This window comes from Thamnophis elegans, chromosome 1 (genome assembly GCF_009769535.1).
Source record: "Thamnophis elegans isolate rThaEle1 chromosome 1, rThaEle1.pri, whole genome shotgun sequence".
Lineage (NCBI taxonomy): Eukaryota > Metazoa > Chordata > Lepidosauria > Squamata > Colubridae > Thamnophis > Thamnophis elegans.
This window is the reverse complement of record NC_045541.1, coordinates 131,041,018-131,329,375: the sequence shown is the minus strand read 5'-3', so window position 1 is coordinate 131,329,375 and position 288,358 is coordinate 131,041,018. Positions and strand designations below refer to the sequence as shown.

Sequence of the window (288,358 nt, the reverse complement as noted above, 5' to 3'; positions counted from 1 at the left end):
GTGTGAGTAAACAAATAAGACACACATGGATAATATTAAAGATTCTGTGCAGGATGTGACAGCAGAGTGAAAGTGTATTTAAACAGTAAATTTAGACTCTGCTTTTCCTTATTTCCCTTCAAACTCTCAGCCTATTTGGTTATTATTTTCTTAAAGAAAGGAATTAAGGATTATAATTACAACAATACAAATTACAGTAATACAACCCAGAAAAAAAATAGAACAAAAAAGACTAGAAGATGCAGAAAAGAAAGAAAAAAGAGAAAATATAGAGGGGGGGGGGATAAGAATATGATAAAGAAAAAGACAAGTGCATAAAATGACATTCCCACATTCATCACAAGTATAAACAGTTTTAGTAATTTATTATCTTCTCTTAAAATAAGCAAATTATCTCGTCTTCCCATATCCTCTCTATTTATAGACAAATCTATAATCATCTTAATTTCACTCCTAATATCAGCAAAAATCCATTAAAAGTTAACAGAGATAACAACATTTTAATCCTGATCAAATAAACCAATTTAATATGCCTTCCATTTATTTATCAGTGTCAGAGAACTTGGTTTCTTTTATTTTTATTCCTTCTCACAAAATTCTTAAAAACTTAACACGCCTCTTTTGTAAAACCCATATAGGAAAATTATCCAGGTCACGCTCTTGGTTTGTTGTTTGTGCATCCCTTTTAATTATTAAGACATCAGCCAGTTGCATTTGTACCAGTGGTGGAATTCAAAAATTGTTGGAATCTACTATGTGGGTGTGGCCTCCTTTGTGGGAGTGGCTTGCCACCCATGTGACCGGATATGAAAATATGAATTAGTAAGAATATGATGTAAACTTGTTTTTTAAAAGGCATCTTTGGTTTGCCTTAAAACAACTTCAACACACGCAATGTTCTGATTGCACCACAAATGCAGTAGTCATCCTTACCTTTCACAGAGGCACTGAGTTTTATAAATATGAGCATGATAGTGTAGAATAAGCATATCCAAGGACCCTTTCTCTTATCCCCAGTCATGAAATTCTGGGTTTTTTGCTTTTTTCCTTTAAGAAAGAAGCATTTTTTTTCATTATTAGGCCCCATTGTCTTTAAAGAAGCCAACAGCTGCCATGAGTCAAATGAAAAACAGAGTGGAAAAACGGGGCCTAATAAGGGGAATGAAAATAACGAGACAAAAGTAGAGAAAGGGCTTTTCTAAATATTACTACCAACTGAGAAGAGATAGTATGTCAGGTGCAATCATTTTCCTAGGGAGGACTTCCATCCTTAAATAGAAGTGGGCAAAAAGATACCACCCAGCAGGGGTGGGTTTCAGGCGGTTCGCGGCTGTCCCCGCGAACCGGTTGGTCGGCGAATCCGGAAGTAAGTAACTTCCGGGAATGCCGAAGGATCCACCCGCCCGCCCATGTTTCTTACCCGGTTTTAACGAGTTCTGCGCTTCCACGCATGCGCAGAACGCATACAGCGCCTGCGCGATCCTCCAGGAGCAGCTGGAGCATCGCACAGGCGCTAGTATGCATGCGTGCACTGCGCGCGTGCACGAGGAAGCCGCCGGCCCCGTTCCAACCGAACTGGTTGGAACGGGGCGAGAAACCCACCCCTGCCACCCAGGAACATGTACAAACTGAAAAAGAAGTAACATAGGGAATAAAGAAAGAGAGAAATGTAGTTGCTTCTTGGAGAAGATGGGTAAACTTGGTAAGTCCCCTTTGTGGGTGGCCAATCCTAGCCACTTGTGCCCGGCGCTGCAGCTGAAGTGAACCCCCAAAGCCACCGGAATAATTACTGCCACCCCCTCCTACCATCAGTCGCCCAGTGCTCAACAAAGAAGGCAGAAGCACAAAGAAGAATCTATCTTAATCTGTGGCACATGGTCGTCCAAGGATAAACCCACATCCCACACACAGACCATCGCTGGTGAGTTCAGCAGTAATTCAGTACTGCTTATCTTGTATTTGGTTCTCATTGTATGTATCCCTATTTTCCCCAGTTTCACCATATCCTGTTCTTTCAATAAAGCATCCAGATCTATGCACACGGTCTGTTTTATTGGAGAATAGGTGCATTTAGCTGCATGTCAAGCTGCACACAGACTAACATGTAGTGAGAACAGAACACATATATAATAACATCTACAGCACTACTTAAAAACAAAGGAGCAATATATAATTACATTATTGTTATATAAACATTACATATAGGTAGTCCTCTCTTACCCAGGTGATCACAAAATGAAACACCACATGACCGTGACCAATTTATAACATCAGTTCATCAGTTGGCTTTCTTATTCACTTTCCTTGTTGAAGCTAGCTGTGAAGGTCATAAACTGAGATCAGGTGATCACCAGAAGTTGTGATAAATATAAATGCACATTGGTTGCCAAGCGTGTAAATCATGATCACATGACCGTGGGGATGCTGCAATCTTTGTGAACTAGTCATAAGTCTCCTTTTTTTCAGCACTGTCATAACTTCAGACGGTTGCTGAATGACTGATTGGTAAATGAGGACTGCTTTAATCTGAAAAATAAAGTTAACAAAAGATTTATATAAAATTACAATTTGAAATACAATTGTATAAAATGCGATACAATTTTATTGTATTGTACAATTCTATACAATAAGGAAAGAAGAAGAAGAAGAAAAGTGAAAAAAGTAACCGCACTATACTAATTCTCCTAGTGAAAAGAGCACAAAAAAGAAGAAAAACCCGTAGGAAATGAGAGGATGAGAAAAGAACCAAAAGTAATTAAACAGACAAAAAAGTAAATTTATTTAATTCTCTCTCTCTGTCTCTGTCTCTCTCTCTCCCCCTCCCTCCCTCCCAGAAATCATCATGTGAATTTGTCACATGTTTTGCAGTTCATCTGCAGTTCAGATATTTCAAAACTAATAAAACAAACACATCTCTATTGCCCTGGAATAAAATAAAGATACTTTTTTTTGTTCAGTAACATAGGTTATTACAAGGATAATTTGGAAACTGTGGGATGAGTCTTGAATTGTATCTCTTCCCATAGCTTAATATTGGCAATTCTCAGGAACTTTGTTTTTTTACCCATCAGTCTCTTCGGTGTTCCTTGATCTAGGCAGCACAATCCCACGATTTCTCATTTGAATTAGATTTACAGAGGTCATATTACTTCCTACACACGTCCATGGAAAACTTCTTGTACAGCTTCTGGTTATCAGGGACATGGTGCTGATTGGTAGGATTTGCTCTAATTTATTTATTTTTTTTAACCTCACAAATAGAATGACCCTTTGCACAATCCTAGATCTGGACTCCACATCCTAAATTTATCTTTAGAAAAAAGAGAGTATTGTGATGAGGTAATAAGTAGCAATACATTGTGCTTAGTCTTTATTTCAGATTACTCATCTTTATGAAATTACAAAAGCAGTAAGAAAAGCTTAACAATCTACTTTTCCTATTCATTTTGATGAATTTTCTCAAAGTATTATTAAAGTCAAGTATGGTAAGTATGTTGTTTTAAATAAGGATGAAGTCAGTTTGTTCAAGACACTCAATCACATAGTTATAATTTGGCTCTTCATTATGCTTAAGTAACAATTTTTAACTATGTTAATTTATTTGGTTAACTGTATTTCGAGCTGCTTACCATTCTTCTCCTCCACACTTTTTGGTTGCATTTTATTGTTAATTTTATTGTTAATAAAATGCTGGGAAAATTTTATCTGTGCAAATAACAGCTGAGGGAGCCATGTCAAGTCAAATAACTGTGGTAACATGGAAGCTAGAGAGAATATTATTAAGCATCAGAGAAAGGTTGGATTTATTTTGTATACACTAGTATCTGAAAAACACAAAATAAATGAAATGAGAAGTCATAATAAAATTCCTAAATTGGTGAAGCCAAAGTAACTCCTTTCCTTACAGTTGTGAGATGATAGAAGCTATAACTTGGTGGGAGAAATCAGATTTTTCTCATCTGTGTAACTCTTTGATGGGCATCCTAATTTACAATAAATCTATTTGGAATTGTATAGGTTAGCCACCTCTAGGGGGGAAAAACCACTTTTGAATAAGGAGCTTTTGCACATAAATTGAACAGAGATGGTTGAGATGACAGTTCAAACTCCTAAACTTCTTCCTTCCTTTCAAAACTTGTATCATTGCCTTTACTAATGGATACTTAGAATTAGGCAACCCTTTTAAATACACAAAAGGAGCTATTTTCTAGTCACAGCTAAAAAGCTGCTTCCCACAGTCCAAGCCTGTGTCCCAAGAGCCTTTCTATAACTGGTTATAGTGGCAATGTCTGTAAAGGTCAGTTTTATAAGTGGTTTCATTTTTTCCCAGGCTGGATTGTCTGCTGTACTGGCATGGCTCACTCAGAAAGAAAGAAAAAAGATCAGAGTGGCACTACCAGGTTATCCAATAATATGTATTTGGCAAAATGTTATTGCTTTTGTGAATACTTCTGCCCTAACCCTATCTCTGACAGTTCAAAAGGAGATGCTTTGTAGGACATCAGACACATTCTGAAGTTCCTTTTCAAAGAATTTGCACAACTTTAGTAATTGTCCTGCATTCTTCAGAGAACTTATCTGGAAATAAAGTTGCCATCCTTTCAGTATATAAAATTTCAATTCAGTTGTTGAAAGAAATGTCCTTCTGGGTTTGGCTCCAAGTGGGGAAAAAGACACTGGAGACATGGAGGCTGCTTGGATAGATGGTTTAATGGTGGACAGGGCCACATGGCTTGAGTCCTGGACAGAAAAGGTGATCCCATGCTTCAATGTTGGTGAAGAAGAAGAGAAGGGAGGCTGAGATGCTGAGTCCCTGGTTTTATGCCCTCTCTCACCTTTGATATTGATCTTGTATTCTGATTGGTTGTCAGACTCCCATGGGGCCATGCAGGGGCAACTCTCTAGGCTGTGTTTTGAATTCAGGTTTGGTTGAGTTCTCAGATGCCATGTGGGGAGTTGGGTAAAGGGCCAATATTATCATACAGTCCCCCTGGAGCTGAAGGGGAGAACTCTTTATTATGTAAAGTGGACTAGCTTGGCATTCTTAATGGCTCATTGACAAAGTGGGGATGGGCAGGAAGCTACAGGGAGCTATTCTGTCTTTTAAACATATTTCTTCCTTTTCACATCCAGAGAAATATTCTGCCTTTTCAATATTTCCTAGGATATTTCATTTTTCTGGGAGAGAGCTGGGTGATAACCTCCTACACAGTTAAACTGTTAAAGTTATATATATATACATCAAAAAAATAAATACCAGGCCTAGAGGACTATAGCTGCAAAGCACTTCACTGTTTTGCTGGGTTAGCACAGTGGCCATAATGTTGATAGGGACCCTGATAAAGTTCACTGGTCATGAAATGGAGGCCCTAAATTGTTTGTCTCAACTTATCAAAGGGCTATTTATTGTCATTTCAGTGGAAAACTGAATAATCAAGCCAGCTAATATCTGCCTAGAATATCCTTCCTATAAAGAAGATCCCAGGAACCATTTAGTCACAATTGCAACAGTACTTTATTTTGCAATATTCTTTTTTTTTGTACTAATCATTGACCATAATAAAGTTGTTTGTTGTTGTCATTACTCTTTTTTATTTCCTGTCAACTTTGTGTATCTGTGCCACCCTTTCTTCACCATATTCAGCTGTTTTTCCTTCTTTTTAAGAGCCGAGGTGGTGCAGTGGTTAGGGTGCAGCACTGCAGGCCACTTCAGCTGACTGTTATCTGCAGTTCGGCTGTTCAAATCTCACCGGCTCAGGGTTGACTCAGCCTTCCATCCTTCCGAGGTGGGTAAAATGAGGACCCGGATTGTTGTTGGGGGCAATATGCTGACTCTGTAAACCGCTTAGAGAGGGCTGAAAGCCCCATGAAGCGGTATATAAGTCTAACTGCTATTTTTAATATTGTGGTGTTAATTTTCAACAAGCTGTTGTAGTGAACTGTGTTTGGGAAAAGACTTGTTAGAGCTGGCAGACTCACTTCACATCTTGGGCAAGCAATCTGGTGCCCTAATATTTTAGAACACAGTTTCCATAGTGCCTTCATATTGGTCATGCTGGTTGGAGCTGATTGAAGTCAATCCAAAGCGTTTGACGTTCATCAAAAATTAAAAATGGTTCCGTTTGGATTTTTTTTTTTTTTTAAGATCCAGAAATATTCCAATTCGCATTTCGTTCCTAAGGGAATTTCTAGTAGTTTGCAGAAGCATTGGATTTTGTTCAGTCTCAGCCTTGGTGCACCCTGGGGGCCTCAAAATAAACATCCAGGCAGACTTGAGACTGGCTGCCTCCTCTCTTATAACATCCTTGAAATAGTCTCTGGTTGGGTTGCTTGGCTATACTTGCACCCCCTGAATTTTTCCTTCCTTCCCTCTTTGCCATGCTCTCTGCTGCTTTCTCTATGCCAGCCTTGCCTTCGATCCTCAGCCTTTCCCACTGTGCTTCCAGCTGTACTAGAATGAGCCAGTTGTGCTAGTTCTTGAACCAAGAGGCCATGATCATTCGTGCTTTAGTCACCTCTCATATAGATTAGTGCCATGCACTGTCCTTGAAACACATTTGAGAGACCTTCAACTGGTGCAAAATGCTATCATACATCCAGTTATGTTTGTCTCACAATTAACACGTTATACCTTGGTGAGCTGTGTTGGTTGTCACTTTGCTTAGGGGTTCAGTTCAAAGTGCTGGTAATGGCCTATAAAGATCTACGCAGCATGGGACCTGGTTACTTGAGGGACTGTCTCTCCCCAATTACATCTCATCAGATCTGACAGCAGGGTCATGTTGCGGCCCCCATCATCTAGGAAGTGTCATGATGTCAGTCCCAGGAAGGGAGCCTTTTATGCCATGGGGACCCATCCCCCTATTTTCACTGCAGTGAAACAGAGGTCTCTATCTTTTGAGTGAATTAATGTTTTGGATGATACCTTGTCAGCCTAATTTCAACAGTTTTCTGCTGCATCTGCTGCAGGATGCATGTTCAGGTATAAAGGTAAAGATGAAAGGTTCCCCTCACACATATGTGCTAGTCATTCCTGACTCTAGGGGGCATTGCTAATCTCTGTTTCAAAGCTGAAGAGCCAGCACTGTCTGAAGACGTCTCCATGGTCATATGGCCAGCATGACTAAATGCCGAAGGTGCACAGAATGCTGTTACCTTCCCACCAAAGGTGGTCCCTATTTTTCTACTTGCATTTTTACATGCTTTCGAACTGCTAGGTTGGCAGAAGTTGGGACAAGCAATGGGAACTCACTCCGTTATGTGGCACTAGGGATTCAAACCGGCAAGCTGCCAACCTTTCTGATTGACAAGCTCAGTGTCTTAGCCACTGCGTCCCTTTGATGTTCAGGTATAGGCCTGCAATATAAACTATATTTTAATGGAGGCACAAATGCAAGCATGGTAGATGTCGCCGTCTGTCCTCCCCATGGTTACATACCATGCTCTGCTAGCTGGCCTCGGTCATTTACTCTTTGCTTTCATCTAGGCTGGGAACTCTGCCACCTATTAAGCAAAATCGTCATGGGAACAACAATGTCTGGGGCTGCCAGCCTCTCTTCATGTGGTCCGTAATAATGGTAAGACCTTTTTCGGCTGCAGTTCGGAGAATAGGTAGATTAGAGACGGCGGGGGTGGGTTGGGTTTGAGACTCATTTTAATAACTCTCCTTGTGACACTACACTGCACCAATTTGCTCTGGGAACTTGAACCCTGGAAAGCAAAGTCTTGAGGTAAACCCAGGAGGTAAAATATTGATGTAAATCTTGAGTTTATATGTCTGAGAGTGAGAGAATTAGATCAAACTGAAGCCAGACCTGTCTGCTATTCTGTCTCTATTCTGTCTCTATTATTTCTGTATCTGTAAATATCAGTGACTGAAGCTTTTCAAAGCTTGCAGAAATTAGCTGGCAGTGATGTTTAATCTGCATACCAAGCCATTGTGGCCAGCACAACTAGGAAACCAGTGCAATAAAGGCAAGCTTTTACTGATTAAGCCTGCAGCAAAAAAAACTGTCAGTGTGTTTACCTTCCCCAGATTGCTGGATGCAAAACTCTAAGAGAAGATTCATCTCCTGGAATATGATTAGCAGGTAAAGGTTTTAATAAAAAGGGGAAGGTGGTACAATATTGAGTGAATTGATCTGCTTGACTGAGAATCCCCTTTACTAGTAGTCCTTGACTTACAACAGTTTGCTTAGTGATAATTGAAAGTTACAACAGCACTGAAAAAAGTGACTTATAACCGTTGCTCACAGTTATGACTGTTGCAGCATCCCCATGGTCATGATTTACATTTGGATGCTTGACAACTGACTCATTTTTTTTTTAAACAAACAAGCATAAACAAACATAAAACATAAAAACCATCCTCCAGTTACATACAGTGTGTCGATTGGTTACAAAACTTTTATACTTCCTCACCATAGTCTTCACTTACAATTTATATAGAATCTCATATTATCAATCTAATATATAAATATACAATTATTGTCATTATTAAACATTTATTTGACTATAACTATTATTACTTCCTTTTATGCGAAATATTCTAAATTTAGAATAAATGTATATTATGGCATTTCATTACATCATTCTAAACCATCCAGTAATATTGCATCTTTATATTGTATTCTATATAAAATTGTTTATCTTTGGTTACAAAACTTTTGTGCATCCTCTCCATAATTCTCACTTACAATTTATATATAATTTCATATTATCAATCTAGTATGTATGTATGTGTGTATGTATCAGGGGTGGGTTTCAACCGGTTCGCGGCGGTGCCCGCGAACCGGTTGGTCGGCGAACCCGGAAATAAGTAACTTCCGGGAACGGCGAAGGGCCCACCCGCCCGCCCGCGCTCCTTACCCGGTTTTGATGAGTTCTGCGCTTCCACGCATGCGCAGGATGCATACAGCGCCTGCGCGATCCTCCAGAAGCAGCTGTGCTCCATTGCCTCCCAGGCAGGGAGTTAACCATTTGAGCTACAGAGAATGACTCCTTATCAGCCAGCCAGGGTGGGAGGTATATACTTAAAGTCACAACTTCCTGGAAGTGACCTTCCTCCCATACTTGGGCATACCAGGGGTTGTGACTTTAAGTATATACCTCCCACCCTGGCTGGCTGATAAGGAGTCGTTCTCTGTAGCTCAAATGGTTAACTCCCTGCCTGGGAGGCAATGGAGCACAGGTTCGATTCCCAAACTTGGGTATGGCTAGCTGATGAGAGCTAAATAGCTTGAAATAGATCTATACTAGTCTCCCTTTATTTATTTATCAGCATAAATATAACAAAATGTAACAAAAAGGCAACAGTAAAAAATATTGGGTTTCTGTCTGGATGGTCTCTTGTGACGAGCCTAATGACAGAGAGTGGAAGTGTGACCTTCCTCCCATACTTGGGCATACCAGGGGTTGTGACTTTAAGTATACACACACATACACACACACACACACACACACACACACATATATACATACATACATACACACACACACACACATTATTATCATTATTAATCATTTATTTGACTATAACTATTATTACTTCATTTTATGCGCAATATTCTAAGTTTAACTAAATTTAAATTAATTTTTATTATAGCATTTCATTACGTTATCCTGTATCCATCCAATAGTAGTGCAATCTTATATCTCTTGCCATTTGTAGTATTTGTGTTCTAATTGCTTTCTTGGTAGATCTTATGTGGACTCTTGGCAACTTGTTTTTCACAGCATATCTTGTAAAGACTCGAAACCTCTCGTCTGTTCCTTCCATCAACTTCCCTTTCGTTATCACCGATGCTTCTGCTAGAATTTCTTTCACTACTTCCGCCAATTTCTTTCCCTTTTCTTCTTCTATATTCTGGAATCTGAGGTAAAATTCTGATCTGCTGTTCTCCCATTCCAATATTCCACTCTTGTCTTTTTCAACCATGCTCAATCTGATGTCAATATCGCCAATTTTCTGGTCTCTTTGTTCATCTTTTTTTTTTCAATTTTTTGAAATCTGTCCTCGTATTTCATCATCATTTGGTAAATATTCTCAATTTTTTCATCCATTTTTCCTGTTCTTTGTTCAATATTCTCCATTCTCTTTTCAATGCTCTCTGTTCCTACTTGTATTTTTTGAATTTCTTGCATAATCATCTGCAATGTCACTTCTTTTTCTTTTTCGTGCTGCAACATCATCTATATTGATTTTTTCCTCCAGATAGTAAGCACTGCCACTATATAGAATCCAAGGCTTTTTTATTAAATTCCAAACAAATTCACTGCAATCTTCTCTCTTTCAAATCAAAGCTTTCTTTTCACTCCAATCCAGCTACTGATAGTACCCCAGAGGACCACCTGTATAAACAATTTATGCTCATCCCACTATCATTTTCAATAAACAAGCTCAGAGACCTTGAAATGTAGATCAAATGCTTAAAGAAAGAAAAGAAAAACAATGTTTCCAAGCCTCCAAGTCTCTAAGTGGCAGTGTTACTTCTTTTTCTCTACTTTTACTTCCCTCTTTATATTCCAAACTTGAAGAAAAAAGAAAAATTCTTAAAAAGAAAATGCAATAGAACATTGAAAAAATAAAAAGAAAGAAAGTCTTAATCAACAAGTATTAAAAAAAGAAAATTAGAAGAAAGGGGGGAAAAAACCAGTCTAGTTTAAAAAATAAGAAGCATTTGTAAAAATTCCATCAATAAAAATATTTTTTTAAAAAATAACACAGCTAAGTTTGACTCAGGTTTACTCGCCGCTTAACCTGTCTTCAATTTTAACTTTACTTTTGATCTTTTGGGGTATTCTCTAATAATAAAATTTATCTCACCAATTCGACACACTTTCTCTCCCGCTTTCCTTCCGTTCTGGAGCTATCCCAACTTTCAACAGCTTCAATGGCTGCTTCTCTGTGGCCGGAAAAAAGGGCTTCTCCTGGATCTACCAAGGACTTTGCGATGTCCCTGGGATCAACTGGATGTGCCCTTCTGTATCACTCTATATCTACGGGACGTTTTAGGTCCAAAACGACCGTCCAGCGGCAGAGATGTCGACGGCGATCTTGGAGTCCAAGTTCGCAAGTCATATCGTTGCGACGTCAGACATCCCTCTCTACTGACTCATATTTATGATGGTTGCAGTGTCCTGGGGTCATGTGATCACCTTTTGCAACCTTTTGACAAGCAAAGTTACTGGGGAAACTAGTTTCACTTAATAATCGTGTTACTAACTTAATAACTGCAGTGATTCACTTAACAAAGGTGACAAGAAAAGTAATAGAAATGGAACCAAACTCAGTTAACAAATTTCTCACTTAGCAACATAAATTGTGGGGTCACTTGTCGTTGTAAGTTGAGGACTCCCTGTATTATGCAATCTGTCCTTTGAAAGAAGAGGCAAAATTGATGACACTACCCTAGAACTTCCATGGCGCTTCAAGATATCCTTCTGAGACTATAAATAAGCATAGAAATAAAAAAAAAATACTAGTTTTTTCCCGAGGCTAAATTAGATATTATCCTGAAATCCTCTTTGTTGCTAGGAAGGAGATGTTCACATGATCAGATGGAACTATGACTGCTGGGCACATTCATATACTGTACATGTAATGCGGATGCCAGTTTACCCCTGGCAGTTATTCCTTCATCATGATTGTGAAGGGGTTGTAAGTATGTCCATTCTTCTCTATACCTGGGATATTCAAATATACATGTGAGTGATGTTGCAGGAGAGATTTTGTACCTGTGGCCAGCCAGAAGCTTAGGCACTTTTTGTATTGTGTTTTAGAACATTTTAAAATTCTCTAAAGATTTCATTTGAACTTCAACACTGGAGCAGGAAGGTGCTTATTACTAGGCTATATTAATTTCAGTAAACATTAAGCTTGCTAACATCTAATTATTACATGCAGTGTTGAAAATGACTTATTACAGGTAATCTTTGACTTATGACCAGTTAAAGTTTAAAGTTACAATGGACTTTTAAAAAGCTACATAACAACTTGTTTTTGAAGTTAAGACAGTTACACCTCCCCCCCTATAGTCATATGATCACATTTTGGACCCTTAGAAACGGGCTTATCTTTATGGCACATGTTAATTAGAGAGGATGCTTTGAGAGAATTGTCTGAACTTTCTGCAAGTTCATAAGCAAGTCCTTCTTATTCCTTTTTTCTCTTCCCTTCTAAACACTTTCCTCCAGATGTATAGAAGGGGGACTGGGAAATAAATGGAAGTCACTCTTTTGGGAAAGACAGATTGTTGCTATGCCCTTCAGTTATGATGTCTTTTGTCTCAGTAGTAAATTAAGTATTGCCTAAACTCTCACTCCTAATTACGTTTGCGGAATTATAGAAACACAATCTAGTTTTTTTTACTTTTTAAACATATTAACAGAGTTGGAAGGGACCTTGTAGGTCTTCTAATCCAACCCCCAGCCCAAGCAGGAGACCTTACACCATTTCTGAGAGATGGCAGTCCAGTCTCTTCTTGAAAGCTTCCAGTGATGAAGCTCCCACAACTTCTGAAAGCAAGCTGTTCCATTGATTGATTGTTCTCACTGTCAGAAAAATTCTCCTTATTTCCAAGTTGAATCTCTTCTTGTTCAGTTTCCATCCATTATTCTTTGTCTGGCCTGCGGGTGCTTTGGAAAATAGCTTCACCCCCTCCCTCTCTGTGGCAGCCCCTCAAATATTGGAACACTGCTATCATGTCTCCCCGGTCCTTCTGCACTGTTCATCGTATCTTTTAGTCTCCAGTCCCTTAATAATCTTTGCTACTCTTCTCTGTACTCTTTCTAAAGTCTCAATATCATTTTTATAGTGTGGTGACCAAAACTGGATTCAGTATTCTAGGTGTGGTCTTACTAAGGCTTTATAGAATGGTAGACTTTGTTTTTGTATAAACAAGAACACATATAATGTAGAATTGCCTATGCTAATTATTTCTCAGGTTCAATTACCTTTAAAAATGGTCTATTTGACAAGAACTGTTACATTAAAGATAGATTTAATTGTTTGAAAGCTTTCCTGATCATGATGCCTTCCAGTTACTAGGGAGCGTAACTTTAATTTGTACTATGATCCAACATACACACAGTGCTCCATGGAAATTATTCTGAGTTACAAGTTTAAAGAATAGAGCGGATATTAAAACTAATAAAATGTATCTTTTATTATTGAAAACATGGGGCAAAGCCTCCTAAAAGAGACTGAAAGCAGTGTAACTTGGATGCAGTTCCTGTCACTGAGCTGTATAAAGTAAACCAAAAGCAACATTATTCGTGTTCTTATCATTTATAATAATACACCATCCTTCTTCTTAAAATTGCCCAAATCATACTTTATTTTCTTTTGGACTTTGATATGCCCAAAGCTGACATTTCTCTTGGGCCAGCCCATTTACCTTAGAGCCCTAAGCTACAAAAATTAACAACATAGTTCCGGCCATGTGCAGCTGGAGGTGAATAAGAGCCTGTACGCTTCCTGCTGTTGATGACAAAAATGTGGCAATGGGAATAACAACACGTGCCACTTCTTTTGCATCTTGGAGCGAAGGGAAGGGGACGCGACAAGCGGGTATGCAACAGCAACCTATATTAAAAACAGAGTGACTACGATTCAACTTGGCGTGGTTCGCGCCAAACATTTATACCCCCGGGTTTGAACGAGGAGCCAATGGGGCGTCGATTAGCTCGACCAATCGGGGCGAGGATTGAACCGGCTCCGCCCGGGAACCAATCAGAAGGGGAGTCCTTTTCCCCGCGCTTGTATTTCCCGCGCTAGTATTCAACACCCCTCCCCCCCTAGTCAAAGAGTTCCCTTAGGAAGGGCAAACATAGTCTTGTAAGTAGGTGGGACGGCGACGTTCTCGTCCCGACCTTCGTAGCTCCCCGGCGGTTGTCGTCGGGGGGGGGTGTCCGCCGGCGGAGGTGTGTCTATGGCGGGGCGGTGAATCTGCGACGCGGCCTCGTGAGATGGCGCTGGCCCCCGGCCCCGTGCCCAATGCCCATTTGTCCGGGGTGGCGTCTCCGTGGCAACAGGAGTGTCTGACAGCGGCCCCGCGCAGTCTAGTTGGGGTGTAGGTTCAGAGTCTCGATAAGGGCTTCGAGGAAGGGAGTAGCCGGGTGAGGCGCATCTGTCCGAAAAGTTCGTATCGGCTGGTCCCCCGTTCCCCGGGTGGAGGCGGTCCGTTGAGGGGAAGGTCATCGAGGGTGGCTCGTGCTGAGAGTGGGTGTCTGAGAGGCTCGGGCCGTCTGTTTCCGTGGGGAGGCGTCGCCTTAATTGGAAGGAACAGGGGCCGGTCAGAGCTGTGATGGTTGCGGGAACCCACCGTGGATCCCCAGAAAAGGAGCGGGCCCATACAGGATCCCCTAACTTAAACGCGTGGGAAGGGAGGGCCCCCAAGTTGCTCGGCAGATCCCCTGCGTAAAGTGGATGGAGCCTGTCTAGGGAGGTTCGCAATCTCCTACCCATCAAGAGCTCCGCGGGACTTTTATTAGTCGTTGGGCAGGGTATGGAGTGCTGGCTCAAGAGGTAAGCTGCCACTCTTTCTTGCCAGTCGCCCTGGTCCATGCGGCCCAAGGCTTCTTTGGCTGAGCGAACTGCGCGCTCCGCCCGGCCGTTACTAGCTGGATGATAAGGGGCGGTGGCTGCGTGTCTGATTCCTTGTTCGGCCAGGAATTCCTGGAACGTGATGGAGGTAAACTGGGGCCCATTATCTGAGACTATCACATCCGGTAACCCATGGGTGGCGAACATCTTACGAAGGGCCCTCACTGTACTCTCTGCTGTGGTGGAGGTCATGATCACCAGCTCCACCCACTTGGAGTAAGCATCGACTACTATCATGAAGTTTCGGCCGTGGAAGGGGCCGGCGAAGTCAATGTGTAAACGGGACCATGGGCCCCTAGGGATTTCCCACTCCCGGGGGGCGGCTGTGGGGGGATTCGGCCTAGAGTTTTGGCAGATCCTGCAGCGGCCTACGTAGTCTGCAATTTCCAAATCTAGCAAGGGCCACCACACATAGCTACGGGCTAAGGCTTTCATTCGCGCTATGCCTGGGTGGTTTTTGTGTAGTGCGGGCAGGATTCGTGCCCGCAGGGCTGTGGGGATCACTACCCTGTCCCCCCAGACAAGACAACCCCCGTGTAGGGCGAGTTCTGCTTGTCGTGCTTTAAATGGTCGGAATCCTTCCGCTACCTTTTCCGTGGGCCAACCCCTCAAGACCCATGAAGCTACTTGGGATAGGACGGGGTTGGCCTTTGTGCAAGCTGCGACGTCCGCGGCAGAGACGGGGAGGTCGGATTCGGCGATGGACAAAATAGAGAGAGCGGGCACGTGGGCTGTGTCCGTCTCTGGCACGGGGCAACGGCTCAGGGCGTCTGCGTGCCCTAGCTGCTTACCCGGACGGTATAACAGCGTATACGAATACGCCGTTAGGAACTCCGTCCAGCGTGTCATGCGGGGAGACAAAATGGGGGGGGGGGGTTGGCTTGTCGCCTGCCAATAGCCCCAGGAGCGGCTTGTGATCCGTGACGAGGGTGAAATTCCTACCATAGAGGTAGTCATGGAATCGCTTAATGCCGGACACTGCAGCCAGGGCTTCTTTATCGATTTGGCTGTAGTTCCGTTCCGTGGAGGAGAGTGTCCGGGAATAGAAGGCTATGGGGGCCTCTGAGCCGTTCGGGAAGGCATGGCTCAGGACCGCCCCTATGCCATAGGGAGAGGCGTCGCAAGTCAGAACTAGGGGCATCCTATCGCTATATTGAATTAGGACTGCCGACGAGGTCAAAATGTCTTTTATAGCCGCGAACGCGTGCGCTTCACGGCTACCCCATTGCCAGGCCGCTGACCGGTCAAGCAGTCGGTGTAGCGGCTCAGCTAGCGACGCCTTGTGGGGAATAAACGGGGCGTAGAAATTTAAAAGCCCCAGGAACGCCTGCAATTCCGCCCTCGAGGTGGGTACAGGTGCGTTTTTGATGGCGGCAACTTTGGAAGGAGTGGGGTGGATGCCTTGGGCATCAATGAGGAAACCCAAGAATTCTACTTTGGGAACAGCAATTTCGCATTTGCTGCGCTTTAGTTTCAGTCCTGCCTCCCTAAAACGTGTGAGAACCTCCCGCAGTATTTTCAGGAGTTCCGAGTGGCTGGGGGCTGCGACCAGGACGTCGTCGAAGTAGGGGACGACGCCTGGGAGCCCGTGGAGCAACCGCTCCATGAGGCTCTGAAACATCCCCGGGGCAACCGAAACGCCGAATTGGAGGCGGCGGCAACGGAAGGCCCCGCGATGGGTGACGATGGTCTGGGCTGTAGCCGCATCGTCGTCTACAGGAAGCTGCTGGTAGGCCTGTGCCATATCTAGCTTGGCGAAAATGCGGCCTTGCCCTAAGGAGTGGAGTAGGTGTTGCACTACGGGGACCGGATATGGATTTGCCTGCAGGGCCAAATTGATGGTCGACTTATAGTCGGCACATATTCTCACCGATCCGTCGGGTTTGACCGGGAGGACTATGGGGGTTTCCCAACGGGCGTGATCTACGGGCTCGATTACCCCTTGCTCTATAAGCTTATCAAGTTCAGCGTCTACCTTTGCTCTCAATGCGAAGGGGACCCTGCGTGCCTTCAGCCTAATGGGAGCGACCTGGGGATCGAGGCAGAGGGAAATGGGGGTGCCCTTATAACAGCCCAATTTCCCATCGAACACATCTGCGAACTCGTCTAGAACGCTATCTACGGTGAGGGGAACTACCCTGTGCACCCCCTCTATGGTGAGGCCCAAGGCGGGAAACCAATCCAACCCAAGGAGAGCGGGCAGATCGTTCCTGACGATTAGAACTGGGAGTTTCCCCTTAAAGTCTCCGTATTCCACTCGGATGTGGAATATTCCTGCCGTGGGAATCCCCTTTCCCTGGTAGTCTAGGAGGGAGACCCCGACGGGGCGCAATTTGCTCTGGGGAACCCCGGGACAAAGGCGGGAAAACAGGGCCCAAGATAGGAGAGAACGGGAAGACCCGGAGTCTACCTCCATTCGACAAAGCTGACCTTCGAGACGGACGGCGGTGCTGATTTTGCGATCGCCGGGGGGAACGCGGGAAGCCTGGTGGACCACGCAGTCGGCGCTGGAGGGCTGGTAGGTTGAGTGGCAGTCCTCAGCTCGCCTCGCAGGACGTGGCTGTTGGCGGCGTTGCGGTGCCTGGCGCTGGTCGCTGGGCTGCATGAACGATGGGGCTGGCACGAGAGCCCGGCAAACCCTGGCGAGGTGTCCTTCTCCTCGGCAGCGGCGGCAGACGGCAGAACGGAACGGGCAGGATGTGCGGCTGTGGCGGCCGCCGCATCCGCGGCAAGGTGCGTTTGAGGCTGGCTGAGCTGGCGTCGGTGGTTGCTGGTGTGGCCTCCGCTTCGGCTGCGTCCTCATTTGTCCGACGGTTTCCTCCTCCTCGTCTTCAGCAGGAGAGAGGTCGTCGACGAGGTTCGTCTGGGTGGAAGGTCCCGCGGCGGTTTGCGGGGGGGTTTTCAGCTGGAGGCGTTCGATGTCGGCCGTGGATTGTTCGGAGAGCTCCGCTGCTCGCGCGGTCTCCACGGCTTGCACCAAGGTGATTTTGTGGTTCCGGAGCATGCGGCTGCGCAAATGCGCGTCGCGGACCCCGCATACAAACTGCTCTACGAGGTTCTCCTCCAGGTCTGCAAAATCGCACTGGGCGGCCACGGTGCGCAAAGCCTCTAGAAACTGGCTGATGGATTCGTTGGGCTTCTGCACTCGGCGGCGGAAGGTGAAACGGCGTGCGATCAGAGAGGGTGAGGGAGCGTAGTGGTTCCTCAGCCTGGACATCAGCTCGTCCCACCCGAGTTTGTAGGCTGGCCTCGGGGCGGCCAGGGCTCTCGCAGAGGCGAACATGGAAGGCTCACAGCAAGACAAGAAGAAACTGCATTTCTCCTCGTTGGTCTGTGCCTGGTTCCTCGATGCGATTAAGTAGCACTCGAAACGCTCCATGAAGCCGTCCCATGATTCTCCGGCGGATCCGAATGGCGCGAAAGGAGGAAGCGCTGATGCCATCGTGGTGTGGAGCCAGAGAGGGGGGAGGAAGAGGGCGGAGAAAATTTTGCGTTCGCTGCCGGAGTTCTCAGCCTGAGGTAACGTTCGTGCTGATTCAGACGCGGTGGCAGCTGGCTTGTTCTACTCCGTGGTCGCGGAAATCGGTATCCCACCTTCGTCGCCAGTTTTGCATCTTGGAGCGAAGGGAAGGGGACGCGACAAGCGGGTATGCAACAGCAACCTATATTAAAAACAGAGTGACTACGATTCAACTTGGCGTGGTTCGCGCCAAACATTTATACCCCCGGGTTTGAACGAGGAGCCAATGGGGCGTCGATTAGCTCGACCAATCGGGGCGAGGATTGAACCGGCTCCGCCCGGGAACCAATCAGAAGGGGAGTCCTTTTCCCCGCGCTTGTATTTCCCGCGCTAGTATTCAACAACTTCCCCCAATTGTCAGCTTCCTGGACAAACAGAGACCTTTTACACCTGGCATGGAATATATTTATATATAACAAAAATTCTTAGCATATTTCTTACGGCTTATGTGGTCTGAAGTTAATTTTAATTGGTACTACAGTTGATATAGTTTTGAATTAAATATATACATATGTCAGAAAATTAGAGAGTAATGCCCCTTTCTCCTTGTTCCCAAATAATAGAGATGATTTGCTCATTGGGTGCAACCTCATTCTACTTTACCTTTTTTAGGCTATCTCCTCACTGCCACCCCTTTCACTCATCCACATCCTGAAAATCTTCAATCCCTCCCAATATCACAGCATTAAGAAAGAAAAGAAAATGACTCCCTGGTCTTCCTCAGCAGTACTAAAATCCTTCACCCACCATACTATGGGAAATGGAAATAAATAGAAATAAATATGGGAAATTTATTCCAGATATTCTAATGCCTCCTTCTACAAATCAAAATCTGTCTTCCTACTTCACATTGTGAGCATTGTCTAGATGAGCATTGTCTAGATCAGGGGTGTCCAAACCTGTGGCTGGGGAATTATGGGAGTTGAAGTCCACAAGTCTTAAAGTTCCCAAGTTTGGACACCCCTGATTTAGATAGATGCAAAAAAGAGTCAAACACCCAAGTATCCATTTTTCACCTAAAGTAATAAGATCAGTATCTGATAATTGGGCATGACATGCAAATGGAAAATTCTGTGAATCTGTCCACAAATTCCACAGATGTATAAGATTTTTTTAAAAAATTTTTTTTACTGAAGATTGGAAATCAATTAGACCAATGCAGAGACATAATGAGATCACAGAACTCCAGAATCCTTGGGTAGAGACCCCAAGCAGGTTGTTCAACTTGTTTTCAAAAATCTGTAGTTCTTCTGACCAGTAATTAGATGGTGGGCTGAAAGAAAATTGAGAGAATAACTTTAGGAAGAGTGCTGTTTTTCAATTTGCTTGAAACGACCATTTATCATACCCAAAAGTTCTATGGACTCCACATTAATAGTCCATTAATCTAGAACTGTGATATCTATTTTTTTAAAATGTTAGTGATGTTTTCCAATTCTGAGATTTTATTCATTTAGTTACTTATTTACTGGATTTATAAGGCATTTGGAACATGCCCTTCAAGGAGACCATGTGGGATAAACCAGATAGGAATCATAACCAGATGAACTAATTGTACTTTATAGTAAAGGTACATTGACAGATTCTTGCAAGACTGAAAGCACAGGTAGTCCTCAACTTACAACAGTTCATTTAATGACTGTTCAAAATTATAACGTCACTGAAAAAAGTGACTTATGACCGTTGTTCACATTTACAACCATTCCAGCATCCCCGTGGTCATGTGATCAAAGTTCAGATGTTTGGCCACTGACTCGTCCTTATGACAGTTGCAATGTTGTGGGATCATGTGTCTTCTGCAACCTTCTGACAAGCAAAGTCAATGGGGAATCCAGGTTCATTTTCTCCTACCCTCCTACAGGTCAAAATAGTTTGATATGCAGCAGAGAACTATAACTGATTGGGTGGTCCATTGTTTTAAACCAGCCTGCAGCTGCTACTTATTTAAATATATGAGTGTCCTTGCCTTAACACGCAGGAATCCTACTCATGGAAAAAGCAGCTGAGGAGAAGGTGTGGTGAAGAGGACAATTTGGATGAGTTAAACTGTGGGCAACACACCTCATTCCTGTCTCACACAAAGAAATATTCTTTTTGAATCGTGATACCACAACATTGTGAAATGAATGTCAATGTCTTTATCTGTATACATTAAATATTGCTGACAGGCGAAAAGCAGTCCAACCCAATTTAGAATATTATTACATGGAGTAGCTGGATAGCACAGTGATTAGAACGCCAAGTGGAGATCAAATCCCAGCTGGTACCTACCTTATCAGTAAGGGTCCTTGGGCAAAGTCCCCCCAAAACTTCACTTATCTATCTTGGATATAAATTGATGGAATGCTACTACAACACCAGACCTAATGAGAGGGGATATACTGTGTGAAACATTGGAGGGAACTATGGATGTACAAAAGACCAGCATCTACACTAAGAAACAGTTAAGTTACCCAGTGGTTCAACATAGTGAAGAAGATGATCTAACAACTGAGATAGACTATACATTACATTCTGGACTCAAGAACACTTGGAAGAACAAACAGATGTGCAGCCAATACCTGAAGCAGGAAACTCCATGTCCCCTCCTTCCATTACAGTGCATAGCAGCTGATACAATATAGCAATAGCAATAGCAGTAGACTTATATACCGCTTCATAGGGCTTTCAGCCCTCTCTAAGCGGTTTACAGAGAGTCAGCATATTGCCCCCAACAATCTGGGTCCTCATTTTACCCACCTCGGAAGGATGGAAGGCTGAGTCAACCCTGAGCCGGTGAGATTTGAACCGCTGAACTGCTGATCTAGCAGTAGCCTGCAGTGCTGCATTTAACCACTGCGCCACCTTGGCTCTACAAAGCATAAGATCATGGGTAAACTAACTACAGTCAACTCTCAAGACTGATAACCAAGGTTCAGTCAAATAGTGTGCCAGAAGATGCAAACAGAACCATCATGACAATCCCTAGTTGGCTACATGATCAAGAAGAAGAACAGCACATCGCCCCTGGAAAATGAGGCTGGAGGCTAAGATCAAGGCAACTCAGTCAGCTGGTGGAACTATAAAAGGGTGTGGAGATTAGGGATAAGTCTTGGTTACTGAAAAAAAATACAAAGCCCTGTTTCTATCTGAAGCCCTAAATACTGATAAGCAAAAGCTCACAGCCTGGTTGCGGGCTAAGAAGATTCATTAGAGAAGCAAAGTAGGTAAATGCTCTGTTCTCCAAAGAGACCCATCCAACGTGCTCCCAACTGCAGTGCAAAAACACAGTGATGGCATAGCCACTAATATCAGAAACTGAACACATGGGTTAAAAACAAAGACACATAACACCAGGGTAAAGTCGCTAGAGTACCTGAGGGGAGACAATGACGATCTCCTATAACAGTGATGGTGAACCTTTTTTCCCTCGAGTGCTGAAAGCGCACAAGCGATAGCGTACAAGCGTGTACTGACACCTGTAATACAATGCAAACTCACAGGCCCCATGCCAGCACATGCACGTGCGACCTCCCGTGCCACACCCCCCCCCCCCGTGCATGCATGCACGACCACCATTTTGGTGCTAGCAGGCCTCCCTGAAACCTCCTGGGACCAAAAATGCGGTGGGTGTAGCACATCCTCCCTGCCCTACTGCGAATGCAGAGAACCAAAAATCAGCTGGCTGGCAGGAGTTGTGCGTGCATGCGCAGTGTAGCTAACCTGGACGATGGCTTGCATGCCCACAGAGATGGCTGCACATGCCACCTGTGGCATGCGTGCTATAGGTTTGCCATCACAGTCCTAGAACATGAACAAACCACCATCACATAGTCAATAGCCTAGAGTCGGTGAAGAACATGAAGAGCTGGACAGCATCTTACACCCCCTGTAAGCAGTTTACAGAGTCAGCAGATTGTCCCCAATAATCTGGCTCCTCATTTTACCCACCTCAGAAGGATGGAAGGCTGAGTCAACCTTGAGCAGGTGAGATTTGAATTGCTGAACTGCTGGCAGCTGGCAGTCAACAAAGTAGCCTGCAGTACTGCATTTTAACCACTGGGCCACCTCGGCTCTTACATTGTAAGGAGCTTCTGGGTCTTCACATTGACAGCCTCCATATCATCCTTTATCCAACTCACTATATTTGCAAGATATCTGATGACTGACAGGGTATACATTCTCTTGATAGCATGCTCTTATTTTTCTCATTTAGCTAGTTCTTCAGAACCTGTCTTATCCATTGGTGGTACTTGGGTGTTGCTGTCTTCCTTGTCGTGGTTTCCATGTGTCTGGTGCATACTTGGAGCTGGTCCGTATATCTGTTATGAGATACACCGATAATTCCATCGCATCAATCTTAACTATTTTCCCTGTCTTTACCACTATCCGGCCAATCTAAGCAGCCTGGATTGACTACAGAAAAGCTTAGGACTCCACACCACAAACATGATTCTGATGATACCTGGTACTATAAAACAGGACACTGCTGCCTCAAGAATTCAATGGGAATTCAACACTAGAAACAACTCAAGTCAACTTGCACAAGTGGTCATTGAAGTGCAGCGTATACCAAAGTGACACACATTACTGGCAGTTAATTCTGCCTCAGCCAGATAATCACAATGACTGGATATGGATACAAGTTCAAGGGTGGAACTCTATCAGCTACCTCCTCTACATGGATGACATTATATGCTAAGAATTAATGAGATATCAACTCACTAATCTACCAGGCATGGATCTACGGTGAAGACATAAGGATGTCATTTAGATCAGAGAAATGTGGCCAGAGAGTGATAATCCAGGCAGACAGGCAGGTACTGGCCAACCAATCAGACATTGTGGAAGTAGACAAGAATTAGAAAAACAACAGTGGTGATAAGGTGAAGTGGTGCCAGAAACATCAGGAAATACGAGTATGAGAAGCTGGAGAAGTACCAGGGCCTGAAGGAGGAACTACAAAGGATGTGGAAAGTAAAGACCAAAACGGTCCCAATGGTGGTAGGCGTTCTCGGGAATGTGACTCCTAAGCTGGGAAAGTGGCTCCACAGATCCCAGGAACAACATCACTCCACAAAAGTGCAGTGTCAGGAAAAAACTATGTAGAACTCCAAACTTACAGGCTTCTGCAAGAGGACCTGAGATTGAGGAAAGATACAGACCAGCCATTGCGATGTAAAAAGGATGTTTTCCCCTGTATGAATCTGTATACACATACACTAAATATAGCTGATAAGCCAAATGCAATTGCCCAGTCAACTCAAAATCAGAGCATTATCATGTGATCATGTTTTATGCCTCCAAATGAGACATTATGTTCCCTTCATTGGCAACCTCTTATTACATATATGATGGGCAGCCATAAAAGGACTTTATAAAGGTAAAGGTTCCCCTCGCACATATGTGCTAGTCGTCCCAGACTCTAGGGGGTGGTGCTCATCTCCATTTCAAAGCTGAAGAGCCAGCGCTGTCTGAAGATATCTCCGTGGTCATGTGGCTGGCATGACTAAACACTAAAGGCCCATGGAACGCTGTTACCTTCCCACCAAAGTGGTCCCTATTTTTCTACTTGCATTTTTACATGCTTTCGAACTGCTAGGTTGACAGAAGCTGGGACAAATAACGGGAGCTCACTCCATTATGCGGCACAAAAGGCCTTTATATAAATCGATAAATATATTCTTACTGACCACCATCTAGGGAAGATCCAATCAGATAATTTGATAGTCTACCAATTTTTTTTAAGGCTACCGGTTGTAATTTCAGAGGGTTTACTTTTACAATCTTGCAAGATCTTTCATCTTTCCTAATCTTCCTAAGAAATTGACCCAGAAAACTGCAAAGACCTGTCCAGGAATCAAAAATTGACTTGGGAACCCTCCCCCACAAATCTTTCTGATAATAACCCCTTTATCCTGTGCCGAGAAGCCATGTTGTCTGAGCATGTATCATCTGACTGCACAATTAAGAATTTTAATCTGCTTTTACAGTAGCAAGCAGTGGGATAGCATCTGGAGGAGAACAGGGAAATGGTCTTGTGCACCTGCTGGCAGAAAAAAAAATGCCCTAAAGCAAAATTCTCCTCTCAGGACAAACGTCAGCTTTCCTGTCTCCTGAAAGTGGCATTGTTCTCTCCTTTGACTTCAACACAGTCAACACTTATTTTGAGGGTTTTTTCCCCCCTATGTCCAGGTTTTCCCATGTTTCTGGAAGATGTTAATGAAATGGAAATTATGTAGATAAGATCAGTCAACTGTTCTCACCATCAAAGACTGGCCAGATGCAAAGCAAAGCAGAAAAGGACTCCCTCTTTCTATCCCTAAAAAAAATAAATCATTGGTTGAAGAAGACATTCCATGGATTAGTAGACTTCCTATACCATGAATAAAAGAATCAACCCTTATTGTTTGCTTTTTAGTTTTTTAAACATGATTCATATTTCTGTCCAAACTGGTCTTTCCCTTAGATGTGACAATAACTATTTTAGGAATTTTGGACAATGTAGATATTCATTCTTCATTCATTCATTCATCATTCATTCATTCATTTAAATACAAGTTGTTGCACATTTATTAAAGCTTTGCTCACTTAAACACTGGCTATGATTAATTCTTCGAGTTATTCCACTTCATCCTGTAAAGTTTTCTCATTCAATCTTTTTCTCTTTTTTTCAGTTTTTCAGGACAAAACTGTAGTGAAAACTTCACGAGTGGTATGGAAGATTCCTGAGGAGGCTTTGTGGCGCAGTGGTTAAATGCAGCACTGCAGGCTACTGCTAGATCAGCAGGTCAGCGGTTCAAATCTCACCGGCTCAGGGTTGACTCAGCCTTCCATCCTTCCGAGGTGGGTAAAATGAGGACCCAGATTGTTGGGGGCAATATGCTGACTCTCTGTAAACCGCTTAGAGAGGCCTGAAAGGCCTATGAAGCGGTATATTAGTCTACTGCTATTGCTATTGCTATTTGATGTTGATGAAAATACTGTGCCTTTATTTGTAGAATAACCTTTCTAGTTCTCTGCAGGCTTCTTAGTTTTTCTCTCTTCTGTAAATTAAGCTTAGCCTGGTAAAACATGGCAATACAAAATCTTAAAAGTAAGATAAACATTTGCTGCATATTTAACAAGATGTCTAAAAGGTCTGAGAATAACAACTCCTTTTCTGGTGTGAAGCAAAAGAACAGAGGAAAAGTATTCAAGGGAAAGCATTCCATAATTTTTTTTTGGGGGGGGGGGAGGAGAGGTACCATTGCTATGGCTACTTCTCTTGGTACAACCACAACACACTTTTTGTTGAAGAAGTGAAATGTATCTCTTACTCTGAGAGAAGATAGCAGCCTTTGCTTCCTGTCTCTCTTCTTCATGCTTGCCGTTCTTCCACACATCCTGAAACCAAACCCAGCCTTAAATTAATCCAGCACAGGAATTCAGAGCTGACTTTCTGCCATGTAAAACTAGGTGTGTTTGTTATGAAAATGTGGGCTGGGATCCCAAGGGCCACCGTAGAGACTCTGAATGCCAGCTTTGTTTTTGGAAGCACCGTTATGTAAATCACCACTAAGTTTGCAGGTCTTAGTAACTTTTATTACTAAGTTGCTTTCGGATATTTTCACAGAAGATGTTTGATGCTAAGGAAGCAAAGTCACTAAGGGCTGTTAGGGGATTTTTAGGCGGGTTCTGTCTAACTATGACATGTAAACATGTAAACTATTGGGGTCTTTTATGTGAAATAAGTAATCCCTTGGGCTACCCGTTTTGTGATTACTTTTTCAGAGATGCGTGTATGATGTTGCACCCAGTGTTGGGAGCCTTCTTTAAAATTTTGCTAATCTTATCTGGGCACAGTTGTCCTCACCAGCTTGCAATACCTCTTCTACTTCAACTTCACCCGTCTTTTATATTTTTCCTATGGTTGCTGTTCTGTGGGAAGTTATCATCCAACCCTCTCCCAGAAAAATGAAATATCCTAGGAAATATTGAAAAGGCAGAATATTTCTCTGGATGTGAAAAGAAATAAACATGCTTTAAAAGACAGAAGAGTTGCCTGTAGCTTCCTGCCCATCCCCACTGTGTCAATAGGCCATTGAGAAGGCCAGGCTAGCCCACTTTACATAATAAAGACTTCTCCACTGCAGGTACAGGGGGAAGGGATATTGGAACGTTGCTCAACTCTCCACATGGCATCTGATAACTCATCACAGCCTAGAGAGTACCCCTGCACAGCCCCATGGGAGTCTGAACCAATCAGAATACATTTCTTACACAGGAACAGGAAACAGAGAGGTGGGACTAAACAGGGTATAAAAAACCTAGCAAGCCCCTCCTTCAGCCTTTCTCTTCTTCTTCACGAACATTGAAGCATGTGATCACCTTTTCTGTTCAGGGCTCAAGCCAACAATAAACCATCTTTCCAAGCAGCCTCCATGTGTCTCCAGTGTCTTCTTCCCCACTTGGAGCTGAACCCAGAAGGACATTTCTTTCAACAGTTCCTTTGTTTTTTTCCTCAGCTTTCCAGTTCTAAAGGTATTATCTTTAATTGAGCTTGTCCTCTTGCTGGCTACATCCACATTGCTTTTTTGGTAGCAATAAGCAATTTGACTTTTTTTTTTTAAATTTCCCAGTCTAGACTACAGCCATGGAATTTCCTGATGGTTTTCCATCCAAATACCAATCAGATCCAATATCCTCAGCCTTTGATAATGAGCCAAGGTTTAGGAAGCACTACCAATTGCTATTATGGTAAGCATGTGCACAGACACACATGGAGGCACACAAATCCTGTTGGTTTGGGTTTTTTTTTTGAAGGGGGGACATTCATGTCAATGTTGACATCTGACAATTGCCTGGACACACAAGTTGGAAGAAGTAAATTGCAGAATCAGAACTGTCTGTAATTTGGTGAATAACCTCCCCCCCTTAAGAACTAATGCATGTAGTTAAATGTACAGGAGGGTTCAAAATATGGCATGTACCATTTCAGAACAGTTAAACAAATGTTTTGAAAAGAATGAGGAAAGCAACAGAAGGAGAAGACCACACACAAACTCACATGTACACGAACACCGTGACATTCCATGTTAGAGCTACAGACTTGTAAAATCCAAACCACAGCTGAGCTATATGGTGTCATAAATACCAAAGATAATTAAAATATTGCACTGATAATGTTACCTAATTGGGCAATGAAACATCTGCAAGCAAACAACTAAGCTTAGAGAACACCAATGCCTTCTTAATTAATTTTTTCCCCTTGAGGATGGATAATTCTCACCTCTATTATTTATATAGGCCGGGGCATAATAAAATCCTAATCCTGATCTGGCTTGTGGACCACAAACAATAAAAATGTACAAAGTAAAATATATATTTTATGGCATATATCCAAGATCAGCAAAGTTAATGTTTCTGTTGGTTTCTGTGGAATTGACCTCCTAATCTTAATGGTGCTTTAAACAAGAAAGATAAATGCCAAAGAGTGAAAAAAGAAGAAACAGAGATTAGATGGGTAGTTGTTTAAAAAGTGAAGCTCCTTTTATGGTCCTGTTTAGTCAGTCCTCAGATAATATGCCAGATTCTTCAGTACAATCTGGTTTCAAGGTATTATCTTAAACTTTGGGACTACCAAAGTACTTTGCATAATCGTGATTCCACCACATGTGATAAAGCAGGTTTTCCAAATCTGGGCACTTCTCAGTGTGTTGATTTCAATTAAATTTCAGAATTCTCAGTAATGGATGTGAGTTGAAGTCACAAATTGAGAGAGTACTCAGGTTGGTGTAGTGAACTATGTGCTTAGTTTTCCCCATCCTGGTCCCTTGCCAATGGTTCCTAGATTCTAAGTCAATAAAATCACTTTAGATATCTTGTGATCCTTGACCATTCATACTGAATTCTTCGTTAGCTCTCCTGCAGCCAAACTACTGTAGAAATGATTGTAATATCAATATAGCTGATCAGGATTTCTGTTACAGTGAAATGGACAGCATATACATTTAATAAATAAATAAGTAAATAAAATAAAATATGCAATTTATTGCAATATGCATCAACCAAATAGAAAGTCACATCTCTTCCAATATTGGAAGGGCTTTAGTATTTAAACAAGAAGCAAACCTCATACTTACTGATAATGCAGTGGGGGGTTTCCATATTTTTTTTTACTAATGGTTTGCTCGTGTGTGCAATGCTTCTGCGCATGCCAGAAGCATCCAGGCAGGTGGGCGGAGCCTTCTGCCGCCACCACTACCAGTTTGCCCAATCCGGGCTGAACTGGGAGCAACCCACCTCTGTCATACTGATGATATTATTTAGCTGGGTAGTGAAAGCAAACTAAACTCTAAAAGCACCAAAAATTCTGCAGTTCAACCCTGAGTTACAGATATTCTATTCCAATTAGCATCTTGTTTATTGGACATATATCAGTCAGACTGCAGACCATATGGATGGGCAGGAGGAGTTCAATTCTTCCTCTTCCATTAACAAAAAACCCACTTTTCCAAAATTGTTATTTGCATTTTAATATGTGACTTATGCTTAATATTTGAGTTTCCCATTCCTGATAAACAAAACTACTGGTAGTTATTTTCTACTTTATAAGTATATTTAAATAAGTCATCCCCAAACAAATGCTTTCTAGAAGACTTGGACACATTGCCATAAAACTGACCCAGTATAGCTAGTATACTGGGAATTATGGGAGTTTTGGTTTGGTAATATGAAGAACTTCCACCTGAATGAAAACAGGCCTGAACTTTAAGGAAAAGGTAATGTAGAATGTTACGCAGAGAAGTGGCAGACTGCTACCTGAAAAAAATATGTTTTTACATAGCTGTATATTCCTGACCAAGGCAGAACAAATTAGGATTAAAGCATTCCTAATAGATAATTGTCCAGCTTCTACATGAAACATCTGGTAGAGGCAAAACCAAACTTTCACCTTTATGGAACTGTTAAAATTCAAAGCAGTGGTGGGCAGCAGCATTTTCTTTGTTTATTTTATTCAGTTATTTGATTTACACCCTTCCTACTCTGGCAAGTTTGCAAGACAGCTGGCAAACATTAAATCCAAATCTTACATTTAATTAGAAATAACAATTGGTTTATTTTGACTCAGATCACTGGTCCATTATTCAGCACTTTGTACCCAAGTTTCAAAATGTTCTGGTAAAAAAGATTTCCCTGAACATTATGCACTATTTCCTCTAAGTGAAAACTAGAATTTCTTTTTTCCTTATTGTATTTAAATATTATTTTTACAGCAAACGCCTCAAACACAGCTTATAAAAAGAAATAAAATCCAAATGATAATATAATAAGTCAACTCACAATAAACATTTACAAGGCTGTAAGAAGCAATAGTGCAAAAAATAATGACATGCCAAAGAAACCTAATTGCTTCAATCAAAAAATCTGGCAAAACAGTCACTCAAATATTATTCTGTAGGGTGAAAAACGAAGAAAAGTTTGATGCTTTCAATCAGCGCCATTTGGGTAAAAGAAATCAAGTGAAGATGTGGATATTCCATTGAATGCTGCATCAATGTGTGTGCCATGTTGATGCTTGTTAAAAGGAACAGGAAACTGTTTAAATACAGTCATGCCTGTTATTTATTTATTTTTAATTCCCATGGATGTCCATACTTACTTGGTTTGGCAAATACAAGAAGCCACTTTACATGCATGCAATGAACTTGATTTTTGGGCCAGTCAAGATTCTGCTCCATTCAGGATAAATTACACTTATAAACAGGCAGCAAATCCCTCAGTCACTTGTACCCATGATGTTACCTAGCTGGGTAATGAAATCTCTGCAAAAAAACAACAAAACTAACATGCTCCGAGACCATAAAACTCAACAGTTCAACCATGAGTATAGATATTCTGATATTATACATATGAATTACTATTTATATCTGTCTGTCTATCATCTACCACCAAGACACTGTATAAGCAACATATTTACTCTGGTTCACAGCAATTGAGTAAAACCATATGACCTATTCAAACATCCAGGGTAAATTTCATTAAAATTAAAAAAGTTAAAAAATATACAACTAAATATAGAACTATAGAAAGTAAAATACAAAATATGGAATACAACAATTACATGTATTTAAAATGTGGACAATTAACTACACAACCAACATTTATATGGTGTGCATGTTATGTCACTTCTGTGTTGGAAGTGAAGAATGTTTGAACTCTCTTTAGATGGACTGTTTAAAGAACAGTGCCTGGGACTGTCAAATCACGCGTAGATAAGGTAGGCCTTTACAGGTAGACATGACAAAACTAATGTGTACAACTCTGATCCTCCTTTGCAAATACTTAAGTGCAAACTGTTGAAGTAAGTTTTAGGCTGTTTGCCCATATGCCAAATTGGTTGCAGTTTTCTAATGAAAGCTTTCTAGACAAATCTAAAGAGAGGTGGGATTAATCTCATGCTGCATACAGAAGTGCCATCCTTGTTTTCCACTTTCAAAGGCATCCTGTTACAGATTTCGAAGACCAGCTCACCTCCACACATTAAAATCTTCTAAGAAAGCGCATTTCCAAGCATCATGATTGGTAAGTAATGTATCTTTAAACGAGAGGGTCTTTTCCTAAGCAAGACTAGCTTACTTGATGTTCTTGTTGTTTTCAGACCATTTTAATTCATCCATTTATTTAAATGAAGTTCATTGCTTTAGTTCTGCTTGATGCTTTCATTGTCCTGTTAAGTCTCAGTATTAATTAAAGGATGATACTTTGTACTCTACAGTATTGTTCTAACCTATTGCATCCTTCTCCTCATCTGTTTAGCAGAGAGACAGAGAGAATATAAAACAGAATAAAAATAGCTACTTGGGATTAGATTTTAGCAATCTTGAAATATAAGGAAATGGTCCTTATTTATTTTGCCCCCTTTTAATTTTCTTCCAACAGGGACAAAGAGAGATGGTTGAAAAGCATTTTTATTCCATTCTGAAAAAAGGGGCTTTGATTAATGAGATAACTGGCACTTCCACTGGGGGTGTGTCTCTGGGTGTGAACAGACGCTACTATTTCTCCACCTCGGGGATCAAAGGGCTTCTGCTCTAAGAACCTCTCATGGCGAAGGGAGGTAGGGGAGGTGAAAATCAATAAATGGCAAGCAGGAATTCCCTGGTAACTCTTCTGGCTACGATTCACCCTGAGAAGAAAAACCCTCTTGGCGCCCTGCGGCGGAGCGTGTCTCGGAGCAGGCAGGCGTTAGTACTCAATAACCCTGGACCTTCCCGGCGGAGTAACTCGGGCTTTCCCGCAACAGACAGAGGGTCCTCTTGCAACACGCCGGCTAAGTCAGCCAAGCGATCCCGGCGGGCCACCGGAAACGCCCTCCAGAAATCCCCGGGGCTGCGGCGGCAGGGAGCGAGGGCGGAGTGCCAGGAGCGAGCGTGGGAGGAGCAGGAAGGCGAGCAGCCTTCACATGGCCCTGCCTGGGGCGACAGGAGCGACCCACGCTCTCGCTGCCCCAGTCGCTGCAGCCTCGGGCGGAGCGAGGTGAGCGGCGGGCTCTTGGAAGCGGCTCCTCGCTCGGCGCGCGGGATTCGTACTTGGTTCAGAGAAGCGACAGGCTCTTCGCGGAAGCGACGCGGGGGGATCCGGAAAGCTCGACGCCTCGTCTTCGTCCCAGAGGATTCCCAAAGCCGGCAGTGATATAGACCATTGATTGATCGCGGAGGTCGGTCGCTGAAGGAGCTGGCGGGCGTGATGCAACTTCTCCGAGGTTTCCTGGTAGCTCTTGCCCTGCATGTGGTGGGCGCGCAGGTGAGGTGAACTTCGGAACGGACTAATTAATCGTCCCGGTCTTTGGCGGGCTAGATCTGTCCGGATTTGGGGTGCGTGTGCGTGCGTCCTATTTCGCGTCCCAGCGTGCCTGTTGGGCATGTGATGCCCAAATCTATCCCGTGTCATTCTCCTTGGTCTGGTGGTAGGGGCTTGCGATTGTGTCCCCTGCTCTTCTCGGAGAGGATGGAGCGAATATAATCCCTGGCGATCGGCACTGTCCTTTTTTAAAATTATTATTACTAAAATGAGAAAAACCAAACGGGAACGGACCTCGGAGGCGTTTTGCTCAGGTCTCACAATTGTAGGAGCTACACGGTCAAGTGTTTCACTAATGAAGAGCGGAACGTCAAGGCACAATTAAACTCCCCATTATCATGGGCGTATCTTTAAATCATCTGACCTGAAAGCCCAGTTGTGCAGGAGGTGGTTAGAAGTATTTAGTTAGTAGAAGAAGGGTAAGATCCGCACGTGCCCAGAAGCTGCAAGGTAGAACTTCAGCACTGAAGAGCAGAAATGGGGACTTGGATAAAACTTTTGATGTGGTAAAGCAGGATGTAGACTCTACAAGGCTTGGAGAAAGGGGTGCAGGGAATTCCCAGCACAACTTTCAATTTAGAAAACATTAATACAGTGATTTTGATTATAAATATGGGGACAAGTTGCTGGAGAACCAAATTTCAAGTTTAAATTCAGTAGTGTTTTCTTAACATTCTTTAATTGCCCCTATCATTCTGACCTACAACATGTTACTCTTTATTTTCCAATCTCCTCTACAGTTTTTAATGAGTGAAATGCAGGTTTCCATACCATAATCCCATACAATAATCGAAGGACCATATTATTGTGTGCAGAACATGGTTTTCTCCTTTTATTTAGGTTTTTCCAGCTTTTGCAAAAGAGAAATTCAATTATCTCTATTCTGCAGTTGATGCTTTGCTATCTCCCCAAGTATCTCTTTTTAACTCATCTGTAAAGTTGTTATGTCCACACACAGACAATCGGAGCCAGGGTAGTCCTGTGCAGTGAGGTCACTGAGGTCAAGAACAGTCTGGCTAAAAGCACCCTAGGGTAAAGACTTCTCTGGAATAGTATGCTTCACAAATGATTTGGAAGAAGTGCTCTAAAAAATAAAAGAGGGTTATGTGAGTGGAGAGACAGCTAGAAGACATGATTAAAAACAATAAAACTTTTTTCAAGTTGAACTAGACTCCTGATACCTACATGGACACATCCATGCTGTTTTCATAGCAACAACCATACAGAAGTGATTTGCCATTGCTGCCTTTATTTCATTGTTACTTCCCAGGACAGTTGCAGCCCTGACATTTCTAGCTGATCTCCTACCAGATAGTAACCTGGTTTGATCCTTTTTAGTGGGTTCTACATCAGGCATAATACAATACGAAAAGGGAAGGAAAGAAGGAGAAAAGCAAATTAAGAAAATTGGTTTGCTTAAAGACTAGCTAAATGCAGTTGAGAAAGAAGAGGTGACTGGTTTTTCTGCAGAACTGATGGAATGACTCATTTGCACTATTTAAATGATTAAATGTTGTGTAAAATGTTGTTGGGTGCCTTCTGCCCATGATCTGTTCCTTGACACTAGGTTGGTTTTCTTCAGCTCAACACCCTCTAGACTACAGTTTCCAACATTCCAGCCGGCCTGGTCCCAGAGACTGAGAACATGGAGATTGTAACCTAACACATCTGGACAGCATCAGATTGCGAAAAAATCCATTAGTTTCTGAGGCAGGTTTGGAATAAATTCAGCCCATGTGCTAAAAGTAGTATCCGGTATTAGCCAGTAGGAAGATTAGATATTAGGTCAAACTTTAGTTGACTGCAGAAACTTTGAAATGCAGGAATATTCGATGGCTAGTCCATCCAGAGTGACACATACAAACAATCTACAGATTTAGTCTCTGATTAAAACAATATAACGTATATATAAAACAGGTAGTGATGGATTGTTGCTGTCAACTTTTTTTATTTACTGTAAATGACTGGTCATTTTTCATTTTTATTCAGGGAAGGGCATCAAATTATTAAATGTCAACCATATACAGCTGTATTTGTACTTATGAAAGCATTTCTCAGTGAACATTGTTATGAATTATTATGAGTTACTTCAAAGTAATAACAATCAAATTCATTAACTGACTGAACAAAATTTGTGGAAAAAATCATCTTTCTGAATGTAGAGGCTTATCCAAAGTATGTTTTTCTTTTACCATTCTCTTTTCATATTTCTATTTTCCTGCCTAATCTTAGGTCTACCAAGCTGCATCTCTAGCATTGAATTCTTCTTTGTCCCTTTCTCTTCTTTCCCCCCCATTCCATTTAATCATTAAGGACTCTTCAAATCTTCCTCCACCTTATATAAATGTTAGAATGACCAGATATGGGAAACTGTGTGTTAGACTGACACCTTGTGGGTGTCAGAGCGGGAACTGCAAGAAGACAGGATAGCACCATCAAATGAATCATTGCAAGATAACTTTTAATTAGAAATGACAGATGCTGAATCTAAAAGCTTTTTCTATATTTGATTAGGTAGTAATTTTCTCTTCTTCTATGTATGTATATGCCAGGGCTAACTCAAGACATTTTGTCTTGAAGGACAACTGCATACACAGAAATCAATCTGACTAGTAGTTCAAAAGTATTTCTATGCTGGGAAGGGAATTGCATCCTTCATCACATTTGAGGCAGTAAATAGTCTTAGAATATTCAATCAGCTTATAAACACAAGAAGAATTCTGCAGTACATCTTGACTATTGGAACACGCTCTACCTTTGAAGAGCATCCGGAAGTTCCAGTTGGTTTAAAATGCAGTGGTCCGTATGGTTTTGGGCAGAACTCAGTGTGCATATGTGTCACCACTCCTGTGGGAGCTGCATTGGTTGCTGATTTGCTTCCAGGTGCAATTCAAGGTGCTGGTTATCACCTTTAAAGCTCTTCATGGCTTGGGATCAGGTTATCTGAGGGACTGTCTCTTGTTGCTCACATCCAACCAACCCACTAAAGTGGGGAGGCAAGGCATGTTTTTGTTCCCAAACCTAAGGAGGTACACCTGACGGAACCCAGAAGAAGGGCCTTCATTGTGTTGGCTCCCTGCCTCTGGAACATCATCCCTCCAGAAATTAGACTGGCCCCCACTCTGACACTCTTTAGGAAGGCCCTAAAGGCATGGTTTTTCCAGCGGGCCTGGGGAACCCAGAGCAGGAGTCCATTAAATCCCTGATATGAGTATGTGCTGCCACCGGGGGGGGGGGGAGTGGGGGGCAGCAGTGGGTGGTTATTATTTTGTTTTTTTCTATATTGTGTTTTATTTTCTGTAAGCAGCCTAGAGTCGCCGTGAGCGAGTAGATGGCTATATCACTTTTCCAAGATAAAAATAAATAAATAAATGAATCAGTGTGATCTGGCCTGGCAACTTTTGCTCTACCATCTCCTCATCCATGTTTTAACTAATCACCAAAAAACATCCAATAAACCCATCGAGTATTTTAAATCTTCCATTCTGAAGGTGGAAGGAGTTGATTTTAGAGTGGGAGATACAGTCTCAGAAACCTTCTTGCATCTATCCTAGAAATGTCTAGGACCCTTTTTCCAAGATCTTGATAATATGTTAAAAAGCAATTTTCCATGGGCATGTTGGGACTCAACCTGTGGGTCGAATGAATCCTTTTTTCAAGACCCATTCCCAGTATTCAGAGAAATGTTTGCTGTTAGGATGAGTTTCTTCTCAAGAGGGAAAATTTAAAAGTAAGTAAAGAGGGTGTGACAAGGATCATTCTTCCTGACCTTATTTTCTGATGGAATGAGTTTACCAGAGCTTTGGAAGGCATTGTCTTAGTTTTAGATCTTTTACCAAACCATAGGTAGACCTCTCCTGTTGTTAATGGATGGATGGATGTTTGAACTCCAGCAAACCCTGAGATGAAGTTAGTGGACACTTCCCTTGTGTTATCGTTTGTTTAATGAAATAACAAGATTGTCACATATCTCTGAATTCAGTTTTGTAGACCTGGAGTTTGCTACTCCCGGGATTCTCAGCTGTAAGCCATTTCTAATTAAAAGTCTGGTTGTTACAGTTCCCAAATGTCTTGGACAGAGGTCTTAAACTTGGCAACTTTAAGACTTGTGGTCTTCAACTCTCAGAATTCTCCAGCCAGCAAGAGAATTCTAGGAGTTGAAGACCACAAGTCTTAAAGTTGCCAAGTTTGGGGACCCCTGGTTTTGGAAAGGGGCATGTTATGTCAGCCTTTCTACCTTTCTGTGTCTGGAATGTATTGGGAAAATGACCTTTCCCCCCCTTTTCCCTTCTATTTCAGAAGAAAGATGTGATTCTTCAGAATAGCAAAACTGATGGAGCAGGTGAGTATGAAGCATGTGAAGCATGACCTTCTGTTATAGTGTGGATTTGGACTATATATGTGTGTCTGTCTAATCTATAATGCGAAGAGTCTTGGAAGCTGTTTATGTGCTCTGATGCTACCCTTTGGATTTCTTTTAAAAACCCTCCACCCTTTTTGAGAATCTCTTAACTCTTGATTGCAACTTCTCATGTCACAATCCCCTCCAAATTTTTCCTTTCCCTTTTTCAATTACTACTTTGTTTACTTAGATTATAAGGTCTGAAATAGTTGAAATCTGTAGAAATTGATAATAAAGAAGGGAAAACACTATGGTTCAATTAATATTTTCTTTGGGGAAAAGCAATTTGAACATAGTATAAGATTTTCTTCCATTTTCCACACTTCCAATAATTTTCACATTCCCAGAAAATACGGTTTGTGTATTTTTTTAATCTTGCTAGCTGCAAAGAATCAGTTTATTGTTACTTTTAATTTAACTGATTTTTTATTTGTCCACAATTTCCAGTTAAACAATTAAGATTCAAAGTATTAATGGAAAAGACCTTTATTCAACATCTTGAAGAACCATGGCTATTCAGCAGATGCAAATCCAGTATTTTTTTTTAACTTGGCAGACATCCTTGAACAATGAGTAATAAATGATTCTTCAAAAACCTCTGAAATTTTTCAATATTTCCCCCATTTTTGGAGAAATTTTGATTGAACTCTCAAAATGATTGCAATTTAACCTGTGGGGTGTAGGCATCATTTGGTGGGTGTGGCTTGGTGGACATGGCAGGGGAAGGTTACTGCAAACTTCCCATTTCCTCCTGATCAGCTGGGACTCGGGAGGCACAGAATAGATGGAAGCCAGTCAGAGGTGGTATTTGCCAGTTCTCTGAACTACTCAAAATTTCCACTACCGCTTCTCCAGAACTGGTCAGAACCTGCTGAATATCACCTCTGCTCAAGGGAGATAGTGCTAAAACAGAGGCAAGGCAACTTCCTATTCATAAGATTTAAGTGATAGCAATAACAATAGCACTTAGAGTTATATACCATTTCACAGTGCTTTTACAGCCCTCTCTAAGCGGTTTACAGAGTCAGTCTATTGCCTCCAACAATCTGGGTCCTCATTTTAACCATCTCGGAAGGATGGAAGGCTGAGTCAACCTTGAGCTGGTGAGATTTGAACTGCCGAACTGCAGCTAGCAGTCAGCTGAAGTAGCCTGCAGTACTGCACTCTAACCACTGCACCACCTCGTTGATAGAAAGGATGTTGGAGAACATCTTGTTTAATTCCCTACAAAGTGCAGGAATCTATGAGATTGCCAGCAGGTGACTATCCAGCCTCTGTTTAAAGCTTTTCAGCAATCTCCGAAGGAAGTCTTGTTGCACAGCTCTTGCCAATTGAATGTTTTTCCAGATGTTTGACTAAAACCTACACCCATGTAATTTAAGCTCATTATTTTTGTCCTCTTCTTTGGAACAACTCTCAAATCTTGTGTCCCAACTTCTACATAATAGTTCTTTACACATTGAAGCAGTTATCATCTCCCCACTGTCTTTTCTCCAGCCTACACCTACGCACCACCTCTCAATGTTCTCCAAAGATTTTTCCTTCCAGATTCCCTATCTTTTGGATTGCTGTCCTCTGGAGACACTCCAGCTTGTCAAAATCTTTCCTAAAATGTGCTCAGAACTCAGAACACAACATTCTAATGCAGTTTGACGAACATGCGAGAGAGAGATGCAATGGCTTCCTGTGTGCACTTTCTGCCATGGATATATGAAAAAACTGGCAACTAAATGCTTTACTTTTATACTTCTTTTCTTTTTTAGTGGTATCCTTTTTTGATGTTTGGAATCGCAGCTCCTGCCAGCCCTTGGAGAAACTGGTCAGTGTTGTATCAGAATACCCACATGAAGTGGAGCACATGTTCAAACCTTCCTGTGTTTCTTTGCGTCGCTGCTGTGGATGTTGTAGAGATGAAGCACTGCAATGTGTTCCAGTGGAAACGGCCGATATCACTATGGAGGTAGGTGAGAACACTATAGTTCCATTTATCCTGGGGCACAGGGTCACTTCCTCACTTTCTCTGCCGTTAGCTGTCAACTCTTGTTTGTTTCATGGAAATGCAATTCAGAGTTTGCTCCCAAGAAGCTAATGTTCACTGCTGAAGTTCCCAAAGAACTGGAACTGTTCTTAATATTTTGGTTAAAAGCTGTATATTATTTTCCCATCTTTTCAAAACTCTACAGCTCCATTGTATAGGACACTTAGATGATATACTTCAGTCCCCAGAATTCCTCAGCTAGTATGCTGCCTGAGGAATTCTGGGAGATGAAGTCCACACGTCTTAAGACTGCTGAGGTTGAGAAACATTCTCTTAAGAGACAGAAAGGCAGTTCTGCCATGGAGTCAGATGAAGGAATTGCCTTAGAACCAGACTGGATGACACATTTACATTTATGTATGAATTTGTATAGTATTCTTTTTACTTTAAGGATAGGTCTGTCTGTTTATGTAAAATTGGGACAACATAGGTAATCCTTGCTTACCAACTACAATTGGGATCAGCAATTCTTTCATTAAGAGCAGCAGTCCTTAAGGGAGAGATCACATGGCCATGACTTATAATTTCACTTCTGTGTTTTGTATTAATTCTGCTTGTTAGAAGCCAGTTGTGAAGCTGGCAAATGACAATCATGTGATTGTGGGGTGCTGCAACAGTCGTAAATGCACACAAGTCACAAAGCACTTGAATAGCAGTCACATGACCACAGGATTATGCAACAGCCATAAATGCAAGGATTGGTAGTGATTTTTTCCCCAATCGCTATGGCTTTGAACAGTTACTAAACAAGGCAGTGGGTGAGCGAAAACTGTCTGTGGAAGGTGTGGAGATGTGGTGAATCCTATCTGCTTTATGGTAATTGCTTTTCCCGAGTCTGCTACTTGCCGAGAAGGAGTTATCAGATGTTTAGCTAAATAACTATTTGCCCCATTGGAAAATAGCATGAAAAAAACCACTTTCCCAACATTGATCAAATTCTGCTTATTATTGTTCCTCATGGGTTGTTATTTTTAAAAATAAAGCTCAGATACATCACATGGCTCCATATACAATGGAATACTTGCAGTGGTGTACTGGAGCCAGATTTCACTGGCTTGTGAGAGCTGATTGTTCTGGAATTTTATGGGATAACAGCAGAGCTGAGCCTTGACGCCCTGTGTGCCAATCAGCTGTTCCGTGATGGAATGGTAGCAGTGGGAGCCAAAGAAGCTGGCTATTAAATATTTCTCAGCATACCACTATTTACATGCATAAATTGTTTTTAACATGTTGTCTTGTCTGGCCAATAGATGCAGGTGGCCAAGAAACCTTCCCTTTCATGTGAAAGTAAAATGCATTGTTCTTTGTTAATCTATGGCTCTGGGGAACAGAGTCATACTTTAAAAAACTGCTCTTTTGGCCAAGTGGGAGAAGTGAAAAGAGATAAAGATGCTCAACAAATTACTTAGATTTTACCCTTTCAGCTCAAGAAGATCAACCCAGATAATCAGTTATCCTTCGTGGAGTTGTCATTTACTGAACACAGGAAATGTGAATGCAGGTGAGCAACTTTGCTGTGGCTTTTGGTAAGTGCACCTGGTGCTTCAGTGTCCAAATTAGGGAACAAGGGAAAACTGGTTTTTAATAAACCCTTCTTGAGAATCTGCCTCTTTGTTGAGGTCTTTGCTATTATATTTCAGAAACTGGTACTTCAGACTTCCTGTTAATGTTACATGACATTATGCACATGAATGCACATGAATTGCATTAGAGAATGGCAGACTTTAGATTCACAGGGTCAAGTTTTTATTGGAACACAGCTCCAGCAACTGAAGCTGTGCAGATAACTGCTATAAGTTTAAAAACACATATATGGTTTTGTGATTAGCACCAGTATCAAGCTTATCTCTCTGTTCATACAAACATTAGGATTTCCATTAGAGATGCTTTCCCCATAATCATGGTGTAAGAGAGAGAGAGAAAATAAATGTTTGTATTGTTGATGTTAACTAATTTAGAGTCAGAAAACATGACTTCAGGTTTATAACAGATCACACATATACATCAGTGTTCTGAAATAAATTCTGCTCATAGTTATTCTAATTGGGGCAATGTTTTGGGTGACATCATGTTAATAGGATTTACCAATCCATACCATAGTTCATCCTCTGTATTAAAAGGAATATATTTTCACTGGGTTCTTCAAAACCTAAATTTGCTTTTCCCATATCCAAATAAGCAGTTGTAAGATTAAATTAAGGTGTCCGAGAGATCAAAGTGTTGACTTCTTTCTTAGCTTCATGAGCCCAAATATGCAATTCTCAGTTGGGTCTTTATATGATTTTTTTCAGAAAGAAGATTTTGTTGGTTTCATTGGAACTAAGCCTGACAGGATCATTAAATCTCTTACTCTGCTATTCCTTAAAGTCATTAGAATTTAGCATGCAAATAAAATTAATAGGAATTGGATAAAAAAGTTTTCATTATCTGCTAAACAGTTTAGGAATGTGGTTTTTTAAAAAAAACAAACAAACTAAAAAAAGAATTAAGGCATAGTTCTCAGCAACTGAATTCAGTACCAAGTGCTATTTTCTGTTTATTTTCTGTGTTCTAGTAGAAGATCAACATGCAGACAGTCCTGCAATTATCATGCATGCCTTGTTGCTTAATAAGCTGACACCATGTGATGAAATATGGCAGAGGTAGCAGCTGTTCCAATTCAGCTGTTCTCCATGACATTTGGGACCTTTACAAATATCTCATCTTTGCTGAAGGAGGGAAGGAAGGAACAGTTTGTGTCCTGCTTATGTTCTGGCATTGAAAGATAATTATGCATCAAGTTGATCAAACCTCTAGAACAGTGTTTCTCAACTTGCAACTTTAAGATATGTGGACTTCAGCTCCCAGAATTCCTTAGCCAGCCATGGGGAATTGAAGTTCACACACCTTAAAGTTATTGAAGTTGAGAAGCACGGCTCTAGAACTACCCAGAATGGAAGAATTCCTAGTAATATATGGGTGCTGATATGCACTATTAATTCTTCTTATCCTCTGATGATCATGTTATGTGCCTTCTGTGACTCTTTAACAAAAGATCTCTTTTTGAAACTTTGGAGGTTGTTCCCCCCCCCAAAAAAAAATCCTTCCCTCCCCTACACCTTTGAATTTCTTATGAAGATATAATCTTCCTATATAAGCCAATTCTTTTCAGACTGGCATTATTAGGCATTTGTTGGGATTCCTGGAAGACCCATTGTAAATCTGACATATCCGGCTCCAGACATGTCATCTCACACTTCATTTATTACTCTGAAGCGGGCTGAACAAACAAAGCCTTGTTATACTTGAGGCTTTGGGAGGGTGGGGGAACCCTTAGAGTCTTCTCTAATTACTCTTGTTGAAAATAAACAGGATTTTCTCTTTCTCGTTGCAAGAGGAGGCTTAAGGAGATTGAGCAGAAATTGATAAAGAAGACCCTCAGTAAAAAAATCAGAAATCAGAAAATCCAGACCTTGCCTTCTTAAGTGATACGGTCTTATTGTAGTTCTGGTCTTCTTAGAAAATGACAAAAGCTTCCCCATTTTTGCTCTAGATTTCAGTCTTTCTGTCCACTCTTGCCATTATCAAAGTTGCTGGAGATTTCTGAATCATCTGGCACACAGCATGATGGTAAAGGCAGTGTAGCATGGACTATATTTAAGGAGTATGGGATGTGGGACACTCTTTTAGGAAATCTGCCCTTTCCCTCTGTAGCATCACGTCTTCAAGGTGCTCTGTATATATGTGGCAGACATCACCATATGCTAAAAGTGACTCATTCTGTTCCCCCAGGCCCCGACAAGATGCTCTGAAGTCAGGGAGGTAAGTGGCATTACTAAAGATTCTGGAGGCTGGGACTCTCTGCAATGTCTTACCTCCCATCCACTCTTTTCCCCACCTTTCCTCCAAAAGGAGGAGGAGACTCAAGGGACGCAGCAAGAAGAAGCGGGCAAAGCAGAGACCCAAAAATTGATCTCTATGTGAGTATCAACAGCAGGGGGAGGAAAAAGAATACTATGGTGTGTGAGTCAGTATCTGATTTGGCTTCTGGACCATGCAAAGCCAGTGGGGGGAGAAAATCTTGTTGGTCTGGAAATCTCATCTTACTTTATAAATAAGCATTGCATCAGTGTGGATTCAGCTGCACCCATTTCCCCATTCTCAAATTCTGGTTTTTATTTTATTTATTTTTGGGCTGACCTTAAGAGTGTGACTAGACAGCCATGGCTTTTCTTGCTCTTCTCTGTGCTCTTTTTTTTCATGGCTACTTAGATAATGCTTCTATCAAACAATCTGATTGAGTGGCTATTAGTTTAGCGCCATAGCAGCCAATGAATGAGTGAGCATAAAAACGATGCTATGAAAATGAAACTTGATTCTTCAGGATCTGCCTGTGGCAGAGTGCAGGAACGGAGCTCAGATCTATGCTTGGCTGGAGAAACATAGCTCAGATTCCAAAGATCCAATTTTTGTTTCTCCAGCTCAGCATAGAAATGTTCTTCCATGGAGAAGAGAACTCATGTGGCCAGCAGGAGAAATGAAGCTTGAATATTTGGGATCTGAGTTTTGCTTCTCCTGCCCAGTACAGGAGTTCCTTTCCACGCACAGGTGGGAGGGGAAATCAGGTCTCCATTTCTACATCCCAGGAGTTCCCTTCCTTCAGTAGGCAGATGTTTCACTCCGGCTGTGTAACAATTCACATGATTGTTAATGATCACAACTGGAAGAGCCAGGATTGTGATCATTGAGCGAAGCAGTCATGTGGGCTATTTACTTAACAATCACTTTGTTCAATGACCAAGATAGTGGTTGTATGTCAAGGACTACCAGTAATTGCCATATTCTATGGCTAATAGTTTTGCCTTATTCTTTTGAAGGGGAAAAATAATTCTGTTTTGAGATTGTTAACATAAAAACATTGTGCTACAATATTTTAAGATTGAACCTAAATGTATTCCTTGCAAGTTTACTTTGGAATAATAAAATAATATTTGCAGCTTAAAAAAGAGTTCAACCAATAGGAGAAATTAACAGAGGTTTTACATACAGTGGAATGTAATTTTATTTTCTCTGTCTGGGTTTTCATTTTAAATTATTTATGTAGACATTAGCATAAATCCACCTTCTGTTCTAATGCATTTATTACAGCAGAGCAGATACTAGAGTTTGCACATAGAGTAGGAAATGTAGTTCTAGTTGTCCATTTTCCTTGTTAATATTTTGGGGCTTAATTTATTTGATGCTGAGCCTCTTCTGTGCTTTCTTTCCAGGTGTGCCATTTGATGATAGCTGTTGCTTTCTCAGCCAAGGGCAGTGCCACAATGCCTCTTTTTAAATGCTAAATCATCTTCAACATTCCTCTGCAATTACAATTTTGACTGATGAATTCAGGGGTCTGGTAACAGCTTGCTCACTTGAAGTGCCAGAGCAAAAAGGGAGGAGTAAAGACAACATCCAGTGAAAATATGTCAGGACATTCTGAAGGAGATGTTTATATATATATACCTGTTTATCTCAGTCCATTCCCTGTCCACACAGAGCTAATATTTCACTCTGATTTTTGCAGAATTGAGAGTAAAATGGAAATACAAGAAAACAGCAGCTGGTTTATGTTTTAAGTATTTGGAGTTTGGAGAACTTAAGCTATTAAGACAAATGCGAATACTTCCTCCTGGATATTTTCTGGATATTATCTCTCAGTTGAGAATTGAGAAATGAAAGGGAAGAAAAGTTTGAGCTACGCTTTGCCAATCCTTGTTTACGTCTTGTTTTTCACCAGGGTTAATACCTGGAGAACACTCCTTCCTATAAAAGATGTCTAAAGCAACAAATTAACCTTGATAAATAAGAGCTAAAACTCCTTGTCAAGTAATATTGTAGAAGTCAGCACTTCAGAAATCAGAGCCCCAGGCAAGGAAAAAGGGAGAGCAGAGAATGTGGTTCCTGCTCAAGTTACTATCAGTTTAGTGTACATGTAGGCCTTTGTTCCCCTAGGAAAATTAGTTCTGGAATATCCCCACAAAATCATTTTTCTCAAGAAAATGTAATGTTGTGCTTGACACGTTTTGCTAGCTCTCCTGCATAACTTGCAGTGGAAATTGTAACTGCTTATCAGTGTATTGGATTTTGTTCATACATGTAGTCCTCGGTTTGCAACCACAGTTGAAACCAACTTTTCCATTGCTAAGCAAGACATTTGTGAATTTGACCCATTTTGCAACCTTTCTTACCAGTTGTTAAGTGAATTTGGTTTCCCTGTTGACTTTGCTTGTCAGAAAGTTGCAAAAAAAAGGTGATCACATGACCCCAGGATGCTACAACCATCATAAATGCATGCCAATTGCCAAGCATCCAAATTCTGATCATGTGACCAGGGGGATGCTGCAACAGTCCCAAGTGTGAAAAATGGTCATGTCACTTTCTTCAGTGCCATTGTAACACTGAACAATCATTAAATAAACGGTTGTAAGTCAAGGACTACTTGTATAGCTTGTTTGGTGGTGGGAGGATGGTTGTTGGAAGAAAAAAAGTTCACAAAATAGGTAAATTCTCTGATCAGCCACATTGTAGACAACCTCATAGCTGATTTAAGCATGCTCAGGCAACTAATATATTTCTGCCTGTCCGCCTGATTGTAAAATAGTTCAGGTCCACACTCAGTCCTAAAAGAAAAGTATGTTCCGGTGAGCTTTAAAATGCTAGTGGAACTGAACACAGAAATAGGTCTTGTTTTACCCTGAGATACAAGTGCACATCCAATAAAAACACTAATCTTAATAATTGCAAGAAAGTGTTCAAGATCACTGCTAGATTTTAAATTAGCTTCTGTGACCAATTTATGGAAAACTTATTTTTAGAGATTCTGGCTATCCAAAAAGCACAGGTAACAAAAAGAACAAATAAAGACAGGTATTATGTCCATCTTATATACATTTCCTGAGGTTTGAATAAATGTAGAAGAGAATTGTGACATGTAAGTTAATGATGGGAAATAGAAATATAAGAAGTTTATATAAATTATAATGGCATACCTTTTGCATGCAACTCTTGCAATAATTTGCTGTGAGATACTTTGGTGTGTGTGTGTGTGGTGTGAGTGAACTCAAACTAAAATAGGTGAATGGGAAATAATAACTGTTGGTCAGGAAAGGACAAGCAAGCATCATTATGTCTTCATTAGTCCTGTATCTACAGTTGTTACTGATTCATATGAAAACAAGGTGGAATTTTCCCGAGGCTCTACATTTGTGAACTGTTATATTCGACAATATCCATGAAAGGAAAGAGAACTAAATAGACCATTAATTTAACTCAATGAAGTATATTGCTTCTTATATCATAGTAACTTAATGGCAATATATTCTTGGTCCTCCTAGATTGAAATATTTTCTTTTGTGTAGTAAAACTGCTTTTTCAGTCAATGCAGTGCAACAACATTCCAAATAAATGATTCTAAATAAAATTGCTTTATAATCAAGACCCAAATGCAGATTCTGAAAATATTTTTATTGGCTCACCTACTTCCTCTTTTGAAAATGAACTTGTCATCTCTGGATGTATGAGAGATAAATTCCAGTTGTGATCCTTCTGAATTGCTGAATGATTTACCAGAGATAAAGAAAGCACAATCCAATATGTTGGCTGTTAAAGAAGAAAAACAGCATGCTTCCTATGTGACTTGGAGCAAATAATTCAAAGCTGTTCCTTTGTAATGTGAGTGTGATAGAGGAGGAAACTTGTAAAAATAAATGCTGCATGACTCTTGGAATGTTTTTTTATTGTAGTAATGATAACCAGATAAATATATTGTGAGAGGTTGCCAAACGTTTCTTTTTAGGCAATTATTTTCTGCCTTGTAGTTTCACTGACTGGAGAGCCTTAAGAGATGTCAGCGATTCAGTTGTTTAGATTGGCTATCTGTTTAGATTGTCTGAATTCTTGATCTGGAATATAGCTTTGTGCTTGATAGGGAGTTCCAAACCTGAAGGAAACTTCTTACCCATCTGCAAAACAATGCAGAAATTTCATACAGGATATTGTTGTTAGGATAGGAACCAGTGGTGGGTTCCTACCGGTTCGGCCCAGTTCGGCCGAACCGGTAGTGGTTTGGTGGCTTGGGTTGCTGGAACTGGTGACGACCCAGGCCTGCCATGTCCCCGAACTAGTTCCCCGGTCAGTGCTGTTGGTGCTGCCATCTTCTTTTTTTTACTTCTGCGCATGTGCAGAACAATTTTAATTGCACTGCGCATGCACATGCAGCATGCATCAAGCACACGCATGCACGCAGGGTGTAAACCAGCAGTAGTGCCTGCCGAAACCTACCCAAAAGGACCTATAAGGCTTGGGGTTTGGGTTTTTTTTTGTTACTTTCTGTGATTGGCATCCTTTTTCCTTCTGGCTAAGAAATTTTCCCTATGATTTTTTTCAAATTTTCAAGCCAAATCTCTCAGTATTTACTAGATATTTCTTGGGTTTAAAGTTGTAGCAATGGGCACCCAAAATAATCAATGATATGTGTTTCCTCTTGAGCTTGAACAAATCTAAATTGTTTGGTTCTGTATCTGCATTTGGAAATGTTTTATTCATTTTTTATTCTCCCACAAACTTCCAGATTTTACCCGCTTTCCAGTGATTCTATACTACTAATCATTGTTATTCACACATTGGGCAGAGCAGGAATCCTACCTTGGCTTTACAATTCTCATACTTAGTTATTGGGTGATACTGTCTAGCTGACTTTGCCCCACACAAAATTTGCAGTATTTGCAGTATGAGACATCTTATAGTTCAGAATGCAACCTTCACTCTGAGAAGGACAAGGAAGTGATGGGGAAAATGCTTTTGTTTGTCATATATTAGAATCAAATTTTCATTTAGCCAATTGCACTTTTTCCCCATATGACTGAGAAAGACACAGAAAATATGAAGTGATGTGAGTGCCAACATTACCAATAAAGAGAGGTTGTTTTTGGTGCTCTCTGAGCTTGAAGTCTGTAGAGATTTTCAGTTATCCAGGTCATGGTTGTCCCAAATATGCTTTTTCAGGAGGCTTTCTTATTCTTTCTTTGAAGACATTTTGCTTCTTAGCCAAGAAGCTTCTTCAGCTGTGCTTAGATACTTCCATTCCGCATCATCCAGTCAGAGCTTGAGGAAGCTTCTTGGATGAGGAGCAAAATGTCTTCAAAGAAAAAAACAAAAAAGTCCAGTTGCCTCCTGAAAAAGATCTATGAGCTTGGTTATTTTCTTGCAGACATTTCATCACAGAAGTTAAGTAACAGCATCTGTGACTAGCAGAGATCACTAGCATGGATGATGTTATGTAGTATTTTCCCATCACTTTGGGTAATGAAATACCAATTAGAAAACAACCAAGCTCCCAATAATACTTCATTTAGTACCTGACTAGTTCCATGACTTATTTTATTTTATATTATTTTAATTATAAATAAACAAGTGGGAAACAATGTCATAAAGCTAATGAATCATTTTTCCCCAAGAATGCTGGAGGCTGCAAAGAACTTCTGAAGGCATTTGTAGAAAGAAAGAGTTGAGGGCTGAGGCTAGTCTTTCTCAGTTTCTAAGAAAAAGGCTGAAGTGATTCAGGGACTACATGATAAGAAGGATGTCGTCTTGTTCTGATCCCCTTGTGAAAAACAGATGGGGAATATAATAATACATCCCCCAAATCTGTATTCTCTGCACAAAAAGTTTGAAGATCCCTAGATTATAATATTTTAAGTATTATTATTATTAACTACAATTGAACTACCAAAATTTCAAACAGAAATAGTTCCTGCTAAGCTGTGAGGTCCTTCTTAAAAAAACAACACATTTCTTTCTGTCTTCTGAGAAATAGTGAACTGAAAATGGCCCCACTTTTAGTAGCAGAACTGCAGCAGAACAAACATTTAGTGAGCAGAACTGGCGTTTGATATTTCCTCTCTGGGTAAGAAGAGGACTGAAGATTCCCCCAAAAGCACTCCAGGCAATTGCTCCTTGCAAGAAGACTGCAAAAAAGAAATCTCCAATGGGTCTAAGAGCTCTGGGAGATGTATGGTATATCCATTTTGCTGAAAACATGGTCGGCACTTTTAAGATCATTGGGTTCACTGCTCATTAACTGTTGCTATTAGAAACCTTTGATTAACATGTTTTACAGCACTGGGTGAGTTTCTGTCAATCCTTAGCGAAAGAAATTTTAAATAATAATTTAAAGGAAAGGCTTAACTTTTTTTTTGAACAAACAGCAAAAAGTGGTGAGAACTTTGATTTTGGAAAATTACAAATGGATTAAGGGACCAGATAAATTTGAAATAAGATTTTGGAATTAATTTTAAATTAATGGGAAAATGTTTTTGTTTTGAATTCTTTAAACAAATTGATAGGACGCCACCGTTGAAAGTTGGACACTAGAAGGAACAGCAAGGAACTAGAGATTACAATTAAAGGAGAATGCAGTTACATTTGATTTAGTAATACAGAATGAAGAATTGTTTTAGCAATGGACATATTAAATGATATTTTTGAACAATAGATTCAGAAGTTAATTTTAAGAGTGTTGCTTCTATGGGTAGAGTGTTTCGAATATTATGGAAGAGGAATAACTTTAATTAGCAAGTTTAAGATTGATCTGAAAGTGGATTTTAAAATGATAGGGTAAAGAATGATATGGAAAAAGATATACACTGGACATATAAAAGAAAATGGATTATAACTTGGACACTTAGATAATTAAACTTGGATAATTAAAAGAAACATAAAACAAGAAGCTAATATAATTGGATAATTTTCTTATATCGGTTTTACAAAAGAGACTTGTTGAAAACTATGAAAAATGTCAGAAGGGATAAAAAATGAAACCAAGACATTATTTGAAGGAACTAAAGATCAAGCTTGTTAAAAGAAAAGAAGGCATATCAAGTTGGTTTATTTGATCAATATTAAAATACTCTTGATGGGCTTTTGCTGATTAGGATTGAAACAATGAGACTTCAAGTATTTGTATTTGTCAAGACAAGGGATAGGGGAAGAAGAGATCCTTTATTGTAATTTAAGAGAAAGTGATGTTACTAAAATAGTTTATACTTGTGATGAAGGGGGAAATAATTTCTTTTTCTTTACTCTATTTTATTTTTTTCGTTTCTATTCTTTATTTTTTTACTTCTTTGTATCTTCTACTTTTTCTTCTCCTTTTATTAATTTGTATCTCTGCAATTGTAATTTTAACACTTTTTTAAAAAAGAGAGACCCACAGAATGCATTTCCCAACGTTTGCAAGGACGCTCTTCAAGGCAGAATAAAGGCACCTTTTTGCCTGAAACAGAGGCACCCCAATCAAATTAGAATACCGAGATCAAAGCTAACTGCTTCTGTTATCACTCACAGACATTTAGTTCTGTGCTCCAGGCCGCATGAAACGAGAAGGAAGTGCTCCAAAATTAGAGATAGTCAAACATACTTTCTTTTCAAATCGTGATGTTTACTTTGACGTTACATGGCAGAAGTTAAGGGTAGGTTATCAGAAAATAGTTGGTGTCGTCCCCGTCCCCCCCCCCCCGTTCACAGAATCCCACGTGACCCTTTGGAGAACCAGAGCTTGCCGTGCAAAGAAATACTTGCGCTCTAGTTTCCCCGCAGGCATGGAGTAGTAATGATTGCACGGAAAAGGTGTGCTTGTGTGTGTGTCTGTGTGTGTGTTGGGGGGGGGGTAGTCAGCAAGAAACAAAACCTGTTTTCTGAGAAGATACACCGCATTTCCAACCGATCGTCTGCCCTCCTTCTCCTCCTCCTGACTTTACTATCTCCTACAGTTTATTCCTCTCCAAGACCAGCGCCTTTCCTTCCTGAAGCGGGAAATCCTGTCCTTCCCTCCGACTTCCCGACCAGCCCCCCCCCCCCCCCCCCCCGGTCTGTTCATAGCCCTATGTGCTAGCTCGTTGGACCCCGCAGGCCGGCTCAGCGAACGCCGGAGAATCCCGCCGATTGGAGCTCTATTCTAAAAGACGAGAGGATGAGCTCATCCTCAACCAATGGGAGACCACCGTGGACAGCCACGGCGGTACAAGTTGCAGCCTACACCTGATTCCTCGGGTCGCTGCAGCTTTTACTCGGTCCGAGATGGATAGGGGCGTGGAAGGTCCCGTCTGTCTCACCTCCGTTCTTACTAGCCTCTCGGGGCCGTCAGCTCTGCAAGGTATTGGCGAGACTCGTGGATCTCCGTGAGGGCCACGTCCCACCCTGCGCCTTCTGGGACCACCTGTCTCCTTGCCGGTCCAGTCGCTCCGTCACGGGTTTGCATCATCTCCGGGATGAATCCAGTAACTGCAGCGCGATTTCATTGGTAATTCGGTCTCGGGGTGGAGTAGGCAGGGCTAGGCGAGGTCAGCTCCTCGTTCCCCTCCCGATGGCGAAAGCTCGTACAAGGCCGCCCGGTTGCTAAGGTTATGCCCGTGATTCTGCAATGCTAGCAATGGATGCTTCCTTCTAGCGGCGTCTTACTTAAAGCCCTTTGGGATGCCTGCAGCAGGTCAAGCCAGAAGGAGCTTCTCCACGAGAGCATCGGTGCCTGCACTGCGGGAACCCCAGGTCTTGTATACCTCCATCTTGGCTGGGGCGTCCAGCGGGAAAAGCAATCGGCCTTTATCCTATTAGACTGGTCTCAAGCCGTTAGCAGCTACCATTGCGTGTCTGCCTGACCTGGGTACAGGAATTCTAAGTAGCCGCTGGATTTGCTTCACCTTCCTTGCAACGGGTAGGGGCATCACACCTGGACTGAGCCCATTCAGATAACCCCTGGCTGGCAGCAAAGAGTTAAACATCCTCTTCACTTCTTAGGGCCACTTACTGGTTGTTTGGGGTTTTCCTATGGGCAAATCATATAGCCCATAATAAGGAGTTGCCTGTTTATTTTAATTTTTGTTGCTACTTTGGTCCATTCAGTCAAGCAAATTTTAAGTAGTGTGATTCTTAGCCAACCCCATGGTCTTAATGTTGCATCCCAGATATCAGATCTTAGCCACTTGCTGCTTCTTTCTCTAAAGGGGAGCTGTAAGCTTTTAGTTTAGTATCATTGATTGAAAAGTTGGTTAACAATGGCCCTTTTTATTACAATAATTCTTTGTAACATATATATTTGCAAATGCTGCAGATTTTAGTTGCCAGTGCAGTTTGATAGAGTAACAGAGTTGGAATAGCTTTAGATCTGGATTTAATTACTCTTCCCTCTTTTTCTTTAGATCTTTGGGGGCCTTGTTCATACTGCCCTGACAGCACCACTGGGTTTAATTTATAGAAGAAAAATTCTCTATTTTTTCAGTCTGCAAAAGGGAATCTTTCTTCTACGGCGGCACTTGTTGTGACATGCAAAAAACCTATGTTGACAGTCATAGGTATATCTGTGGCCTTTCATATATAATCGAGGTACCATATTTTTCGGAGTATAAGATGCATCAAGATTTTGAAGAGGCAAATTAAAAAAAAACAGTTTTTGCACTCTGCAGACCTCCCCAGAACAGCCCGTTTTGGTAAAAAAAAAAAGGGCATGGATAGTGCTCCTGGGGGCTGGGGGGGGGGGGAGCAAAAATGAGCAAAAAACAGGCCATTTTTCGCTTATAGAGTGCTCCTGAGGGCTGTGGGGAGGGAAAAACGGCCTGTTTCAGCTGATTTTTGCCCTCCCCAGCCCCCAGGAGCACTCTGGAAGCCTCCTAAAGGCTATGCACGGCCATTTTAGTGAAGGAGGCAGGGTTTCGAAAGGCAAAAAATGTTGTATTCAGTGTATAAGACTCACCCAGATTTTCAGCCTCTTTTTGAGGAAAAAAGGTGTGTCTTATACTTGTCTTATACGGTATATCTTTCCTCATTTCTACCCTGTCTGGCTGATGCTCAGAGCAATTCAGCGGTGGTATTCTGCCGGTTCACCCTGGTTTAGGTGAACCGGTAGTGGCGGCAGCGGGAGGCTCCACCCATCCGCCCATATGTCATCACAAAAGCTCTGCGCATGTGCAGAAGCACCACACACGATCACACTCCCGGTTCTGAACTGGTAGCGAAGGTAATTTCATGCCCGGAGTAATTGTGCCTTTTTCTCATGCATTGCAGGATGTGGATGGTAACAATCTGTTGAGAATGGCTAATTCTTAAGGAGAGTATCCTTAAGATATTTTTTGGGAAATGGATTCAGAGTCCTGTAACCGAGCTTTCTCCCAGGCCCGTGTATATCTTGAACAAATTCGAAGCCGGGTTGCACCAGGGAGTATTGACATACATGGTCCTGGGAAGCGCGACTACCTGGTGGATGCAGCTAAGCAGATCCGCCTGGCTCTTGAACGGGATGTAAGTGAAGACTATGAAGAAGCATTCAACCACTACAAGAATGGTGTGGATGTGCTGCTCAATGGGGTGCAAGGTAAGATGGGGTTGTGAAGCATCCTGCAGAAAGTGGAGTTTGGAAGCAAGCAGATTGTTTGGTGCATTGTACTTGGTGGTGACTTACATGATTATCAAGGGTGAATTTCTTCTGTCGATTAATCTGTTTTTTTAGGATAGGTTCCAAATGACTCATCCAGGCAGATGAGTGTTACACCGCTTTAAAGCACAAAGTGATTCAGATCGCTCTGTGTGGCAGTTTGATCTATGCTAGTTCATAAAATTTTAGAAAAGAGGAAAATTAAGTAATACAATCAGAGGAAAATGAGTGGACATATTGAAAACAAGCATATGTTTATTTTTCCTATTTGTTAGAGTTATATCCCACCTTTATTTTGTAAACTCAAGGGAACGTATACAATGCTCTGTCCTTTTTTTCTCCACAACAACCCTCTAAAGTGGGTTGGGCTGAAGCGTTTGGCCCAAAGTCACTCAGCCAACTTTGCTGCTTAAAGAAGGCCTAGAACTCATAGGCTCCTGATTTCAAGGCCAGAGCCTTAACCATTGCACCATTTAAAGGATTTTGATGCTTTCTCAGTGCGGAAGTGTAATTTGTTGCTGTTTTTTAAATACTTTATTAATTTTATTCAATTTCTATATCCGCCCAACTCAACCAAGTGACTCTTGGTTATAGAATAGGATATATAAGTGGCTCAGAATTCAACATGGCACAAAAGCAAAATAAATACACACAAAAAAACAAGGCCTCAACATAAATTAATGCACATAACTCTTGACAGTGGATCCCAACAAGGAGCGCCGTGAAGCCGTGAAGAGGAAGATCACCCAATATCTAAAACGGGCAGAGGAGATCTTCAATTGCCATCTACAACGTAATTTGGGGAATGGCAATTCCACTGAAACGGTGAGAAACGAGTTGTAGAGTGTTATTAGGACTCTTTTGTTGTTGTTAGTCGTGAAGTTGTGTCTGACCCATTGCAACCCCATGGCAATGTGCCTCCAGGCCTTCCTGTCCTCTACCATCCTTTGGAGTCCATTTAAGCTCACACCGATGGCTTCAGTGACTCCATCCAGCCACCTTATTCTCTGACGTCCCCTTCTTCTTTTGCCCTCAATCGTTCCCAGCATTAGGCTCTTCTCCAGTGAGTTCTTCCTTCTCATTAGGTGGCCAAAGTATTTGAGTTTCATCTTCAGGATCTGGCCTTCTAAAGAGCAGTCAGGGTTGATCTCCTCTAGGACTGACCAGTTTGATCACCTTGCAGTCCAAGGGACTCTCAGGAGTCTTCTCCAGCACCAGAGTTCAAAGGCCTCAATTCTTTGGTGCTCAGCCTTTCTTACGGTCCAACTTTTTAGGACTCTAGTAGAACCTTTAGTGTAGAGTTCCCCGACATTTACAGCTTTGCGGACTAGTGGATGGGGGGAATGGGGATGGTTCCGCACAAGGGGTCAGCAAGTGTGCATGGGTGTGTCCAACTCCATTTGCATGAGCGGCGGGCACACACACTTGGCTGCTGCTCGCACAAGTGGGGGATGCGGATGAGTGCGCTCACCCACCGCTTTCATGGCCATGTTCCAAACTGCTGATGGCCCAGTAGTGGGCTGCGACCTAGAGGTTGGGAATCTCTGTTTTAATGAGTCCAATGTTCGAAACATTTCTGGATGCAGAGAGAATTAAAGTAGAGCAGTTGTGGAAGAGAGGGGGACATGCCTTCAGAATGAAGGCTTTCTAGTATGAGAAGATGCTAGCCGTGATTTGAAAACCGAAGGGATCTAGTTTAAATCACTTGTCAATTCAGTGCCTCACAGGATAATCTGGTTAGATTGTAGATCCTCTATTCTTACATCCTGCCCAAAGCAGAATTTGCATACTCTACCAGACAAATAATTATCTCACCTTTGCTTAAAAACTTTTCTGCTACATTTTGGGTACACCCAGAAATGCAAAAAAATAAATAAATAGTTTTAAGTTTTTTTTTAAAAAAAAGAAAATTATTGTTCAGGTAGATATAGTATTTTAAACGAGGAGGTTGCATGGAGACAGAAATTCCATACTTATTGAGTGATATGCTGTTTGAGGTTTATTTTAATTTTATTTACTTATTTATATCCTAACCTTATTTTTATAAATAACTCAAGGTGGCAAACATATCCCTCACACCTTCCTCCTTCTATTTTCCCCACAATGTCAACCCTGAGAGGTGGGTTGGGTTGAGAGAAAGTGACAGACCAAAGGTTGCCCAGCTGGCTTTCATGGCCAACATGGGCCTTGAAAACTCATGAGTTCTTGTTTTCTAGCTTGGTGCCAAAATCATTAGATCACACTAGCTGTCCATAATAATTACTGTTACTGTCCTTTTTTTTTTTTTGCTTGTACATCTCCCATCTCTTCTTTATAGATAATCCCAATTACATTAAATGTTAAATCCTGGACATTATAACACAACATAAAATTTCTCCTAAATTATTCTGGATTCCTAAATTCAGTTTGGAATGTTTCTATTCATTTCTATTTTATCAGAATTCTCAGATGTACAGGAACGTCTTACTTGAGGTTGTTAATATTGGGGCTGGAATTTTTATATTCAATTACTTTCTCAATTTTTAATCCATAACAGCAAGTCAAAAGCCTGCATAGGTGTGCTCAACCTATATTTGATTTGTGTGTGTGTGTGTGTGTCACATTATAACTATTATAAAGAGATCCTTGAGTTGAGCTTTAACTCCTGCTCATGTCATCCATGCAGTTCCCTTGGCAACAGTATTAAGTGGCTTGCTGCCACTGCCATCTTCTAACATGCCTTTTACAGACTCCTGAAAAGTCAACATTTCTGGGATTAAACAAGTATAATGTTTTTGACTCACTTGTTTAATTGGATTCTCTTTATCTAGTTCTATGACGTGTGTGAAGAAAAAACATTTTAGATCGTACTTAGGCAGAAATATTAAAAAATGTGTTTCCCAATCTTTTAAGTACCATTGTTAATTTTTTTTTAAAGATAAAATTGTTGTTAAGAATTTTGATTATAAGTAAAATCTAATACGAGCAAAACTTGAAGAAAAAAAATAGAAAGGAATAAAAGATGCAAGGAAAAAAGAAGAAAACAAAAAATAAGAATGTAATAAAAAAAGGAAAATATATAAAAAAGTTACTTCCAACTTTCATCACAACAACTATAAACAGATTCAGTTACTTCACCCCCTCTCAGGTTACAAACATTTATTTCTTCATCCCATATCCCATCTCTTAACCTCTCAACAAATCCATAAAATATCACCTCTTCAATAGCAATAGCAATAGCAATAGCAATAGCAGTAGACTTATATACCGCTTCATAGGCCTTTCAGGCCTCTCTAAGCGGTTTACAGAGAGTCAGCATATTGCCCCCAACAATCTGGGTCCTCATTTTACCCACCTCGGAAGGATGGAAGGCTGAGTCAACCCTGAGCCGGTGAGATTTGAACCGCTGACCTGCTGATCTAGCAGTAGCCTGCAGTGCTGCATTTAACCACTGCGCCACCTTGGCTCTTCAGTTCTCCCAAAGGTGCTTTTTGAAGAGGCAACTGGACATCCTGGTTTTTCTTTGAAGATGTTTTGCTTCTCATCCAAGAAGCTTCTTCAACTTCTTCACAGCTGAAGAAGCTTCTTGGATGAGAAGCTAAATGTCTTCAAAGAAAAACCAAAAAGTCCAGTTGCCTCTTGAAAAAGCACCTTTGGGACAACCACGACCTGGATGACTGAGAAGCTCCATAAACTTTTCAGTTTTTGTGCCAGCAGAAAATCCATAAAGGATTTCCAGAACATATCTTGTTTTAACCTTAAGCCAAGTTTATATTCCTTTTTACTTCTATTTTTTTTTATTCATTCAAATATAATTGATTTCTCTTCATTCCTTCTTTGTCCCATCTCACAAGACTTCTTCAAGGCTTTAACAAGCGTCTTTTGTAAATCCAATAAGAAATAATTATCTAGGTCGCTTTTTTTGTAATTTTCCCTTTAAATTTTGAAACCTCAGTCAATTTCTTTTGTGGATCCTTTTCTAAGCCATTCTCTTGGACCACTTTTAAATAATATTGCTTTGGAGTATGGTATCCTCCCAACTCATAGCATAAAGTTTCATTATATGCTTTGTAAACTCTTAAATTGGGGAGGAATGGAATACTAGAGGTAGAGGAGATGATGGAAAATTTCTCCTGATGTTAATGAAACCTAACCACATGGCCACAGTTTTTTCCATGAGAGTCCTAGAATGCTTTTAACATTATGATTGGTCAGTAACATTTGCAGCAAATTTGGGATTGGAAAGATCGGTAAAGTTTAATTGCTATTAATTGTCTGGCTCCATTTTGTACCACTTCAAATGAAGATGTGCTCCCTTTCTTATTGGTTGTAGGGTTATAGCAGTCTTCGCTTCCGTCCGATAAGGACACTCAGCACACCAGTGGAGAATCTCAAGCACTGTAAAGTAGTGGGAATAATTGATAAGGTAACTCATTGTTTATGCTGGCGATGTCTAGCTTCAGGCAATACAAATGTCCCAGAAGAGCAGCTGTGACAGAAGCAGGCATGAATGGTCCTAGAGAACCAACAAGCAGTCCTAGAGAATTATAAAAACGAATCTGCCTATTGTAGCAAATGTGTTTTCACACTGGAGCCTCATTAGAGCAGGACTATCAAACTCGCAGCCCACAGCCCGGATGCCTCATGCATTGGCCACACCCACACCCAGTTTAGTAAAGGGGGGGAGTCGTGATATATCACGTGACATAAAAAAGGCTAGTATGACACCCCTGACTTTGAGGAAGACAAACTCAACATCTGGAAAGTGACGGAATTTTCCTTAGAGATTATCTGTGTGTCCAACATAAAAAGCTCAATAAGGCTGAGCAATTCTGAAATTGGATTGAAGAATCAAAGAATTAAGAGAAGCATGAGGATGAAATCTAAAGAGAAAGTAGTTGGTGGCAGATATTTCTACTGTAGAACAGAATCTCCAGCTTCCCCCATTGCCTTTGTTTGTCAGAAGCTCTGTAGGAAGATTGCAAATGATAATCCCACAATCCCACGATGCTGCAACTATTTGAATATATGCTGTTTGCCAAGCACTCGAAAGTTTGATCACATGACTGGGGTGGGTGGGATGCTGTGACAGTCATAAGTGTGAGAATTGGTCATAAGTCACCTTTTTCAATGCCATTGTAACTTTGGTCATTAAAAGAATGGTGGTAAATTGAGGACTACCTGTACTAACAGATTAATATAGGAGATTAATCATCCCATCCTGAGATGATGTTGATATATGTTGTGTATTGCTTATAGGTGCAAATAGTGCAGGATCCAGCTACTGGGGACACCTTTATATTGAAGGTATGTGGATTTCCCTTTTCCCATTCTCTTTTACGGTTCTAGATATGGCACCTCTGTGTAAGTAACATGAATTATTTTCTCTTGAGTCTGTGTTTCTGGGACCATTGCAGAATAGGAGCATATTAAACGGTTTTTAAATGTGACCGTTTGGGCAGTCTGGATTGTTCTGAGCACTGTGACTGAAACTTTTCTTTGCTGTTTGGATTTGGAGGGTTTTTGTTTTTGTTTTTAACCCAGCTGTGTCAGTACGGTAGCAGGAACTAATTGAGATAAGGGTGAGAATTTGGACCCATTTTATCTAACTTGGGCCTATTTTATTGGCCGGTAGCAATTTTGCCTATTGCAAAAAAAAGTCGTTGACGTCTCTTGTTCTGAAGGAAGTTATAAACAGATTGGTTTTCTGTCACATCAACTGATATATTCAACTCTAGTAATAGTATTAATTATGTTAGCTTAATATGTAAAATCTTCTACCTTTAATTTTGTTCATTAAAATTCATTAGTGCTGATGTCATATATGGCACCTCTCTCTATCAGGGATTGATTAATTGGAAGAAAGTGGCAGGAAGGGACATTTCCTGTTTTTCTTCTCCCTCCCCCCATCCCCCTTTATGACTTTCTGTTCTTCTGAAATTGTCCTGAGAGTTCTTTTAGATCTCTAGGGCAGCTTTGAAGAGGGAAACAGGAACTGTGAAGAGCACGTCCTCTAGAATAAGCCAAATTCCTCCAAGTGCTAGATTCAGAGGTGGTATTCAGCAGGTTCTGACCAGTTCTGGAGAACCAGTAGTGGAAATTTTGAGTATTTCAGAGAACTAGTAAATACCACCTCTGACTGGCCCTGCCCCCATCTATTCTCTGCTCCTGAGTCCCAGCTGATCGGGAGGAAATGGGGATTTTACAGTATTCATTCCCCGCCATGCCCACCAAGCCACGCCCACAGAACCGGTAGTAAAAAAAAATGAATCCCACCACTGGCTAGATTCATCCTTGTGAGAATATGGAAGAGGGAATGCATGTATGTAAGTATACATTTGCATCTTATTTACATGTTGATTGATATGATAGACTAGATAAAAAGGTTTGTTTATGAGAAGAAAGGTCCATGATTTGTAATATGGGCAAGTGAAGATGGTAATTGTTTGTAATTGCTGCAAAGATTAGAAGTCACTTTTTTAGATATAGGTAGTCCTCTATTTACAACCATAATTGGGATCAGAGGTTTTTATTTGCTAAGCAAAGTGATCGTTAAGTGGGTCGGACCTGATTTTACAATCTTTTTTGATATGGTTTTTAAGCAAACCACTGCAGTTGTTAAGTAAATCATGTGATCGTTAAGGAAACCCAGTTTTTCCCATTAACTTTGTTGAAAGCAGGCTGGGAAAATTGCATGCAATGATCATGAGACATGAAGCCGTTGTTAATACATGCCAATTGCCAAATGCCTGAATTTTGACTCTGGGGATGCTGTAATGGTCATAAGTCATAATTTTGTTCAATGCCCTTGTAACTTCGAATGGTAAACAAATAGTTAAGATGAGGACTATCTGTATCTTCCTTTTTCTTTTCCTTTCTGTGTGATCTTTCATCTCTTTCATACAGCCATATGCCTCTGTATATTAATGATTCAACTGTGGAGGTAGTTAGCACCATCAAGTTTCTGGGTGTGCAGCTAATGAGTAGGTTAGTTTGGTCACTCACCAGTGAGACACTGGTGAAGCAGACACAGCAGAGCCTACGTTTTCTGCGTTGCATGAGAAAAGTTCATCTTCCTTACCCTGTCCTTACCACTTTCTGTAGAGCCATGATGGCGGACCTGTGGCACGCAATATAGCAATAGCAGTAGACTTATATACCGCTTCATAGGCCTTTCAGGCCTCTCTAAGCGGTTTACAGAGAGTCAGCATATTGCCCCCAACAATCTGGGTCCTCATTTTACCCACCTCGGAAGGATGGAAGGCTGAGTCAACCCTGAGCCGGTGAGATTTGAACCGCTGACCTGCTGATCTAGCAGTAGCCTGCAGTGCTGCATTTAACCACTGCGCCACCTTGGCTCTGGCTCTGCGTGCCAGAAGTGGCCCACAAAGCCATCTTTCTGGGCACACCAGCCATCGCCCATTGCTCTTCCAGGTTCTGACATGCACAGCTGGTCTTCTTGCACGCGGGAAGAGCAGCTCCCTGGCATGCATGGAAACAGGAAGAGCAGCTCCCTGGCATGGATGTGCGCACCAGGAAACTGAGCTTCCTGTTTCCAGTGCTGCATGCACACCAGCCAGCTGGTCTTCATGTGTGCCAGAAACCAGAAGACCAGGTGACTGGCATGCTTACGCACACCGGAAACGGAAGCTCAGCTTCCCAGCACCGTCTATCCAGGACATGGCATATAAAAGCGCTGCTTGAGCAGAGTCTGGCATATTGTCAAGGATGCTACATATCCTCTCCATGACCAGTTTTCCTTGTTACCTTCTGGGAGGAGGCTTCATGGCATCTGAAGCAGAACATCCAAATTCAATCACAATTTTGTTCCATACAGTATCAACCTTATGACCTGTTTGCTTTTTCTGCTACGTATTGAAAATGGACATGGATTAATTGTGTGTGTGTGTGTGTAGCATGTATATATGTGTGGGGTGTGTGTATGCATGTGTGAGAGTGAGCAACAGAATTTCTTTTTTAATGTGTGCCAGCATGCTCACAGTAAAAAATGACTATCAAGGTTATCTGTCTTATCTTTTATTTTCTCTTTTATCCTTCTATACTTTCTTTTTTTATTTCTTTTATGTTTTTGAAGTTTTAAAAATATTTGTAAAATCTTCTTTTAATGAAAATTATTTTTTAGAAAGAGATAATATATTAGAAAAATTATGAAGGAATTATGTAGTCCAGTGTTTCTCAACCTTGGCCACTTGAAGATGTCTGGACGTCAACTCCCAGAATTCCCCAGCCAGCGAATTCTGGGAGTTGAAGTCCAGACATCTTCAAGTAGCCAAGGTTGAGAAACACTGGTGTAGTCCATGTGGAATGGTGCCTTTAAAGGTCAACTTTCATCTATGCTTTTTGAAGAAGGAATAGTCAGAACAAGGATGGACTTTTAATCCCACTGGTAAACTTCTGGCCCAAGAAGATCCTTAGCTTATTTTTTCTGATACTATTTTCTTTTTATCAGAGTATTCCCAAATCCTATGTGGAGACCCGGGAAAGACAGACTATCATCCCACATGGAATCCCCTTTATGACAGAATTGCTGCGCTATTCTGTAAGTAAGGATTCCATCTTCCTCCACTTGGAACATGTGAAAGGTGAGTATTTATTGCTAGATATGTTGCATTCTTGATTCCATCTCCCAGATCTCTCTTTTCTAAAACTGTTGGGTAATTAATGTGTGAGAAATATGTCATATCATCTTTTCTGATTACTAAAAAGTGCTGTCAGGCTCCTTGAGTTTTTTTGCTACCATAAATTAATGGTTCTTCTCCTATAAAAAATATAAGAAACATGGAGAGACCACAAGAAGGTCCCATTGTCACTCTGCCAATAGCAGAAAGCAAGGTTGCAGCTCACATATAGGAAGATAACTAGTGAGCCTTCTGAATTCTGATTAATAGTAGTGGCTGGAATTGGCAGGAATAATAGGCGAAGCTAATAGAGATCTGGGTTTGCAGTGTTTCCAACTATTACTAGCTGGTACTTTTCTCCCTTTTTACAGGAGGAAATCTCTGGTCATATCTTCGCTCCCATCATGGTTCTGCCTCTGTCCGTTCTCCCTCGCTGAGTCCAAAGCTCACTTTGGATTTTGGGTATATCAGGGAAGAGAAGCACATAGAAAACCTTCATGAAACTGGTTCTGACTCTCAGCAGAGCTGCAAGATCTATCCTGAAAACAATAACGGCCCAATTCCTGTACCTGTAAATTGTCCCCTGTTGAAAAAAATGGACTGCTTGATGTCTATGAAACATTCATCCAGCCCTCTTTCTTCTAGAACCTCAAGTGACCACAGGTGGCATATTGAAAAGGCAGGTGGACCATGGAGGGAGAATCTAAGCACAACCCACCCCTTTCCTGGTGCTACAGAACCTACAAGCAAAACAGTACCTCAAGAACATAGTCAGCCACCCAGTCAGAGACAGACTTTCAGATCCTGTGATTCATTTATGACCATTGATGGCATTGGGAATGTATCTGGGAAAGAGATTCCTCAGCCAGAACCAAAGATACAAACAGGTGAAAGGTTTAGCTATACTGCCCCAGAGGGAACAAGAGGATACAACAAATCAAAGGGAGAAACGCCGTGGCAAAACCAGTTGTATCCTGGAACTCTTGAAGAGGACCACAGAGAGAAGATAGAAGCAAGAGAAGAAGACCCTTTTATGCAGAGGGCACCAATTCTTGATCATAAACATTTCAAAACCCAATCAACAATAGGATGGCATGGATCTTCAGTGGAACCAGTTGCCCAAAGCCATACCCCTGTCAGTTGGGTCATAAATGAGGAGCAGATCCAAGTTTGGGCAGCTGAATTGATTTTAGCTCTGGAAGGTCTCCACCAACAGGGAATCTTGTGCCAGGATCTCAACCCACGAAATTTGCTTTTAGATGAAACTGGTATGTTTTTCTTAAGACAGTACTGAAAGAAACTTTAGTCCATCGTGTGGGGCAGTGCAGTGATGGGTTCCGAGTGGTGCAGCCCAGTACGGGCATACCGGTGGCAGCTGGGAGCAGTGGCCACCGTACTAGAAAGGTGTTTTAGTGGGTCCGCCTGCCCACGTTCCTTACCTCTTTTTGAAGGAAACGGGCCAATTGCGCACTCACGAACAGCATACGGTGCCTGTGCAACCTCGCCGAGAAGCTGGGGCATCGCAGGGCGGTGACATGTGCGTGGTGGCATGCGCACGTGTGCACAGCACGCGTGCCCAAGGTGGACATCTGGCCCCATCGCAGCATACCGGTTGCGACGGGTTCCAGAACCCACCACTGGGGCAGTGATATGTGACTATTTAGAGTCATTTGGCTCATCTTTGTCTTTTTTCCTCTGACATAAAGAGAAACAATGATGAACTGCATGCATTATTGTATATTAAAATGGGGGCTTCAGATGTACACCTAGGATAAATTGAGTCATTCAATTTAAGAAATGGAAAAAGTGTTTGCTTGGCTTTGCAGTGCTAACTTTTGTGGTTGACATTCTTCATAGGTCACCTCCGTCTCACGTTTTTTGGCCAGTGGAGTGAGGTTGAGCCGCAGTGCAGCAGTCAAGCGGTAGATGATTTGTATTGTGCCCCAGGTATGGCTAAGAACTGTTTTAACCCTGCCTTTGATATCTGGGAAGGCTCCTATACAAAGTTGTTACACGGGAGGGAGAAGGCGGGGAGGGAATTAACAACAATGTATGTAGACTGCTTTATAGCAGCAGCACCCCCCCCCCCAAACCTTTTGGGCACCAGGGATGGGTTCCATGGAGAGAGGTTTTCTGTGGGGTGGGGGTGGGGGCATAGTTTTGTGTGCTGCCTGCATCCCGCGGACGGAGCTTCACTTGTTTACACAGCTCGGCTTCTGGCATGCCGCGGTCTGGTGCTGATTCATGGACCAGGAGTTGGAGTCCCTGGCTTTATAGAACAGCTCCAAAAATATTTAGAAGTTTATTTATAAGGCTGCTCCAAAAATATTTAGCCTATTATAGGACTGTTTCAAAAATATTTAAATGTTTTGTCAATGTTAGGGTTTTTGTTTTTTTTACGTCTCAAGGTTTTAGTTTAAGTTCATGTGCTTGGTTGTTTTTGCAGAAGTGGGTGGAATTTCTGAACTGACAGAAGCCTGTGATTGGTGGAGTTTTGGAGCGCTGCTTTATGAATTATTGAATGGAGTGGTAAGTAGCCTGGAGACATTGAATCTAATTGTATAATCCAATATTAAGATCCCAGAAAAATGGCTACCAATCGCACTAGCTAGAATGTAACATCAATAGGAGCTCTAGGACAAGGTGGGGAGCCCTTTATTGGACTGTTCTCCCTCCCTCCCTGATATGCTGGAGCACATTGCTGGATTGGTGGTGGAGTTCCTGAAAATGGCTGTTCTGGAGGATTTCAACTTGCCTTCCCTGGAAGATGGGTCATAAGTGGCTCAGGCGTTCATGGTGATGATGGTCCAAGATCTTAACCATGGTCATTCAGTGCCTAGGGCAGTGATAGCTAACCTTTGTTGGCTCCTGTGCCAAAAGCAGGGGGAGCTCAGGGGGGGTCGTATGCGGGTGTGCCACACACATGCTATGAACGCAACCTTCCCCCACACACGCATGCCTGCATGCGCCCCCCGCTTTTGACATGGTTTTTTCACTCTGGGGAGAGTGAAAGCCAGAGGCTTTCTAGGAGCCGGGGGAAGGCGAGAACAGCCCCCTCCAGAGACCCTCCGGAGGCTTCAGGAGCTTCCCTAAAGCCTCCGGAGTGCGAAAAACGAACCTACGGGGAACCTGGAAGTTCGAGAATGGTGACTTCTGGTTTGTTCATAGGGGCGGTTTTTGCCCTCTGGAGCCTTCAGGGAAGCCTCGTGAAGGCTCTGGAGGGGGAAAAACGGCCCTATGAGCAAACTTGAAGTCCATTCCCGAACTTCCAGTTTGCCCGGAGGGCCAGTTTTTCGTGCTCCAGAGGCTTCCTTTGAGGTTGAAAAACGGCCTCAAAAGAAGGCCGAAATCAACTGGCCAGCGCGTGCATGTGCGTGCTGGAGCTGACAGGGCAACGCTTCGCGTGCCCTAACAAATGGCTATGTGTGCCACCTGTGGTACGCGTGCCATAGGTTCACCATCATGGGCCTAGGGCACACTGAGGTCACTCATTACATCTGGTTTTTATCTTGGGGCAGTTGAAATGTAATCTAAGCTCCGGGACATTAAAAGCTGTCCCATCACGGTTGGATGGCAGATTGCGGTGAAGCTGTCTGTTTGGTGCCACAAGCCTTTGTATATAGGATGATCCCATTCAATTGGCTCTCTTGAGGTATCAAGTTTCCAGATGGCTTTTCCCAGCTGATGGTGGGTTGTTCCATTGAGGCTTTAGCAATTTGTTGCGCTACAGTAGAAATAATGGCCTTAGGCAGACTTGAACCTGCATGCCACTCCCAACCTCTAACTTTGGCAAGGAGGGGTCAGGGAGGAGGCAACGGCTTTTTAAGCCTCTCCAGGGAATCAAGCAGACCAAGAGTTAGCTAGAGTACCATCGGTGTACTATGAGTTGTGGTTCTGACATAACATGAATGAGAGCCAACATTTGGGTCTACCCTAGGGCAATAAGAGCAGTAAAATGTTGATATTTCTCCTTTGTTACTGTGTCTGCAGATTGCTGCCCAGTAGCCCACTTTAAAGTGTTTGGGCCCCTACTGGGTAGGGATAGAAATGAGAAGCACCTGAGCTGTGTGGAATTCTCTAGGTATCTGAAGATAAAAGCACACTGATTTACTCAGATTTGTATGTTAGCTGGGCAGGCCAGAGGAGATAGTTGAGGCTTTCTATAGCAAAACACCTGGGATGAGTTTGACCCTGTGAAGAACAGTTATTTACAACCTCAACTTAGCCACTTGCACTCTGAACTCTTGCCCTTCCTGGTTGGTGAAAGCCTTCAGGAAGGTGACAGAGAGCTGGGTTGGGGTATTACTGAATGTGTCCTTGAGAGGTACTACTGCACTCTCTGAAGAAGCAATGGAACATCTCCTCCTCAAGAAGCCATCAATTGAGCCAGATGTGCTGAACTGTCAATCACCTCTTTAGAGGGAACATAGTGGAGAAAGTAGCTGGGCTGCTGCAGCACCAGTCTTGGAAGAAATAGTGGATTATATTGACTTGTTTCAATCAGGTTTCTCACTTGGGTTTAGCACAAAGTTTACATTGATCTTGCCCATGGATGATCTCTGGTAGACTGGGACAGGTAGAGCTCCCTCCTGACCCTGCTTGTCCTTTCAGCAGCTCTTGAGACCATCAGTCATTGTTTTGAGCAGGAGAAGCATTTCTTAGAAAGACCGTTGGACTTACCTGAATAGTTGTTCTCTGTGTGCTGCGGGAGAACGATGAAAACAAATCACAAAAATAACAGGCAACATCACATATACTACGTGAATACATGAAAATAAACAAGCACAGACTGAAGTACTGTAGCAATGTCTAAAACTCTGCTAGATTAGTGCTAATCTCATACTCTCAACTGCTCATTTTATTTTTATTTATTAATTTTTTATGCCGCTCATCTCGTCTGTAAAGTGACTCGGGACAGCACATGCACTAACTTTGCATAAACTGAATTTTTGTTTGCATTAAATGTCAAATGATTTGCAGTAAACAGAATGTTGCATTATTTAAACTCATGTTAATCATGATTTAGCTGTACAAGTACTATGATATAAGTGTACCAAGTGTCTGCACTTGAGATCTTCTTACTGGTAGTTGTTAATTTTGTTAATACATTGTCACCTTTAGTGAGTGCTATAGTAAATATATTATAAGCAAAGCAGCTAATAATTAATTTCTAAATAGCCCCACTTCTTTTTCAGACTTTATCGCTGAATCATCCCTCAGGGATTCATCCATACACCCAGATCTATCTTCCAGAAAAGCTCAGCCAGTCTGCTTCATCACTACTCTCAGAGGTGAGGTTGAGGTTCCTATTCAAGCATGGGAAGTGCAAGAGTAGTAAGAAATAAATGTTTTGCATGTAGTGCAATTCTGAATTACAATTTTTTTTTTTTTTAGCTGCTGCAGTATGATCCGAAGCAACGTTTGGGCTCTGGTGCAAATGGTGCAAGCAAGATTAAGTCACACATTTTTTTCAATTCGATTCAATGGAATAAGATGGTTGCAAACTAAGTTCTAAATGCAAGGGATGGTGGAAGAAGTATGCTTGATGGAACACCAAATTGAGTAGTTTGTCTGTCGAATTGTGCTCCAAATGATCCACATCCATTGAAAAGCACTTATTCCTATAAGATGAATGAATCTGAGACACCAGCACTGCTGTCGCCTAGGGAAGAATCCACAGAATTGGGCTGGGATCTGCATGCTCAAAAGAAGTCAAAAGGACACTTCTGTTCTTTTTCTTCTTCCTAATTGTGTGCCACAGCAGCTTCATAAAAATCCTAGGCACCTCAAGTTTCCTATAAGGTAGTGATGACCAATTTGGAGCCCTAAAGATGTCCAATGTAACCCAAATAGAAATTGAAGTCAAGCATCCTACCCTTGAAGTAAGTTCTGGCACTTCAAAGCCCAAATCTGATGTGCCTTCACAATAGTATAAGTAGGGATCTCCTTGTTTTATCCTACTTGATAGATTTTTTTCCCCAAACCAAATATGAGGAGATAACCTTATGTTGTATTTTATCATTTCTGTATCTCGTGTTTAGTTCAACTTTCAGAGGATTATCTAATTTTTTCATGCATATATTTGCCCTATAAAATGTTCATATTTTTCCACCCCATTTTTTATTTGGTGTTACAACTTTTGCAGGTTAGTGGTGCATTTTTGTAAATGTACCACAAGGGGGACATTTTCAGTAAGTTTTATGTGCTTGTATTTCCCCTTCAAAAAAAAAATGACTTATTTGTAGATCTGACACAACCTTTTACCTAGCAAGGAAGTGAGGAAAAGACTCTTCTTTGGACTTCTGTGGATTATCCAATGTCTTGTCTCTGACTATTGTAACATCAATAAAACAACTGGAGCACAAGGACTTGTGTGAATTTTTAGAAATGTTGCCACCTGCCACAAATAAGGTTTTCAAGCAAGGCCTAGGTTGGGCCGAAACCAGAAAAGCCACACTGATACTACAGTTCCAGCAGGACTCTGTCCAAGGAATGGCCAGCTTTGGCACATGCATGAAAGTGGTCATGCTGACCGGACATGTTACAGAGCATACACAAATGCTGAATGGACAAGATTTGAATCAAGGGAAAAATCTTCTCCCTCAAACAGAAAACAGAAAGAGGTTCTGGTTAATCTTAGAAAATACTTGCAATATGATTGATTCACTTAATACTAAAATAATTTAGAGTACAGCACATGCTAAATTGTGCCTAGAGAGTGTGGCACATTATTTTTCTAATGACATTTTTCTTCACGCACATATTTAGTTCTTTAATATCTCTAAATAAGACTAATAGGGATTTGTTGGACCAGTAGCTGAGGGTTAGCACACATAAGTTAAGCACATTACAGTTTACTTGTTCATGTTAAAGCAGAACACACTAATTAAGCCATATTTAAATTCCCTGGGGAAAAGCCAAGTCTCAAGCCCAATAAGTCAACACAACTGTATTCAGTTATTTTACTTTTGTGAAATTTCAGCAGCTCAAGATTTCTCCTTTAATTAGCTCATCTGGTTCAACTTTAGAGCCAAGTGCAGCAACAATTCTCAAGAGCTGCCTGTGGAACATTGAATTTTCCTTCTATGAAAGGCTGGAAAGACTTTTCTAATCAGCAAAGTGAAAATCAGAAACTACACTCATGCATAATTTCTTTGTTTTATTTTGTTTTAAAATCTGTTGTTAAATATTTTAGTTACAAGTTCTGTGCAGTGGGCAAGAGTATTGAACCCTGCAGGCACTAGCAACCCTCTTACTCAACAATACATGTGCACACTATTGTACTAAGGATATGTCCCCATGAACCAGCAGTCTTATGCCAGGATATATGCCAGAGACAATTGAGTCCCAACTCACAATACCACACAATCAGGCCAAACCACTGTAGACAAATAGCTGAAGAAGTCAGTCAAGGAGAATTGGATGGAATTTAGGACAGTTGTGGAGATTACCCAGTTTGAGCTGGTCCCAATTGTAAGAAGGGACACCAATTCTGCCTTATTCATCTTTTCCCAATCTGAGTTATACTATGATCCTCCTGTTCTTAAAAACCTGGGGCAGAGAAAAATTCTTGAAAGTCATCCATAAATTGCCTGATGCCAATAAAGGCTATAAAGTAGGTTGTTGGGTTACAGTCTTAATATCAGAAGTGCCTGTAAAAGCCAAAAAAACCCATAAAAATTGGGTAGGAGGGGGTACAATAAATAACTTTTTATTATGGAGGTGGTAAGATCAGGCACTGCATAAAGAATCCTGGTAGACAACTTGTCTCTCCTGTTAACTTTGCAAAATATATGTCATAATAGAGACCCAGCAGCAATTTATCTCTTTTCTGGCATCTTGTCCCAGAGAATGAATTAAAAGCTGAAATTTTCATGCAAGATCAGACTAGGAAGGAAACTCTAGCTAAGAAGCAAGTAGTTTCTCCTCCTGCAATAACCTCAGGAAAGAGGCAAAGTTAGACCTAATTGGATTGGACGAAGTGGGCAGGATGGAAAGGTTATACATGAATAGACCAGGATAGCCTTTGATTTATTCTGGGAATAAAGTGAACTCTTCAGAAGAGAGTGTCTCTCTTAAATTTCCTTTTAAAACACCCCTTGCAACTAGGGGGAAAAAGACTGGAATGAAGCCCTGCTGATTCCTCAATGTCCTCTGTTTTATCTGCTGGTGCTGTATCCTTGGTCTACTGGATGGGGTGAGATAGGACGTGCTGTGACCCTTTATAGGTCAAGCAGCAGAACTCGAGGATCTTCTACCACAGCCTTGATCTTGCGCAGGAAAGTCACTGCCTCCCTCCCATCAATCAACCGGTGATCATAAGTCAGCGCCACAAACATCATTGGTCGCACCTCAACCTAAATTAAGAGAAGTCTCACTGTTAAATTGAACATCATCTTAGTCTGTGCCTCAACGTGTTTCACTTACTGTACTTTCTCTATGCTACCCAAGAACCTCAAGTGCCCTATGAATCAGCCCCCTTCCCAAAAGCTTAGCCCTTTAAAAAGCCTCAAAGACCTGATTCTTCTGCACCAGGCACACACAGTGCTTGGGAGAAGAATCCGGTCTTTGTAATTGTTAATTCTTTGTAATTAGATGAATCTTGTCTCTTGCCCCCCTCCCCCGCATTACTTTATCATTCTTCCTTTGCTTTTTATGTTTTTAACCCTTAGTAAAGTAAATAATCCCAGGTTCTTAATCTTTACCAGAATTGCCTGGTAAGTAGAGGGCTATATAAACTGAATAAATGTATCTCTAACTTCTTGGCAAAGAATTTGAGCTTTTAGTAGACCCAAATCCTTTTAAAACCACTTATAGCCCAAAAGAATTCTCTGAACATGGTTTTGTTTTCTACAATGTCACAAAAGTCAAGGTTTACAGTTACAATGTCTTTTATACTATTTGATTAAAGCTAACCAATCTTTCCCTTCCTCTCAACTAAAGAATCTTATCAACATTAATATAACCAAATAGGATATGCTTTTCCATGAGCACCATTGATGAGCTTGATGTTCATTTGGATGGCCATTTAAAAATCTTCTCTGCTGCTTAAAAAAAAAGCTGCATAAGAGCTGATCATGGAAAAGTGGTTTTCAGTGACTAGGCTAATGTTAAGAGATCTCTTAAACTTTCAGGATCGTACCTTGCCTCCAATAGCAACAGGCCTGTCAAAGATGCCATGCATGCCCAAGATGGCAGACTGAGGCGGGTTGATGATGGGTGTTCCAAAAAGAGATCCAAATACTCCACCGTTGCTGATGGTGAATGTACCACCATCCATATCCTCAATGGCAAGCTCATTCTTGCGAGCCTGAAATGAGATTAAAAAATGACCACAAATGGGTTATGCTGGAATATTAAAAAGCAAATCAGAAAACAGTAAGTGTCTGGGTGTCAGCTCTCAACAAAACAGACATGGGCATTTCAAATATCAGCCCTTATCAGAGCAAAGACAATGTGTAACTGTCCCGCCTCAATCACTAGTAAAATATAGCAGTCCCTTCAAAGTTCAGAGGTAGAGAATTGTGAAAACAATGTATTCAGAAACAATAACCAAAAGTTCAGAAGACCCCTAGGAAAGGGTCTGCAAGCTAAGCTATATGAGGAATAGTTAAAAGATCAGAGGACATTCAGCACATAGATGAGATGATTGAGAGGAAATTTAGTAGTCTTTAGTTTCATGGCCAGATCCAGTGGGCTAGAACTAGATCTCAAGAAGAACTTCCTAACTGTATAAACTGTCAGCCAAGGGAATGAGGTGCTGCATGAAAGCAGTTTTCTTTCACCAAGTTATCAATGCTTGATTATCATGTTAAGAGATGCTATCAGTGGATCCTGCCCTGAGCAGAAGGCTGATTCACAGGAAATGATTTTTCCTAGTACAGAGCATAAACACACAATATTAAGAATGATAAGGATTAACCTGTTCTGCCACAACACTGACATACGGTTCTACTATTTGGAAAAAATATTTCTCTGTTCCTGATATGGGTATAATTTTAGAATAGTCTAGCAGGATCAGTTTGGCAACAGGCTAGAAACCAGAAAACCAGGACTTTTACTCCAGCTTTAACTATGAAACCCAGCTGAGTCATCTTTGGCCAGTCGCTCTCCCTCAGCTCAATTCATTTCATAGTGTTGTTGTTATGGTGAAAATAGGAGGAAGGAGGAGTATTAGGTAACTACCTTGAATTGTTTATAAAAAATTAATAAAGGTGGGAGATAACTTTTTTTCTCTTCCTACCCAGTATAAAACTTATTATATTATAATCAGATTTATACTGGGTAGGAAGAGAAAAAAAGTTATTCTCCACACTTGCAGACTTTCTGGAGGCATCTTTCTGGCTAGTCTTCAAAACAAACCAACAAACAAAATGCTGAACTACCCAGATACTTACTGGATCAATTAACAATGGAGGGATGTCTCATGTTAAACTGTTAAAGTTAGTGAAGGTGGAGAATACCCAGATACCGTTTGTCTTGTCCTCAATGTGCTGAATGTGAATTTTGATTCTGTTACTTTCAATTTCTGAAAGCTACATTCTATTTTTTATTTCTAAAACATGAGGATTCTGTCTCTTCTGAAGATCCCTTCAGAGTGATTTACCTTCTCTCCCAGCTCATTGATTGCACGCTCAATGTCAGCAAAATTCATCGTTTCTACATTTCTGATGACAGGAACCACTAGACCCTATGGGAAATAAAAACCACCAAATAACCAACAATATTAATATCATTTCCAAGAAATATAGAAAAAGCTAAGGAGCAGCAATTCGAACAGCTTTTCTAAAAATGATCTCAAACTATTAAGTGCTCATTCATTTTCTTAGTAGGATGCAGTATGTTTAATGTTTTGAATTTAACACTGAATATTTGTCATGTTAGACCATGGCTACATTTATTTGTAAAGGCAAGGCAGAACTAGCTTATACCATTAATGAGCAACATGCTGGTACATACTGCTATACTGCTTCCAACAGCAAGTAAGTCATGGATTTGAACAACTATCTTGGAGATTTACTGTGAAATGCAAACTGAATATTGAGGCTTGTTAAGTAAGAGAGAAGCAGCAAAGTGGGGCATAGTCAAACAGAATGCAAAACTATAAGGAATCAAAATTCTGGCTAACTTTTCTGGCTAACATAGACACACACTGTGTGAAAAGGGGATTTAGATGCTCAGTGATTTAGGAGTACTAGGACTGTGGGACTTCAAAAAGACAAGCCTTCAGAGCTCCTAGTTCACCTTCAGCAAAAAAAATCAAAGTGGACTCAACTTATTAGCTTCAAAAGAAAAAGAGGAAACAAATGCAGGAGACAAGGACTTGTATTCCGCTACCTAGCATTACATTTAATATTAAGTAGAAATAGTTTCTACCACTATGGAGTTTTGTCCAAAAACTACTACAGGTAGTCCTCAAGTTATAAATGTAATGGAACATTCATAACCTTGAGGATTCATAGTAGTGAATCATGTAACTTGACCGTGCTCATTCCCTCCTTTCACCCATGCATTTGCTAATCGAATGCGCAGGTAATTAAGTGCACATGAGGTATATCTGGGTGAGGAAGGCCATGGGGGCCTAGCAATGGAACAGGTCACCTGCTTCAGTCTGCCCAAGGCCTCTCCCAACCCACTGAGATACCTCATGATCCCTCCCCTGGGGTCTCCATAATTGCTCCCCACACCCATCTTCCTTTACTTACCTTTTGAAGATCTGTCTCCTTTCCAGCCTCTCTGCCACGGTTTCTTTGCCTACTTGCAGTCTCTGTGCAAAAAGCATTTGCAAGTTGACGAGATTTTGGGGCAGCAAAATTGCCTTGCTTCAAACCTCCCATCAGCTTGCAAGCACTCTCCACACTGAGACTGGAATGGCACGAAAAGCATTTGCAAGACAATTGGAGGCTTGAAGCAAGGTGATTTTGCTGCTCCAAACCCTCATTGGCTTGCAAGCACTCTTCGGCTGGATGTGGTACAAGCCTCGATTCACAGAGAACAGAGGCCTACACTACTGTAGTGCAAGATCTTGTGCTACTGATCTCACACTACAGTACTTTAGGCCTCTGTTCTCCATGGGACAAAAGGCTTTGCAAGTGAAGAGACCGAGTGGCCGGAAAAGACCGAGTGGCTGTTGTGTTTTCCTCCCAAAGATTTGGCCAATAATCCAACACTCAGGCTGGGGGGTCAAATTTTACACCCCTCAGAGAGGGTCCGCAACTTGGGAGTCCTCCTGGATCCACAGCTGTCATTCGACCATCATATAGCGGCTGTGACCAGGGGGGCATTCGCCCAGGTACGCCTGGTGCGCCAGTTGCGACCCTACCTGAACCGGGAGGCCCTCACAACAGTCACTCGGGCCCTTGTGACCTCTAGGCTGGAATACTGCAACGTGCTCTACATGGGGCTGCCCTTGAGGAGCATCCGGCGACTTCAGCTAGTACAGAACGCAGCCGCGCGAGTGATTGCGGGTGCACCCCGATTCACCCGCATTACACCTATCCTCCGCGAGTTGCGCTGGCTACCTGTCGATCTCCGGATGCGCTTCAAGGTGCTATTGATCACCCATAAAGCCCTACATGGCAGTGGATCTGGATACTTGAGAGACCGCCTTCTGCCAATTACCTCCCTACGACCTATAAGATCCCATAGATTAGGCCTCCTCCGCATTCCATCGGCCAGCCAGTGTCGGCTGGCAACCACAAGGAGGAGGGCCTTCTCAGCAGTAGCCCCGACCCTTTGGAACGAGCTCCCCGTGGAGATTCGTACCCTCTCCACCGTCCAGGCCTTCCGCACTGCCTTGAAGAACTGGCTCGCCCGTCAGGCCTGGGGATAAGGATTTCTACCCCGCCCGAATGTTGTATGCATGTTGCTCATTATTTTATTATGTGTTGTTGTCTCAATGTTGTATTTCCCCTTTCCCTGGTTTCTGTGAGCCGCCCTGAGTCCCCTCAGGGAAAAGGGCGGCCTACAAATGCAAATAAAACCTACAAATGCAAATAAAGAGGCCTTCCTTCTGTTTGCAAAACTTTTTGCGGAGGATCTTGTGCAGGCCTCGGTTTGTAGATAACATAGGCCTAAAGTACTGTAGTATGAGATCAATAGCGTGACATTTCGCGCTACTGATCTTTCGTGATCTCACACTACTTTCGGCCTCTGTTTTCTGCAAATGCAGCAAAGCAGGCAAAGGAACCAACTGCTTGCTAGATCGTTGCAGGGTAAGTTAGTCTCCACAGGCCCAATGGCTGTGGAGTGCCAGGGGGAGGAATAAACAGGGTGAATGTTGCAGTGCCTCTGCTCTCATTCATAAGTGTCATGATGCTGGAACATTCGAAACTGAGTTGTAAGTAGTTGGGGGAGGGGCTATCATAACTTGGGGATTACCTGTATGTGGTTTTTGGACAGGAGTAACCCTCCATCTGTCACTGCAGAGTAAGACAATGTCAATAGGTTCAGCTTCCATTTCATACAGGCAGCCTTGGTTTACTTCTATCCCCTGCAATCCCTTTTTCATAAATTTGAGCAATCAACTGGCCAGGTGAAAATTGTCTCCATAATACCTACCCTAGGAGTTGCCACTGCAACACTGATATCCACATATTCTCTGTATACCATTTCTTTGGTTGTATCATCAATCACTAAATTGAAAAGGGAAAGTAGGTGTTACAAAGAGCAACACCAACAATGAAGACTCAACTTAGAAGAACTACATAATGATCAGAATCAAGGCCTATCCAGTATCTTCCTATTTGCTGCAAATTAGTTCTTTCAGTTTACTTGAAATACTTGAAAGACATATCTGTAAATTTTAATTTCACTCAGTTTTTAATTTTTTTCAGCTGAATTTCACCTCATCCCATTTCTGCATTGCTTATCAAAGACTTGGAAAAATATGTTATGTATTTCTGGGTATATTTTTCTTAACAGACTGTATATACTTTCTACAATATGTTTTTGCAATATTCCCTAATGCAAACTTGTCTGTGTATGCTAAATAATCTTTTGAGGTCAATGAATACAATTGGAATTTTGATACTATGTTATAGTGATCTTAAATATAGTTACTTTTGGAGTGTGGCTTATTGGTTCATGCAATATTTTCCACAATAGCTGTACTATAACTAGTAAGCTACTGATTTTAATAATCAGTAATCTCAATGCATTTCTAAGATGATCTTAGATGACTCTAAGATGATCTCTATCATTCAGGGCTACTTTTGTCTTTTTTTAACAGCAGTATGTATGCATGTATTTATGGGCTGCACTCTGTGGCATTTTGTAAAGATTGTGCTATAGATCATCTTTCTGTGTTGTTTTCAAAATATTTTTTAAAAAACAAGCAGCCTGATAGATAGCATTGTGGACATACTAGTATCCCTACTGTTGCAGATCTTGTGTGTGTGCGCGCACACGCACACACACCAAAGTTCAGAATAAAGCTCCACCAAGAAACCCTAGAAGTGTAGTAAATAAGTTGAAACTGGACTGGGAAGTTGAAAACATATCCTGGAAAAGGCAGGTTAAACTATTCTGTGTTGTTACCAAAACCATCTACCAGGGTGAGTCCATGTAGTCACAATGTCTTGAGCTTCTCTCAGTTCATTTTTTTAAAAAAAGTCTTGCAAAATCTGAAAAAGTTTTATGATTTAAACCAATTTTCCCCATCTTTCATAATGGATGAATATAACCATTACCAGTTATTAATTTGGGAACAGTAGCTATCCCAAATCTCAAAAAAGGAATTCGAGGCAACACGTAAAAAGAATTTTATTTCAATCTGAATAATAGATTGTAGTTGAAATGTACCCTGCTGCTTCATTCTTTCAAACTGCTTCACATTTTTTCCAAGCTCTCTGATAAGATAGAGCATAAAATTTTGTCTTATTTAAACAATGTTTGAATAAAGTAAGGAATAGCAGGGTGGAGCCTGTTGGCATCCATTATTTCTTACCTTATTCAAATCATCAGCCAAGTGAGACAAACCTCTGTCCCTCTTCTAAGCCTTCGGTACTTGCTAGAGAGCTTAGAAGACAAGTAGAGTTTCTTTTCACTTGTGCAGCAGTTTGGAGATTGGAAGAAAGAGCAGAAGAAAATTTAAAAATGCATGCTTATTATCATACATCTTGCCCTTTTGTTGGGGCCCTCAGTAGTCTCCCATTCCAGGTATTGAAAAAGGGCTGCAAAAGGAAGTTATTATTTCCGCATTCTATATTACAAGTGGGAGAAATTCCTGCCTTTTTTCCAAAGTTGAACTTTCAGATTAGAACCCAAGGGGTAAAGCCTTACAGAAAAGGAAAATAGAGGCAAGGCAATTTAGGATTGCTGCAAATCATGGTGAAAAAATATGCTTCCATAAATCATGGTGAAAAAATAAGATTCTGCACATCATAGTACAAAAGTAAGTTAGGATTTTCTCAAAGTGGGAGAGTATCCTCTCAGAGGATACACTGGCAGCCTCAGGAAACAATCATTTCCTAATAAAACCATCTTCATTATTATTGACAAAATGTCCCCAGATGAAAACCAGAGGGTCTTTTTCAACCCCACTTTGATTATTCTTTTGCTGAGAAAACATTTGTTTCAGCACAGGAATTTTTACCTAACAAATCCAGGTGACACAATCAGTAACATAGTAGACCTTCTTAGCGGAAAAAGATGTAATTACAAAGAGGGCTAATCCCAGCTACACATGCTGTATACTTGCTCTGTCTTCTACTCAGAAATATAAGCTCTGGCTTCTTACCTGCATTCACAACAGGCTGCTCTTGCAAAGCAAAGGCTGCAGCTTTCACAAAGGCAGACATAAAACCTAATTTCATATTGTGCTTCTTCAGGAAGCTGTCCCTGTGTCGGGCTCTCATCTCCTGGATGTTACTGCAAATATCATCATAAGAATATTTACCACAAGTTTTACAAAAGATTTTCAAATCTGCAGTACATTTCACTTGGCATTTACTTATGTATTGATTTGCATCTCAAACATGCCGTGTATGTTTTTTTTAATGCAAATACAAAAGCCTCACACAAGAAGTGACACTATTATCAACAATGCATATCCAAAACTCAGATTGAATGGCATATTTTCCAAATTTTTAAAAAATGCTTTAATGGATACCAGGATTTTTAATAGCTTCTGTATTCTTAAAACTGCTACCAACATATCAAGACTAATGTTAATGTTCAAGGACACAATTCAGCTTCCTTTTCAAGAATGAACTATCATAATTAAAGGACTTTTTAAAGATAATAAACAACAAATTAATGTAATCTGCTTTAATAAATAAATCACTGTTGAGGAAGTAATAAGTAAAAATTTGTTACAAAAACATTAGCATCAGAAATAACTCAAATGGGTTTTTATTTAATAATCTTAACCACAGTAAATATTGGATCATTTTTACTAAGGCTTGATTAAATGTCCTGGAATCACATCTATTGAGGTATTCATACTGAATAAAGATTTAGTTCTTGCAATAATGTAATGGATTCAGTGGAAAATATTCTCCTGGTTTTAAAATTTAATATGGAGGTTTCCCAAGATATCCTACTTCCTTTATTAAAAATAATACCAATCATGCTAAGTTTTTGCTGTTTTGCAATAACCAAATATCTGATGTTGGTTACCAAAATAAGGATGCAGCTAATAAGTTACTTAGAAAAGATTGAAATTATTGATAATGTTAAATATTTACAGTTCAATGTTTTCTTTTATTTCTTAATATAATATATTCAGAAATGTTTATATTTCATCCTATTTCATACTGATTCTTTCAACAATAATAACTTACTACAATCCATACATAAACATCAGTCAGAATCTGTTCCCACACAAGGAAGAGCTCTCTAAATTTCTCATGGTTATTCAATTTAGGATCATAAATCACAAAATATGTATATAAAAAAGGGAATTGGCCTAGAGGAAAGGGAAGATTGAAAAAGTTGTGATTGAAGAGATCCTCAAAAGAGAGGTTACAAGTTTTAAAAACAAAAGATAGCAGCACAGGAAGTGATTTTGGGTCATGGTGGTAACAAGGTGAGTTTGCAAAGATATAAAGGGATGATGAGATATAATGAATTATGTTCATATAAACAAGATTTGATTGTCTTTTTCAGTAAAGTTTCTTTGGTAGCAAGCAAGAGGTAAGAGAATGTCCAAGACTGAAGATACAAGCCAATACCAAGTTAAAACTCTCCTGGAAAGATTGATTTCCAGTAATTTCCCAGAAACTTCAGTATAAGATATATTAGAATAAAATAAAGAATTTTATATTTTTATGAAAGCTTGGTCTGTTTACTATAGACAAATTCATATTTTTATTTTTAAAAAAGGATCTAAAAAAAAAAAAAGAAATAGCATGCCTATTTCTTTGGCCAGACTTAAAGCAAACTACCTGAGTATGGGAATATGGCCTTTCAAAGTCTGCAATATAATGGCATTTTGAAAATATCTTTAATTAGAACAGAAAACAGCAATTTCCCTTGTTCACTTACTGGAAAAGAAGCCAGTCACACAAATTAAACTGAATAATTGTGTCATATAATTCTAGATAGATATTGAAGTTTCAACCTTCATCATCAATCTCCTAGACAATATGGCTTTAGAGAGGCAGTTTTTAGCAAACAGAAATGTCCCTCTGGGTTTAGTCTGTTTGTTTTTTCTTCGCTAAATCTCATTTAGAGCTAGGGTTACTGTTCAAAGACATTACTGCCTCCCAAGATACAAGATCTGTAGGTATGAAGTGGTGGCTGAAAAGAGGAAGCCATCAAGAGTAAGCTTCACGGCAGACACTGACCCTGAGTGGGGAAGCAAAAGGCCTCAGTCTCAATCCTTGCAAGTCATCTCTATGGCATACCGCCAGTCGGTAATCAATGCAAAACATATTACTGATTGCAACAAGAGCACAAGGCTAGAGTAAAGTGACACTTCCATTAGTCTCTAATATGAGATAAGCTGCATTGCTTCCTTTCCAATCATGACTATTTTGCCAACCTTAATATTCTAAGCACAAAATATTTACATGTTTTGCTTTAAGGAGGAGGATAAGATTTCATGGGGCAATTTGATTTGGGCATCATTTCCCTAATGCACTGAAACATAAGCTTCCCCCTCCTCAAATCCATTAGTGCTCAGGCCATCCAAGCACTCGCTTTGAACACTGGTGGCTCCCCCACCTCAAATACTGACATTAAACTTCAATGAGTGCTCCAGAACCGCTAAACTAATTGAATTCTTCCTATAAGCATCTCAACTCAACAACAGTTAACTTTAGTTAACTAACTAGAGATGAGAAGACAATGTACAAGAACTCAAGCAGAGATTGTCTACATTATTCACAGCTGCAGACTCCTACCAAGAGAAGAAACCTGCCTTCTCTCCTGCTCTACCATAAAGCTGCCATTGAAAAACTTGGAAAATCTCTATCCTAATGTTCAAATAGATATTCTGGTTCCAAATAGAAAATAATTATTTTATTGGAATTCTTGCATAATTCCATTTTAATAAAGCCTGCAAAAAAGAATGTTGTTTTGCTTGGGTTCCTGCTTGGAAGAAAAACACTCTCAATTGAGACAGCTACCAAAAATCTGGTATAAAGCTATTATCAGTACAAGAACTCTAATTTTTTAACAGAAAAAATAACAGGAGTAGATATTTTTGTCAACAAGAGATGTGTATTTAACAACAGGTTCCATGTAGTTTCTATCATCATGTAGTAACACTTTTTCCCAAAACTAGCCAAAATAATCAGCTTGTAACATTAATACAGCTTTTTTTTAAAAAAGCACCCAAATACAGGGTGAATCAGATTAAAGAATCTCAGACACTGAAGTCACAATACAGGCATTCTTATGCTGAAGGGTAACTGCCCTACCTCATGTCAATTTCATTAAAAGTGGTCAGCATGGCACATGTATTCTGAGCCTCTTTCAGGCGCTGAGCAATACGTTGACGCATTCTGTTCATCTTTACCTGAAGACAGAAATAAATCATAAAATAGTGAAGAACCTGAACAAATTAAAAGCACACCTTTTTTTCTCTCTTTTCCTGATGAACACATCAAAATAATTTATCTACACTTAATGGGTTATCTTTGTGCAGTGAATCCAAAATTTAACTCAGTTTCAGTTTTATTAAACTTGTATGCCGCCCTATTCCCAAAGGGACTCAGGGTGGCTAACAAACTGATAGGAAAAGGGGCAATACAAAGAGAACAAACTAGACAAACAACAAAATACAAAAAACAGATTAAAAAACTCAACAGTCACAACAAATTCGAGTGGGGCTGGGAACTCATTTTTAGCCTAAAATAATTACCCAGATCTCTCTCTCTCACACACACACAAACAACAACAAATGATATCACAAGGCATCAGAAGTCCAATTACTACCAAAAGAAGTTGTACGACATAGGGAGTTTAACTGTGGAACCTCAAAAAAGTTAGCGGGATAGATTTTAAGAAGCTAAATTTCAAACATTCACAGAAGTGGCACTTGCTAAAGTGGTTTGTTATTTCCGCTACAGGTAATCGCGACTTATGACTTATTGAGTCTGGCAATTATGGTCGTAAATCACGATGAAGCAGGTCAGCACATGTCCTTTTTTGAGGTAGTCATTAAGTGAACATTGTGATCATAAAGCAGATGCCACAGTCATTGGAAGTAAACACCAATTTCTAGAAAAAAACTTAATAAATTGCATTCACATGATGGGGAGGGAAGAGGAAGCTGCAAACAACTGTATATGTGGGCCAGTTGCCAAGTGCCCAAAATGCAGCCACATAGCTGCTCCCCCAGACATCACAACATTCAAAACCAGGTCATAAGTAGTTTTGGGGAGTTCAGTCATAAGTGGCCTGTTGTAAAACAACAATTACCTGTACTGACCACATGTTTGAGAGACCACTGAGTAAGAACATTCATGAATGAAGAACTTTATTAGGTTCAGCCATTGCCCTTAACTCTTTAGTGTTACTTTGTTGCAGCCTTTCATGAGGCTCTTATGAAAATATTTTCTGTTCTGCCTCAAAGTTATCATATTTCAATTCCTTACAGACATGAATATTCATATCATATCCCATCAGAAGTACCCTTTGTTCCAATCTGGCACCTTTGCCAGTCCCAGGTTCCACAGCAGGAGAAGCTGTTGGCACGGCAGTTGGCTTTATTGCAGACACTGCAAGTCAATGGAAAAATAAAATGTCAGGGGATTAAGCAAGCAGGGATCATGTCCTTGACTAAAATGAGTTGACACCAATGCTCTGAATGTAAATGAAAGGCTCAGTTTGGGGATAATGCCTCTAACTATGTATCATTTCACAATTTTAAGTTCTGAGGATCCTTTGTTATATAGATGGGAAAGCAAGAACAAGAATGTTGTGATCTCACCTGGTTTAGCATCAACAGGGAGGGCTGACACTGGGGGCACTGGAGGCATTGTAGTGGGAATTGGTGCTGCAGAGGGAGGTGTTACAGGAGCTGCAGGTGGTGCTGCTGCAGGGGCCACAGGCTCTGCTGTAGGGGCTGTTTCTGGCTTGGCTTTGGCAGGTGCAGCTTTGTAAAAAAATGAAAAGTATTACATATATGGATAATAGAAGCGTATTTTTCCCAAGCAAATGGTTCTAGCAAAAAAGGACTTGGGCCAGAATCCACATCAATAAACTTAGAAGGTGCTCTATCTTTCCATTAATGGCACTCATAAACTATAAACTAAACTAATAGCTATTTTATTATGTTGCTTACTGTACTGAGTATATACTCTAGACATAACAAAGCCCATAATTAGATCTGTGCTTACAGACTATGTTCCAAATTGTTCATCAATGCAAGTAAGATAGTAATAATTTTATGTCCTTTTTTATTTCCACATTCAGTTTATGGCAGAGAACATGCAACCTTCATTTTTGGTCATTTCAGAAAGTACTTAAGATCAGATTCACCAATATAAGCCTTTCACCTGAAACTCAAGACTTCTTGTCTATGGCAGTTTTCTTTAGGGGAAAAAACTTCCCTTGCCTCTGCGTTGAGCATTCCCAAGTTTTACCCCATTTTAGCCCTTTGAAGAAACTTTACAATCAATTCTCTACACTTGCCATTTACAATGCATTAATATGAAAAATTGATGCCAGAAGGATAAAAAAAATAACCTAATTTATGTGACTTAATCCAATTAGAATTTCATGTATATATTTTAATGTATACTGCAATTGCATAATGATGTAAGATGAATAGTAACTAGCCTAAATCACCCAGGTAAACAATTTTTGATCATATGATCCAAATTTACCTCCAGTTTTCCTGAGTTTAAATAAAGGTGTTCCTCCTTCTACTTTCCCTCCATCCGGGATAAGAAGAGCTTCAATTACACCAGCTGCTGGAGCTGGAACCTGCACAGATGTCTATATAGAAAAAATAAATAGCAATTGAACGTAAGAGGAAGATAAACAAACAAAAAGGTCTGATCTTGAAGAGAGATGAATGCTACATTCATATACTTGATAATGTTTTGCAAGACTTGAAAAACTGGCTATCTACTCAGAATATAAAAATAATGAAAACAAACATGCAAACATCACAGTCTGATCAAAATACTAATAGTTCATGAAGTACTAATAAAAGTGATTTGCAATTTATCAACAAAATGATTTGAATTCTAGTTGTTTAGAAATAGCAGCACCAATACACCAGATACTCAAAAAAAGTTAGATTGTTGAAATAAGAAAGCTTGAAAAATAAAAGTGTGTGGAAGGACTATTTTACAACATTGGAATGCTCCAATGGATAAAGCACTAAACTAGAACAGCAGAGTCCATTAAACAAATCTTGGTTCAACTCTAACTTTTAAAAATGGGAGAAGAGCTATATATACTATGGTGTTTTTAATTCTTTGATGGGAAAGGACAGTACGGAAAGCATGACGCATCTGAGGCTGCTTTCTACCCAAAAGCCCTACACAGCAAAAGCTCCTGTTATTTGAAGGACCACCTGTTTCTGCTTGTCTAGTATGATTTGACAAAAAGGGTGCACCCTATGGGTCCTGAATTAAACAGGGACTCAGAAAACATGACTTCTCTGTAGCAGTGCCATCTATCTGAAATGAGGTTTCTCCCTTGAGAGACACATTTCTCCCATCTTGATGATGTTTTGCAAGACTTGAAAAACTGGCTATTTACTCAGGACTTGGGGAAGAGTGGATGAGATTCTTCTGTATGTCATACTCTTTGTTGACTGGTTTGCCATCTTGTAATTATTTTGTAGCTACATTTCTACTTATTTCTGTTAATTCTTTGCATTCTGTTATTTTTCTGTTATTCTCATTGCCATGAGCTCTCTAGAAACAGCTGGAGTCAGCTGGCATCAAAATTTAATCAATTAATCTGAGTAAATAGTACAGATCTGCAGTTAGGTGTTCACACGACTCTGATAAGGCGGGTAGATTTCATAAATTCAAAACATTTCTTCTCTGGGCAACAATGTTCACTTTGTCTTTGGTGATAATCATTATCATGAATAAGATGACAAAATATTTAGAGTTTCTTATAGTGAAATGGTTGCTATATAAACTTGATTACTAAATTTAAAAAAATTACCTTGTCAGTTTCAATCTCACATACCACTTCATCTTCTCTTACAGTATCCCCAACAGCTAAAAAATGAAGAGAACAGGACTTAAACAAGGAATTGTGTTGTGGCATTTCCTTCCCTAATTTTTATAAACAACTCCTTAAGCTAGACTTAAAACATCAACATGGGCTAAGAAGGCATGCTTCATTTTGTAAGCAACTGAACTGTAACAAATAACAGGTCTGAGCAATCTTCACCTACATAATAAGAGTATTCAGAACATTTTTAATTACTTGAATGTTTAACATATTTTCCTAACAGGCTATGACAAACTTATCATGGGATGAGGAGAAGATGAGAGAGACTAAAGAGAAAAAAGATCCTCTTACCTTTCTCCCACCTGACATCTCCCTCTGTGACAGATTCTGCAAATGCTGGTGTGTTCACTGTGACAACTTCCTCCCCTGTGAAAGATACATGTAATAAAATGCTTCACATGTTGGCATTTCAGCCCTTGGGAGCAATGGATAAATACAATTTAGAGAAAATGCTAAACATAAAGGGAAAGAGTATCATAATTTAAATAATTCCATATTATCAGTTCTTATTAGATGTGTAGACCACCACTTCCTAGCATTCTACAACCAGCATGGCTATTACTAGGCATTAAGTTTTTCATATCTACAGGGAAGCTACCATATTCTGTTTGAGGCCTCAGTTCAATCCATTTGTTTTTGGATAATTATTTTTTCTCTCCCATAAAACTGCAATTGGTTGGCCAGCCAATAAAATTAGTCATCATTTATTCAAACTGATCAAAACAAAATACTAAAAGGACAAACCATACATTTCTCAGGTCAGTAGTCCTATATTGTTCTGGATAACATTCATGATTTCATTAAAAATATTGCTTGAAGAAGAAAATTGCAGAAATGATGCATTATTATGCCAAAGTCCAAGTATGCCAACTGTGGCATAAAAAATACATTAAGCCTTACTTAAGATTAGGAAAGATGTAAACTAAATTAGGGAACAAGGTCACATGATTTTAGTAGGAAGAAAATTGGCATGTAGATCAAATGTTCCACTGCCTGCAGGCATCTGGATTACTTACTGCATACTTTTGAAGTTCTGAAATAACGGATAGTGAAGATACGAGAACCATTTAGCCTGCAGAGAAAGAAAAGCAATATCAGTGTATAAGTAGTACAGATTTGTATCTGCTGTTTTGGCATGACTGTCAATCAGTAGCCTCACCAACATGTTTAACTTGCTCACTGATTCATATACCTGGAGGCATAGATCCTAAAGCATTTCAGGAAGGGATAGCTTGTGATTAAATTCATCTCTGCGTCTGTGTACACATGTATGCAGGTGCACACAAACACACATACATATATATGAACTGTTTAGCATAAGGTCATAGGAAGCCTTAATCACTGTAGCTGAAACTGGATACTATCAACATATCAATGACATCCAAATCTTTTTCTCTACAGCATTTTCCAATAATGATGTGGCTCCCTTGAATATCAGCTCACATTTGATAATTGGCTGGATGAGGGAAAACAGTATAAAATCAAATCCTGGCAAGATGGAGCTGCTCACTGTAACTCCAGAGATCCAGCCTTTTCCCAAATGGGCAGATGAAATGCAGGTATGCTATGATTTATCAGATTACACATTAGACCATAAATAATAGCATTTAGGGATTCTGTATTTAGATTGTAGACTGAATGTAGAATTCCACATTCAGAAATCTCAAAAGTATTTTTTTTTAAGATTTGGAAACAGGAAGGTAGATAGGGACTCAATATTCTAGCTTATCATGTTATACTATGTGAACTACTCAAATAAATTGTAAAACATAGACTATATAGATAATAACCTAATTCAAATACGTAAATAGCTTTACAATTCTTATTCTTAGTTCAATGTCTGATTTGCTCTGGCGTAAGGTATTTTCAACCAAAGTATACCAAAGCCTCTCTCCAAGTATAATCTAATTAATTGGTTCAGTAGCAATCAGGTTGTGCCAATTCACTTGCTTCATAAGTTAGATACTTACAAATGCTTCCTGCTGTTGGCATGCACCAGAGCCTGGCATCGAGAAATGCCTGTAAAGCAAAAAGCACTTTAGCTAAGTATCAGGTTATCAAGTCACTTAGTACAGTCATGTATAGAAAAGACAAGGAGACTTAAATGGCATAAAAGTCAGAAAGGAGTTGATTGTCACTAGGAAAAAACTATAGCAGTTCATATTGAACAATTAATGTATCTTTATAAATCCAGCCCCATATTATAAAGTTGACCAAAGAGATAAAGTTAATGTCTATTAAGAAATAAATAATATGCTGATGCTACCCAGACTATGTAATGAAAATAAACAAATGCTATAGAATCACTCTATTCAATTAATAGTCTTGATTATCTGGTATACAGGTAGCTTTAAAGGCAGTGTGATGTTTCCAGGCTTTTTTAAAAATCAATCACACTACATGGGTCATCTCATTAATGCATTAATTTGCTATTTAACAATTGGCTTGTAAATGATCACTATTAGTATCATCAGTGTTTGTACTTCACTACTAACCTACTGTATATAATCTTTCAAGCAAACAATGATTCATTCAACCAATCCACGCAATTTTATCTATTATCTATCTATCTATCTATCTATCTATCTATCTATCTATCTATCTATCTATCATCTATCTATCATCTATCTATCTATCTATCTATCTATCTATCTATCTATCTATCTATCTATCTATCTATCTATCTATCTATCTATCTATCATCTATTCCAGGATACCATATCATGTCTCTGATAAAATGGACTCTTGTCCTTAGTGGTTTCTATCAATGTAAATTCACTAAATTCTTATGTGCCCAAAAAAGATTTTGCTACTACTGGACATAATGAGTTTTCTCTCCTCCCAAAATAATTATTTACAACAAAGTGGTCCAGGAAAACATATATTGGAAATGTTATTTGGAAGATATTGGTTATGATTAAATCATCTGGAAAAATAACAGGAGGCTCCAAATATCTACAAACCAAACACTGATTCAAACTAATTTGTTGCTCAAGTAGTAGTGAACCTATGAATACTTACACACAGCAATTTATGCCAAAATTTATTACCCCACATTTTGCAGGATTTAACAAAGCTTTCCAAAAATTGTGAGTAGAAGAAAGATAAATACTAAACTTGATTTGACTTTATTAAAAATTAAATAGAGTAAATGTGATTAATACATATATGATTGGAAAAAAATGCTTAAAAAGATGGAGCATCTTGAACACAATCTTAACCAAATGAGTCAGAAATACATGACAGCTGTTTTCCTTTTCATATATATATATTCACATAATATATATTATTTTACATAATGGCCTCTCTACCAACACATGAGGAATTTTTCCATATTATTTTTAATCATTTAATAGCCAGCTTATTAAAACAGATTTTATTTCTTATTGTATTCTCTAGCCAAGTGCTGATGATATTTTTCTTGTTATGAAAAAACTTTATGAAATGCCCAAACCTACATAAAACTCACCAGAGAGCCAACGCTTTGCCTGTGGACAGTTTCCCTGCCAAAGAAAAAAATAATACAAATCACCAATGCAAAGAGAAGTTAGGAATAATTTGACATGCTCCAAATATCACAGAATTCAGTTTAGATTTATTCCATGCAATATAGAATGAATAACTGCAATATTGACCTAGTTCATACAACATGCAAAAGAAAACCTATCTTTTTATCTATAATTTAAAATATTTTGTGAACCGGCCATTGCAATTTGCAAACTACAATTTATGACTTAGTTCTGTGTCACTCCTGTTGTTAGTCAACAAACCATGGTCAAAACAATTTATGGCTTATCATGGCAGATAAGATACTACCGTGTTTCCCCAAAAAATAAGACAGGGTCTTATTTTCTTTTGACCCCCGAAATGTTGCTTGGGCCTTCTTATCGGGGGGGTGGTGGTGGTTATTGGTTTGGGGTTGCCGGGTGGCTGCTCTCTTGCGAGCGGGCGCCCGAAGAGCTGGGCACAGCCTGAGGGGCAAACGGCTATATTGCGCTGTCACAGCAGTGCAACAAAGCCGCCATGAAGTGACCACGCTCTTGAGCAGCCACCCAGCAACCCCCTTTCCAGCCGGGCAGAGAGCCACTCACCGACCCAGTAATATCCCAAAGGCGCTAAGCCACGTGGCACTCTGCCCGGCTGGAAAGAGAGGTTGCGCGAGCGCCTGTTCTGCCCCCAGCTCATGTACCTCCCAGCCTCACCATGCCCTGGCCCAGCTCTCCCTGCAAGGCTAGGGTGCCGCCACACTGCCGCTACCACCACCGTGCTCCAAGCATAACTGGCTTCCAAACTCTAGAGATCCGCTGCCAAGTCTTCCGGCAGCACCCGCTCTGGGACTACTCTCTATGATTGTGGGCCGGCTGCGGGAAGACTCTCTGTCCCAGCAGAGTCTTCATCTTGTACATCTCCTCTATATATTTTCTCCCTAAATATAATACCCTGTATTTCTCTTACTAGGAGGACACTGTTCCTTCTAACCCAACCAGATTATTTGGCAATTTTGTTCTATCTTCCTGAGTGTTGGCCAGATCCCCTTTTTTGTGTCATCCACTTATCAAAACTGTTATCCAGCTGATTCATTAAAAATGGGATGATACTGCCCCTAGGAAAATCTATACAGAATCCATTCATTTTTCAACTCAGCACAGAATCATTAGTGCTGACTTTTATGAGTGGGGTCAGCTATTCATAACTATCCTTACTGTAGTGCTATGCAAACTATCCTTCAAGAGCTTATTAATGAGAATGTCATATGAACATTGTCAAAAGCTTTGCTGAAATAGACAGAGTATATCCACAACATTCCCCCTGTCTGCTAAGCCATTTTATCATACCATGTCTTCCTCACTTATGGACTCCACACATTCATGAAGTTTGAGAAAACAAATCCATGGATTATGTGCCATCAAGATATGTTTAGTGGCTACACACACTTTGTGCAAGATGATAGGTGGTATATCATCCTAAATGTAGATGACAACCACAACATCCATTTAAGATCTCAATATATTATAGTCACATTCTAATCTACCATATTCTGTACTTTCCATTTTTTCTTCTAGTTGTAGAACTCAATGATGCTACAGCCAACTCACTAGTCAAATTTCAAAAAAGATAAATAATGCACAAAGCTGTTTTGGAGGAATTATGCATATTTTATCACTGCATCCAATGATTTCTTTCATTAACGGATGCCAAAATATTTGTTTCTCATTTTACTTAATATTCAAGTCCACAATTTGAATGTGTTCTGTCTGTTTTTCATTTCGTAATAATAATTCATAATTGTTCATACCTTAGTTTTCCCTCTAGGACAGAGGTGTCAAACTCAAGGATCAGGGGCCAGATCAGCTTACAGGGTGATTAGATCTGGCCCACACGGCTGCCTCGGGAATATAGAAGGACTGGCCTGCGATGCTCCTGTGCTCCGTTTTCAGCTGTCACAGCTTCCTGCAACCTTCTGTCAGTGAAAATGGAGCTCGGGAGCCTGTTTCTGCTGGCAGAGCGCTTGGGCCGCCACAGGCACCCCCAACATGGGTGATGTCGAGCTGGCCATGTTCACCCTGGCCATGCCCAATCCGGCACCCTGAGGTGGTCCTCAAGGAAATCGAGTTTGACACACCTGCTCTAGAACATTACATTTAGCCTTACAGATGCTTTCCTTTTTAAATATGGTATATAATATATATATAAAAATTATCTAATCATATACCGTATTTTTTGGAGTAAAAGACACACCTTTCCCCCCCAAAAAAGAGGGTGAAAATCTGGGTGTGTCTTATACACTGAATATAGCATTTTTGGCCTCCTGAAACCTCATCCTGCGCATCCCATTTTTTGCAAAAATGGATGTGCAAAGGGTTTGGGAGAGCTACAAAGTGCTCCTGGGAGCCGGGGACAGCAAAAACCTTTTTAAAAAAAAATTACCTCTTCAAAATCTTGGTGTGTCCTATACTCTGGTGCATCTTATAGTCTGAAAAATATGGTATTTATTCAATACATAGGCTGCCCAATTGCCAATGTCTCTGGGAAGTGTACAATTAAGAAAAAATTGCAAAAATTAATCATAAATGTCCCCCTAAACAGCATACAATAAAAAAGAAAGTTATCTAATAGGCTCCCTTTCCATTCTGCCACAAAGTCTGGGAGAACATAACCAATTTGGACCAATCCTCACTTACCTGTAGTCCAAGTACTCCCATTTACTTTTTAAAACTACCTTTTAGGTCATTCTGGACACACAAATCATTTTTCATGTATAATAGTGACTTAGAGTGTCTGCTATAATTTAATCATCATTGCTATCACATATTGTAATGATATTAAGAAAAGGCTTTATATTATCTCTCAATATGGGGCTGAATGGTGCTATACAAAAATATACCAAGTTTCTGGTTAAGAAACAGTCTACATTCCAATAAATGTTTTTCTTAGCACTTTTCAAAATACACTGTTGTACAAGAATGAAGAAAACATACTGGAGACCAGACAACAATTGCACTTTACAGGGATGGTGCTAAAGGGCAGTGTGTCAACCTTACAGAGCTTTTTGAATCCATTTGGAAATATATCTGAAAGGAATCTTTTTTACATTTATTTACTTATATTTCCTATTTCCAAATCTCCCATTTCCTTCAAAGAGTACAGAGTATGTATACACAGTACAAACTTGCTGCCACAGCATAATAATGTGCAAGAGCGCAATATCGGCAACCCACATTAAAAAGAACCTCATTATGCATATTTGAAAACATTTAAATTTGCTTTAAATAGGGAGATTAGGTTAAAAAAGGGATGAAAGGCAGACCGCTGGGTGACTTTGGGCTAGTGTCTGTCTTTCTCTCTCTCACACACACAACCCAATTCAGTCCACCTCACAAGGTTGTTGTGTGGAAGGAAATAGGAGGAGGAAGGTGTTTTTGGATACGTTCGCCAACTAAGGCTTCACTGCAGAGATCCGTGGTACAAGGGCGACTGGGGGTCAAGTGACTAGAATTTCTTTATTTGAAACCCCCGTTTCTTTTGCACGTTCTGGGTGGGCCAAGAGGAACCTCACCGTATTTCATTCAACCTTCAGAGCCACCTTCGCCCCGGGCAAATTTCCTTGCAAGCCTCGCTCTTGCGAAGCCCCAAGATTTCCAACCCCTCCACTTCACCCCTTTCCGAACAGGACTTCGCCCCTTCAACGTGGTTTGCCTCAAACTGGGATGACGCTGTGTCCTTGCTACCAGCTGGGCGTGGACCTTCTGAGAGGCACCTTAGAAAACAAGCTGCTGGTTCCTCGCACTTATTATAACCAAGCGCCAACTAAAAAAAAGGGCGGGGTGTAATAAAGGCCGGAGGTCTCCGTCTCCGCTGCCCCCCCGAATGCCCCCTCCCCAGTGCCCTTGGAGCCGGCTCCCCCCCAACCCATCTCAGCCCATGGCTCCGTAGCGGAGTGACCTCCTGCCAGCCTTCCGTTCTTGCCCGCGAGCTACCTGCTGAACAGCGCAGAGCGAACGGCCGAACACCCGGGTGAAGCAACGAGCCCGAACTAGAGAAACTAACAGCATCGCGGCGGCCAACAACGGCAAAAGGATGAATTCCAGGGCGCGCGCCGGAACCAGGCCCCGGCGGAGGCCGGATGCGAGTTGGGACCGACCAACAGTAGGCCAGCAGTGGGGGGGGGGCGAATTGAACGGGACGTACCAATCGGTGCAAACGAGGAAGCGCGGATAGGTTGAATCGTCCTTAGGGCTAGCTAAGAGAAAAGGGGCGAGGAGTTGGAGATCGAAGCGTTTTATGTGCGGAGCTGGTCCTTGAGTGGCGTGTAACTTCTGTATGAAAAGTCGTTTATTTTTAATTCTCTGAAAAAGGTGGGAAAGTCGCCTGCGAGAAGCAACGAAGGAAGCCCCTGCTTTAAAACCGGATGACGTCGGGAAACAAGCCGCTTCTTACACGGGCGATAACCGAAAAGGAACAACACGTTTTAATCCGAACCTCACATCTTGTGAAGGGGGGATATGCCTAGGCGTCTATGGGGAGGGAATATGATGAGATGGGTGCTGTGGTTTTACCACGCAAACCTCCAGCAGCAGAGCTGTCGCGCCCGAGCCCTGAGGCTGATGAGACGGGCTGTCATTAGCATTTCGATTCAGATATATCCAACCTGTGGGCGGCATGCAGCATTAAACAGTAATGCAGCCCCCACAAAATAATAAAAATATATTTTGAAATTAACTATATCATATATATAAGAGTGCAGAGAAGAGCAACAAAGATGATTAGGGGACTGGAGGCTAAAACATGAAGAACGATTGCAGGAACTAGTTTAATGAAAAGAAGGACTAGGGGAGACATGATAGCAGCGTTTCGATATCTCAGGGGCTACCACAAAGAAGAGGGAGTCAAACTATTCTCCAAGGCACCTGAAGATACGACAAGAAGCAATGGGTGGAAACTAATCAAGGAGAGAAGCAACTCAGAACTGAGGAGAAATTTCCTGACAGTTAGAACAATTAATCAGTGGAACAGCTGGCCTCCAGAAGTTGTGAATGCTCCAACACTGGAAGTCTTTAAGAAGAGATTGAATAACCATTTGTCTGAAGTAGTGTAGGCTTTCCTGCCTAGGCAGGGGGTTGGACTAGAAGATCTCCAAGGTCCCTTCCAACTCTGTTACTCTATATTCTGGTTGCCATTTCCCCTCTCCCACTGAGCATCATGATCACCAACAGAGAAAAACAGCCAACTGTTCTTAAGGTGGGGTGGGAGGAGGATCGGTATGCCTAGGTGGTTGCTTCGAATGGGCTGTGTTGTCGCTTGGCTGTGAAACAGCACTACAGGGTGTCCAGAAATAGCCTGGCTGACACCTGCAGAGGAAAGTGGGCACAAGAAAGTTAAAACAATTAAAGTTAAAGCACAACCATGCAGTTGTAAGCCCACTTCTTTTGGCATGTGTTCCACAAAAATGGGTTAAAGCAGACTGCATAGTTGTGGCTGACATTTTGACTTTTTCAACCCCCACGGATGCCCCTGATGATGCTGGCAGCAAGTGACCATAGCTAGTATTGGAAATAGCCAAAATGGCATTCACCCCATCCCTGTAACATAAACAGTATTAAAAAAAAAAATCATGCAAAACCCTGTGTTGGCAGAAGCAGGAGAAAATCTGCAATGCATTCATGATGGACATAATCAGCAAGACAGAAGTTGTGTATTTGGAATAGCAGCCAAAGCCAGGGCAACAGTTTGTTATCTAACAATTGTCATTCATAGTATGTTATTGAGGTATGCAAAATAATAACACTTCCCCACCGAAGCCTTCATTTTTCTATGCATCTGTTTGTCACAAAATATTCACTAAACACAAGCATTATAGGAACAATGATTCTTAACTAATAATACTATTTGTCCAGGGGCACTCTACCCTACTAATACTATCCTATAGTATGTGTGTGTACATGTGTACACACACACACACACACACACACTTCAGAACTATAGCATCTCAAGCCTTTCTGTGTACTGAGAAAATGCAAGACATGGATTTTGGTTTCCTTTGCATATTCATAGGCTCCTCAAACTGGTTGGCTGTTCATGATTTCCCTCACTCCCTATTTGTGACTCTGATATTGTGATCACTGGGTGGTCTTTGTTGACAACTCTGCCCCTTTCTTATTTAACAGCAGGCTTCAGATGCTTTCAAAGGAGAAGGAAGCCAAGGTGAGTGTTTTATGTCTGGGAACACAAGAAAGGGATCAATGTTGGGTAGTCTATTGGTGGAGGGATGCTGCAATATTTTTCCCTTCTTAAAAATTTGACTTTATATACTTGTAAATTCATGTGTCATGCTCTCTTGTAAATTTGTTTTCTTTGTATTATTTTTATAACTGTACTTCTGAGGTTAGCTACTTTTGAGTTTTAAGTTATTTTTGATCATTGGCATTGTCTTATTTGATGTGGCTCAAAACCTCCTAACCAGATATTGAGAGGTTGTTTAGGAGAGAACTTTAAACTGGAAAATGATTCACTTTTAAATACTTATATATTTGTCTTCATTCAGAGCAGTAAAGCAAGGTATGAGAGTGCAAGTGATAATTCATAATGAGCATAAATTAGGAGACTGAATTAATGTATGTCATATTCCAAAGTAGTCACATTCTTGGAATCCAATTCAGCAACAAGACTGCAGTCTCTTACAGAAAAAGTACCTAAGGGGAGCCAGAAGATACATACAGATTAAGAAAAAAACCTCAGTAAACGTCTTTCATTTTAGAATAGTTTCAAGGATTGCAAAATATGGGTGCTGTGAGACTCAACAATACTTTTTAGTGACATTTGAAACAGAAAAGTGAACAGACAACCTAGACATGGATGAGGTCCAGTAAAACTAACTTTGATACCTGATAAAATAAAGGAATTTGGGTCAAATATTCCTTGGATTTGAAATTAGAGAAATTACTTGATATGGATCTCCTGCAGTTTGAAGGTACTGCCAATCTATCATTGTAAGGTGGATACCTTGCTGACCGTAATATCTATGACCAACTGTTGTTAATCTAGATTGGTAAACAAGATCTGCCCATTTCTGGACAGGACACTGGGCTACAGTAAATCCAAAGTATTATATATTCTCAAGAGGAAAGCTTTTATTATAGTATGTGTTGCTGCTTTGAGGATTTACACTTAAGTGCAAAGAAAACATTAGCTGAGTTACTGGCTGACGTTCCTTATTGTGCACATGTTGGATGTGTGCTAATAATCTACATGAGTGATCTGCTAATAATCTACATGAGTGATGCTATTAACTCAGATTCAGAATATTATGGGATGGCTTGATTCCTGGTGATATCCAACGTAGCCATGAGTAGCCATGCTTTCTTTTGGATGTTTTTCAGTTCTCACTCTAGTTTACAGTACTTACATTCTCTGGTGGTCTTCCACTTGAGTACTGATGACATCGGCCTCTGCTAACCTTCTAAACTAACTCACGAATAGTTTATATTTGCTTTATTATTGTTTCAACTTAATTACCAGAAAAGAAATATACATATGAATAATGCAAGATAATATCAACTTTACTGGGAAAACTTACAAACAGTTCCCCAAAAAATGATAATGTTTTCTTCCTGTCCCATTTGTCAAAAACTAATCAAAAACACAAAAGGGACAGAAAAACAATAAAAGAAATAAGACCAATTCAAATAGTGCATATCAACAATCCATTTTTGCACATCAGTTTTCAATGTTGTGCAGGATGTCCTCGAGTTACAACTATTCATTTAGTGACCGCTTGAAGTTACAAACTTCATTGAAAAATAGCAATAGCAATAGCAGTTAGACTTATATACCGCTTCATAGTGCTTTCAGCCCTCTCTAAGCGGTTTACAGAGTCAGCATATCGCCCCCAACAACAATCCGGGTCCTCATTTTACCCACCTCGGAAGGATGGAAGGCTGAGTCAACCCTGAGCCGGTGAGATTTGAACAGCCAAACTGCAGAACTACAGTCAGCTGAAGTAGCCTGCAGAACTGCATTTAACTACTGCGCCACCGAAAACGTAACTTCTGTTTTCAACTTATGATTGTTGCAGCACCACCACCACCCTTCATGCGATGAAAATGAAGGCACTTGGCAACTGCCATGAATTTGCGACAGAGGTCCTATCCTGGGCTCATGTAATCACAGTGTGCAAGTTTCTCAGCCAGCTTCCGATAAACAAAGTCAATGGGGAAGCCAGATTAACTTAACAAACACGTTACTAATTTAACAACTACAGTGATTCACTTAACAACTATAGCAAAAAAGGTTGTTAAATGGGGCAAAACTCACTTAACAACGGCCTGATTTAACAAGAGAAAATCTGAGCTCTGTTGTGGTCATTAAATCAAGGATTACTTGTATTATAGTTTTTTTTTACCAGGTCCCATGTCCAAAATATCCAGAAATCTTGATAAATTCCAAATACTAGAGTTATATCCAAGAAGATAAATGATACAGTGATAAATCAGTTAATCCTATTACATTGTGAACCTGATAGCAAAGATTGCTTTCTTCATATTCATCAACCAGGCTCTCATTAGGAGTGTTTTAAACTTACTAACTTGGGCAAGATGTAACATTTAATCTACCAACAGGTAGATTAGCGTTTTGTTTTTCTTGCACTGACTATTTTATTTGCAGAGTCCTCAATATCTGATTTGTACACTGTACACTGCAGTTAATCACATATGTGTTTACATACTAAATATATTTTATTCTTTTCTTTCTGCTCCAGATTCCTAGCTAATTAAAATATAAAAAACAAAGTCCCAAGGCACCTCTGCTCTCAAAATCAAAAGCTGTATCTCCCTCTACAATTTTCACTGTTTTACTGGATATCAATTCATTGTCCTGAAAGAAGAAAGAGTTATGAATGTGAATAGTATTGCTAATCAATATAATTATATTCCTAGTTCTATATGTGTAGATGGACAAAAAGGAGAGTTTTGTACTGAAGGAAATTATTCTTTTCGCCCTCCTTATTATGAATCGATTATATCTCATCTTCTTAATCAGTCAGAAGTAAATAGTGAGCTAGATATAAGCTTTCTTCTCCCCTGCTCACAGAAAGCTGAGCACCCATCTTCTAGGGAAGCTATTGCCATGAGTCCATTGCCTACCTATGGTTTTGGTAACACAACCCAATTCCATAATGAACAATTACAAGCTAAGAGAGCTAGAGTGGAAAATATTATCCAGGGAATGAGTATCATGCCAAACCCAATAGTGTCCGGTACTCTGGAGGAACAGGACCACAATTTTGAGAAAGGAAAGGAAAGCAGTAGACAGAACAAGAGGAAACAAAAACTTCCTCAACAGCAAAGTTTGCCAGGAATTTCCCTAACAAGACCTCCTAGAAGCAGCATCTCAGCAGAAGAATTCCTTCAGCTGAAAAAACAGCTCTATACTTTGCAACATCAGTTGAAGCAACTTGGAGACAGGTTTCTTCAACGTGATGAGGAAAATGATTCTAATCCAAGCCAAGAAAGTATAGAGAGAACTATGGGCTTGTTGAAGATGTATAGTGGAAAGATAGACACCAACAGTCAAGTGTTGTGTTGCGACCAGCATAAAGATTGTTTATGGAAAAGCACACCCAGAGTAAGAGACCTTGTGCTGTCAGAGAAAGAAGATACAGGCATTCAAAATTTGGAAGAAAAAACACTTTCAGAAATATTAAAACAAGAATTAACACAGGTAATGACACACGCTGTAGATTCAGTTTTGAAAAAGATCTTGCCTAAATCATCAAGCCTTCCATCTCAGTTGCCCAATAATTCCATAGGGACAGCTGTTGGAAGAAATATACCCAGTAAGTGGCTGCCTAAGATTTCTTCTCCTAAAGGTCCTATATCATTAATTGCAGAAAAATCTCTAGGCTTTCCTATTGACCCCATCCAAACAAAAAGAGAGAGAAAACTTTGCCAGGCACCAGAGAATTTTCCCTTGATCTTGACCTCTGAAGTTCAAGAAAATGGCATTCTTAGTCAAATGTTATTCTGTGGTCAAAAAGGCCATTGGAACAGTCCTCCAAGAATGGTATCTCCTGAGTCTTTAGAAGTGCCATGGCAACCAATCAAACTCAAACCATCAGGCATGAAACAACAATATCCACCGCGCTTGGAAAGTTTGGCTTCTCTTCCTTCTACAAATCCAATGCTTGCTGAAATGCATGCAATGGTGGATGGAGTGTACTTCTCAGCAAGAAATATATCCTTTAGAGGTCTTTAAAACCTCTTTGAATTTAGGGTAGGAGAGACAGCTTGCATGCAACTCATTAATACCCATTTAATATTCCCCAAACATTTCTGAAGTGGTTAGAGTCAATCTTTCCTGACAATTTGAATCAAATGAGGGCTTTATTTGTTCCATTTTATCCTCCTTAAAAAAGTGACACTGCACAAAAAAGATTGAGCCTATTTTTGCCAAGAGGTAAGAGACAAAAGGCAAGACTTAAGACATCGTTCCCTTTGGAATCCCCAAAAACATTTTGAAATGTTTTGTTTCTCCTATAGCCACATCCCTTTAGTTGCCACTTGCCAAACAAATTAATAGTCTATTATTTATAAGAAAGATGCTTGAATGCTATTACCTTGATGTAAAATCTGAATTGTGCTACCTGTATTTTTCGGTCTATAAGACGCACTTTTTTGTCTCCCAAAAGGGGGTAAAAATGTCTGTGCGTCTTATAGACTGAATATTGCCGAAGCCCCGCCCACCCACTGGCCATTTTTTGGCCTCTGAACACCCCATTTTCAGACTTTTGGGGGGGGGGTTAGGCCTTTTTTCAGCCTGTTTTGGGGGCTTTTTTCTGCCCATTTTTGAGGCTTTTTTCTGCCTATTTTTCAGGTTTTGGGGAGAACTTTTTTTGGGGAAAAATGGCCCGAAAAAAGCCTAAAAAATGGGCCCAAAAGCCTTGAAAAATGAGTAGAAAAAAGCCTCAAAAGGGCCAAAACAAAGCCCCCCCACAAGGGCTGAGAATGCAGCATACGGAGGCCAAAATCTTCCCCCCCCCTCTTCTATATTTAGGTGCGTCTTATAGTCAGGGGTGTCTTACAATCCGAAAAATATGGTATTTCCTTCTACTCTTGTAAAATGAATTTAAATGAAAGCTGTCACTGCAGAGAGAAATGTTACACAATACTAGGCTATATATCCAAAGTTACTTTTATGACAATGAGTTAACTGATTTCTACTTTCATCAATCAGATGAAGCATAAAATAAAAAAATAGGCCTCCATTGCTAGTCTCCATTGTACAGGTTTAAGACAATATTTCCATTATAGTGGCACTATTGGGCATCTTTATGTTCTGGCCGGGACATCACCCTTTAGGTGTTAATCTGTATTTCTTTACACGTCTTCCAAGATGAGATCCTAGATTTTTTCCCCCAACGTCTCATCTGATAACATTGCTATTGTATTTATATAGAACACGTCAATAGAAAGGAATCTCATGGGGACATGTAGCATTGGTTGGGCTGTGCAGAATATCTGATTTGAGGAGTACAGTAGGATTTGGAGCATACCTGGGCTTTCAAGTACCATCTGCTCCTGGAAACACTTTTAAAGCAAAAATGCTTTCTTGGGCTTGTATGAGAGCAGTCTGCAGCTGATTTGTAATTGCAGAAAAAATGGCTTTTAATGTAAGGCATTCCCAATAGGTGGTACACATCCTGTCCAGAGGTAGGTTGCTCCCGGTTCGGCCCAGATTGGGCGAACCAGTAGTGGCGATGGCAGGAGGCTCCGCCCACCTGCCTGGATGCTTCTATGCAAGCACAGAAGCGTCGCACGCATGAGCGAACTGGTAGTAAAAAAAATGGAAACCCACCACTGATCCTGTCCTATGCATTTAGATAGCTGTACAGCCCCAAGTTGGGCAAATATTTTTTTCCTTGACTCCAGAATAAATCCAGGAAGCTTTGACCCCAGGCCATCTGAAAAAGGCTAAACTGATGTTCTTCTTCTCGCGCTATCCCACATCTTCCCTGTTGAAAGCTTATTTTCCAGATATACAGGTAAGCTTAACTTCATGTATTTCATTGCTAACGTATAACAGATTCTCCAAAAAAACCCTTAGCAGAGCATGGATATTTGTGAAAACTGGAAAGGGAAGCAAAGATGATGCAAAAATTAAGTACCAATTATATTATGTCCAGCTGTGTACAAAATCCTTGCAGATTGACACTGTACCCATGATCTTTGCCTAATGACCACTTGTTCAGAAACTATTGACCTACTGTATATTAACACCAACAAAGTGGTACTTATGACCTTGACGTTCTGACTGTTGCAATATCCCTTATGACATTGCATGTCCATGTGATTGCTGTGTGCAACCATCTCTCTCAGCTTCCTATACACAAATTCAGTAGGGAAGCCAGCAGAAAGTTTCAAGTGGTAACAATCCAGAGTGATTTTCTTAACAACAGCAAGCCAAAGTGCTGGAATTTCTGTCAATAAGTGCACAATCACGTGACATCATACTTTACTATTATATTTCTTAGTAATGGAAATTCCACTTCCAGTTACTTCGTTATGAAAGGACTACCTATATGCAATGGTGGGATTCAGCCAGTTTGCACCACTTCGGGAGAACCGGTTGTTAACTTTCTGAGCAGTTTGGTGAACTGGTTGTTGGAAGAAATTATTAGGGCAGAGAATCGGTTGTTAAATTATTTAAATCCCACCACTGCTAGGGAATGTTTTTGGAGGAAGCACATACACAGATATAATACAATGTAGTGTCCAGATGTTGAAAGAAATGTCCTTCTGGGTTCAGCTCCAAGTGGGGAAGAAGACACTGGAGACATGGAGGCTGCTTGGAAAGATGGTTTATTGTTGGACAGGGCCACATGGCTTGAGCCCTGAACAGAAAAGGTGATCACATGTTTCAGTGTTGATGGAGAAGAAGAGAGAATGACTGAGGAAGGGGCTTGCTAGGCTTTTTATACCCTGTTTAGTCCCACCTCTCTGTTTCCTGTTCCTGTGTAAGAAATGTATTCTGATTGGTTGTCAGACTCCAATGGTGCCATGCAGGGGGCTACTCCCTAGGCTGTGATAAGTTCTCAGATGCCTTGTGGTCAGCTGAGTATATTATCATGCCTTTCTGTAGCTGCTGGTGAAGTCTTTATTATGTAAAGTGGGCTAGCCTGGCTAGTCTTAATGACCCATTAACGGGGGATGGGCAGAAAGCTACAGGCAACTATTCTGTCTTTTAAAACATGTTTCTTACTTTTCACATCCAGAGAAATATTCTGCCTTTTCAATATTTCCTATGATATTTCATTTTTCTGGGAGAGGGCTGGATGATAACTTCCCACACAGAGAAAACAGAAGTTCGCATATAATGCAGTGTTAACTTTTTTAACAGTTTACTCGCTGTATCACCTCCCAGCTCATCAAGTGGTTTAGCAATTTCCGTGAATTTTATTACATCCAGATGGAAAAATTTGCAAGACAAGCTCTCTTGGAAGGAATCACTGAACTCGGTGATCTTATCGTTACCAGGGACTGTGCTCTCTTCCAGATCCTCAATGTCCATTACAACAAAGGGAATGATTTTGAGGTGAGACTATATTTGAGTAGCATAGAAAAAGCACCATCCACAATCTCTTCAGATCAGAATACCACAGAGATCACCTTAGCTTAATTATTATTTATTGTGAAACTAATTGAGGAAGCTGTATCACAGCCCTGCATCTCAAACAATGGTGATACTGATTACATTCTGATCCTACTATTTAGAGACTTAAAGTGTTGAAATACTACCTGAATTATCTAATAAGAATAACAGAAGTTTCTATTCCAAATACATTTAATGAAGTAACAATGTAGCTGCTTAAATGATAACATTATGTGGTGTAAGTACTTGAGCAGTTGTTCACACATATACAGTCTTCTCTGTGATTGTTCTGCTACTGTTGAATGCAAAGCCCCATGCATACTGTATTCCTTTGTCACATTTTGTTAAGGAGGATCTTAACATTAAGGGTGTTTTTGTTATTCTGATGGATATTTATATTGATGTTTTTAAATTGTGAACCGTATAAAGTTTTTTAGAGAACAGGTACAGAACAATACATAACGGGATAATTAAATAAGATACTCTTAATGGATGAGTCCCTGCTCGACAGGATCCAATTCTGATATTAAACCATAATGGTTAGAGGTAGATGGTTTTAGGACCATGAATTGACAATTTATCAATTATGGTATAAAATTAATGGTAACTTGGGGAACATAGGTAGTTTCTAGCAAACACCGCAGTGCAATAGCTTTGCTAAAATGAGGCTGATCGTTGATCATACAGGTGTCAAATTAATAAACTTTTCCTAAACTTTTCATTCTATCTTCACAGGTTCCTGATGGTTTCTTGGATGTTGCCAGTCTGACCCTTCAGGAATTCTTTAGTGCTGTCAGAGCAGGGCGGGATTTGGATCCTTCCTGGAAAAAACCAATTTACAAAATAATTTCCAAGCTTGATAGTGAGATCCCAGATGTATTTAAATCCTCTAATTGCCCTAAGGAATTTACCCAAGATTAATGTACAGTGATCATGGCATGTGATTGAAATGATTCTACATTTACTGTTGTGTAAGTTTTGACTGTATACTAAGGCAACAATTGAAATCTGAATCAACAGAGAAAGTACGATCAATATTCTAATATTTTATAAATATATGAAAGGAACATTTTGGGACTATATACAGAAACGTTTTCGGGTGTATCCCTTAGTTGTATGTTTTATTACTTATTTATTAAGCAAACTATATAAGCAGACATATAGCTGCCTGTCTACCAAAAGGAACACTTTGCAGTAACAGAATATAGTACCGTACATTAAAAAGACGATGAGGGTCCAATAAAACTTGCAATCATTTGTCTACCATCTCTTTCATTTACTCCACCACTGGATCCACTGGATTCAGTATCTGGGAGAAAATCCAAGTTTTCACTATTTCTCTGAAGGCCCAATTGGATTGGGGCCATCTGTATATCTGGGGAGAGGATGTTTCATAAATCAGATGCCAGGCAGAGAAGGCAAACCCCACTGAAGCCCTATAGGCAACACCGTTTCATCAAGGATTGTTTTCTACAATCCTTCTTTATCTCCTCTGAAAAAGAATGCGGAGCCAAGCTGCAGTGTGATCAGTCAATAGTATGATAGGATAAATAATAAATATGATACATTTCCTTGAAATCTACTGAATTGCCATAAATGTTTATAAGATAATACTTCTGTACAATTACCTAATACAGTGGTGTCACTCATGTCACAGTGGCGTCATGTGACGTATCAGGACTTTCTCCCCCTTTGCTAAACTGGGTATGGGCATGGCCAGTGCGTGACACATTTGGCCCATGGGCTGGGAGTTTGACAGCCCTCATCTAATACATCCATTTAAATTCTGTTATTTTTTTCTCAGAATATGAACTCTTAAAATACTCTGTTATAAATATGAATTTAGGCACATTCTACTTTTGTTCAATGGTCCTAACAGAATTTATAGATCCCTTAGCATAATGAGCTACCTTTAGAAAACTAATGTTTGAAAAGGAGGGGCAATACATTTATTATTAAATAAGCATCTACATCATGGGTGTCAAACTCACGTTGTCACGTTGTTGTCACTTGATGTTTTTTCCATTCGTGGAGGTGGGGTAGACATGGCCTGCGGATAATGCATCCAGCCCGCGGGCCCCCAGTTTCACACTCCTGATCTACATTAACATTTATACCTTGTGCCATTCTTTCAAGAAACATAGTGTTCTCATTATATTGATTTCTGTCATTTTCATGTCTTCATTTCATGCTCAGGCCATGAGTGAGACAACCTTAAGTCTTCCTAAATTGTACCAGAGTTAAAATACTATTTCCCTCCTTAGTCTGACAAAGGTCAAGCCTGAAGTTAGCAAAATCTATTAAGCTACTAGGGAGGGAAATCAGGTGACCGGCAGGACAGGGAAAAGCAGCACTAGATGCAGGAAATGGATATGTAATGTGGACAGTGGATTTCAGGCTGGTATAAAAACAATACTTACTGACTCAAGATGAGTGACTACAACTTTACCTCCACCATGGGAAAATTCCTTTTGCTTTCATAGTCTCCTTTGTCTGCATCTCACTCTCTGGCTCATGTCTTATCTAGAAGAGTGGTAAGACTATGTCATCTCTTGAATGAGATTAGTAATGACTCTTAATTGGGATCACAGAGTAACCCGGCCCTATGCCAATAACCCCATTCCCCAAAAGGATAAGAACATAGGAAGATGTTTTATATCAGGTCACACTCTCTGTCCATCCAGTGCTGTACTATTTAATTGAACAACAGTTCTCTGCAGTGTCTCTTGTTACCTACATTAAAAATATCACTTAATACGTTCCCTTTAAATTGTAAGGAATCTGAAGTTTGTGTGTTTTGCTTCTCTTCGTTCAAATTCTCATCCTGACAACTGGCTGACAGCAATGCCCGTTTTCTTAATTAAACGTATTTCATAGGGTTGTTGTGAGAATGAAGAACTATATTTTGAGTTCCCTGGGAAAATAAAAACGTAATAAATTAATACATTTTTTTGCTGGACTTTTGCCTGGTTGCATTTTCTTGAGTTACCCCAATAAAAAGTGTAATAGGTTAGCATTTTGATGTTGCAAATTCAACATAGATTCCATTGTGAACCAAGGAAAGATTATAATGGCCCTAGAAATTCTGAAGGTGCAGTTATTTCTAACTGTAGATAACTGGGCATGAGATTTACCTAGGCTGTAATTTGGTCAATTCATCTCAGTCAATCCAAACGAAGGTTTGGATTATAAACAAGATTAGAAAGAGTTAGCCCTGTGCCTTCCAGCGGCTGCCATTGGAAATCAGCAAGTAGCGATACTGTCATAATGTAAATGAATTGAATCCTAATTCAGCCACCAAACATTGAAAAATGAAACCGGCGGGCGAAGAGACGTCAAGAGTCGGAGGCTGCAGTTGTGCACTAGCAGCGTCCCACGGTCGTCCCCCCGCCCCGTCCCCGTCCCCGCCCCCGCCCCCGCCTCCGCAGAAAGCCGGGCGAGCGAGGCACCGCCCAGCGCACACTGTCCATTCGGCGAAGGGCCGAGAAAGAGGAGGAGCTCCGCGGGCCTTATGCAGATGAGGCGCCGGCGCGGGGCATTGTGGGGAAGCGACAAGTGCGGCGCACGGAGGATCGCGAGTGTGTGTGCCTCCCACGGCCTCCGCTCGCGGTGTTGTCAGCAAGTTTCCGTGTGTGAGAAGCGTGATCTGGAGGAAGTGGGCGACGTACTATGGGCCACCATGAGCTGAAGTGAGTGGAGCGATGATGGGAGCGGGTCCCGGCGCGAAGCAAAGCATACTTACCTGGCAGGGGAGACACCTTGATCATGAAGGAGGTTTTCCCAGGGTGAGGCTCATCCATTGCACTTCGGGTGTGCTGACCCCTGCGATTTCTCCAAATGCGGGAAACTCGACTGCATAATTTGTGGTAGTGGGGGACTGCGTTCGCGCTTTCCCCTGATTTTTCTGGTTAAAGGATAGATCAATATATTTTTTTTGTATCGGTCACTGCATTACGAGCATGTGTATTTTTAGTGCTTCGCTAGTTCTCTACTTCACTCTCACCAGAACTCCCACGGAAACATCTCTTATCCTTAGCCGTGCCCTACAAGAAGCTCCTATCTCATCACCACCTTTCCCTTAGGTTCCTCTCCAAACTCACAGCCCGCAGGATGGATGAGTCACTTGCTGGCCAAGTCCAAGTTTTCAGATTGAACTTGAGGGGGGAGTAGAAGTCTAAGTCCTTAATATCAGAGAGTGATGATAATATATGAAATACTAATGCCCTGATCATCATTTCGAAAAATATTTTTGTTACCAAGCACCTAGAAGCCAAGAGGAACATACATGCCAAATTTCAATTTTGTAGGCTTTACAGTTCTGGAGATTTCTTGATTCCTGTGTGTTTTGGCATTTATATATATAGATTCTCAAATCCAATGTTTTCTTGGAGAAACATGGAAAGAGGGTCTCATAATTCTAATCACTAGATCAGTGGAAATTGCTAAGGAAACAGCCAACCTCTGGTAGGCCCATTTTTCACCATCTCTGAGCCTCTGTGCGTACCCTGCACTTACCTGCATCCAAAATGGGCTGCGAGGGGACTCATGGGAGGGTGGGGTTGGCGGGCCCAGCCAGGACTGGGATTTGGGGATTCTCCGAACTGCATAGAATCTTAGCTAGAGGTTCTTCTGAACCCCTGCGAACCCCCAGCAGCCCATTAGTACTGTGTGTCAAAGTCTAGGTGGTCAAGATACATACTATATGTCCGGTCTATGAAAATTAAGTCATTTTAGGGAGGTAATCAATCTGAGAAATGGTCAACTATGGAAACTTTATTGTATTTGACTGAGTTGGTTGCATGTTTTTTTCCCCCTAAGAGATCCCCTACCTGCTGGCAGCAAAGGCGGCAGCTTTTTTTTTACCAAGGCCTGCACACTGGAAATCACTGTTCCTCCTGGATCCTCAGCTGACCTTAGAACACCATTTGTCAGCTGTGACTAGGGGGACCTTTGCCCAGGTTCGCCTGGTGCACCAATTGCGACCCTACCTGGATCGGGAGGCTCTTCAGACAGTCACTCATGCCCTCGTGACCTCAAGACTGGATTACTGTAACACGCTCTACATGGGGCTGCCCTTGAAGAGTGTTCGAAGACTCCAGCTGGTCCAGAATGCAGCCGCACGAGCGATCGTGGGTGCACCCAGGTACACCCACGTCACACCTATCCTCCGCGAGCTGCACTGGTTACCCATTAGTCTCCGGATCCGCTTCATGGCATCAGACCTGGGTACCTGAGAGACCGCCTCCTGCCGATTACCTCCCATAGACCGATTAGATCACACAGGTTAGGCCTTCTCCGGATCCCATCTGCCAGCCAATGTCGGCTGGCGACTCCCCGGGGGAGCCTTCTCTGTTGCAGCTCCAGCCCTCTGGAACGATCTCCCCGTGGAGATCCGGACCCTCACTACCCTCCCAGCCTTCCGCAAAGCCGTTAAGTCCTGGCTGCTCCAGCAGGCCCGGGGGCTTTCGAAATATCCAGCCCCTCGGAAATTGTGACTGTTGTATATTTTAATATGTTGTCTTGTGTATTATCCCCCTCCCTTGTTTTATTGTAAGCCGCCCAGAGTCCTTCGGGAGTGGGCGGCATACAAGCTCAATAAAACAAACAAACAAACAAACAATTTAACCTGGTACTTAAGCTATTTATGATTAGTTATAAAGAAAAATGTAAAATACATAGAACTTTACCCTTTTTAAGCAGCTTGATATTTTACTGTGAATCTAATTAGGAACAAAGGTTTAGGAGAGTTGTTTCCCATGGTGGGAGATATGTATCATATATTTGTGGAACGGTTGTCTGTCTCCTTAGCAATTTCCACCGATTTAGTGCAAATGAAGAATTATCAGAGCCTCTTTCCACAAAAGTCCGAGGAAAACCGGATGACAATATAGCGAAACAAAAAAAGACATCCTCGTAAGGTAACAATGACCCACAAAAACAAAATCCATTGATCTATCCTTTAACCAGAAAAATCAGGGGAAAGCGCGAACGCAGTCCCCCACTACCACAAATTATGCAGTCGAGTTTCCCGCATTTGGGGAAATCGCAGGGGTCAGCACACCCGAAGTGCAATGGATGAGCCTCACCCTGGGAAAACCTCCTTCATGATCAAGGTGTCTCCCCTGCCAGGTAAGTATGCTTTGCTTCGCGCCGGGACCCGCTCCCATCATCGCTCCACTCACTTCAGCTCATGGTGGCCCATAGTACGTCGCCCACTTCCTCCAGATCACGCTTCTCACACACGGAAACTTGCTGACAACACCGCGAGCGGAGGCCGTGGGAGGCACACACACTCGCGATCCTCCGTGCGCCGCACTTGTCGCTTCCCCACAATGCCCGGCGCCGGCGCCTCATCTGCATAGGACCCGCGGAGCTCCTCCTCTTTCTCGGCCCTTCGCCGAATGGACAGTGTGCGCTGGGCGGTGCCTCGCTCGCCCGGCTTTCTGCGGAGGCGGGGGCGGGGGCGGGGACGGGGACGGGGCGGGGGGACGACCGTGGGACGCTGCTAGTGCACAACTGCAGCCTCCGACTCTTGACGTCTCTTCGCCCGCCGGTTTCATTTTTCAATGTTTGGCGGCTGAATTAGGATTCAATTCATTTACATTATGACAGTATCGCTACTTGCTGATTTCCAATGGCAGCCGCTGGAAGGCACAGGGCTAACTCTTTCTAATCTTGTTTATAATCCAAACCTTCGTTTGGATTGACTGAGATGAATTGACCAAATTACAGCCTACTTAAATCTCATGCCCAGTTATCTACAGTTAGAAATAACTGCACCTTCAGAATTTCTAGGGCCATTATAATCTTTCCTTGGTTCACAATGGGCACACAGCCCAGCTGCAGCCTCCAAGTCTTGGCATCTGTCCGCCCGCCCACCTCTTCATCTTTCAGTGTTTCGGGGACTGCTGATTTTCACCAGAGCCTTCACTGGTTTTAACGGTGCTACTCTTCCTGTCTTGCTTCAGTTAACCGGATGTATGCCCTGGACGGCTGAAATGTTGATCAATTAAGGCGAGGAAAAAAAGCTCCTCGAAGTAGGTGTGATGGGGTAGAAGTGCCAGGCCAGTTGGAGAAGTTATTCCATGCATCTCCCCCTGGGAAGGAGTGGCATTAAGAGGCTGCAGTCAAGCCCACTCTTGTCCTGAAATGTAGCCTCGGGGTGCAGCTATTTCATAAAACATTTTCATCTTTGAGCAGATATGGACAATGTTCCAGTGTTCCCTTAGGTACGACTTAGGCCTGTGCATTTCAAATACTGGCCTATGGAATATAGACGGGTGGGTATAAACTCCCTCATTGTGAGAGATTGCTTTATTACTTCACACCTTGTAGGTTACCTGCAAGTCCTCATAGAAGAGTGGTGGTGGTGATGATGATGGGGCAGGCCTTGTGCATGGAACTGGCAAAGTGAATCCCTGGGAAATTCCCTTCCTCTGCTTTTCTTATAGACTAGCCTGGGCAGCAGAAGGTGGAGTGAAACTGGCTGGCCACCTCTTTGCTAACCAGGGAGGAGTTCCACTCCTGATAATGGCGGTGGAGAATTGGATATTACTAGAACAACTCTTGCCTGTTTCAGCAAACATTGCTGTCCTTCAGTTGGGGTATTTTATCTATTTTATTTATTACTAGCTGTACCCAGCCACGCATTGCTGTGGCCCGGTCTGGGCATAGTGGGGCGGCAGGTGGGTGCTGCCGTTGGTCAGGACTCGGGGCTGCTGGGCCAGGTAAGGCTGGTTGGGGGAGACGGCGCCGGGGCTGTCGGCCTCGTGGAAGTTGTTGAGCTTCTCCTTGGTGGCTGGGGGGGAGTGAAATGTCCAGGATCTCGGAGGAGAATTCCTCAGTGTGACACCTCACGGGGCACTCAGGGCCTGCCCCAGCCCCGCTGCATCTCAGGCTGACACCGCTGCTGCCGCCCCTTCGGAGCCGCCTTGGCAAGGCCGTAGCTCGCTCGCTGTGAGGGGTGGTGGTGGAGAATGTGCGTGGCCGGTTGGGCTGAGGAGACGCTCCGCCTCTGCCTCCTCTGGAGCTCCGCTGAGATGGCCGGGGGTAGGCTGGTTTAAGGGCGGGTGGAGGCGGCTGAGGGATGGTGCAGGTGGCACCCCACCGGAGACATCAAAGGCTTGGCAGGAGGGGAGGGGAGAGAGGGGAGGAGGAGGCCAAAGGGCCTCGGCTCCCCTTGGCGGAAATGGCCGAAGCTCGTCAGAGGAGGGCGGAAAGGGTGCGGCCGCAGCCCAGCCACACATATAAAGGGACAATTGGGACGAAACTGGAGAGAGGATGAACTGTTCCAAATATACTATACTCACTAAATGAATGCTATGGTAAATGACACAGCTCAATTCCAACGCAATGTCACATGAAATAATTAAATCAAAATGAAAATAATTCAAAATCTATGAAAATTCAATATAACAATGCAATCGGAAACATTGAAATGGAATCATGAAATATTTAGTATAGGGTGTGTTGCTTTTACATCCACTAGATGGCGCTGGTTTTCAAAAAAGGATGCTTTCACAGGTGTGACATCTATATAATATACACAGGTGTGACATCTATATAATATACATATTTAAAAACATTCGCGTATTCGAATGCAACGTTGTGTCAAAATTTCAAAACAATTGGTGAAGAACTTTCAGAGATTAGCGATTTTGAACAAACAACAATTACATTTTTGTTTATATAGATTTATATGAGTCTTGACAATTTGTCCTGTGAGCACTTTGTTTTCTCTTCCTGGCATCTGCTGTCAAGGCAAAGTCACCCACCCAGGGGAGTTCTGTCTGTATTGGCTGCTGCTGAAAGCAATAGGAACTGAGCTGTTCCCATGTTGCACATCATTTCATTTATTTAATGGATTTCTAAGGCTGCTCACTTGGATGATTTATGAAGGGTCCAATCTATCACAAAAGCCAACGTTTAAAACAATAACCCTGCTGGGAAGAATAAATCAGATGTGTTGCACTGATGCTGGTGTTTATCAGGACCATGCATAAAAGTACCGTATTTTTCAGACTATAAGACTCACCGGTGTATAAGACACATCAAGATTTCGAAGAGGTAAGTAAGAAAAAAAAGTTTTTGTACTCTCCGGCCTCCAGGAACACTACAGGCTTCAGCAAGACTTGTGGAAGGCAAAAATGGCCCCCCTTGCAAATAATTGGTGGAAAATGGGCCATTTTTCGCAAATATGAGGGAATTTTCCCCATTCCCCAGCCCTGCTGAAGCCTGCAGAGTGCTTTGGGGGCTGGGGGAAGGGTAAAACATCTGTTTTTGCTGTATTCGGTGTATAAGATGCACCAATATTCCCATGCTCTTTTTTGGGGGGGGGAAGGTGCGTCTTATGCTCCAAAAAATACGGTAACTCAGAGCCTGCTTGAGCTCTCCATTTTCTTGAAAGCCAGAAGGGTTGGGCAACATTGATTGTGATGGTGGATACATATCCCATCAACACCTAAGATACAAAAGTGTTATAAATCACTAAAATGCAATATAGGCAATGGAGTGTCAGGCCCAATGCTCTCCTTCTTACTGTTTAAATTATCAATTAATTCGCAATTTGATAGGCTACTATTTGATTCAAAATTTTGTTCTCTTTAATACCTGGATTGTCTTGTCATGAAGCTGTTTTACTTTCGATGTAAAAAAACCTAGGTCTTTCCCCACTTGCATCTAATAATGGCACAAACTAACAGTTCCTGGCAGATGCCTGCTTCATTTATGGGTTCCCTCTGCCATTCTTTATGCAGTCAAGTCTCCAATATTTGTCACACATTTTGGGTAATAAAATGATTTAGATTTCATAGTAGAGAGAAATAACAAGAACAGCTGTTCAAAAATTTGATTCAGAGTTTTGATTGAAATTGAATAACATGCCTCCAAGTGATCTAGGGTTTAGCTAAGTGGTAACCTATGCTGAGAGTGAGATAGAATTACCATATTTTTGGACTATAAGATGCACTGGTGTATAAGATGCACCAAGAGTTTGAAGAGGTAGGTAAGATTTTTTTTTGTCCTCTCTGGTCCCAGGAGCACTGTGCAGGCTTCAGCTGGGATGGGGGAAGGCAAAAACGGCCCCCCTTTTTGCGAGAATCAGGCACTTTTTCGCAAAAACAGACTGTTTTTTGCAAAAATGGAGGCATTTTTGCCTTCCCCCAGCTCTGCTGAAGCCTGCAGAGTGCTGTTGAGGCTGGGGGAAGGCACAAATGCCTCAATTTCTGTGAAAAATGGCACATTTTTCACCAAAATGGGGTGTGAGGGTGTAGCTTCGGGAGGCCAAAAATGGCTGTATTCGGTATATAAGACGCACCAACATTTCAACGCTCATGGGGGGGGGGAGGTGCGTCTTATACTCTGAAAAATATGGTAAGTCTCCCTTAATTATATGTATTAAAGTAGTATTTATTTATTTAGCAGGGTTTATTCTGATGCTATTCAAAAGGCAGTTTTACAGAATGTGAAATCTGTTAGGCCTTGTGTCACTTGGTTAATCCAGTGACTGGCAACAGGATAGATTTGCAATGGAGGCAACACATTTCTTGCTAACCTAGTTTTCTCCTTGCTCAAGGAAGAGCAGAAGCATCTTGACACAGATTGTTGAAGCCTTTTGGGCATGCTTGTTCTGATTCAGTTTGGAAATTTGAATCAAACTGGCATGATTTGACGAATTGGTACATTTGGCTTTTTGAACCAAATTGATCTTTTAGATCCAGTTTAATTGTCTTAATATGTACCAAGTGGAAATTTTCTCTTTGTATGCTGCCAATATTAGAAGACTGTACATTGTTATGGATTAATTGATTGTCATTAATTTGAGAAAATAAATCCCATAACCACTACCATGTCTGGTCTATACATAACAACAAATACATTTCAAATATTTTTTATTTTTTTTAATACAATTTATGCTTACCCAACATAAAGTCTTACAAAATTTTACTACATTTAAAAAAGTACATGAAGAATATTGTAGTGTGGATCAACTTGCATTCTTGTGGTCTTGGTCTCCAATTCTCAGGAGACTACAGGTGTAGTCAAGAATTCTTCATTGAGCTCCACAGAAATACAATGTTAACTTGCAATTCAGCAAGAAGCTTTCAAAAATAATATTAGTTACTTCATTTAAATAGCTATCAGTTTCCTGTGCATAAAAAACATTCCTCCCGGGAAATATTGCAGAACTACAGGTTTTAAACAACCATCTTGAAGGTGGATCTAGGACAACTTGCCCAGGCCAGCTTAGCTCACCGCTACCAAATCGCCACAAGACAACGCCACATGGCCAACTTGCTGTGGGCAGCTGGAGGGATCGCTGGCAAGTGGATTGGCAGAGTGCAGAGGAGTGATTGGGGGTTTCTCATTTCCACAACTCTTACCTGCCTCCAAACTCCAGGTCAAAAAGGCCAGAGATGGGAGCGGTGGATGGGGTGGGCAGCAGGGAGGGGGTGGCAACAAAGGCCCCCCCATTTTCACACATCCCACACTGCCACCATTCCCAGTCTCTGTGGCCCAGAGTTTGGCATGGTGGTAGCCGGGGTTGTGAAAATGGGATGCCCCCGGATACCGGCACCTGCCTGCCCCACTCATTGCTACTGCAGTCCCTGACCTCTTTGGCCTGGAACTCAGCAGGGATGGCAATGGTGTGAAAATGGGAAGCCCCTGGCTGCCACCACCATTCTGTGCTCTGCCCACCAGCTCACTTGCCTGCCAGGTTCTGCCTCCGGCCCTCTGCAGTGAATAGTCCCTGTGGGGAGTTGACCATGTGGAGTTGTCCTGCAGTGACTCAGAGCTAATGAATTGGTAGATGAGACTTGGTGGTGAGCTGGCTGTGTCGAGTTATCTTATTCCGCTTGCAGGTATTCCATATCACATATTGCAAAGGATTCGCTACATAATGTTCTCTCTTTTACGTTGTCAAGTTTTATGCAACAACCAAAGCTTTTTGAATTCATAATAGAAACAAATGGATTCGTAGAAAAAGCGACTTCCTTTTGATGAAGTGTTGCCACATTCACTTTTATTTTTAAGGGAGTTAAGTGAATCAGATATTAATTTTTCAAATACACTAAATATAATCAGTTGATTTCAGGAAGAAAAAAATGCATCACCCAATAAATTAGTAATTTATAAACGGTTTCTTTTTTAAAAAAAAATAGCAATAGCAATAGCAGTTAGACTTATATACTGCTTCATAGGGCTTTCAGCCCTCTCTAAGCGGTTTACAGAGTCAGCATATTGCCCCCAACAACAATCTGGGTTCTCATTTTACCCACCTCTGAAGGATGGAAGGTTGAGTCAACCCTGAGCCGGTGAGATTTGAACAGCCGAACTGCAGAACTGCAGTCAGCTGAAGTAGCCTGTAGTGCTGCATTTAACCACTGTGCCACCTAACAATTGGGATATGGTTAACTCAAGGAAATAAATCAAAATCAACATGTTCCAGTTAAACATTTTTCATTTAAATAATAAATTAAGAAATTCCTAGTTTTTCAATTTATGCATGCAAAGTAGTTGCTGTAAGACTGTTTACCTTCAGCAATCATGTTCTAAATTTTAACTGTTGGGAATCAGCTATCTAGTCACTGTTTACAAGGATGGATCTTCAAAGCTTGAAAATCATTCATTATTGCAGAAGCATGTATGGGTCTCAGCTGATACTTCAGAAACCATAATTGCTTTAGCTGATAGATGGTACCTGCTTGGACATTTCAGGACTTACCTGTATGTCAGTATTTTGAGATCAGTTATTTTCAGACTTACAGCGTACATTCCACATGGATTTTGCTTGTATAGGGATTTTACTAGCATCACTTTTGGAAAGAATGTATGAATTAATATGGTATTTTCAATTATCATAACATGGACTTAAGCCTTTTCAAGTATCAGTATTATCTCATCTTTGGTTGGAAGTAACTATGTCACTATGAGTTAGAATTCTATGCAAGGTTCTATGCAAAATTACATGGACAATGAAAAACTCCATACTCCAGACAGTTTTATATTCTACAAAGCTTAATACAATTTACAGCATATACAATACTGAAATGTCATTATATATTAACATTTGTTGGCATGTGAAAAAACACCTGCTATCTTTTCCTGAACTATATGACTTTTATTTTTATTTATTGAATTTATATATTCATGACTAAAAGGGACGTGGTGGTTTAGTGGCTAAGACGCTGAGCTTGTCGATCAGAGAGGTCAGCAGTTTGAATCCCTAGCGCTGCGTAACAGAATGAGCTCCTGTTAATTGTCCCAGCTTCTGCCAACCTATTTGGTTTCTATTTGGAATGGACAGTGTTCCGTGCGTCTTTGGCATTGAGTCATGTTGGCCACATGACCTCAGAGACGTCTTCAGACAGCGCTGGCTCTTTGGCTTTGAAACAGAGATGAGCACTGCCCCCTAGAGCCGGAAATGACTAGCACATATATTCGAGGAGAACCTTTACCTTTATTTTATTTTCATGACTGGATGGCTTATAATTAAAGCATAAACTACCAAAATATTTAAGAAATAGCCATAAAACTTTAAAAGCAACTATACAATTAAAGGCCATACAGTGCAATACTTTTAAAGGAGTGTCTGAAACTGAAAAGTAAATCTGTTACTTCACTAAAGTGCATCACCATGTCTCAGGTGAACAAAATAAAACATAACATGGATGTGCAGTTTTAAAAAGCTACCATCCTTTCATTTAACCATATAGACCAGATATAAAAATAGTAATAATGGTTCTAGAAAGTACTAGGCACCACATTGTATATCAGCCTATCTGTAGCCATTTGGAAATGTGTGAAGCATAAGGTAGAAACATCTTGAGTGTCTTGGAGCTAAGCCATTAGAAGATTAGATTAAAATGGGCTTCTTAAATTGTTATTAGGAATATAAAGGAAATTAATAAATGAAGCACAATGATTACATGTTTCAGGTAAGTCTGATAATTCAACAGACCTGCGTAAAGCATTTTATACAGGACATACAATTGTTTCATAACTTAAAAATTATAAAGAGCAAAAAAGGCTAATTTGCATTAATTTAAAATGTCTATTCTTATGTAATAGAACCAAGTTGCATGATAAAAATAATTAACATGCATAAAATGGAATAGAGTGACCAAGTCTTAGGACAAAATAATGCTTACCTTTAGAATAGTATTGTGATAGGTGATTTCTAAACAGCTGCAGTGGAATTAAGAGTCTTGTAACATCCATGGAAATTTATTGTTCTCTAGAGAGAAAGTTTGTGAGAATCAACATAGGATCTACCGCATATAGTTTTATTCCCTGTACAAAATAATGAAATTCATTGGAGAACCTCATTCTCTTTTTCACACACATCCATACAGAACTAGAATGAATGAATGAAGCAGATACAAATAAGTAATATAAATGATTATAATGTAAACAATATAATTAAACTATAAAATATAATAAATAATCAATCAATCAATAAAGATTAATCCCTGAAGAGACTATAAATCCTCGTACCAACAGGTTAGATTTTTTGTAAACTTACCAAATGTACACAGTATGTACTAAAATATAGATTTGAGGAAGAGACATTAGCAAAGTCATTATTTTCCATTTCTATGTGGAGTGAAATTTTTAATTCTCCTTCAGGAGTTATTATATCATAAGATGCAGAATACTGAGTAAATGATTATTTTTGTATTTGTTGGTTGGAAGGCAGGAGAGAAAGAATGCAAATTGATCCATGGAGTCCCCTGCCTACTTTCAGAATTCAGAAGTTGGAAGAGCAAAGAAAACTCTGTGAATGATCTCCATGAACATTGTCGTGTGTGTGTGTGTGTATTAATTTACCTTTATCATATTTCTACTCAGAGTGATTGTCAAATGATCTGTCCTTTTGGGAGTGACAACGTAATTGTTTCAGTGGTCTGTCTTATATAGAAAGAAACATGTCCTACCTAGACCCGATGGGATACTAGTCCTTCGTGACAATATGAGTCTTCCAAGTATGGCCTTGACCCAGATGTTATATTGAATCGAGTCCTTTATCATGAACATCACTTCTTGGTCTAGGTAAGATTTGTTGCTGTCCACTACTTTTGCAGGGTAGTGCAGCCCATTGAGATGGCCAGTTTCAGGTGCCCAGTGAACTGAGATGGATCCAGTAGAACACTTTGGAACTTTTGTAATGATCTGGCAGACAGTTCTGTTGAGCACACCTGGTAGCTTCCTGGAAATGGAACACATTTTACATGATTATATTGCTGGTTAATATTCCTCCATTGACCAGAGGTGTCTTGATTTATTGAGCACCCAAGAGATGAAACCACAGAAACAATATTGAATTACTTGTGGAGGAAAAGAAACATGAATACGGACCAAGTACAGCGATTAGTTCATATGTGAACCTAAAGAATGGTGGTAAAAACAGTTTTTTCTCTGATCTTATTGAATCACTCTGTTGTCACCAGTGACGTGCAGTGAGGATTATGGTTGGTGAGGCAAGAGCACGGCAGCGGCAAGAAGCAACGTCCCCACTGCTGTGTCCAACAAGCCAGGCGTCTCACGTTTATGTGGACATAAACGTGAGATGCCTGGCCTGTTGGACACAGCGGCGAGAACGTCCCTGCCGCTGCCGCGCCCCACTGCCTCGCCCCCGCCTCCTCCGACCCCACCGCTGTGTCCAACAGGCCAGGCATCTCGCGTTTATGGTGGACATAAACGCGAGACGCCTGGCCTGTTGGACACAGCGGTGAGAATGTCCCTGCCGCTGCCGCGCTCCACTGCCTCGCCCCTGCCTCCTCCGACACCACCGCTGTGTCCAACAGGCCATAAACGCGAGATGCCTGGCCTGTCGGACACGGGGGGGGGGGCGCGAGGTGGCAGCCGGCAAAGAAAGGGGGGAGGGGGAGGAGGAAAGGGAGAGGGGAGCAGGACGGGGCTCCCAGTGGGGGGGGAGAGGGCTGCCCCTCTCTTCTCAAACAAACTCTCTAAAATTGAGAGTTTGTTTGAGTGAAGATAGAAACACACGCACACACAGACACACAAATTATTCACAATAAAAAATTACAAATTAAATTACAATAATTTTGAATCCCACCCCTCCCTCCGTCCGATCCACATACCTTTTCCAGCTGTGGATTTCAACTCTCCTCTTGTCCGCCCGCCATGATGAAAATGTAAAAAATTAAATAAAAAAGCAACTTAGGCACGATTTGCTGCTCCCAGATCAGGAGGCAGAGAACCACGTGCCTCCTTAGCATAAGGAATTTTTCACCTTTTAACCCTTGCTTAACTCTGAGCAAGGGTTAAAAGGCGAAAAATTCCTTATGCAAAGGAGGCCCATAGTTCTCTCGCCTCCCCCTACAGTTAGCACTAAGCAGACTCAGAGTCATCCACTGTGACTCTGGAATCTGGCAGCAACTACCTTAGCCTTTTTAATTATTTTAATTATTCTTTTCTTTTCCTCATGACACTGGTCATGAGGGGAGGCCCCACCTCCCCTGCCTGCACGTCCCTGGTTGTCACCCAGTGATGCTATTTATTGGTGCCCAATTCCCGTCGGAGAAAGATGATCAGAAAAAACTGCTGCCAACTGCTACAAGAGGTTATTTCAACATCGCGCCAATAAAGTTGCTCTTATATACCATAGTTTTTGTCTGTTCATGGAGTCTGAAGCATGGCCTGAAGAATGTGGAACCTTTTCTATATCATTCCCTGCTCTTCTCCCTGAAGTTCAGCAGGCCTCTACCTCCCTAGCCTTCTAAAAAACATTGAAGACCTGGCTTTTCCCCCTGGAGTAGGTTGAGGTGGATGAAAATTTACTATGAAGAACTGTATGTCAGAAGTTCAACTTTGGTGCAATATTTTTAATGTTTATGGTTTTAATCAGAGGTGAAATGCTCTGAAGTCTGCTACTGGTTCGCTTTGCATGCATGTGTTAAGAAGCCTTTTCTGAGTCTGCAAAGGTAAGTACAACAGCGGGGGGGGGAATCCATTGTGCCACCCAATTTAGATTAGCTAGAAAGTAGGATAGATTGTGCTGCACAGCTGATTGTTGGAACTTTAAAAAAACCTTTTTAAAGCATTTTTTTTACTACCGGTTTGGGCAAACCATCCCAAACCAGTAGCATTTTACCCCTGGTTTTAGTATATTTATAATTATATTGTTTTACAATTGATGTTGTTTAATTGCTGTTTGTGCAATTGTGCCAAAATTTGATATAAGATTGGCAGCTTTATAAACATAATAAAGTTGTAGGCTTTTCAGTTGTTAATTAGGTAACCTTTGCCTCTTGTGAGTTAAATCCATGCTTCTCCTGGCTCCTCCAGGTGACGGTAATTGATAATTGGAGGGGAAGCTGAGAAGTTAAGTTCTCAGGAGGTCGGGAGTGAGGACAGTCTCTTTGAAAGCACTAGTGATATGCCTTTTTCTTGACAGCTTCTCTGGCTCCAACACTGTTGGCAAATTATCATATGATTTCCTGCTTTCCCTTTGGGAAGGTTGTCAATAAAATTGAGAATTATCTATCCATTTACACAGTGCCCAGATGAAGAGGATTATCCAAACAATTTTCAGCCTGATCCCAACTTAACTTGGGATGGAAATATCAGTACTTCCTTTGGTGGATGTCCTTTGCTCTGACATGAGGTAGGTACTTCTTCTGGTCTTACAAGACTTCTCAGTAACATCTGACACTATTGATCATGATATTCTTCAGGTCTGTCTATGAGGATTGGCAGTTGGAGACACTCTTAAGATTAATTGCACTGCTTCCTGAGTGTGCATTTCAAGCTGATGGTGCTGAGGAAGCAGAGGCCACCCTATTGAGCATTTACTGGTGGGGTCCTCCCAAATTCTCTTTGCTTTTCACTATCCATATAAAACCCTTGGATCTCAGTGAGGCATTAGCAGGGTGCTTCACATCTCTACTAATCTAAAGTGCTGATGAAGTCTTGATTGGGAATTTGAAGGTTGTTGGGACCTGTATGAATGCAGGCTGCTGTTCATTCTAGGAAGATGTAGTTCAGAAGATTTTTCTATTTATTCCAGTTGTAATTGAGGTTAGGGTGGGATATTTCCTCAATCAGATCTGTAATTTGGATCCTCCAAGATTCATGGTTTCTGCCAGAGGAGCTTGTTGAGGCTGCTGCAAGGGACCAGTTGCAGCTCTACCTAAAGTGGGAGGATCTGGCAATGGTGATTCATGCCCTTATCATCATATGATTGAACTACTACTATATGCTCTTCATGGAGTTGCCTTGGAAGACCATTTGGACAAAATGCAAATTGTCTGTATGCATGCTTGTAAAATTTGCTTATGCTTGTACAGTTGAAAAAAATAACTCCATCTAATTACATAACACATTTTTGTCACAATAAAGGGCTTGATTAGTAGTGTTAAGTGTGGGTCGAATGAAGAGGCAGGACGCTCAAATAAACAACAGTTCTTTATTTGGTAGACAGGTACACAGAAGTGAGTGCACTGTGCAGCTTCCTTTTTAAAAGGGAGCTGACAGCTCAGCCATTGAGATTTCTTGAATTTCCCGCCTGTAGTGTGAAGCAATCAATTTAAACCACCAGCCTTTTCCGCCTGACAGTCAAACCAGAGAGAAACCTTTGCCCAAGGTTTTCTTCCTTATTATCATATTCAGTACTGCTCCCCTCTTGGAAGGAGTGTTACCCAATCAGCAGTGTTTCTTGATGTAGCCACACAGGTAGGCGGGGCAACGGTAGTTTTGACTTGACCTGTGCAGCTCGGTTGTTTTAGCGGTGGCGCCTGAGTAATCAGGCCTGCTGACACTCCGGGATCAGTCAATGGAACTGTCTGGAAGTTTCCATGGGGCGTGGCTGACTCCTCTGGAACCGGATCCCCGGGAACTCTTTGCTGGACTCCTGCTTCTTCAGGTGTGTGTATGTGTTGAGAACTCGGGTTTGAGTGTAGGATAGATGGAGTGTCTGCTGTTGTTCGGTGCGCATAGGGACTTTAGCTGTTAGGCTGGCTCTTCTTCTGGCTGTCTTAGCACAGAGTGCCTCAAATGTCCCCGGATGGGTCAATGTGCCTCTTCCATATCTTACCATCTTCTAATTCAACTCAGTAAGAGCAGGGACCTGTAATAGTGAATTACCTTTGCAGGGACCCAGGCCACACCCACTGAATAGTTGCGGGCATATACTAGGTCCCTATGCTAAATAACCGGTGTTGCTAGTCGAGTCTGTGGGCGTTTTTGTGTTGTAATCGGGGTGTAGCCTGTCTTGCTGTGATCTGAGTTTGTGGCCCATTAGCAACTCTGCTGAGCTATGGTTTGTGGAAGTGCTAGGGGTTATATGCTGCACTAGAAGGTATTTGTCAATTTTGGCTTGCAGCTCCCCTGGTCTCATTTTGGCTACAGCGGTGATGGCAAACCTACGGCACATGTGCCAGAGATGGCACGCAGAGTCCCCTCTGCTGGCAAGTGTGCCATCGCCCAAGGTCAGATCTCCGTAGTGTTTCTTTCATGAGCTTCTATTTCCCTGCAAACAATGAAACAGAAGCTCATGAAAGAAAAAGATCTTACCTCTTGCTGCGCTGCTGATGTTGAAATGCTCCACCTCCCACTGGCCAACTGGTCTTTGGGTCTCTGCTGCGCATACGTGCATGTGCACATTCAGGCATGTCCATGCATGCGTGTGCACTTTTCAGTTTGAGCATGTGCATGTGTGCAGTTTGGGCACTCGGTGTCCAAAAGATTCGCCATCACTGGGCTAGAGCCTCTTTGGTTGACTGCACCATCTGTTCTGCTTGACCATTCATGGCCGAATGGAACAGCGCTGACAAGGCATAGTGGATTCCATGTTCCGCCAAAAAGGCTTCAAATTGGTTAGCTGTGAATTGGAACCCCTTATCGGAAACTGCAATGTCCGGTAGGCCATGGGTGGCGAAAAGCCTCTGTAACACCCTGGTGACCATTTCGGCCATAGTAGTGGACATATTAACTACCTCAAGCCATTTGGAGTATGCGTCCACAATTATTACAAATGTTTCATCCCATATGCGTCCTGCAAAATCAATGTGCACTCATGACCATGATGATTTAGGGGTCTCCCATTCGTGTATAGGGGCAGTGAGTGGTGCCGGTCTGGACTCCTGACAAGGTATACACATAGGGATCCATTCCGTTATGTCCTCAGCCATCAGACATAGTCCCTGGCTAACCCTTTCATTCTGACAATGCCTGGGTGCCCCATGTGTAATGTTTCTAATACCAATATCCTTAATATTTGAGGTACAACAACCCTACCTCCCCACAGCAGGCACCCCTTGTGGACCGACAATTCATGTTGATGAGTTTGAAATGGTTTCAATTCGCCCCTCACTGGTCCCCCAGGCCATCCCCTCCACACCCAGTTCAAAATTTGTGCCAAAGTTTTGTCTTTTGCTGAATGTTTTGCTATCTCAGTCAAAGTGAGATGGCTGGACACAATGTCCTCAATGAGGAGTACAGATGTGACTGGAGCAGGGTCCTGAATGACTTCTGGTAGTGGGTTCCAGCTGAGGGCGTCAGCATGGACAAAGCTTTTGCCTGGCTGATGGATTAGCCAGTATTTGTATGTTGCTTAGAAGATAGTCCATCTAGTCATTCGTGGTGATAATATGTTGAAGTGAGTCGGTCCCCGCGATGATGTCTAGAAGTGGTTTGTGGTCTGTAACTAATTCAAAGTCCTTTCCATATAAGTATTCATGAAATCACTTGACCGCGCCACTGCAGTCAGAGCTTCCTTGTCCAGCTGGCTGTAGGTTCCATTTGGCTGCTGCTAGAGTTTTTGAATAAAATGTAATGGGAGCTGAGAACTGCTCCAATGCCAAATGGGGAGGTATCACAGGTCAGAATGAGGGGCAGTCTCATTATATTGTATAAGAACACATCCAGAAGACAAGAGTCTTTTAACTGCATTGAAGGTGGAAGCTTCTTTTTATCCCCAGGACCATTTCGCTTTCTTATCTAGCAATTGATGTATGGTTCAGCAACAGTCACCTTCTGTGGCAGAAAAATGCTATAAAAGTTTAGTAGGTCGAGGAATGCCTGCAGTTCTGTCTGGTTTATTGGAGTGGGGGTCTCCTTAATAGCTTTGACTTTGCTATTGGTGGGATGTGCTCCCAAGCCATCGATTAAATATCCCAGGAATCGAATTTGTGGCACTGCTATTTGTCATTTTTCTTTTTTTACTTTAAGGCCAGCTTCTTGAAACCAACTCAAAACTATTTTTAGTCTATGTGTTAGCTCTTCTTTGTTGTTTGCAGACATGAGGACATTATCAAAGTATTGTACCACCCACAGAATGCCCTGTAGGAGTTGTTCCATTATGCTTTGAAAATGTCCTGGCACCACGCTTACCCCAAATTGCAGTTGGCGACATTTAAATGCCCCTCTCTGTGTTACAAGTGCCTGTGCCTCTGGGGTAGCATTGTCCACTGGCAGTTGCTGATAAACTTGGGCTAGGTCGAGTTTTGCTAAAGTCTTGCCATTTCCCAGGGAATGCAATAAATGCTGTACAATGAACACGGGATACACACTCTGCTGTAATGCCTTGTTGATCGTGCCCTTATAATCTGCGCATATGCAGCCGTCTGGCTTTACTGGAGTGACAATTGGATTCTCCCATTTAGCATGATCCACCGTCTCCAAAATCCCCTGCACAATTAGTTTGTATAACTGGCTATCTATTTTGGGCCAAAGAGCAAAATGGACCCTTTGCAGCTTCATTCTAATAGGAGTAACTTTGGGATCTAGGTTGAACGAAATAGAGGTTCCCCTATATTTGCTAGATTCCCATTGAAAATGTTGGCAAATTCCTTGATCAGCCCCTCAGCGTTGTCTGCTTGCATGTTGTGGATGCTGGTCATTCCGAGTCCCAGGGCATCGAACTACTCTATCCCAAGCAAGCTTGGGAAATCTCTATTCACTATGGTCAGCTGCAAGGGTCCAAAATTTTTTTTAAACTTGATTTGGAAGGCTCTGCTGCCTAGGACAGGGATGCAGTTTCCTTGATAGTCTTTTAGGAGCATCTTCTGTGGTTTCAGTTGGTTCTTTTGCAGCCCCGGAATGGCCTTCTTAATAGTCTGCCATGACACTAGTCATATACGTGTCCACTTCCATGTCACATGGAGATCCCTTGATATGGATTGCGACATGGAATTTCTTGGAGCAGTAGGCGTCTGAGTGTCTGACAATTATTTGATGAGTTTCCCTTGTTTCCTTGGTTTAGTTTTCCCTTTGTTTATGCTTCGAAAACTGCGCCTTCCAGAATCCTGTTTGTGAAACATATGGTTGTGATGGGTAAACAGGCTGTTTCTGGTGGAGGAAAACTGACTGGGTTGCTTAGCAAGCTCTTGCTATGTGCCCCTTCCGCTCACAGCTTTGGCATGTGACATCTTTAAACTTACATGCCAATCTAGGGCGCTTTCCCCCACAATCTGCGCACACAAAAAAGGTCTCTTTCCTGCTTCCAAATTTCCTACCCTTCTCTTGGAGTGAATGCAGTGGATTTTATTGTCTTCTTTGGCAAATTCTTTTGACTCTGTGCTTTCGTGACCTATGGTGGCCATTCCACTCAATTGATGGCCGCTGCTTTTTCTTCAGTGCAGCTGCTGACGTATTGGATGATTCATTTGTCCTGGCTTCATCTAGCGCAGCTTGGAGTTTAATGCTAGGCTTAGCTAATAGTTGTTTGTGCAGATTTATGTCTTCCAAACCCCAAACGAGTCTATCTTGCATTGCAGCCTCTAAATTACTGAATTCGCAGTCAGCTGTGATTTTTCTTAGTTTTTCAATGAAATTATTGATTGTCTCACCTTCCTTTTGATCCCTCCGGTAAAATGTGTGTTGCTTAAAAAAATCCGAAGAAGCAGGTGCAGTAGCATTTTTGTAGCATTTTTTGGAGCGTCTCCCAGGATAGTTTGCGCCAGCAGAGCTTTAGCCATTAAAAAAAACCTTCGGTCCACAGTAGCTTAGGAAAAGCACCCTTTTCCTATTATACAATAGTATTAGATGATCATTGGCTTCCATGAGCATCTGAAATTGATCCATATATGATGCCCAATCTACTTTAGCTGGATTGTATGGAGCTGGTGGGGCATGTGTGGTAATCTTTGAATGGCCGATGTAGAATCTTGACTTGCTTTGAAGATGGTCGCTGATGCCATGTGGCTGTCCTAGTCACTTCAACTCCTTTGTTCTCTTCAAATCCCAAACTCATCGCCAGTGTTAAGTGTGGGTCAAGTGAACAGACAGGATGCTCCACTAAACAGCAGCTCTTTATTTGGTAGACCAGTACACAAAAATGAGTGCGCTGTCCAGCATCTCCCTCTTTTAAAGTGAGCTGTCTGACAGCTCAGCCACTGAGATCTTTTGAATTTCCCGCCTGTAGTGTGAACCAATCAATTTAAACCACCAGTCTTTTCTGCCTGACAGGTGGACCAGAGGGAAACTTTCTCCCAAGGTTTCCCTCCCTATTATCATATTCAACAAGTAGCTTCCAGTTCTTTTTAATCTCTAACTTCTTTCATCTGTACAAATGCTTTTTTGAGTCTCAAATAATTTAATTCACATTCAATGCTCCTCTAATTAGCTGCTTTATATAGGCAATCCTTCTGGTTCAAAGAAGACAGGCTGTTGTGTAGTTCATCTGTGGGCTAATTAATTAATTACTGCTTTAATCTAGCAGAATTTGCCAAAACAATTATTTATTTTTGCTACTGATCGTTAAAGGATGTCCAACATAAACAGATTGATATTTTTCTTTCTTGCAGATGGGATCCTGAAGTTTTCCCACTTTAGAGAATAGATCCAAAACATACACCCAATCAAATTTCAAGGAGGGGCGGGGGGGTTTGATCCGGATGTCTCATACAGGCTTGGGGGGGGGGGTCTGCCAGGGCATAGGCCAGAGCTAACTAATGGGCACGGGTCGGGAGTGCTGGAAAGAGTTGGGATTCCGGGGGAGACATTAAGCCACTCCATTGGAGGGTTTACCATCTCTACTGTTTGTGGGAGAGGCAGATATGGTGGGGGCCGAGGGCCAAATTAGTTTCAAGTTTCAAGTTTAATTTTATTTATAGGCCGCCCAATCCCGGAGGACTCCGGGCGGCTTACAGAGAGGGGAAAGAAAAGAAAACAAAATAAAATAGACAAGTTAAAAAACAACACAGATACATTCATTTCAGTTGGGGCTGGACCTCAACAATGAGGTCAATAGCCCCAGGCCTGCTGGAATAGCCAGGTCTTAACAGCTTTTCTGAAGGCCATGAGAGTGGGTGAGGTCCGGATTTCTGGGGGTAGTTCGTTCCAAAGGGTCGGGGCAGCCACAGAGAAGGCTCTCCTCCGGGAAGCCGCCAGCTGACATTGTCTGGCTGACGGCATCTGAAGGAGGCCCACCCTGTGGGATCTTACCGGCCGTTGGGAGGAGTGTGGCAGTAGGCGGTCTCGCAGGTATGCTGGTCGTAAGCCATGCAGGGCTTTAAAGGTAATAACCAGCACCTTGAATTGCGTCCGGAGACCAATAGGTAGCCAGTGAGGATAGGTGTGACATGGGTGTACCTAGGTACACCCAATATCACTCGCGCGGCTGCATTCTGGACTAGTTGCAGTCTCCGAACGCTTTTCAAGGGTAGCCCCATGCAGAGCACGTTGCAGTAATCCAGCCTTGAGGTGACTAGGGCATGAGTGACAGTCTGGAGTGCCTCCCGATCCAAGTAGGGCCACAATTGATTCACCAGGCGAACCTGGGCAAAGGCTCCCCTGGTCACAGCCGACAGATGGTGTTCCAGTGTCAGCTGTGAATCCAGGAGGACCCCCAAATTGCGTGCCCTCTCTGAGGGGTGTACGTTTTCACCCCCCAGGATCAAGGATGGACTATCTGGGCTGTCCTTCGGGGGGAACATCCATAGCCACTCGGTCTTGTCGGGATTGAGTACGAGTTTGTTTACCCCCATCCAGATCCTAACAGTCTCCAGGCACCGTCCGCCGCTACACTGAGCTGGCACGGGGCAGAGAGATATAATTGTGTATCATCAGCATACTGATGATACTTAGCCCCGTGCTGTCGAATGATCTCACCCAGCGGTTTCATGTAGATATTAAATAGGAGGGGGGACAAGACCGAACCCTGCGGCACCCCATATTTAAGGGGCCTAGGGGTCGACCTCTGTTGCCCAACCAACACCGACTGCGACCTGTCAGAGAGGTAAGAGGAGAACCACTGTAGAACGGTGCCTCCCACTCCCACTTCCTCTAACCGTCGCAGAAGGATACCATGGTCGATGGTATCGAAAGCCGCTGAGAGGTCAACAAGCACCAGGATAGAGGAATGTCCTCTATCCCTGGCCCGCCAGAGATGATCGGTCAGTGCGACCAAAGCAGTTTCTGTGCTGTATCCAGGCCTGAAGCCAGACTGAAAGGTGTCTAGATAATCTGCTTCATTCAAGGTCCGTCGGAGTTGAAGCGCCACTACCTTCTCAACAACCTTTCTCAGAAAAGGAAGGTTGGAGAAAGGACGATAGTTCTTAAGAATAGCTGGGTCCAGAGAAGGCTTCTTAAGGAGGGGCCTTACCACCGCTTCCTTAAGTGGCTGCGGGAAAGACCCCTCCTGTAAAGATGCGTTCGTAATCATCTGGAGCCAGCCTCGTGTTACCTCCCTGCTGGTCGAGACCAGCCAGGAGGGGCACGGGTCCAATAAACAGGTGGAGGCACTCATTGCTCCCATGGCCTTGTCCACTTCCTCAGGGGTAACAAACTCAAACTCATCCCAGCAAATCTGACTAAGACCCTCCCTCGGCATCTCAGCTGGTGCTGCCCAAGTAGAGTCCAGGTCCATCTGAATCTGAGTGATTTTATCCGACAGAAACTGAACAAACTCCTCAGCTCTTCCCTGCAGGGGTTCCCTGCCTCCTCGCCTTTTAGGAGGGAGCGGGTCACCCTAAACAGGGCGTCTGGGCGGGATTCCGCAGATGCAATAAGAGCGGAAAAATATGTACATTTTGCCGCCTGTATTGCCACTAAATAAGTCCTAATAAAGGCTCTTAATAGTGTTCGGTCAGATTCGGAGTTACTGGCCCTCCAGCATCGCTCTAGGTGTCTCTTTTAGCGCTTCATCTCCCAGAGTTCCTTGGTGAACCAAGGTGCCCTCCTGGATCCACTGCCATGGAGAGGCCACAAAGGCGCAATCCGATCCAGAGCCTCAGCCGCTGCAGTATTCCAGGCCACAACTAAGGCCTCTGTCGGGTTGTGGGCAAGGGAGTCAGGTATCCCTCCAAGCTCCTTCTGAAGTCCTTCTGGATCCATCAGGCGCCTGGGGCGGAACCACTTAATCGGCTTCACCTCCCTGCAATGGGGGAGTAGCATCCCAAAGTCAAGCCTCAGTAGGAAGTGATCTGACCATGACAAGGGTGAGATCTCTATTCCCCTTAATTCAAGATCACATCTCCACTGCCCCGAGAGAAATGCAAGGTCGAGTGTGTGTTCCGCTCTATGGATTGGACCCTGAACTACTTGGGTCAAGTCCATGGTTGTCAGGGAAGCCATGAACTCCTGCGCTCCATCGGAGTGTTCGCCCAGGGATGGCAGGTTAAAGTCCCCCAGTACCATCAGTCTGGGGAACTCCATCGCCGGCTACCACCTCTAGGAGCGCAGGCAGGGCGGTTGTGATGCAGCTGGGAGGTAGGTACGTCAAAAACAAGCCCAATTGAATCCCTAGGTCCAACTTCAGGAGAAGAGACTCACACCCCACAATCTCTGGGGCAGGGATCCTGAGAGGAGCTAAAGATCTTCGGATAATAACTGCCACTCCCCCACCCCTTATCTGGTGTCGCGGTTGGTGTAGCACCTGGAACCCATCTGGACACATTTCCAAGAGGGGGACTCCTCCCTCTTGGCCCAGCCAGGTTTCAGTTATACATGCCAGGTCTGCCTCCCCGTCTAAAATTAAGTCCCAGACAAGGAGAGCTTTATTTATTACAGACCTGGCATTTAGCAGCAGCAACCTGAGACCAGGGCCCTGATCTCCTCTGCCACCAGGCCCTTGAGTTGAGCCAGTAGGGCCGGAACAAGGAATCGCTGTAAGATAGAGAGTCCTTCTTTCCCGGTAATGGCCAACCTTACAGCTCCCATCATATCTGCCCCTCCCCATCGTAACCGAAATGCTCCAACCTTCCCCCGTCGCCGTAGACCCCCACCCACCTCCCATGGCCCCCATTCTTCCCAACAGGCCACACTCAGCATTCATACCAGGATGGGGGGCAAGTCTGGGTCCCCACCACTTCTGCATCTGCACTCAGTGGAGGGGGCTTCAGGTCGCCCACCTGATCCTATCATACACAACCCACAGCCACTCTCCTCATACACCCCCACTACAATAGTTAAAATACAGAGTAATAATATAAAAGGTTAATCAAATATAAAAGTTAAAAGTGGGAACACGCTCTCACCCATTCATACAACATTCCCTCAACAAGCAAAATAAGCGCAGTTCTTGACCCGCAGAAGCGGTTGGCGCAAATTTAAAATAGGTGAAGTTGGTAAAGGTTTGGGGGGGGGGGCTCCACACTATTGATCTTCTCCCCTGCGGAGTCCAGAAAAGTACATGAAGTCTGAGAGTCTAAAATGGCTGAGGGGGTTGATGCCAGTTGGGGGGGGGAGCAGGCTTCCTGTCCACGTTCTCCTTGTCCCCCGTCCTCTCCTTCTACAGAGGTTGTATAACACGGGATCACATGTAGAACTATCAGCGTGGCCAGAGGTCTCCATGGCCGCAGCAACAGTTAGAACAGTTAGAATGATAAGCAGAAAAATCCCTGAGGATGAAGGCGGGGGCGGCCAGAGGGTGAGGGCGACCGGAGAACACGCCGCCCAAGAGGCAAGCCCATGTCGCCCAAAGAGGCAAGCCCAAGATGGTAGCGTGTGGCAGCGGCAAACAGCAGCGGGAAGCTGGCTTTGACGTTTAAAGAAGCCAGGATCACAGCAGCCACGATGGAGAAGGAGGGGGGGCATCAGCGGCGGCGGTAGAAAAGCCAGCCGGCCAGTCCCAACTCACCAACCCCTCCGTGGCTGTGGAACCCAGTAGCTGAAATCCATGTCCCAATGCAGCTCAGTGGCGCCCCGTATTAATAGACCGAGGCCGCAGCGATTTGGGCTCGGTGTTGGAGTTGCCGTCCGCTGGAATGCTGCCTACAGGAAACCGCGTCGCCTGAGGGCCCTTCGGAGCCGTTCGGAGCCATTCAGAGCAGCGTTCTGAGTAAGTAAACGGTTTTCCGAGATCCTCTTGGCTCCCTCTCTTACAGCCTTCTTTTTCAATAGGTCTGGCTTCAGCAGAGGATTAGAATTTTGATTGTTTCTTCCCTCTCCAAGCCTGAGCAGCAAGCTCAGGCAGCCATCTTCCCCAGTGCATGCCAAGCCGAACTTTCGTTCTAAACCCTGCTGTTGCAGCCAGCTAAAGAGCCAGCCTACACGGTACCAAAATCCTTCTTGGGCCCAAGGCGCGCAGAATTAGGTTTGGGGGACGCGAGTTTGCTGTTTAAGAGCGATCACGTGTTCCAACCCTCATCGCCTTCTTGCCCCCCTGGGTGCTCGGGATTACAGGATCCTGGTCTCCGGCTGGTGTCGCTTAACGGCAGGTCCATGGTACGTAAGGCTCCCCTCATTTACGACCTCATACAAGAGGGTAGAGCAGACCTGGAGTGCATTACGGAGACCTGGTTGGGCCATGAGGGGGGTGTCCCCCTTAGTGAATTATGCCTACCAGGCTTCCGGGCGTTTCAGCAGCCGAGAGCCCAGGGCAGGGGGGGGGTGGTGGCGGTGGTTATTAGGGAAAATCTCGGACCTCAGGAGGTCACTGTGCTTCAGATAGGCAGGTGTGCGTCCCTTTTTGTGAAATGGGGCCTTGGAGTTCAGGTGGGCCTTTTTGTTACATACCTGTCTCCCTGCTACGTTTCATCGGCCCTGCTGGAGCTGCTGGATGTGTTATCCGGATTGGTTGTTGATTTTCCCAGGCTTATGATCCTGGGGGATTTCAATCTGCCTTCCATTGGCAAGACATCCGAATCAGCTTGGGAGTTCATGGCTTCCATGAGGGCTATGGACTTAACTCAGTTAATTCAAGACTCCACCCATAACAGGGGACACACGCTCGACCTGATTTTTGTCTCTGGGCAGTGGATGAATGATCTAGATTTAGGGGATATTTCTATCCAACCCTTGTCATGGTCTCATCATTTCCTCATCAGGCTTGACTTCCATACTGCTACCCTTCGCCGCAGGGAGGCGGAACCGAATAGATGGTTCCGCTCCAGGTGCCTGATGGACCCTGAAAAGTTCCTGATGGAGCTTGGGACTTTTCCTGAATTGCTTGCTCACAGCTCGACCAAAGCCCTAGTGGAAGCCTGGGATAGGGTGGCCACTGGGGCCTTGGACCATGTTGTGCCTTTGTGGCTTCTGACCCGGTGTCAATCCCGGGTAGCTCCCTGGTTTACCAAGGAGCTCCGGGAGATGAAACGCTGGAAAAGACCCCTTGAGAGTGGTTGGAGGGCCAGCCGGTCCGAATCTTATCGAACACTAGTAAGAATTCATATTAAATCCTACTTAGTGGTGATAAAAGCGGCAAAACGGCAACATTTTTCCGCTCTTATCGCGTCCGCAGATAACTGCCCAGCTGCGCCCTGTTTAGGGTGATCCGCTCCTTACTTAATCAAGGAACTGGGAAAGACCCCTTGCAGGATAGGGCTGAAGAATTTGTTCAGTATCTGCAGGATAAAATCGCTCAGATTTGGACAGGCTTGGACTCTGGGTAGATTTGGGCGAGTCGACGGGCATGAATCTTGTGGAGACTATCTGGGAGGAGTTTGACCCTGGGACCCCTGAGGGCATGGACAGGATTATGGGGAGACTCAGTGCTGCCACTTGTGTGCTGGACCCGTGTCCCTCTTGGTTAGTTTTGGCTTCCCGGGAGGTGACACGAGGCTGGCTTCAAGCGATTACCAACACTTCATTGAGAGAGAGGTTCTTTCCCACAGCCTTGAAGGAGGCAGTGGTGAGGTCCCTCCTTAAGAAGCCTTCCCTGGACCCAGCCTCTTTAGCCAACTATCGTCTGGTCTCCAACCTTCACTTTGTAGCGAAGGTTGTCGAAAGTGTGGTAGCACGTCAGCTTCCCCAGTACGTGGATGAAGCTGCCTATCTGGATCCATTTCAGTCAGGTTTCAGGCCTGGGTATAGCACGGAGACGGCATTGGTCGTGTTGATTGATGATTTCTGGTGGACCCGGGACAGGGGCTGCTCCTCAGTCCTGGTCTTATTAGATCTCTCAGCAACTTTCGATACCATCGACCATGGTATCCTACTGTGATGAGTTGGGGGGTTGGGAGTGGGGGGCACCGTTTTGTGGTGGTTCTCCTCCTGTCAGATCGGTCAGTTCATGTTGACGGGAGGACAGGGATCGACCCTGAGGCGCGTCACTTGTGGGGTGCTGCAGGGGTCGGTTCTCTCACCCCTCCTGTTCAACATATATATGAAACTGCTGGATGAGATAATCCTGGTTTTGGGGTACGGTATCATCAATATGCTGATGATACCCAACTTTTCATCTCTACCCCAAACCACCCAAACGATGCCCTTGATGTGATATCCCAATGCCTGGAGGCTGTCCGGATCTGGATGGGGAGGAACAGGCTCAAGTTCAATCCCTCCAAGACTGAGTGGCTGTGGTTTCCGTTATCCCGATTTGTGCATCTTGTTCCATCTTTGATAGGGGGAGAAACTTTACCTGCCTCAGAGAGGGCCCGCAATCTGGGAGTCCTCCTGGATACGCAGCTTAGTTTAGAAGAACACCTGACAGCCGTGACCAGGGGGGCCTTTTACCACGTTTGCCTGATACATCAGTTGCGCCCCTTTCTGGATCGGGATGCTCTGTGCACAGTCACTCATGTCCTCGTCCTTTCTTGCCTGGACTACTGTAACGCTCTCTACATGGGACTGCCCTTGAAGAGCACCCGGAGGCTTCAACTGTTCCAGAATGCGGCTGCGCGGGTTATCATGGGGGAACATAGGTGCTCCCATGTTACACCCCTTTTAGGCGGCCTGCACTGGTTGCCATTTGTCTTCCGGGTGTGATTCAAGGTACTAATTATGATCTTTAAAGCATGCCATGGCTTAGGCCCAGGATACCTGCGAGACCACCTACTGCCACCAGTAGCATCCCACTGTCCAGTGCGATCCCACAGAGTTGGCCTCTTCAGGGTGCCGTCGGCCAGACAGTGTCAGCTAGCGACCCCCAGAGGCAGAGCCTTCTCTGTGGGAGCGCCTTCCCTCTGGAGTGAGCTGCCCCCGGAGCTTCGCATAATCCTCTGGTCCTTCTGACGTGCCCTAAAAAGTTGGCTTTTCCAGCAAGCCAGCCTGACCTGAATAGAATAAAATATAGGATTAATTTGGTTGTTAATTTTAATTTAATTTTTACATTTTTATTGTAAATATCAATTGGGGTTTTTTGGATACTTTATTTAATGTCCCTTTTAATTTTTGTAATATGTGTTTTCTTATATTGTAAGCTGCCCTGAGTCCTTGGGAGAAGAGCAGCATATAAATCCAAAAAACCTAACCTAACCTAACCTAACCTAACACCCGAAAGCTTATAAACATTCTTCAAGTGCCACCTGGGTTATTTCTTTTTCAATTTCCAGAAATGTCTTAAGCAGCCCCTGATGAACACTTTCCTATTTTTTCCACTTCTCTTCTGCAGAGCAATCCCAGAGTTTGTTCTTATTTGTTAGCAGTTTGTTGTATCCAGTTTTAAAGGTTCTATTTTTCTGCAGAGAGGAGCAGCTTCCTAGAGAAGGTTTTCTCCCTCTTTAGAAGTTACCATTCTTTCCAGCTTTAGATTAGTATAGAGATCATTGTAGCTAGCAAGTAACAATTGTAGATATGAGACTATGTTGTGATGTACAAATGTTTATAAATATATTAACTTTCTAAGGAAATCCATCATTATTGGGTTACATTTCCATATCTTCACATTGTCCAGCAAAACTTTACACAGCAAAAGCTATTCCTATTTTAATAGTGGTAAATTCTTGTCCAATTTTATGGAATAGTATAAAGAACTATTCTTTATAGTAGTATGGTACTATATACTACTATGGGACCAAATGTTCTGTTTACTGTATAACTTTTCAGGCCTCATTAAGAGTCTAACACACAATTTTGATATAGAACCAATTCTGTACATAGGAAAATGCTTGCATTGGCTCCACTCCTGTCTCCTATACTAATTAGTTAAAACCTTCATTGATATTTCAGTTATCAGAATAAAAAAATCGTATGAATGATTCTGGTACTTGTAATTTATGTAGCACCAATCAAGTTTCCAAAATAGAACTCTTATTTTTTTCTGCAGTATAAATATACAAACAATTTGCAACTAATAAAAATTACATGATTAACTGAAAGGAATATGAAAATAATCAAAGCAACATAAATTAATAGTTCAAATTATTGGAGGAGGATACAGATTTAAAGATCAACGCATATTTATTTTCCATATCATGTTGGAACACATTTTCCATAGTTTCCATAGCATTGCATAGTTACTGTTATAGATAATGAAAGTTAATTGCTATTCCTTTTCTTTATCCCTAATGGATTTTTAATTATTTTCCTTACTTTGCACACTTTGTGTGTAATTGTATAAAAAGAAAAATATTCTGATATAAAAAAGGAAATTATTATCCACTTGAATACAAATGTGTTCAACACAAACAGAAAATACAAGTAAAAAATTAAATAGAATTGGAAAGATGCTTTCAAAAATATTAAAAAACCCTGTAGTATGCTTTTAGTTTCAGGCTGTTTTACATATATATGTATAGTAACACCAAACTGAATGAGAGATGTGCATCTACTGAAAAGTGTAGTTTGAAATAATATGAATATTCAGTGTAGTCAGTGGTGAAATTCAATTTTTTTTACTACCGGTTCTGTGGGCGTGGCTTGGTCGGCATGGCAGGGGAAGGATACTGCAAAATCTCCATTCCCACCTCACTCCTGGGGGAAGGGTATTGCAAAATCCCCATTCTCTCCCCACTCTGGGGCCAACCAGAGGTGGTATTTGTCAGTTCTCCATTGTGGTGGAGACAGCATGCAGGAATGGGCTGACCTTGTCTGCTCACTGATTGGACTGAGTCTGTCAAAAGCTGTTAGGGCACTCCTCTATTGCTAGGGCTTCTCCCCCAAGTCGTTTTCCCTGTAAACAACACAGGCCTATGGGGATCGGTTTCAGATTTGACCATCCCAGCTGACAACATTGATTGGCCTTGTACTTCAGCCAGTGCTGCTCCAGAAGCCACATTTACCTGAACAGCTGCGGGTCTTGGCTCAGAATTGCAGGCAGACCCAATAGCCTAGCCTAATTTGTAGGACATTATTGCAAGTGCAGTCAGGCAAGGCATTACAGCTGGGCTCCAACAACAATCTAGACAAGCCTCCTTGGTGGCTTCTGGGCTCCACATGAATCATGCAGGAATTTTAGCCAGCTCTGAGGTATACTCTCCCATCCCTGCTCTCAGAAGAGGGAGGGCAAAGGGAAGCAGACTTGTCAGACGATGAGAGTATGATACCAGAACAGCCGGCCTTCACCAGATTGTTTCAACCTGGCATGTTCAACTCACTCCTTTTCAAGGCTAAGAATTAAGCCAGACTTGGGGTCAAGGCAGTTGACCCGGACACAGAGAGCCTGACCAGCACAACAGACCCATCTTTTCAGAGCCTACCACTGAGGCAGAGACAATTCCATCACCAAGACTCTTTGTTGACATAGTCCAAAGGCAGTGGAACTCACCTACCTTGGGTCCTATGCCAACCTCGGCTAATAGACGTTTTTACAATATGGGACCTGAGCTGGCCCGGACGCTTCAACTACCGACAGTAGACACACCAGTGTCTTCCACCATGCCTGGTGTACCAGGAGTCTCTGAAACCGGAAGACAGATGGACAGATTCAACTCTGCAGAGTAGCCATCAAGTAGCTACGTGGGTGAGCATCGGTGACCGCCTCATTTTTCAACTGGACATCATTACTTTGGCTTCGACAGCTGCAGGAGAGGATCCCGGCAGCCAATACCAGAGCACACCAGGATATCAACAAACTGGTGGCAGTGATCCAGTTTTTGATGGATGCCACACTCAAAACTGCCAGATTTGCCTCAAAGTCTATGATCTGTTCCGTAGTGGCACACTACTTACTCTGGCTTCACCAATGGCAGACGGATGTCACCACAAGTGGCATCTAGCATCAGCTCCCTTTAAAGGGGATTACTTGTTGGGTGAATATCTGGTGGATTCAGGAGACAAGAGAAGAATTTTGCTGCTTGTAACTAGGAAGGACTTTTTTTGCCCCTTGCCATACATGAGACGGCCTTCCTTTCGGGCCCCAGACCCCAGACCAAAAAATTCCAGGCCCAAGGGGGGGTTACTTCCCAAGGCAGTGGCAACAGTGAGACTGACCACCTAGAGGTAGACAGTCTAAGCGGTCTTTTCGCAGTGGAGGTCATTCCTTTCAGTGCCCCTAATACTGGCACATCCCTCCCTCCCATCGGGGGCTGCCTGGCCCTTTTTGCCAACCAATGGGAGAAAACTAGACGCATGGGTCAGAGACACAGTGAGGTTGGGGCTTTCCCTTGAATTCCTTTCCATATTCCCAAGGTTCTTTATTTGCTGCCCACTCTCAAAAGACATTGCAAAGAGAGCCCTCATAGTCAGCAATTCAGCAACTGCTGGACATTCAAGCAACCCAGTGGGTGCCAGAGGCTCAACAAGGCCAGGGATTCTATTCTATTCTATTTGTGATCTCCAAGGCCTCAGGGTGGGGCTGGAGAGCTATTCTACATCTTAAACTGAACCACCATCTGCTTTACAGGCGGTTTATGATGCACTCTGCAAACTATTCTGGGGGGCATGCAGGAGGGCAACTACCTCATGTCTATTGATTTAACAGAGACTTATCTCCATATGTTTATTTTGCCACTTCATCGGCAATATCTCTGCTTTCATTATGTGGATTACCACTATCAGTATAGAGCCCTACCATCCGGTCTCTCATCGGCACCTAGGGCATTCACAAAAGTTCTAGCAGCATTGGCAGCCCATTTTCAGGCTAAGCCCATGTGCGACTAGTGCTATCTAGATGATATATTGATCCAGTCCTCCTCTGCCATCCAGGCTAAAGAGGACCTGAGGGTCACGACACAGGCACTGCAGCAGCACGGGTTCTCTATTAACATAAACAGCCACCTTACCACTACAAACTGCCTGTTTCATTTGGGAGCAATCATTGATACGGTGGCATGCAGGTTTTACCTATCCCAGGAGCGGCAGACCAGCCTCAAGGACCTAGCAGGTCTGGTCAAAAGGGAGTGAATCATATCCTTGGCCCTGCTCTCACAGGTTTAGATTTATTGGACTTATATGCCGCCCTTCTCCCAAAGGACTCAGGGCAGCGTACAAAAACACGTAGCTCCTGGGCAAGATGATGTCCAGTATTTCCATTGTTCCCTGGGCACAACTGCATGCCAGAGACTTTCAATGGTTTCTCTTACCTTTTCAGAGGACAGGCACAAGTAGTTCACTGGCCAGGGACATAGTTCCCTCCAGCCATTGCCAAGAGCTGTTACTTCAAAGAGCCCGGGTCACTGTCACTATGGCCATCAGCCTCTTCAGTTGGGGAGGGGGGCATCTTCAGTTGCAGATGGCCCAAGGGCAGTGGAACCAGAGTGACCAGACCCACAACATCAATTGCTTGGAGCTAAGGGCGGTGTACCCGTCCCTCCACAATTTCCAACAGGCGGTCTCTGGTAAGCACATCCTCGTTCTGACGGACATGGCCACCAAATCGCACATTAACCGTCAGGGGGGACCCGCTCTAGGTCCCTTATGCAGGAAGCCAAGCGACTAGGCCTCTGGGCGAAGAGGCACTTGTTATCCATTGTAGTGGAGCATATCTCAGGGGTGACAAACGTGCAGACTGGCTCAGCAGAGCTACAGTAGACCATGCGGAGTAGATTCTGTACTTGTCACTATTTTGGGAACTCATGGACTGTTTCAGCCTCCCAGTGGTGGAACTCTTTGCCATTCCAGACAATGCTCAGCTGCCAAGATTTTATGCCAGGTTTCCGATGCCAGGGGTGGAGGGAGTAGATGCTCTCCGATGTCCTTGGCCTCCAGGAATACTGTATGCCTTCCCTCCTCTTCTCCTTATCCCAAGGGTGATATGGAAGGCACTAGCAGAGAGGGCGAAGATCCTGCTTCTCGCCCGACTGGCCCAGACAGCTGTGGTTTGCAGATCTGGTGAACCTGTCATTGGCTCAGCCCTGGAGGATCCCTCAGGACAAGATTTCACTCAGCCAGGGGGCATTGGTTCATCCAGAACTACAGTGGCTCCATCTGACCACCTGGCTCTTGAGTGGAGCGTTCTGAGGGAGGACAATTTTTCCTCCAGGGTCATTAAAACCATCCGGGCCTCTAGGAGGCCCTTCACATCCTGCATATGTAATTCCACCTTACCCAAATTCTTGAGTTCCTCCAGGATGGACTGGACAGGGGTTATCGCCCAACACTACCGAGGGGCAGGTAGCAGCACTGGCTTTGGTGCTGTAGGAAGCTACAGTCTCTGACACAGCATCATACAGGACTTCAGCTTCTGACAGAATCAACCCAGACGAGGTCAACCCATTCCTGGATGCTATCTCCACTCCATGAGAAAAGGCACATCAGGTAAGACCAACACCCTTTCACATTACTCAAAATTTCTGCTACCAGTTCTCCAGAACCTGTTGGAACCTGCTGAATTTCACCTGAGTGTAGTGCTTTTTTGTGATTATTCAGAACAAAAATTACTCAAGTTTTATTTCCATTTGATGACAAGGTAATTGAAATAAAATATATTCATGTCTATTCATGTACATGTCTATTCATCAGTCGTAAAAAACAAAATTCTTAAATTATAACACATTTAAAACAATACATTTATTAGGGCAACATTTTATTATTAAAATTGTTTTTATAACATTTACCACCAGATTTTAATTCAATAAATTGTTCATAATTGTTAGAAAGATATTTATTGAATAACCGATGCAAAGAAATCTTTGTTTTGAAAAATGTAGTTAGAAAAGTTAAATTCTACAGTGAAATGGTGGGGTACATGGCAAAAGAAAACTTTTGATGAAGTTAGGAGCTATTTGACTGTTATCACGCAATGAGGTTGTGGTACTCCTAGCATCAGATAGTACACTGCTCAAAAAAAATAAAGGGAACACTTAACACAAAGTAACTCCAACTCAATCACACTTCTGTGAAATCAAACTGTCCACTTAGGTAGCAACACTGATTGACAATCAATTTTACATGCTGTTGTGCAAATGGAATAGACAACAGGTTGAAAGCATAGGCAATTAGCAAGACATCCTCAATAAAGGAGTGGTTCTGCAGGTGGTGACCACAGACCACTTCTCAGTTCCTATGCTTTCTGGCTGATGGTTTGGTCAGTTTTGAATGCTGCTGGTGCTTTCACTCTAGTGGTAGCATGAGATGGAGTCTACAACCCACACAAGTGGCTCAGGTAGTGCAGCTAATCCAGGATGGCACATCATTGCGAGCTGTGGCGAAAAGGTTTGCTGTGTCTGTCAGCGTAGTGTCCAGAGCATGGAGGTGCTACCAGGAGACAGGCCAGTACATCAGGAGATGAGGAGGCCATAGGAGGGCAACAACCCAGCATCAGGACCGCTACCTCCACCTTTGTGCAAGGAGGGACAGGAGCAGCACTGCCAGAGCGCTGCAAAATGACCTCCAACGGGCCACAAATGTGCACATGGCTGCTCAAACAGTCAGAAACAGATTCCATGAGGGTGGTATGAGGGCCCAACGTCCACAGGTGAGGGTTGTGCTTACAGCCCAACACTGTGCAGGATGTTTGGTATTTGCCAGAGAACACCAAGATTGGCAAATTTGCCACTGGCTCCCTGTGCTCTTCACAGATGAAAGCAGGTTCACACTGAGCACATTTGACAGGGTCTGGAGACGCCGTGGAGAAAGTTCTGCTGCCTGCAACATCCTCCAGCATGACCGGTTTGGCACTGGGTTGGTAATGGTGTGGCATTTCTTTAGGGGGCCGCACAATCTTCCATGTTCTCACCAGATGTAGCCTGACTGCCATTAGGTACCGAGATCCTCAGACCTCTTGTGAGACAATATGCTGGTGCGGTTGGCCCTGGGTTCCTCCTAATGCAAGACAATACTAGACCTCATATGGCTGGAGTGTGTCAGCAGTTACTGCAAGACGAAGGCATTGATGCTATGGACTGGCCTGCCCATTCCCCAGACCTGAATCCAATTGAACACATCTGGGACATCATGTCTCGCTCCATCCACCAACGGCACGTTGCACCAGACTGTCCAGGAGTTGGGGGATGCTTTAATCCACGTGCGGGAGGAGATCCCTCAGGAGACCATCCGCCATCTCATCAGTAGCATGCCCAGGCGTTGTAGGGAGATCATACAGGCACATGGAGGCCACACACACTACTGAGCCTCATTTTGACTTGTTTTAAGGACATTACATCAAAGTTGGATCAGCCTGTAGTGTTTTTTTCCACTTTAATTTTGAGTGTAACTCCAAATCCAGACCTCCATAGTTGCTAAATTTGATTTCCATTGATAATTTTTGTGTGATTTTGTTGTCAGCACATTCAACTATGTAATGAACAAAGTATTTAATAAGAATATTTCATTCATTCAGATCTAGGATGTCTTATTTTTGTGTTCCCTTTATTTTTTGACCAGTATATATGGTTGTGAAGATTGGATATTGCATATTGCATATTCTTTGGACAATAAAGGTGACTATCAAACAAGTACTGGAGCACATAACATCAGGCATATCACTGGAAGGCAAAATCACGAAACTGTGCCTCACTTATTTTGGTCATGTCATGTGGGGGAATTCACTGAAGAAAGCAATTATGTTTAGAAGAGTTAATGGTAAAAAGTAACCAAAGAACATGGTGGCTGGACACCATAAAAGCTGACACCAGCCAGAGCACAGAACCACTTAAAGAAGTAGTGCAAGCTCAAAAGACATAGAAAGACCTGGTTCATAGAATCACCAAGAGTCGGACATAACTGAATGGATAACATCATCATCACTTATAAGCTTTTAGGTATTTTAAAACACCCATATACCAGCCATATGGAAAATATTTCTGCACACCTGACCATTCCTGCTAACTGAATACTGTAATAAGCATAAAAATGTTAGTAAAACAAGCCAAAAACAGTACACAATCCACTTTATTTGAGCCTCAATGTTATGAACTTTATAAATTTCCAGTGCATGCTGAGTTGCTTCTAACTTTGGTAACTCCACAAGAGGCAGATAAAAGATTTAAGGATTTAGAGTTGAAAATTGTTAATTAAATCGACATGAAAATTTTGTAATTTCACAATTTCTTAAAACATCACCAAATATGTTATGACAAACTTTTTTCATTTCACATTTGCCTGTTTAATTAAATATGAGAAGGTAAACAATATTTTCCCTTGTGATGAAAAACAGTAAAATTTTTCACTAGTAGGATTTTATAGATGTGAGAAGCATGATCATATTAACAAATAAGTGCACAAAACTTTTGGATTAAACAAGAACTTTTTAAAAATATATTTGGAACTAGTTACTATTTAATCCACTAATAGGTTTTACTTAGCACCCAACAGAGTGTAATTCTAATATTGCAAGCCAATCATAAAAAATGTGTAATGTGTGTTCATAATTGCTGTGAGATGAAGACTCAAAAATAACTTACCAATATTAAAAGTTACAGTGTGGCATAAAGATAAATTATGCAAACAAATGTTTTTGTAGTCTTCTAACATTCTATACAGTATTCTGATATATCAATAGCTTCTAATTATACATATTTAATCAAACTGGATAAAGTCATGTAAATAAATATATTTCAGTAGCAACTATTCCTTAAGTAATAAATCACAATCCTCCATCAACAGAGGAAAAACAGAATTATCAATACTATTATACCTATAAACAGAAATTATTTGAAGGACAAAAAGTTAATTGTATTGGTTAATTAATAAGCATGGGAAATAAATAAGATATGTATATCTTATTTATTTCAATTTAAATTGATACACCTCTTGTCACAATGACAGAGTAGTACTTAAAATTTAATTGAAACCATAAAATATACAATGCTAGATGTACAATTCAAAACAAAAACAGCAGCCAAGAATGAAAGCAATATACACTATATTGCCAAAAGTATTCGCTCACCCATCCAAATAATCAGAATCAGGTGTTCCAATCACTTCCATGGCCATAGGTGTATAAAATCAAGTACCTAGGCATGCAGACTGTTTTTACAAACATTTGTGAAAGAATGGGTCGCTCTCAGGAGCTCAGTGAATTCCAGCATGGAACTGTGATACGATGCCACCTGTGCAACAAATCCAGTCGTGAAATTTCCTCGCTCTTAAGTATTCCACAGTCAACTGTCAGCTGTATTATAAGAAGGTGGAAGTGTTTGGGAACGACAGCAACTCAGCCGCGAAGTGGTAGGCCACGTAAACTCGTCCAACATCAGTGTGTGACCTCAAAATGTGCTTCTGGAAGAATGGTCAAAAATTCCCATAACCACACTCCTGAACCTTGTGGACAGCATTCCCAGAAGAGTTGAAGCTGTTATAGCTGCAAAGGGTGGACCGACGTCATATTGAACCCTATGGATTAGGAATGGGATGTCACTTACAGTAAGTTCATATGCGAGTAAAGGCAGGTGAGTGAATACTTTTGGCAATATAGTGTATCTTACCCATCCCGTAAGATATATACTATTCAGAAAGCTGCTTAACCAAATTATTTGATGACAGATTATTTTAAGTCAAATATAAATTAAAGTTCTCTTCTTGTGACAGACAGCTGAGATGGCTTTAAGCCAATGCACTGATGAGTGTGTGAAGAATAAAGTTGTGTGGAGAATAAAAATGCTTTGAAGAGATTTATGTACAAGGAAATGGGGCATTTTAATGACCAGAATTTGGGGCTCATCCTTATTTCATTTACTTATCTTCTTGCCAATCTCCAACACGCTATTTAGGGAAGCTCTTGTTTTAAAAATCAAATACAGAGATAATAGAAAACATAAATATATGGTCAACCACATTATTAAAGTCATAGTGAAAGTTTATTGTTCTGTTTCCTAGTACAATAAACTACCAAGTTTGTACAGTATAAAATAACAATAGCACAAAGCAACAATACAAAGTAATGCTGACATTGGGTCAGAGTACGGCAGAGGAAATGGCTTCAGTACTGTCTTGCAATTCTACTGTACACATAAAAACTAAGACTACTGATTTTAACATAAATTTTTATCACATTTAGATGCAAGAGGATATTATATAACTTGGGGATCCTGGATATCACCAGTTAAAATGGAAGGAACACAATGAAATAAAAAAGTTCAAAAGGAAAGAATCAGAAAGCTCTCTAGATGGGCAATGACATGTTCCAACCATACCACCTTGTGTATTTCGCTCACCAAAGCAAACAGCCTGTAGATAAAAACAAAAAGATTAGATGATGAGCCTGGGAAAAGTAATCACAGCTGATAGTAAACCAGGATTTTTTGAACTGTGCTATTCTCTTTCCTCCAAACTGCATGCAGTCAGAGATTAAACATCTGATTTTAACCAAATGATTAAAATAGTGTCCAGATCCACCCCATCCACCACATGCTCTTTAGCTCATTGTCAAGTACATATGAAGATATAGAAGGTTCAGCTCTAACCTGAAAGGAAGACATCTTCCATGTGCCAACTAATTCAGATGTATTTAGTGCGATTGAGGGCTTTCTCAGCAAAACGACCACTTTCATCTGTGATTTTCTCCCAGTCTGTTTGTCCCACAACAAAACCAATGGCCCTCTTTCTGTCTGCATCCTTTTTTTCTTCAAGATCTGCCCACCTTACCTATTAAAAAAAAAGACGTGCTGCTTGGATAACAGTCATTTCAGGAAAAAGAAGCAACATGCATAAATCTCTGATACAATTTTATCCCCTGCAGAGATTTTGGACAATTTAGAAAAGGCATTAGCCATCACTTTACTTGAGCTTCCTAATGTATTTAGAGGTGAACAAAAGGTTAAAATCAAGCATTTGGATGAAGATCTTTTTAATCTTGCTGTCTTTCACAAACCTTCCTACTTGGAGAAGTGGATGAAAAATTGAATTATTTTTCAAAAATGTTTCCATTTTTTATTTTTCAATACTTGCTAACTTATATTTTAAATTCTGCTTCTTATTGGACAAGGACCTATTCAGTTCCTTACAGCTCGGTGTGACTGTTCCACACAACTTTAGAATTTCGCTAACAAGCTCTGAGGATACTGGTGTTTTCTTCATATTCAATATGCATCTGTTTTCTGAATATTTAGGAATGTTGCTAATGTTTTACCATTGGAGTTTTTATACTCTTTGATTACTGAAGTTAAATGCTGTTGTATTCAGCTCTATTCTAGATACAGATCACCAATATCATATCATAAAGTGGACACAGATAATATTCTAACCAGTCTGTTTTCCAATTTTATACCAAGCAAATTAAACTGCTAGCTTGATTCACATTCTGCTTTCTTTCATCCATATTATTTATTTGTAAAAACTATACTAATTAGATTATAATGAAACTGAGAAACAAAACACTAAAGTAATGAGGGGAAAAAGATTTGTCACTGAATCTTGTTCCACTGTTCTACTGACTTTGCAACTTACAAAATGTGTTGGCAGGATGGATAGTCAAAAGCCGGAAAACCTCATAAAACCCTTTTTAAAATTACATTCTAAGCAATTTTTGCATACCTTTGGTAAAAAAGTGAAAAACTATTTCAATGAGAGAATCTCCATAGACATATTTCAAGGAAATATTGACAAAGTAATGAGACCACTCTCAATTACTGAGACAACAACTCAATGCTCCTAAATCCAGTTGCATTTAGTTGGCTAGTTTGGATGGGAGAGGAATGTGTATTCCACTGAAAAATAAGATTGTGCCCACAGTCACTTTTCACAGCTCTTGGAGTCCCCAGTAACTATAATGGGCATTGCCATTTTGAGATAACAAACTCCTAAAACCATAAACTTCCAATAGGCAGTTCAATGTTGAAAAAGAAATTGCCTCACCAATCTCATCCATATGTTAACATAACTCCATCGAACATAACAATGTTAAATATACTGAAATGTTGTTCTCTCCAGATATAAAAGAATCATATACCAACATGATCTATTCAGTATACTTTTGAGCAATAGCATTCCATTAACAAATATCACCATTGCAAGAATAGAACTATTCACCCTATCAGAACGGCCAGGTTTTATGAGTTTTCTTAAAGCTCGATGTGGCTGGGTATGTTAAACCAAGACATTTATTACCCTTTTTTTCCCAGGTTCAGAAGCACGGCTATCATAATCATCTGGAAGCTGAAGGTAATCTTCCATTCTGCTGGCAATTGCTTCCCAGTCACGTTTCCTCTTAGTACCAGTTCGCAACCCATCCAATTTGTCTGAGAACAAACACATAGCCTTATTGTTAAATTTTTTTTTGCATACATAAATATAATGCATGGGGATTTTCTTAAACAGGTCACTGACAATATATAGTGATGAAATCCAAATATTAGTTGATGTCTTTGTGAGTGGCATAAATTCAAAATGGAGCACCCATTTCTACCCTTTCGAAATTCAGCCTTTTGTGTGCAAAATATGAACAGGCATATGTATAAGGGAAGCTACTTCTTGCCTCGAATCGTTAACAGAATCCATGTACAATGGCGATACCGCAAGCATTTCTGAAGACCAGTTTAGAAGTTCCATTCTATGTTTTAAGCCAACACTATGGAAGATACAGGAGATGTTCCACAAAGCATTATGGAACATTATTTCAGAACTATCACCAGATAAAGAATTTGAATGTAATGCAGAATACCAGCTGTGAGGAATTATATCCAAAAGCGGGTCAGAGGTTCTTTTTGCCTTTGCTTCAGCAGCTGATATAAAGTTGAAATATGTGATACTAGTAATTATTTGGTACAGATCAACATATTTTTTTAAAACAGTATTTTTCAAACTTGGCTACATGCAAGCATATATAAGTAATACTGGTGTTTCTCTTATACAAAAGAACTATCTTTCTCAGTCTCACCATCTGTGGAATAGACAGATCATTTAAAATTATTATCCCAGTCTCATCATACTGTGAAGTAGACAGATATTAAATTTATTATAAATACACCTATATTTAAATGCAAAATATAATATTTTAACTTTTAAATATTCTTTTAAATGGCCATCAGCTTCTTAAAAGTAGCAAAATCCATATTATGCTGTTTTATGAATCAAATTTTAAATAACTTACATACTTATTTGTTAACAAAACATGCAGAAAAGTGCACTGATTTGAAAATTAACATATTATGTTTCTCTACCTCAGAATTATCTCTATCCTAAAAATCAGGGGTGAAATGCTACTGGTTCGGACCGGTTCACCCAAACTGGTAGTAAAAAAAAATGCTACCAGTTTGGGCAAACAGGTTTTTACGATGATCAGCTGTGCCACGTGATTTATATTAGCTAGAAAGCAGGATTTCTTGCTTTCTAGCTAATATAAATCATGTGGCACAGCAGATTCCCCCCGCTCGCAATTCGCTTACCTTTACAGGCATCCTCTGTGCATGTGCGGAAGATATGCACGTTCATATTGCTACCGAACCGGTAGCAAAGGTAAGTGGATTTCACCCCTGCTGTTTTGCTTTGTTATTTTTACTGGAAGAACTTAAAAACTTTGCAAAATTATAATTGGGACATTAAACTTATAATTATGTTTAAAAAAAATTAAGCAGCCAGTTAAAACATTTTGCCTATATTTAATTATTCTGTTAACAGAAGAATTTATTCTGGTTTTAAGGGCTTTAGTTTTTCTATAATAGTAAAAATGTACTGAAATCTATTCAACATTTTCACAAATTATCTTACCAAAACCAATTCCATTTAAGAGATAGATTATGAGAAGCATGAGGTAATGTGTACAAACCATAAATAAATATAGCCATATGCATATTTCAGATTATATGTGATTTATATAACTATTCAGCAACTGCTACAAACTCAAATCACAATCTAAATAATCCTGCACATCAGCCACAATTATTATTAATTATGTATACATATATTGTGTGTGATTGTATTTGCTATTTTTTCTTGCCTTTAAGAACAGATTCAGGAAAGAAAGGTTGAATGGGTAGGAGGGTATAAACAGCTTGCTTTTTACTGTTGCACCCACAAATTGTTAACAGACACATCTGCTCAACAAGTTAATTCTTCTGTTCAACTGATACAAGAATAGTTTAGGCAATATCTGACTAGAAAACAAAGAAATAAGTTCTAAGGAACAAACCTTTCATTGTACCAAATTATATCTGTGTCTATTTTCATCAAGTCTTATTTACTACTAGCAAAATTGATGCAAGAAAAGAATTATTATGAGGTAAGTGATCAAAAGAATTAACAGAAGACATTTTAGTTCACATATTATTCCTTTACAAGCAAATATGCAAAAAGTTGATAATATACAGAATATAACATGCTGTATTATGTTACAGATAATATTTGAAGCAAATAATATCTGGAATGTTTTTAGAATTAGGAAACTAATACTTAGTGACATTTTATTGATTTTGTTGGTACCAGGAGCAACAGCAACTGAGCTTCAGAAGAACTTTATCATTGTATTGTCTGACTGGGAACATTATCACTGTGTTGTCTGACTGTGGTCAAGTTATGTAACTAAGACAACATGGGAGTGTTTTTGTTACCTTTCATCAGTTTTTAACAATATGACCAGAGTACATGTTTATATTCTCCATCTCCCATGGAAACTAGAGGTTTTTGTGCCTAAAGTTCAACATGTCCAATTGGTTTCAAAAGATTGTGCTGGAAAGTTGCTGCTTTGCTCCACCATATACTGTACTTGCTACAGTGTTTTACAAAATTTCATTTGCCTGATAGTCAACAGGAAATCTGTACAGTAAATTCTTATACCATAAAACAAAGAAAACCCCCATCCAAAACCTTTCTGCCGCCTTTCCATTAAGTTTAGAAAGACTGCAGATGCTTTGATCCAGGTGTTTAGAATTGATAATAAGCTGGAAGAAAGCCAGTAAGTAAAAGTTAACAAGACTGTAGAAATGTAAGAACTGTCAGATAATATTAAAAGCGAAGGCACAGCACATTCTCATTGTTACCTACTAACATGTTACCTACTAACAACTGTAGTTTTTCTTATTTATGGTTTACATCTTTTATTTAACAGAATAACAGAGTTGGAAGGGACTTTTATTTATGTGCCATCCAACATCAAACTGAAGGCAGCCAGCTAACACTGCAGCACATTTGTTTCCAAAATATAAAAGGATTGTCTGAGTAGTTTAACAATTGTTAATTGATCAGATCTTCTATGCGTGTGTTATTACAAACTGTGTTATAAATAAATACTATTCATAGCCCATTTCTTTAAATCAATTTCAGCTGATACACCAAAGGTAGCCCTCTTAGGAGGTTTGGTATGGTAACGCAGATGCTGAACTAAAATGAATTGGTTTATTTGGGTCTTCTTTAAGATCCCATTCAGTAATTTAAATTAATTCAGAGTGCAGCATCAAGAATGTTATCTAATGTAACAAACATCTCACATCATTTAAATAACTTTATTATATTCAACTAGCTTCCAATTACTAATAAATAAATAGGCAGGCTCAGAACAATGATTTTAGATCATGTATAATGGCTCCATTCATATACCCTGGTGAGATGAGCGGCAATCGTAGTTTTCAAAGCCATCTTTGCTACAGCTTTTATTGGGAATTTTTTACTGCTTGTTTTCACTTAAGTTCCAACAAGTTAAAACAGGTTTATTTTTTCAATTTTTCTTTTGGCATTGAACTATTTATTGTTCATTTTGATTATATGGTAAAGGTATCACACATATAACTGTGAAGTGGATTAGAAATATTTTAAATCATTCCAGGACTTTTTCAAAAAAAATTGCAAAAGGTGATATAAATTCGAGTTTATGTCTATTTAGAACAATCCAATAAAAAAACTATGTCACATGCATGCATGAAGTAAACTCTTATGATGCACAAATGCTTAGAAGATTCACCATATGTAGCCTACACTACAGATTTAACAAGGAATGTTTCCATAATATGGTAAAATGCCATATTACTAATTCTTTGCTTATGAATATTTTATTGGATCATGTTATGTTACAGTTTCTCATTTTTATATCTTAGACAATGCCCCCAGAACCTTTTGCCCCTTTGCTTAAAATATTGAATTTATCGTAGAAGAAAAACTTACAGATTATGGCATTACTAGGAAATTAAGTCATGCAACAGGAAGATAATGTAGCCTTCAGGGTATGGAAGGAGGGGAAGAGATAAAATGATTTGACTGAACATGAAAAGAATTTAAGATGGTATACCTGAATATAGAAAATTAAATAAGCACTATGTTAAATATTGAACAATTAATTATGTATATATATACATACAGAGAGAGAGGGGGGAAGGAGAGAGAGTCATTCAATAAATAACTATGATTAATTGTATCAAAATATTAATTTTAAATATTAAAATATGGTATAAAAGATACAAATCATGATATTAAGCCATTGGCTTCGGAATGAATTCTATATTCAATGAATGCACATGCTCGCTTTAATCAAATCTTTTCCAACTACTCAGCACTCTATTGTCGCCCTCTTGCTGAGGGCCACAATATAAGTCATACATTGGAAAGGCCTGATGGTGGAGTTCTTCTTGACATTTTAATTGTTCTCTAAAAGAACAGATTTGAAATGTAAAAAACCTTTATATATGTATAATCTGATACCATTCCTTCAGAAATGAAGAGTTTTCTTCAAGTTGTTCCCCATTGTAAAAACATTAAACAAACAGATCTATATTAAATGTTAGCTGCACTGTGTCCAATTCAAAGTAATGGTTTTGAGCTTTAAAGTCTATCATGACATTGGGCTGGGTTATTTGAGGAACCACCTCTTTCTGATTTTACCTGCCCAACCCATCATGTCTGGCACGAGGTATGTTGTGGCTCCTGTATGGTAAAGAGCTACACCAGGTGAGACCTAGGAGTCTGGCTAGGATGGCATCCACCCCATGGATCATCAACACCCCCCCCCCCTTCTGAGGTGAGGTTGGCCCCATTCCTGCTAACAGATTTGGTTGTGTCAGCAGGCCTGGAAGTCTCAAGGGAATAAGTTGATACTCTTTTTGCTTCTTAATTGGTGTTTTTAATTATCAATTATTTTTATATTGCTGCTTTTTATTTTTTATTGTATGCCACCCAGAGTCATGTTCCGTGAAATGGACAGCCATACAAATATGATAAATAAATAAATCTCCTTTTCCCACAGCATATAAATTATTTATGTTGGATAGATGCGATGCAATCCATAAGTATAGCTTATTTGATGAGATACCAGGTGAATCCTTCCTAATGCTGTATTTGCCTTGAATGTTATAAACCTCTGAAAATCAAAGCACTTGAAAGGGAATACTTATTGATATATTGTCCTAGAAAGCCTCCAAGATTAGTGAGACACATTTACCATAGATTTAACTCAATATTACAGAAACTGAAGTACATAAAAAATTCTTTGATGTCTCTACATATGAGATTGTTCATCATTATGACCAGCTGTAGTCCAGACACAACTGATATATTATTATTTCTACTAGAAAAGTTCTACTCTTCAAATGCTATAACTCAATAAATGTAACTATTTAAAATAGTATTTTTAAAATACAAAAGCACATACTTACCCTGGTCAAATAACTGTTTTAAAGCAATGGCGTTCAAGAAATGAACATAGCAAATGGCTTAAATGAAAATTAAAAAAGGATATAAAATCTCATCTTTCTACTTCTTTTCTCTGAGAAGCACTGGAAATCCATTACATTATAGAATGTACTCATGCACAGCAACATTGTAAAAGATTAACAGTGCTTTGAGATGATACCCATATATGTCTCTGCAACCATGCCAAAACAAGGCATAATGTTGAACAATGTTAGCCTAATCAGAGTAACATATAGATAAAATGATCTAAAAATGGCATACATAAGGTCAGCTCTGTAGGAAATGCTAAGCCACTACAAATAACTCACTTTACTCACCATTCATTTATTTGAATATTAGTATATAAGAAACTGCATCACAAAAGTATATAAAGTAACTAAAATTTAAAAATCTGATTGTTATAGCATTGTAACTGCAGAGATAAAAGGATATTACACTGCCTTGAGGCAGCTGTATCATCAAAAATGTCAAATTCAGTATATTTTGCTCAAGCATGTGATCAGATCAGACAATGAAACTACAGATGTGCAAATACAAGGAATTTTTTTTGTTAATAAAATAAATTAAATACCCACCTAATTTTGCTTCAGAAGTATCCATCTCCCATTTGCTTTTCGGAATGTAACCCTAAATCATATACAGAGAGAAGCTCGAAGGATTAGAGAGAGATACAAGAAAGCATATAACATTTTATCCTGCAAAAGAATTATACTGCAAACATTTTCTTAAGATATTCAATCTGAACTGTAAACATGATTTGGAATTGTAAAATGTTGCAATATAAAAAATATTCATAGTCACTATGCATCCAGTGCAAGTGTCTCTCTCAATAAGAATGTATCTTACAATAATTTCATGATAAGAATGTATCTCACAATAATAAGATATGACATATTTCTCAGTGTGGTGTGTGTTGCATGATCAGAATTCATGTGCCTCAGGGATTTCCACATAGAATTTTATAATGGTATCTTCACAGGTAATCTTTTCATATGGAGACACAGTGTGGGATGAAGATTTCAGAAGCCCACTATATAAACATGAATGTGTCTGGCAATTATTTGTTTTTTTTAATTTCTAGGGAACCTTCCGCAAATGTTTGTTTAAAAAAGTATCCTAAAATTGCTTCTTTTTTCATTAGTATGGATTTCTGCATTTTACTTCAGCCCTCAATATGTATTTTTTAAAAATCAGAAAAGAACTTAATCATAAAAAACACGTCTTACTGAATACAAGAATTGATTGAAAAAAACCCAGTTAAAACCAGTAGAAATGACAGAAAGCATTTATTCATGGAAACCTCATGTTGTTAGTTATCAAAAATACGTAACTCGTTAACTTCAGCTGAGTACATAATTGAGCAGGCAGGATATCACAAGCACCCCATGTTTTCAAAAAGATGAAATTTCACTCATCAGCTATTTAGAGATTAGATCCAATTTCTGCTTTTCCTTCTGAATAGCTGATGGCATATTTCACCTTTTATGTCCACTGAACTTTAGCATTTGGATGGAAAACCAACACAGCAAGGGTGTGTATGTGCAGGATTCCTCATCCAATCAGGGACATGTACTTGTTTCCTAGTTACGTTAGGGTGAAGAACCAATAGAATTATAACCCAATACCTCAGTCAAGGTTTAATACATTTTATTCAATACAACTGTTGGTTCAAATTGATTTAAAGTATAATGTTTATAAATAGAAATATTGTTTGATAGGCTGCCTGATTTAGAAATAGATTGTCAATTTGGACTGTAGACTGCAGATCTTTGGCACTGCTTTATCTGAAGCCACTTCCAACTGCAAGAAGTATGAACGTGCAGCTCAGAGTTTTCTGCAACATAGTTTTCTGGAACTGTATGCTTATGTTCTATGAACTTCCATATTTCATTTCTTTAACAGGCTGCTCTTGAAAAATGTCTGGAAAGCCTGAGGAAAAAAGTTGCTGGTTCAGCAAATTGATTAATTGGAACCGGTTATTCGTTGGCTTCTGGTTCAGATCCAAATGCTGATTCTTTCCATCCTGTACGCATGTCACTAGACCATGTTCTTTTTTCTCTCAGTATCTGAAATTTAGTAGTTGTCTAAGAGAAGCGGCGGGATATGTTTACTACAGGTAGCAGCAGTATAGAATATCACAGTACTTAATTTTCAGATGCTAGTTAAAATTCTGGCACTTTAGGGTGCAATGATTGTATTGTCCATTTATTTTTTTCTTCATATGCATTATTCCATAGGCAATTATCATCCTGGTTTCTGAAGATTTGACTGAAATGGCCATGTTACTATCATTTGTTCTATAATGTGCTTTGGAGATGGGTGTTTATGTTAGTAACTGAGATATTTAGTTATTTATATTTACATCATTTACGCCATGAAAAGCAATTATCTGAATTCAATATTTTTTCTTTTTCATAAGAATACATTCATTTGGAAGAATAAACTCTGAAAGAAAAATTCCATGTTGGAAATTTTTGAGGAAAGGAAACTGGAAAAACAATACAGGAAAGTGTTTATTTTCCCCTTCTATATTGCAATTACAGTTCTGCTTTTTCTTTGTATATTTGGTCTTGATCATTTTTGTCTTCTAAAAAGAAACAGTACAATTCGGACGGAATAAAATCAGCACCCACTCTCAAGCTGGCAGATATATGATTCCAACATAAAAATGTTAAGAACTTGAAACGTAGAATGCATAAAAATGAAAAGACTTGTATCACTTGTCCAATTAAAAGAAGCATTATTTAATTTAGAAAGTTCATGCTACTAATATTTAAATTGTATTTACCTGAATGGTGATAATTACTAATCTTGAAGGCATTAAAGAGAATGACAGCCTGTCTAGATTACTTCTGAGATATCTTCAGTTTATTAAACAGATGCCCAAAAAATAAGCTTGATTGCAAAATACCTACACTTACAACTTTGCTAAAGAAGGGACAGCTTGGATTAACCTTTGCAAAGTACAATAATAAATCAATCTAAATGGAAATAAGGTTTTGTAACTTCTTATTAACTTCTTATTCAGATAGCTTTCTGTTAAAACGTTATGTGTTCATCCTTATCCTACTTCCTTATTTTAAATTTGTGGAGTTTTTATTGCTTTTAGTGGAGCCTTTTTATTATTTTATAGCAACTTTTGTTATCAAACATAACTTCTATTGCTGTTCCAATGTCCTGAGTAAATGAATTTTATAAGGTGATATAATCACCTCCATAATGAGTCTTTCTAAACCAAGCAGAAGATGGAGAACATCTGTACAGTAGATTGCTTCAGAACTAGTATATTCCTGAAAGGACTGTCCATTTCTGTACACCCAATAGTTGGCTGTTCTACCTTTTGAATTAGAAATAGAATCTAAACTGGTTATAAAATTCTTTTCTGGTTACATGGAAAGAGACCTGTGGGTCTCAGCTTTTATCACTAAATTTCCCAAAGCACAATCCTTTTATGATATCAGTTCTTCTCTTTCTAACTTTCTTTTCTTTTTAAAGCCACATGGATTGCTAAAAGCTTTAATTTTAGAAATTAAAACCTTTTCTCCAGGATTCTGATTATCTGCTCCCAAAATGGGCAGGAATTTTATTGTGAAAGGAGTTTGAAATGCTTTCTTCTGAATGGGCAGAAGACTGTCTTCACAGGCAATTTGTCTTCATCCGTCTAGATTTTCTTGTGGAAAAATCTTTATTTTCCTCATGAGAATTATGACTACATCCTTGAAAAACTGCTGGGCCACACCAATTTATTTAATCCAGTGTCCAGGTTCCTATAGTAGTCAAGTAAATGTTATGGAAAGTCCACAGAACATAGTCCTTGATCACTGCTGTGCTTCAGTCACTGATCAGAAAAAATGCAGTCTCTGATTCTGGAAATGGCTGCCAACAGCTATGTCTATATGCTTTTGAATTCCTGTCATCCAGGAACGTATCACATTCTGTTCTTCACTGGATCATCAAATAGTTCCCAAACACTTCAAAAATTCTTTGATTCTGCTGGTAAATGTCTTCCGCCAAAAATATTTTCAATAATTCTATACATATCTGGGTTTTTAATACCGGCTTTCCTCCAAGATATCTACTCTTTGTAGTGGATATTCATGCAAAAATTAATAGGAAATTCTATGTAATATGCCAGTGCTCTAAGAGAGACAACATGATACTAGATATGTGGAAGATCTACATGTTTTCTCAAATCAATCTGATGACAAGGAAATGTATAATTCTAAGCCTGGGTCTACAGTAATTTACATGAAATTTTTTTGATGTCCTTCTGAGGTAAACATTTAGAATCTAGAACATTTGAAATCATGCATCTAGGTGTGTAGATTTGGAATATATTACCTGAGTCTTTTGCATTTACCTCCATTTTCAAAATTTCAAGTTCCCTATCACTAAAAGGCTTATCTAATAAGCACCATCTTGGTGCAAAGATTTTACAGTAGGATAAACAACATATAATAACACATTCGCTTTTAACATGAAAGTACCTAAATAAAAAGAGGTGATTCAATAATGTGGAAACAGTGTAAAATATAAATAAGCACTCTACAAAGAATTGGGCATTCACTATGCATCCTTCATAGTTTAGTTGTTAAAATAGTGACAGATTATGTTGGTTGTGTTCTGCAAAAATAATTACAAATACATTTTATTTGCAGAAAATTTAAATGTATCTTTTCAAAAATTGTATTTCAAAATAAAAGCAAATCATAAAACCAAGTCAGTAGCACGCTTCCAAAAAAGATTAGCTATATTGCAAACAAATAAGAATGTTGCATTTCCTTGTGTATATGTATGAGAAGCACCTTGATAAACTAAAGGTAAAAGATGCATACTGTATTTTTCGGAGTATAAGATGCTCCGAAGTAAAACCTAGCTTTTGGGGAGGAAAACAAGGGGGAAAAAATCTGCCTCTGCCTCCCAGTAATTTGTCTCCTTGTAGCAAACAGCAAACAGTACAGACGATATACACTGTTTGTTGTATCGGACTATACTTGTACAGATGCTGTTAAAATAGATGTGGCTTTCTGGAAGTATATGTTATTCTCTGCTATTTAAAAGAAAATACAATAGCACTGGGCCTCTTCAGATCAAGCATTTATTTTAAAAAGCTTCTTCATTTTGTTAAGTTGTCTATTGCAGTTTTTAAAAAATAAGTCTAATTATTTGAACATTCTATAGGCATTTATAGTTATTGACTTACCTCCTTGCAGCAAACAGCCTGTTCCAGTTTAGCCTGATTAGCACAAGAAAAAAGAAATCTGCCTCCCAGCAAGCTGCCTCCTTCCAGCAAACAGCCCGTTTCACTTTCAATTTCAGCATAGGCCTCCCAATGATCAGCTGTTTCAGGCTGCAGGGATTGCCATAGCCTTTTGTCGCCTCAAGCTCCATTTTCCCGTTTGCTGCAAGAAGGTAAATTTCTGGGAGGCAGAGGCCAAAGGGTGGAGGCCAGTGGGTGGGCGGGGCTACATTCGGTGTATAAGACACACCAAAATTTTCACCCTTTTTTGGGAGGGGGGGGGAAGTGTGTCTTATACTCTGAAAAATACGGTAGTTAACTTTTCTTCCCCCCCCCTTAATTTTTTTCAGACTTTATTTTCCTAGAACAATCAATATATTGGATTATTTTTTTGCTGGTAGATGCTTTGAGATCAGAAATTGATAACATTTGAGAAATATTTTGTCATTTCCAGCTAATGCTGCTCATCTGCTGAACAGCTTATTTCATGAAAGTCAAATGAATTCTTTAGATGCAGGGGGTTTCATTCAAAGGTGTTATATCTGCATGTATATGTACACATATGCATGTATACATATTAAAACACACAAATGAAGTAGTGAGAGGAGAGAAATTTATGCAATCAACATGAAACAACAGAACCACTCCAGTTCTGATTGGTCACATCCTCTCCAAATGGTATGAGTACAAATAAGTACAAGGAAGGCCACTGAAAACATGTTTAGACTTCATAGTGTCTTGGATAAAAACAATGTTTCATTTTGACAAAAGATTAAGAAACATGTTTCCATAATAGGGATTCATTATTTCTTGATACCTTTGCATATAATGAACCAACGAACAGTTCAATTGGGTATCCTGGAAGGATCCAACTATTACCATTTCAGTCAATGTCAGACAGTATACTCCTTTATTTTCCCGGAGAACTGTTTCAAAAAGTGAAATCTAGAAATATCAAACAAATATGTGTATGTGAATGGACAGAGGAGGTGCTAAAATTTCCTTGAAAGTTCTTTTATCCAACAAATAAGCAATGGCATAAAAAAACCTTCTGAAACTTTTTCCTTGACTTGGTTGAAAGAGGGAAAGCAAACCTACCTTATAGATAGCTCTCCATAAGAACTATCTCGAGCTAGTTCTCGAGCACAATCCAGTTGCAATCTATTGAAGGATAAACGTTGGTTGTGAACTCCCACAGATGATTGAAGAGCTGTGGTAAACCTACTCAATAGCAATTATCCACTTTTTCAGACAGAAGGGCATCAATGTTAATTTGTTGACCAAGTAGACTTGGATCTTCTAGCTTGGATCCAAGTAGGCTTGGATCTTCTAGCCTCCTCGAGGTTGTAAAAATTGCATGTTGATCAGAATTTTCCTTCTTCCTGATCCCACAAGTATCTATTGAACTTTCTCTCTAGCAGTTGGCTGCTGTTGGGTTTGGTCAAAAGTTTTAGCCATATATTTCTTCAGTTTATCACAACAGCTAGCACGAGCCATGTATGGTATGCCTAAATACCTTTATTTATACCCTTCCAAGAAGCACTTGTGGCTTATATCAGGACAATTTTTTTCCTCTTCCTGAAAGCATTTATTGCAGCTTCTGACATCCTCCCCCAAAGTAGAAAAGGTATAGCTTCAACAAAATAGAAGTGCTGAGAGTTGCTTGGATCTTGGCAGCAGGTAAATATAATAAATAAAATAAAAACTACATTCTTAAGTCTTCAAGCCAAAAAGGATGCCAGAAAGAGTAAAAGGATCAAATATAGTATTTTAGAATTGGTGGAGGTCCAGTGTATCCCTTCTTAATTTACTGTGTAAATTCATGGTTTTAAGAGGAAAGAAAGACACAAATTTCTATTCCCCTGATATGATATTTATGCTTATAGTAAAGTCAGCTTTCCCTCTGTACTGGGGTGTCAGAGGAATTTTGCCCTTCGGCCAGAAAGCTGAATTGAAACTGGAACTTTCAATTGATGGAATGAGGATTGTTTTGTGCAGGACTGTGCATTGATATAGACTCAAAAATGAAAAGGTGATTTAAAACATATGTGACCATGGACATTGCACATCTTTCAATCAAATACATATTTTGCTGGGATTGCATATGGCAGCTCTTCAAGTCGAGGGAAGGTGCAGCAACTGACAGGTATAACACAAGTATCCACACAATTGCCTTTTTTGCTTTGAATGTGAATTGCTGCTCAGCTTTAGAAAGAATGAATTATCCCTTTGTTCTTTTCATATGAATAAGCATTCTATGCAAATGCTTCAAAAGCTTAACATTGTGAGCACAAATTCTTCTGCATAAGCTTCACTGAACACAATGGAATTATGTCTGAGCATACATGCTTATGTTTGTATGTGTAAAAGATATCTTGATACTTAGAAAAAGATTAGTTCTTGTGAAAATGGCTAATGAAACAAACTATTTAACTGCCTTTTATATTGGGTATTTAAACAAGAATTTCTCAATTTCATCTGAAAATTGTCTTCTTAGGCACTAACGTGTAGCTTGTATAGGTTTGTAACATCTATTAACAGAGGACAGAATGCTGATCCCTAGTACTCAAGATTTAAATTTTCCTAAGGAATTCTTAAATATTAATTTATATATTCAATTCAGTGCTCTTAAAATGACAGTATTAGAGACAGTGACTGGGAAAGTGGTGGTGAGAAAGCAGATTGAATTCTAGCAAATACAAAATCTGCTGTTGATTGTAATGAAAAATGGTTGCAGGGGCATTTCCTACCAGTTCGCTCTCTTCTTCTTCCGCATCTTTTTTGTTTTCATCTTTTTGGTCTTCAATATTTGCATCAAAGTCTTCCATCTCCACCTAAGTCAATACGTAATAGCAGGATTGTATTAGTGGAAACCTATTTTGGCCTTAGCTACTTATGAGAGAATCAAATAAACTATAAATTTAAAATAACACACAAAATGTTTTTGAGAATTCACTTAAATATACATATTTCACAGGTAGCATTTTTATTTTTTACAGGGTTTTTATATTTAAAATCTTATATTTTCAAATTTTATACTTCTTTAAAGAGGATCAAGATGAATAGAATTCTTAGGTTATATACGAAGTTACTGCAATCAGACTTCTGCTTAGACACAAGGGTTACCTCCTCAAAGGATATGCAATGTGAACATGAATGAATCACATTGTCAGTGAATAGATACCATTAGATGCTATTCACTGGTTAATGGCCATTCTTATGTTTTGGTATAGCAATACATCACTTATAAAGACTTCATCAAAGATGGAGCTTTAGATACATTGCGTAGATTTAGCATTGAACTGATTTGTATTTTATGATGTTTATTCAGAAAATTCATTTTTGGATAGCATATCCTGCGCATATATGCACATAAGAATGAAGTTATAACTCATGGGAATTAGGTCCCTTCAAAACATCTAATTTGAGAAGCGTATCTTATTAAATAATAACTCAATCTATAATCACTGCATATTAAAATACAATTTCTACCTTTTTAAGTATAATTCATAGTGTTTTTTTTTACCCATTTGCGTAAGTTAGCATTTTTCCAAATCTCACCTCTTCAATAGCAGCATCTTGTAATAAGGAGCGAATGTCTAAACGGATCATGTGACGGGGTGCTGTTTCCCAATGATCAGCCATCTGAAAATGAAAAATAAAAAATACAATGTTTACGTAGTATACACAGTCCTTGACTGGGAATATATGTTTTTTTGTGTATAACGTGATTAGTATAATTAAGTACACGTACTCCTCAACTTACAACAGCTCATTTAGTGACAGTTCAAAGTTACAATAACACTGAAAAAAATGACATGACCATTTCCCCCCCTTTTGATTGTTGTAGCATCCCCATAGACTTGTGATTTACATTTAGATGTTTGGCAACTGACTCACATTTATTACAGTTGCAGTGTCATGTGATCCCTTTTTGCGACCTTCTGTCAAGCAAAGTCAATGAGGGAGCCAGATTCACTTAACAACCGTGTTACTAATTTAACAACTACAGTGATTCACTTAACAAACGTGGCAAGACAAGTCGTAAAATGGGATAAAACTCACTTAACAGATTTCTCACTTAGCAACATAAATGTTGGGCTCAATTGTGGTCATAAGTTGAGAACTACCTATAAGAGATAGATTTAGTCCTATGTTTTCATATTAAACATGCTGGTAATAGCGGAGCTATAGCGTAATGTATGTTATATTAAGTACTTCTAAATAAAATCTGGTCCAAATGATAGAACAAAAGAAGGAAACTTAACAGAAAAACTAACTTCTAAAATAAATTCAATAAATATAAGATCATTAAAAAATTTTTTTTTTGTAAAGACTTTTTTATTTTTGAATAAACACAAACAGACAAAACACACACACACACACAAACCCACAAAACCATCTTCCATTACAAATGGTAGAAAGTATGTCAATCGCGCATCCCTTCCACAGTCATCACCTACAATTCATATCAAATCATATATTTTAAATCAAGTATATTTATATACATTACTATCATCATACCTGAACCTTCATTTGACTATAATTGTTTTTATGTCCTTTTATATAAGATATTCTAAATTTAAAACAAAACCACATAATGGCATTCCATTAGCTCTTTCCAATATCATCCAGTAAAATTACATCTTTATAACATGATCTATATAAAAATTGGTTATATTTAATAACAGTTTCTAAACCTCCTTTATAATCACCATTTGCACTTTATATCAAATTTCCTCTTATCAAACATATATATATATATATATATATATATATATATATATATATATATATATATATGCATTATTATCATTATCAATCAATTGTTTAAATGTATCCTTTATCACTTCATTTTATACATAATGCTTTAAATTTAACTAAATTTGACATTTTTTATTATAAGCTTTCATTACATCAACCTGTGTCTTTCCAGTAATAGTGCAGTCTTTTGTCTCTTGCCATTTGTGGCATTAGTATTCTGGTTATTTCCTTAGTAAGTTTTGTATGGACTTCTCCGCAACTTATTGCTTATTGCATATCTTATATAAGCTCGAAACCCTCCATCTGCTTCTTCGATCAGCTTATCTTTGGTTATCACTAGTGCTTCTGACAAAATTTCTCTCCTTAGTTCCATCAATTCTTCTCTCTTTTCTTCTTTTATTCTTTGAAATCTGGGGTAGAGCTCCAGTCCATCTATCTCCCCTTTCCATATTCCACTCTTTCAATTTCCAACCACACTCAGTTCACTGTCAGTATCAACAATTTTCTTGTCTCTTTGTTCATTTTTTCCTTCAGTTTTTAGAACTCTGAGCTCCACTTTCTTCATTTGATGAACATCCTCAATTTTTCCATCAAATTTTGCTGTTCTAGAATCTATGTTCTCCAACCTCTTCTTAATTCTCTCTGTCATGTCTAATAATTTTTGAATTTCAAACATAATTTTTTGCAATGTTAAGGTTTCATTTTCATGTTGCCCCATTCTTCCAACTTGTAAAAACTGCCACTATGGCATTCAAAACTTTTTATTAAATTTAAAGCAAGTTCATTTATAATCTTTCAAGACAAGGCTTTCTTTTCACTCCACTCCAGCTGCCAATGAAGCTCCCGAAAAGCACCTGCATAAACAATCCCTGTTCTTCTCACTATCACTCTCTGTAAACAAGCTGAGGAACCTTGAAATGCGAAATCAAATGATCAAAGAGAAAAAAAATAGACAATATTTCCAAGCTTTCCAAGCCTCCAGCCTCCAAGTGGCAGTGTTACTTCCTTTCCCTCTGTTATTACAGCCCTCTTTGTATTCCTTTTGTATCTTCTTTATATTCCAGGCTTAAAGAAAACAAAATTCTTAAATGGAGCAAAAACAACAACAGCCATCCAATCCAGCATTATAAAAATAAGGAAAAAGATTTTAATCCATAGAATAAAAAAGAATATAAAAAGTAGTAGAAGTAGTAGTAGAAGAAAAACTAATCCGTTCAATTTAAAGAATAGGAAACATTTGCAAAAGTTCCATCTAAAAAATTTAAAAAAAGAAGGATAACACACTGTCTAATGCATCTTAATTTCTCCACTTGTTCTCTTCTGTTTTCAAATTTAATTTAGCTTTAATTTTTTGGGGGATAGTCTCTTTTATAATAATAAGATTTCCTCACCAGATGGACACACTTTCTCTTTCCGTTTTCCTCCTGTTCCGGAGCTGTCCCATCTTCAGCAGCTTCAATGGCTGCGCTTCTGTCGCCATCAAAAAGAGATTCTCCTGGATCAATCAGCTTCTTTGGGGTGTCCCTGAGATCAGCAGGACGTACTTTTCCCTATCACCGTCTCTTTGGGACAGTTTAAGTCCGAAAGGACCATCCAGTGGCAAAAGTATTGACTGCAATCTTGGGACTCCAAGATCGCTGACGTTGCGACGTCAGCTTCTCCTCTCAAGATCATTTAAAAATTCTTAAACCCAGCTTGTTCCTCCACTTCCTCCAGTACTAGTAGTCCTCGACTTAAGATCACAATTCATCCCAAAATTGATGTTGCTAAGTGAAATATTTATTAAATGAATTTTGCCCCATTTTATGACCTTTCTTGCCACAGTTGTTAAGTGAATCACTATAGTTATTAAGTTAGTAAAATGACTGTTAAGTGAATCTGGCTTCCCGATTGATTTTGCTTGTCAGAAGATCGCAAAAGTTGATTACATGGCCCCCAGACATTGCAACAATCAAAAATATGAACCACTTGCGAAGCATTCAAATTTTTATCATGTGATCAAGTGGATGCTGCTAAGTGTGACAAATGGTCCTAAATCACTTTTTTTCCAGTACCGTTGTAACTTTGAACGGTCACTAAATGGCTGTTGTAAATCAAGGCTTACTTGTATGCAAAATTTTTAGTACTGTAATGTTGAGGAAATCGATTTACAAAGTTACCTTATTGATTTCTTTGAGCTTGCGTCCATGGACATTTCTCTTGCAACAAGTCTGATGGTCTGCAGTTATTTCAGCTAAGTAAACCTAAGAAAAAGAGGGAATGTGTTTGAAAACATATGGTCCATGGCAGAAGTATCTTTCAATGTGTGTTTCATGAACTAAACAAATGTGGACAATAAGATGTTAAAAAAGTGCAGAAGCATAATCACTGTCTGGATCAATTGATTGATTGTCTCATATTTACTTAAAACATATCCATAATTGCCCATCTTAAAGCAAAGTCTGCTTACAACCAATAGAAACTATATACAGCCATATAAAGAAACAAACAAACATCCCTGAATAAAACCTGAAACAGAAAAATCTTGATGCAACCCAGAGCATTCTCATCCTGCTCTGACCTCACTCTAGCCCAGAGTCTGGGAAAAAGGCCAGATATAAGGTTAAACAGGCTGGAGTCGATTAAATCTCAAGAAGAATGGCATTCCACATTCTGCATCAGTGACTATGAGTGAGGTCTCTTGGATCAGGAAAAGATGTGATTGGCATACAAGAGGAACTTATAAAAATGCCTCCCTAGCCATCCTTAAGCAGTAGCTGTGAGTCTAGGACCCCAAATTGTACACCAGCTCTGTCTTCAAAAGTGCTGCCCAGAATCACAGATGGGATATTATCAGACCCGGGGGGGGTGTGGGTGGGTGGGTTCAAAGCTACATAGTCTTGCCAGTTTTGAGTCGAAGTTGATTCCTTCCCATCCGGATTCTCACACCTCAAGGCACTTGGTCACAATCACAACAACCTCATCTGCCTGGCCAGAAGCGGAGTTGTATAACTTGATAACATTAGTATACTGATACCAGACTCTATGTCAGCCAATGACCTCATCCAGTGGTTTCATGAAAAAGTTAAAAAAGAGAGTCCTAAGCTCCCCCTCTATTGCAGGGGCCTAGAGTATGACCTTTCCTGCACCACCAACACTGACTGGAATCAGAGAGGGCAAAAGGGAAACCCCTGTGAAACATTCTTAGCCCCTAATGTCATCTTAGAAAGATATCACGGTTGATAAAATTAAAAATTGCCAAAAGATCCAGAAAGGTCAAGATAGTTGCACCATTCTTATGAGCCCAGAGATCATCTGTAAGCATACCCAGTGCTATTTCATTACTGTGCCTCAGCCTAAAGTATTCATCTAGGGCTGCCTGTAGCTGAATACCAACAATCCCCTCAACAACCATCCCTAAAAAGGAAGATTAGACCCTGTAGTATTTCCATCCAGTCATTCAAGAAACTCTTTTTGTTAATGATTGTGCACTCCTGATGCACATAAATAGTGATCTACAATACAATACAATAGCAGGGTTGGAAGGGACCTTGGAGGTCTTCTAGTCCAACCCCCTGCCTAGGCAGGAAACTCTATACCATTCCAGACAAATGGCTATCCAACATCTTCTTAAAGACTTCCAGTGTTGTGGCATTCACAACTTCTGGAGGCAAGCTGATTAATTGTTCTAATTTCTCCTCAGCTCTAAGTTGCTTCTCTCCTTGATTAGTTTCTACCCTTTGCTTCTTGTTCTACCCTCAGGTGCCTTGGAGAAGTTTGACTCCCTCTTCTTTGTGGCAACTCCTGAGATATTGGAACACTGCTATCATGTCTCCCCTAGTCCTTCTTTTCATTAAACTAGTTCCTGCAACCGTTCTTCATATGTTTTAGTCTCCAGCCCCCTAATCATCTTTGTTGCTCTTCTCTGCACTCTTTCTAGAGTCTCCACATCTTTTCTACATAGTGGCGCCCAAAACTGAATGCAGTATTCCAAGTGTGGCCTTACCAAGGCATTATACAGTGATATTAACACTTCACATGATCTTGATTCTATCCCTCTGTTTATGTAGCCTAGAACTGTGTTGGCTTTTTTGGCAGCTGCTGCACGCTGCTGGCTCATATTTAAATGGTTGTCCACTAAGACTCCAAGATCCCTCTTACAGTCACTACTATTCAGCAAGGTACCACCTATACTGTACCTATGCATTTCGTTTTTCTTGCCTAAATGTAGAACCTTACTCTTTTCACTATTGAATTTCATTTTATTAGATAGTGCCCAATGTTCAAGTTTGTCAACATCCTTCTGTATCTTAAGCCTATCTTCTGGAGTGTTGGCTATTCCTGCCAGCTTGGTGTCATCTGCAAATTTGATGAGTTCCCCATTTATTCCCTCATCCAAATCATTGATGAAGATGTTGAAGAGTACTGGGCCTAAAACAGAGCCTTGGGGTGCTCCACTGCATACTTCCCTCCATGTAGATGCAGTTCCATTGAGGACTACACGTTGAGTGTGGTTGGTCAGCCAGTTACGAATCCATGTGGTGGTGATGCTGTCTAACCCACTTTATCTAGAAGTAGGTTATGGTCTATCTTACCAAATGCCTTACTGAAGTCCAAGTAAACTATATCGACAGCATTCCTCTGGTCCACTAATTTTGTCACTTTGTCAAAGAATGCAATAAGATTAGTGTGGCATGATCTGTTTTTGACAAACCCATGTTGGCTTTTGGCTATTACTTTGTTTACTTCTAGGTGTTCATTAATTTGTTGCTTAATTATCTTTTCCATAATCTTTCCTGGTATTGAGATCAGGCTGATAGGTCTGTAGTTCCCTGGATCTGTTTTTTCCCCCTTTTTTGAAGATGGGAACCACATCATCTCTTTTCCAGTCCTCTGGCAGTTCCCCGGTGCTCCAAGATCACTGAAAGATATAGTTCAGTGGTTCTGATATCTCATCTGCCAGTTCTTTCAGAACCCTGGGGCGTAATCCGTCCAGTCCTGGTGATTTGAACTCGTCTAGGGTAGACAGGTGCTCACTTACCATTTTCTTCCCTATTTCGATTTGTGTTCCTAATCTGATTTTTGTGGCCCTGTTTTTGATAGGTTGGACTGTTTTATCCCTTTGTGGAAAGACAGATGCAAAAAAATGAGTTAAATAGTTCTGCTTTCTCCCTGTTGTCACCTTCTTGCCATTTTCTCCCAGCAATGGACCAATTCTTTCCTTAACCTTTTTTCTTGTTCTTAACATGTTGGAAGAAGCTTTTTTGTTATTTTTTACTTTTGTGGCAAGCCTTTCTTCATTGTGAGCCTTAGCTTTCCTTACTTCATCTTTACAGGCTCAGGCTATTTGCTGATATTCTGCCTTAGTTATGTCCCCCCCCTTTCCACTTTTTATACTTAACTTTTTGTCTTTCAATTTGTCAGAGAGTTCTTTATGCAGCCATGCTGGTTTCTTTGGGGAGCTGTTATTTTTCTTCTTCATTGGTATTGTGCTAGACTGAGCTTTTGTCATCTCATTTTTCAAAATTTCCCAAGCTTATTGAGTTGTTTTCCTCTTGAGGATTCTCATTCATGGAATTCTTTCCAAGCTCTCTCTAAGTTTATTGAAATTAGCTCTTAAAATCCAAGACTCTAGTTTGACTTTGTTCTACTACCTGTGTTTGCATAATGTTGAATTCCAATATTGCATGGTCACTTGCGCCCAGGGTTCCTATGGCTTCAACACCTGCTATCATTTCCTCTCTGTTACTGAGAATTAAGTCTAATATGACCGATCCCCTTGTTCCCTTCTCTACTTTTTGGGAAACAATGTTGTCTGCTAGATTCATTAGGAACCTGTTGGATCTTCCGCTTGGTGCAGAGTTTGTTTCCAAGTTGATGTCAGGGTAATTAAAATCCCTTTCTAGCTGTATGTTCCATTTGTGGATTTCATCCCACCAAGTTTCTGTAATGGCAACAATATTGTATCTGCCCTCATTTACTTGAAAGAAATTCACCGTTTATTCCTCATACTCTGTTGCATTGGTGTATAGACATTTGAGTCCATTTTGATTGACCCTGTGGTTACTGTCTACATAACCTGTGTTATGCCTGACTGCCCCTATTTTCTTTCCACTTGTATGATTCATGCACATGGTATGGCACACTATTAAATGCTTGGTTTTGCTTGATAGTAGGAGTGATCATCTTACCCGCACAAACAACTATGTTACAAGCACTGATAACCCTATGAGTTTTAGATTGCTGGGGACAGAAATGTTCTGTATCAATTAATTCTCTGTCCCCGCTGTTCAGTTGATGCAAAACACATTTTCAGATGTTGCTATGCTCTTCGGGATATCAGTCTGAATGAGACTTTACCTTTACCAGCCCATGCCAACTACCAAGCCCACTGAACCAAAAATCACTGTTACTGACACTCAGCTGATGAATGTAAACAGCTTCAAATTACTTGGGACAAATCATCTTCAGCGATGGGTCTTTTGACAAAGAAATTGACTTCGAGATCAGCAAGGTCAGCCAGGCACTGGAGTGACTGCATACTAGAGTGCTCAATTAATACACATCCATATCTCCACAAAGCTGAAAGTCTACAGGTTATCCCTCCCCTCTTATATGGATGTAAGTCCTGGATAAATTTCACATGGTACTCTCTGCTGCATCTTGGGAAGTGTGTGTGCAACCTGGACGTATTGGATCACACAGAATCCACCAGCGTTAAGCCCATGATTATCAAAACCCAGATGAGATGGCTGAGACATGTCAACAGAATGGATGACCATTGTACACCTTGCCAGTTGATCTATATTTTATTGGACTCTGGAAAGAGACCTTGAGGTTGAACATGCAAGCACTACAAAGTTGCTATGAAAGAATCCCTGTACCACTGTGACATCCAGCCAAGGAAACTAGACACTGCAGCTGCTGACAGAACCTGCTAGAAAATCTTATGAAAATCCTAGACTCTGCACTAGACTGGGACCGCAGAGCCACCTCTTTTTCCACAAATGAATAGTACCTCAGCATGTCTTCTTCAAACCCATGTAACCCCCACAATATACAGTATATGCAATATATATATGGCAAAAATGTAACTTTTGTCTTATGTTCTGTGCTGTTGTTCAAATTGTGATCTTTTGCATGCCAAAGGCCAAGTGTAGACTTTCACCCAAAAAACTGGAGTGCAGAGATTGGCAAAAGCTTGTCAAGGTTTCAAATAGGCAGTTATTCCAGAGATATAGAGGAATGAACCCAGACCCTTCTGCACACAAGACACAAATACTATTGCTAAGTTCAACATTTACTGGATCTTCGATATGCTATCTTACAATGACCTATATCTAAACCTAAATCTGCTATTATTGCCTATCTTACAAAAATTAATGTTTATGATTCCAAATCACTGGAAGTTTGTTTTAGAAATGTTAATAATCACATAAATTATCTAGGGATGCTTACCTCAAATCCCTTTGTTTTTGCAGCGCTCCAGAATTGGTCAAAATGCCGTACTCTATCATTGATGGCATCAAGTATGATAAAGGGGAAAAATCCATCATCCAAAGTCTTCTTGAAAGTTTTAAACAAGCTGGCACGATAAATCTCTTCCATATCAGCTTCATATTCATATTCCAAAACCTGGTCCAAAAAAGGGGAATGTTAGGTAAAGAACTAAGCTTTTTTTCCTTGAAGACCTTAAATCTATCTATTGCTGTCCTATGCTAGAAATGAATAACTGATACAATTTATGAAAATGAAATGAAAAAGAATGAGGTAGTGCATGTTATTAGCATTCAATTACGAATGTGGATAAACCCATAAAGCAGTTTTATACAGATTCCTAAACATCACGGGGTAAGATGGTACCTTAGGAAACCTATGGCACAAATGCTGGGTAGGAGATCAACAATAATGACATTTGACATGTGTGGAAGTAGTGGGGCACAATTCACACTAATTTCCTTTTCTTAAGATTATTTAGAAAGTTACTATGATTCTTAGTACTGAAAGATGCTGGCAAGTCAAGGAAAATTAATAGGGTGTTCATTCTAACTTTCCCCAGCAAATTTCTCAATATTTCAAGCCCATTCTTGACAGTCAAATTTAAAAAGATCAGAATTGTTCATTAATGCCAGAAAATGTTATTATCACTTGCTCTAATGCTTTGCCAAAAAATAAGAATCAATACTGCTGACAATTAGGAATGGGAGTTAGAATGGGAGCTGAAATTCAAAATCTGGAGTGGGTTGAATTATCTATCTCTGCTTTAACCAGTTTTTTTTTTTTTACATATTCCAACTTTTTAGTCCCTACCAAAAATTGAGACATTATCTCAAATGCATCACCGCACTAAATCCATCATATTAATTAAGTATAGTTATAGTGATATTCTATACAAGCTGAAATCATCCACTGGCTTAGAACACAGTATAATAGTTGAAGCAATACATAGATCAACATCTTATCCGGAAGCGAACAAAAACATATGCGACCGTTTATCTTGCCACAAAACACTACTATTGATTTAATGAAACAGTCTGGTCCAGGAGAACTGCTGTGCTATTAACCTGATCATTTAAAGATAATCCAAGATTTATGTTCCCTGGATTTACATTTTGTTTATTTAAACTTGACTGAACTATCACTAATTCCAAATGTAAGTTCAGAATCTTTTCAGTTTAATTGGTATTTCTGAAGATTACAGACGTTTCAAATGATCCTTGTGGACCCTTCCAACTCCATAATGCTTAAATCTGCTAAATATTTATTTTGTGTGATTTCAGAAACAGAATTTTGCAGAATTTTAAAGTGCAATGAAAGTGTACAGCAATTTGCTTGCTGCATATTATTCTCTTCAGGCACATGGAGAGCAGCAGGGCCAATTGAGAGCCAAGACTACATCCCATCTCTCTTCTCACATCCTTTTAAAGGAAGGAATAGGGCTTGATTCATGTGATCACCTGGAAATTGTCTTGCTTACAGTAAGTGCTATCTTGTATGAGTTATTCTGAGGCAAAAAGCTAGTGTCCCATCAATAAAACACCTATAAGCAGTAATTGATAATCAAATACTTTTTTTACATCCTAAAAGTAATCAGGGAACCATGAAGAATAGAAACTATTTTAACAGGAAAATTCTGCAAAGCTTTCTAAAACCCATTTGATTCTAAATGAAGCAATTCCTTAACTCAAAAACACAGATTAAATGGTACAGTAAGAGATCATAAATTTAATGGTGCGGGTTTGTTCAATTGAAAAAGCTGTCAACTCTGCATTCATGGATCATAATCTGTTTTTTTCCCCTAAAATAGTGCAGATTAGGAGTTTCTTGGCCCTTGCCTGCCAGTTTTCATTTTTGTAGGCAATTACAATAACTTAATTAACAATTGGAATATACATTAAGAATACCTTCTTTTTTACTCTTTTCTTTGTATCTGGATCCCTCTCTTCTTTTTCTATTTCAGTGATAAAATAGTCATCCAGGCTGAGGACTCTGGGTGCAGCTCCTCCACATTCAACCTCTTTATCCTAAGAAGAAAAAATAAAGAAAAATCCTGAAACCAATACCATCAAAGGTAAATTTTCATCCAATTTCTAAGAAAGCATTCTATTTCCATATATTCAGTTCAATTAACCCAGTTGCTATCTATGATAGGACAGGAAAAAAGTTTCACAAGGTAATCTTAAATAATATATATGGTGCAAAATCCAGAATGCCCATAAAAACAACTTCCCTTTGTCCTGTAGGCAGATAAAGAAATGAAACTGACTGGGAAAAAAGAGATAAAACAACTGATTGGAACAATATGCAATTCAATTTTACTCTATTGTTCAGTAAAGTCTGAAGACAAAGAAAATAGTTATTCACTTACCCTGATAAGCTTAGCAACATGAGTCTTTCCACTGCCTGGCAATCCTCGCATGATTATGACAATCTAAAACAGAGACCACACACTTTAAATAATGCCATGCCTATTAAGCTGAACAATGAGAAGTCAGTAGACCAAGTAATTTTTAGGACTACAGACTGACAAATTAAAGCTAGTCCTAATTTAACTATGGTAAACTGGGACAAGGAACTTTGTCACTAAGCAACACCATCGTAAAGTGTAGTGCCATGTAACTACACTGTCATAAAATGGCAGATGTGGCATTCCCAGTTTCCATTGTTGTGAATCTTGTGCAGTTAGTGTCACAGTCACGTAATTGCCATATGAGGCCACCTGCCGGCATCCACATTGACTTTACTTGTTGAAAGCTGCAAGTGGTGATTACATGACCACGGAATGGTGTGACCATAGTAATTGTGAACTGGTTGCCAAGCACCTGAATAACAATTATATGACCGTAGGGATAGCTGCAACAATGTTTGTTAAGTCTCCCTCGTTCAGTAACTTTGAATGGTTACTTATTCAGGTAACTTTTGAATAAGCTCAAAATCTCTGCAGATCCATAAAGATTCACAAAATGAAATCCCCATGACATCATTATTGGTAGCAATAGTGGACTAAATTTCAGATTTGGCATGATATTAACTCAGTCACCGCTCACACCTTCCTCTCACCAGAGTCCAGGATCAAAATTATACTGAAGGAAACCAGTTATTACCTAAGCAATTTAGGATACTATGATAATACTACGTTGCAATAATTATAGTTTAAACAAAAAAAGAAAATTATTTAGACAACTAGTTCAGAGTCAGATTAGAACAAGAAAAGATGTTACCAAATGGAAAAAGAAAGTATCTTTGGAAATCAACATAATGCTGGAAAAACAAAACTACTGGCGTATCTAGGAGTCCACATGCACGAACTGCTCTTTCTTCACATCAACCTTTTACTCTAATTGTAATCCTCCCTGATAGTTGAGTATGCAAGATTCAATAATTTAATTCATAGAAAACGATCTGCTGAGAAAATTATATGGCAATATAATTGTTCAATCATAGACTTAGGCATGCAGTAAAGACTTTTGAAGGAAGCCATGAGTGCTTTAGAAAGCACTGCTTCATAAATATTAATGGAAGTATGAAATTCTTTACACGTAATTGTTCCTCATATTAGAAACCCAGAGTCATAGTACTTACCCGTTCTGGTCTACTTTCCCGTCCAGGCTGCTTCAATATGTCATCCACATTTTTTGATTCTGGTTTTCTTTCTACCCGTGGGGCAGGTGGTGGTTGTCGTGGTATTGCTGGAGCAGAAATAGGAATTCTATCCTCAGCATAATTTCTCCGATCACCTTTCAATGAAAATTACATTAAGAGAAGAGGGAAAGAAGTCAGACATAAATACAGGTTGTCTTTGACTTACGATCTCAATTGAGCCCCAAATTTCTGTTAAGCGAGACATTTATGAACTGAATTTTGTCCCATTTTGTTAAGTGAATCACTGTAGTTGTTAAGTTTGTGACAAAGTTGTTAAGTGAATCTGGCTTCCCCATTGACTTTGCATGTCAGAAGATCAAAAAAAGCGATTGATTACATGATTCTGTTGTAAATATGAACCAGTTGCCAAGTGTCTGAATTTTGATACATGACCATGGGAATACTGCAATGGTCATAAGTATAAAAACAGTCATAAGTCACTTTTTTCAGTGCCACTGTAAATTTGAACGGTCACTAAGCAATCTGTTATAAATTGGGGATTGAGGATTACCTGTATCTGTATAGAATTTATTATTTATTATTATTTTGTCCAATAATCTGGCATATTCCTAACTAAACAAACATGATTCCACCACAAATATAAGCAACCAGAAAGCACAATAAAACAAGAAAAAAAATCTTGACTTTCATATTCATATTGTATCTATTTAAAATATCATTTATCAGCATGTTCATCCTCATTGTATGGTAGCTACCTATGATTAAGAAGACTGATATAAGAGCGTATGAATGGTTTTCATTGGGAAAAGGATTAATCCTGGGACATTTCACCACTGCTTGTTTAACACAATATCCATTTCTGTCTGCACAGCTTGAATCATTAATTTATCATGAATAATCTATGTCAGTAATTCTGAAGTTATGGTCTCCAAAATACTATAGATTGTCAAGATTGCAGGTATAAAAATGAAAATAAACATATATGTCTGATCAATCAGTGCAAGATTGTAAAATTCTGTGTTTTTTGCCTTCTCATGATAGTTGTCATTTTTAATGTTATAAAAAATAATTTCTTAACTCTGCAAATTCTGTAATGATTACTAGGGTACCATAAGAAACCATAAGGAACACAGGCACTGTATTGATGACCAATGTCTTCCATAAAAAGCCAATGAAGTTTTCAACGATTACTGAGTAGTCAATATATAGGATAAGCCTGATCTGCTAGTCTATTTATATAGGTTCTTTCTCATAGGTATCAATGCCCATTGGTGTTCTTGTTTGTGCCTAATTCTAAGCAAGCTATTGACAGCTATGCAAGTTTGTTTGCAACCTCAACAGTAGTGAGACAGAGCAATGTGCACGAACCTTTTGCTTATTCACAAATCAGAATTATTATTTTTAAAAAGAAATCAGTAAAAAATCAATATATATAAACAACAAATGGAAAGACAGTTGTCACCTGTAAAATGTCTCAGGAACTTCCTGAACCTTAACAGAGATAGAGCTAACTTAGGGGGAAGGAGGAAAACAGTATGTTCCATAGGGCAGGTGTCACAATAGAGAAGGCCTGTCTCCTGGGACCCATCAAATGTAGGTTCCTTGAAAATGGAACCCACAGCATGCCCCTCTGCCAGACTTAATGGGTCAAGAGTTGTGATATGTGCTGATCCACGGGCATATATAGTTGCCCATGCCACTGAATTCTGCACTAGTTGAGAGTTTCCAGTTACTCTTCAATTATATGATACTGGCGCATATAATTTATATCAATATTGTTACAATTACTTTTTAATTAGAAAAATAAATAACAAATAGACCTTGAAACCTCAATTTAAGAGACTTCATTTCATAAATGAAAGCAAATATACGTGTCCCAGGATAATATAGCAGGATCCAACCTGAGTCAGTCATCTGGACCAGAGGTTTAGTTTTCTGAGCTTTTGGAACCCATCTTCAGAGAACTTCTCTCTAGCGGAGTGTCATTTACTGAACTTCAGAAACAAGGAATCATACTTATGTCTAGATTCTGTCTTTCCAATAATAGACATGTTCAATAATATATGTCAATTCTTGCAAATTATGTAACTTGCAATTTAACAGACATTTGGAAGTAATGGATATCCCTCCCTTCCAATTGGCTTTTTCAATTGTATTTGTTAAGCAACATCAATAGAATTTACATTTCTAGGCTCATTCTAATTAACTTATTTTCTATTCCAATTCTCAAACAATTTTAGAATTATACCTCCAAACATGGGAGGCCCATGATCATAAGAAGGACGATCAGGTTTCCGGTCATATGTCTGTCTTTCAAATCCTCCCCTTCTTGAGACTGAATGATCTTTGTCACGGTAAGACTGATTTCTTGAAGGAGATGGCCTGTCAAATGGAAAAAGCATTCCTGTCAATTTATTTATTTAAAAGACTTTGTGCTCATTAATTTTAAAACACAGGATCCACCCATCAATAGGATTTTATTCTTATTTATAACATGATTTTTATTAATACAGATTGACCATATAAAAGGCACATCAATAACCATTATGAAGGCACATTTTCTTATCTAGGTATTTCTGTTTTACATACCTGTCTTCTCGTGAGTATCGCTCTTTGTCAAATCTTTCTCGATCATGATCTCCAGAAATCCGTTCTCTGTACGGTTCTCGTTCCCTCCTGAAATCCCTGTGATCTGGATTGGAATTATTTTGTCGTTCAAAATAACTCTCTCTCTCCTTGCCATATCGATCCCGCTGGCCTAAGTGTTCTGGAAAAAAGAAGTCAAAATAATTGTTAGGCCTAATAATAAAGAAATTTTTGAGCTGAACCAGATTGCAATTAGAAGGATCACATCAGGGAAAGTTGAACCCACTACAGGTAGTCCTCGACTTACAACCACAATTGAACCTAACATTTCTGTTGCTAAGTGAGACACTTGATAAGTGAATTTTGCCCCATTTTACCACCTTTCCCGTCACTGTTGTTAAATAAATCTCTGCAGTTAATTTAGTAACATGGATGTTAAGTGGCTTTTCCCCATTGACTTTGCTTGGCAAAAGGTTGCAAAAAGTGCTCATGACCTGCGACACTGCAACAGTCACAAATATGAATCAATTGCCAGCATCTGAATTTTGATCATGTGACCATGGGGATGCTGCAATGATTGTGTGAAAAATTGACATGTTACTTTTTTCAGTGCCGTTATAACTTCAAACTGCTGTAAATTGAGGATTACCTGTATTTCCTTTCATGTGTTAATTTTATATAGCAGTAGACTTATATACCGCTTCATAGGGCTTTCAGCCCTCTCTAAGCGGTTTACAGAGAGTCAGCATATTGCCCCCAACAATCTGGGTCCTCATTTTACCCACCTCGGAAGGATGGAAGGCTGAGTCAACCCTGAGCCGGTGGGATTTGAACCGCTGAACTGCTGATCTAGCAGTAGCCTGCAGTGCTGCATTTAACCACTGCGCCACCTTGGCTCTTATATATTATAATTCTTATTCTGCACGCTATATTTAAAATATTCCAAAGCATTTAAGTAATTGTATCACAAAGACAAAAATGCAGTTCATCTTAAAAAGATAACTATTAAATACCAAACTTCTTTTTTTTCAAAGAGATATTTCTGTGACAACAAAGATAAATCCACCTTTTGAAAAGGGTTGCCTTTCATGAGGTTCTGGATGCAGAGTTATTCGTTCTCCATAAGGAACTTGTTGTGCACTTTTACTGTTGGTTATATCTGTTAAACACAAATGGATAATAATTAAAGACTCTCGACAGTTTTAAGACACTGACTTTAAGCTTCTACCCCATTCCTAATTTGGCTTTGATGAACTATGTATGAACAATATACTTATCTCTCACTTCAAATTGGTGAAAATGTAGATATTAAACAGGATAAAGAAAGGCTTGAGTATTGTGGCATAATGGAATTTCCCATGGTTTGCAAACCCTAATGCAACTGCTTGCTCACATAGGTGCACATTCACCACTTTATAGTGAGTCTGATTTCCAGCCCTCACAGGCAATCCACAAAGATACCCTGGTCAATAATATCAAAGGCCACTAAGAAATTTAGGAGAACAAGCATAGACATATTCCTTCCTTTCAAATCCCAGTACAGGCCAATTATGAGGAAGACCCATGTGATTTTAATCCTCCAGTCAGGCCTGAGCCCTGACTGCCAGAAGTCTAAATTTGCTTCTTCCAGAGTATTTGTGGTTGTTATTCCATAACCTCTTTTACAACTTTCCCCACAAAGGTGAGACTGGGAATACTGTCCAACACTAAGAGAACCAAGATAGGCTTCTTTAGAAAGCTCCTCAATATTTTATTAAGTAGCAATCAGAACATTAGCAGCATTCACCTTGACCATGGCTGTGTCCATGTCCATAGTCAACAGTCTGTTGAATAATTGGTGCCTTGGCAAGGGGTGCCACATTAGGCAAAGGGGATGCTGAGATTGTTGTTGAAGGCAATGCAGAATTCGATATAGATGAGACACATTCTGATTTCAACCCTTTATCCTCATTGCTGTCCCAAAGTCCCTGGAAAGTGTCCTCATCCCAACGTTCTTCCATCGTCTCAGTTGATGTCTTTACCACAGGAACTGAAACCTGAGTTGCTGCTACAGTTGGAATGGAAATTGGAACATTTGACTGCAATGGTAGGCCAGATGGCTTTGCTGTTGGGATAGGAACCTTTGCAGCTGAAACAGAGGGTTTTGTCACTGGAGAAGATTTTACAGGACATGGCTTAGTGGTTGCAGCAGGTTTGTGAAACATGACAGGGGGCTTTATAATTACAGCTGGAGTAGGCTTAATAGCTGGTTTCTCTGCTGTCCTTTTACCTTGGGTTTCAGAAGAGGCCTAGATAATGGGAAAAGTGAAAATAAATGTGTAAAATAATTGTTATATCAACATTATCAACCATGATTTTTTTTATTTGCATACCATAAGAAACCACAGTGAACCATGGGAGTCCATGCTTCTCTTTTTCCTCTCCAATAGAACCGGGTTGGAAACTTTCACTTTTAGTCTAATCATGGACTGCTGGGATTCACTGACCAAAATTAAGAGGAAATTGATTTTGATTGATTGACTGATATTGGTTATTTTAAAAACTTGATCTGAAACAGTGTTTTTTAAGCTAATGTTTCTAATTAATCATAGGCTCAAATCCAGATATTTAACAAGCAATCAAATCAATTTGGTCAAATTTCTAAGCCTGGATTGCCAGAAGAAGAAAGATGGCAATGCACGACTCAATGTGATTGTTCCTATTTATGCAATCTCACTAGGCTAAATGATGGCCACTAGCATGATAAACTATTTTCCTTAATTCCCAGACAGCATAACTATTTTCCTTAATTCCCAGACAGCATAACTATAATTTGGGAGAAGGCTACATGAAGCTATTGTTAAGCGTGTATGACGTACAGTATATACAGAATCAATGCTATACAACCATATGCCTTGATCCTTTTCTAAAATGTGTACTTTTTGTAGATGTTCAGTGTTAAAAGTGGTACAAACCAAACATAAATTAAGACATATTTTTAAAATGTTATTATTTATAAACATCTAAGCTAGCAAATTTAAAGAAGGTGGACTAATAACTGCAGGCTGTATGTTCTAATCTTGCCTAACCCTAACCCTAACCCTAACCCTGACTTTGGATCAGTCACTCTCTCTCATACCTAGTTAGAAGACAATGCCTAACCACTTCCAAAAATGCTTTGACCTATCTGCTTATACAGATACCAACAATCAAGAGCAACTTGAAAGCAAAAAATAAAAAATAAAACAAAACCAAATGCGCACCTCTCTTTTGTAACAGCATATCTCTGAAATTCAGATGGGCAAGTGCTGGCTTTGGTAAGGCCATGAACACCTGAGTTTTTTGTGAACACTGAGCCAGAGTATAAAATCAATTCAACCTGAAATGGTTTGGATGATATTTGTTTGGGAGCCAATTTGGTCTAATGGTTAAGTCACCAAGCTAAAAACCAGGAAACTGTGTCTTTTAGTCCTGCCTTAGTCATGTAAATCAGCTGAATGATCTTGGGTCAATTAGGTTCTCCCAGCCCAATTTATCTCACAGGGTTATTGTTGTGGGTAAGTAGGAAGAAGTGTTAGATGTGTTCACCTCGAGTTATTTATAAAAATGATAAGGCAGGATCAATAAATAAATAAATAAATAAATAAATAAATAAATGTTAATATGATTTTGAGTTAACCTTAGGTGTTTTGTATGTGGTTTTATATTTAATAGATGTTTTGTGTTTTTAACACTATGACAGCCATCGAGAGTTGTAATTTGTAATTTAGGTGGCTATATAAATATGTATATATACATAAAACCTATTTAATAGCAACAAGAGTTGGATTGGGCCATAGTAATCTTCCTATGTCTTAGCATTATGGTCAAGGGTTTTATTGCAAGTAGCTTCAGGTAAGCCATCTATGTAGTAAAAAACAAAACCAATTGTTTGTTTCTGCCTATCAGCCGCTAACATGATACACTATTTTCCTTCATTCCCAGCCAGCATAACTATAATTTTGGAGAATTTTGGAGAATAACCTGCAAAAGATATTCAAGTCAAGATTAATTGTAACCTTGCTTATACAAACTAGCGCTATGAACTGGTGAATCATGATTTCTTCTTTCCCAAATACAGACATATAAAAATAAATTCACAATTCTCTGGAGTATCAAGCACTTAAAAATCACACATAACATGCGCTGCCTCAAACTGTATATCAAAAACAATACATAGCATGGTATAACTACTATTCTATACATCCAGAATTATCTTTTTGGGTCGTTCAGATTATGTTATTTTTAATTTAATTTAAAAAACTGGATCGACTGCAAGCTTCAAGGGTAAAGTCATAACAGAAAAATCTGTTTTCATCCAACCCAGTGGCAGAAGATTTTTCTAAATTGGTGTCTGGGCGTCATGCAGGTTTTGGGCTAACAAAATTCAGGAGAAAGAGAGATACTGGAATTTGGGATGTTTATGTTGGTGGAAACATGGAATCACCTGCTCTTGAGCACTTAAGCCAATATAATAGAGTTGTTTGGCCTATAGCCAGCTAGGTATTTTCCACATATCAGTAAAAATTATCTATGCTGGGATAAATTCATAGATTGGTTCTTTCAACATGCATTTACATTTAATCTTATAAAGATGAAAAATATGTTCTAAAATGATAAAACTTGTTTTTAATAACTGGAATTGAGCTAACTCCAGGTAACTTTATGGAGAATTCTATGTTTCTTTGGCAACAATGTGGAAATGGTTTGCTACTCCCTTTTCTGGAATGTTTTGCTTTCTCAGTCTAACCTAAATTATGGTATTCTACAATAATCTCTCATCTATGGCTGACCCTACTTTCTTTCCAAGTCCAGACAAAATCAACTTGGTTCTGCCATCTACTAAAGACTTTTTCAAGAAATACCATGCCAAACACTCTATTACTATCTTTTAGAAAGCAGATAGCATCATCCTGAACCTTGTAAGAATAAAACACATAATAATTTATGTGTCTGGCACTTTATACTTTATGTGCCATTTTTATTATATGTTTTGTTGACTATTATTTAGCCTATTTTGTGTTTCTTTTTCAAATGAAAAGGAAATACATTTTATGAATTTTTAGAAAAACCAAAAAGAAACAAAATGTTACATGGCATTTCCTGCTTTGTAATTAAATATTATTGTTGTAATATTAATGAATTCTGACTTTTCATAAAGCAAAACATAGTGAGGTCCACTACTTTCTCATTGCCATATCTTCAAAACTCATTATCAGTGGACAGGTATTCCAATAGAACAATTTAGGAAAACATAGGAATATGTTGAATATGTATATATGTATTAAAAAATCTGGAAATTAAATTTAAGACATTCTACCAGAAAATGAAACACACCCTTGTTTATGACTCAAGACTGGAAATTCTCCTTTAGTATATCCACCGTAGAATCAAAAACTGGTAAGCAACCAGGCAAATAATAAGAAATTGCTTCAGTCAAACTATGTAAGGCCATTTATGTTTCATGCTTTATTTTGATTTGTTGTTAAACTCCCTCTTCATTTAGCAACTACCTTGGTTAGTGACCATTTGCATATATCACAGCATTAAAACACTCATTTCCCAACCAATGCACACATGTATGATCAAATTTTGCACTCTTGACAACAAATGCTGACAACAGATGGAGTATTGCTTGTATAGTTGCATGAGAGAATTTAATCTGAATAAGATGGTAACATCCAATGATCTTTGTGGCATGTCTCTCTCAGTCACATATTCTGTTACTTCATGAACTGGTTGTCGGAATGGAACTTGGTTGCTAAATGAGGAGCGGATGTACGGGCTTGTATTTTTCTATATTTTATGATGATTTAGGACATTTTGCAAATTATCCTGAGGACTTTTTTTTATATGAGAACCAGACTATATTTTTAAAACATACAGTTTATCTGAAAGCCATTTATAAACAATATTTTAATTTACCTGAAAGTTATCTTTCCTAGCAGGTGTTCTTTGTAACCTAGATATTTCTTGAGATGAGCGTTCAGACATTTGAGCATCAGGAACAAATTCATTCAACTTCTGCATATGTTCTTTTTGTTCCCTATAAGCAGAAAAGTATATTGTTTGTCTTAGATGGTCTTCTTAAGGATACAAACATACACATTTTAGTTGTAGCATGAACACTGTGGAATGCTGCCTCCAGAAGATCTTCCAACTTCAGATTTATGGCCCTATCAGGCCATAAGTTAAAAAGAACAGTTGCTGAAAAGTGAACCTGGAATCTTTAAATGTGACTCAAGTGCCCCCACAACAACTCTAAAAGTATATTATACCATCTATTCAAGAATGGGATAAGATGATGTATTGACATACTTATATAATACACTTAAGCAGGAGTAGTTGAAAATTAAACAACGTAAAAGCAGCCTTCTAATAGACTGTTTATTTACTGCATAAATCTTTTAAGATACTGGATCTAAAGATGTAAATCACAGGTGTGAGATAAAATTCACTTGGAAGAACTATTAGCCTTTCTGAGAATTATCTCAACTTACTTTTCAAATGTTTTTATGGAGTTTGTTGATGGAACTGCATTAGTAAAGAAAACCTATATGAATGATTCTGTAAATTTTCCAGATCTTTCCCCCCTCCCCTTATGTCTTTCATTTTGAGATTACAAGGTAAGATTCTTTCTTCATCATCACAATTTAAAAAAAATATCACTGCCAGACTATGTTATTTGAACTCTTTTATCATTTCTTGTGCTTATATATTTAATGGTGGGTCCAAATTAAAACAAAGATTAACTCCTTTAGCTTAAGAGATATAGTATACTATTTAAAGTGGTTATTTCAATGGATTCAAAAGGAAGCCCAACTTCTATAAAATGCCCTTTCATCGAAAGTGATTAAAAGATGTATAGCTGATGCCTGACAACATTTTTAAAGCACTTTGAAAGGGTAATTTATAGAAACAGAAGAGTGAGGAAAATATAATTATTCTAAAATAAGACAAGAAAAAAAATCAACTCACCGTATCATCTTTAGTTCTTGGGCAGCCTTCAAGATTATTTCATGTTGCCTTTGACTAAGAACCAGTCCTCCTAACGACTGCTCAGAAGCTAAATTTGACTCTTCTTCCAACAATTCAGATGAGCGTGGTGGCAGGGGTGGTGGATCCAGACGATCGTCTAAAGATTTAAATCTATCCATTTCATCAGGATACCACCTCTCTGAAAACCTTTCTCTTTCCCAATCTCCTCTATCAGGAGGGAAATCAGACTGTTCTCTCCATGTATCACATCTTTCTGGATATTCACGAATTCTAATCCCACTTCTGTCTCTAGAATCTCTGTCGTAGAAATCTATGTCTCTCTCTTCTAACCAAACGTCCTCATGGTATCTATCTATTGGAGGAAGTGGAGGCAGAGGTGGCAAAGGAGGTAGAGGCGGTATGTCCATATCACAATTCAATGTATCTCTGTCCCCCGATAATATGATATAATCCCTGTCCCAGTCTATTTCGAAATCACAATCATACCCATCCAAGGCTCTTCTGATCCTTTCAAGATCCCTGTCTCCCTCTCCGTCTCTACTCAATGGTATTTCCCAAAATGGTTCTTCATCCACCAAAGGAGGTAAAGGAGGAAGAGGGGGAAGTGGTGAAAGAGGGGGTAAAGGATGATGTTGTGGTACCCCCTCATCTATCTCATATACAACAATGGAATCATCATATCTCTGGTCTTGATCATGCCAATATCTCTCTCTTTCCCAATCATCTAATTGTCTGTGTTCTAAAGGAGGAATATGTCTGTAGTCAAATGAAATACCCTCTTTTCTGCTTTGCTCTTCATAACTCCATGGAGGACTTGGTGGTTCTTCATAAAATGGTGGTAAATTTTCAGCATTTCCTCCAAGTCCCATATCACGTCTGTGTAGATCTTGCTCCCGATTGCTAGGCCTTCTAATGGGTTCTCTTTCCAGATCATTACCTTGTCTATCTGTCTCCCTCTCTCTATTAGTAGGTTGTCGACCAGGGGCTCTCTCCCTACTTCCAATTTGCCAGTCCAGTCCTCTCTCCTGACTGCTGGAAGACCTGATTACAGCACTTTCCTGGCTATTTGCTTGGATTCTTTCCCTGCTATTCATCTGCGGAGCTGACAAGCCTCTTTCCTGGATATTTGCTTGGATTCTTTCCCTGCTGCCCATCTGAGGAGCTGGCAATCCTCTTTCCTGGCTATTTGCTTGGATTCTTTCCCTGATGCCCATCTGAGGAGCTGGTAGTCCTCTTTCCTGGATATTTGCTTGGATTCTTTCCCTGCTGCCCATCTGAGGAGCTGGTAATCCTCTTTCCTGGTTATTTCCTTGGATTCTTTCCCTGGTACCCATCTGTGGAGCTGGTAATCCTCTTTCCTGGATATTTGCTGGGATTTGCTCCCACCTGCTTATCCGAGGACCTGATAATCGTCTTTCTTGGCTATTTGCTTGGATTCTTTCCCTGCTGCCCATCTGAGAAGCTGGTAATCCTCTTTCTTGGCTATTTGCTGGGATTGTTTCCCTGCTGCCCATCTGAGGAGCTGGTAATCCTCTTTCCTGGTTATTTGCTGGGATTGGTCCCCACCTGCTTATCCGAGGAGCTGGTAGTCCTCTTTGCTGGCTATTTGCTTGGATTATTTCCTTGCTGCCGATCTGAGGAGCTGGTAATCCTTTTTCCTGGTTATTTGGTGGGATTATTTCCCTGCTGCCCATCTGAGAAACTGGTAATCCTCTTTCTTGGCTATTTGCTGGGATTGTTTCCCTGCTGCCCATCTGAGGAGCTGGTAATCCTCTTTCCTGGATATTTGCTGGGATTGGTCCCCACCTGCTTATCCGAGGTGCTGGTAGTCCTCTTTGCTGGCTATTTGCTTGGATTCTTTCCCTGCTGCCCATCTGAGGAGCTGGTAATCCTCTTTCCTGGATGTTTGATTGCTTGCCCAGTACTCTTTCCTGGTTACCTCCTTGTCTACCCATTCCAGATTCCCAGTTGCTTAACTGACCTCCTGGAATTTTGTCATGGGTACCTAGCCCACTGCTTTTATCTCTACCAACAACATCCTCTGAGTGATCTCTCCCTCTATTTGCTTTTCCCCTTCCTCTCATATCTTCTAATCGGCCCCGTCCTCTGCCTCTAGTATCTTCCATTCTATACTGGCCTCTGCCTCTGTCACCTGGCCCTATTCCCTGGTTATCTCCTGGCTTCTTCTCTCCCTTCTCCCTGTTTTCTAGTTTAGATGATTCCTTATTCTTATTATTGCCTGAAGTAACCAGTTTATTTTGTGTAGAGTTCATATCTTTATTTCCTATAATTGGTGATGGCAGTACTGTTTTCTTCCCTCCTGTTGTTTGAGAAATATTAGAAACTGGTATCTGATGCAAACTTGTGGAAGTGCAATAACTTTTCGATGCTTCTGAGTGTAATCTGGAATCCATGGCACTTTGTTTCTTTATTTCTGACATTGCTTCTATGGCATTCTTCCTGGATGTATTTTGCTGTACATTAGGCAGACCCTTAGCTGGCTGAACTGGGCCAGAAACTTTTACATCAGACATAAATTTAGATTTATTAACAGTATCAATAAGTAGTTCTTTATTTTCCCCTTGATGGTTCTGTTGTCCCGATGCAGGTTTAGATCCCCTAACCAATGGTCCACTTGCTTGAGAAGACTGCATTTGTGATGTTGCCAAAGGAGTATAAAAGGCTGCTGCTGGCCCCCGAGGGATTGACCTTTGTTTTCCTGAAGATCCATCTGCGTGCTGATTCTGAAGTCTTGTCCCTGGATCTTCTAAGTGTTGGCCCTGAAAATTAGGACCTCCTTGCTTTGGAGGCTCAAAGCCTCTTCCCTGGGGTCCATCGAATCTGTGGGATTAGACAGAATGTTTTATTCAATTAACAGCTTTGATGAGGCTTTTCTATAAAACAATTCTCCTAGTCAGAAAAATAAATACAAAATTTAAATTAAATGTATAAAACAGTGCACAGTGACTGTATTGAGTGAGACAACAGCTGGGAGAATTGGACGATGGGGGAAAATTAACACTGTTATCAACTGCTCAGCTCTTCATTATCCCGTTATTCACCGCAGAAATAGATTGCTCTACCTTGACATTCTTCCCACTGGGAATATTGGCTTTATGACTTAATCATAAGAACAGACTAAAGTTTCAGTTCAGTTTGTTTATTGATTGAAAGAACTATATTAAATAAAATAGGGTAAACTACAGCAATGAAATAATTAGATAAGATAATCTCCTGGACAGTTGGCCCCAATCCGATCAAAGTAGGAAATTCTCAGTTGGATGGCTTTAGCCAGCTATAAACTGGTAGCCTTTTTTTACTACCCATGTGTTTGTATCTTGGAGAAGGTAAGAATGCTATTAATGGGTCCCAGTGAGCTATCAATAGCAATAGTAATAGCACTTATATACCACTTCATAGTGTTTTACAGCCCTCTCTAAGAGGTTTACAGTCAGCATATTGCCTCCAACAATCTGGGTCCTTATTTTTACCAACCTCGGAAAGATGGAAGGTTGAGTCAACCTTGAGCCTGGTGAGATTCAAACTGCCGAATTGCAATCAGCCAGCAGTCAACAGAAGTAGCCTGCAGTACTGCATTTGAACCACTGCTCATATGCTTATCAATTAATGACTTTGAAAGTTGTGCTGTGGCTGAAGCATATATTTGGCAACCAAACAAGATATGAGTAATGTCCTGTCTCATATACACATATTTTCTCTGAATAAGGTACTTGATGAAGCTAGCCTGTGTTTTATCATAGACTCCAGAAACTCAAATCTTGCTCTGGTTAGGGCTGTTCTGTGTCAGGCCCATTTTGATGCGCTTTTCTAATTGAAAATGGTTTCTTGTTCTGAGCCAGCCATTTTAAGTATTTGAAATTAACGACTGTCTCTATGTCAACTTGAGCACTAAAGTATCATACTGGGAAATAGGCATATCTCATTATGTTTCAAGATAAAGGTTTTAAAATATTTTTCAATGGGAATTCCAAATTGATTTTTCATCACACATTTTTCAACCTTGTCATAATGATAATCTAATTATCTAATTATAATATACTACCCTGCACCTGATCATTGAGGTAAGATAAAAATGTATTAAAGATAAAATTTGTGGCACATGGATGAAATGATCATTCCAGGAATTTGATATTTGAATAAACATTTGTAAAAATATTATTTTATGCATTATTTATTCTATCTGTGTTCTTTCTTTCAGTTCAAAATTCAACTTCAAGTCAGATAAAATAGCAAAATATTTAAAGGCATCAAACCTAAATACAACTTGTACAAATCCCTTTAGTGTAATAAAACCAGAAAATACTTATCAGTGCAGAGTATTTCTGATTATCAAATGATTCTGGCCACTAATTTAAATAAGAGGGGACTTATAATAAGTGTTGCTGGAGTTGTTTCTGAGGTAGGCTTTATATTTGGTTTGCCAGTACTCCAGCTGCAAGATGCTTTGGAGCACCTGATATAATACATCAGCTTCAGTTCTACAGTTACCATTGTAAATTTATGTACTCTTCTATACAGGTAGTTCTTGACTTACAACAGTTTGTTTAGTGACTGTTCAAAGTTACAACGTCATTGAAAAAAATGAGTCATGACGATTTTTCACATTTACAACTGTTGCTGTATTCCCATGGTCATGTGATCAAAATTCAGGTGCTTGACAACTGACTCATACTTTTGATGGTTGCAGTGTCCCAGGGTCATGTGATCACCTTTGTGACCTTTGGACAAAACAAAGTCCTAAGTTCCCAATGGGGAAGCCAGATTCACTTAACAAACATGTTATTACCATATTTTTGGAGTATAAGATGCATCAAGGGTTTGAAGAGGCAAATTTTAAAAACGTTTTTGCACTCTGCAGACCTCCCAAAAATGGCCTGTTTTTCACGAAGAGGGCCTGGTTTTCCCCCTCTCCCCCAAAAGGGTATGCATAACCTTTAGGAGGCTTATAGAGTGCTCCTGGGGGGGCAAAATTGAGCAAAAAATGGCCCATTTTTCACTCATTTCTGCCCTCCCCAGCTCCCCAGGAGCACTCTGTAAGGCTCCTAAAGGCTATGCACAACCATTTTGGTGAAGGGGGTGGTGTTTTGGGAGGCAAAAAAATGCTGTATTCAGTGTATAAGACGCACCCAGTTTTTCAGCCTCTTTTTTCAGGGAAAAAGGTGTATCTTATACTCCGAAAAATACGGTAACTGAACAACTGCAGTGATTCACTTAACAACTATAGCAAAAAGGTCATAAAATGGGGCAAAGCTAACTTAACAAATGTCTCACTTAGAAACAGAAATTGAGATTGTAAGTCGAGCAATACCTGAATATCATAGGGTCTAAATATAAATGAGCTATCTGGGTGTATAGTTTCTGCTTTTCTTCTGCATGATTTAGGATTCTTTCTTCTGGATTGTTTATGAAAGTCTTTTGGCTACAAAATTATTGACAGACAACTTTCTGAGATTACTCCTGATTGTTGACTGCAAACCCATGCACACAGACCAGATCCTCAGCTTCATAGGCAACTGCTCCACCACACACAATAGAAGTTGTGTCCAGACCCTTTTCAGAAGGGCCACAACACATTGCAGTACCACAACACTAAGAAAAGCGGAAAAGAAATGGCTGCTTGACGTCTTTCTCCATAATGGCTATCCAAAAAAACTTCATATTCCAACATACAGCACAGAAACCACTCATTACACAGCCAATCACCATGAAAAGCTAACCCTACCATACACAAAAGGGGTGTCAGAAATGACAGCCAGAATGCTCCAATGCCTAGGAATAGCAGTAGCCCTCAAACCCACAGCCACACACCACCAGGAATTATCCCGAACCAAAGACAAGATACAGAAAGATGAAAGAAACAATGTAATCCACAAAATCAACTGTAACCACTGCAACCAATTTAGGATAAACATCATGTTAATTAAAAACTAGGATTCACAAACATTGGCTGGCAGTCAAACACCACAATCCCAAATCCTTAATCTATTCTCATATTGACACCAAACAGCACCAGTTCAATTGGAGCAACACAAAAATCATCGGCCACACTACCACCCACCACGCTTGAGAGTTCCTTGAAGCCTGGCACTCCACAAACAATTCCATCAATAGACACATTGATCTACAAGCATCTACGAACCCCTCAGAATTAAAATCAACCGCACCGTCAACCAGTGCCGACCCTCAACCAACCCACGCAATTCCCCCCCAGCAGCAGTTCACTTCCCAATGACCCTGACCTGATGTGACCTCCCTATCACAAGAACATCACTTGACGCACCCACACCTGAAGCCCTTATAAACAGAAGAACACTGACAGCCCCTAAATTCTGCTGAAGATGTTACCTAGCCTGGTAACGCAATGTTGAGAAAGCAATCCACAAGCTCGAAGAATGAACCTTTACCCTTGTTACTCTTGACTTCATAGCCCTGTTTCAAGAAGCATCCTTTATTATCAGAAGTAAACACAGTACCTGGATGAATAGTTTCCTAAATTACTTAGGGATGTCTAAGGTGTATATATGTAAAACATTATTTGGCAAGGTGGGAATATCACAATGAATATTTATTTATTGATCAAATTTAATTAGTAGCCCATCTCATGAGAAGTGACTGGTGGGGATGTACAATAGTTAATATAATCAGATAAGTCGATCTGATTATCAGATAAGCATATTATTTCTATAAGCATATTACATCTCTAAATGTATATAATATAGGATTTGTCAAGTAAAAATAAAACAAAAAGAACACCTACCTTGGACCCTTGGGACCTTCATAGAATGGTGCCCTGGGGGAATCTGGAAACCCAGCTGGCCTCAATGCTCTGTTCTGATAGTCAGTGGTGGTAGTGACAGTAGTGGTGGACATAGATGATGAAGCTATTGTAGATTCTAAATTCACTTTGACATGGTCAGATGAGGCTGACCCTAAGGCCACTCCCTGTTTGCCCAGAGGAGCATAAGGATCACCTTGGTCTGAAGAGATGGCAGATGCTGTCACATTTGAATGATAAGGCAAAGTGGCCGATGTATCGGTGTAAGAAAAAGAAGCAGGGGAAGGGGTAGGAAGAAGGGCTGGTCTGGTGGTTTCAGTGACTTGGGTAGCTGCATTTGAATCATTAACTTTAAATGAAAAAGCAGCAGCAGCAGGAGTAGGAAGCAAAGCTGGCCTAGTTGTTTCAGTTGGGTTAGGAGTGGGAAGCAGAGCTAGTCTAGTGGTTTCTGTGTTTTGAGAAGTGGGAGCGGACTCTGTAACTTTAAAGCTAAAAGAGGTAGGAGGAGGAAACAAAGTTGGCCTCATCTCTATGCTCTGGGAAGTGGTAGAAGAATTTTCTGTTTTGGACGTGAAAGAACCAGAAAAAGGAGTAGGAAGAAGACCTGGTCTGATTTCTCCTACCACCTGAGAACTGGAAAGTGATTCATTGACTTTAAAAGAAAAAGAATTAGAAGTAGTTTGAGTGCTCTTAGGTCCAGATTCTGCTGGGCCAGTAGAAAATCCAGGAGTTGATGGAGGAAGTGTACTTGCAGGCATGCTGCTTTGCACTGTTTGAGAATATGGAGAAAATGGAAATGTGCTCCCAGGACACGGAGTATTCAGGTTTTGAAAAGACTTCACCTTCTCCTGAAGGTGAGCGTAAGTGGCTTTCATTTGTCCCTGCCACATTTTCCACTGTTTCTCATACTCATAAAGCTGGTCTTTGTGAGGATAGGTCAGAAGTTGATCCTGCCACTGCTGAAATTCACGTTCCCACTCTTTGTAAAGTGGCTGGAATTGTTTATTCTGAGTCTTATAATGCTGTAGCTGCACCTCCATTGTTGCTGTCTGTCAGGAAAAGAAAGTAATTAGGAAGATACTGTATGTTTGGATTTTTTTAAAAGTATGATCTGTATTCAGTTATCCTAATGTATCAGCATATCATTTTAAACTTAAATAAAATTTCATACTTTTTACAATTTCACTGATTATTTTAACCAACATTTTATTACTATTTTCTAGTAAAAAGTGTTTTGAGTTTACTTTTCCTTAGAAAGACCGTTGGCTTACCTGAACGGTCGTTCTTGGGGCACTGAGAGGAGAGTCCAATGCTGGGTTAACACAGCCTATCTGCCCTTGGACTGAGTGATGTTTTTAGTTGACCACGCCTCCCTTTGCCTCTGCATGCTCAGTTCGAAAACGAAGGAAACCGTCCTGTAATCAGTTACAGTCAATACAGTCACATCGTTCAATAGAATAAACACCCCGGGCGGGTTTGGACTCTCCTCGCAGTGCCCCGAGAACGACCGTTCAGGTAAGCCAACGGTCTTTCTCCAGTGCACTGCTCGGAGAGTCCAATGCTGGGACATGCCCAAGCTATTGAGTCCCAGGGTGGGGAAGCGCCGTAGCCTCTGGCAATTCAGCCACTCTTTGTAAAACTCTTCTGCCAAAAGAGGCTTCGGCTGAGGCAAAGGTGTCAATCTTATAGTTTTGGATAAAGGCCGTGGGGGAGGCCCATGTGGCCGTTCTACAAATGTCTAGAATAGAAGCCTGGGTTGCCCAGGCTGCAGACGCTGCTGCGCTCCTAGTGGAGTGTGCGGTGACCTGTCTCGGAGCTGTTTTGCCCTGGTGTTCATATGCCAGCTTGATGCAAGCGCGTAGCCAACGTCCCACTGTGTGAGAGGAGACCTTGTGGCCCAGGGATGCAGGGAGGAAGGAGACAAAGAGCGCCTCTGAACGGCGGAAGTCTTTTGTCCTCTTTACATACGTGCACACGGCTCGTCTCACGTCCAACTTGTGCCACTCACGCTCCTTAGGGTGAGAAGGATGGGGACAGAAATTGGGCAAAATAATCTCTTGAGTCCTGTGAAACAGAGTGTTAATTTTCGGAGTAAAGGACGGATCAAGCCTCAGAATTACTCTGTCCGGGTGAACTACGCACAGATCCTCCCTGACAGAAAGAGCTGCCAGCTCGGATACCCTGTGAGCGGATGTAATAGCCACCAGGAAGGCAGTTTTGATGGAAAGGTGGCGCAGACTGGTCTTTCTCAAAGGCTCAAATGGGGCTTTTGTCAGAGCCTTAAGCACAAATGGAAGGTCCCATGACGGATACCGGTGAACAGCTGGAGGGCTGATGTTCGCAGCTCCCTTGAGAAAGCTCTTGATCTGAGGATGCTGACTCAGAGAGCGAGAGGAGCCCCTAGCCAGGATAGTAGACAATGCTGCAACCTGACGTCTGAGGGTGCTGACCGCAAGACCTTTATCTAGACCCTCCTGCAAAAAGTCTAGGGTCTGAAGGATCGAGGCTGATGAGGCCTTTATGTCTCTAGTCTTGCACCACTGTGAGAATGCGGCCCAGGTGGCATCGTAGATTCTAGTAGTAGAAGGTCTCCTGGACCCCTGTATTGTTCAAATGACCTGGTCAGAGAACTTCTGCTTCCTCAGGAGCTCCCCCTCAAGTGCCAAACGGCTAGCTGTAGCCACTGGGGCTCCGGATGGGTGACGGCCCCCTGGCTGAGGGAGACTTGGTCCCGAGGGATTCGCCACGGTCTCTGAACTGAGAGACTGATCAGGTCTGCGTATCAGGGCCTTCTGGGCCAGAAGGGAGCCACCAAGATGAGGTCTGCCTTTTCGGCCAGGAGCTTGTTCACCACCTGAGGAATGAGCGGAAGTGGAGGGAAGGCATACAGTAGTCCCTGAGGCCACACAGTGCGTTTGTTCCCTCCGCCTGGGGCGAGTGGTAGCGACTGAAGAAGCGTGGGAGATGTGTGTTGTTGTGTGTGGCAAACAGGTCTACTCAATCTCCTCACGATCTTCTGGAACAGGTCCGGGTGCAGGCGCCACTCCGAGTGGTCGATGCGTTAGCGACTCAGCCAGTCTGCTTCCCGGTTGCTTACGCCGGAGATGTGATCTGCACTGAGAGAAGCCAGATGACGTTCCGCCCACCTGCCCAGAGCTTCCGCCTCGAGCATGAGGGCCTTTGATCGAGTGCCCCCTTGCCGGTTTATATGCGCTTTTGTCGCCACATTGTCTGTCATCAACAGTACATGAGCCCCTTTTACTAGAGCGGCGAACCTTCTCAGCGCGAGGCAAGCTACCCTCAGTTCCAGCCAATTGATGCTGTGGGTGGCCTCCCTCTGAGTCCATCGGCCTTGGGCTAGGTGGCCCTGACAGTGGGCGCCCCACCCCAGGAGACTGGCGTCCGTGGTGACAACTAGTCTTTCCGGCTCCTTGAACAAGCAGCCCTTCTTGACTGCCTTGGACCTCCACCATGCCAGAGATCGGATCACCTTTTGGGGGAGACGAACACGCCTGTGTGAGTTGCTGATCTCTGCATGGGTAACAGGAACCACTGCAGCTCCCTGGCATGGAGACGAGCCCAGGGAACCACCCTCAGGCACGATATCATTATCCCCAGGAGCTGGGACAGCTGGATATTTGGTACCGACCTGGCAAGGCTGCAGTGTTTCCCTCTGCGTCTCAGGTTTGACAGCTGATCTGGAGAAAGGAATACCTGGCAGGAGGTGGAGTTGATGACTGCCCCCAGGTGCTGTATACAGGTGGACGGCCGGAACTGGCTCTTCTTCATGTTGACAGAGAAGCCATGGTGCTGCAGGGTCTGCACAGTTAGAGAAACATCGCGGTGTGCCTGCTTGGTGGTGAGAGAATGAATAATTATATCGTCCAAATAACATTCCAGACGAACCAGATGACTGCGGAGATGAGCCGCTAGCACTGCCAGAATTTTGGTGAATGTTCTGGGCGCAGATGATAGCCCGAAGGGAAGTGCCCTGTATTGGAAATGCTTCCCTTCCGAACAGAACCTCAGGAACCGCCTGTGGGCCACATGGATGGGGACATGCAGGTAGGCCTCTTTGAGATCTATTGATGTCAATAGGTCCCCCTCCCTCACACAGTCCAGGATGGAGTGGAGTGACTGCATCTTGAACCTCTTGTAAGCCAGATGCTGATTTAGACTTTTGAGGTCCAAGATGGCTCTCTACCCCCCTGAACTCTTGGGCACAAGGAAGAGGATAGAATAAAAGCCCCGCCCCTGCTGATCCCTGGGGACTGGCTCTATCGCCTCTATCTCTAGGAGATGGCGGATTTCTGCTCTCATGCGCTCCCTCTTCTCTGGGTTCCTGGGGGTAGGACAGCGGAGAAACTTTCTCTGAGGAAAGGTTAGAAAGTCCAGGACAAGGCCCCTCCGAATGGTGTTGAGGACCCACTTGTCCGATGTTATCTCCTCCCACCTGTCGGCGTACAGCCGCAGCTGACCCCCGATGGGAGGATCCCTGCAACCGTCACTTTCTTTTACGAAAGGGACGGGAGCTACCACTGTTGTTTCCTCCTCCTCGGAATGTTCTCCGAAAGGAAGACTGGGATTGGTTGGCACGAGCACTGAAGGGTCTATCTTGGTGCCTATCCCCCCCTGCCTGAAAGGGTCTCTGGTAGGAGGAAGGGTGAGAGGATTGCCCTGTTTCCTGACTCCTTTAAGGTCTCTTACGAAAAGACCCTGCCCCTTTCCGGTCACCCCTCTTAAGGGTTGCAGGAAGTATCTTGCGTTTGTCTTTGGTTTCGGTGACAAACTTGTCCAGGGCCTCTCCAAACAGAAGGCCTCCCTTAAATGGGGCCGATGCCAGCTTCCTCTTGGCTTTCATTTCGGCTTGCCAATGCCTAAGCCATAAGAGGCGGCGTGAAGTGATATTGGAAGCGAGAGCCCTGGATGAGAATTTGGCTGCTGTCAAAGTAGCATCCGCCGAATACTCGACAGCGGTAATAATTTTGGTTAGCTCATGGCGCCATCTAGATTTCCTGGGTGGTGGCCTAGACCTGAGTTGGCGCAGCCAGAATAAGGTGGCCCTGATAAAGAAAGAGGCAGAGGTGGATGCCTTAATGGCCCAGGCAGACGCCATGTGTGTTTTCTGACACGCCTTTTCTGACCTCTTATCTTCTGCCTTTAGTCCCTCTAGGAGCTCAGCTGGCAGGTTTGAGTTGGAAGTTAGAGACACAACTGGGGCATCTACTTCAGGGAATTTCAGGATATCCTCCATTTTCCCCTCCAGGGCATACAGTGCTCTGTCCCCCCCACTGGGGTTGGTTAGTGTGCCTGGCTGTAGCCACTGGCGCTGTACAGCGTCCATAAAGAGGTCAACAGGGATAACCTCAGGAGTTTCTATTGTCTCTTTGAATAAGCCATGCTTGTGATCCCTGGATGTGGAAGCCTGAGAGGCCTCAGGCCTGGAAGTGGGGCCTAACTCTGTAGCCGTCATGGCCTTGTGTAAGATTGATTTGAATAATGACGGCTTAAACAGGCCAGTGAATGCTGGTTTGTCAGGGGTAGGGTTTTCGTCTTCAGAAAGCACGAAAATTTCCCCTTCTTCCTGCTCAGAACTTGAAAGCCCAGAGTGAGATGGGCTGGAAGATGGAGAGGAGAATACAGGCTCCTTGGAAATGGAGGCCTTAGGCTTGCGCTTTTCCTTTGGGCCCTTGCCCTTGCGAGAGCCCGTGCTTAATGCCTTCAGCTATCCCTTGGGAAATGGCTAAGGAAATTACCTCCCTCATTTCATCAGAAAGAGCAGGGCCTTTACCCCTCTTCATTTTCTACTTACTGGGCCTGCAATGGCTAGGCCTGCCTGAGCTTGATTCACCCTTCCCACACTGGGAATCCTGGATAGAATCTCGTTCCTCTCCAATGGAGGAGCTAGGGGAGTTGGGGTACCCCCAAGAAGCTTCTGGAGACGGATCCCTGAACTTATAGTCATCCCCAGACAAGAATTCACTGTCCCCAGGGGATTGGGCCTCACGATCAGGGGAAGCTGACTCCCTGCTGCGATGGTCTGGGCTAAGTTCTGGCTGATGGGGCCTAGAAACCTCCCTGGGATCCACTGTGGCTCTTGGTGAAGACCTTTCAATTGAGCCCTTGTGCCCTTTGCCTTTTTTCACAGAGGGATCCAGCTTGCTGCGTTTGCTGGAGGGCCCTGCCTGTTCCCCTAAGGCCTCCCTGCATTCCTCTGCCATTTCAGGTCCCCACGAGGCCTGGAAGATAGCTGGAGCTGGGATGGGCATACGCTGGCCGTTGAGGCTCAAATGCGCTCGCAGAATCTTCAGGAGGGAAGGACCACCTGGGGGTCGGATTCCTTCCTCCCACTGCCCTCGGTTCCCCCAGACTTATCTTCCTCTCAGGAGGGAGAGACTAGCTGGCTCCCCAGGCTAGTCCCCAGCCTCCTTGCGGCGTTCTGCGGTCGCTGAGGGCTGGCTGTAGCTTCGCTTGGGCTGCCTGGGCTCTCCGCTTCTCTGCTTTCTCCGAAGGCAAGGCTGGAGGAATCAGCTCTCCACACGAGCCGCGCATTCTCTTTCTCCTCAACGCGCTCCGAAGCAATTCAAAATGGCGGCGGCTGCGCGTGCAGCCTCCTCCCGCTCTTTTTAGCCTGACAGCCTGAAAAGCGTGCGAAGGTTCCAACCGTCGCTGCTGTTGCCGGGCAGAATTGAGCAGCTGAATGGCCCCTAGTTAGAAGGCCTGCAGGCTCCCAAACCCGTTTGAGGTAATTTTTCTCTGGGGCTCAGCTGGGGAAGGTCTGCCACCGCCCCTGCCGCTCGCCAGCCTCCGCTGGGCGAGGGATTACAGTCCCCTGGAGCGCTTGCGACCAGCAGCTGCAGGGAAGCCCGGGTGCCCTCTTAAAGCGACACAAACCTCAAATTTTTGACAGTTCTTGCAACAGATATAATTTTCTCTAATATGAGAATCCAAACGTGGTCCAAAGTGGGAAACTTTCCAGCCTATCTGAACTTAGACTGGAGCTCTCCCAAAACAGTCCTAACGGGCGGACTGAGTTTTTGAACTGAGCATGCAGAGGCAAAGGGAGGCGTGGTCAACTAAAAACATCACTCAGTCCAAGGGCAGATAGGCTGTGTTAACCCAGCATTGGACTCTCCGAGCAGTGCACTGGAGAAAGTGATATTAATATTAGTAGTGTTACTTCTAAGATTGATGTATAATTTCTAGAATAAGAATAAGAATACTAAGCAAATATGTTGTCAGCATTCTCTAACATAATAAATGCTAAAATTCAACTCCCATAAATTTTAACCTGAAATAACCCTATATGTGTGGGATTATATGAACCGTGATCCAAGACTGCTGAGGGATGACAAATTGTGTGTACCTAGATACAGGGAAAAAAACCTATGCAAAATAAGTAAAACAGTAAATAACTATTAAGTTGTATTTCATAATTAAAATATAGCAGTAATTTCACTCAAAAACCAGTTTGATATAGTGATTGAACTAGAAACTGAGAGACTGTGAGTACTGTCCTAGGCATGAAACCAGATAGGTGACCTTGAGCCAGTCACTCTCTCAGCCTTAAAAAGCAGGCAATGGCACTTCTGAAATCTTATCAAAAAACTGCGAGAAACGTTTCAGGGAGTAGCCAAGAATCAACACTTTCTCAAAGGGACAAAAACAAAAACCAATAAGAATTTTACTTATTTGGAAGTAAGTAAAATTATATTGTTTTAAACAACTTACTGACAAATGTGATGGTTGTTGTATAATCTGTTGATAGCGTTGTAAAATTTGTTGCAACTGTGAATGCTTTTGCATTATTCTTTGATACTGGAAACCCACTCTTTGTTGTGGATGTTGCTGCCATTGTGTTGCTGCTGCCTGTAGCTGCTGTAATCTCAAGCTTTCTTCAGGATCTTCTGAAGGTTCAATGTTTAGCTACAGTAGAAGGAATCAGTCATATTTTTTTTCAATCAGTGATTAGAATTCCAAAGAAAATAAGGATTAAAAATATTTTTAAAAATTGAAGAAAGTCTAGTGTTACATCCTAGGTTTCAACCACAAACATATCGTTTTGCTGTTGCTTAATCTAGGTCATTTCCAGTAATATGTAATGTATCACGGTGAGAACAGAAATGATGGGGAACAAGACTTCCAGCTGTACTTCCAGCGTCTTCAGAAGCCTGATCTGCAAGCTCTGCGGTCAGCTCCGACCTCTCCCTGTTGGAGGATCCAAATTCGAACTATAACCACCCTGAAGCATTGGTAAAGTAAAGGGGGACTGCCTGGCAGGTAGAGGAGAGCCTCATTTCTCCTCCTTGACTTGGAAAGCCCCCTCATCTGAAGACGAGTAGCGGAAGCCACAATGGCTACCATGAAGCCGGGGACAGCCTGAATACCCAAGACAGTGTTGGAGTGGAGAAAATGAATGGAGTGTGATCTGGGTGAGAAAATATTTTTTATTGGATGATGACCCCAGAAATCCAAAGGGGAAACATATTTAAAGCTATATGTTGAAGCTACGAATGGGCACTAGGAAGCTAGGAAAAACACTGGAGAATTGAAGAAGGAAAAAAATCTGCTTTTTAAATAATAAATATAAACTTGGTTCCTCAAAGCTAAAAGACATGGTATTGAGAGCATTTTAAAATGCTGGAATTAAAGTCTCAAATTTCTCTTTACAAACATTGCTCAATTATTGGATTTATAATTTAAAAATAATTGAAATTGGAACTGTCAACAATATCGTAGAGAGGCTGAAGCAGACAGAAGCAAGAGCGTCATCTGCTGATGAAAAGGGAAATATGTAAGCTTGGTAATAACTATTCAAAAAGATTGGAAATATCTGACGGACACAAACCTACTCTAAGACCATTAGAGATTTTATTATTAACTAAGGACTTCAATTAAGAGCCCCTGAACATTGAATATTATTGAACATATAAAGTAATTTGAAAAGGTGTGGATAACCTCCTGGTGAATTTAAATTCTTTGGACTATTGATGAGACATTTAAAATTGTGACTTGGAAGTTTGGCTTTTTGAATTAATGAACTCTGGACAGTGGACTAAAAAAGATTTACTAAACACAGATGCAACACAAGACAGAAGTGAGGAGAACTTAAACAGAATGGAGCTTTTTCAAAGCATTGAGAAAATATTTGATCGTATAGACCAAAAACTGGGAAATTTAATACAAAGAATAATGGACAATGATCAGGACAAGGAAGAAAGAATGGAGCTACCAGAAGAAACAGAGCTGAAAACAGAGAGAAATCAGCAAGAAGATAACAAGGAGGAGATGTTGCCAAAACGAGTAGTGATTAAGGAACTAAAAAAGGAGGGAAATAATGTAAAAGACCTAAAAAGGGAATGAGACAAACAGGAAGAGAACTGGGAAAAAGAGATAGGAGGTAGAATGGATAGTTCTAGAATTAGATAGTGGAAAGGGTAGAGTTGGGAGGAAAACTTAAGATTGCATAGTCAAATAGAGAGAATAAAAGACCTAAGGGACAAATATGGAAAGAAAACTGAAAAGAAAATAAGATTAAAGGTTCGGATGCGAGTAAGAGATGATGGATAAGGGAAAATAGAGTAAAAGAATATTTTTATGAATATATTTCAATAATGTGTATTAATATCATTACTATACAGGCTGAATTATTATTTTAGCAATGTGATAGATATCAGGATAAGATTTTAATATAAATGGATATGAAGAATTGGAAAACAGATTTTGAATCACTGTACTACTAAATATGTATAAAAATATGAATAGTGGAAGGTTAAAACATACAATGGGTGATTAGGGATATACACACACACACACACACACAAACACACACATACATAGTAGATTTTCACAGGTGTAGGTATGCTGGTCTTGTTGTATTCGGGTGTTTTTCCCGTCTAAGATTGAGATTGTCTTGGCAACATTTCGGCGAGGTCTCACTCGCCATCTTCAGGCTGGGTTTTGGGCTTAAAGCGTGGTTGGAGCGACCTAATCCAAAGGGAGACTCCCCCCAAACGTTGCCAAGACAATCTCAATCTTACATGGGAAAAGACCGAATACAAGACCAGCATACCTACACCCAGAAAAATCTATGAAAACATACATACACACACAAATATATATCTTCTATTAATACGTACGTACATACGTACGTACGTATGTGTATACACACACACACACACACACAAACATAGTAGATTTTCACAGGTGTAGGTATGCTGGTCTTGTTGTATTCGGGTGTTTTTCCCGTCTAAGATTGAGATTGTCTTGGCAACATTTCGGCGAGGTCTCACTCGCCATCTTCAGGCTGGGTTTTGGGCTTAAAGCGTGGTTGGAGCGACCTAATCCAAAGGGAGACTCCCCCCAAACGTTGCCAAGACAATCTCAATCTTACATGGGAAAAGACCGAATACAAGACCAGCATACCTACACCCAGAAAAATCTATGAAAACATACATACACACACAAATATATATCTTCTATTAATACGTACGTACATACGTACGTACGTATGTGTGTATACACACACACACACACACACACACACACACATACATGTGTATTAGAAGAATTATATGGATTGAAGAACTGGAAATATGAATAGAAATACACTAAATGTATAAATGATTGTGACTGATACTAAAACTGTATAAGGAGATATTGAATAATGGAAGAATGAAACTTTGATTTAACTAAGGAAATATGAACAACAAAATAGGTGGAAAACTCATCTTTGAATATTACACTGATCTGAAAGGGGAAAAAAAGTTAAAATAGGGATAGAAAATAGTGGGGAATAATAATAATAATTATATATGAAGATATACAAACGGATAGAAAGATGTTTCAGAAATTAAAGGTGTTAATAAAATGCATGTATGAACAATACAAAATAATGGAAATGAAATGTAATATTTAGGAATAATAAGGCTGTGTTTGTGTGTACTGAAATGTATGTTACCCAGTTACCATCCGCATTGATATGTATGAAGAATATAAAAATTTGATTGAGAAAAAAAAAGAAATGATGGGGAATTATGAAAAGAAGATAAGTCTTTCTCTTGCTTTGGGAGGGGGGACTTTTGACTTTTGGGAAGCTTAATATTTGTTTTAAAACTCTGTTGAAACTATTATAGGACTCAGATTGTAGTTTTCTGTTCAATGTCTCAAAATTATAAAAAATATTACCATAAATCTCAGCAACATTAATCACAGCAGGCTCAAGGGAGCCCAAAGAAAAAGACTGGCATTGCCACTTGCCCACACTTGCTGTAATTTTTGACTCCCAAAAGATTTACTAACAATTCTTCCATTAATAACAAATACATTTAAATATCTGAAATCAATAAACGATGGAAATCTTTATCAATGAACACTTATGTATAGTGACACTTCCATGAATATCGTACCTTATGTTTAACAGATGATTCAGGAGGCTCTTCATCTTTTGGATGTTGTAACATGGGATCAAAATTCAAACTGGGTTCAGAAAGGACACTAGAAACAGATGTTTCTCTTTTTTCTTTTCCCTGTTCAGGGGCATCATTCCCAATAGGTGGCTGTTGCTGTCCCAATGCATGTGCTTTTGCCCTTTGCTGAAGAGTAAGTAGATGCTGTTGATACCAATATTGCTGTTGTTCCTGCAATAGGTAGAAGTATAGCAGTTTCATAGAAAGAATATCCTAGAATCTGAAGAAAGCTACAGTATTTACTGTAAAACAGAAAATGCATTCATATTATAGGAGCCGAGGTGGCGCAGTGGTTAGGGTGCAGTACTGCAGGCCACTTCAGCTGACTGTTATCTGCAGTTCAGCGGTTCTAACCTCACCGGCTCAAGGTTGACTCAGCGTTCCATCCTTCCGAGGTGGGTGAAATGAGGACCCAGACTGTGGGGACGATATGCTGACTCTGTAAACCGCTTAGAGAGGGCTGAAAGCCCTATGAAGCGGTATATAAGTCTAACTGCTATATTTTTAAAAAACAATATCAATAATTAATTCAAACAAGAGAGCCTATTGATGCATTGGTTAAGATACCAGGCTAGAAGCCAGAAGACATGGGTTCTAATCCTGACTTAGGCACAAAGCCAGATGGGTGACCTTGAGCCAGTCGATCTCTCTCAGTCCTGGAAAAAAGGCTGTGTCAACTTTGCTTCCAAAAATCTTGCTAAGAAAACAGCAGGGACTAATCCAGGCAGTTGCAGAGGGCCAACATTGACTTGAAAGCATTAAAAAGTGCCCCCACTCCCAAATTAAAGTTGCACTGTGAAATTCGTTTTATTTATTTAGCATATCTATGTAGATATACTACGAACACATGATTTTGAGAGATGTACAACATAACAATTAAAACAACTCCATCAGGACCAAAAAATAAAAATAAACAGATAAAATCCAAGAAAGCAGGAGAACAAATATCACTTACCGTATTTTTTAAAGTATAAGACACACCAAGATTTTAAAGAGGAAAATTTTAAAAAAGGATTTTCACTCTGCAGACCTCCAAAAAATGGCCCATTTTTCACGAAAACGGCCACGTTTTTTATCAAAAAAAAAAGGGCATGCATAACCCTTAGGAGGCTTATAGAGTGCTCCTGGAGGCTGGCAAAAACAAGCAAAAAACGCCCCATTTTTCGCTTATTTTTGCCCTCTCCAGCCCCCAGGAGCACTCTGGAAGCCTCCTAAGGGCTATGCACGGGCATTTTTGCAAAAGGGGTGGGGTTTCAGGAGGCCAAAAATGCTGTATTCAGCGTATAAGATGCACCCAGATTTTCAACTTCTTTTTTGAGGGAAAAAGGTGAATCTTATACTCCGAAAAATATGGTACTTCATACAGCCACTTTTCAGCATCTCCCTGGTATCCCCAAGGCTGGTGAAAAAATCATGCTTTAAAGCAGGAGTCCCCAACCCCTGGCCCACTACTGGATCGTGGCCTATCCAGAATTCAGCCTGCGAGTGGCTGGTCAGTGTGTGCTCAATTTGTGTGAGCCATGGGCTGATAAGGCACTCACATGCATGCATGCTTGCCTGTCACTCATGTAAGTCAAGCCATACATGTGCATGCTGGCCCACTACTTATGCAAGGCTGCGTGTGCACTGGTCCACCATTCAAGCAGCCGAGTTCCCATCTTCTCCCAACCAGCGGGGCCACCAAGCCGAAACGGTTGGGGTTGCTTTAAAAACCTCCAGCCTTAGTTAATAGACATGACCTAACCTCACCAGGGGGGGGGGGATGTGGTTACAGAGAATGAGGGTCACAGCAGAAAAGGCATGCTACCTGGGTCTCTCAAAATGAAAAGTTTATTGGAAAACCAAAGGGTACCATGGAACTGGTGCACAGAGAGGGGCTGTATAGAAGCAACATACAGTAGTTCAAGGCTTTCATCTTGTTGTATGCTACAATCGAGGCCTTGGCTGAACTGTAGAGTTATACTAATAAAATATTGCAAGTCTGAAAGTACAACCCCCCCCCGCCTCATTCATTCCTAAATCCCAAGAAAGTGGAAACCCCTTCTGAGCCATTTGCCTGTGTCTCTTCTCTTTGTCTCCCAAGTTCATCCCTATAAATTATTGGGGGAGGGGGTGTTGCACAAGGCATTGGCTAAGCAGCACGGGCACATGCTTTTTTCCTTAACAATGATTTCGCTTAGTGACAGAAATTCTGGTTCCAATTAAGGTCATTAAATGAGGATTACTTTTATACAATTTTCTCAGCTATTAATAGTATGGCTTTGTTCTCATAGTCTTAATGTATTCATTTGATTTACAAACAAACTTGTAGGGATGTCCTTCTATTAGAAGAAATTTTAGGACCTGAATAAAACACAGTACACTAAAACAAAAAAGCATTTAAAATAACAATGAGCCCAAATGATATTCATAACATTTATCCATCATACCCTCACACCAGTTCCATCAGCCTGATGTCTGATTTTCACTGGGAAAGCCAGATCTCCACTGGTTTCCTAAAAGCCAACAGATTTGGGTTAATCTGTATTTTTGGGGAGGAGCTGTTCCATAAGACAGATGTCATAATATAAAATGTACAGTTCTGAGGCTCCGTCAAGTGATATTGTTTCACTGAGGGGATGCAGAGCCTTTCTATTCTGCCAGAGATAATAGAGTGTATAAAAACCATCAGGGATAGGTAGTTCAACAAATAACCTGGTCCCATGCCATGTAGGACTTTAAAAGTGACACCAACACCTTGTATTGTTCCCAAAGCCTACACACCAACATTATAAGGGCATATCACCATGCAGTTACTATTACCTGTCCAGCATTCTGGACCAGCTTAGCTTTCAAATGTTCTTCAAGATAGCCTTATAGAGACTGCATTGCAATAGTCCAAATGGGAGGTGACTAAGGCATGAGTGTGAGCAAGGCCTCCTAAAGAGCAAACTGTATTTGTACAAGGCCCTCCTGGCCACAGCTACTACCTCTCATCAAGCTGGAGCCAATGGTTATGAGTGTCATCCCAGCCAGAGTTAAAAGAAGGCCAACTGATTGACACAGGGGACCCTAAAATCCACAGCCTCCCATTTTTGTCGGGGTCGAGCCAAACTGGTCCTTTCACATCCAGGAACATTTAGCCTCCTGGGACTAGGAGAACCCCTTGATGGGATCATCTGAATGGCCTGGGGCAGAGTTGTGCAGCTGAGTATCATCATCATACTGATATTTCACTTACAGTATTTTTTCGGAGTATAAGACGCACTGGAGTATAAGACGCACCAAGGTTTTGAAGAGGCAATTTTTTAAAAAAAGTAGGTAGGTAGATAGAGGGATAGAGAGGCAGAGAAAGAAAGAGATATACAGTAGATAGGTAGGAGGAGAGAAAGTAGTTAGGTGGGTAAGTAGATAAAGGAACAGAGAGAGAGAGAAATAGAGATAGAGAAATACAGTAGGTAGGTAGGGAGAGGAGTGTGTAGGTAGGTTGAGGGTTAGAGAGAAAGAAATAGAGAGAGAGGAAGAGAAATACAGTAGGGAGGGAGGGAGAAAGAGAAGGTAGGTTGGTAGGTAGAGGGATAGAGAGAAATACAGTAGAAAGGTAGGGAGGGAGAGAAAGAGTAGGTAGGTTGTTAGGTAGAGGGAGAGAGAGAAATATAGTAGATAGATAGGGAGAGAGACAGTGAGTAGGTAGGTAGGTAGATGTTTCTAGGTATATTTATCCATGTGCTGGAGAAGGAAATCGCTGACAATCTGCAGCACTTAAAGACTTTGTTTCTGCTGGCACAGCACTTGATCAATCTAATTCTCATCAATTTTTACACTTTGCAAACCTCCCCAAAACGCCCTGTTTTTATGAAAATGGGCCCGTTTTTTTAAAAAAAGAGGCATGAATAATTGGGGGGGGGGGCTTGCAGAGTGGTCCTCGGGGAATGGCCAAAAATGAGCAAAAAACGGCCCATTTTTGTCAAAAAAATTTGTATGCATAGCCTTATGGAGGCTTATAGAGTGCTCCTGGGGGCTGGGGGCAAAAAAGGCCCATTTTTTGCTCATTTCTGCCCTTCCCAGCCCCCAGGAGCTCTCTGAAAGCCCCCATAAAGGTATGTATGGCCATTTTGGTGAAGGAGGCGGGGCTTCGGGAGGCAAAAATGCTGTATTTGATGTATAAAATGAATCCAGATTTTCAGCCTCTTTTTTGAGGAAAAAAGGTGCATCTTATACTCTGAAAAATACGGTAGCTCACTGATCAATGACCTAACTCAATGGTTTTATAAAAGTGGGGAAGGAGAGGCTGAACTCTCCCTGCTACCAATAACAAACAGAACTGGTCTTGGATGAAGAAGTATCGCTGAATAATAATGCTTCTCACTCCCAAAGCATCCAGTCAGCCCAGGATGATTGATGGCACTGATAGTGACTGAGAAATCAAACAGCACTAGAATGGATGCTCTACCCCCATCCCAGTCTCGCCAGAGGTCATCCAGAAGTGCGATCAATGCCATTTGGGTTCTGCATCCTAGCCCAAAATTTGACTGTAACAGGATTAATTCAAGAATAAATTATTAATTCATGAATCTATATTAATTCCAGACACAAGCATGTAAATAACACTACAATAATTACTAGCAATTATAACTGAATAATGCATAGCTAGTATAAAAAGAATTTTTCATTCTACTGTTCTCTTTCAAGATCGTTAGAAGCTGACTTTCAATAATGTATTAGATTAGAATTCATCAAGAAATAATGAAGAAAATAAAGTTAGTAAGCTAATTCCTCAATACTTGTTGAAAAGTCCCAATATGCTGAGTATGTATGACTCTTTAGAACAGTGGTTCCCAACCTTCCCAACTTTGTGGACTGCAGAGGTAGCGGGGGGGGGGGGGGGAGGGAGGGGAAGAGGGATGATTCTGTGTGAGCAGGGAGTGAGAGCATGTGCTTGTCCACCATTCAGGCAAGTGGAGCTGTGTGCATATACATACACTTCCTGCCTTTTCTGAGGCCCAGTTCTACATGGGCTGCAATCTCGTAGAGGGTTGGGGACCCTTGCTTTAGAGTGAATTGATTTCTAATACAAAATAACTGACTAGCAATAGCTTTCAAGGCTAAATTCTATAAACCCAGCCAAAACCCTACAGAAGAGCATAGTTGTTTTATATATATTTATGGATAAATGTATTAAGGATTGCTTTGTGTTGACAGCAGGGATATGTTGGTTGGCAGTATTTCTGTTTACAGATGATGTTATTTTGCTAGATGAGAAGCCATGTACCTTGTAACATATGTTGGACTATAAAATATACAAATAATACAGATCTGAAAATTAATGTATTAAAGACGAAGGCAATTGTGTTTGACAGAGAAAATGGAGAATGAATTATGAACTTTGGTAGAATGTTTACTCAATGTGGAAAATGGAGGAAGCCATTTGAGACATGCAAATGGTGTAAACGAAGTGAAAAGTGAATAGTCTCTTGCAGAGGATAAATGTTTGTCAAACAAAGCTATGTACAGTTATGTGCTTCTGCCGCTTTGTGACATAGAAGCTGGAGTTGGATACCTGTGGAGAAACATCAATGTACGTTGACTGCACCCAAATAAGAGGTATGTGGAATAAACAAAGAAAAAATAGAGCCAAGAATTACCGTATTTTTCGGTGTATAAGACGCACTCCCCCCAAAGTGGGTGGAAATGTCAATGAATGTTGCTGAAGCCCCGCCCACCCATTGGCCAACCTCTGCCTCCTAGATATTTGCCTCTTTGCAGCAAACAGCCTGGTCAGCTTCAGCACAGCCTGATTTAGGACGAGCAGCTGATTGGTGGTTGGATTTGCTTTTCAGAATACAGCCTATCAGCTGCTCCATGCTGCAGGGATCAACACTGTTAGGAAATGATCTAACAGTTGGGTAGGCAATATATAAATCATATAGCAATGCTGTACCTGTTTCTTTAAATCATACTGTAAAATGTGATTGGTTGCTGTTTTTCTCAATCGGCCATAAGAGGGAGCCAGAATGACTGTTAGCTCTCTGTTTTGTTAGATGCTAGGCTGATCTGATCTGAGTGCCGTGAGCTACTGTAAGTTTTGCAATTGATAGCAAACTTTTGAGTTCTGAACTGATTATATGATACTGGACTATGTTATTTGGATTATCCCTTAACTGAAAGACATTGATGACTGACCGTCTTATCTGTGTATGACTTGGACTGTTTGATGGACTCTGATACCTCTATTTCCACAAAAGTAAAAGCCTATTTAAACTGCAGTGTCTCTGTATGCTGGTTTGTGTGTTCTCCAACCCAACTCTAACAACACTTCTCTGAACGTACTCGCTCTCCCAACAGGGAGCGCACATAACCCTGATTATGGTCCAGAGTGTACCAGGCGTAGCTAAAGGAGAGTTGGTGTTGATATGCAGTACCGTATAGAGACAGCTGTTTATTGTAGTGATTGTTACTATCCTGGAGAAGATGGCGAGCGACCCATCAACAAGTCTATCGATGATAACCCGGTTGGATGGAACAAACTATGTTTCCTGGTCTATGAAATGCTGTCTACTCCTGCATAGGGAAGATTTATGGGATGCTGTACATAATCCACTGGATGTAACTGCTTGGAATCCAGACAATGATGATGATGCTAAGCAGATTGTCAGCGATGCAACAAACGGGCCTTGTGCATTATTGGTCTAACACTGAATGACCAACAATTAGTTCATATTCGTGGAGAAAATTCTGCTTCAAGATGTTGGAAGAATTTGAAGAGGATTTATGTACGTGACACTGTAGGTGCACACATACATCACATGAAAACTGTTTAGGGCATGTCTTCTGAAGGAGATATGTTAGCTCATTTAACCTTTATGAAAGGGGTTTTTCAGGAGCTACATGAAAAAGAACTATTTTTTTCTGAGCTACATCAAGTTTATATCATACTCTCCTCACTGGATGAGAGTTATGATGTTTTTGTATCTTCTCTTGAAGTCCTAACCCGAAATGAATTTACATTGACTGACATTACTGCACGGCTGTTGGAAGAGTCAAGAAGAAGGATGGAAAAGGAACAACTGAGAGAGAAACCACCACAACATGAGGAGTCACCTTCTATTGCCTATACCTTTCGAAAATGTTATTCTTGTGGGGCTAAGGGACATATAGCTAGGTTCTGTAAAAAGGCAAAACAACAGAATGCTGGAAGAGCTAGAAAAAATGCAAATGTCAACTTAGCTATGTCTACTTTGGCTATGTCTAGCAATGCACTGTAAACCATAATTTGTGGGTTGTTGATAATGGAGCATCACAGTGCATTGCTAGAGATAGAAAAAGGTTTGTAAAAATGACCACGAACAAGGAACATATATTTTTGGCAAACAGATGGAAGATGAAGGTAATGCATGTTGTTCATTCCTAAATGAGCAGTTACCAATGTTATATGTACCTAACCTGAAATTCAACTTACTATCAGTTAGGGCTCTGGTTAACATTGGCTATGTGATAACCTTTAGGGGAGATATATGTTTAATTGAAAAGGAGGGTAACAGGGTTACTGCTACTTTAAAAAACGGTTTGTATGTTATACCGGATTGCAAGATGGCTAACATAGCTTATCATAATGTTAAACCCCATGACGAATGCATACATTTACTACATAGATGCATGGGGCACATTAACTTCAAGATGCTGCAACAAACTGTTAAGTTGGCAGAAGGAGTAAAACTAAAACCATGCGGAAAATATTTAAACTGCAATGTTTGCAATCAGGAGAAAAGCAAAGTTACTCCAGCAAACAGACTGAATGGTTTTAAAACTAAGGAACCTCTGGAGGTTGTTTTTGCTGATATAATAGGACCTAAGAAACCCAGTTTGGGAGGTGCCTGTTATGTTTTGAATATCATGGATCATTATTCTAGATACGGTTTCTGTTACTTAATGAAAAACAAAACAAACGTTTCAGAATTTCTTTAATTGGCTGAGGTTTGCGGAAAGAAAGATGAAAGCCAAGGCTATTACTGTAGTTACTGATAATGGGATGGAGTTTACCAATTATAAATTCCAAACAATGTTAAAAACAGCTGGAATCGAGCACAAATGTTCTGCTCCTTATAGGCCACAACATAATTCGTTTGTAGAATGAAGGGGGCAAACATTACAGGCCATGGCTCGAACTATGATAGCTGATTCAGGTTTGCGAGAAACACTGTGGGGTGAAGTTATGATGTGTAGTAACCATGTTTTAAATAATGTGGTGAATACAACAACCGGTGAACTGCCATTCACTAAGTGGCATGGCAGAAAACCAGATCTGAGTTACCTACATACATTCGGAGCCCCAGCATGGGTGCATATACCATCACAAGTGAGACTGAAAGGGCAACATAGAGCTCAACAGTTATTTTTTGTAGGATATGAGGCTAACCATAGATCATAGGTTTTGGGAGAAGGACACAGCTAAGATTTACTGTAGCGTAGTGCTAAGTTTATAGAACACGTGGGGTGGAATAAATTAGAAACAAATGATAATGTAATTATCGACACCCAGATAGTACCTAGTGATGAAATAGTAAAACCAGTAATTAAAGAAATTAAAGAAGAAGTACAGTTACAGGAAGAACCAGAAGAACAAGAGCCGATAGTTTGGAAAACAGCAATGGAAAAGGAACTGAAATCCTTACAAAGGTTAGAGGTGTATGAAAATGTAAGGTTACCCCCAGGTAAACATGCCATAGGATGTAAATGGATCTACAAGATCAAAACAAGTGTATATGGGACTGTTACCCATAAAGTCAGATTGGTAGCACAAGGGTTTCATCATTCAGCCAATGACTATGATGAGGTATTTGCACCTAGTCTAAAGGCTACAACATTACGTGCATCATTAGTTTGGGCAGCTAGGCATGGATATGTAGTGAATCATTTAGATGTTGAGACGGACTATCTCCATGCACCGTTGCAACATACTATATATTTAAAGAAGCCTTTAGGGTTAAACACTGGTAATAACACTGATTGCTGGAAGTTAAAAAGAGTCTTTACGGCTTAAAGCAATCAGGCTATGAATGGAATGAATGCATAATGAAGAAATTAGCAAAGATAGGTTTCAAAGCTGGCATGGCTGATCCATGTTTGTTTAAGAAAGAAAGTAATGGTGTCATTTCATTGTTGCTATTGTTCACTGATGACATAGCATTAATCACTAAAACTGAGCAAGAAGCTATGAGTATTATAACACTGTTAAGGACAAAATTCTGTATAAAACATCTCTGTGAGATTAGGCAATATCTTGGTTGAAAAATAGGTAAAACTAGGGGAGGATACAAAATCTCAAAAAATGAGAAGATTAACCAGCTACTCAGGACGTTTACGATGGAACTGTGTAAACCAGCTAAAATTCCAATGGGTCAGGAATTTAGCCATGATGATGTAAAAAGCCTTGTGTTTGATAAAGGTATTTATCAATCATTAATTGGTAGTTTATTGTATCTGAGTAATTGGTCAAGGCCCGACATAGCATACAGTGTAAATCAATTAGCCAGGTTTAATGCTGAACCTACTGAAAGGCACTGGCAAGCTGCTAAGAGGATATTAAGATATCTTAAGCAAACAATTCATTATGCATTGTATTTAGAACCTAAAGATGATCTGAGCTTAACTGCATATGCTGATGCAAGTTTTGCTACAGATGTGTCTACATGGAGATCAACATCAGGGTTTGTTGTATTCCTGGGAAAAGCACTAATTGGACAGTGGTCTATTAGACAAAAAGGTCTATCAACTATGGAGGCGGAATTCTCATGTCTGTCATTATTATGTACGGATTTGGTTTGCTATAAACAACTCCTACTTGATATGGGGATTGATGTACGAGAGCCTATTGTTGTTTATGAAGACAATCAAGCAGCAATTCAGATGGCATCCAATCTTGCTGTAAAAACTAGGTCAAAACACACGGATATAAGATATCTGAATGTACGGCAAAGTGTGAATAATAAATTAGTTTCACTGGACTATTGTATGTCTGAAGATAACATCACAGATCATTTTATTAAGGCCCAAGGTAATATAAAGCATAAACGTTGTTGCGAGGAATATGGATTAAGATTGTAAGATTTATATATTATCCTACCCAAAGGGGAGAATGTTAGGAAATGATCTAACGGTTGGGTTGGCAATATATAAATCATGTAACAATGCTATACCTGTTTCTTTAAATCATACTGTAAAATGTGATTGGTTGCTGTTTTCCTCAATCGGCCATAAGAGGGAGCCAGAATGACTGTTAGCTCTCAGTTTCATTAGATGCTGGGCTGATCTGATCTGAGTGCCCTGAGCTATTGTAAGTTTTGCAACTGTTAGCAAAGTTTGACTGCCGAATTGATTGTATGATACTGGACTATGTTATTTGGATTATCCCTTAATTGAAAGACATTGATGACTGACAGTCTTATCCGTGTATGACTTGAGACCGTTTGATGGACTCTGATACCTCTATTTCCATGAAAGTAAAAGCCTATTTAAAGTGTCTCTGTTCGCTGGTTTGTGTGTTCTCCAACACAACTCTAACAACGCTTCTCTGAACGTACTCGTTCCCCCAACAGGGAGTGCACATAACAAACACCACCCCCGCCCCATCACCGCCTCCATGTGCCCCATTTTTAGCCCGCTCCAGGCAGCGGGGATTGTTGCCAATCATCCCCACTGCCTAGAACGGGCCAAAAGTGGGACGCATGGAGGCCGAAAATGGGACGTGCGGAGACAGCAACAGGCAGCAGCGGTGATGAGCAATGACGATGGCAATCCCCGCAATCTGGAATAGAGGCAGATTTTTTTTTCTTATTTTCTTCCCCAAAAGCTTGGTGTGTCTTATAGTCTGGAGCATTTTATAGTCCAAAAATATGGTAATGGGTGTTCAATAAAGCATGGATTGAATATAAGAGTGGCCAGTACAAAGAAATACGTTAAAACATTCTGGATGAAAGAAAATAAAAGAGGAGCAAATTGCAAAATAAATATATGAAGGAAGAATGATCAAGAACATCATGGCATTTGTGTTTGGATTGAATTGGTGAACCCTCAGAAGTCAGATGTTTAAAAATGAAAAGGCAAAGTATAAAGCAGTTCATAAACATATTAGAAGACAGAATGGTCTGCAAGGACAGAATAGAGATGCAGTGAATCTTATCTAGATAAACTATGTTAAACTGTATTCCCTTTTCTTCATGCCCTTAATTCTTTAGTTTTCTATTTTGTAATTATTTCCTGTGCTTTGTATAGTGTCACTTACTTTAAAAACAAATAGCATTATACATATTATATTTATGTGTGGAAAAGTAGTAGATATCACAAATGGCAGACAGAATGCCACACTCTATAATAAAAACTAAGTTTGGGCCAGTAGTTACGCACCTGGCTTGAAACCAGGAGACTCCGAGTTCTAATTCTACCTTAGGCATTAAAACTATTGGGAAACTTTGGGCCAGATATTCTCTCAGCCTAACCCACTTCAAAGGATTGTTGTGTGGAAAAGTAGGAGGAATGAGTATTAGACATGTTTGCTGCCTTGAGTTATTTACAAAAATAATAAAGGCAGGATAAAAATAAAGTCTAAAAATAAAAAAAAGGTCTTCATTGTGCAAGACACCTTCCCTCCCCAAACACAGCACAGTAGACATGTCAGCTATCATTATTATAGGTTATTCCAAAATTGAGGCCATGCTATTGAAAAAGTCTAAGTAACCACTGAGCAAACGACATATCCAAAAGAGAATGTATGTAGTTTAGGGTTGAGTCCTTGGTGGTTTCTGAGCTTGGTTGTTACTTGCAGATGTATTATCAGTGCCCTGATTGTACCATCAGGGCAATGACCAGTAACATCAGAGCACTGTAATAGATTAGCGCCACTAGAGCACTGATTTTATCTAGTTGAATAATGAAATGTTTGCAAGTAAAACAACCAAAGTTAGGATGCACCAAGGACTCCACAAATAACATAGGGAAGTTTGGCCTTTATGGAATCTCACTTAAGCATTTAATGCCTTCCTCCCATTCATAATAAAAGCCACTGTAACATTTTGTCCTACTGCTGTACATACACACCTCATAGTTAGAACATTTAATTAAACAATGAAAAAAGTTTTTGTAGTCCAGAGACAAATTGCAATGGTTACTTCATCCTTACCTGGGAGGTCATTGCAGATAGATCTGCACTTGAGCTGCTTTGCTGTGGCTCACACTCTTTCTCTGGGCCACTGCTCAGTCTTAATTCTGGTGGTTCGGAAGCGCTCTGAGTAATCTGGGATGAAGTGAAGTGGGATTCGGGCTGGGGGGCTGATGTTGCAAGTGGCTGGCCTAGCTGGGTGGATGGCTGGGAGTTGGCTTGGTAAGTCTGGGACTGGTTTGGGTAAGACTGAGAAACAGTTGGAGGTGGGGTCTCTGAAAATGTCTTGGCAACTGCTTGAGACAAGGGCAAAAGGGGCTGGTAAGCCTGTGGTGGTGGTGGGATCTGACTCTGCGCCGGCAAAGTCTGAGGCGGGGCTACATAGGGGTCAGCTTCTACCTGGGGCAGGAAAGATTGGGGAGGCGACTGCGGCGGCGAAGACAGATCCATGTCCATATCCATGCAAGGACTGGCCGGGGCAGCCACGGGCTCCCACTCCTTGCGGGGCTGCGATGGCTCGGCAACCTCATCTGTAGACGGGAGCGGCGCCATGGGGGGATTTCGGAACTGGGAGTCCCGAGGCAAAGGCGGAGGGAGGGGATCGCGGTGTTTAAATTGCTTCTGGTAGCTCCGCGCCGCCGGCGGTCCGGCGGCAATCGGCGGCTGCCAGGAAGTGCTGGCGGCAGAGGAAGCGGGCAGAGGGGGCGGCATACTCGGGGGAGGAGGGCCGGGCGGAGGGGGCCCCCCTAGCAACACCGACTGCAGCTGCTTCTGGTGCATCTGCTGGAGCTGCTGGAGCTGGACCAGGTGCTGCTCCTGGAGACTCAGGAATCCCCCGGTGCCGCTGCTGCTGCTAGTAGCCGCCGAGCTGGTCGAGTAACCGCCTAAAACAGGCGGAGGGACTACCGGGACCTGAGGCGGCGGCGGCATGGAGGTTGGCAGCACACCCGGCAGAGGCGGAGGCGGCAAAAGCATTGTGGGGGGCGGAGGATAATGCCCGGGGGTTGCCCCATACAAACCCCACGTCGGGAACATGGAGCCGGGAAACGGGTCTCCGAGGGCGTCGGCTGGCCAAAGCGCGGGCCTTCGCAGGCCGCAATAGCGACGAACTCCGTGCGCTCTTCTACGCCTGCGTTCCAAAATGCCTGACGCGCTCCGATCATAGAGATGTGACTTCCTTTCAACGAGATTGTCTCCGGCTCAGGACTAAGCGAAGGGAATGACGATACAAGTACGTCATTGATGCGCGACACTGATTTCCGGCGAAATGCATGGAGGAGGTGGTCTATAATCAAAAGAAGTGGAGTTAAGTTTATTGCCGTACAAGAAGTAGCTTAATTTCGCTCAGATAATACATGCTTCATATGATCTTTTTTTTCAGGTCTGAGGCATAGCTTTTAAATTTCCACAACGAGGATAATTAGTTGATTATAGGCATGTTGAAAACTTGTTCTGTAAAATGATTAAAATAAAGAATGCTTGGATTAAGAGTACATGTGGTTCATTATTTTGTTCTCTAGTTGCTAATGCTAAGATGTCGAGACTCTAGAAATAATGCAGAGAAGAGCAACGAAGATGATTAGGGGACTGGAGGCTAAAACATGGAAGAATCGTTGCAGGGTATGCCTAGTTTAATGAAAAGAAGGACTAGGGGAGACATGGTAGCAGTGTTTCAATATCTCAGGAGAAGAAGGAGTCAAACTATTCTCCAAGGCACCTGAGGGCAGGACAAGAAGCAATGGGTGGAAACTGATCAAAGAGAAGCAACTTAGAATGGAGGAGAAATTTCCTCACAACAATTAATCAGTGGAACAGCTTGCCTCCAGAAGTTGTGAATGCTCCAACACTGGAAGTTTTTAAAAAGATGCTGGATAACCATTTGTCTGAAATAGTGTAGGGTTTCCTGTCTAGGCAGGGGGTTGGACTAGAAGACCTCTAACGTCCCTTCCAACTCTGTTATTCCATTCTATTCTAAAATACAAGTAGTCCTCAATTTATAACAGTTCATTTAGTGACTGAAATTAGTGGCACTGATAAAAGTGACTTATGACTGGTTTTATGACACGTACAATCATTATAGTGCAGGAAGTTAGCATCCACCCTTTTGGAAAAAGATTTTAGGAAATATTAAAAGGGCAGAATATTTCCCCTAAAAAAGAGGCAGAAACGCACCCCACCACACACCTTTGTCAATGGGCCATTAAGGCCTGGGGCAGTCTATTCTACATAAAGGCAGAGCAGAACCATAATAGGATTCCCAAAACCCTTTCATTACATCATCATCCAGCAAGGCTCAACCAAGCTTGGGACTTAAAAACGCAACCTACAAAGTTACCCCTGAATGGCCCCATGGGAGTCTGAACCAATGAGAATACAAGCTGAAATTCAAATCCCAACAGATGGTATAAATCTCTCTCTCCCTGCTCCATGTGCCTTTTTGCCCAGGACCTCAAGACATGTGGTCCTGTTCCCCATTAAACCATCTTTCCAATCAGCTACCATGTTTCCAGTGTCTCTCTCCCCACTTGGAACTGAACCCAGGATATTTCTTTTGCCAATTACATCCCCGTGGTCACGATTTATATTCAGATACTTGACAACTGACTCACGTTTATGATGGTTGCAGTGTCCCTGAATCACGTAATCATCTTTTGCGACCCTCTGACAAGCAAAGTCAATGGGGAAGCCGGATTCACTTATCAACGGTGTTACTAATTTAACAACTGCAGTGATTCAGTTAACAAATGTGACAAGAAGTCATAAAATGGGGCAAAGTTCACTTAACAAATTTTGGGCTCAATTGTGGTCGTATGTTGAGGACTGCCTGAGGTAGTCTACATAAATCCCTCAGTGAATATTGTGAATAAGCATTTCCTGCTTATGGTCCATATACAGCGATGCTAGATGCAATACATGCCTACTGTAACAAAGATCCTAAATTGTTCTTTGCTGCTAATCTTCCAAAGATGCTTTCCATTTGAGCAGGACTTAAGTGAACAATTGAGCCTAATTTCTTGGCCTAATCTTGAGTTAAATATGGGGTGGAGATCACCAGAATAAAGATTGGGAAATAGTCATCTTTTTTCTCCGAATTTAAATCTGGTTTACTACTACCTGGCTCTTTATTTCATGCTGAGGCAGAGCGTCAGGACTGCCATCCTGCTATGTTATATTTTGCTTATTGCCAGCCTGCATACTCATTGTGGGGGGAGGGGTATTGTGACTTGGGATAAGGTGGAGGGGGAACTAGCATGAGAGGAATCGAAACTATACAGTGTGCCATCTCATGTGAGCTGCCAGCCATTCCAAGATGACACTATGGAATGCAGAACCATCCAGACTGCGAAGCCAGGGACTGTTACCTAAACAATTTGTTAGAATTTAATTGGGCACTGAAAGATAACCAGGGGGGGGGGGGTGGAAACAAGGGAAAAATTAACCATATGCTTTGGATGCAAAAATCTCAGATCTGGCATTGCTTCTGTTATAACTACTTGGCTTTACTAAAGTATATTTTCGTTAACTATAGATCTGAGTTTTTCTTTTCTAACTGACCAAGTTGGGATTGCCAACATTGAGAATTTCAGTAACCATCAAAAACTATGTTGGTATTTTGCAACTTCTTCCTCCAATTGTACTGTATCTCAAAACATTGATGGTTGCTGGAAGACAGTGCAAATCACCTGTAGTTTAGATTAAGTGGCAATGCCAGAAAATCTTTTGGAATGTCACACACCTCAAAATTCAATAGATTAGTGACATCATTTAAGAACAATAATTTAATTTAGAGACACTGTTTTCTGGTAGCTACCTTTAATTTTATTTTCCATCACAAAATGCACCATCTCTTGCTAAGAGAGCTGGAAGGAAAAAATAATTATAGATATCTTATATTGTGAAAAAGGTATGATGTGGAAAGACATTTTTTAATCCATAACTTTAAGATATTGACAGTGATTTTTGGAGAAAAAAATAATTAATTTCCCTTTGCACATTATACAACAAACGTATTTGCCTTTTGAAAAGCAATTGTTTTTGCATGCAGGCCTGATTTTGTAACAAAACAGCTTTCTTTAGCAACTACATTTAATTTCATTCCCCCCACCCCCTTTTGTCTTCTACTGTCATCACAGAAATATATTTTTAAACAAAATCTAAACCTTTGTTTTACTGAATTATTTATTATGAACAAAAAAAGTTATTGTTTAATATTTTCTAAAATATAACCATTATGTTATAGGACAGGTATTATTGTAATTATTTTCTATTTCTATAATATTTCAAAAGGTATTTTAAAAGCTTTTTTCTTTATAAACTGTTTGGTTTGGTTTATTGGTTTGGTTTATTGGATTTATATGCCGCCCTTCTCCCAAGGACTCAGGGCGGCGTACAACATTAAAAAAAACACATATTACAAAAGTTAAAAAAAATTAAATAAACTGTGTTTAACAAACAAATTTAGGTTGGGAAATTTTTATTTCTATATATATTGGTTTCTTCATATTATTTAATTAATGCCGGGATCAATGCTTGTAATTTTCCACATACATTAAATTATTATATATGTATGGAATAGAGGGTTTCTTTGCACCCAAATTGAGTGTTTTGACAATTTTAAGCATGTGGCTGAATTTCTGCATAGATACTGTAGAAACACTGACTTCAACAGTTCATATATGAATATTGAACATTTGTAAGATGGCTGCATCATGAGAAAATTTCTTAATAATAAGGAAGAAATTCTCAGAAGCATATTTACAAGCAATATAAATGTTTATACTAGATCCCAGAACATGGAATAGAACAGGGCTGTCAAACTCCCAGTCCATGGGCCGGGTGCGTCATACACTGACCACACCAATGCATCATTTAGCAAAGGGAAAAAAAAGTCCAGGTATGTCATGTGATGCCGCCGTGACAATGTGAGTTTGAGTTTGTAGTGAGTTTGACACCTCTGGAATAGAATGTCCATTTTATCTGGAAGAGATTTGTTTAATGAATTAGTTCAAATTCCAAGCACCATAACAAAGGAACCCAGATTATAAATTCATTATAACTGGCTCAGTGTACTGGAATTCAACATGGCAAGCACTTTTTATCACATTTAAAATCGAGGAGCTCCATAATCATCAGGCATCCGCTCAATGTTATACCTAAAATTAGAAAGAAAAATTGAAGAATTATTTAGACCGCTGTATTTCCCTCATTGTACTAAGCCAGTACAAGTTTAGAATCTTAGACGCACTTATTATCATTATGCATTTAAGACAGCAGTTCAAGGGGCTGCACCATTCAGACTAAGCAAGTGGAAGAAGCAACATATTACTAAATACTTGTAGGAAAAATTACGCATTATAAAAGAGTATTATATATTATTGCTTATTCAGTGCCATCAAATATCCTGAGTCACTGTGAATCAGGCAGTGCACAAACGTAAATAAACATACATTTATTTAAAGCAAGCAACATAGAAAAAATAAAATAAATAAGGCATGAAATGAAATTGATACAGAGTGTGTGTATATGTGTCAGTTGGTATGACCATCACCGCCCGTCGATGCCAAGGGACGCCATCTCAGCCCCCACTGAACTTTTTTGGACCCCTCCATTTCTATACCATCTATCGCGCAAGGAAAAGGGAAGACGAAACCTTCTTTTCCCCCTCTACACCTCCGCTAACTCCATCGGACTGGACTTTTGCGAACCCACCTACAAACTTTTTATGAACTTGCTAACAGCTGCGCAATTTTTCACTTGTATGGGGAGTGCATGTGGTATGTATGTGTCTGATTGAATGATCCCACATTTTTAACTAATGAATCTTTTATTAGTATTTTATTGTATCATTGTATTTTAATATTAGTGGGGTATGCATGTGCAGAATGCTTGGCCGTATGGGTGGGGGGATTGAGAGTGCGGCCTGGAGCCCCCTCCACTGAGTGCAGAAGCAGAAGTGGATGGGGGTCCGGACACGCCTCTCGTCCCAGAATGTATGGTACGAATGGCCTGCCGGGGAGAACGGGGGCCGCGAGAGGGGAGGAAGGGTCTATGGGGGTGGGGCCGGGCCGGTGCATCCCGGTCATGTTTGGGAGGGGCAGGTACGACGGGAGTTACAGGGCTAGCCATTACCGGGGAAGGAAGGTTCGCTACGTCACAGCGATCCCTCCTTCCGGCCCTGATAGCTCAACTCAAGGACCAGGTGGCGAGAGATGTCAGGGGCCTGGTCTCAGGCTGCTGTTGCTAAATGCCAGGTCTGTGGTTCATAAAGCTCCCCTCGTCCAGGACTTAATATTAGACGAGGGGCAGACCTGGCATGTATTACTGAAACCTGGCTGGGCCATGAGGGAGGAGTCCCACTCTCAGAAATGTGCCCAGAAGGGTTTCAGGTGCTCCACCAGCCACGACACCAGAGAAGGAGTGAGGGAATGGCAGTCATCATCCGAGAATCATTAGTTCCTCATGGGATCCCTGCTCCGGAGACTGTCGGGTGTTATAGTTTTATAGTTTTATAGTTTTATTAATATTTATAGGCCGCCCTTTTCCCTGAGGGGACTCAGGGCGGCTCACATAAAACAGGGAAGGGGGAATACAGACATCAAGATAGAAACATATAATAAAATAGTAGGCAACATACATTCATCATTCGGGAGGGGTGGCTATCCTTATCCCCAGGCCTGACGGGCGAGCCAGTTCTTCAAGGCTATGCGGAAGGCTTGTACGGTGGAGAGGGTACGAATCTCCACGGGGAGCTCGTTCCAAAGGGTCGGGGCTACTGCTGAGAAGGCCCTCCTCCTTGTAGTTGCCAGCCGACATTGGCTGGCCGATGGGATACGGAGGAGGCCTAATCTATGAGATCTTATTGGTCGCAGGGATGTAATTGGCAGAAGGCGGTCTCTCAAGTATCCAGATCCACTGCCATGTAGGGCTTTATGGGTGATTAATAGCACCTTGAAGCGCATCCGGAGATCGACAGGCAGCCAGCGCAGCTCGCGGAGGATAGGTGTTATGCGGGTGAATCGAGGTGCACCCGCGATCACTCGCGCGGCTGCGTTCTGCACTAGCTGAAGTCGCCGGATGCTCTTCAAGGGCAGCCCCATGTAGAGCACATTGCAGTATTCCAGCCTAGAGATCACAAGGGCCCGAGTGACTGTTGTGAGAGCCTCCCGATTCAGGTAGGGCCGCAACTGGCGCACCAGGCGAACCTGGGCGAATGCCCCCCTGGTCACAGCCGTTAGGTGGTGGTCAAATGACAGCTGTGGATCCAGGAGGACTCCCAAGTTGCGAACCCTCTCTGAGGGGTGTAAAATTTGACCCCCCAGCCTGAGTGGTGGAATATTAGTCAAATCTTTGGGAGGAAAACACAACAGCCACTCGGTCTTTTCTGGGTTGAGCACAAGCTTGTTAACCCTCATCCAGTCCATAACGGCCCCAAGGCCCCGGCTCATCACGTCTGCCGCTTCATTGAGTTGGCACGGGGCGGACAGATACAATTGAGTATCGTCCGCATATTGATGGTATCTAATCCCGTGCCTGCGGATGATCTCTCCCAGCGGTTTCATGTAGATGTTAAATAGTAGGGGGGATAAGACCGAACCCTGAGGCACCCCATAATTTAGGGGCCTAGGGGACGATCTCTGCCCCCCCACTAACACCGACTGCGACCTGTCCGAGAGGTAGGAGGAGAACCACCGTAGTACGGTGCCTCCCACTCCCACCTCCCGCAGTCGTCGCAGAAGGATACCATGGTCGATGGTATCGAAAGCCGCTGAGAGGTCAAGGAGGACCAGGATGGAGGAATGTCCTTCATCTCTGGCTCTCCAGAGATCATCAATCAATGCGACCAAAGCGGTTTCTGTGCTGTAACCGGGTCTGAAGCCTGACTGGAAGGGGTCTAGGTAGTTTGCTTCCTCCAAGGACCGTTGGAGCTGGAAGGCCACCACCTTCTCAACAACCTTCCCCAAGAAGGGAAGGTTGGAGACTGGGCGATAGCTATTAAGAACAGCTGGATCCAAGGATGGTTTCTTCAGGAGGGGTCTCACCACCGCCGCTTTCAGTGCGGCGGGGAAGTTCCCCTCCCGAAGGGAGGCGGTTACAACCGCCTGGATCCAGCCTCGTGTCACCTCACTGCAGTTCGTAACCAGCCATGAGGGACACGGATCCAGAACACAGGTGGAGGTACTTACAGCTCTCATGGCCTTGTCCACATCCCCGGGGGTAACGTCCTGAAACTCAACCCAGAGCTGTTCTACTTGGTCCCCCTGTGCCTCGGCTGGAACTGCGGGGGTGGAGTCCAAGTCCGACCGAAACCGAGCAATTTTGTCCGCTAAGAATTGGGCATACTCTTCAGCTCTGCCCTGCAAGGGTTCCCCCGCCTCCCTTTTGTTCAATAGGGAGCGGGTTATCCTAAACAGGGCGGCTGGACGGGACTCAGCGGATGCAACCAGGGTGGCTATGTGGGATCTTTTTGCTGCCCTAAGTGCCCTGGTGTATTCCCTGGTGTAGGTGTTTACCATTGCTCGGTTCGATTCGGACTTATCGGACCTCCAACGGTGCTCTAGGCATCTCCTCCGGCGCTTCATCTCCCGGAGCTCCTCGGTGAACCAAGGGGGTCTCCGGGATCCGCCGCCTCGGAGGAGCCGCAGTGGCGCAATCCGGTCGAGGGCCTCCGACGCTGCCGAGTGCCACGCAGCAGCCAGAGTCTCCACCGGACTGTGGGCGAAAGTGTCAGGAATAACCCCAAGCTCTGTCTGGAACCTTGACGGTTCCATAAGACGCCTGGGGCGGAACCACCTGGTCGGTTCCTCCTCCCTACAGTGGGGGTTTGGCCTCCGGAAGTCGAGCCTCAGTAGGCAGTGGTCTGATCACGACAGGGGTATGATGTCGCTCCCCCTCAGACCAAGATCACAAATCCACTGCTCCGAGAGAAATACAAGGTCAAGCATGTGTCCCGCTGAATGGGTTGGGCCTCGAATTACTTGGGTCAAGCCCATGGCTGTCATGGAAGCCATGAACTCCTGCGCCCCATCAGAGTTTTCACCGAGCGACGGCAAATTAAAGTCCCCCAGGACCATCAACCTAGGGAACTCAATTGCCAGCTCGGCTACCGACTCGAGGAGCGAGGGGAGGGCTGCTGCAACGCTGTTGGGAGGCAGGTACGTTAGCAGCAAACCCACTTGACCCTTGAGGTCCAACTTTAACAGCAAAGACTCACACCCGACAATCTCCGGAGCAGGGACCCTACGAGGAACTAACGACTCCCGGATAACAGCGGCCACACCCCCACCCCTTCCCTGGGCTCTCGGCTGATGCAGCACCTGAAATCCTTCTGGGCACAGCTCTACAAGGGGGACTCCTCCCTCTGGGCCCAGCCAGGTTTCAGTAATACATGCCAGGTCTGCCCTCTCGTCTAAAATTAAGTCCCGGACGAGAGGAGCTTTATGAACAACAGACCTGGCATTTAGCGACAACAGCCTGAGACCAGGGTCCTGACTACTTGCGCCATCTGGTCTTGGAGTGGGACTCCTAGGGCCGGAAGGAGGGATCTCTGTAATGTAGCGAACCCTCCTTCCCCGGTAATGGCCTGCCCTAAAGTCCCCGCCGTATCTGCCCCTCCCTGTTACGACCGCGATACCCCGACCCTCTCCCGTGTCTCTGGTCCCCTCAACCACCCCCATGGCCCCCGCAACTCCCGGCAGGTCCTCCGAATCACACCTACTCATGCACTCCCCCAAACAGTCCCCACGTAAAAATTAAAAAACACAAAATTTACAACAATATGGTCATAAAAGTGGGACATTCATTCATCTCATACGTACCTCATGCATAGCCCATACAAAGAAAGAAGAAAAAGATGAAAGAAAAGAAAGAAATAAGAAACTAAAATAATTGCGCAATTGATTAAAAGTTTAAAGTGCGAGTTCAGATTGTTGCCATCAGCTGTCCATCCGCAGCCCAGACCAAAGTTTCCTTCTGGGGGTAAAACCAGCCCAGACCAAAGTTTCCTTCTGGGGGTGTGAGTCCCTTCTGGTGAAGTTGGACCTAGTGGGCTTGTTTCTGACGTACCTACCCCCCAGCTGCGTTACAACAGCCCTGCCTGCGCTCCTAGAGTCAGTAGCCAGACTGGCGGTTGAGTTCCCCAGACTGATAGTACTGGCGGACTTCAACCTGCCATCTCTCGGCAAACGCTCAGATGGGGCTCAGGAGTTCATGGCTTCCATGACAGCCATGGACTTGACCCAGGTAATTCAGGGTCCAACTCATACAGCGGGTCACACACTCGACCTCGTGTTTCTCTCGGGGGAGTGGAGACGTGATCTGGAATTGAAGGGCATTTGAGATCTCGCCCTTGTCATGGTCAGATCACTTTCTACTGAGGCTTGACTTTCAGAAACTACTCCCTCACTGCAGGGAGGGGGAACCGATTAGGTGGTTCCGCCCCAGACGCCTGATGGACCCTCTGGGATTTCAGACGGCGCTTGGAGAGATACCTGACTCCCTTGCCCACAATCCGGCGGAGTCCTTGGTCGCTGCCTGGAATACAGCGGCGGCTGAGGCTCTGGACCGGATCGCGCCTTTGCGGCCTCTCCGCGGCAGTGAATACAGGAGGGCCCCTTGGTTTACCGAGGAACTCCGGGAGATGAAGCGCCAAAAGAGATGCCTAGAGCGACGTTGGAGGGCTAGTAACTCCGAATCTGACCGAACACAATTAAGAGCCTTTATTAGGACTTATCTAGTGGTGATACGGGCGACAAAATGTGCTCATTTTTCCTCTCTTATTGTATCTGCAGAATCTCGCCCAGCCGCCCTGTTTAGGATAACCCGCTCCCTCCTGAAAGGGAGGAGTGCGGGCGACCCCTTACAGGGGAGAGCTGAGGAATTTGTTCAGTTTCTGTCGGATAAAGTCGCTCGGATTCAGACGGACCTGGACTCCACTTGGGCAGTACCAGCCGAGATGCCGGGGGACGGCCTTGATCGGATTTCTTGGAGCGAGTTCCAACTTGTCGCTCCTGAGGAAGTGGACAAGGCCATGGGAGCAGTGAGTGCCTCCACCTGCTTACTGGACCCATGTCCCTCCTGGCTGGTCTCGACCAGCAGGGAGGTGACACGAGGCTGGCTCCATAGGATTGTAAACACCTCTCTTCAGGAGGGATCTTTCCTGCACCCCCTAAAGGAAGCGAGACCCCTCCTTAAGAAACCTTCCCTGGACCCAGCCATCCTTAATAACTACAGTCCAGTCTCCCTTTTGTAGGGAAGGTTGTTGAGAAGGTGGTGGCCTTTCAACTCCGGCGGACCTTGGATGAAGCGGATTATCTGGATCCCTTTCAGTCGGGTTTCAGGCCTGGTTACTGCACCGAAACTGCTTTGGTCGCGCTGACTGATGATCTCTGGCGGGCCAGGGATAGAGGACATTTCTCTATCCTGGTGCTTCTTGACCTCTCAGCGGCCTTCGATACCATCGACCATAGTATCCTTCTGCGACGATTACGGGACGTGGGAGTGGGAGGCACCGTCTTACGGTGGTTCTCCTCCTATCTCTTGGACAGGTTGCAGTTGGTGTTGGTTGGAGGACAGAGATCGACCCCTAGGCCCCTCAAATATGCAGCCGCGCGAGCGATATCGGGTGTACCTAGATACACCCATGTTACACCCATCCTCTGCGAGCTGCACTGGCTCCCTATTGGTCTCCGATCGCGTTTCAAGGTACTAGTCATTACTTTTAAAGCCCTACATGGCTTAGGACCTGGCTATCTGAGAGACCTGCCACATACCTCCCAACGACCAATAAGATCTCACAGGTTGGGCCTCCTCCGGGTGCTATTGGCCGGACAATGCCGGCTGGCGGCCCCTCGTGGGAGGGCCTTCTCTGTAGCTGCTCCGGCCCTGTGGAACGATCTACCCGTAGAGATCCAGACCCTTTCCACTCTCTCGGCCTTCCGAAAAGCCACTAAAACCTGGTTGTTCCGGCAGGCCTGGGGCTGTTGAACAATGTCCAGCCCCATCTAGACAGAATAGATGGTGTGTTATTTTTAAAGACTGTATCTTTTTATTCCTGATTTTTAACTTTCTTACCTGGTTTCTGTAAACCGCCCAGAGTCCTACGGGATTGGGTGGCATACAAATCTATTAAATTTCAAATTTCAATTTCAATGTTTGTGTGCTAGTTACGTAGTTTTATCAGTTAATGTACAAATGTGATTGTTTTGTGGCTTTTATTACTATTTACCGTAATCTCTTGTTTTATGTCATTTAAGCAGAATGTTTCTGACATAAAGGGCTGTGTATGCAGTTCAGCCATAAAGTTCATGTATATATGTTTGAGCTGCAGTTTGGTTTACATTGATTCGCTGTCTACAAATGCATGCGTGCATGTGCACGCATACATACAAATACATACATAAATATATACATGCTCTTGAATGTTCAGATTATTACAAAGCAACATCATAAGACACATTTTATTTGGTCAAGTAATGCTTTCTCACATACCTGTGATTGGATATATACATTATTGGTACTCCTGGGATCTTTCGTATTCTTCGCTTCAGGTCTCTGTCTACAGTAGCCACTATATAACATTTGTGCTGTAAGAGGAAGAGGCAAAAGAACACCAAATCAAGTATTTCATTTTTTTAAGCAACTGTCAAGAGGTATGATGAATTATTTAAACTATCTGTATAGTTTAGATGACATTCTCTGGTAGGTGAAATATTAACTACAGTCAATGTGCAATTAAATATTAGCTTCTCTTGAGGATCACTGAAATGAAAACAAACTGAGAAGTTCTTTATCAACAGAACAGCAAGAGAAGTTAATAGAATAGGGCAGTGATGGTGAAACGTTTTTGGCTCGTGTGCCAAAAGCGGGGGGAGCACAGGGGGATCGTGCACGGGCGTGCCACACCCATAATGCAATGCGCGACCAGCACTCCCCCCCATTTTTTGCATGCTTTTTTGGCCCTCCCCAGGCTCCAGAGGCTTTATAGGGGCCTGGGAAGGGCGAAAACAGTCCCCCCGCCCCCCAGGCCTGAAGTGACTTCCGGTTTGCCCATAGGGTTTTTGCGCTCCAGAGGGGAAGGGGCTGTTTTCGCCCTCCCCAGGCTCCTATAAAGCCTCTGGAGCCTGGGGAGGGTGAAAAATGGCCTCAAAAAAAGGCTGAAGTCAGCTGGCCAGCGCGCGCATGGGATGTACCTGGGTGACCCTCTGTACCAAACAGTCATCAGCATACGTTCCTTTGTGAGTACACGGCAAGCGCTCAAATCGGGGATCTTTTGCTATCCTGCAGGGTAATAACAGGAAAAGATTATTAAAGACAAACTTTTTTTTAAAAAAAATGTCTTTTTTTCATTAAATGGGTTGCTACATATTCATCAGAAAAATAGGAATTCTGGGGAACATAATTTGATTTTTTTTCTCCTGACAAAGCCTAAGGTTCATGAACAAGGTAAATAAGAGCTTAATTCATCTATTTTCTGTAATCCAACTATACCAAACTAAGAAAAAGACTTACAACTTTATGACATACCTCTTGGAGTCCTGGAAGACTTAACAAAATTATTAAAGTGCAACCCTTAAGTGGGGGAGACATGCCAATTTCTGGTTTAGTATTATATAATTTGAAGATGTAAACTTGTTTGCTCCTTGTTTTCTCAGGAGAAATTCAAGGTTATTTTCTATGAGGACAGTGCATGCTTTGAAAGTAATTAGGAAAAAGTGCTTTAGAATTTGTATCACAACACCTCTGCTATTTATTTTCAAGAAAAGCACAGTCCTATTTTCTTCCAATATAAATGGTTGTTATCTAATACAATGCTATTTTTATGAATGATCTATGAATTCAGTGATATCTATAAAAATATCTTAATTGTATAAGTAAAATAGATGGAAATATATTTTATTTTGTATATTTTGAATGCTCTTGTTTTTCTCTTTGCACCAGAAAAACAAATAGATTTTTTTCCACAGGCATGAATATTCTTTCAAATGTAGCTAAAAGCAGAACTGAGCCTCTGTACTACAGGAATTTAGGAAAATCTACTGCCTTGGCTTAATTTCTCTTTAAGAAATTTCTGATGTTGATATCCATGGAAAACAAAGTGATGGAAAAATGTTAAAACATAATGGAGTATAGGATTTATATTCTAAACAAATTATGAATCCTTAGTCTTCATATTTTTACTTTAGATAAATCATATCAAAGAAGAGAGTCAAATTATTACACTTTTACCTTAAAGCTACACGATACTTCTGTCCCAGTTTCTCAATTTCAGCCATGACACAATCTGTGATACAAGGAATGCCTGCAGAAATGCACACATGTAACTATCTAGCACTGAAACAAAATTTTACATGATACACTCCTATGTAACATACATTGTTTTTATAATAAGAGAAAAGATATATACACAGATCCAAACATAAAAAACAAGCAAAAAAGAATAAGTACATAGATGAATGAGGGATTTATAAGTGTTATAGAATTAGGTTAAAAATGAAAACTTTTTATTATTAACTTTATTAGCAGCTGTTTGTTAGTAGTACTTGAATTGTTAAATTAATTTGGTGATATCTTCCATTGTACTCAATTATACAATTCAGTATATGTACATTTTGCATATATTACATGATATTTAACTGATATATAGACATTCAAATAGTAGTCTAGAGACAAAAAGGCATAAAAAAGCCTTACAATCACATTCTGTATTTATATTTAACTTTTAAAAGAAACTTTTTAAATAGTTATACTTAATGCTAGAAAGTCTAGATGTCTTAAATTTTATTTGAAGGCTCAAAACTTCCAATAGACATTTCTTATGTTGGAGCTCCCTACCATGATTTCAAAAATCTTGTAAAATGCAGCGTGTATGATTAAATATAGAAAACACAATAATATAAATTTCTGGGACAAATATCAATAGTCTCAGATATGCTAATAATACTGCTCTGATGATTGGAAACAAGGACCTCCTAAGGAATCTCTTGAAGATGAATGCAAGAAGTTGATCTGCTGCTCATTATTAAAAAAAATATACTTCAAGAGCCAACCCACTGCAAGTAGAGAAACATTAAGAAAGAACTGAAGAACTAGAAACAGAATTTTATCTCCCTAGACTCCAAACATTCCAGAGACACAGCCATTAAATTAAACAATAGCTGCTGGTCTGAGAGATATAGACAATTTGACAACAGTTTTCCCAGTTGCAATATATGACTATGAAAGCCAGATGTCAGAAAGGCTAAATGAAGAAAAGGGTTTTGGATATGAAGAAAATTATTGAGAATATGCACTACAAGATGAACAATTAAACATATAATCTAAAATCAGTCTGTTCACTGACAGCATCAATAAAGAATCTAAAACCTAAATATTTGGGGTATATAATTTAAGGGCAAGAGAGACCAAAGAGGCTCCTACACTTGGAAAAATCAAAGGCAATTGGCAAAAGCGTAGAAAATATAAATGGCTAGATAGGATCAGTGATGACAGAAGCTTGAGCTTGCAAGAACTGAAAGAAGCAATTACACACATACAGAATAGTCCTGGGAAAATAATATCCAACTTGTCATGAAGAATCAGAACTAAATGAATAACAAAACAGTTCTGCTTACCAGCCAGTGCTTATTCTTTATTTTTAATTATCTAATAACATCTTCCTAGGGCTTCCCTAGGACTAATCAGGATATTTTATAATACTCAAGTCTAATTGTTTTAGGAAACATGGAAATATTTGCAAATTTAATAATAAAACAACCAGTAAAAACCAATGTAAATCTTAACAAATGATACAGCTCTGGATACTTACATTTGGCATAGAGACAATCCATCATTGATTGCACTAGATCCAATTTGGCTTTAATGGAAAAATTAATAAAATTGGTATCCACCAAGATGTAATACGGAGGTCCTAGTTGTGTGTTATATTGGAAGAATAAACATGAAGGATATTTGGGGCTGAAAATGAGAAGCACTGATTTTATTACTTTTTTATATATAAAACAACTACCCTATTATTTTAATGTAAATCAAAGAGTAATATTGATCAAATATTTTTTGCATGTTCACATTATCTGTCTTTTCCAATTAGTATTTTAATTGGAAGTTTTTCAAGTACTACAATTGCAGTATCAGAATTCAATGTAATATTAAAATGCTGAAGAATGTAGTCTCTAGTCTTCTTCCTAAATGCATAAGAATACTTTTTTGAACATGTCATTTCATTAAGCCATGTGGTCATGTGATGTTTCGTTTAACATCACTCGGCGACAGAAATTCTGGCCCCAAATGTAGTCATAAGTCAAGGACTACTTATAGTTATTAAAAAACTGAGGCTTTTGCAACCCTTACGTTCATCACAGTCCAGATTGTGATTATAAGCACAACTGAAATTCATGACTCCCAGCCACTTGATTTACAAGTCAATCACAAAAGACACAATTTCTGTGGTCTCAGAAGAAGCAGCATTCAGAGGAACTCTGCTGACCAGAATTTGCTCTCTGGCCAGTCTCTGCCACAGTGCCATCCCAACTCCTTTGGAGACATCTAGTTCACCACTAGATATCACCCCAAAACCAAGAACAATGCATCTTCACATCTTCATCATTTCAATAATGAAATAATGTTTTTTTTATAATGTACAATATGGTCAAACCATTCCAATCTATCTATTTTTAAGCACCTTTATTTCACAATCTCTATTTGCCATTTCTAATACTTTGGGAGGGTTGATACATTGTGGGGTTTGTTTTGGACAGCATATTTCAGAAGTGGTGGTTTCTTTTTTACTTCTGTTCAACCATGTCAAATTCTCAGAGACTATTTGGGCAGGTCCCTCCAATTTTCTTGGCAGTTATTTTAGAAGGAGTTTGCCATTGCTTCCTTCTTAGGGCTGTGAGAAAATGACTGGCCATCACACCAAACTGGCTCTCATTTAGTTCTTAACTACAATTAAATCATAATGTAGTTTGTAGCTACAGGGTACCCCAACTCATTCTATCAGCTAAATTACTACATAACTTGATCTATAGAGAGTTGTATGAATGGTTCATGCATTGGAATGGGAATTAGATTAACTAATCTTGCAGTATAATCCTTCAAATGAAAGAATAACTGTCGTGCTAGATCTAAGAGCAACACAAGCTCTTTAAAATATATTACTGTAATGAGTTTGAAATATTATCGCCAAAATTGCAGAGGAAATGGTTTGAACTTAAACATCAAGCTTTGAAATGTGCTCATACTGCTTTCATTTTCACTGCTCTCAGTTTACCAATGAACTGTGGGGTGGGATAGGAATATATCTTAATATATCTTCCAAAATATATTATTTGATTATTCAATAAGGGTAGGAATAATTTGGTACTCACACTTCTGTCTCCTTGATGGCACTGGGATCTTCTTTCTTCTTTTCTTTAGCTTTTGCTCGGTCTTTCTCTTTACTAAAATATCAAAAGATTTACAAATACATATTGTGAAAATTGACTAAATTGCTCAGAGGCAAAATTTGGGAAGAAATAGGATCATACATATAATCAGTATAAAAATTTAAGTAATTTGAATTAAACACTTCAACAATTGTCACCATTAAGTAATAACAAAAATCTCACATGCGCTGATCACGAAGGCTGATCATGCGTTTCATGGCAGCATATTTCCGTGCTTTCTTCTGTTTCCCCTAGAAAGAGAAAGAAATGATGGAAAGTCTTTACTACTATTACAATATAAAGCTTTAATTTCTCAGCTTGATTCCAAAAGCCAAGCTTTTACCTGGTGGAATATGTGTGGATTCTCACTCCATTCTTCAATTTCATAATAAATAAATGAAATCCTTTGAAATAATATTTAAAATGGTCTTAAGATTGAGAAAGTATAATGTGAGTGCTATTATGACAAATATGAATTGTTATTTCAAACTAATTTTATTTTAAGACATAAGAAATTAATGACACAATAAAATGGGCAGCATTAAGCTTTTGCTAGAATGAATTTTTTGTTTCAAACAATACTTGTTTTGACAACTGATGTGCAATCCAAACAATGGCAAAAATATATATCTATATGACAAAGGAAAGAGGATTGTGGAAGAAATTGTGTTTTGCAGCTTGTGGTTTATTTTGGATAAAAGAATGGGTATAGCTGAGAAACAAGAGCTTTTTAGAGTTAGAAGACGGCAACCTGAGGTTTGGATGGAATGGATACCTTTGGCGATAAAGCTGAAATTAATGTGCATTTAAAAATCATTTTATTAGATAAGCCACATCGAAAAACCTAAGCTGTGCATGAAAACACTTTTATTCCTCTGAACACAAGAAACATTTAAGATAAGAAATCATACCAGTAGATAAAGATAGATGTTATTGTGAAATACTAGAATTTTAACAAGTTTACCAGGTCATAGTTGTCAATGTCTTTCTTATTTACAGTTATCAGAAATATTCAAAATGAATAAAACCACTTATGGTATAGAGCAATGTTGTGTAAATGATCTGTACACAAAATTTGAAGTACAATTGTATATAGATGATGAACATGTAATTGCTAAACTGTATAAACTTTTGTTGAATTTTGAAATGGGAAGAATAAATTAAACATATGATAGAGAAAGCTAAGAATTTTGGTTACACTATACAGAGGAATCAGTGAGAAATTATGTGGTTAAGAGTTGAAATTTATGTTCTGTAAATTTCTTTTACATGATCTTAAAAAGAATTTTTGTAAAATGATTATCATTGGCATAGGACACCAGAGAAATCATTTAAAATGTATAAATGGATTTTAAATGCATGCTGAAAATGTGAACATGAAAGAACATTTTATCATGCTTTGTGGACATGTAAAAAAGAGATTCAAATACAATATGAATCCTCGACATGATCACAATTGAGCCCAAGATTTCTGTTGCTAAGCAAGATTAGCAAGATTTTGCCCCATTTTGCGAGCTTTCTTGCCACAGTTGTTAAGTGAAATCACTGCAGTTGTTAAGTTAGCAACACAATTGTTAGGTGAATCTGGCTTCCCCATTGACTTTGCATGTCAAAAGTTCACAACAGATGATCACATAAATATAAATCGATTGCCAAGCATCTCAATTTTGAGGTTAGTATTCAATTGAAACCATAACTTTTCCTTGTAGTACTGAGGGATAAACATTTAAAGTAGAAATCAAAGGAAGATTATTTCAATATATGAATACTGTGGCAAGATTAATATATACACAAGATAGAAAGATTGGATATTATCTACCATGGCCAAATTGAGAAATTGACAGAATGTGCTTTTATTTGAGAAAGGACAATATGTACATTTATTAGTGACTAGAAATCCCTCATGAATTTTTGAAGAGAGTCATAGAAGCCACTTTTTAATACCGTTATATTTTTCTATCTATTTTTTCTGAGAGGTGATATTCATTTCATTCATTCATTTAAGTCTTTAGCGTCGGTACGGCATCGCCAATCCCTTCGCTGTAGAGTCGCATGCATCCCGAACCATCGCCACCCATTGTTTGCGATTTTGAGCGGCAGTTTTGCCACCTTTTGAGAGGTGATATAGCAGTGGTTAAGTGCAATTCTGCAGGCAAACTGCCCACAAGCTGGAGTTCGATCCTGATGAGGCTCAGCGTCGACTCAGCCTTCCATCCTTCCGAGGTTGGTAAAATGTGGACCCAGATTGTCGGGGCAATATGCAAACAATGCTTACATTGTAAACTGCCTAAATACTATTGCTATTCTTTTTTTCTTGCTGAACGTTTAGTTTTTTATGTTATTTCTTTTCATTTCCTCTGTTCCAATTTAGCTTATATTAGTTCTTATTGTTGCTGTTGAATCTTTTAATTTATATAAATATAAATAAAAGAAATAGTATTCTATTCTGTTTATAGTTTAAACTGATATTATACTATGCGCAATGCCCCCAATTCACTCTAGGGCATTAAGAAACTGCCCAGATCAGAAGCATCAGCGAGGTGAGAACAGCAGTTATGGTGAATAAATAAATAATCCTATTTAACACTCATTATAGAAAGAAAGAAATAGGTAACCAAAGAAATTAAATGTAACAGGTAAAAAGAAAGGGTAAATAGCTAACATTTCCATCCTTATATCTTTCCCTTCCCCTCAATTCATTCACTATTTCTCGCATCCCAATTATTCTCTCTATATAATCAAGCCACCCCAACTGTATTTTCATTCAATTACAATTACCTCTTCTTGTATCTCACACACATTTCTTGTTATTTATTTCCAGTGTATGCAACCTTTTATTTTTCTGGTAGCATGCACAACTCAATTCAAACCAATTTGTCATACCATTTGTCACTTTTTTTCTAAATCACCAAACATGCTAGAAACTTTTCACATTCATACATTTCTCAGTAATCTTCTGAAGAACAAAAAGTCTTTCTCTTTCCTGGAAGTTTAATGAAATTCACAAGAACAGTCCATCCGTCTTTCTCCTAGTCACCCACTGTAATATCTATGTTCTTCTTTTCATTAATTAATTAATTTATGTACTTTACATATAATTTGTCTTCCATTACAAACAATAATTTTCCATGTTTCTCATCAGAAGAGGCTATAAATATTGACCTCTGTCACTCATCATGGTTTTTGGTCAACTGAAGGTTTTGCATGATTATTTTGAGTATGATAAAAAAAAGAAGACTAGATTACCATTCTTAATTGTGCCCCTACTACTCTATTAAAAATAAGGGCATTGTGTTAACTGATCTTTTGCATGATGTGGCCAGTACATATATCCCAGGGAATGGGACAACTTGCCAGAGCCAACTCGCCGCAGAACAATTTACCAATTCTATTTAATTATTTAGAATAAATTAAAAATATTTTAATTTTTGCCATTCACATTTCATTCTGTCCCTCCTTTTGCATCCTTTAATGATTCTATTCCATCAGTTCTTTGATATTAGTATAACTTTTGTCCTGCAATGAGTTGTCCTGCGGCGAGATGGTCGCAGCGAGTTGGCCATGGTGAATTGTCATAAGACCCTATGTATGACCTTTATCTTCATACTTTGGAAGCTAACTGATTAGAACAGCGATGTCAAACTCAAGGCCCGGGAACCAGATCCGACACATGGGATGCTTAGATCTGACCCGCAGGGCCACTCTGGAAACAGCTCATTTTTGCTGGCAGAGCTCTCGGGCCACCACAGGCACCCCTAACACGAGTGATGTATAGCTGGTCACCCCCACCCCGCCTCTCAAGGCCAAGCACAATGCTGATGCGGTTCTCAATGAAATTGAGTTTGACACCTCTGGATTAGAATGACACAAAGTGCAACCTTCCGCACCCTCCACTATGGCTGGTAGGATGGGAGTTGGTGAACGTCGTTGATGGGAATTTTAGAAACCCTCTCTTCTTTATATACACCCATTTCTTTCTTTTATTCACCTTTCTTCTCGGCGCTAATGAGCCTCCATAAAATGTAATACTGAGATTGGGAGCGGAGTTCACACCAAGCCACATGATGTAATAGCGAGCTGTAGGAATCAGGTAAAAGAAATTAAAGAAAACTGCTATGGTGTTCCTTTCTTTTCCCACGGAGGCCTATGTCCAGCAAAAACTGAAGCTCTACGTGTTATAGCTCTAAGAGCGAAAAACGGTACTCACCATCTCCCAGTTCCCACCATGCAGCCTCTGCGGACAACACCGCTAAACTTTTTTCGGAGCTACTTCCGCCGCACGGCACACGTGTCCCGCTTTTAACGCATCACTTCCGGTCATCGCCGTCAGGGGGAGGCTAGAGCAACTCTGGTTCCGTTTTTGCTCAGGGAGCGACAGAGTCGCGATCGACTGTTTGCATTTTTTCAGCTCGACTTCCTCCTCCCTGCTCCGCTTCGCCTGTTCCTCTGAGGCGTCGAAAGTCCCTTCAGGGGAAAGGGAGAGGCAGAAGGACCTGGTACGGGGACGGGAGGAAAAGGGAAGCAGCTGCAGCAGGAAGAGGGCGGTCCCCTAAGAAAATCCTTCCCCCTCCTTGCAGAAATGGGCAGCCCAGCCTGGCTTTTTTTGCTTTCGTTAGTGCAGGCAGAGTAGGATAACTGGAAGCGCCGAGGAAGCAACAGGTGCTAGGACCTACCACAGAGTTATAATAGGCTACAGGGATCTCAGCCGCGGATGAGAATCCTGCCAGTGGGCTCGTTTGTTTCCAAACTCTCACTCTAACCAGCTGGGACGAAGAAGAAGGAAATTTGACGGGGGGTATTTGGTTCTTTCGCTTTCTTTTCTTCCCCTCGCACGAGGGTTCTTTCTCCTCCGTCCGGGAGAAGAGGGAAAACGCGGCATGTTCCTACAATCCTCTATATAATATGAATATCATCTCCCCCTCGGGTGTTAGGAAAGAAGGAACGGGAAAGTGGAGGTTCCCCTTAACTTCATCTATTCATAATTTCCCATTGGTTTACAATTCTTCCATCACTTTCCATTTTAAAATTTGTCCTGGCAGGCCAGTGAATATTTTTCGTTATTTGATTTGGGAAGTTAACCCTTTATGGTTTGTAGTCAGTCTCGTTAGGTGTTGTTTTAGTTTTCAATGCTGTTTCACGCAGAGAGGTATTTTTCATTGTTTTGGAAAGTGGTGACAATTCTAATTTGGTTAGTGCCAAAATTGCCCTGCATAGCAGGCTAATAAAGAGTGAATGGAAAATAAACTACTAAAAGTAGTTTTGTTACAGAGTTTCTCCCTCTTTAAAGTATTATATGGAATGTCAACAAGCTAAGTTGCAATTGGATGTCTTTGAAGGTGGTATTTCATTGTACGAAGTATATTATGACTTGCCCTATTGAATTTTATGAAATTCAAGAAAAGATTAGCATACAAATTGCAGGATGTTAGTCTATTGAATCATTTCCAATTGATTTCTTATAATTCACTTTCATTTATTCTTGTATAATAAAGGTATCAGCTTGATTTTTGTCAGATATTCATAAAATAGTAATTTTTAGATATAATAATTTGTTTTTGTTGCAAAGCTACTCTTTCAATATTGTGTATGCTAATCCACTTGGTTACTTGAACTAAATAATAATTGGTTTAAAATGAATGATAATTGATTTAAGTAGGGTTACATTTTTCATTCATTTAAAAACTACCCCACTTTTTTTTTTAAAAAAAAGCAAATTACTAAGATGGGTTTAAAACAGGCTGAAGTAAAATTATTGTGATAAATATTGATTAATGAAAACATTTCTAGTATTTCATATTTTATAAGCAGCAGTATGGCAAGTGAAGTAATATTGCAGCTAATAGTTTTGGATCTATTTTGGAAATTCAACAGAGCTCTGATTATGTTTATCCAACTGTTCACTTAAGAGCTATTAATTGCCTAAACCCCAAGGGACTTGGTTACTTGGTTACAAATATTTAATTTTGTATTTTAAGTACTTTATGTATCTAATAGTATTATTTTTCTAGTTTGAAACTAACAATTTGACCTGGAATCACTTGCATTATTGTGACATAATCTCACTTTATTTACAGACTGCTTGCAACCTGCATTTCCTATTCAGAAATATTTTTAATAGGGAATCTGCATCAATGTTAAGATAATCACTGTACAGACTCAATTGAAAGGTACAACTGGCAATGGTTTTCCAGCATACCTGGTGAAACATGGTGAAATAGCATATGCCAGAGTATGCTTATGATTTCAGCATGGCAGTGATTTCTGTGTGAAAGACTGCCTTGAGTCAAACTGCTTGCTTCTAATAAGCAGGTGGTAATGTAAAATAAATATTTACTGAGAGATAAAATAAAAAATTGTGGAGAACTCTTAATATTAAAAAGCGTAGAAACTAGAAAGTAGATGTGTAGCTCTGGATTATTTCACACTTATTTCATATTGTTTCTTTTGTACAGAAACTGTAACCTTTAAAAATCTATTCTCTGTCACTCCAGAGTATATGATCCAAAGGATACTTTTTAACAAGAAAAATTCTAATTGAAAGTTGGAACAAACTTCCTAAAAGTAAAAGCAGTTTCACACTGGAAACTATTACTCAGAAAGTTAACCTGTTTCTCTTCATTGGTTATGTTTAAAAGAAGGCCAGGAACCATCTGTTCTAGGTGAATTCCTGCACTGATCAAAGTATTAGATATGATGGCCTAAATAATCTATTTCTGATTCTATGAGTTTTGTACCATGTGAATCAAACCTACATTTTTGTTTGTCAGATTTGAAATGAATTTGGGCAATTCGTTGATCTGAGCAATGTCATCTCAGAATAATTCATGTAAAAATAAACCTATTAGTTTATTAGTTTCTGATAACTTCCGAAGAGGAAAAAAATAAGAATGTTTATGACTTGAGGAAACAGGAAGTTTTTAGCATGACATGACAGGTCTGACCTTTGTTCTTCTGATAACATTCTATTTTGTTTCTTGCTATTTTCTGAACACTGTTTTTCGTTTATGGAATCAAGAACTGTGTATTTATTTAAGCTTTTGCAACACAGTGCTGATCCTGGTTTATGATTATCTAAAGCTTGTAGATTCTATCTGTTGTATTATGGATATCAATGCATCATTTTTTTCCCTACATACAGTAAAGTCGTCGTCCCCCCCCTGAATGGACAGTTCAGTTTGTTTATATTTTTGTTTGATCCATAATGTCAATTATCAATTAAACTTATGAAATAAGAGTTGCAATCTTCTAATTTTGATCTGCTTATCCTGAATCATTCTTCAATGTGTTGTGTTTCTGTTAATGATTCAAGCATTTTATTAGCTTCCTTGGTTGTGTGTACATCCATAAAGATTTCCAGGCAAACTGGAATAACTTGCCTATATTTGATCATTCTTGCTTGGAGAGATGTCAGAATCTCATCTTTGCACTTAAAAAACAAACAAACCAATTTTACTCAATTTTTAAAATAAACATAGCAAAACTTAATATAAACTAAAGTAGACTAAAAAAGGGAACTTCAGAAGTTGCAGAAAAAAAGAAAAACAAGACAAAAAAATATAGAAAAGATATAGGCAACACATAATAAAGAAGTGACTTCCAACCTTCATCACACTGAGCATAAGCTAATACAATAATTTTTTATCCTCTTCTAAAGTTACAAATAAAAACCTTATTCTTACTTTTATCTTTATGCAATCCATTCGAAGTTAGCAGAAATATAAACAACTAATTTATCCCTGATCCAATAGTCTAACTTTATATTCCTTATTTTTGCTCTTCACAATCTTAATTTTTAAATCATTGTAATGGCATCACAGGATTTGACCTTTCATTCATCTTTGGCATTCAAGAATAACCTTCAAGGTTGTGTTTGTATGTGTATGTACACACACAGGCTCACAGAACACATAACTTTGAATAAATATATGTATACATGCTGATGCCTTTCGATAAAATTTGTTAGTTGCAAGAAACTAAGTTATATATAAGATACCTTAATCTAGAATTTTATAAAGTTTATATTTCTGTTAAATTGGATCTTAATTCCTTTGGACAATCAGCACAGAATATTCAATGAAGCACCTAAAACAAAGATGTAGCAAGCAACTGAAAAGACTTGATAAATTATTGGCTTTTCTATTGAAACAGCAAGAACTAAGTATCCTTTGTACTATTAAGGGTGCTTAAAGAAAAGCATGTAATAACTTTGTTTTGACAAATCAGTATTTTTTAACTTTATTAAATTGAGAAAGCGGTTAATAACACATAAATCAAGATTTTTAAATGAAATAGCACTTCTAAAGATCATACATGACAGGTTTTTTTAAAAAAATATTGTGAAATCTATGAGAACAGGACGAACTTTCTGACCTTATTATGCTTATCCTATTTAGTGGTATTGAATATATATTGTTTGAAGGACAGAGTACTTTAAAAAATCCACTGCTGCGGGGGGGGGGGAGTTTATTTTGTTGTGCAAGCTTTAGCATGTAAGACTCCAATGTATTATCTATAATAATTCATCCCGTGCCCTCTGGTTTTACAGAAAATGACAAAGATTAGATAATATTAGATACTGTATTTTTCAGAGTATAAGACACACCTTTTTCCCTCAAAAAAGAGGCTGAAAATCTGGGTGCGTCTTATACACTGAATACAGCATTTTTTGCCTCCTGAAACTCCGCCCCTTCACCAAAATGGCCATGCATAGCTTTTAAAAGGCTTTCAGAGAGCTCCTGGGGGCTGGAGGGGGCAGAAATGAGTGAAAAATGGCCTGTTTGGGGGGGGCAGCCCCTGAAGCACTATAAGCTTCCTATCCTATCCATGCCCCCTTTTCAACAAAAATGGACCAGTTTTTGTGAAAAACAGGCCATTTTTTGCTCGTTTTTGCCCCCCCCCCCCACTGGAGCATTCTACTAGCCTTCTAAGGGCCATTCATGCCCTTTTTTTGGAAAAAAATGGGCCCATTTTCATGAAAAATGGGCAGTTTTTGGGAGGTTTGCAGATTGCAAAAACTTTTTTAAAAATTAAAACTCTTCAAAACCTGGCTGCCTCTTATACTCTGGTGCATCTTATACTCCAAAAAATAAGGTAACTGATTGAAATTTTTAATATACATTAAGAAAAACTATAATTGGCAAAAAATTATTTCACTAGTTTTGGAAAAGGAATTTTTGAAGACTATCGAAGACAGTTGATTACAGTAATCCTCAACTCATGACCAGGTGCTAAGCAATCAATCAAAGTTACAGTGGACCCCAAAAAAGGGATTTATGACCCAGATGCAAAGTTCTGATATCCCAGAAATCCCCCCCCCCCATGTGATTGCATTTTGGGTGCTGAGCAACTGTATGCATTAATGGCCATTTGCAATAACCCATCTGCATGTGACTGCAATTTACAATGCTTTTGTAGGTAATCAGGGTTTACTTCCAATTTCCAATAAAAACTGCCCCACAGAAAACAATGGCATTCACTTTATGATTGTAGTGTTATTTGTTAATTGATTTGATTTGATTGCCACCCATCTCACCTCAAGGCAACTCTTCTTTGCTTAATGACTGCTGCCAAATTGGGTGCGATCATGTGGTGACCTGCCTTACAAGCTTCAGGACTTATGACCAAAATTGTGAACTTGGTCATAAGTCAAGGATTATCTGTACTCTGAATACTGTTTAGAAGGTACCACAACTTGCTTCTGCCCTGCATCATTTTATATGCTAAATTGTTAACTAAAGTGATTACCATAGTCCTTTGCTGATAGCTTGAAGAAGAACCATTGCCATTTCATTTTATTTGCAGGGGACATGCATAACATTGTAACTGCCTTTCTCTCCCATTCAATTCATAATACATTTGTCAGCTTGTTAAATCCATGTCTCCTTCAGTTGCAGCTGAAGTCACTTGTAGGTATCTTGGTAACAGTTCTGAAGTGGTTTGCTATAGCTCTTTTGTGGGAATTTTTACCTTTTTAGTTGCCCCACCCAAAATGCTGCGAGGCTACTTTATTATTTTTGAACATATTATTAATTACTTATAAATAAGAGTCAAATGAGAGCCTACTTATTTTATATATGGTCATAATGTCTTTTTTCTCACTGCTATTATGCTAGATCTTTGGCTCTGCCAGTTTAAGAATCAAAGGATGACCGTTTTTTACCCAATTTCTTCTTCTTATTATTGTTTTAAATCATATGTAATACACATAATGATTGCAACTCCTTGTTTTCATTTCAGGAAAATGATTTGAGAGCTTCATGGTGTGATAATGCAGAGTGCCAGTTCTTGGGATGGTCACTTCATTGCTACATTTGATTCCCTTGCTCTGAGTTCCTATTTTGATTTCCTGCCTGGTGACTGTCCTGAATAAAGGTGCAGAGGAATGGGCACTCCCATTTTGGCTTTCTGGACATGGGAGTTTAAATAAAGGTAATTCTTTCAATTAGCTCGAGGGATGTGGAGCATGCTTATGCAGATTGTGAAGTAAGGCTTGGTAAAGACAATAGGAATAGATCCAGTACAGCTTTCCAACATGATAGAAGGTGTTTCTGTTACTAGGCGGCATTATTGTAAGATATTGTGCTTATAAAATGTATTGGCAAGTCTCGCTGTCCCCTGATTTGACACATCTGAACCTTTTTCTCTTGGCAGCAAGTAGTTAGATTCCTCTTGCCATGTGATTTGCTGGCATCTGTGTTTTGTTTTAGTATCTTGAAGATTTAAATAATAAACAAACTAACAAAAAATAAATAGCAGAGCCTGGGTAAGGATGGGATACTAGATAGATAGATAGATAGATAGATAGATAGATAGATAGATAGATAGATAGATAGATAATAGATGATAGATAGCAGAGCCTGACTGTTGTAGATTTTTCCTTTATGTGAGAATCAAATCATTTTCATTCATCATATTTGGGAGCTGAAATCTGCACTATTCTGCAAGTCTGTGTTTTATCTTTTAACAATCAAGATGTTGCTTGTGAAACATTTAGTATTCTATTGAATATTCAGAACTTGGACATCTAAAATATTGCCTTCCTCAAAACGACCTTTATAAGAATTAAAATCTTAGTTTGATGCTTTCCTTAATTTGTTAAGGGAAGAGGTCTCTTCTACAAATGTATATCTTGGGATTCCCTTCTTTCTTAGACCTTTCTGCATATTAAGTATTAATATTCTTAGGAGGTAATGTTGATTTACAAGATTTATTTAGGCTTATGAAGTTTATTGGATAATTGTTATCATCTTAAAACTTTCTTAATCTTTGAATATTCTTCCAAGTGGTACAATGAATGAGTGGCGCAATATGGTCTAAGTTTGTTTTAATGAGAATAAAAAAGGAGGATCATGATGCCATTTCTTGAAAAAGTGTAGAATATAGAAAACAATAAATAATTAACTAAAAGAGTTATTGGAGATTATTGCTAATAAGTTTTTTAATGCTTAACACTTCTTGTATTTTCAAAAGCTACAAATGACATCACTTTATTTATTATTAAAAATGGAACTTAAAAATTGAAGATTGCTTAATGGGTTTTGTAGAGATGAAACATTTTGTAGATCTACCTAGATTTTTTAATTTGTACTGGATCTGTTTTTTCTTTCTTTCTAGATGCAGCTGTAATCCTCGGCTGTGTGTCTCATTGAAAGGACCTAATGTTTTACATTATTGGTAAGGGAAGACAATCTAGTCATAGATTCTAAAAGGAACCTTCGAGATTTCATTCTTTTAACTTACAAGTAGTCCTCAACTTATGACCATTTGTTTAATGGCTGTTGAAAGTTTCAACAACAGTCCAGTGGTGGGATTCAATTTTTTTTACTACCAGTTCTGTGTGTGTGGCTTGGTGGGAGTAGCAGGGGAAGGATACTGTAAAATCTCAATTTCCTCCCAATCAGCTGGGACTCAGGAGGCAGATAATAGATGGGGGTGGGGCCAGTCAGAGGTGGTATTTACCAATTCTCTGAACTATAAAAATTTCCACTTCTGGTTGAACTGGTCAGAACCTGCTGAATACCACCCCTGCAATAGCCTCAGAAAAAGTGACTTTCTATCCACCCTCTATGTTTTGACCATTTCACCATCCCCATGGTCACTTGATCGCAATTTGGATGCTTGACAACTGGCTCATGTTTACAATGGTTCCAGTTTGTAGTGAAATGATTGTTGTGATTATGATTACAACAATCTGTGAACTTCCAAGCTGGCTTCTGACAAGCAAGGTCAATTGGGGAATTCATATTTGCTTAATGACTGCATGATTCCCTTAATAGCCACATGATTCGCCTAACAACTACAGTAAAATGATTGTGCAAAATGCATCATCACTTGATGACCAAAATTCCATGTTGCTAATTGTGGAAATAGGTCAAGGATTACTTGTAGTTTTGTAAATGCTAACACTATTGAGCCAATTCAATTCTATTTCCTTTTTTCCTGCAAAGTAATCCACAGATCTTTCCTAGTTTCTTTGTAATGATGCCAATAATAGGCAAAAACATTTTAGTACCTGAGGCTGGAAATTCAAATGGAGCTCATGTGATATGTTGCGTATTTAGCCATATAAGGGAGAGCCAATTTGGTGTAGGGGTTAAGATGTCATTGTGAATTCTAGGCCTGCCATAGGCATGACAGCCAGCTGCTTGTTGTGGATAAAAAAGGAGGCAGTAGTATTATATATGTTTACCACTTTGATTTATCTTCTGTATAGATAATTAAATAAAGATAGATGTAATAAAAATCTAATGATAGAATAAAAAAATTGATAATCAGGAACTTTAAATGTGAGAAGGCTTTATTTTGATTTTAATTCTGTTAATTGAAGCAATTCCCTATAACATTTTTACTTCAAGGTTAAATATTGTAACTATAATACCGCAATTGAGCCCAACATTTCTATTGCTAAGTGAGACCGTTAAGTGAATTTTGCCCCATTTTACAACCTTTCTTGCCAAAGTTGTTAAGTGAATCACTGCAGTTGTTAAGTTAGTACCATGATTGTTAAGTGAATCTGCCTCCCCATTGCCTTTGCTCGTCAGAGGGACCACCATAAATATGAGTCAGTTGCCAAGTATCTGAATTTTGATGATTTAATGAGTATGGTGCAACCATGTTAAGTGTGAAAAACATGCATGTAATTTTTTGAGTGCCGTTGTAACTTCGAAATATCACTAAATGAAGTGTTGTACGTTGAGGATTCCTTGTAATATGAAATAGCCATGGTGATGGATTTTTAGAGTTTGATTGAATCCTATAACTGCTACCTGTTTTCCGTTTGACAGGTGGGATCACAGTGGTATCTGTGGTAGCTTTCTTTTTCACCATTAAGTTCCTCTTTGAGCTTGCCGCACGTGTAGTCAGCTTCCTCCAGCATGAGGACCGGGAACGTCGAGGAGAACGGACCATTTATGACTATGTGCGAGGCAATTACTTGGACCCCCGCTCTTGTAAAGTGTTCTGGGATTGGAAGGATCCCTGTGAGGTGGGACGTAGTATGGCCTTCCGAGTGCATGTAAGAGGAAATTTCCATTTCTATGACAATTTGAGAAAGTACAGAACAAAAAATGCACGCAATCAGAGCTAAAAACATGAATAATTTGGGTAAACTCCTGAGACAGTGGCATGCTGCTACGGTCTGTAGGATCGTGAAGAGTCAGACATGACTTAGTGACTAAACAACAACAAAACTAATAAAAAAAACCTAATAAGGGTGATTTCCCCCCTCCCCTTTCTTCCTTTTTTGATATCATTATATGGGTTGATCATTCTCTGTGCTCCAAATACCCTGTTTCCCCCAAAATAAGACCTCCCTGCATAATAAGTCCAATCGGGCTTTTGAGCGCATGTGCTAAAATAAGCCCTCTGCCCCAAAATAAACCCTCCCTGAAAATAGTGCAACATAGCAGCAGCCATGAGGTGATCACGCTTGCCGCCTCCTGTATCTCAAAATTAGTAAGACCTCCCAGAAAATAAGGCCAAGCGCTTATTTTTTTTTTTTGGGGGGGGGGAAGAAAATAAGACCCTGTCTTATTTTGGGGGAAATACGGTATTTTTAATCTCAGATTTGGTTACAGAATTGTGTGTGCTGAATTTAGACAGTATTAAACCCTTTTAAGAATATTTTTTTCTTTCTTCATTTTTTCTTTATTAACTTAATTGGTGACTTCAAATTTGGATCTTATACTGTATGTATATATGCATGTATATTGAAGCAAAAATTTCCACCACGACTCATGTAATGGCAGCAAGATTATTTTAATTTACTGCATCTTAATGGCTGATGTAAGAGCTTAATGCCATTGCAGTCTGCTATTCACTTAGCTTCTTAATTCCCCTACAGTTGTTTTATAAGAATGGCCAGCCTTTCCCTGCTCATCATCCTGTTGGACTGCGAGTTCACATCTGCCATGTGGAGTTAGCAATAGATATTCCTGTCACCCAAGAAGTACTTCAAGAACCCAGTTCCAATGTAGTAAAAGTAGCATTCACTGTGCGCAGAGCTGGCCGATATGAGATAAGCGTAAAACTTGGAGGTTTGAATGTTGCGTATAGTCCTTACTACAAAGTATTTCAACCAGGTAAGCATTGCTTAAAGCAAAAACAAGTATTGGAGATAATATGTTGATCTTTATTATATTTATAGCATTAATTTATGATAAAATTGAAATAATAGACACACTGAAATATAGAATGGTTACTTAAGAAAAAACATGGTGTAACCATAAAAATGACAAATTTTGTTCATCTGTTTTACTAGTCCACTTTTTAGAATTTTTTTAAATATTTCTGCACTCAATTTTATCCTGTGTGAGGTCATTAATCAAGATAAACATGATATTATTAGAATCAAATCATAGACTCAATCCAACTGATGCACATAATTAAAGATTTCTTAATATTTTCCCATTGACCAATTTGCCATGCACATGGGAAATAATACACTAATTATATTAGAAGATTGAGCAATAGGAAAATCCTGATACTTTGCTGCTACCGTCTTACTCAGAACAAATCCTGAAATGAACTCTTAGCTTGTGTTCATTGGGATTCATATTACCATTAGAATATATATAACTCAGGGTTAAACTGTGGGATCCTTGATGGTCTCCAAATTTGGTTCTTTTCTTGGAGACATGTTACCCAACTAGTTATCATTAGTGGTAGAAGAGAGCAGGATTTGTTTTCTGTTTACAATTAAAAGATGAGGAGAGGAGCACAAAGTAGACAATCTTGGTGTTAATTTCTGCTTATGTTGGTGTTGATTGCTAGCAAGGTGTTTTGTTTGTTTGTTTGTGTTGAAACACAAACATAAAACATCTTGCAATCAACACCAACATAAGCAGAAATTAACACCAAGATTCTCTACTTTGTGCTCCTCTCCTCATCTTTTAACTGTACTTGTTATTTATTGTTTTATCATTTGTTGACTCAGATAAACAAGCTAACAAAGAACCACCAAGGAACCACTAACATCGATAGGACAAGGCATCACTATATAAACAGAGAGCAAACCTCACTCCCATTAATGATGATGTTACCTACTTGGGTAATGAGATGTTTGCAAGAAAACAAGTTCAGAGCAAAAGTGACTCTACAGAGATTCGTGTTGTGGTTTTCACCACTGTATTTTGCCTGTCAATATACCTGCTTAATTGCTTCCAATACCAATATGGTGTAAATTAAAAAGATGAAATAAACACAATCCAGTGGGAAGAGGTTCAGAAGCAAACTATAACCTGAGTCATTGTATTCGCTATAGTTGTCTGGAAATAATAAATTACCCAGTTGGTCTCTGGGTACATATTCCATCCTTAAATATTTATGGTGTATTTTGCCATGAATAATTTTATCCAAGTGAAAAATTCTGCCACATTCCAACATTCTCTTTTCTAGCAATGTAAATGTGAAATTAGTTCTGTCATATGTGTTACTCCATGAAACATTGGGTTGACTCTGTGCCTATCACCATAACCCAGAAATAGTGATTTCTTCACTCTGTACATTTTGGGGTGTAGAAATGATTGTTTGTTAGCCAACACTGACTGCTTCATTTAATATCAATCCTATATCTACATCAGTACATCTTTGCAAAGACTCTCCTTGTAATTTTATAAGGGATTTGTGCAATGTGTTTCTTATTTCAGGGATGGTAGTTCCCTCGAAAACCAAAATTGCCTGCCATTTCTCCACCCTGGTGCTGACATGTGGGCAGCCACATACTTTGCAAATAGTTCCCAGAGATGAATATGATAACCCTACTAGCAACTCAGTATCATTGATAGATGAGCACAATTACAGCCTCTTGATCCATGAAGTAAGTGGGCTCTATGTCTTTTCAGATAAAACTTCACACCATAACAACTTCTCCTAACCCATATTTATTTTGTCTAGCTTGGCCCTCAGGAAGAAGAGCCTTCTGATGTTTTGTTTGAAAAGTCTGTGATGTCCAATCAACAGACTTGCCAAGTTTTCTTGAGACTCACCCTACTGCGTAGGGGTTGTTTCCGTGCCTGCATCTCTTACCAAAACCAGCCTATTAGTAATGGAGAGTTTGACATAATTGTTCTCAGTGGTAAGTGACTTGTTTTTTTATACTTCATGTATAAAACCTGGTACTTGGTACCTCATGTACTTCAACCTGGTATGTAGTTTTCAAAACAACACTGCACATCATACATAGTGGGTTTCTCAAATCTAATCCTTGCATTCTGCTTTTTGGCATCTCATTATCTTGAAAGGGTTAATGGTAAAGAAAGAAATTTAAAATAAAAACTTTATAGACTTTGTTGCTTGCATTCCTTGAATAAGTAATTTAAATTTATATACGTAAAGTGTTTTGGAATTTATAGTAGATATGCAATCTCAGCATATCTGAAGAAAATTTGGCAAATTATAAATGTATCACTCCAGCACATGGTTTACTAATTAAAAATATATCTAAAAATATTTATAAAATCTATCTACAAATCTATCTATCTATCTTCTGCTTCTCTGAATCCATCTTCCAAAATATTGAAATGTACACATATGTTCAATTGATATCAGTTCTGTTTATACATGCATCTGAATACATATGAAATTTAAAATGTAATATATTTGGGCTGCAAATATTTTCAATTCCCCCATAGTTGTTCCTGGATGTTTTATTCTTGCCCTGTTCATCATGGAGTGGCAAGATTTGAAATAAAATGACTGGAAGAATCAGAAGTAGTGGGCACAGCCTGTCACTCAACTCGCATTAAAACCAACCCACTCAAAAAGTGCAATTGAGCACTAAGCCTCCATGAAATAATCTTGCATTTACATGTGCCTTCAAATTAGTATTGACTCCTAGTGAATGCCTGCAGGGTTTCTTTGTAAGATATTCAGGAGTGCTTTGCTTCCTGCCTCCTAGGGTTCTGAGAGAAGGATTGGCTCATGGTTACTCAGGTGGCTACGTACCTAAGACTAGAACTCCTTGTCTCCTGGTTTCTAGCCTGATGCCTTAACCACTAGGCCAAACTGTCTCTCTGTGAAATATCCTTAATCATTAAGAATAAAACACATGTACTGCAAAATAACAATTTGGATCCACATCAGCTGCATAACTAGTGTTTCTATTCTGAGCTTTGCCTTGTGTTACACTTTATACCTATCTGTCTTGCAGAGGATGAAAAGAACATTGTAGAGCGTAATGTTTCTACCTCAGGGGTCAGTATCTACTTTGAAGCCTACCTGTATAATGCTAGTAGCTATACCAACACCCAGTGGCATCTTCCACCCCTGAATTTGGGCTCCTTTCAGCGACGACTTTCCACTGCTACTGAGGATGAGGATGAAGACTCTCCTTCTGATAGCCCTACCCCTGAAAAACTGAAGAAACCCAAAAAAGTTTATTGCTACATTTCACCTAAAGTAAGAATACTTCTTTATCCATCTTCCATTCAGACAATAACTACGTCTGCACTATTCTCATTGTCACTATTTGGTATGTTTCTAATTTGCGGTCATCTTCTAGAATGATCTGTGGGGTGGTTATGAGGACAAGTATATTGTGCTGCAGAGCTTTTCTTCTACAAGGTGTCAGAAATATTTATGTTTCCATGGCTCATCTCTGGTTTTGTCACAAATCTGAATTGTGGCTAAAGCCTACTTTAGATTACTTTCATTACATTAAAAAAAGAATGGATTTGTTCATTGTTGACATCTTTTCAGAATAATCTATTCATGAAAATACAATTTCTGCTTTCTTTGCCTCAAAGCAATTCTCAGTGAAGGAATTCTACTTGAAGATTATTCCTTGGCGTCTGTTTACTTTCCGAGTATGTCCTGGCACCAAAGTGAGTTTGTGGAACTCCATACTATATGATGGGGCATGTTTTGTTTTGAGAAAGTTTGTGGCATGACGGATTCAAATAGTTATTTTATTTGCAAGTCTAAATGAGATTTTTAGTTGGCATTTTAGATTATTCTGGAGAACTTGCTGTGGTGTTGTCGTCCTGTACTACATCCTGCACCCTGTCATTCAAATTCATTCTCCTTTGTTCCCTCAGCAAGCAGATTCATTGTGTGGGGAATGGAATTTATAAATCACCTTTTTTTGCTAGCCAGTCCAGAACAAGGGGTGGGGCAAGGGAATGTGCACAAACACTGCTAATTGCATTTGCTTCATGTGCTTTGATTTCTGGTGAATGATGGTTCCTTCTTCCTTCCCCTCCCCCATTTCTTGATGTTAGTTTTCTTATCATGGGCCAGATCCAGTACACAAATTGCTGACATTGGTGGTGGATGATGGGATCCAGCCTCCTGTGGAGTTGAGCTGCAAAGAGAGGAACATCTTGGCAGCCACTTTTATTCGTTCTCTGCATAAAAATATAGGTAAAAGGAGTCAGAGCAGAAGGCTCTACTGGTTGGTGTGTAATGAATCATAAGCATTGTACCATTCATTCATTCATTCAATTTGCTTGCCGCCCATTTTGCTGCAAAGCGACTCTGCAAGGCGAAACTTAGCATCACATTAATTCATAAATGTGAAAGATGAGTAGAATGCCTTAACGAAAGCATGTATAAGTATAGAGCAATTATGTACGTATCTTTCTGCATACCATATAAGCTTTCTAATCCATTTGGATATTTCTTTATTTGGAGAGATTATTTATCTCTTCTCTGCATTTGTAAAAATCTTATGGTTCCACAATGCAAAATGCAAACAGTGATCTAATATGCGGAAATTACGTGTCTGAATATATGTTTGCATGCATAAAAATTGTGGAAAGAGAAAAAAGGGGCAGAAAATGTTAATAAATAGAAATTTTATTTCCCTATTCTATAAGGTAATGCTTAGAGCTATTTTTGTCACAATTTGCTGTCATATAATGAAACTTTTGAAACAGAATTAGTTACTTTAAGTACAATTATGTTTTATTTTAATATTTGTATATGTTTCAATTGTTTTAATGTTGTGAGGTTCCCACAGATGGGCAGCTATATAAAGCAAATAAATAAATACAATTATGTATGATCTGCTGCAGCTTATCTGTTAATATATTTCAGAGATAAAGCAAAACTGCTGTTTTAAGGCTGTTATGGCCGAGAAATCTCTTATCTTGCACTAAAAAATTTTCAAAATCATGTGGACTTTGAAAAGTTCCAGATATGATCTTGGGCCTATTCATTTCAGGCGGCTCAGAGACTTTTCAAGACAAAGTCAACTTCTTCCAGAGGGAATTACGTCAAGTGCATATGAAGAAACCTCATTCCAAAATTTCTTTGAAAGTTAGCCGCCTTAATCTTCTGGATTCAGTGAGTATGTCTAATGTAGAAGTGTTGGGAAATGCTTATTCTAGAGAAGGAATAACAGCAATATATAATTCAAAATATATTACCCTTTAGGATACAAATTATTTTTACAAATATATAATTATGTTAAAAGTTTTAAAAATAAAGGTAAAAAGTAATACAAACTAATAGAAAGTAAGTAAGTAAAAAAGAAATAAGAAAATAAATAAGAATAAGTAAAAAAGAAAGAAATCAAAGACAAAGATAAAAGTGTAAGAAAGAATCAATAAAAGAAAACTAGAAAAGAAAAAAGGTATAAAGAAGTGACTGTATTTTGCAATAAGTTAGCCATTTATGTTTGCCTATTATTTCTTGTCTATAAAATGGTTCTTAGGCTGCGAACCGCAAAATTGTTTTCGGACCCAACCTGGGTTGTATCTATTCTGTATACTTAAAATGGTACATCTAACATAAAGTCCACATTAACTTTGACATTATCATTCCACAATTGTCCATGCCATCCAAATCTCAGGATGTGCCGTTTTATCTCCAAAAGCCTTGTTATTTTCAGCAGCATGCATTTTTTCAACCGATCGAAACAGCAGGCTATAAAGTACAGTTTCAGATCAGGTAGATCCAATCCTCCTATAGATAAAAGATAGAAATTTTGGAGAAAATCCATACATTGACAGTATTTGTAGATGAAATAGCAGATTTCATGATATGCCTTGATTTTATTTTACTCATAGACTCTGAAAGCCACACGGAATTTTTCTGTTTCTGATTGGAGCAAAAATTTTGAAGTGACTTTTCAGGATGAAGAAGGTATGTTAATTTGTTATGATATTGAAGAAGGCAAAGTCTGTCTGTTTTGTCTTTCTGTGATGCAGTTATTTATTTTATTTTATTATTTATTACACACACACACACACACAGATAGAGAGGGAGAGGGAGAGAGGATACCAGCAAATGCTACAATCCAGTAACAGATGGGTGGGGAGGGCAAGATCTGTTGTTAATTGATCAAATATGTCTACTGTGATGGTTCCCCATTGGGGCCCCAAGCTAACTGGCAGAGCCAGGTCTTTAGGCTCTTACAAAAGCTTAGGAGGATTGGATCTGAGCTCACAGTGTTCTACAGAGCTGGAGCAATAGCAGAGAAGGCCCTTCTGGACCCTGCTAGCCAGAATAATCAGGCTGACAGGGCCACAGCATGCCTCCTCTGCTGGCATGGGTGGGGCAGGCCAATCCCAGTCAGATGAGATAGTTCCTCAAGTAGCCTGGACCCATGCCAACACTTTCAATTGCACCTGGAAATAGATTGGCAGCCAAAGCAACTTGCATAGCAGTGTTGTTACATGGGCCATTCTTCGGGCCCCAAGAACTGCCTGCACCACTGCATTCTGCACCTGCTGTAGCTTCCAAATGCTCTTTAAGGGTAGCCCCAAGTAGATACATTACAACAGTCCAACCGTGAGATGAATAGGGCCTGAATGACTGAAAAAAGCCAAAGCATCTATAGATTTCATTATACCTATTGAACATTTTTGGATGTACTCTCCAATATAAACAATTCTTATTTTATAAATAAAACAATCTTTGGGTATCTCAAAAGTGCTTTTCCGAAAGGCAACTGGACTTTCTTACTTTTTCCTTGAAAACATTTCACTTCTCATCCAAGAATCTTCTTCAGTTGTCACCTTTGGGACAACCATGACTTGGATGATTGAGAATTTACGTAGACAATATTTAGGTACATTAAAAATTGCTAATCCAAAGTATGATGTTGAATAAAACAATCATACAAGTTTCTTAAATCCAATTACATGAATCTTTTTCCTATGTTCATTTAATGTGGAGGATATAGAACAATATTCTCTTCATGCCACACACTCTGAGGAACACAAGGGATTTCATATTGGCTTTACTAGTTTCTGAAACTCTGTGTCATGGAAGGCTAGACTAGCTTTATTGCCCTTCTGCCTAATGAAAAGAAAATTGTTACTAAAACAGATGTTTGATGAGTCAACTGACCTGTTGCTAAAATAGGTTTTAATTTGACAAGTGCTATTTATTTTTTTAAAAATAAATTTAGTTTTAAGATTTTATTTACAACTATGTTTCATTTATTCCATTTCATATATTTCATTTATTTCAATGAAAAGAACAGTTATAAACTTAAGTGATAGAAATTTGGAGTGTCATGTTACAGTTGAGCACTGTGTAATAAAAGACACCATGTTTAGAAATATATTTTTTCTTTGATCACTGTATTTTTGATTGCATAGGCTCCCTTAAGATCTACCTCATTTTTGTTTTGTTTTTGCTTGCAGCCTTGGATTGGGGAGGCCCTCGTAGAGAGTGGTTTGAACTGATTTGTAAAGTTTTGTTTGATACAACCAACCAACTATTTACTCGCTTCAGTGATGATAATCAAGCACTGGTGGGTATCTTTTTATTGATCATAGTGGAAATAGAGTATTTGTCTGTTTCTTCTGTTTAGAGGCTTATGACCAAAAAGTTGCATACTTCTCCAACTTCTAAATCTTAAGAGGACACTCTAATTCAGACCTGGGCATTTTACAGCCCATATGGTACATCCAACCCTTTGACTGCCCCTGTCTAGCCTGTGGCAGCGATGATGGGGCAGTGGGGCAGCATAACATTTCTAGTTTCTTATGTAGCCCCTTGGGAAACTTAATTGTCCACCTCTCCTCTATCGATTGTCAATCTCATTGTGAACTCTCTTGTTTGTAGGTGCACCCTAATCCTAATCGACCTTCTTATCTAAGACTGAAGATATATGAATTTGCAGGCCGCTTGGTTGGAAAGTGTCTTTATGAGTCATCTTTGGGAGGAGCTTATAAGCAGCTGGTGAAAGCTCGATTCACACGATCGTTCCTGGCTCAGATCATAGGCTTGAGAATGCACTATAAGGTAAAATTACTCTTATTTTTTTATTTATTTTTAGAAAATAAAGGAGAGATCAAGATTTTGCACTGTCTTAACTTTATTTACTATCTTGTCCTTGTTTCCATTTTGTTTTTCTTTCAGTATTTTGAGACAGATGACCCAGAGTTCTATAAATCTAAAGTTTGCTTTATTTTGAATAATGATGTGAATGAAATGGAGTTAGTTTTTGCTGAGGAAAAATACAACAGAGCTGGACAGCTCGAGAAGGTGGGAAATCAGTTGTTGATAAGTTATTGATCTTTTATTCTCATATTGCTGTACCATTGCTTTCTTTTTCATCATTTATTCTATGGTTCCTTTACTTTACTGCTGTTTACACTTCTTTTCATTTCTCCATTTTTATTGTTGTAAGCCGCCTAGAGTAGCCCCATGATGAGATCAACAGTAAATAAATTTAACAAACAAGCAAACAAACAAGATACAATTTAGATGTCTCCCATTTAAAATGGGAAAAAGATATCATATGAAAAGATGTACTTTTTTCACCCACCAGACATTCTCTAATTTTTTTTCTTCAGGTAGTTGAACTGTTAACAGGGGGTGCTCAAATGCCAGTAACCAATGAGAATAAAATATTGTACCTTAATCTGCTTGCGCAGTATCGATTAGCTAATCAAGTTAGAGAAGAAGTGGAACATTTTTTGAAAGGTAATGCACAAAATATGATCTTTGCTTTTTTTTTGTTTTGCTTTGTTGTTTCCTCCAAAGTGAGTATTGTTTGTTTAAAAGAAAAGAAGAAAATCAGGAAATTTGATTGGTGTTTTAATCCCCTTTGCAGGTTGTTGTGGTTGTTTATCTATTATGCTGCTCTCTTTTAGGCCTCAATGAAATGGTTCCTGAAAATCTCTTGGCTATTTTTGATGAAAATGAACTTGAGGTGAGAAATTGGACTTCGCTATCATTAAAAACATTAGCAAGCATATTCTCCAAGACCAATATATTTTTTTAAAAATTCACTGAAATAGAGCCAGGGACTTCCGAATTATTTCTTTAAGGTTTAATGGTAGGGGTGCAGGTTTTGCAACTTGTAAAAAATTGAAAACCCTGCCCTTGAAAATAACAAACATTTATTCAAATTGCCATATACTTAATGCTTTAGGGCAGAAAATCTACTATGGTTTGGAAAGTAAAGAGTTTTATATATATTTCTATGGCATCTGGGTAATTTCCTAGGTGGAAAACTGAATCATTCTTTGTGCTTTAGTTAACAAATAGGAAATGTTTCCTTATTGTAGCCATTTGCCCTCCACCCACACTTGGAAAATTTGTGCTGTTGAAATTTAAGTATAAACCATATACTGAATGCTTTATGGCAGAAAAAAGTGCAATTTGGGACAGTGCAACATTATAATATTATGTTGCTATGTTATTATAATGTAATGTTATTATGTTAACATTACAATATGTTGTAATTGAAGTAAGGAAGTGAGATTATTAGCTTGGTCTTTATGCATACTTTAAAAAATGTTTGTGAAGAATATTTTACAGATTACAGATGTTTGTGAAAATGCTGAGCTTCCTTGTTGTTCATTGGTTGCTGTCGTTTGGCTATAATCATGTAGGCAATTCAACATCTGACCTTGCTATTAAATGTTTCTATTCTTAATTCTGAGCATTCAAGGTTAACCGAATGATGTGTGGTTTGAAAGAAAAACATCAGAAGGGTTTTTCTTTTAGAAAACGATTTTACTTTTCTTCTAGTTGCTGATGTGTGGCACAGGAGATATCAACGTCTGTGATTTCAAAGCACATGCTGTGGTAGTGGGTGGTTCATGGCACTTCCGAGAGAAGGTAGCATGAATTCTTTCCTCCAGCTCAGTGATGATAGTAATAGCAATGTTGATTTTCTATAAAAAAGAGAACAATCCTTCATATATTAGGGGTGGAATAATTAAAGACATAATTATTAAACGTATAAACTATGTTGCTGAATTTTCTATAGATTCCTTCTTTCTGTGTAAACCGAAAAGTGTTTTTAAACATGTGGACTTCCTTTGTAATTGAAATTTATTTGTATGTATCTGTGTGTGTATGATATCTTAGTTCACTTGTTAAATCATCTTTAGAATTGGCTATATGGCACCTAGGGTGACTATTTTGCTATAAATTTAGCAATGTACCCATCTCCTCACTTAATAATTCAGCATTCTTCTTGTTTCCCTGACCTTTATTGTAACTTCTAGGTGATGCGCTGGTTTTGGACAGTAGTGTCTAGTTTTACACAAGAGGAACTGGCTAGACTGCTGCAATTTACTACTGGTTCTTCTCAGCTGCCTCCTGGAGGATTTGCTGCACTTTGTCCATCTTTCCAAATTATTGCAGCTCCAACACATAGTACACTTCCTACAGCCCATACTTGGTGAGTGTCTTCTAAGAGATGCTTTGTTATCTTCATTCTGATAATCAGACGTTTTTCACTGCTAGAGTGTTTCACATTCTATACTATAAGCTGTGTTCTTTCTTTCAGTTTTAACCAGCTGTGCCTCCCAACTTACGATTCTTATGAAGAGGTGCACAAGATGGTGCAGCTGGCCATCAGTGAGGGCTGTGAGGGCTTTGGTATGCTCTGACATCTACTGGAGGAACCCACTACCTTCCTTAATTCTTCAGGTCAAGGCTCAGTCTTACTTCACAGATCCTTCTGTCGCCAATCCGAAAGGCAGCAGAGAGCAGAAAAAGGCACCATGTGAATTGGAACAATTCAGAGTCTTATGCTGATCACTCCTTTCTCAGCATGGCACCTGTCCATGAATTGGGGTTTCCCTGTGGAGTGAGATTGGAGTTGTATTTCATGGGCATGATCTGCCTGGGATTTCTGATGGGAGGAAGCATGCAAACCAGTGTTGCAGTTTGGTACAGGAAGCGATAAGGATAGTTATATAACTTGTTACTTTGGGGAGATGACTAGATGAGTTTGGGAGCCCTGAATCCCCAGATTACAGGAAGTTTTCATATCTTTCCATGCCTTGACCTAAGTTTTCATGTAAGCAATCCCCTTTTTACTTGGATGTTACAGGAAAGCTTTTAATATTTTTAGCCATCTTGCACTGCATGATGCCACTTGTTGTTCTGACTGGTGAACAAGAACTCTATTACTGGAGCACAAGTGCTGATCCTTGACAGTGATTTTGGCCCTCCACCCAGTAGTTGGAGGAAGAGCTGTCAAAACGTTGGGAAGAGTTTCCACTGATTTTTGCCAGTGAAGTTAAAGAATATTGTAGCCTTCCAGATGCTGTAATCTCTCCTGTGGATGTTCATTAATTGATTGTGAAAATCAAGGCTCATGAGAGTTTGAGTTCAGAAACTCTGGGGAGGCCTCTTGTTAGCAACCTCTGTTCAGATAATGGTAGCAAAAATGTCATTTCTGTATCTTGACAGTAGTTAAACAAGGCAATTATTCCAGCATTTTTCTTTCCTGTGTTCTGCAGCAGAAGCATTCCATGATATTTTTAGGAGCTGATATTGAAGCTGTTTATTATTGACACGGAGGAAATGGGCTTGCAAGGCAGCACAGTGCACTACTGTTTGAACTAGAAGGGGGCAGCCGTGTGAGTTATCCTATGTTATTGATGAGTATTTTAGCACTCCCATTTCCTTGGCAATAATAAGTGGGAATTCAGGGGTCCCAGCTGGCAGCTTAACCAATTTTTGTCAACAAAGCGAAAATCTGATTGGATAATAAAGCTGAGTATTTTGTTGGCACCTAAAGTGCATTTATCCTGGTCAGAGAAGACAGTTACTAATGACTATAGATTATACTGTCATTACCTGCTAAAAAGTCATTCTGCTATACACTGAGGCTCTAATTTTCTGGAGAAGAATGGGTATATCTTATGATACTATTTAATATTGCTGTTTACTTCTCCATCATCAATAGAATCATTTGCAAATTATAAAAGAGAAGACAGTTTGCAAATCTGCCTCATTGAATATTGTTAACTTTTTCTTCGTTTGAATCTGTACCACATTTATAAAGAAGTTCAAGCCATTATTTTGCCAAAAACATTGGACTATTAAGTATTGAAATAATTCAGGGATCCCTTCCTTGGGGGGCATTCTTAGAGACCAACACTGTATTTTTCTCCATTGGCAGCCATTTTTTTCTCCTTTAAGTAACTGGTTTTTTTTTAAAGCATGTAGGTACCATCTTGATTGTATTAAAAATAAATTCTTTGGTCAGTGCAATTAAGGCTTGTAAATGCCTTGAAACATTCATTGCCCACTGCTCATCCAGGGGACCAAACAAAGTCTATGCTGCATAGCTCAGCCAGGTGATGATTTAGAGGGTGGGGTGTTTCTTGATGCTGTTCCAATCTTTTCTTTCGCTCCATTGACCTCCCAAGGGCATTCCCAGGCATGGCTGGAGGCTGGCTCTGCTACATCTTCCTCAGGAATCCCTTTGTTTCTTCTTTAGAGCTCAGTTGTTGTTTTTTTTAAATTGAAGATTGAGTGGCTGGATATTCAGCAGACATCTTCTGTTTGAAACCACTCTATTAATAAATGCATTTGGCACTCTTGCCTCTTTGCAGAAGCCAAGGATTTTCTTTTTACGTAAGCTAAGTCAAAACAGTGATAGATGCCCCTTGTTCTTAGCTAAAAATCTACTCTTTGTGCTTCTCAGCATTCCCTTAATTAACAGGGTCACATTTGCCCCAGTACTTTATAGTTTTAGTGCATTTTCCTAAATCCTTGCTGCTTAATTCTTCCCTAAATCAGTTATAATACTCCAGTTCTTTTTGTGTGTCGTGATGCAGGCTGTGCTGTAACCAACTCTAGTGTGTATGCACACACATGTGAGTGCTGAATAAGTTTTATGTTTCTTTGGTCCTTGTTTGTTTCACCCAATATGGAATAATTCCAGGGATAGAGATTTCGCTCCTGATGTAGCCTCCTATAGATCTCTGTCTCTTGGATTGTATGCCATAGGATACCCTTCATATGAGACTATCTTGCATGCTTTCATATCAAGACCTGTTATTTTAGCTTGGTCAGGGCCAGTTCCCAGTGGCCAGTTTCAGGTAGGATTCAGCAAGATTATGTAAGCCTCTAATGTAAATAGTTTGTACAATAAATAAAATATTTGAAATATGATTTGTCTGTCACTGTTTCTAAGACAGGATGCTTTAAATAATGCAGTGGGATATGTGGGAGTGGGTGGGTAGGGAAGATACTTTCTTAGGTATTTCATCATTCATACTTTGGTTTGCTAATGTCTAATGTAGTTCTAGACCAAGGGTGTCAAACCCGTGTCATCATGGCATCATCATGTGATGTATCAGGACTTTTTTTCCCCTTCACTAAATCGGCGGGGGGGACGGGACGTGACGTATCCGGCCCATGAGCCGCGAGTTTGACACCCCTGTTCTAGACTTTACAAGTAAAGTAATAGCCAACCATGTATTTGTCACCCCTTCTAAAAATGTACATGTGCCTTGTCTGACACTGATCTAGGTTTCATTTAATTGATTTCATATTAATCAGCATTATCTCAATATTTACTGGCTAATTTGCTGCAATTATGCTAAAGTTAAGTTACTTTTATGATTAAAGATTTCCATAAGGTCGTAACCAGAGAGACTACAATGTGTTTTAATCAGGAATATGTAGATTATTTAGATAATTTAACATGCAGTTGATTTTTTATAGTGAAAAATGTGTTCTATTTATTTTGGGACTGTATTTGATGAAACAAAATCTATCTTTTTTTTTTTAGTAATAATACTAGTACATTTTTTGTTTATTTCATCTACCAACATGTGTGCTGCCTGATCATAAGATTCTAGGTAGTTTATAGTAAACACAATAAAATAAATACTCATAGAAACCAAACCAATAAATTGCATTAATAAAAGCTCTTGCTATTATTGCTATTTATGCTTCAATTCAAAACAACATTGTTATTAAAAATATCTAAAAATTATATCCATGTTGGATTCTAAGGACAAAAATCCACTATTTATTTTCAAGAGAAAAATGGCATTCTTTGTGTGTTTGCTATTTGGAAAAGGCCACTTGACATCACTTTTGTTATTAAATGCCAGGTATAACCCAGTGCCAATAATACCTCCCATAAATAAGGGCAGGTAGGCTACAATCTCTATCTTCAAGCTGTCTTTCCATTCCATGGATAAAGATCATGGCCTAAGTTTGTTTTTTTCATTTTCTTTATCTCATCTGTTGAAGAATCGTACAAAAGTTAAGATAGCAAATTATTTTGTACCCTTTTGGTAGGTGCTGGGAATGATGTTAAACTCAGTTACAAATAAAACTGCTGGGAGTCCAATAACAGCTAATAGGGCATATTTAAAAGTGACAATAAACATCCACATGGGCCCCTTAAAATAACACAAAAATCAGTCTCTTAAATAAGAACAAATGTTATGTGTTATAGGTAATCTTTGTTTAGTAACTGCTTCATTTAACCATCATTTGCAACTGTAACACTTATTTAAAAAGAAACTTTACAATCAATCCTTAATTTATCACCTTTGCAGGTCATAAAGAAAAGCTGAAGTAAGATCATACTCAGTCACAGTTTCATTTAGCAACTGTTTTGCTTAATGAATGAGTTGCCATCTAATTGTTATTGCTACATGAAGACTACCTGTAATGCAGTGATGTGCAGTCAGGTGAGGCACAGCCTCACCGGTCTCATCATGAAAAGGAAAAAAATGTAAAAGGAAAAAGGCGAGTGCTGAGGTGAGGCTAGATGGCTGCTGCCTCACTGTGAATGACTGCCTAACTGTTTAAAAAAGCCTCTTAAAAAGCACCCCGTACTATGAGGCAGGAGAACCACATGCCTCATCTAGTCTGACTTTTTAGGTTTTATGATTGCTCAAGCAGAGTTAAGCGAGGCTTAAAAGTCTAAAAAGTCCCAAGAGTGGTGAGGCACACAGTTCTCCTGCCTCATAGTAGAGGGCGCTCGTTCTTCCTGTGACTCAACGGCACCGCCGCTATCCCTCTTTCCTTTTTCTTCCCTTCTCACTTGCGATACAGTGATAATAAAAGGGGAGCTTTCCTCTCTTCATTGATTTCCCTTTTTACGGGAGGAACCGGCTTCCTGCTTCTTTTATTTTCTGGAGGTTTCACTTCTTTCTCCATTTCTGCCATTTTTTAATTTAATTTATTTTTTTTGTTTGGTGCATGTGTGTGTGTGTGTGTGTGTGGCACGCACACATGTGTGTATGTATCTACTTTGGTGGAGATGAAATGGCTGCTGGTATTTGGGAAAAAACTTTCGGGGGAAGGTTGTGGAGAGGAAGGGAGGGAGGATGGGAGTGCTTTTAGCACTGATTTGTTTCCTTCTCTTTTCTCCCTCTCATTTTCTCCCTTCAGCTCTCTTTCATTTCTCTCTCCCTCTCCCCCTTCTCTATGTAATTTGTTTCCCTCTCTTTTCCCTCTCTCCCATTCTCTCCTTCCAACCTCTCTTTCATTTCTCTCTCTCTCTCTTTCTCCCCTTTTCTCTTTCATCTCTTTCTTGCGTGTGCAAGCAAAATACCACAGGGTCATGGCGGCTGGGACAGCAACTCCTTCTGCTGCCGCCACTGAGAAGTGAATACCTGGCTGCGCTGTGGAGAAGAGCCACGCTGTGCAGGAGACTCCTTAGTGCTAGGCTCAGGTCGGGTCACTAAGGAGTCTCCTGCACTGTGTGGCTCTTCTCCGCAGTGCAGCCAGGTATTCACTTCTCAGTGGCAGCAGCGGAAGGAGTCACTGTCCCCATCGCCGTGATTGCGGCCCAGAAAAGTATTTTGCTTGCACGCGCAAGGAAGAGATGAAAAGGGGGGAGAGAGAGAGAGAGCGCGCAATGAAAGAGAGCTGGAAAGAGAGAATGGGAGAGAGGGAAAAGAGAGGGAAACAAATTAGAGAGAGAAGGGGGAGAGGGAGAGAGAAATGAAAGCTGAAGGGAGAGAAAGAGAGAGAGAAAAGAAAGGGAAACAAATCAGGGGGAAAGAAAGGAAGAGAAAAGAAGAAAGAAAGGAAAGAAAGGAAAAGAAAAGAAAGAAACTTTCTCAGACCTATGGTGAAAGCAATGGCAAGCTAGATCTCTTGCCAAGAAAACTAGTTTGCCAGAAGGCACAAATTGGAAGCAAGTCTGATTTTTTAAAAAGAAAATAACAAATGGCAAAAAAATGCGTCTGAAAAGAAGATTATTTATAATTTTGGGTAACGTATTATATTGTCAAACTCAAATGGCTTTTGATTCTTAATTGTCATCATCATCATCATCATCATCATCATCCTCATCTCTCTCTCTCTCTCTGCTCCCCGCCCCCTCGGAGGGACTGTCATCCCTTGTGGAAAACACAACAAGGAACTCCTCGGCTCCTTGATCCCCCCCAAATCTCTTGTTGTTGGCCACTGGTGGTCACCGCATATGGTCCTTGGTGATACGCTCTTGCCCGCCATCCCTTTGAAACGCACAAGGATGGGACAAACCAGTGTGGATCCTTTTATTAAAAACCCCTGTATTACAAAGGCATTTTATAAAAAAGATTGTGATGTCATCAGTGCCTCACCAGCCATAAACCTCACCACACGTCACTGCTGTAAGGTTACAACCCCATTTGCTCTACAGGCTGAATTGAGATTATAGAATAATGAGAATCTTTATGTAATAATTGTGGAACAGATTTCATCCCACCAAGTTATTTACAGGAAATATTCTGTGGTAATTCCAGAAGGCATTTTATTGCTAGCTTTGTTGGAAGACTTATGCACAGCAATATAGCCACTAGGAAGAGATCAGTTCTTTAAAATGATTGCCTGATTAAAGTGGTGCAAGCAAAAGTCTCAATAATATAAAATAGAGTAGCTTCTATTCCATCCAGTATTTGAGATTATAAATATGAATTGTGATTCTCATCGTCACATGCTTCCTTAAGGGGCCTGTACATGGTTTTGTTTTGTTTTGCTTTGCTTTGTTTCCCCTTCCTCCTCCCCCTTCCCCCTTTCCCTACAGTTTTCTTTATAATGTTTTTGGAAGTGCCTTGTCATTGCCTCCTTCCTAGGAGAGAGAGAGTGGCCCAAAGTAACCCTATTGGTTTGGTGTCATAAGAATTGCTGCCTGGTGTCATATCCACTGCATCAAATCAACTTTCTCCCATGCAGGTTATGGTTGAAGAATTAGAGCTGTCAGAAGCCTTGTTTGGCTGCTTCAAAAGTTGTTCTCTCCATGTGCGTGCATTCACATATTTTAGTGACAGTAATCGTCTGAGGATATACACGTATATGATGACACAATAGCTTTTAAAGCAAGAGATCCATATGCTTTATTGCTTCAAAGAGGTATTTCCACACATGCTGTGTGTAACAACTCTGACAAATGCCTTGCATAGCCATAATATATTGTGTTTTCTTGCTTATACAGTAAAAAAAAGGAGGAATCATAAATTTTACCATAAAGTTAACATTTATGGTAACCATGAAGGTTTCCAAGGCTATTTCTATTCAAACCACAGTGAAAAGATGTGACACTTTATGCTTGATCCTTCCAAAGTTTATGCAGTTTTTACAATATATTTACTATTGCAATCCAAACTTAGGCTGTTAAAACACCCATTGCACTTCCACAGTGAAGCAAATTGGAAGCATGCATTTCTCTTGATTTTGTTTTAAAAGATATCCAAGTATGAGTGTGGTTAAGTTGTAATATCATTTGTTTTTCATCTTCTTCAACATAGTATGATTTTAAAAAAAATAAACAGTTTAATGGTTGGCTTGAACTTTGATACATACCCTTCATTTTAACAGAAACAAGGCAGCTTCTGGCTGATGAGCAAAACTGCCTTATTTTAATAAATTGAAAAAGATATCAGTCACAATTTAGAATTCAAAAGAAACTAAAATGTGATTGTAGAAACTGAAAAGAAGTATTTGACCAGCAGTTGTGTCAAGGGCACAACTGAAATTGTGTGAAGCTTGCTTTGAGCAGTATGCTAAAGAAGAGCTTTAGGATTACATTTAAATAGAGCTTGTGTGTAGCTGTTTGACCCTAGAGGTCTCTCCTATCCAAGAAAATGCATTTCAGGAGCTGTCTTATCAACACTTGCATGTATACGTTTTCTCTATCTAAAGCACAGCTAAGTGCATGCCTTCTGAAAGTAAAATGAATCTCCAAGTTGTTGTTTAAACAACAACTTTCCACAGTCTAATTTAGTGGGATAAAGTGTGTGCGATAAATGTAAAAAAGTAGGAGCTTCCACAATCTTGACTTTTTGACCCTCCCTGTGGTTGCCCCTAAATATGGAAATCTAGCCAGCAGTGTAAACTAATTCTGAAGATAAAATGCTACGGATCTCTGTAATTTAAGACAGGGATGAAAATAAATGCAAGTGGAACTCAGTTCTGAAGAACATAATCCCAAAAGACAAACACATGTCTTGGACTTAAAGCAGTGGGAAAAAAAGACATCCTGTTATGACTCAGGAGCTTCAGTGACCTCTCTGAGGTTTTGTTCCTCATGGCTCACTACTAAATCAGTTACAGATGGTTGGGCCACTTGGAGCAATTTTCTTCCCTACAATACTCTGCCAATGAAGAGTGTCTAATGTCAGATCAAGAAAGCAATGTGGACTTAGTGAGAAACTTTTGCCCTCCTAGGATAACTATTTGATTACTTTTCCCTTAGGAGTGGCTGTCTTATAAAGTGGGTTTTAAATTTCCTCTGTTACAAGTACTTTATAGTTCAATGTAGGAAAATGTTTAGAAGAATGAAGTTGAAGCTTTCCCTTTGGGTTACACAATCTTATTTCATGGTTCTAAATAATGATCGAGATTGCACTAATATGTTAAGTAGATGAAAAAAGTGAAGGACTAATAAAATATTGTTTCAATTTCTATTATGAAAATAGCATCACTGAGTGGTAAAGTGCTTTGCTGGTTCTGTTAAGCCATCTTTTAAATTAATTTAGGGAAATTACCATATCTAAAACCAATTGCAGAAAAGATTGTGAGGAGGACTGTAAGAGGAACTGCCAGCTTTGTGCATTTATCAAGGTCATGTGTGGTGTTTGGTATTTCAAAGGTAGCCAAGGTTATGATGCATCTAAACCAGAACATATTAAACTATATTGCTGCCCACATACTTGTGGAATTATGTTTTATTATGATGCTCATATAAGGAAATATGAGCATATACTGTTTATAATGTTGCTCCTCAGAATTGGTAGGTAGGATTACATAATAAAGCCTATAAAGAGCCCATTTCATTTTGTAAATTTAAATTTCAGACAAAACAAGAAAGTCTGGCCAGGTCATGAATTCTTCAGAGTTCTAATTTTATCCTGGATTAAGCATTGATGGCACTTGCATGTTCTTTGGCTGGTTATATTTGAGCTTGCAGTAAAGCTAAACATCCATGAGTTACTCTGTTTCCATAGGACATACATATCGTACACAACTCCTGGAACTCTGACCCAGCCTTCGCAAAACGATAAGAGTTGGAATTCGGCCTTTACTCAAGAGTTGAGATTTGCGTCTACAACATCTTTTCATACAGCTCAGGGATGTCTTCCTGCTCTTTTACACTGGCAATCTCCAGAGCAAAAGTTACTTTCAGGAAAAAAAAAGCTCCATCATTGCACCCATCATTGAAAAGCAGTATTCAAATGCTCTGTCTTATGATTTATGTTGATTTGTCTACAGGTAATCTCAGATTACAACAACAATTGGAACTGGAATTTGTGTTGCTGCGTGATGCTGTTATAAAGCAAGTCATCATGTAACCATATCATTTCGCCATAACAATCCTGGCAGTTCTAGTTGCTATTGTAACCCCAGGGCTGTGCAGGTTAACTGGGAAGAGCCAGGAGTCCCAGGAAAGGACTGGGGAGGTGTGGCATTGTGGGTGGTGCTACAGAGTACAAAGGGTTGGTGGGGGCTGTGGATAGACCAGTGGGGGCCATGGGTGGACACTATGGAGTGGGGTGGTTGTGGTGGACATCATGGGCAGGCATGGAACATGGGTAGACTGGCAGGGATTCCAGGGTGATGGGGGTGCTGCAGGCTGGTGGATGCTATGCAGTGTAGGCAGGCAGGAGACTGCTATGGAGTATGAGATTCTTGGCAGGATTTCTTGGGAAGAAAAGTAGTGGGAGTGACTTTCCGGAACTTACTGAATTTTCAAACTTTCCTGTCAGCTTCTATGCTAACATTGCTTATAGGAAATCAACAGGAAGGTCAGAAATGGTGCTTATATAGCTGCCAGACACTGCAAAGGCCAAGCACCTGAATCACAATCAGCACAAGGGTGCTGCAATGGCCAGACCTTTAAGGACCAATCATAAATCCCTTTTGTTCAGTGCTGTTGTAACTTCGAACAATAGCTGAATGATTATAACCTAAGGATTGAACTACTGAATCCTTGAATATTGAGGAAGGTAGTGCAGCATGTTTTAAAACACTGGTTTGGTTTATTTGGAATACTGTTCTTATCACTGATTCATAGAAACTGAAGCTAAACCCCATTGCCCAGTTTATTTCAGTTATTATATATGGTACTCTGGAAAGATTGGTAGTTGTAGGAAGATTATATTTTGGATATGCTTGCCTGCTGTTATTCTTTTCCTTGGGCGTAAGCAGCTTTCAGTGAACTTCAGTATTTCCTGAAAAAAATATCAAAGCCATTAATCTAGCAGTTATAAGAAAACAATTCCCAACAGAAATGATAATAAGAAATAGGCCTAACTGTGATTAGTGATGGGACAGTTTTAGGACGGCACCAGTTAGGAATATGAATTATAAAAGTTTTACCAATTATCTCTTATTGCTAGAATCACAGATTGTAATAAGACAGTTTGCTTAACGATTCATGGCAGGGTCCATAGATCCTGTAATTAGCCAAATTACATTACATAAGGCTAAGACCAATGTGTCAATCCAACCAGTATATAATTAGATGTAATTTTACTTATCTAAATTCAGCATCAGAATAATTAAGCCATCAAATATTCTGAGCATTAATTCCTGCCACAAAACTGTTAAAACTATTTCTTCTGCTACTTAATTGACTTACATTGTACAAATGTGTTTTATGTAGAGACTGCAGATATTTGCAATTTTTCTTGAGCTGGTATTAAAGCACAATCAAACAATGTGAATATTCCTATATATTTCTTATTAAAGGACATACTGTGAATCTCCTCAGCCAAGGAATTTTGACTGGTGGGATCCAGAAGAAGAGCCTTTTCTGCCACTGCTCCAGCCCCTTGGAATATCTTGCCTTGGGAGATAAAATCGGCCCCTCTCTTTTAGCCTCCGGGAAAAGCCTTAAAACCTGAATATGTCAAGTGGCATGGGGCCCTGAAGGAGAAGCTGTTGACTGGAGTTGGTTGGTGAACTAATAGAGGAAGCACCCTGCCTCTCCACTCCAAACCTTTGGGGTTTTTTAAAGCTTGTTTTAATTTTCGTAATTTCAATCCATTTTTTAATTTACAACCATTGAATGTTTGTTTTATCTTGATGTAAACCACTTAGAGTCACTTGAACTGCGAGATGGGTGATAGATAGATAGATAGATAGATAGATAGATAGATAGATAGATAGATAGATAGATAGATGATAGATAGATAGATAGATAGATAGATAGATAGATAGATAGATAGATAGATAGATAGCTTACTAGCTGTACACTGGCTTGGAAAGAGAGAATATTTTGAACTAGCAGCTTTCACATAAACTTTCTTTGATAGAAATGGAATAACCTGGGGATAATTCTGTCTGTGGATGCTATGGCATTCATATAGCCACTAGATGACGCTTGATCACTACTAAAAACAAATTTTAAAAAGGAAGAACTCTCTCTCTCTCTCTCTCTCTCTCTCTCTCTCTCTCTCTCTCTCTCTCTCTCTCTCTCTATTTAGATATATTCTTGCAAAAAAAATCTTGCAATTTTGACCACTTCTTACATAATTCTTTAATCTTTATTGCTTTTCATTGAAGCAAAAGGACATTGAAGATTAAGGAAGCAAATACAGAATAAGAAAAAAAGAAAATGAATGAAGAACAAAATCAAATAAAAACTTGATATGGAAATGTATATAGGTGATACACACACAGGTATATACTCCTTTTTTATAGAAAAATGGGAGACAACATATTTATTCAATATTTCTGTCAAAGACATCTGTTCATACAAATTTTGCTAAAAAACAAATGTTCTAAGAAATGATAATTAGATTTGAATAGTTCTTCTTTATTATAGATTTCAAAAGTCATAATGTTCATTTTTAGCCTGTGCATTTTCTTATCCTTAAATGTCATTAATCCCCAAAATCAAGCACTTTAATTTTTCAGTGTTTTATGCTAGTTAATCTGGCAGCTAAAAAGAGGAAAGTACTTAATTTGCTAAATTGCAGTGGTTTTAAGTCTTTAAAAATGGACAATAAATTACATTTCATACAAAATTCTTGTAATGTTTTGATAATTTGTTAATTCAAGTTTTAAAGCTTTTATTTCTTGATACTACATAGTACAAAATTGTATAAGTATATCCACTGCTATAAAATTTGCAGATCCCTGGAATAGTTTATAAAAATAAATAAATTAAATGAGATCAATTTAATCCCATAACTCACTTTCTGTGGCCAATGCATCTGGCTGTGTAGGTAATTTTGCACAAGAAATTTTGCCATTACAATTGCACCAGCATTTGGCTCTAGTTGTTCTTTGCTCCAAGGTCACTAGACTGAACTTGCTGTTAAATGTAAGATAGCTATGATAGTAACAGCTGTGGTCAGAATCACATGTCTTTCACTTTCTAGGTTACATTTGTAAATGAAAGAGTAATTATGGTAGAGGTTTTAAAAGTGTTTTAGTTTGGATTTTGGTTGTTTACAACTCAGAAGCCTGTAATGGGACTTCACCTACAGAGAGCTGAATCCTGTTGAAATGTATGTCACTACAGGTAATGTAATAGCACATAAAGGTAATTTGCATTCATTTTTCATAAAATATGTCATTTGCATCAATGTACCCTTGTATAATTATGTTAGTGACAATGTCATGCTAATTGTATAAAATTGCTGCAATTATGTACTCTACAGTTTAATGAACATTATTTAATAATGGACTCCCTTCAATTAATTCATAAAAGCAAGGTTTCACTGTACTGCAAATGCATCTCCTACTTCTTGCCCTTTCTCATATATATGATAAAAAAACAAGCATCACAAATCTCACACAGTTCTTCCCAGTGCTCTCATTTGTGACCTTGGCACTCATCTCGATTCCGAAAGGACTGGATAATTTTGGCCCTTTAGTGCCCTGTTAATGCCTTGTTCATTCCTGCTCACCATTACTGGAGCACACAGGCCTATTGCTTGTTTTAAAAGGTGTGAACTATTGGCATCTTATTGCATGATATTCAATCTCTATTAGACTGCCTGCAAAACCTAATTGGGATTTGCATAGGTATATCATATATATCAGATGGATAATGCATGCCTTTCATTAGCTTGAATTTTATAGCATAATTAAGAATTTAAAAGACCAGAAACTTGTGATCTCTGAGGGTGATTACAGGGATGGGTGGGACAGAGTGGATTATATGTAGGGGTAATGATGATAAACAACATTATTTCACATTTTGGAAACAATATGGACAGGTCCTAAATATGCCAACATCTTCATGGCTGATCCAGAACAACACTTTCTTAATTTTCACTTCCTAAAGCCTCTCAGATTATGACATTTTCATCACCTAAACACATAGAAATGAATCTCTCGTGAGATTCCATTATGACATCAACCACCACCAATGACTTTCACTCCATCATCAATCACAATATAGACATACTTGCAGAATGAGTCTACTTCTTCAATATCTCAATAAAACTAATGAGTTTCCTCTGTTCAGCTGGTTAATAGGAGCATACCAAAACATTACTCAATGTCCTGCTTGCAATCTGGTAAAACATATAGCAACCAATTCCTACTGTCCTGAAAACTTCACATCATGCCATCAAGTACATAACCAGGCTTTTTATCTAAGGCACCCTCGCCAGCATAATAAGATACAGCAGTAGATGAAATGATGGAAAGAGGGTAATCTTTTTCATTGCATTGTAACCAACACATTTCCTTGTCCCTTATGCACTCAAAATGAAAGAAGCAGGAATCAAAACTTCAAGCAACTAGGCACTGATGCATACTTGTGGTGGTTTCTTAAATCAAGCCAACATTTCTCTTTACCAACATGCTGGAAATTTCAAGAGGGGTAATAAACCAAGAGTGCCTTCCTGTATGGAACCAGTGACCTAAAGCTCCACAAAACTTCACTGTTGCAAAATGTTTGCTTAAAACATGCTATTCTGTACCTGAGCAAGAAAGAAATGAGATCAAATGCTGAAGTCAGCTGACATGATTGGAAATCCTCTCTAAGTATGGATTATTGTTAGAATTTAACTCACTACATTAACAAGAGCTTATCACCATGAAGTAGATCTATAATATCTGGGCTGTAAACATTTGGAAGATCTGCTAAATGGATTTTTGCAATCCAGATCTGGTAGCCCCACTCCGGCCATACATCTACTAAATTACATCTGAAAAGCCAGAACTTATATTGAAAGAACAGTCAGGATTATGCCATGTTTGAATTGGCATCAGCATTTCAAAAGTAATTGAAACCAGAGAAATTGGGGGAGATGAAAATAACATGAGAGCTATACAAAGGGAAAATATAAAGTTGAAAAAAAGTATAATTTCTGCTACTGGGAGTTGTGGATATTGAGCTCCTGAAGTAACTCTTCACAAGGAAGGGGCCACAAGGAAGACTAATATTATTATACTACGAGGTGCTGTGATATAAATGTAATAACTCTGTAATAATAATGACTGTTTTGCAGCTAGAAAACTGCTAGATTAGCTAACAGGAAGCAATTTCATCCTATTTAGGACTCACCTTATATACATGGCCAAATATTTTTTTTCTATAGGTTTCCTACCCTCTATCAAGGCAATGGAGTGCTATATAAATTCCATTAGATTTAGGAGCTATCCAGATCCTGGTGCTCAGTGGAATTTCGGACAGGAATATCTATCAGAATTGTATAGCAGTCCATCTTCTCTTAAGTTCTCAGAATAGAGAGATCTGGGTGTTAAATTATATTATGTCCCCATAGATAAAGTTTTTATAAGATTTCCATCTCTATTCACTTGGGTCAGTGTCACATACAATGCTAGCTACAATGCAATTTGCTTGCTTTTGACTATGCCTGATATTGTTAACCTCTCCCCTATACTTAGTATTATATGAAAGCAGCTTTGCTTCCTTATCCAACGATGCTTTAAGAGATTCAATCATTCAGATTAATTTAACTCTTGAAACAGTGGCATCTTCTTTTCAGGCTTATGCTAGATCCTGAAAAAATGTTGGGCTGCTTTATTGAATAGCAGAGAGATGCTGTACTGGCACAAAGTCTGAAGCGTTTCTTCCAAATCATTCTTGAAGTATGTATAACTTCATAAATTATGGGTTTAAAATCCAGGTTTAACATCTAAGGATGTCAAACTTGCATTGTCACAGTGGTGTCCTGACGTATCGCAACCTTTTCCCCCTTCACTAAACTGGGCGTGGGTGTGCCCAGTGCATCTGACCCATGAGTTTGACAGCCCTGACTTATGAGTATTGCCTGTATATACATTATTCTGTCCACTTTGCAATATTTAGTTCCCCTTTCCTTTCTGCAGGATAATAAAAATGATGTAGTTTTTCCAAGATGTACAATTTCATTCCCAGCTCCACTGATCATATGTACACCACTAAAGGAGAATATTTGTAGTTCAGTGTTGAAATATGGGGTCCTGGATGCTCTCTGAGCTTGATTGCTTCTTGCAGACATTTCATTATCCAAACTGGATAATACCATCAGTGCTAGTCACTGATGACATTAACTAGTTTGGGTAATGAAACAATCATACACATTCTGGGGAGACATGTATGTAATGAAAGTGGCAGTGTTGCAACACAGCAGTATTAGGACCTTTGTGGTTCAGTGTGCCTCCTCACTCCCACGGGCTTCTATTATGCTACATCTACTTGTAGGTGCCATGATAGGGTGTATTGATTTTTTATCAATATTAAATTAAGAAATAGATATATTTTAGAATAAGGCATGAAAATGGGACCAGTAATAGTTTGCATAAAAAGCTTTTTATAAATACCCCAGAGTCTCTGAATTAAGAAGAAAGCAGGTATATCTTTCATAGATTTACCAAATGGATTCAGTTCTACAGGCAAAGTTCAATAACCCTGTTAAAATACAATACAGATCATAGATATTTATCAGTGAAAACATCAGTGTTTGTCTTATTCGGTTACATTGATCAAAGTTGGTTTGATTCAGACTTCATTCTGTTTCAGTGCAAGCCATGGAATTGAATACCAGTCCCAAGTCTTAGTTTTGTGAGGCTCTTCTAGAATACTTTCCCATCAGGCCCAGCTGTTATCTCCTTAATTTCTTTGTGAGTTCCTGATAGAGTGGAGTCACCTATGGGACTTCTCTGGTCAATGAAGCTATAGTGGCCTTCATCATTGTGTTTCTTCTTGTTGTTGGGGTCAGACCTTTCCTCCTGTTCATGAAAGGGAATTAGAAATGTGTATTGTGTAGCATTCTATTATATTAAACATGGCCTCCCCTTTCCCAGCAGCATAGGGGGATTGAACTCCTTTGGAAGCCTGGAGGAGTGTTCTTCCTGGGGCCACCAAGGAAAAAAAGTGTTCGCAGGGGTGAGGGGGAAGAAGGAGGTCCTTACAAAAGCTCCCAGGAGTTCAACATTCCTCTCCTAACCTCTTTAGGGCGGATTGTTTCCAGGGTCTTCCCTGGCAGACAAACATTTTCCCAGTATAATATTCTTTCCAGCAGAGTAAGCTGCTTTGTCCTTACAAGATGAGACATGGCCCCATGGTCTACTACATTGTCTTCTGGGGGTTTCATTGTACTATCTTCATCTTTATAGTCTCTTTACCCACCAGAGGATCCCCTCATCTGCAATCATAAAGAATGCATCTCATATAACCTTGGAAATGGTGGTTGTTTTTGTTTTTTCGCTGATAAAATAGCCAGGAAAAATCTGTAGAAAAACTATTTGAAATAAATCAGAACATTCGGAGATGGGACAGGATCTCTGTTGAAACCAACACTGTTTCCAAATAAAATCAAAGACTATTGTTTTTCTAGAATACAGAGAGATAAGCCAATATCCCTGGTAGTATTCCTTGACAATTGTTTTATTTTCTCCCCTGAATGAGTTCAAGATCCATATACTTGCAAAGTATTCTTGCCAGATTGCTTAGGCAGGAAGTGCAGGATGATTTAAATACATACACATCATCTTCTAATAATTTGGTAGACTTTTTTTCTCATTCCAAAGCATCTGGAAGAATGTAAAAGATTACTTTAGTTCACCAGTGGATTATACAACAGTCCACTCTGTCAAAAAAAAAGGACCACCTTGAAATTCTGTATTTATCTTTGTGCTTTAAGCATATGCCTGTGTAATTTATATTTTTCTGGCCTGCAGATTTCCAACTCCTATGATGATCCAGGAATCATTCTGCATATGGCAAAGGCTTAGCCCACTGTCACTTTCATCTTTAATCTCAACTAGCAAACTAATGTGCCTGGGGGGAAGCTTTGAAAGGAAGCCTGTATAATGCAATAGAACTCCTGCAAATTCAACACATTGTTAAATCCTTTAGGTACACATTGCAAACTGAACTGGATAATTTCTTTTAAAGTAAGTTAACCCACTTATTAGAGAGAGATGGATGTAGGTTTTGTCCACGCTACAATGTCCACTTTCCTAAAGTTGTGAATGACTGTCAATTATTTGTATAAAAGAAAGTAACATTACACTTTCTGAGCATGGTAGGGCTAAACCTGCAGTCCCAATCTCTGATGAGAGGCTGCTTTTGTTTTCTTCTTTTTTGCTAATTGTGGGCAGTGAAATTCTCTCACACCTTTAAATAAAACAATTAATTAAAAAAAAACCACTCCTAGATGGTTACTAACTCCAAATTCCCCAAATTATACAATTTTCTCCCATACTTCTTTTAGTCATTCCTTGCAACTACAGTAATTTCTTCTACATTTTTAGTGTTTTGCTTCCGATTTGTTGACCGCTCTCATTTTCTATGATGCCATTGAGTAGCTTAGTAGAAGAGAGCTGCATCAGTAACTACGGTAGAATCTTGAAACCAAATATATTTGTTGATACACAAGTTCACTAATGACCAGACGAACTGATAGAATATTATGTTTACCATATCTATTGTTTTCTTCCATATATAAAACTTATTCTTGATTTTGATTAAGGTTTGTGTGTATGTGTGTGTGTGTGTGTGTGTGTGTGTGTGTGTATAAGAGTAAGGGAGGGGATGAAGGCCAGTGCATCAGTATATATATATGATTATTATACATTGTATTACAATTAATTATAGTAGTATAATAAATATTTTTAGTTTGGTATAGTAACAGATGAATAACATTAATGTGATTAATGTCCATGGACCTGAACCTGTTGTTAAAAGCCACAGTATCCCCTCTATAGATCTCTTGTTTTTATAGCCTTGGCACTTTTGAGTGCAATTATTCTACAAACCCTACCTCTACCCCAAGTTTGTTTTATTTATGTCCATATATTTAGACATAGAGGTGAACATCAGCCTTCACAATGTGTGGTCCCCCCAATTATTGTTAATATGAGTGCGTATTTTGAGACCACACCATTCCCCAAACATCTGACCTGAAAGACCCATAAGTTTAGCCTTTGCCTTTGTCCCTCACTGTGTCTTTGAGTTGTCCACTTTAAATGAAAGCAGAATAAATATTAAACACAACCCAATTTGTAAACTGGGAATAGCTGGAAAGCTTTTCACACTCCTTGTTTTGACAGCAGACTGTCAGTGACCCATGTCTGGTTTTCTGGGTCTGCTATTTCCAAGGCTGGGTTAACTTGGATTTGCCTCTGAGACTTGATGACATATCTCCTTGAGCTACTAGAGATGGTGGGAAAACTACCAAGTGCCTTTTGAAATGTTCCCTAAAGGCAGCCTTGCGGCATCTGTGTGTAAATATCTTTTGATTTCTAGGAAAGAGAATTATATAGACACAACTATGTCAAGCCATGCCATTGATCACCAAACTTGCTGTGTGGGATCATATTTATTGCATTTTCTTCAGATTTCTTGGCTCTGATAACTGATTTTCCTGTCTTAGAAGAAGTCTAATTCCAATAACTCTCATTCTATCTTTTTATTTCATAATTTGCCTCTTTTCTCTATGCAGACTTCCATAGGTTCTTTAGAATGGCCCAATTTAGAATACCAGTCTGTGGCAAATCAGAGCAAAGATGAAGACATAATAAAGAGAAGGTCCTTGGCATGGTTAATACACAGGACTTAAACATGTAGAGTTAATATTTTTGGAGCTGCATCTCCAACAAGGTAATACTGGCTGAATAGGACTAGAAGAAATAATAACATGAACGTGTTAGCAGTAACTATAATATGTTTAATTTTGCTGGCTGAAGAGCCAAAATAGTGGCAGGTGTTTTTGCTTAGACCTTCATCCCATTGACAAAAAACCAAAGCAAAACACTTCCGCATAAAGCTAGGACCGAATTTTTGTAAAAATTGTTACGTTCAGAAAAACCTTCACATATTAACTAACATATAGAAGTTAAATCAGAGTTATTTTGGCTGGCTCCATCTTCAATATCCACATCCATACTATCTATCTCCTTGTATTCTTGCTTATTCCTCCAACCCTTTGGGGCCCCTATCTCTGGTGATCCTAGAAAAAGATGTGTGAAGTCTATTTCATAACTCCTTATTTTGTCCATCTGCAAATCTGATAACCAGATCATGAATAAAAATTTTGAATCGCTCAGAACCTAGGACAAAGGGCCTTGGGACTACACACAATGCTGCTAACCATGCTGATATGGAACCATTTATGAGTGTTCTCTGGGTGGGGTCACTTCAACTAATTATTAATAATATATATCTGTGTTATTAATGATAATATAATGAACAGTCTTTGTCATTTCCATTGCATCCCCCTGATCTCTTAAGCCAGTTACTCTTTTTTAAAAAATGAAATAAGATTATTCTGGCATGACTTGTTTGGTATAAACCCATGCTGGTTCTTGCTAATTGTTGCATTCCTATCCCACTGTTCACCAACATACTGTTTAATAATTTGTTCAAGGAACATGCCAATATGTATGTCAAACTGACAGGTTTTCTATTTCTTGCACCCTCTCCTTCTTCTTTTTTAGCTGGTAGTGGTGGAGGAAAATCCACTATAATTCCCAGCATGGGCAAATTTCTAGGGTTTGTAATCCAAGAGGTCGGGTTGGGGAAGAATGGAATAACAGTGCTTTAATTTGGGTAGTCCAAGATTTAAAGTAATTTGGTAATCTCTTTCCTTACATGGGGTTTCAATTAGCATTGCAGATGTACATACTTGTGATCTGAATCTTGACTCAGCTTTTATCGGATTCCTGCCATACCTTAAGTGTATTGTCATTCTTAAAGTAGTTTTTTAAGTGCTACAACATTATTTATCTGCTTAGCTGTTTATTTACCATCTTTCTTTTAAAACAAGTCAAAGATTCCAAGATGAGATGAGATGTTGGAGCGCAAGGATTCCTACATTCCAGAAATGAATTTGTATCCTACATCCTGTATTTGTATCCTAAATGTATCTTATATTCCAGAAACCTTTTATTCTTGTTCGTGTTTGTCAAATTCTAATAAACAAACAAACAAACAAACAAACGGTACATGTATTACTAAAACTGTTGCAGGGCTCAAAAAATTAATGTTTTTTATCCTATGTTGGTGCAATTCCACATAGTCAGAAGTAGTGCATTAAAATCCCATTTAACCTTTCACATTTTATAAGAAGGCTGAGATTCTTATTTTGCCAAAAAAGTGCAAATGAGGTAAAGCTATTTTCCTCATTGTCTACAGATTTATTTATTACACAGCACTATATACCACCCATTTCCACAGGACTCAAGGAAACATATAAATCAAAAACTACAAATGTTTGCCTAGATAGATAGAATATATATATATATATATATATATATATATATGTATGTATGTATGTATGTATGTATGTATGTATGTATGTATGTATGTAGGTAGGTAGATAGATAGATAGATAGATAGATGGATGATGTAAATTGGCAGGAGATTTTCCATGGGAAGCAAAGAAATGGACTTGGAGTGCTAAGTATGGTTTTACAGGTCTGTAAGTGGTAGGAATCAGGAATAGAAGAGACCGAATCCTTGGATACTAAGGTGAATTAGAAGGAGCTAGAGGTAAACTACATGTGGACAGTGGCTGACATAGAAGTAGAGCAGACCAACTACAACTACCCTTGTCTATTGTGAGCCGCCCAGAGTCCTTCGGGAGTGGGCGGCATACAAGACAAATAAATACAAATACAAATATACAAATACAAAAAGAAAGAAATTCAAGAGGAATTCAAGAGGAATCCAACAGAGCCAAAAGGAGGAGAAGGAGGAGAAACTTTTTATTTTTTTATTTTTGGCAAGGCAGTTGTGACTTAATGAGGCAGTGGGAAGGGTTGAATTGTTTGAATATGTGTCATGTTTTTGAATGCATTGTGTGTATTGTATTGTGCCTTTAAGGAGCTTTCCTCACTGTGAAAAATTAAAGTAAGGGAAAGGAAAGGAAGGGGAAAGGAAGGGAAGGGAAGGAAAAGAAAGGGAAAAGGAAAGGGGAAAGGAAAGGGAAGGAAAAGAAAGGGAAAGGGGAAAGAGAAGGGGAGAGAAGGAAAATAAAGGGAAGGGGAAAGGGGAGGAAAAGAAAAAGGTTTGGTTTGGTTTGGTTTGGTTTATTAGATTTATATGCCGCCCTTCTCCCAAGGACTCAGGGCGGCGTACAACATTAAAAGAAACACATAATACAAAAGTTAAAAAAGGGAAAGGAGAAAAGGGAGAGGGAAAAGGGAAGGGGAAAAAAAGAAAAGAAAAGAAGGGGAAAGGAAAAGAAAGGACCGGAAAAGAAAAGGAAACGGGAAAGGAAAGGAAAAGAAAAGAAAAGAAAAGAAGAGGAAAGGGAAGGGAAGAAAAAGAAAAGAAAAAGGGAAAGGGAAAGGAAAAGAAAGGGAAAGGAGAAAGGAAAAGAAAGGAAAGGAAAAGAAAGGAAAGGAAAAAAGGGAAAGGAAACGGAAAGATGGAGAACTACCGCTAAGCCAGCCAAGGCATTGTTGAAGCTTTTAAAACTGTGTAATACTGTTTATAGAGGTGAATGTAAGTAAAAAAGTAAAGCAGTGTTGTGTATTCATAAAAAGAGGTTTATATTTTTCTTGTTAGAACTATGGAGGGAGTCACCCCCACCCTTTATAATTTTCCCTGCTGACTGAAGAACTGGCAGGAGAGTTTAAAATATGGTAGTAGGGATGAAGAGGTCCGACTTTGAGAAAAGGAGTGGTGGATGTCAGCTTCTCAAACTCTAGCTATTATAAAAAAATACAGAGCTACCCAGGAGTCATGCATTAAATAAAAATATCAGCAAATTATATCAGTTATCTGTCTAAAAGCCAGCCCACAAACCTCTGATTTTCAAAGTTTAGAAGGGAACAGTTTTTAAGCAAAAGGCAAGGAGGTTCTCTGCTTTTTTGGAATCAAATTATTCCATCACAGAAAGACAGCTACAGAGAAGGCGTGTCTTTGTTTTTTTTTTGGTTTCACTTGTGATTGATTTATTAAATTTATTGACCACCCATCTTACCACAAGGTAACTTTGGGCGGTTTATAATATTAAAAAGATAAAACATTACAAACCCCCTATACACATTGCAAGCTACATAATATAAAAAAATACTCAACCCAACTAAAAAATGGGGAGGGAGTAGGATGAGTGGGAGGGAGGTGGGAGTCTGTCAACCACTCCAAAATGTGAAGCTCCTCATTGGAGTCTCCAGTAAAGCTTTACTGCAGGAATACATAGGGCAGGACAAACTTTAATAGACATACTATCCAGTAGGTATCTAGGAACTAAATCACATGGACATAACAATCAACACTTCAAATTGGTCAAGAAGCAAATTGGCAACATTACTAACTGAAGCTATCAACTCATCTCCAAAGGCAATCCCACATATAATATATTGCAGTGGTCTAAATGCAATGTAACAAGGGCATGAATCACTGTAGTCAAGGCTTCCCAATCCACATTTATCAACAATTAAGACACTAGCCAGAGCTTACAAATGTCCCTCTGGTAACAGCTTTCACCTGCTACTCCAACAGGAGCCAGAAATTCAGAAGAACTCCCAAATTGCAGAGCTGTTCAATCATGGTTTCAAAATGCATCTGGCACTGATTAGAGATTTTTTTAACTCTTTGCAGACATCAGAATACCACATGTACAGGCCAATAGTTGAGTACATCAGATGTCAGCAAGTCCCTTCTCTGCTGTGAATCAATGGCAATTGTCTCATCCCATCCCTTCACTTTTGTACCTACATGTACACCATTTCCTTCTTTTAGAAAAGAGAATAGATTATGCTTCTGTAGCTTCATTGTTTTTGTCACCATCTTTGCCACTATAGAATGATCAGTGAATGAACATAATACCAAATATTGATCTAATTCTAGAACTCATAGTATTCTGGTTTATATCCTAATACCCTGATTTATACCCTGGCACCTTTAGCATTACACCCACCTGCCTATGATTTCTTATTCAGATATATTGAAATAGTCCTTCTATCCTACCACTGTCACCCTAGGTGATGGGAGACAGGGCAAACTAAATGTCTTTATCCAATGAGACAACACCTTCTCCTTTGGGTGGCAAGGCAGTAATTTGTGACAGCCACATCTTGAAGAAGAATGTTCACCTTAATGAATGAACCACTGACAGAAGGTAGTTCAGAAATTTTCACAATAATAGTGATTTCATTACAGGTAATCGCCAAGGGGTTCTTTTCACCCATCATTAGGAACCTGAACAGTTCGAAGTCAGACAGTCATTCTACTTCGACATGCGATAGTTGCAGACATTGTTTTTCCAAGGACATGGCACACTTTATTTTATTGGCATGTCTTATTTGGACAGCCCTAAAAATGCTAGGAGAGAATGCTGAGGAAGAATTCTGAAAGACACACAAGCTTGCATATTTCTAGTTAGCTATGCCCACATACAGAATATAGAAAAAGTAAATGTGAGGTACAGATAGGATAAAACAAGTTCTCAAAAACTCAAGCCATCTGTCCAATATCATAGGTGTCTGTCCGGAATCAAAAGTAGTCCATGATCTATGAAGCTTCAGTCCATCAAGAAATGTCCTTTCTGGGTCAGATGCTCTCTTGCAACAGACAGTTCCCAAGTCCATGGAATGTATTCATCTGCAATATATTAGGAGATGAGCTCAATGAGGGAGAGAAAAAAGGGGAATAAGCAGATGTGAATTCTGAACTTGTCATTTGAAAGAAAAGATGCTAATTAGCCTAACAAACATGAGGCCAAGAGACACATTTGGGAGCCAAATTCCATGCTTGCTTATTTATTTATATATCATATATCTAGACGCCAGATTTTAGTTGACTCATAATGCATAAATCCCTATACACTGTGGTTTTAAAAAGTTTTAAATTGTAATACATGTTTGTGTCCCTAAAAATAATATGATGACAAGTAAAAAAAAATACATATGGCTCATTCACATGACAAAAAGTCTAGAGCCAGTTCATCATACAAAGCCACTTACTCCCTCTCTTTATTAGAGTGACAGAAAAATAAGAACATTTCCATATGGCCATTTGTGTCTTCCAACTCTTAAATTCAGTTTAAAGTGCAAACAAAATTGATCCCAACTCTTTTGAATATTTTCAGACTGATTAGAATGCTATGAGCACTGACATATTACATGTTTGCAGATCTAACATGTTTGCCAAGAGTACCAGCCAAAAGGATTTACACTTTCTGTCCTATAGCTGAGCACACAACTGTTAATCAATCACTGCTTGCTTTTTACCAGCAAGCATGTCATCCTGCTCCATTAGGTTTCTGATTAAACAAACATCCTTCTCCATTTTCACAAAAGTTAAATTCATTTCCAGTGTTTCTTTAGTGTTGTGATGGCAAGCTATTGTTGCCTTCAAATTTTACTTTGCATTTAATCTCCTTTACATGCCAGCACAAAGATAACCCAGGGGCTGGAAGATGTGAAAAGTTAAAAACTTTTGTCTCCATGAAAATAGGTTTGTTTTCTCAACTACAAGACAACAAGAAGTTGCTATTTCAGAATGTCCACATGCACAAATCGGTGTTTTTCAACCTGGGCAACTTTAAGATGCGTAGAGGTCAACTCCCAGAATTCCTCAGCCAGCACACTATCTGAGCAATTCTGGGAATTAAAGTCCATGCATCTTCAAGTGACTCATGGTTAGGAATACTGGCATAGATACTGTACCACTGGCATAAAGATATATTAAAATTGGACATAATTGCAAACTCGTTAGGATGCCACTTGATCAGCAAATGGCTGATCTCACATCAAGTTTTGCATGATATTTTCATCTGAAAGACCTGTCATTTCTAAACTTGTTATTGTTGGAGAAATTGAATACTATCAAGCTTTAGGCTGATTGTGTTTTTCCTTGACCAGCATTCATAAGACTACTTTAGTCAACTCAAACAACACCAACCAAACATATAAGAATTTTTGTCCATTGTCACCTGTGGTGAATCATGTTTATTTGATGTACTGTAAATGAATCACATTTATTTGAGAAGAGGGATTGAAAGAGAAAACAAGAGAAAAGAAGTGAGAAGGAAAATGGAATTTAATGCTCCTTAAAACTTTTTGTAGCATGGCAGGATGGCAGGGAGATAAACAGTAGTGTAAGGAAAGGGAAAGTTAGAAATGATGGGAAGGAAAGAGACAGGCTGGGGTTCTGATCTCCTTTACATGCCAGTACAATGATATATTCAGCAGGTTCTGAGCAGTTATGGAGAACCAGTAGTAAAAATTTTGAGTAGTTCAGAGAACTGGTAAATACCACCTTTGACTGGCCCCACCCCCATCTATTCTCTGACTCCCGAGTCCAAGCTGATCGGGAGGAAATGGGGATTTTGCAGTATCCTTCCCCTGGAGTGGGGTGGGAATGGAGATTTTACAGTAACCTTCCCCTGCCATGCCCACCAAGCCATGCCCACCAAACAATATCACGCTCACCAAGCCACACCCACAGAACTGGTAGTAAAATATTTTGAATCCCACCTCTGTCCCAGGGGCTGGGAAATGTGGCAAGCCAAAAAGCCTCACCATGAAAAGACAGGTGTCCCCTCAAGTAAAAGATAACAAGAAGTTGCTATTTCAAAACCAGTATTCAGAATGTCCACATGCACATATCAATGTTTCTGAATGGTTCTGTGGTTGTTTTGGCTGAGTAAGCAGAGAAACTGTGTGCCAGTTAGACCAGAGTGAGTGCAGTGTGAAGATCCGCAGGAAAGTTTCATGGTGCTCATCAGATCAACAGAGCAGAATCTGACAGATTCACCTAGAGATGGTGTGAAGTCATATAGTGATGATTCAGGATAAATCTTTCTCTGTTATCCAGTTCTTTGGAATGAACACCCTACAGAGGTGATCGGTCTCATATTTTTATTAATTTTCTTTTAAAAACATATTTTATTCAGGATTTTAATTTCTAATTATTCAATCAGATTTTAAATACTCTAGTTGGTTCACTCCCTTAAAAGTTCTTTTAAAATATTTTGATTTTAAATTTGCTTTTATTGTAAATCATTATTGCAACTTTGGTAGTTAGTGTTATATCAAATTAAATACATAACTATATATGTGGGAAAATTGAAGATTTGCTTGTGGTAAAATAGGAATGAGCCTTTTTTATGTTATCACTCCACACTCCATTGCTTTAATAGTTTTCTCAGTTTAGTTTCTTGTAATAGCTGACTGGGTGTGAAGATAGGACAATCGTACATACATTTTAAGAGAATATAAAGTAAAATAGGATAAGGTATAGTTCTCTCTACATTCTATTTAGTGATGAAATTAAAAATTCCTACTTCTGCTCTATAGCTCAAATTGGTGAGCTCATCTTTAGCAAATGTACAGATATTTGATTTAGGTTTTAATTTAGGTACTCTTTTTGTCTTAATTGTAGCAGGAAAAGAAGAAAAAATACATTTGCTTAATGGCAGTTTAATAAAGTGCAATCTTTATTTCTTGATTAAAGAAAACTCCTGAGAATATCCTGGCCAGCCAAGAAAACAAACACATGGATCATTGAATAAATGAACCCAGAGTTCTCAATTGAAGCACTAATAATCAGGCTCCAATTATCCTAGTTTGAACACATTATCCAAAGACGCAGCTCTCTGGAAAAGGCTCTAATGCTGCAAAAGGCAGAAGGAAAGAAAAGAAGAAGACAACCAACAGGATGGATGATGGACTCGGTTATAATGGCAATAGGTGTATTTGTGGGGGACTTGAAAGAACAGATTAGGGATATTTCTCATGGAAAATTTCTACCTATGTTATTATTAAATGTCAAAAATGACGTGATGGCACATAATCAATTAATAAATTATTTCTTGAATTGAAATTGTGAAGCTTTTGTATTTCTATTAAATAGTGGATTTTGAGTTCTTTTGAAATATCCCATAGTGTGCACGTGATTTCACTCTCTTCAATTCATTCTTCTGATTCTATTTCCCCTTAAAAATTAAGTTATTTTTCCTTAACATTGTTTCTGATAATTTTTAAGGGTAATTATGGCTTCCATGTGCTGCCAAGTACAATGTGTTTCAAAGTTGTGGTGTGATCAGTTTCACTTGGGGAAAGTGCATGCTTCTTTTAAAAACAGGAAAAGTCAGCTGGACAGATTTCTCTAGACATTGTGAAATTGACCAGAAGGGATTAAGATTAATTTGCTGATTCAATTGGCTGGTAAAATAGACTAGAGAAGAGACAAAATGCCAAACCAAGAAATGGGATAACCCCTGCCTCTCTGTTTATTCTGAGGGGTTGATGGTCAGGAAAGGATTTCTTTATTTGTTGAAAAACTTTATCCAATGGGCAGAATTAGAAGAATGATGGTTCAGGCTGCAGGTTTGTAGACAGAAAACTAGACAAAAAAACAAACACTAAGTCAACAATTGGAATCTTGGACTGTAGTGCTTTTGTCCAAAATGCAGTATCTCCTATTTTCCCAGGACTTACTTCATGCAGACGATGCTTTTTGTCTGCCTTTCCAGAAAGACTAGCAAAAATAAAACAAAATTGACCAGATGAGCTCATTCTACATCATTATAAGGCTACAAAACAGAATCTGGAAAGTCTGAAAGTACAAATCTGCCATCATCTTCTTTACATCCAGAGAAGTAGGTTCTCCGCTGAGCCTTTTTCTCTTCCCTTTATGTACTGCAAGCTGTGCCCTATCTTATCTGTTCCCTAGGCAACATCTCTTCACTCCATTTCTTTCTCACATATGGTTACATTTCTTTGTTAGCCTCCCTCCCCTGAAGAAAGCCTTTCCATCTCCTATAGCAGTGATGGCTAACCTTTTTGTTATTGCACGCTGAAAGTGTGCGTGTGTGTGTGACAGCGTGTGTGTGCCCACACCTATAGTGCAATGCGTGCGTGACACCCCCTGCATGCCCTGCCCCCTGTGCATGTGTGTGTGACCCCCTGTGCCCCATTTTGGGCTTAGCAGGCCTCCCTGAAGCCTCCTGGGACCAAAAATGGGGTGTGCTGCACCTCTCCATACTCCCCCCATTCTCCGTGCCTGAATGCCTATCTCCCACATGCGCATCACCTCCACACATGCATGGCAGAGACCTGAAAATCAGCTGGATTGTCTGCCATAGATTCGCCATCACGGTTCTATAGTGACTGAACATATGCATAGCTTGAAGGTCCTCACTTGGGTATACGTTAGGACTGAATTCTAACTAAAAGTTTTAGTTAACTTATCATATAAATTTGAATGAATGAATGAATGAATGAAATTATATTAAAATTATTATTTTAGTAAATATAATTAAATATCATTTAAAATGATATATTTTCATATCTGTATTTTTAAAAAAAGAAATTGATAGGTTCAACTAATGACAAGTTAGAATACTGGAAGTACCACATATTCATATTGTGCACTACATGCTTTAGTTAAGTAGCTTCCAATTAGTTTCACATACTAATTGTGTTCTGTAAGATTCATTTGTTTTTACAATTGATCATATGTTCTGAATTATATAGCAATGGTTTGTACATTAATCAAAGCACAATAAAAGCATGCTTTTATGTTCACAGACTATTCAATAGAACAAGATTGGAAGGATTCTTATTTTCCAGAAATTATGTAACATTCTGAAGGGTTTATCTATCTCTGTACATTTGAATATGTATTTAATTGCTGGGAGTTTCTATTAGAGAACTATTTAGAAATTTGAATGTCCATAATAATTTATGTTTAATTACTCCCCTTTTCCTTATTGTTATGAGTACCATGCAATTGTATAATATGATAAATACATGTTAAAAACTTTACCTTGCTGCCATATTATGACAGGCAACTATCGTGGATTTTATCCCTTCCTTCCTCACTCACTCACTCACTCACTCACTCACTCACTCACATACATAAAATAAAATTGGTTCATAATTTAATTTGGAGAAATGTAGTTATTCAAAGTTCATTGGATGCTTCTGAATGCATATATGCATTTATGTGAACTTGAATAATATACCTGTTGCAGACTCTCTCCTTTTTATACTCAGTCTAACTGAGGCAACCCCTTCACTGTCTGGCCTCTGTGAAATTTATTCCATAGAATTATATGTTACTTTGCAAGAACAATTTTTAATTATATAATTTACAATAACAGTGCCCACATTATGGGGAAAGTATAAAATTAATAGCTGGACTCTATTCTTCTACTTTCCAGACTGAATTATTAATGGTCCAAAGTCAATAGTAGGTAGACATTCAACACCAAAGTCAGAAAGCAGAGCCAGATTTCCAGTTTCAGACTGAGCTCAAGATAAGCCAAAATTTCTTAATAGCAGCTGAGATTCAAAAGGCAAGGCTAAAAGCAAAGAATTAAGTTTTTTAGGAAAACTGCCCGGTTTGGAGACAAAACATGGTGTATATATACTTAGGCAATTACAATAATTTTTCCAACATTGTAGAGTACTTTATCAAGCATTTTATCTTTCTGATGCATTATTTGCTTCCAGCTTAAACTCCTATCAAATTTAGTAACCAAACTTCAACTTCATAGTCATGCTAAAAGTACACTAAATTACAAATTCACATAACATAAAATTGCCCTGCACATCCCGATTTTGGCTTTTTGTCACCTTTATTATTGTTTCAGTCAGAATTCAGCTAATTTTCTTAGACATATTGTACCTAATAAATTAATCCAGTGTATTTTTTTCATTCTCGTTTTTACAGAAAAAGATTAGATTTTTTCCTCATTCAGATCTTCTTTTAATCTACAAAGCATCCTTTTTCACATTTCTCATTAGTGTAATTAAATACATTTCTGTTGTAGCTTGTAACCTAATGCTTTTTCTCTTTCCCCCCATATCCACATTCTCTTTTCTTATATCTACTTTCCATTCGTTATATTGGGAAATGTATCTGTCTTCTCTCTATCTATCTCCATGTGCATTTTTATATAGGACTCAAACTTATTTTTCCTGCAGTCCTTCTATTTTTTTCTTGTTTCTTTTAGTTATTTTTTTCTTCACCCCCCCGATCCATTATTGACTATATGAAAAAAGTGCTTTGTTCCACATTCAGAACCTCCTATCATCCTGAACTAATTATCTCAATCTTTCACCATAAGCAGTCAAATCAATCATGCTCTTAGAGTTCTATTCAAAATGCAAATGCTTTATAAAATTTAGTGATATGTTTCAGTTTTGTTGATGATTTTATTGATGTTTTTAATTTGATACTACTCCCAATTGTATTTTAAGAGGTGGCCATTCAAATCAAACTAAAAATAATGTTTTTTCCACGCAGTGTCTGAATACAGTTTAAACCATTTTGTTTTGAGCATGAATTTGTGAATTTATATTTCTCTTTGTTTTCATTAATGTAGAAGATATAATTTCACAATAGTCATCACCACTAGGAAGATCCTGGATATGGACATCTGCTGGCATCATGTTGTTGTTTACTTAGATCTTTTGCATAATGCTTTTTAGAAATGTAGACAAGGTATCGGTTAGATTAGTGGCCATAGTATGATCTGTGCCACATACAGCATTCCCTGCAAATAATAGGAACAGCACTGGTATGCTTTTGACACCTTTTGGTCATCTTGTCGCAAACATAATCAAAGCTCACTTTTACCCTAAGAATCTGTTCTCACAAGGATTTTTTTAATTTAAGGATTTCTTGCAAGTAAGATAGAAGGTGTATACACTGTACTGGCGTTCTCAGGAGACTAGAAATTATTCTAATAATATTTTAGTTTTCTTTGTTGTACATAATTGAGTGAGAATAAGGTGGGTTTTTTTGTGCATGATTTTATACCCGTATAATTTCATCTAAACCAAAAGTGACTGCAATGTGGATAATAGTGGAATTAAGAAGATTGATTCAAGACTTTCAGATAAAAAGAAATGAATCATGTGCATGTGCTTATGTAAGGAGAGTATGAACAGTCCCCAAATAAATAATCTTTGGTTGCTCCAGCCTTAATGAACACATTCATATATGTTTGTATATGTTTGTGTATCTATGTATGTATGTATGTATGTATGTATGTATCTATCTATCTATCTATCTATCTATCTATCTATCTATCTATCTATCTATCTATCTATCTAATCTATAAACTCACACGCATATATAAAAAGGATCACCTGTTGTTCTGCTTCCCATCTTTATTCTGTTGATGTGTGTGTGTGTACATTATGTATGTATTAAGGCTGGAGCAACCAAAGATCATTTATTTGGGGACTATCCATGCTCTCTTTATAGTACACATATACTGTCTCTCCCTCCCTCCCTCCCTCCCTCTCTCTCTCTCTCTCTCTCTCTCTCTCTCTCTCTCTCTCTCTCTCGTGTGTTCCCTCTTTTATGGGTGTGGCTGGGTGTACATTATGTATGCATTAAGGCTGGAGCAACCAAAGGTCATTTATTTGGGGATTGTCCATACTCTCTTTACATTATGCATATACTGTTCTCTCTCTCTCTCTCTCTCTCTCTCTCTCTCTCTCTCTCTCTCTCTCTCTCTCTCTCTCTGTGTGTGTGTGTGTGTGTGTGTGTGTATCATCAGTATGGAGAAGTTTTCATTGAACACTTACATTCATTTATAAGTGCGTTCTTTGCAAATTTGCATTCAACTAAATCTTTTCTCTTTCTCAGATTTTTACATTGTGAGATTTGCTCAAAGAACTAAATGGGTTTAGTTTTGTACCTATCAGAGGTTTAATTGTCTATATAAACAATTTCAAGTTTCCAAGAAATAAAGCAACACCTCCTGGTAGGACAACCTTACTCAAATGTAAACATTTTGTAGTAGAAAAAAAACCTGACTGAAATAACTGGGGAGGCATTTGTCACATTGACAAATCCTGACCTTCTGGAATTGGGATTAGATACCATTTTTACTTCCTGCTAAATAAGAAAGCTGTTAAGAAGAATAGGGACAGCATTTTGAACAAAACTAACAAGCAATCAAATAAACAACAATGATTTTATTGAGCTACACTCCCAGATTCCACATTATTGTAAACTAATCTCTACTAGGAGCAAAACTAAAGAGAATGAAGAGTTCAGCATCCAAGCATAGAATCATAATGCATCTGCATGAAATTCTCTGGCAAATCTTGCAGTGATAAAAGAAACATGGAAAACATCAAAACATCAATTGGTCAGACTCTTTGGAGCTTATTCAGCATACTTGGTTAGTTGCTGGTGTGTTTATTTTAAGAATATAACAAGCAAGTCACATAATGCTATAGAATAATGTATAAATTTAAGTCTAAATTTATGTCTAAAACTGAAATCCTACACATATGTACTAGACATTCAATGGAACTGCATGAAGTTTCCTTTTTAATCATTAAATGGGTCTTTAGAATTTTACCCTCCCTCCCCTTCTTTTTTGTTTGGAAAATGGTTCTGGTTACACCTGCTGAGATTTTAAAAGGAACTTCTGTCATCAAGCCGTTTTAAGGATGAAATTCCTGAATCGGATTGTGCTATCAAACCCAATGCTCCCTTTTTCTAGGATTCTAGGATTCAACTTCTGATACCAAAAATGTTGAGTAACTGAAATAAGATCTTAAACCCGTTTCTTAAAAACAACAACAACCAGAATAATACTTGGAAGGGACGTTGGAGATTTTCTAGTCCAAACCCTGCTCAAGCAGGAAACCCTATACTATTTCAGACAAGTGGTAATTAAAGAGAATTGGAGCAGGCCTAGTAGATTTAAACACATCTACAGAGTGCCACATCTGCCACAACTACCATGATGAGAAGCTCATTAGCAAATTGGTGCTTTGGAGAGTTTTCCCTCAGTCATCTTAGACTGGGCAGCCCCCTACATGTTATCTTGTATCCAGAAATGAATCTTATCCATTGTACTGAGTGATGCACTAGAGCTACACCCTTTCCCAGCAGCAGAGGTAGCCTTTGGCCAATCTGGTAGAGTTTTGATGACCTTTCACCACCAAGCTTGTTGATATGTCTTATTTTGTCCCCTCTGAATCTTGATATATCTATTGCTCAGTCTGGATTGATAAGGCCATGGCCTGTCTCCAAGAAAGTCTATTACATATTCTTGAATTGTCAGGCTGGTTGTCCTTCTTTAGTCCATCTGCCCTTTTAAAATATATCATCTTGTTCTCAACCTGTTTCTTATTTGAGTAAACACAACTGCACCATTAAATGCATAAACAATTTATATAACCTTGTTTATAACAAGATATAAACAACCTTACTCTATACATTTTTATGCTTCACTGAAGCCTGAACTAATGCCCATCATCTGCCATATTCTTCCAAATGCAAAGCCAAAATCAATACAAAATTTCAATAATGCCTTTAAACAATAGTTTACACATGAAAATTACCCCTTGTATAACAGTAGAGTTTATTCCCTCAGTAGAGTTAATCTTCCTAACTCTATTGTGCAAACTATTCATCCAATACACTGAACCACACATTTGCAAAAGCCATTTTTTCCTTAGCATGTTTGTATAACCCAGGTTGCACATAGTAACATCTGTATATACTCTCTAGAGAAAGGCCAAAATTGGCAAGATGCAGATGCAGCATTGTAATTGAAGCCCCGCCCCTTTGTACATATGACATTGATGTACAAAAGGAGCAGGTTTTGAGTGTGATGTTGCAACCATCAATTTGCTTTTTTTGATACCATTCTGCAGGATATGCAATTAGGTTTTAATTCAATGTGTTATATGAACATTGATTTAATTCAGAGAACCATGATTATTACAATTGTAAGTAACCATATCATAAATATTGAATACTTCTCCAAGGGAGATCCATAATGAAATCTGTATTTTCAGTTGGATTTCTCCTGTTCTAGCTCAATATCTTCACAGTACAGTATTTATTGTACTGTATTGTACAGTACTGGGCATTTATTGCTAAATATAAAAATGATAGTTGATCATGAATAGAGGCAAAATTGACTTTTGAGAGAGAAGATGCCTTTTTTAACAAGAGATAAAGAGATTAAGAGATTTAACAAGAGCAAAATTCTTGCACCAGAATTTGGACAGAAGTTCTAGGAAGAGTTTGTGTTGGTTAAGCTAGTGCACAAGGAGAGAAACTGAAACACTGAATGCCAAGTAACAGATCTGAAACA

General features: G+C 40.1%; 7 protein-coding genes and 2 non-coding genes across 14 annotated transcripts; 5 read left to right on the top strand and 4 right to left on the bottom strand.

Moving 5' to 3' along the window:
- The first annotated feature begins 31,567 nt into the window (after positions 1–31,567).
- On the top strand, positions 31,568–44,603 carry PGF (placental growth factor). Its single transcript, XM_032226573.1, has 7 exons — positions 31,568–31,892; positions 36,249–36,291; positions 38,115–38,311; positions 39,814–39,890; positions 42,161–42,190; positions 42,281–42,348; positions 43,639–44,603. The coding sequence occupies exons 1-6, from the start codon at positions 31,836–31,838 to the stop codon at positions 42,339–42,341; spliced, it is 465 nt and encodes a 154-aa protein (XP_032082464.1). The 5' UTR covers positions 31,568–31,835; the 3' UTR covers positions 42,342–42,348; positions 43,639–44,603.
- Positions 44,604–50,348: 5,745 nt separating this feature from the next.
- RPS6KL1 (ribosomal protein S6 kinase like 1) lies at positions 50,349–69,089 on the top strand. The gene is made up of 11 exons (XM_032231576.1): positions 50,349–50,708; positions 52,466–52,772; positions 53,533–53,657; positions 57,145–57,237; positions 58,071–58,118; positions 61,282–61,414; positions 61,822–62,718; positions 63,308–63,397; positions 63,897–63,979; positions 66,646–66,741; positions 66,845–69,089. Exons 2-11 carry the CDS (start codon positions 52,538–52,540, stop codon positions 66,956–66,958), a joined length of 1,914 nt encoding a protein of 637 aa, XP_032087467.1. The 5' UTR covers positions 50,349–50,708; positions 52,466–52,537; the 3' UTR covers positions 66,959–69,089.
- On the bottom strand, positions 68,597–91,734 carry DLST (dihydrolipoamide S-succinyltransferase). Its single transcript, XM_032231587.1, has 15 exons — positions 91,582–91,734; positions 87,573–87,606; positions 86,074–86,122; positions 85,120–85,175; positions 84,395–84,469; positions 84,032–84,087; positions 82,729–82,840; positions 81,831–81,995; positions 81,533–81,618; positions 80,317–80,414; positions 77,190–77,320; positions 75,011–75,084; positions 72,057–72,140; positions 70,593–70,760; positions 68,597–69,807 (listed from the first exon to the last, which is right to left on the bottom strand). The coding sequence occupies exons 1-15, from the start codon at positions 91,654–91,656 to the stop codon at positions 69,673–69,675; spliced, it is 1,398 nt and encodes a 465-aa protein (XP_032087478.1). The 5' UTR covers positions 91,657–91,734; the 3' UTR covers positions 68,597–69,672.
- Positions 91,735–92,726: 992 nt separating this feature from the next.
- On the top strand, positions 92,727–102,477 carry PROX2 (prospero homeobox 2). The gene is given in 5 exon segments (XM_032231598.1): positions 92,727–93,805; positions 96,360–97,847; positions 99,529–99,641; positions 100,997–101,191; positions 101,984–102,477. Coding segments are annotated over 4 exon segments (1,848 nt in total). The 5' UTR covers positions 92,727–93,805; positions 96,360–96,493; the 3' UTR covers positions 102,170–102,477.
- Positions 102,478–104,982: 2,505 nt separating this feature from the next.
- LOC116523745 lies at positions 104,983–105,146 on the top strand. Its single transcript, XR_004257115.1, has one exon. It is a non-coding gene; the product is annotated as a U1 spliceosomal RNA (small nuclear RNA).
- A 2,075-nt stretch (positions 105,147–107,221) lies between these two features.
- Positions 107,222–107,385, bottom strand: LOC116523738. The gene has a single exon (XR_004257109.1). It is a non-coding gene; the product is annotated as a U1 spliceosomal RNA (small nuclear RNA).
- A 35,084-nt stretch (positions 107,386–142,469) lies between these two features.
- On the bottom strand, positions 142,470–212,767 carry YLPM1 (YLP motif containing 1). 2 transcript variants are annotated; one of them, XM_032231510.1, is made up of 21 exons: positions 211,348–212,765; positions 199,134–199,364; positions 195,457–195,651; positions 187,708–188,774; positions 180,909–183,770; positions 179,856–179,976; positions 175,699–176,200; positions 174,979–175,071; positions 173,916–174,093; positions 173,575–173,708; positions 171,306–171,460; positions 170,092–170,154; positions 169,628–169,747; positions 167,682–167,858; positions 162,404–162,487; positions 159,042–159,125; positions 158,231–158,314; positions 150,817–150,868; positions 144,737–144,867; positions 143,095–143,275; positions 142,470–142,858 (listed from the first exon to the last, which is right to left on the bottom strand). In XM_032231510.1, the coding sequence occupies exons 1-20, from the start codon at positions 212,359–212,361 to the stop codon at positions 143,129–143,131; spliced, it is 7,494 nt and encodes a 2,497-aa protein (XP_032087401.1). In that variant the 5' UTR covers positions 212,362–212,765; the 3' UTR covers positions 142,470–142,858; positions 143,095–143,128. The 2 variants fall into 2 exon arrangements, 1 of the variants encoding a protein (XP_032087401.1); XR_004256531.1 differs by lacking the exon at positions 150,817–150,868 and having other exon boundaries at positions 211,348–212,767.
- A 3,016-nt stretch (positions 212,768–215,783) lies between these two features.
- On the bottom strand, positions 215,784–233,190 carry FCF1 (FCF1 rRNA-processing protein). The gene is made up of 8 exons (XM_032231497.1): positions 232,954–233,190; positions 228,930–228,997; positions 228,690–228,761; positions 227,129–227,277; positions 225,550–225,622; positions 224,514–224,601; positions 223,813–223,907; positions 215,784–216,479 (listed from the first exon to the last, which is right to left on the bottom strand). The coding sequence occupies exons 1-8, from the start codon at positions 232,954–232,956 to the stop codon at positions 216,431–216,433; spliced, it is 597 nt and encodes a 198-aa protein (XP_032087388.1). The 5' UTR covers positions 232,957–233,190; the 3' UTR covers positions 215,784–216,430.
- Positions 233,154–256,568, top strand: AREL1 (apoptosis resistant E3 ubiquitin protein ligase 1). Of its 5 annotated transcripts, none has more exons than XM_032231465.1 (20): positions 233,154–233,242; positions 238,983–239,174; positions 240,360–240,419; positions 242,030–242,259; positions 243,088–243,325; positions 244,892–245,061; positions 245,139–245,319; positions 246,394–246,641; positions 246,989–247,066; positions 247,463–247,604; positions 248,407–248,528; positions 249,254–249,329; positions 250,838–250,947; positions 251,262–251,441; positions 251,559–251,684; positions 251,996–252,125; positions 252,296–252,354; positions 253,179–253,268; positions 253,661–253,836; positions 253,945–256,568. In XM_032231465.1, exons 3-20 carry the CDS (start codon positions 240,404–240,406, stop codon positions 254,045–254,047), a joined length of 2,475 nt encoding a protein of 824 aa, XP_032087356.1. In that variant the 5' UTR covers positions 233,154–233,242; positions 238,983–239,174; positions 240,360–240,403; the 3' UTR covers positions 254,048–256,568. The 5 variants fall into 5 exon arrangements, with proteins under 5 accessions (XP_032087356.1, XP_032087357.1, XP_032087378.1 ...); XM_032231466.1 differs by lacking the exon at positions 233,154–233,242 and adding an exon at positions 233,294–233,541; XM_032231487.1 differs by lacking the exon at positions 233,154–233,242 and adding an exon at positions 233,295–233,405.
- Positions 256,569–288,358: the final 31,790 nt, after the last annotated feature.

Bases quoted from the DNA above. Each gene is read 5' to 3' on its own strand.
- PGF (XM_032226573.1), top strand. From the start codon at position 31,836: ATGCAACTTCTCCGAGGTTTCCTGGTAGCTCTTGCCCTGCATGTGGTG. The intron at 38,312-39,813 runs GTAGGTGAGAAC...TTACCCTTTCAG, and splicing joins CGGCCGATATCACTATGGAG to CTCAAGAAGATCAACCCAGA. The intron at 39,891-42,160 runs GTGAGCAACTTT...CTGTTCCCCCAG, and splicing joins CACAGGAAATGTGAATGCAG to GCCCCGACAAGATGCTCTGA.
- RPS6KL1 (XM_032231576.1), top strand. From the start codon at position 52,538: ATGGATTCAGAGTCCTGTAACCGAGCTTTCTCCCAGGCCCGTGTATAT. The intron at 53,658-57,144 runs GTGAGAAACGAG...TATTGGTTGTAG, and splicing joins ATGGCAATTCCACTGAAACG to GGTTATAGCAGTCTTCGCTT. The intron at 57,238-58,070 runs GTAACTCATTGT...TATTGCTTATAG, and splicing joins TAGTGGGAATAATTGATAAG to GTGCAAATAGTGCAGGATCC.
- DLST (XM_032231587.1), bottom strand. From the start codon at position 91,656: ATGCTGTTAGTTTCTCTAGTTCGGGCTCGTTGCTTCACCCGGGTGTTC. The intron at 80,415-81,532 runs GTACTTCTGATG...TTCTGTCTTCAG, and splicing joins GTGCCAGATTGGAACAAAGG to GTAAAGATGAACAGAATGCG. The intron at 69,808-70,592 runs GTACGATCCTGA...CTCTTAATTTAG, and splicing joins CTGTTGCTATTGGAGGCAAG to GTTGAGGTGCGACCAATGAT.
- YLPM1 (XM_032231510.1), bottom strand. From the start codon at position 212,361: ATGTTCCCGACGTGGGGTTTGTATGGGGCAACCCCCGGGCATTATCCT. The intron at 199,365-211,347 runs GTAAGGATGAAG...TACCTATTGCAG, and splicing joins TATCTGCAATGACCTCCCAG to GAACAACAGCAATATTGGTA. The intron at 179,977-180,908 runs GTGAGTTGATTT...TTCTGCTTATAG, and splicing joins CAAGAACTAAAGATGATACG to GGAACAAAAAGAACATATGC.
- FCF1 (XM_032231497.1), bottom strand. The intron at 228,762-228,929 runs GTGAGATTTTTG...TTGATATTTTAG, and splicing joins AGCCTTCGTGATCAGCGCAT to TAAAGAGAAAGACCGAGCAA. The intron at 225,623-227,128 runs GTAAGTATCCAG...GCATTTCTGCAG, and splicing joins GGATTGTCTCTATGCCAAAT to GCATTCCTTGTATCACAGAT.
- AREL1 (XM_032231465.1), top strand. The intron at 250,948-251,261 runs GTGGGTATCTTT...TCTTGTTTGTAG, and splicing joins GTGATGATAATCAAGCACTG to GTGCACCCTAATCCTAATCG. The intron at 253,269-253,660 runs GTAGCATGAATT...TGTAACTTCTAG, and splicing joins CATGGCACTTCCGAGAGAAG to GTGATGCGCTGGTTTTGGAC.